Here is a 285,000-nt window from a genome sequence, read left to right on the forward strand (position 1 = left end):
CACATTTTACTCAATCTTTATTAAATCCCCTGTGTTAATCCTAGACAATGATATATCCTTCAATCTGTCACTAAATAAAAGCTATTTTTTTTATTTAAAAGCATCATAAAATTAAGAAACGTACATTAATATAATTATTGCAATTTTTTTAAGTTTAGAGCGTTTTCTTTGTCACATTTTACTCAAACTCTATTAAATCCCCTGTTTTAATCCTAGACAGTGATATATCCTTCAATCTGTCACTAAATAAAAGCTATTTTTTTATTTAAAAGCATCATAAAATTAAGAAACGTACATTAATATAATTATTGCAATTTTTTTAAGTTTAGAGCGTTTTCTTTGTCACATTTTACTCAAACTCTATTAAAACCCCTGGGATAATCCTAAACAAAGATACATGCATCAATATCTAGCTAAATAAAAGCAAAATGTTTTATTTAAAAGCATCATAAAATTTAGAAACATATATTAATATAATTCATTATTGCATTTTTAAAAAAAGTTTAGAGTGTTTTCTTTATTGTCAAATTTTACTCAAACTCTATTAAAGCCCCTGGGATAATCCTAAACACAGAAACATACATCAATATATTGCTATTTAAAAGCATTTTTTTCAAAAGCATTATAAAATAAAGAAACATGCATTAATATAATTCATTATTGCAATTTTTTTTTAGTTTAGAGTGTTTTCTTTACTCCAACATATACATGTGTACTGTATGTGGCTTTTAGTTTGGGTATGTCATTTGTGCAAGAAACAAAAATATTCACATTGAAGATACGCTCTTCCTAACATCGATTAATTCCAGAAATCTGGAGAAAATGAGAATTAAATGGCATATGTTGTATTTAAATAGAAGCATTTGTACTATACACGTCTGACTATGTTATATATCGATATTCAATAGTATTATTACTATGTATTCTACTTATATTTATTATAATATTTTGTAAATGTGTAACATTTACTTATATTTGTATGCTTAACTCGAGTCTCGTTGTTTTGCTTTCAGTCTAATGCATTTCATTCTTCCCTGTGGTCTCAGTCTCAGTCATATCTAAGGCTCATTTCCTCCAAACATGTTAGACATGGAGGAAGAATAGATGCGTGTGTGGTGCACCACTTAACAGCCAAGCAAAAAGTAACAAAGAAAGATTATGTACATTTGTTTTCATCGGTTCTTGTGACGTTATTTTTTGTGGTTTGTTAGGCGAAGCGCTGCTCTTTGTTTTGAAGGCCTCAGATTTGTATCATAGCAAAAACGAGTGTATTTTATGCTCATTGGCTTTTATAATAATACTGGAGATAGCAAATAGCAGTTTTGTATGACCTCTGAAAACTGTTTATATAAAGATATTGTGCGAATGTTTGTAGTTTACGTATAATAGAAATTCAAAGCAGCCACGCATGGACACAAAACAAACAAACCATGCAAACAAAGCCATGCAAAATCACTAGCGCCCTATTACTTTTGCCTCAAAACATGTTAAGAGTTCATTTATCAAAAGTAAAAACAGTCTAACATCCGAACCAACAGAAACGAGACTCATTATAATGGCGGCGACAGAAAAAACAACACGTGCTAGAGGAACATCGACGTCGAAAGTCGACGTTATTGCAGCGCAAAGTTAAAATGCAAGGTGAAATGCATTCGAACAGAAATGAAATGCTGAAGTACCTGAACGGGAGCTTTTTTCGCAGGACGACATTGAAGACTCCGGATGGGGTGTTACTGTACGACAACCAATAAATATTTTGTAAAAAAAAAAACAGCAGGGAGGAAGAAAGAAGGGGAGAGAGCCTTTCCACGTCGCTCGAAGACAAGGGGAAAAGCAGAAAGAGAGGTGTGCGAACGAATAGCCCGTCTCACACGAGCCCCTGCCAACGCTCAGCAGATTCAGCTTTGCCCTCCTTTTCGCCTGCCCACTTCAGCCATGCTGCCAAAACCAGCGAGAGAACGAAGGAGAGCGAGGTCACAACAGCACGAGAGAGCAAAAGAAAACAAAGCAGCGACTTTCGCAGCACTTTTCACTCTACATCTGATGCTGTTGTTGTTGTTGGTTAGCAGTCAGTGCTGCGTGTTTAATACCTCAATGGGAGTTGGCATGAAATGCTAAACACCGTCACCTGGCTCAGGCCTGAAGGCGGGGAGTGGAACTTGGTCAAAAACCAAGTGAAAAAATCTCAACGCATGCCTCAGGTTGTTCAAATGACAATATCAGGTAAATGTACTTACTCAGTCCAATCAGTCTGAAGATCTGACATATTCCCTGAGATTAAGAGTTAAGGCGCCCAAAAGAAGTCTTTTGTCAGCATTTGGCAACCATCCCAGGTACTACAAGCTTTCAATTCCTGTTTTACAGAAGTCATCGCAGCATCTATAGCTGTCTTGTCATTGCCTGCATTTTTAATACTTTGAAATTCCTCCAAATGAAATTCGTGGACATCAGCTTTTTTGCAGTGGGAATGTTCAAAGTGATTCAAAAGTTGCCAGCTTTCCAGCTGCAAACAAATCAAGCCTACTTTTGGGGAAAGAGTCCTCCATGCGGAGTTCCTGCTGGGTGAAGCGAGAGCACAGAGTGAGAAAGTTAAACCCGAGGACAAAGAGAGCAAGAGTGCGACTTGTCACAGCGACTTGCGGCGAAACTTTGTGGCAACGCTTCGCTATATCCTGCTCAGCTGCAGAAAATAAGCACGTCCCAGTCAGACCGCCAACAAAATAATCCAGTGTCACCCTGCCAAAAAGTGTGCCGCCCCTTTCCTGAGGGAGCAGAGATGGTGACAGAGAAAGAGTTGCAATCGTCGTCTTCTCCTTTCAGGCATTGTCATGGGCAGCACAGTGTGTGACGTCAGCGCCCCCTCTATCCTCCTTTTGTTATTTGTCCAGTTAGTACTATCCTCATGTCGCATTTTCTCCCACTTTTGCTCTCTCTCGAGTACAAGAATTTTCTATTTCTTGCCATCTAACTGGGAGAGAGAGAGAAAGAAAGAGAGAGCGACACGGATATAAATAAAGCACAAGAGCTCAAGTGAATAGAGACAGAAAAGCTGCCCTTACAAATCTCTCAGCCTGTCTTCCTGCCTTCCGACCCGAGCGCTTGTAAAACTTTCAGCTGTGGCGTCCGGGGCCGGCCTCCATTGGCAGAGGTTCAAGAAGAGCGCTGGCTGCGTCTAAAACTCCCGGAGGAAGAGCAGATCACACATAGAGAGCGAGAGGGAGAGAAAGGGGGTCGGCTGGTACCCATGAGGAGGCTGCCCGTGCGGCCAGTAGGTCAGGGTGAGGGGGGCAGGAGAGGTGGCTCATGTGCCAACGGCAGCTGCTCGGGGAGTTCAGACAGGGAGCATGAACTAGAGAAGAAAGAGGACGCTCTACATCCCAAAGCTGATGATTATGGTGATGCTCATTCTCACTTTCCTTCAGCTTATTCCCTGATTAATCAGGAGTTGCCACAGAGGAATGAACAGGCATATGCTTTACCTGCGGATGCGCTTCCAGATGCAACTCGTAACTCAGTGCTGAGAAACACCCGCACTCTCTTATTCTTGCACTACAGTCACTTTAGTTTATCCAGTTCACCTATACTGCATGTCTTTGGACTTGAAAGGAAACTGAAGCACCCGGAGGAAACCTACGTAGATATGGGGAGAACATGCAAACTCCACACAGAAAGACCTCATAGTCCAGCTGGGACTTGAACCAGCGACCTTCTTGCTTTGAGGCAATCATGCCAAACACTTAGCTAATGTGCCGCTCTGGTGATGCTCACTGTACCATTGTCTTTAAAATAAAGCTTTTGAGGCCACTCCTAAATAAAAAAGCTTTCGGTAGGAGTCCGCTAGGATGTAATAAAAACCACAACTCCCATGATTCCACATTTGCCATAGCATCATCAAAGTACAGCTTTGTTTGTTGTGAACACATGCCCTCATTCATTCATTTTCTTTTCGGCTTAGTCCCTTTATTAATCCAGGGTCGCCACAGCGGAATGAACCGCCAACTTATCGAGCACGTTTTACACAGTGGACGCCCTTCCAGCTGCAACCCATATCTGGGAAACCCACCCATACACACTCATTCACACACATAAACTGTGGCCAATTTAGCCTATCCAATTCACCTGTTCCGCATGTCTTTGGAGTGTGGGGGAAACCGGAGCACTGGGAGGAAACCAGAGCAGTGGGAGGAAACCCCAGTGAACGCAGGGAGAACATGCAAACTCCACACAGAAACGCCAACTGACCCAGCTGAGGCTTGAACCAGCGACCTTCTTGCTGTGAGGCGACAGCACTACCTACTGCGCCACTGTGTCGCCGCAAATAAATGCCCTCTTGCAGTAAAAAAATAATATTCTGTGCCTTTAATGCACAATGTTAAAAAAAAGTTTCGAGCTCTCACCTCCGCCCACACTCGTCAGTGCTGCCAAGCTGACCAGTCACAGGGCTTTCGCTACGTGTACGTGTTACATTTTTTTAGAGGTGCGCGTCAGCGACGGCCACGGCGAGGGGCTATGCGTCCATGCGTACGCGTAAGCGTGAACTTGACGCAGAAGTATAAATCAACCTTTAACGTATACCTTAATTCTGATTGGCTGATTCAACAGAGAATGTTAATCCAGGAACATGTCCTACTTGGTGAAACTAGGTTAGGGTACAACTCTCCTAGAGTCAAAATGTTGAGTTTTGACATTGTGCACTAAGACCCATTGAAAATGATGTAGCTAAGAACTATACACTTATTCTGGTGTAATAATCTAGGACGTTTGTTGGCGTACCAGCAAATTTAATAATGTTAAGTAGAACCTGAAAATAGTCCCCACCTAGGTAACTTCCAACGTGACTGGCACGTTGGTTATATTTATGGAAATTGGCAGATTTTCAGCTTAGCTTTGTAACATTATTGCACCTGCTTCAGCCATGCTATAGTAACAAAGATCCTTGATTATTATGCTAGAATGAGAGTATAGTTCCTAGCCATATTGCTCCTAGTACACTACAGAAATGACTACAGAAGAGTCATGCCTTATTCACACTAGCGACAACTTTGTAGCTGCCTGTCGCTCTGGGTGGCGACCTGTTGCATACGCAGGTCTGTGTAGGTATTTACAGCAAAAATACAGCCGGCCCCTGAGCGTTCACGTGAGCTCTATTGGTGCTTCTATTGGCTGTCGCTCAAGAAAGTTGCTATTCATTTGCATAAAGTTGAAGGATTCTCAACTTTGTCGCGTCGCATAGACGGAGGTCATCACGCCAGAAGTCGCTCAGTCTTTGTTGAAATAAATGGTCACTTGTGTTTGGACTGCGGGGGAAACCGGAGCACCCGGAGGAGACCCACGCCAACACAGGGAGAACATGCAAACTCCACACAAAAATGACAACTGATCAGGCGAGACTCGAACCAGAGACATTCTTGCTGTGAGGTGACAGTGCTAACCACTGAGCTACCGTGCCACCCTTAAACCAATGTTGACATTTTCATTATATTTATTTATTTTAGGGCTCCATTCTACTTTTAACAACACTGTGCTACCTGTGACCCCATTTGACAGTGCTCTAGATAGCAAATTAGCTTTGACAGAGCGATAGTCCTGACTTTTTCTGTGAGATCTTGCCAAATGGCCCCAACTGCCTTAATGACACATAATGGCTGAAGCTGAAGGACGAACGTAGGTGCGTTACTGGAGTGCTGGAGGGTCTAATCGTCTGCTCGGCGCCAGCAGCTGAAAAACTCTCCCACTGGAGCCATTACCCAGAGTCCCACAGCACTGATGTCATCCAGTGTAAGGAAACGCTGAAGTTCGGCTCACTTCCCCCATCTGTATGCGGTGACATTAGATCAGTTCAGCCAAAATTGAACATTTCCTCATTTACTCTCACTCAAGTGGTTCTAACACTCAGCTTTGAATGATGTTGGGGAAAAAAACAGCAATTGACATTCATAGTATAAAAATGCTATGGAAGTCAATCAGCTGTTTCAGTCCAAAGATGTAAAAAAAAAGTGCACGTGGCTGAATTTATTCAGTAAATGAGTTTCAATCATAGTTTATGCTATTTTTTTCTTATCGGATAAAGTTTATTCAACATGCACATACATTTTCAAAGTTTATGTGCATCTTGGCATTTCCATTAAGCAGTTTTTTCAGCATAGCCTCATTCTGAAAATGTTGCTCTATATATTTCTGGAGGTCGCGAATTATGTAGCCAGAAGTACGTATGGCTGCATTTAGTCTTTAAAACGAACGCTACGAGGAGGCCTTTTCGCACTTACCCGCTGAACGCTTACCACTGTGTGGATGGTTTTCCTGCTGTTACCAGTTTAGCCAGTGGCTCGCTGTGTACGTTGGCACACTTGAGACACAGAGAAGAGTTGACCGTGATGACGGGGTTCGAGTCCGGAAAAGAATGGTTGCAAAAAGCAGGGTAAACACAAAAAAAGCCAAAAAATAAAATAAACAAGTAAATAACAGGGCAAGAATGTGGTACAATCTGAAAACGTGGTAAAAATCAGCATGTTCTTTTTCTGGATTTCTTTTGAAAACACTATTGGTTGGGTTTAAGGAAGGAGAAGGGTCAGTCATTCAGGCGACAGCGGCTTTATTTAAGATTTTACTTTAGATATTTTGAGTATTTATGTGAGAAGAGCAGGCGCGAATGGCACTCAAGAGAGAAATTTGAGATCTGAAAAAGCGTACACATCAGCCTCCGGTGGATTTACATGAGAAAAGAAAACGCGAATACCACTCATAAGAGAAATTTGAGATCTCAAAAAGCGTACACAGCGGCCTCTGGTGGATTTATGTGAGAACAGCAGGCGTGAATGGCACTCATGAGAGAAATTTGAGATCTCCAAAAGTGTTCACAGGTGGTCTCTCGTCGATTTTGTGGGGGAAAAAAATGCAACAAATATACCTCCTGGAACGTATTTGGCATTCTCCAGAAATGTATATTGTGGTAGGTTTTCAGAATGAGCGTGGGTTGATTTTTATTTATTTATTTATTTTTATGTGATATTCTAAAATGTGCATAAAAATAGGTTAAAGGAAACATAACTAATAACTGTTTTTCCCTTTGTGTTGAACAGAAGAAAGAAACTTAAACATGTTTTTTTGGAACAAGTGATGGATAAGTAAATGATTTTTTGGGTGGGTATGCCTTCAATGCAAAATGAGCAAGCGCTTGGTTTTAACATTACCAATAGAGGCTTGTCACCGGCTTTGCAAGTGTATATAATTGGCCATGGGTCGTTACTTTCAGTGTAATCTTTGCACATTTTTCATTTACACCTTAAACTTACACCTTAGACTTTACACACCTGAAACTTGTCTATAGCACTTGTTCACTGCTGCTCTTATAGTTGTGTGAATTGCTTCCTTGGCCTCATTTGTAAGTCGCTTTGGATAAAAGCATCTGCTAAATGACTAAATGTAAATGTAAACTAGCTGAGTAAAGACTTAAAAAGAAGTTTCAGCTGAGATTCCTCTTGTTACATTGAAAGGATAGGTCCTAATATGACATTGTGAGTTGATTTTTACATTGTACACATTTGAATGTGTAAAAATCAATCTTGTTTGAACATTTTTAAAAGTTTAAAAGGTTTAAAAAGAAGCATTATGGGTTTTGTGAATTTACAGATTGATTTGTGCTGGCGGCTGTTACGTGGTTGCTAAAACAATCTGGGGGGGCTAGGATGGTATAAGACATACAGTAGGTCTCAAACTCGATTCCAGGAGGGCCGCAGCTCTGCACAGTTTTGCTCCAACCCTAATCAAACACAGCTGATCCAAATATTCAAGGTGTTCAAAACTACTAGAGACTATTAAGCAGGTGTGAGTTGGAGGTGGTTGAGGGTATTCTGCTGAAGAATTTGCCCTCTCCTGTGGTTTGTAATGTAATGGACAGCACAAATGTCTTGATACCTCAGGCTGTTGATGTTGCCATCCACTCTGCAGATCTCTTGCAAGCTCCCATACTGAATTTAGCTCCAAACCGTGATTTTTCTTTCACCAATCTTGACTGATTTCTGTGAAAATCTTGGGTCCATGCAGGTTCCAGTAGGTCTTCTGCAGTATTTGTGATGATTGGGAATGCAGTTCAACAGATTATTCATCTGAAAAATCCACCTTCTGACACTTTTCTAAATGATCAGCAAGAAGTCAAGATATTATTTGTTACAACTGAGATCGACGACAAGACTTTGTCTGGTAGTGTATGATATTCTTTCCTATAATATGTCTCCTTAAGTTTTTTGCTTTTTACATCGTTATCTGTAATTAAATGAAGTCTGATTGCTTGGAAATGTTTGAACACGCCTCTTTCCTGTCAGTAGTACACTCAGTTTTAAGTAGATCATGTTGCAGTGAAACACTTTAAACAGACTTCAGTTTAAGTCACTGTATGTAAATGTACTGACTGTGCATAATTCATCAGCATAATCATAGGATGTTGCCCCTGAATGAGGTCTAATATCCGTATTGACAGTCTTGCATTACAGATCGTGTTTCTATTTTTCTTTCGAGGCGATGTCAATGGTTCCTGAGGGCATTATCACATGAACTTTAAGAGTCGTTCTGGGTAATCAGTGCCTGACAGAACTGCACAAGTTTGAGTTAACTGTTCATTGAACAGCTGGTGACAATTTCACATAGTTATTACATAGCACAACAGGGACCAAGGAAAACCGTGTAGACAGAGCATAATAAAACATGTTAAAGGATTGTGTTTTAAGTTACATTACTCACAAGGATAAAGTAATGTTTCTGACCATGGAATTGTTAGGATAAATGCCTATTTTAGGTTAAGTCAAAAATTGTATTTTTGTAAAATTCCTATTATTATTATTATTATTAGTAGTAGTAGTAGTAGTAGTAGTAGTAGTAGTAGTAGTATTAGGGATGACCCGATCAGATTTTTTTGCCCTTGAGTCCGAGTCATTTGATTTTGAGAATCTACCAAAACCCGATCCGATACTTCTATAATACATATAAAAAAAAAAAGAATAGAGCGAAGAAGCAGATCCAGGATGTTCCTTATTTTTTATTCAATTCACCTTATTTTAACATTCAGCAACTCAGTTAACAAACAATCAAGTAATAAATAACATCAATTCTTCCCTTTTGGACTTTAGTGCAACAGTAAATGTAAAAAAAATCGAATATAAAAACAAATAGCACCTCAACTTAATACACCCAGCAGTCAATCCCAAGTTTATATATCTCAAAGTTTGCAATGTCAATGTTGTTGTCATCAACTTTATAATACCTCCAGACCACAGACATACTCGCGCTTTCCACTTCAAGCTGCATTCATGTTCTACTTTGCCGGCATTTAACCAATAGCATCTCTGCAACAAAGTGATGTCATGCTGCACGCGTTTGCTGTTTCTGTGTGAAGTCAAGAAAGAGGTCTAACTCTGTGCCACCGCATAACTAGATGTGATAAAAAATAATGAGTATATATATATATATATATATATATATATATATATATATATATATATATATATATATATTCAAGTCCTGATCGGGAGGTAACGTCCGATTCTGATTCAATGTGAACCCGATCATCTGATCTGAACATTCCTAATTATTATTATTATTATTAATTATTCCAAAGATTAATCTCTTTAATCAGTTACTATTAGAAGCATTATCATTGTTTTTTTTAGTTTCAGGGATTACTGTGATATTGCTCACATTTTCTGAAGAAATAGACTAAAACACATTAGCATGTTTTGTAATTGTAAAGGAAAACACTACTAACATTTTAACAATATTTTTGCTATAATTACAAAGCCTATTTGCATAAAAATAATTTTTTAAAACCTACACAATGGAAATTTGAATGCCTCAAACTGTTGAATGTGTTAACATGCTGTCACATGAGAATGTTGTTGGATCAGTTTTGTCTATAGGCATGTTGTAGCCAAGGTCAATATATTCATGAAGAAACATGATCTTAGATCAGCATTATGATGTGGTTTCAGTGGAGGGACTTTGGTAAGGCGCAGCAGAACATTGGGGGCATCTATAGGGAAGTGGTGTGTTTTTACATGTCACTTTAGATAAAAATCTCAACCAAATTCGTACTGATTCCAAGCAGCTGCATTTTAGTATGATAAATGTCAACCCAGGCTCATTCTGAAAATGTACCCAGATCTCCAATTTTTCTTGTGATTGCCATTCATGCCTGCTGTTCTCACGTAAATCCACCAGAGGCTGCTATCGACTGACTGAGCAATCGACTGACCCACCCTACTCCTTCCCTAAACCCAACCAATAGTGTTTTCAAAAGCACTGATTGACCTGCTGACCCACTTCCCTAAATCCAACTGACAGTGTTTTCTAAAGCAATCCAGAAAAAGAAAAGCCTTCGCCTGATTTTTCCACATTTTTAGATTTTACCACATTCTCACCCTGTTATTTACTTGTTTATTTTATTTTTTGGATTCTGTTTTTGTTTTACCTGCTTTTTGGAACCGTTCTTCCCTGGACTCTAACCCCGTCTTGCAGTCAACTCTGCTCCACGTCATGAGTCTGGCGGCGAGCCACTAGACCAGTGGTTCTCAAACTGGGGGTCGCGACCCGTGCGGGGGGTCGCAGAATAATTTCAAGGGGTCGTGAGAGTAATTTAAAAATTGCATAATTTTCAGTGATTATAATATATATTTTTCAGTTTTACAAGTGAAAGCTGATATTTACAGATTTTCTTAAAGAAATTACTGATTAGTATTTTTTTAAAAGTGAATGGAACATCATAACTGTGCAGCAAATAACTTGCTAGTTATCAATACAGCACGCATCTGGATGTGAAAACCGGTACTGCAGAGATGGATAAATTTATAATTCGCACATTTAAAAATGTTGAGGAAACTGGACAGTTTGCTTGAGTCAGCAGAACCATCTACTTTGACTAAGCATAAGAGCAAGACCCCATCACACCAAAATAGGAAACGTCAGAAATATTAGCATGAATTCATAAAGTATTTAGGACACATTCAGGCATTATGTATCTTTGCACTTGAAACGCAGCGCTAAGGAACAGTTTAAACTTGTCATGTCAACTTGCCGCAGTAAACAAAGCCTGCAACACTTGCTCCGCCTTCGCGCTCTTCTTATTGGCCCACTGCTTTAGAACTGAACACGAATAGATTGGTAAAAATCAGCTGTCAATCACTCAATGCCTTCTGCCTTCAGATGACAGAAGCGACAACCGCGAAAATGTAACGTGCTGAAGATGAGAGAATGAAAACAACACTGACAGATTTAGTTTTAGAATCCACCTAAAGCTACAAATTATGGCACATCTGATTACAGATCATGTGGTAAATGTTTATCCACTTTTCGAAGAGTGGATAAAAGACTTCCATTGGCTTCAAGTCCGCTATGATAATAACTAAAGCTCACTGTAAAGTCTGTGGGACGGAATTTTCAGGTAACTGTTTGCCACATCTACACATTCACACCTGTACACCATCGCAAAAGGGCTTGCACTGACTAAGATTAAACTAATTTTGCAGCTCATGAAAAGACTGGTATTGCTAATAAAATGACGTAGGCAAATAATAAGGTATGTGTCAAAAGCATCTGTGCAATATCAAGCAGTGCGTGTAGGGCTGGTGAGCGGTCAGTGTATCTTTTGGTCACTCAATTATGTTATAAAAATGTATTTTCTGTCGGCGCCAGTGGTGTAGTAGTTAGTGCATCGACACATGCACTCCGGTTCTCACAGCGACCCGAGTTTGATTCTGCCTCGCGGTCCTATGCCGATACTTCCCCTCTCTCTGTTCGCCATGCTTTCCTGTCAATACTCTTTACTGTCCTGTCTAATAAAGGTGAAAACCCTGAAAAATTATTAGGATTTTTTTGTGATAACGCGATTTCGTTGAGACATATTTTCCTCATGCATGTGTGTATATATATATATATTTGGCTTGTTAGTTTTGATTAGTGTTGATTTCAAACGCAATAAATTTGTTTATAAAACTTGTAGTAACGGTGCTCATAATTGGTGGGTGCGACTAAATTTTGTGCTACCAAGCAAAATTGTTAATTTCGAGCCCTGTAATGTATAGTAAATATAGTTAAAATATTGTGAACAGCTTAAAAGAAGTTATTTTTATTGTTTGGAAATGCTTTGGTAGTGGGGGGTCGCGGGTCACTGGCTTAAAAGTTTGAGAACCACTGCACTAGACAAACAGCGGGAAAGCTGTTGACACAGAGGTAAGCGGTCAGTTGGAAAGCGAGAAAAGAAACGGCATCATAGCCCCCCATAGCGTAAATTTTAAAGACGAAATGCAGCCATGCGTACTTCTGGCTACATAATTCGTGATCTCCAGAAATGTATATAGGGCTACATTTTCAGAATAAACCTGTGTTGTTAAATCCACATAATAAATGCAGCCCCATAGCAGCTCACTAGAGTATCTGAACAACTGTAACCACAGAGAACATCCTATTAACTGCAAAATAAACACCCTGTAATAGTAACACCCTGGTGTAAACGCACAATATTCTAGAAACTGTGTTGCAATGCATTCTAGTAACATCCTAGTAACCCTAAAACAAAGATTTGTACCATTTTTTTTTTTTGACTGAAAATGGAGAGCCAAGTACAGGGCAGTGGGCAGTTCATTATTTTGCAAACTATAGACAAAGTACACGGCGGGAGGAGGGTTAACCGATTAAAACAGTGAGAAACCTTGTGGATCTATACATTAAATGCAACTAGACTTCCAGACTTAAATGACGAATGATATTTTTTTCCTTTTGTGTAAAAATGTTTTCTTTTTTATTTGTTCTACAGACTTTCATTACATATTGTTGGATTTGTATTTATTCGCATGGGTTTTCTCCATGGTTTCCTCCGGGTGCTCCAGTTTCCCCCACAAGTCCAAAGACATGCGGTATTGGTGAATTGGGTAAGCTAAATTTGGCATATTGTATGTGTGTGAATGAGTGTGTATGGATGTTTCCCAGTGATGGGTTGCAGCTGGAAGGGCATCCGCTGTGTAAAACATATGCTGGATAGGTTGGCGGTTCATTCCGCTGTGGCCACCCCAGATTGATAAATGAACTAAGCTGAAAAGAAAATGTATGAATAATGATGATGACAGCTATAATAAAAAATTACTGACAGTATCGCTGACTAATAAAAGCGAGACTAGAATGTGATTGAGGGATGTATTTGGGTTAATATCCAATCAGAATTAATCTTGGTGTGTGATGCATGACACACACACACGCACACATTTGAAAAGTAACTAGTCCACAGATGTGGGATGCAATTACATCATCATCTTCCATGAGGAGTAAACCGTATGGGGAGAAAATAGCTGATAAAAACAACAAATCTAAAATGACATGAGCATGCCAGGAAATCATCCCAAAATTCACGCAAAGGTAAACTCAGATCTTTTTTATTTACCTGTGTGTGTGCTTTTGTTTAACTGAAATGATAAAGCCTCTCGCTGACCTTTAGAGTATGCATACAATATTTAAAAAGCCCCTATTATGCATTAAAAAGGTCACATTTTGGTTTTGGGGGTGTCCAACAACAGGCTGATATGCATGCAAGGTCAAACATACTTTCATTGTCTTATAATCTGCATTTATTTTTACCTAATTATCCCAGCGACTCCCATATGAATCGTTCAGAGATTCATTTGTTTCCAAACCCCTTCTTTGCAAGAGGCTAATGTGCGCTGATTGGACCAATGACAGTCTGTTGTTAATGGTCAACAGCGTTCAGCACAAGACAGAGCGAAATGCCCACCATGGCTTATCAACATTGTTGAAGTAGTCAGAGTGCAGAGCGAGTATGTGAGTATACCTTTCCCAGGAGTCTCCTGAATTTTAGACCCATTTCCCGTCACCCTCCCGTTTTGTTATTTCTCTTGGAAAACTCCCGTACCTATAATTCTGAGGTATTTTTTGCAAAAATAAACCTCAACCACTGACTCTTCACAGTTTCATCTTTGGATAGGAAAAATAATACTAATTTTCTCTCACACTTCCAATAATATCCAGCTGAGCACAGCGTATTCGCGACGTGATTCAACTGGGGTCTGCTACAGTGTTCTTATTCTTCTTTTTCTTGCTAATGTGTTTGTGGGCAGGGCCATATGTTTAAATTTTCCCGGGTTTTCGCGTGCAACAAATGGGTGGGGCTTACATTCCGTATTGACATCGCGCCGGCACGGCTAAAGACTCGTTATCAAGATGATTCATTTGAACCACTATGAGTCGACTCTTTTATAGAGGAATCAGTAGTTTTAAACACGCCACACTTTCAGATTTAAGCCATAGCTTTATATTTCACTTCACTTAGAGCTGTTACACACTACATGGAAGGTCATTTTCAAAAACCCGTAATAGGGGCTCTTTAATTAAATTACACTTAAAATACAAAAATCTCGAGTAGATTTAGTCGACTAAAATCTTATGAAATTTTGTCAACTAAAACTAGACTAAAACTAAATTGATTCAGAAGACTAAAGTATGACCAAAACTAAAATGGAATTTTAGTCAAAAGGCTAAGACTAAAACTAAATTAGCTGTCAAAATTAACACTGCTTTGGGCTGATTTCTGCTGTCTATTCTGATAAATCCCTTGCCCAAAGAGCACCGACACATTATTTAAGCTACCCCTGAGCACTTTTTGTTTGATTCTGGATTTTTATAGACAAAGTTGTTGCAACCACCTGGAGCATCTGCAGAGCAGCGCAATGGCAAACACTTTGTAACCTCGTAGGAACCCTGTAAAAGAGGGAGCAGGGTTTGCACAGCCAAGTAGCACTATAAAAACTAATTTCCTTCCTATACTATTGTTCTGACGGAGGCGAATGCATCATGGGAAAAGCCTTATAGTGTGAAAGGAGGCCAGCAGGACACTTTCATGTTCATCTGGCAGTGTATTCTTGACTTGCTGCGTTTGTTTTACAGTGGGACAGTATCCTGTTGCCTTTGTTTGGTTTGACACATGCGCACACACATCCCTCAGGAGCGAGTGCACTCCTCTGACCCACATCTCCACGGGTCGTCCTCATTGTTTGTTTGGTGAAGACAGGACAGTGAGTGTGTGCCGCTATAAACCCAGAATGAGCTCCTGTCCTTAAAAGACTTCTATTATGCTTCCTTGTTTAAAATATACGAAGGTCTCAAATGTCCCCAGAGTGTGTATAATAAAAGTCCCTTAAAATTAAAATACATTTTTAGATGTCAATATTAGTATGTTAGTCTTAAGGATTTCTGTAAGTTAGAGAGCTCCAAAACTGACCAAATTTGCGTTTAGAAGGTATAAACCTGATATAATCCCCAATCAAGTTTGGTTTTCGGCCCTTCATAAGAAAAGGTTTGGGCACCCCTGCTCTATAGTATCTGATAGGTCACGCCTCCTTCAAGATGCTTCTCATTTGGTGCGCTCTCACTGGCAGAGCTGTGATGAAAACAAAACACTATTGGCTATTTTTATAATGTTTGCTACTTTATCTCGAGGCTCCCCTTGTGGTTCATACACACAGTTGTCTGTTACCAACAAAGCAAATTGCACTGTTCTGCTCATTGCATTTCAATGTACAGTGCATCTGGAAAGTATTCATAGCGCTTTATTTTTCACATTTATTTCCTCAAAGTTCTACACACAATCCCCCATAATGACAATGTGAAAAAATATTTTTTTAATTGTTGCAAATTTATTAAAAATAAAAAAGCTGAAAAATCACATGCACAGAAGTATTCACAGCCTTTGTCGTGAAGTTCTAAATTGAGCTCAGGTACATTCTGTTTCCACTGATCATTCTTGTATCAGCAGCTTCATTGGAGTTCACCTGTGATAAATTCAGTTGATTGGACATGATTTGAAAAGGCATTCACCTGTCTATATAAGGTCCCAGGGTTGACAGTGCATGTCAAAGCACAAACCAAGTATGAAGACAAAGGAATTGTCTGTGGACCTCCGAGACCGGATTGTCCTGAGGCACAAAGCTGGGGAAGGTTACAGAAAAAGTTATGTTGCTTTAAAAGTTCAATTGAAGACAGTGGCCTCCATCATCTGTAAGTGGAAGATGTTTGGAACCACCAGGACTCTTAATAGAGCTGACCAGCCATCTAAGCTGAGTGATCGGTGGAGAAGGGCCTTAGTCAGGGAGGTGATCAATAACCCGATGGTCACTCTGTCTGAGCTCCAGTGTTCTTCTGTGGAAAGAGGAGAACCTTACAGAAGGACAACCATCTGTGCAGCAGTCCACCAATCAGGCCTGTATGGTAAAGTGGCCAGACCGAAGCCACTCCCCGACTGAAATGTGCCAAAAGGCATCTGAAGGACTCTCAGATCAAGAAACTAAGTTCTCTGGTCTGATGAGACTAAAATTGAACTCTTTGGAGTGAATGCCAGGCGTTACATTTGGAGAAAACCAGGCACTGCTAATCATCAGGCTAATACCATCCCTATAGTGAAGCATGGTGGTGGCAGCATCATGCTGTGGGGATGTTTTTCAGCAGCAGGAACTGGAAGACTAGTCAAGATAGAGGGAAAGAGGAATGCAGCAATGTACAGAGACATTCTGAATGAAAACCTGCTTCAGAGTGCTCTTGACCTCAGACTGGGGTGACGGTTCATCTTCCAGCAGGACAATTACCCAAAGCACACCGCCAAAATATCAATGGAGTGGCTTCACAACAACTCAGTGAATGTCCTTAAGTGGCCCAGCCAGAGCCCAGACCTAAATCCTATTGAACATCTCTGGAGAGATCTGAAAATGGCTGTAGACCGTCGCTTCCCATCCAACCTGATAGAGCTTGAGAGGTACTGCAAAGAGGAATGGCCAAAAATTCCAAAAGACAGGTGTGCCAAGCTTGTGGCATCATATTCAAAATACTTGAGACTGTAATTCCTGCCAAAGGTGCATCAACAAAGTATTAAGCAAAGGCTGTGAATACTGATGTACATGTGATTTTCAGATTTTTAATTTTTAATTACTGCAACAATTAAAAAACTCTTTTTTTTCACATTGTCATGAAATAAATGAATTTAATACATTTTGGAATAAGGCTGTAACATAAAAAATGTGGAAAAAGTGAAGTGCTTTGAATACTTTTCGGATGCACTGTATGCCCATGGTTCTGGTGGCAGGTGTGGGCTGTTTTATGTGTTGTACTGGCAACTCACCCAAAGTTGCCTGGGTGAATTTGACCTGGCAGTAGCAGAATCAATGTAGTTAAAAGCCATTGTGCCTTAATTATATGATATATTATATGTATATATGAAGAGTTCAGACGTAAAAACCTCTAAATGCCATCTGAAATGTTCTCCTAAAATTTGCATTTTTTTCAGCCTCCTTTGTTTATGTTCAGTTAGTTCACTTGAAAGTCAATGAAAGAACTTATTCGTCACCACAGAAGTAAAATTGTTGAGCCTACATATAGGAGTCTGAGAAAAATGATAATTTTAGAAGAAAATATCAAATGGCTTTAGAGGTTTTTTCATCTAAACTCTTCATATAAAGAAATACATAGAGCTGCTTTTAAGAAAACACTTGGGCAAATAAAAAAAAAAAACACTAACAAAAACATAATCAATTTGACAAGACATGCACGCAAATCCTCACAACATATGCAAATAGCACAGACGACACCAAGCTGAGAGGTGAGTTTTTGGTTGTGCGGTTTCTTGTTTGCATATTTATTGTTCTGAGAGTACACTGTAAAAAAATGCTGGGTTACACAATTCATTTATGTTGTCTCGACACAAATTAAGTTAACTTAATAGTTGTTACAAGTGGATTTAACGTAAAACAATTAAGTTGTCCCTCCAAAAAAATTTAAGAATTGTGTTGCTTCAACTCATTTTAAATAAGTAGTTTGAACAAGCAGAATTTGTTTTTTTTCTTGCTAACATGGTATTAAAAAATAGCAATTGTAAAATCTTTTGGATTAATAGGGCTAAAAATTTTCAAACAACAAGTTATCATACCAGCAGGGCTAATAAAAAAATCACTTCTCAGCTATCTGACACCACTGACTCCTAACAGGAAGCAGCCGGGTTCTTCACTCTTTTTTTGGTCCCCTTATACATTTGCATTGTAGTCTGCGCTATTTGCTGTGCATTTCTGCATTTGCATTGCGAGAATTTGTGTGTATGAGTGTGTGTGAATGAGAGCATGTATGGGTGTTTCTCAGTGCTGGGTTGCGGCTGGAAGGGCATCCACTGTATAAAGCCTATGCCAGAGTAATTGGCTGTTCATTACGCTTTCTAATTCGTGATTAAATTAGAGGGTATTGAGTGAGTGAGGATTTGTATGCATATTTTCTCTAAGTGAATATTAGCATGCACATGTGAAGATGTTTCTCAATTTGTTATTTTTTGTTTTTTTCTTAACTTGCATCACATCTGAGCTCTCTGGGTCACTGTATCATATAGCTCAGAGTTGTGTCCCAATTGATGCACTATACACTATGTGCTTATGCGCTCATGCATTTAAGAGTCTAGTACAGGTATCACAAAACTTGTTCATGTGGGTCTGGTGTCCTGCAGATTTTAACTCCAACCCTTATCAAACACACCTGAACAAGCTTATCAAGGTCTTACTAGGTATCCTTAAAACACCCAGGCAGGTGTGTTGAGGCAAGTTGGAGCTAAACCCTGCAGGGCACCGGACCTCCAGGAACGTGATTGGTGACCCCTGCACTAGTACATGAAATTTACAAAGGTATTTTGCCATTCACGACGCGGTGGCACAGTGGGTAGCGCTCTCACTTCACAGCAAGAAGGTCGCTGGTTCGAACCTCGGCTGGGTCAGTTGGCATTTCTGTGTGGAGTTTGCATGTTCTCCCTATGTCGTTGTGGGTTTTCTCCTGGTGCTCCGGTTTCCCCCACAAGTCCAAACACATGCGCTATAGGTGAATTGGGTAAGCTAAATTGTTCGTAGTGTATGTGTGTAAATGAGAATGTATGGGTGTTTCCCAGTACTGGGTTATAGCTGGAAGGGCATCCTCTGCGTAAAACATATGCTGGATGAGTTGGCGGTTCATTCCGCTGTGGAGACCCCGGATTAATAAAGGGACTAAGCCGAAAAGAAAATGAATGAATGATTGAATATTTTGCCATTCAACATTGTTGTTGCTATACTTTATAAGTGCATGATCCATCTATTTAAATAGCATGTTTTCCTTCCCTTTTCTTTCATGCATCCTGATATACAGTTTTCTGAGTGAACACATGAAACTCACACATAAGTATGCAGATGACATATTGCTTGTGAGTATTACTACAGTTTAGGTCAGAATTATTAGCCCCCCTTTGGAATTTTTTCTTCTTCTTCAAATATTTCTCAAATGATGTTTAACAGAGCAAGGAAATTTTCAGTGTGTCTGATAATATTTTTTGGAGAAAGTCTTATTTGTTTTATTTCGGCTAGAATAAAAGCAGTTTTACATTTAAAAGAAAAACAAATTTAAGGTCAATATTATTAGCCCCTTTAAGCAATTTTTTTTCCCGACTTTCCCAACCCTGTTCCTGGAGGCACACCAACAGTATATAATTTGGATGTCTGCCTTTTCTGACCCAATAACTTCAGGTTTTGGAGTCTCTTCTGATGTTATGATAAGTTGATTCAGGTGTGTTTGATTAGGGAGAGTTTGAAAATGTGTACTGTTGGTGTACCTTCAGGAACAGGGTTGGGAAACACTGGTCTACAGAACAAACCATCATTATACAATAACTTGCCTAATTACCCTAACCTGCCTAATTAACCTAATTAACCTAGTTAAGCCTTTAAATGTCACTTTAAGCTGTATAGAAGTGTCTTGAAGAATATCTAGTCAAATCTTATTTACTGTCATCATGGCAAAGAGAAAATAAATCAGTTATTAGAGATGATTTATTAAAACTATTATGATTAGAAATGTTCTCGCCGTTAAACAGAAACGGGAAAAATAAACAGGGGAGCTAATAATTCTGACTTCATCTGTATATACTACCATATGTGTGTGCACAGTATACTTCTCTGTATTGAATGTAGGCTATCAAATGCACACACTTAAATTTACATAAACACAGTTGGTTATATCACTGAACATTATCAGTTATTTTAGATATGTGCATTAAAATACAGTAACATAATATACAGTAGCTAAATCTGTCTTGTATCAAAAGAAAACAGATATTTTGATGGCATAATACAGGTAAAATCTAGAAGAGCATGTCTTCATACACTGCTTCTGATTTATTGGCTTTATGAAAAGCAGTGGGTGAATTTGTATTATTATAGTGGTTGTTGTCACACACTGGACACACGTCAGTGCAAAAGAGAATTTTGCATAATAGGACACATTTAATTCACACAAATGCAGCTGTGTTAATTTTGTGCTTCTGCTTAATCATATTTACACAATGATAAGAAGTCTATGTTACTTAAAATAATATATATATATATATATATATATATGTATATGTATATATATATATATATATATATATATATATATATATATATATATATATATATATATATATATGTATATGTATATATATATATGTATATGTATATGTATATATATATATATATATATATATATATATATATATATATATATATATATATATATATATATATATATATATATATATACTGTTTATTAACAATATGTTATACTTAAACAAGATGTTATATATAATATATACTTGCATACATATTTTACTATAAATCTTTGTTAGTCAGTCAGTAAATTTACTCTGAGAGGATAAAAAAGAGAGTTTCAGTGCTTCAGTTTGATTGGTCATAGACTGGTAATCTGGTGAATAAACTGCGCTGTCTCTTTAAGAGCTTGAACTCCACCTCAGAGACGTCATGTACTCTGAACAGAATGAAGGAAACAGCGCCATCTTTCCACTGGTTGAAACTTGCGTCCACATCTCAATATACTGAATAAATAAACGTTTAAACGAGATTTACTTTACAAAAATGGCAAATAACATTTAACTTAATTGAAACCACATTTTCAATAAACATAAACATTTATTTAAACATGTATATCTAATATAACGTAATTTAAACACATTTTGAAGTAATTATATTCAATTTAAATGGTATTTCCTTAAAAAATATACTATGGTAGTCTTGTTTTATATACAGTCCACTAATTTATTTAATGCATATATTTTTTAACTTTATGTCCAGAAAGGAATATATATTTATCTGAATAAATACAATTAATTAGAGCAGTTTTTTTATGTAATTAAATATTATACATATATGTGTAATTGTATATGTTTGCATATTAGACAGTTAAAATAAGTGTTATTTCGTGCTGAATCCAATTTTAGAGTATTTGAAATGAATTTACACTCCATGTCTGTGTACTTGCCTATAGGTGGTGCAATATGACAGTTATAACAATATCACATTACTCGATGGTAGATATTAACACAGCACTATGACATAAAGAGAATATAAAGCTATTATTTAGGTTTGTTAGCTTATATAGCGCTTTTTACAATGTAGATTGTGTCAAAGCAGCTTAACATAGAAGTTCGTTAAGTAAGTTCTAGTATTATTTCAATTACTTATAACAACATGACATTTTATAGCGCTAACCTAATAAAATGTATCCGGTGATTTTTGTTAGTTAATTTGAGAGTCTCTTACAAAAAAAGAGAATATATTGCATGTAAAAAAGGTGGTGGCGGAGTGGGTAGCGCTGTCACCTCACAGCAAGTAGCTTGCTGGTTCAAGCCTCAGCTGGGTAAGTTGGCATTTCAATGTGGAGTTTGTATGTTGTCCCCATGTTGGTGTGGGTTTCCTCCGGGTGCTCCGGTTTCCCCCACAGTCAAAGACATTCGCTAATGGTGAATTGGGTAAACTAAATTGGCCGTTGTGTATAGGTGTGTCCCAGTGTTGGGCATGCTGGAAGGGCATCCGTTGCATAAAACATATGCTTGATAAGTTGGCAGTTCATTCCACTGTGGCGACTTCTGAATAATAAAGGGACTAAGCCGAAAAGAAAATGAATGAATGCATGTAAAATAGGCAAATGCAATCCTGTGAAAAAAAAAACTACTAATTATTTACTATAGATAAATACTATATATATTATAGATATACTAAAGTGTTATATATGAAGCACATTGTGGTAAAGTGCATTATACTGTATTATTTACCCCTCTTTGGTATAATATACTCTTTACTATAATAGTTGAAGAAAACTTAGTACAGTATTGAGCTATTTGTTTATATTACTCTAGTTGTACTATTTTAGCACCTATAGTAAATAATAAAAACAATTGCAACCATATGTTCATTACATTCATTCATTTTCTTTTCAGCTTAGTCCCTTTATTAATCAGGGGTTTCCACAGTGGAATGAACCGCCAACTTATCCAGCATATGTTTTACGCAGCGTATGCCCTTCCAGCTGCAACCCAGTACCAGGAAACACCCATACACTCTCACATTCACACACATACACTACGGACAATTTCGCTTATTCAATTCACTTAAAGCGCATGGACTGTCAGGGAAACCAGAGCACCCGGCGGAAACCCACACGAACACGGGGAGAACATGCAAACTCCACACAGAAATGACCCAGCCGGGGCTCGAACCAGCGACCTTCTTGTGTTTGTGTTTTAAAAAGTAACTAAACATGTTGACATTTCAATTGAAGCACAGTACTTTTTATGTAACATTTTAAAAATATTAGTTTTGCGTTCATTTTATCCCATGATAAAATACATAAAAGCTTTTCTTTTTGACAAATGTAAGGTCCTTTTAAATCAAAAGTCAAATTTGAAATGCATTTTATGTACATTTAATGCTTTATCCCAATTTATTTACTTGGAAAAAAAGTAATCTGATTACAGAACTCATTGTTGACGCATTGCACAAATTTGACTAGATATACTGACCTGATTATGACATAACTTGTGTTACTTGTGCATGACCCCCAACACTGGATATACTCGCACTGTTGCATGAGCTTTCCGTCTTTTCTCAATGACTAATCAGTCATCAGCAGTCATGACCTGTTTTTGCTGCAGGCCAAGTAGAGCTAAACCAATAACGGAGGAAAGAAAGCTCTACACTTTACTCGGCGCTAAGCTCCACATCCTGCAGTTATTGGTTCAGCTCCAGGTGGCATTCACGACTCCCACTGAGACCTGAGCAAGTGCTGTCACAAGTTCACTATACAGTCTTCATCTCTATTGAGAGAACTTACTAATGTGATGCACTGTAAAAATAAGGGTGCACTGCAAAAAGCGATTACTTTAAAAAGTTTACTTTACTCAATTTGTTTTTCTGTTGTAACTTAGAAGTGTTCACTTAACTTAATTTTCATAATTATGCAAATAGCTCATTCATTCATTCATTTTCCTTCGGCTTAGTCCTTTATTTATCAGGGGTCACCACAGCGGAATGAACCGACAACTATTCCAGCATATGTTTTACACAGCGGATGCCCTTCCAGCCGCAACCCATTACTGGGAACCACCCATACACTCCCACTTTCACACACTATACACTGTAAACCCTAATAAGTTGAGACTACTCAAATGTTTTGAGGAAAGTGATTCCATCAGTTCGTTTAAATAATGGGAAATCGACAGCTCAATTAATTGAGTTGACCAAATGTGGTCTCTTCATTGAATGAACTTAAATGTTTAATTACAGATAACTTAAAATGGCTAATAGACTAAACTCCCAAATTTTTCAGCTTTTCTATTTTTTACTTACCCCCAGGGCCATTTATATCGAAGGTGATATTTAGCCACACCACGTAGGTACATCTAATTTTTACAAGGTGGGTCATAAACGTAAATGTGAGCCCAACGCTTGACCCCCAACCTGGAGGACCAGGACATACACTACGGACAATTTAGCTTAACCAATTCACCTATAGCGCATGTCTTTGTACTTGAGGGGGAAACTGGAGCACCCAGAGGAAACCCACACCAACACAGGGAGAACATGCAAACTTCACAAAGAAGTGCCAACTGGCGCAGCCGAGGCTCAAACCAGTGAGCTTCTTGCTCTGAGGCGACAGTGCTAACCACTGAGCCACCTTGACGCCCCTGTGTGTATATCAATTAAGAAACTTGTATATAAGCATTTAAATATCTACTTACTAATTTAACGTTTCTCTTTCGTCAGATGGGTTCAGGTAGTGCCTCTGTCCTTCTGGGTTTCAGCAATTCAGCATCACAAGCAAAATGACCACCTTGTGTCATATAACAACCAGTCAGCGCGGTTGTCAAGGCAGAATTTCAAGCACAAGCGATCATTTTAAACAGAGACATGGTGAATCATTTAAAGAAATTAAAATGTTAAGTTCAGAGAACTTAAAATATTAATTAAAAGTTTTTTGCTGCATATTGAGTAAGTTAAACACACCTGTTTAGGTTTTGATGCCAAAACTTGGTATTTTAAGTAATGTCAAGTTATATTCACTTAATACCTTTAATATGACAACAGCGGGGCTTACAGTGTATATGGCCAATTTAGTTTACCCAATTCATAGCCCACATAGTTCATTTACCTAATCATTTGAAGGCAATGGGTTTACTTACTTTTTCAGCTAATCACTTTTTACAGTGTTACATTCCAAACATCATGACAACATATATATTATATATTTGTATATATACATATATATGGAATAAAATTACTGTCATAAATATTTCGTGCGTAAATAAAATTCACGCATCTGTAATTATTAAAACGTAAAGGGAAACGAAGCGTACTCATAATTTTACGAGGGTACAATTCCAAAATCTGAGATTAGAACAGACACAGATCCGGCATTTTCTTTGTCTGTTTGTATATGACTGATAAATTTACGATGAGTGTACTTTACGACACGAAATACAATTTCACCGCATGTTATTTTGTGTTATTCTCTCTTTGAGAAATGTCCGTCATGAGCTGTAATAAAGGTGGAGACTTAATGAGGTCCATTTTCGCTGTGTTTCTTGGACATTTTACAGAATCAAAATTAAGAACAGGCAGAGGATAGTGAGCATAATGAAAGTTAACGTTACAGGCAGCGAGCGCAGAGTCTCTCAGTGAATGCCTTAACACTGTTTAACTATAAAAAAGGTGACTTAATCAACAGATGTCATTTTAAAGCCAAATCATCCATTGATCTATTATGTAATGAAAATATCAGCAAATAGGAAGTTAAATATTTGAGGGCTGTGTGCTTACCAGAGGTGTGTTACGTTAATCATTTTTTGAGCCACCGTTAAATGATTCACTGAGAAATTCTGCGCTCGCTGCCTGTAACGTTAACTTTCATTATGCTCACTATCCTCGACCCGTTCTTAATTTTGATTCTGTAAAATGTCCAAGAAACACAGCGAAAATGGACCTCATTAAGTCTCAACCTTTATTACAGCTCATGACGGACATTTCTCAAAGAGAGAATAACAATCTTATGGTGTGTGGGAGTTCGAGTGCCCAGCAAGTGCACTGTTGGGATCGATGGCTCTCGCTTGTTTATTATTATTTTGACAGTGAAGTGAGGCTGCCTAATTCGTACTTGTCATCAGGTCGTTGTGTCCATGGTGAAATTGTATTTCGTGTCGTAAAGTACACCCATCGTAAATTTATCAGTCATATACAAACAGACAAAGAAAATGCCGGATCTGTGTCTGTTCTAATCTCAGATTTTGGAATTGTACCCTCGTAAAATTACAAGTACGTTCCGTTTCCCTTTACGTTTTAATAATTACAGATGCGTGAATTTTCTTTACGCACAAAATATTTATGACAGTGATTTTATTCCATATATATATATATATATCTATATCTATATATATATATATATATATATATATATATATATATATATATATATATATATATATATATATATATATATATATATATATATCTATATATATATATATATATATATATATATATATATATATATATATACATATATACATACATATACATAAATATGTATATATGTATATTTATGTATATATGTATATTTATGTATGTATGTATAAATATACATATACTGTTCATTTTTTCCCCAATTTTTGTTTAGTGGTGAGAAGATTTTTCTAACACATTTCTAAAAATAATAGTTTTAATAACTCATTTCTAATAACTTATTTATTTTATCTTTGCCATGATGACAGTAAATAATATTTGACTAGATATTCAAGACACTTCTATACAGCTTAAAGTGACATTTAAAGACTTAACTAGGTTAATTAGGTTAACCAGGCAGGTTAGGGTAGTTGGGAAAGTTACTGTAAAACGATGGTTTGTTCTGTAGACTATAGAAAAAAATATATAGCTTAAAGGGGCTGATAATTTTGTCCTTAAAACGATTCATAAAAAAATTAAAACAAGACTTTCTCCAGAAGAAAAAATATTATCAGACATACTGTGAAAATTTCCTTTCTCTGTTAAACATCATTTGGGAAATATTTAAAAAGAAAATAAAATCCAAAGGGGGGCTAATAATTCTGACCAACTATATATATATATATATATATATATATATATATATATATATATATATATATATATATATATATATAATTTAAATTTTTTTATAAATAAAGGGAACACATGGAGTTTATAACTCATTTATAACATTTATAACTCAAGCTTTTTAAACAGTATGTATTAAAGTCTTATTTTTTAAGTTATGCTAATTTAAATGTGATGTTTTAAGTCCGTATAAGTGATACTGTATGTGTTGAAAAGACTTAAAGTTAATTTGATTCAACTTAAATATTTAAGGCAGCAACATTTTTTTACGCTGTGATAATACTGTGACGATGAATCATTCATGCTTTTTCAAGCTGTTTCACGTAGAATTTGAAGGAATGTAGTAAAGCGTTTGTGATGAACAGGTGTACAGTAGTGAAGCAACTGTAAATGTTTGTTGAACGTGTCAGTAGGGCGAGTGTTCAAAACGTGAGTCATTCACCTAAATTTAAACCTGACAGGTGAGTTGTAAATTCAGGTTTAAACCATTATTGTGGATCATGTGCAATTGTGAGAAATCCCCGTGTTTATTAGAGTGACATGAATTATTAATGAGATTACTGACATATTTAACATGTTTATCATGCATGGTGTTCAGCTGCAGGTCTACATCACTACATACTGATCTGGATGATTATGATTTCGGATGATTTTGATGGCCAGATGATAAAGAATAAAACTAAAAATAGGAGTTAAATTGCATGAAAAAAGTACCAAAAAATTAAATCAAACTAAAAAATATATTTTTAAATTTATTTTCTAGGCAGTTATAATTAATAATATAATAACACAGAGAATAAAATCTATACAATTATCAATAATTTCAATAAATTAGCTAATAAATTTAGTTTCCATCTACACTGAAAAAAATTATTCATAGATGATTCATTGGATTTACTCAATTTTTTACTTTAAGTGGTTGTAAACAATTTATTTGGGCTGAATTTAAACAAATTAAACAAATTAAGTTGAATATTGCTCAATTTAATTTGTTTAAATTCAACACAAATAAATTGTTTGCAACAGTTTTGCATGCAACACTTTTTTCAGTGTATGCAACATTTTTAGTAATTGCTGTCTTGTATGAATACAAAAATATCCCAGTGAATCACGTGAAAATAAGTATAGTTTAGTAATGTCTATTTACAAGTGACACTCCTGTATTAAATGATTCAGTAATTACTTGATTTGACTTTCATCAAAAAGAAATTATTAAAATAAAATGTTAAATAAACAGTATAGTCTCACTGTAATCAAATTATGAACATTAATCATGTGAAATAAAAGAAAATCAGAGTGCGTACGCATGCAAATGATACATTAAAATTAAATTTATTTAGCAATTGAGCGATTCCTATATCCCAATAAACCACACAGCACTGAAAAGCTTCTGTATTCAGCTTTATAATGGAAATGTTGTTTTGTTTTACTGGTTTTGTGCGACACTGTTAAATAATTTAGGACAAAACGTCAAGACAACAAATACTTATATGTTGCTTTAAACTTATTTTAAGTTATACATAGTTTTTTATCTGGTTCATTGATGTAAGTTGAGATGACAAAAAAAGTTCATTTGATTCAACTAAAAAATGTAAGGCAGCAAGAGTTAAAGACATTACAGTGAGGATTACAATTCACAATTTCTGTTTTTAAACATGTTGCTACACTCAGAATGTCTGTTAAAACCCAACACTTGGTTTGTGTTTGACCCAACTTTGTGTTTGACCCAACCTATAGGCCTAATTTAGGGTTTTCAGGGTATATGCAAATCCTAAAGATAATTTCGATACCTTTTTAAGACTTTTTAAAGACCTTCTCAAAATATTTTAAGACCTCGTCACCACTTTAACTTAATAACCTTGAACTTAATAAACAGTTGTAGTTAAATCAATGGAGCACAACCGTGCAGCAGAACTCAGATAAGCTCAGAGGAAACAAAGCTTGAAAGAATAAATTATGCGGTTGTTTTCAGCAACAGGCTTCTGACACTGTTTAAACTTGTCTTTCTCTAACCAGCAGTATGCAAACATTCTTATTTTGCCGTCTGTTTTGCTCTATGGTTTCACTACATGTGCAGAGCATCACATTACCTTCCAGTGTTTGTCGCAAATTACGTCCCATCACTCGGACGCAGGAGCTTGGCCGGACACGCCCTGGCCCAAACCAATCGCATGGATCGAGCACGCCGTTGTTAATATTAAGAGGAAAATAGATATATTTATGCTTTTTTTGGAGTTAGACACTTTGAACAAAATGTAAATTTAACGCAGTTAAGTCGGCGCTAGTGGTGTAGTGGTTAGTGCGTTGACACATGCACTCCGGTGTTCACGGCGACTCGAGTTCGAGTCCTGCCTCGCGGTCCTATGCCGATCCTTCCTCTCTCTCAGCTACCCATGCTTTCCTGTCAATACTCTCTACTGTCTTTTACAATAAAGGTGAAAACCCCTAAAAATAATTATATATATAAAAAAATACGCGATTTAAGACTTTTAAATAACTTTTAAGGGCCTTAATTTTCTCATAATTGATTTATCAACTTTTAATACCTTTTAAGACCCTGCGGACACCCTGGTTTTATATGGATTAATGTTAGGGCTGGGAGATTTGGCCTAAAATCAAAATCTCAATTAACAACAATTGTGAAAAATTCAACAATTGAACATGATGATTAATGAACAATTATTTTATTGATTTATTTAAAGTTTTTGCCCTTATAGTTCACTGACAGGTTTTGTAAAGTAAATATGCTCACATATTACAAGTGAGAGATTTTTGAATGAAGGGTGCATTATTTGATTTTATAATAATTGAAGGAAACACACACTATGTACTGTCTATGACTATTTATTGAACATCAACATTGAACAACTGAAATTAAAACACACATTGACTGAAAGCCAACAGTCACTTCTAATAAAATAATGTTAAAATAAATAACTTGCACTTTTGGAAACAAAATTAATTATTTTCAATGTTTTTTCATATTAAAAGTAGAAAATAAGCAGTATTTCTTCTAAATGTAGTGCAAAGTAAGGCTCAGGAATGGGTCCATCATCCTGCTTGATCAGAGATCAGACGTGGCTGCAAAGTAGACGCAAAAGAAAAAATCAGTAGCAGAACGGTGTCACATGACTCCACATGCTGTAAAGTAATTGAAAAAATTGTCCTGGAAAAATATGAATATGATCGATTATAGGTTCTGAATGTCGATTACTTTACAATTAATCGCCCAGCCCTAATCAATGTTCAATTTTCTTCATTGAAATCAAGTACTCACACTTTTGAGTTCGCATATGCTGAGCCATTGATTTACCCTCTTCTTTCTTGTATGTCCTGATATTGTGTTTATGTTTGAATTTTGATTGATTGATTTATTGTTAGATTTATTTATATATTAATTTTTGATAGTTTAGTAGTGGACAGCACTTTGGTCAATGCTCTGTTTTAAATGTCCTGTGTAAATGAATAAATGTAATGAAATTAAATGAACTAGCCAACACAAATCGATAAAGTTAACGTAATTTCTTTTCACAAATTTAAGTGGATTGAACATGAAACAATTAAGTTTTCTCCCCCAAAAAGATTAACAATTGTGTTGTTTCAGCTCATTTTAAACAAGCAGTTTGAACAAGTTGACGAATACCTTGCACTGTAAAAACTGCTGGGTTCCACACAATTCCTTCATGTTATCCCAACACAAATTGATTAAGTTAACTTAATAATTTTTTATCAATTTAAGTGGATTCAACATAAAACATTTAAGTTGTCCCAAAAAATGTATTCATTCATTCATTTTCTTTTCGGTTTAGTCCCTTTATTAATCCGCCACAGTGGAATAAACCGCCAACTTATCCAGCATATGTTTTACGCAGCAGATGCCCTTTCAGCTGCTACTCATCACTGGGAAACACCCGTACACTACGGACAATTTAGCTTACCCAATTCACCTATACCACATGTTTTTTGGACTTGTGGGGGAAACCGGAGCACCCGAAGGAAACCCACGCGAACACAGGGAACACAATAAAACTCCACACAGAAATGCCAGCTGACCCAGCCAAGGCTCGAACCAGCGAACTTCTTGCTGTGAGGTGATCGTGCTACCCACTGCGCCACTGTGCAGCCCCGTCCCAAAAAAGTGTTTATTTTAATATATTTAATTTAATAATTGTGTTTTTTCAGCAAATTTTAAATAGGTAGTTTGAACAAGCAACAATAGTAATTGTTTGAGTGTGTATTCTTCCATTATTAATGAGAAGCTGTGGTTAATGAGCAGATGATCTGTTAGCAGTGTCGGATCTGAACTGAACAGATGGCGGTGAGTGCAGGTCAAATCCGCTTAGCACTTTCTGCTGATGGAGGTTCATTGAGTAAAGCTGCACACTTTCACAACACCACCCGAGCGGCAACACCTTCACATTTACTGGATACAGCCTCAAGATACAGACATGTCCGCCGAAAAGGTGAGTTTGGCTTTATTAATTGATTCCACATCACTCGTTGTTATTTCTGACTAGCATACCCGTCGATCAAAACAATGATTAGCCTACTAAGACACTGGAGATTGTTTGGCGTATTAATTTAGGTTAGGGTTAGCTAAGCAAGAATAGATTTCAGTGAATCTATTTGACATTACTAATTAAGAAACACAATTACAGTCATTACACTGATTATACTCACAATACTGATGGATGATGTCATGTGTCCATTAGTGAGCTATGATGAGGTCATTTCTAGCTTTGCAGGAACATTCAGTGTATAATTGCTGAGATTGTAATACAGACACGTTGTAAAACAAACACTTCCAGCCATAAATATATCTTATTAATGTTACTTGTGATGATATTTAGCATAATTGTACATAATTGTGGTAGCTGGTGTGAAACAGCTAGTAAGAAATGTTAGCTATTGCAAATTCATATGCTGATATATGTATAATTATGGATATTTAATAACCGGTTTAAGCTGCAGTCATACTAGAGTTTGAGCTTGCGAAATTCTGTCGTACGGTGCTGCAAAAAGGGGTGGGATTAAATAAGATGATTAGACATTTAAAAAAGCGAGCGATTGGTCCATATTTACATTTCTGTCCAGAAAGCTCATGTTTTGATCTTCGATTGGTCTCAAACGGTCAAGTGATGCGATTTTGCAACGCAGTGAACTGCAAAACTTGTCACACGAACTTGCGTTTCCGGTCTGACGCATTCTCGTGTATATTAATTAGTCTCTGGGGAGAAAAGTCCAGTGTGACCGCAGCTTTAGTGCTTGAAAGGTAATTAGTCACACTTTACATCAACTTTTCATTATTAATTAATGTTAATGTATTTACTAATATGAACTAATAATGAACAATCCTTGTACAGCATTTATTAATCGTAGTTAAACATTTACTAATGTGTTATTAAAATGCTAATTCGTGCTTGTTCACATTAATTAATGCACCGTGAGGTAAATGAGCTATATCACACGAGTAGCAGTGCGATATGGCTGTATATCAGCACTGGTGGGAGGCGTGCGTTGGTGTCCCACCAGTGCTAATATACAGCCATATTGCACTGCTACTCGTGTTATATTGCGTTTATACAACAGTTCGACGGCACAACCGTGTAAATAAAAAAGAAAATCAAACATGAGAGTCTAAAAACCCTTTTGTGTTAGGAAATACTATCTTCCGTCATTCATTCACATCTGTAGCTGACGTCAGAGCAGCAGAAGCTGTTACTAATTCACCAACGTCACTTTAGAGCTAGTGTTTGAATGATTCTCTAGCATAATGTCTAAAGTGATGACAAAACAGGTGATTTTGCTGACGTTTTAAGATAAGGCTGAATGTAACATGAAATGCTATCAGTCTACAGAGATATCTATTTACAGTATTACAGTCTATTACAGTCTACAGTATTTCTCTGTTGCAATCGGGATATCACAATAATTAACCCCCGAAAAAAAGCAGTGCAATCACTATTAGATTTCTGTTTTGTTTGCGATAAAACGTAGACTAACCATATTCCACACACAACGATGTTCCTTACAGATTACCTTTTAACACCAATCTGAATAAACACTTACAGGTCGTAGACAAGCTATATATCTGTGTAATCTTTGTGTCTCACTCTTTCATTCCCGATCACAACAGAGACTTTCCTACCAAATGTTTCCAAAAAAAAATCTGTAAGTTTGCTTCGTCCACCTAATGTGCTTCAAACAGTGGGCAAGCTTAAGGTGCGAGTGTTGCTTAAGAGGGGAGGCATTTAGAGCAAGAAAAATATGAATTTGGATTTCATTTATGCATAACACAGTATTACAGTGTTATTTTAATGAATATCATGTTATCACAAATTGTTAAAAAGATGATCTTTTGTTGAATAAATGCTTTGAAATGGGGATATTTAAACATCAGTTGTGAGTGATGCTAACCCCTTCGCAACTCTCCACAAGAAAGAGCCTGAGAGACAGGCTGCAAATGTTATTTCCTCATCATCTTTGTGCATTGATGATGTTTCTATTCATAAAAGGTCAGTTTAGTTAGCGTTAACTTGCATGAATTTAATGTTTTAATATTTTAAATTGTCACGCTGTGATAAAATATTCATGACTTAAAACTTAAATGATTGTAAGGTTCTTTCATTGCAAACTTTCATGAGTATAATAATTGTGAAATTAACTTCAAGTTAAACACAATAATAGTATATTCTGACATAAGTTTTTAATAAGAGTTTAAACAATGACCATTTTTGCCAGTGAATTGAAGTTATGCGCCCTGTATGGTACATTATTATTATTTTTTTTGAATATTATATTTTTATTTTCTTATAACAACACAGAGCGATACAGAAAGCAACAGTGATTATAAAGACAAAACAGAAGCTACGGGAAAAAATAAAAAAATAAGACAGAAAAAAGATTTTAAAAGATTTTAAACCTTTATTACACCAGTTCCTCCAATATTATACATGGGTCAACAATGTTACACATTTATATCTAGGCCAGTGGGCGCAGGCAATATAGTGATCTTGCAGATGATAACAGGGTTATACCTTTAAACTGTTATCCACGGTACATTATTTTAATCGTGTACGGAACACGGTTAATACCCATCATCTTCCGTACACATGCGAAGGCAGTACTTTTCCGCTCTTTTCTCAAAAACTACTGGTCAAAATGACATCAATCAAAATTTAGATAGGTATTTACCTAGAGAATGATCACACAAACATGCTTATCTGGCTTTCAATGAGGGAGGAGTGGTCGGTTGAGTGCATGGGAGAGCGGAAAGTGTACGGATCACGGTTAGTCTACGTTAAACACATGCGGGCATTTCTTTGTTTCTGCCAACACAACACACATTCCTGATATGCGAGTCCCATCTCACACTCAATACACTACAATTATATGATATAAAAACAACACTACAACATAGAATATCACTTACCAGTTTAAAAATGATTTGATCAACTGTTGTTAGAAAGTACCCTGTTTTAATCCTCTTAGGGCTTATTATGCGGTCCTGTCGCCATTTTGTGGAGAGACAACATCAACTGTCTTTGGTCTGCTCAATGACAGGCTAATAGCCTCTCAGAAATTATAAATATTTAAAATAGACACTATCCTTATAAATAAACTGCAAAGTTACAATCTAAACAACTACATTCTCGACTAAAAAAGCCTCAAAAGTACATTATGTTGTCCAACAGCAGCAATATTTTCAAACTGTATAGTGTCCTCTGCTTGTTGTTGTATGTGGGCGGAGTAATACACAAAGGTGAAAGGTGAAGAGGCGGTACGAGGGCTATTACTGGCAGAATATCGCACGGCTATCAGCCAATCAGATTCAAGAACCAGACAGAACTGTTGTATAAACATGAACAAGCAATGAACAACTTTATTTCCATTAACTAACATTAACACAGATGAATAAATACTGTAATTAATGTATTGTTGGTTCTTGTTAATAAACACATTAACTAATACACCATTATCATAAAGTGTTACCATATAATTTTCAAAATTGTTGATTTTGGATATGTTAAGATGACCTACAAACACACACGGTTCATTGCGACGTGTTTTCCTCCACACCTCATGACAGGGATTGACTGAGGCGACGGTATTAATAGCCTTATTCTGGCTGCGTCTTAAGTGGATCACACATACTTACACACACTCACACACACACACACACGCACACACACACACACACACACACACACACACACACACTTGCAGGTTTGTTTTTCTATCTTAGTGGGGACATTACACAGACTTTCATAGTTGTTCTCTTAGGTTAAAGATACTGTCTATGGCCAAACACTCTCAGAAACAAGTGCTGATCATTAGATGTTAATAAATAGATGTTTTAGATGCATTTTTAATTAGTGATGGACAGAGAAATGTCAACTCTGGGTTGGGTGGGTTGTTTTTATATCTCACTATTGAAATGATGACAAATGAACATTCGCAGTCATAAATATACCATTAAAAGGTGTGTGGGTGATGTTAATTAACTAATATTTGTGAGAAACTGTCTTCAAAGAAAATAATGAAGCAACCTGAGGAAAACAGAACAGGTTGTGTAATGTGATTATGCAGCAGATGATTGATACTGGTTCAGTAGATCTAGGTTTGGAGGTTTCTTATGCTTCAAAAACAGATGATCAAATAATACATTTTATTGTTAACCCTTTACAATGCGTTTGCTAACATGAACAAACAATGAACAATACATTTATTACAGTATTTGATCATGTTAGTTAATGAAAATACAGTTGTTAGTTCACAGTGCATCAACTAATGATAACAATACTGTCAACCATTGAGAATCACACCTTAAAGCACTTGAACAGCAGGGGTAACCTATCCTCATTTTATAATTTACTTCTTGAGGGGTCAAAAGAAAATTTTCTATCTTACCTATCTGCATGGGAAAATGATCTTCAGGAAAATATTTCAAAGGAAGAATGGAAAGAATCATGTGTATTTGCCCAAACCCATAGTATCAACACTAGATGTAGACTACTGCAGTATGAATGGCTTTTTAGAACATACATTGCTCCAGTAAAGCTAAACAAATTCAATTCAATTAATCCTGATTGGTGTACAAAATACAGAGAAGAAAGAGGTACACTCTATCACTGTATGTGGAAATGTAAAGAGTTGCAGAAATTCTAGAAGGAGACTCTTTGTTTAATTTGTCAATTAACAGAGGAAAATGTTCCTCTCGACCCCAAACTGTGTTTATTTTGTACTGTATGTACCCAAGTACTCTGGTTGTGCATACAAAGAAGTGCAAACTAATAGATTTTAGTTTGCTGCAGGCCAAGCGCGTTATTGCATTAAAATGAAAAGAGACTCAAAGGCCCTTTTCTAATCAATGGATCAAGGAAATGTCCTGTAATCTTGCTCTAAAAATACTAACATACGGTGTCAAAGGGAAGTTGAAAGACTTTTATAGCATTTGGAAACCCTTTCAACACTTTTGCAACCAAGTGGACCTGACAGCAGAATAGAAATTAAATAAAACATCAAGGTTAAACAGTGAATTACTTTTGATATTTTTATTTTTATTTATTTATTGTTATTATTATTATTTTTATTTACTTATTTATTTATTTTTATTATTATTTTTAAGTTTTGTATGTTATCCTGGAGTTGTTTTGTCGTAATGTTATGTTCAGATGTTTAAATGTCTTGTTTTAATGTTGAGAAAAACCCAATAAAAATAAAATAAATAAAAAAAAACTAATGATAACAAGCATGAATTTGAATTTTATTTATGGATTTATAAATGTTGAACTGTAATTAGTAAATGCTGTTTAGGTATTGTTTATTATTAGCTCATGTTAGTAAATACATTACTTAATATATATGTTTATACTAGTCTATTTACATTATACACATTCTAATTTATCTATATTATATACATTCTTATATATATATTTTAAATTATTTTATTTAAATGCATTTATATATAGTAATAAAGATAAATAGGTTGGCACGGTGGCTTAGTGGTTAGCACTGTCGCCTCACAGCAAAAAGTTCACTGGTTCAAATCCTGGCATGTTTGCATGTTCTCCCCGTGTTGGCGTGGGTTTCCTCCGGGTGCTCCAGTTTCCCCCACATGCGCTATAGGTGAATCGAGTAAACTAAACTGGCCGCAGTGTATGAGTATTTGTGAATGTGAGGGTGTTTCCCAGTACTGGGTTGCAGCTGGAAGGGCATTCGCTATGTAAAACATATGCTGGATAAGTTGGCGGTTCATTCCGCTGTGGCGACCTCTGATGAATAAAGGAACTAAGCCGAAAGAAAATTAATAAAGATAAATAGATAAAAATTAAGATAATAGATGAAAAAAACGTTTAATATATTTATTCATTCATTCATTTTTCATTTGGCTTAGTCCCTGATTTATCAGGGGTCACCACAGCGGAATGAACCATTCTTTTTATACATAATTTCTAAATACATTCAAAATAAATACTGCATATATAGTATATTACATATTTGTTTTATTAATATTCTAACATAAAAATGATATTATCTATATTACACATACAGTTGAAGTCAGAATTATTAGCCCACCTGAATTATTAGGCCTCCTGTTTATTTTTTCCCCAATTTCTGTTTAACTAAGAGATTTTTTCAACACATTTCTAATCATTATAGTTTTAATAACTCATTTCTAATAACTGATTCATTTTAATCTTTGTCATGATGACAGTAAATATTATTTGACTAGATATTTTTCAAGACACTTCTATACAGCTTAAAGTGACATTTAAAGGATTAACTAGGTTAATTAGGTTAACTAGGCAGGTTAGGGTAATTAGGCAAGTTATTGTATAATGATGGTTTGTTCTGTAGACTATCGAAAAAATATATAGCTTATAGGGGCTAATAATTATGACCTTAAAATGGATTTTTAAAAATTTAAAACTGCTTTTATTCTAGCCGAAATAACAAATAACACTTTCTTCAGAAGAAAAAATATTATCAGACATACTGTGAAAATTTCCCTGCTCTGCTAAACCTCAATTGGGAAATATTTAAAAAAGGAAAAAAAAAAAAAATTCAAAGGGGGCGAATAATTCTGACTTCTGTACATACAGTACAGAACTCAGCATATATGAGTACACCTGATTTTGTAAATGAATATTTTTATTAATTACAGTCATTATAAAACTGGTTGATAATGTCACAAGTCTAGATTAGAGTGTTATGATGAGGTCATTTCTAGCTTTGCAGAAACATTCTGTGAATAGTTGCAGTGATTGTAATAAGACATGCTGTGAAACCCACCATGAATATCTTATTAATGCTACTTGTAAGGATATTTAACATATTTGTACATAAATGTGGTAGCTGGTGTGAAACAGCTAGTAAGAAATGTTAGCTATTGCTAACACTGTATTACATACAGTGCTCAGCATATATGAGTACATCACATTTTGAAAATGAATATTTATATCCATTTCTCAGTGAATATGAGTAATATATATTGGTGTATTCGAACAAAACAGATTTATTTAACAGATATGTTTATTAAAATAGTATTTTAGTCACAGAACATCTTTAGAAATGGAAAGATGATACAATTAAATTCATGCAAAATATTGCAAAAAAAAAAAAACAAAAAAAAACAAAACAAAATTGTAAATATTTTTTGTTTCTTTTTTATTTTTGCTATTTTAGAAAATTTTATTTAATATTTTTCCCTAACATATAAATTTGGACCGTTATTGTAAGTTATTTTGTTAGATAAGCTCCAGATTTGGCTTCAACACTGACTAAACTAATGTACAGGTATATGCACAAATATAATATTGTAAAGCTTCCTATAGAAAATATTCATTTAAATGAGAGATTTCCGGCAGGTGACTCAAATATGCCGAGCATAAACACTCTCTCATTCTCTCTCTCTTTATTTATATAATGTATTCGGATATTTACATTAATTATGTGTAGGCCTGTCACAGTAATCAATATATCAACTTATTGCACAACACATGGACATGACCTCAATCAGTGTCAGTGTGGTTAAAAAAACACTATAGTATAGTATGTTTTCATGTGGGTGTCTGACAACTGAAAATAGATCTGGTAGCAGATATCACAGCCTCTGTTACCTTTTTACTGCCCTTTTTTGTTAACATTTATGATTACTTATTTAGGATATGCGTTTTCATATTCTGATTCCAGCGCCTAATTATTAAATAGTTAAAATAACTATAATTAAATGCAATTTTCTTAAGAATAAAATATGATGTTCTTTGGAAGAGTGTACTTGCATTGTGATGATTTTATACAGGAATAAAAGAGACAAGTATAAGAAAATAAAAACAAGTAATAAAAATGATTAAAACATATATAAATGTGTTAAAACAGGTTATAAAAGAATGAAAAAGAAAAGAAAGACACAATAGTGGGATCTGTGGGACGTAGCACAGTGCTCATTCAGTAAAGGCACAGCTAAACAGATGTGTTTTCAGTCTTGATTTGAATGTGCCTAATGTTGGAGCACATCTGATCATTTCTGGAAGCTGATTCCAGCAGCAGGGGGCGCTGTTAGTAGCTAAAAGCTGATTCTCCCTGCTTTGACTGAAGTCTTGGAATTTCTAATTTAGTTGATCCTAAAGATCTGAGTGATCAATTAGGGTTGTATTTAATGAGCATATCTGTAATGTATTGAGGTCCTAGGCCATTTAGTGATTTATAGACCAGTAATAATACTTTAAAATCTATTCTGAATGTAACTGGGAGCCAGTGTAAAGACCTGAGGACAGGTGTGATGTGCTTGTATTTTCTGGTTCTGTTCAGAATCCTGGCAGCAGCATTCTGTATAACATCCTTTATATCATATACAGGGGCGGACTTAACCAATAAGCAAGGTAAGCAGCCGCTTAGGGCCCTGGGGAATTAGGGGGCCCCGACCAATGCCAAGAAGCCTATATTAATCACACAGCTCTGATAATTTTTAAATCTTATGCTGTAAAATTTGTCAATAACCATTAAAATTTTCACATTATTACAGATTTTCTAAACCGAGGCCCCCATGAAAAGTGAAACGTTCCTACCTTACTGCACATGCAAATATTAAAATCTAATCACACAAATCACAAGTATGGCTAATTAACTGTATATACTGGTACAACACTGGTACAACCCTTCCTACTCTCCAAGAACTGTACTTATCCAGAGCAAGCAGAAGGGCTGCCAAAATCACTCTGGACCCCTCACACCCAGCACACTGCCTCTTTGAACTTTTACCTTCTGGTCGACGCTACAGAGCACTGCGCACCAGAACAGCCCGACACAGAAACAGTTTCTTCCCTCAGGCAATCCATCTCATGAACACTTGATGATAGTAATTGTGGAACCAACATCACTACTTGCTATACACTTTTATACACATATACACTTATTTAACAACACACTTTACATGCCAATTTGCATATAACAGCTGCACATATAACGTTGTATATAGTAATAAACATGTACATACACTTGTCAATCTGTATATTTGCATTCACTACTTCTATTTTTAAAAAATATATATATTTATTATCTGTTTTTTGTCTTGTCTCTGTTATCCCGTTGCACTGTAGAAGCTCTTTCACGAAAACAAATTTCTCGTATGTGTGAACATACCTGGCAATAAAGCTCTTTCTGATTCTGATAGTTTGTGAATGTTTTGTGAATTTATTGTATTTAGTTTTACATTAAAAGGGTTAAATATATATATTTTAACATGCAGTTTATTTGCCAAATGAATAAATAAAAATAAAAATGTAGAAAGAAAACAAATATCTATAGCAAAGAGTGGTTTGAGTTTCAATGCTACGGCCCCAAACCTGGAACTGCTTAGAGCCTCCAAATCTCTAAGTCCGCCTCTGATCATTTAGATATGTTATGCATGTCTGAAACCAAAAATATGCATAATTATATCCTTTTGAATGGCCTAAATACACTGACAGTGATGTTCTTTTCTATTTATTGCTTTCCCTTTTATCCTCACTGGTGAGTTATCTAACTTTATAGCTCTGCTTATTTCTATCGTAGCTATCATAGTAACATGTATATTACAATAATGAGACTTTATGACCCCACACATCAGATTACAGCAGAAGCCCAAAAAGAAGAAACCCGAGTCGATTCCAGCAGAGACCAATGGAAGTGAAGCCAAACCCAAGAAGACGAAGATGAAGAAGAGCGGCGATCAGTCGACAGAGAGCAGTCCTGCCACTCAGAGTAATGCAGAGGTCATCTTATTATCTGTCTTATTAGAGCAGTGTTTACATGCTCACTCACACACTCTCAATGACCTGCAGATGGAGAGAAGACGAAGAAGAAGAAACTAGACAAGGACAAGGAATCAACGGAGAAGGAGAAGGAAACCAAGAAGAAAGCCAAAAGTGCCCCTAAGAAGAAGAGTAAGTGACTGACTGATATACACACATGAAAACAAACCCTCCTCACTGAAAAAGATGATTCATTGGGCTTACGTTTATAAGGTGTGATTGCAAACAATAGGCTGAATTTAAAGAGCCCCTTTTATGGGTTTTTAATAATGACCTTCCATGTAGTGTGAAACACAGCTCTAACCGTACATACACCGAAAGCGGCTAGAGCGTCAAAGTAGCCGGAAGTCATTCATTTTCAATAAGAGCCGGCGGCAAGGAGCAGCGTGGCGCGTCTCCACCGGTGTGGGCGTCGAGGAGAGTTGAAATCAAGTCAACTTTATGGTAATGAGCTATGACGTGGTTCGGCGGCAAACAATCAGAATGAAGAAGTCCACCGCTTGGGAAGAGTTCAGAGAACACAGACCTGTAAACTTTGGTTCCGACCACAGTTGTTCCCAAGGATTTGTGAAACACAGCTCTAACTGTACGTTCACACCATAGACTGTAAAATATATGGACGGAGCATCCGTGACGTCACCCATAGGTTTCTGAACACTGCAAAAGAAGCTACAAGTAGGCGCGGCCAACCGTCGCCATTTTGTTTCTGCGTCATCGCACCCACGGCGGGATACCAAACAGGGGCAAAGAGGCGGAGAGTGAGCGGAGCTACAGACACCTGCTGGCATTTTGCTTAGACCTGGCAGACAGACTTTACTTTGGGAGAAACGCTTGATAGTTTATTACCTGCGACTCGTTTGTGTTCTGACCACATGTGCTTGGCTATAAACTATATCAATAAGTGTTTAGACTTTCAAAAACACTGTAGTAACACACTGAGCCACTAAACATTGTTCTTATGATGTTTTTCTACAGGAGGAAAACGCAAATTACTTCCAAACACTTCAGATATAGTCTGTGTTAGTAAATGCAAGACTATTGATGAAATCCAGCATAACACGGTATGATAACGCTTCAGATGACTGATCTAGAGCCTACAGCTAATCAATCTGTCACATTCTGGAGTGCTTTACAGGTCTAAAGAAAAATATTAATGATAAATGATCTTAAATAAAACAAATACATTTATAGAGATGGTGTATAACTATATAACTTTACTCACATGGGAAACGAGGCCACATGAATGGTTTGTGAGCACAATTAAATGCACACAGCATCCCATATCATCTGATAATTGTAGGAAATAATCCCAAAAGGCAGCTGACTGTGTAAAGCCACATAAAACAGAACAAAAATACGATGAATATGCTGAGATCAGTGGCTAATCTGCTGGATTCAGCTGAGGTGAAGTGACGGCGACCAGCGAGACCTAGCTGTCACTCAAGTGGCCACGCCCTTAATTATGCAAACTTAATATAACCTAATATAAAGGAAATGGATGAGTTATAAAAAAATTCACCCCCCTCACAGTTGTCATGGAGGGTAATAATAGCTATATGAACCAAAATCGTTCTTTGTACCAGGCTGTAAACACCTTTTTGTCTGCTGTAAAGTTGGCCATTCTAACAGTGGGCTCAATTGCAATTTGCTCTATTATGGAGCCAGGACTAGCGGAATTTTGATGAATTGCAGTTTCAGTTACTTCCGTATTGGCTTCCCGAGGGAGAGCGGGAGGTTGCCGCTTGGTTCACACCGAAAGCAGCTAGAGCGTCAAAGTAGCCGGAAGTCATTCATTTTCAATAAGAGCCGGTGGCGAGGATCAGTGAGGAGCAGCGTGGTGCGTCTCCATGGGTGTGGGCGTCGAGGAGAGTTGAAATTAAGTCAACTTTATGGTGACACAGACCTGTAAACTTTAGTTCCGACCACAGTTGTTCCCAAGGATTTGATTATTGCGGTCGCCGGATTTTCAATTATTTACAATGTTTTCTCACAGGAACATGCATTAAATAAGTTACTGGTGAGTTACTGATCTGCATTAATGTTGTATTTATATATATATATAAATATATATATAATAAATAGAAACAGTACACACTTTTATTTTGTATGCGATTAATTGCGATTAGCTGTATTTAATATTTATTGCAGTTTAATTTTAAATGGATTACCATTTGAGTTATTTGATTACTTTGACTTAAAATAATTTTATTTCAGTCAGTTGCCAAGGCAATCCACTTGTTTAGCCGTGACGTATGAAATACTGCTTCCGGGTTCAAGCCGCTACTTATTTTAATTGAGAAAGTATTTGTTTTTGGACACTTTTTAGTCCTATCACACATTAAAGTGAATTGTATGTAAAATCATGGTGTACACAACAGTCTCTGGAATTGCTGCATCACAGACACCAGTATTTTAGCAATTAAAAAAAATGTATTCCTTTCTGGCCATTAGATATTAGGCATGGATATATATGTTGTGATCGTGATTTTCATAAGTATTGCATCGCTTTGGAAACGTTTATTATTACTATTTATTGAGTCTCCCCATAGTTTGGTAGAGCGATTGGACCCTGAAGCCTTCATGACGTCACACTTAACAAGCAGATATTTTACAGCAATATTCATTAAAATGACCTATTGAATTGTATTTTTTTCAGAGCAAAAAGAATAACCATCATACATTTTGACAATGACTTGATAAAGAAATCCACTAAAAATATTGTATAACAATATATTCAAAGTAAAGTAAATCAAAAGAATCGTTTGTTGACATTAAAAGTCTCTATTAATACAGGTTCTACAGATGACGATGATGATGATGAAGATGATGGAGAGACAACTCCTCAAAAGAAGACGAAGAAAAAGCCCACAAAAGAAAGCTCTGATGCTAAAGAAAAAGAGAAAGAAAAAGACAAGAAGTCCAAATCAAAAGGTGCGCTCAGTGCCCGCTTCAGTACATTTTTAACTAATAAATCTGGTCCCTGGTCTTAAAGGGACAGTTCACCCAAAAATCTAAATTTACTCACTATTTACTCAAGTGGTTCCATAACTTTATGATTTTTTTCTTCTGTTGAACACAAAAGAAGATATTTTAAAGAAAGCTGAAAGCCTGTAACCACTGATTTACATAGAAAAAAACAATTACCATGGATATCAATGGTTACAGGTTTCCAGCATTCTTCAAAATATCTTATTTTCTGTTTAACAGAAAACAGAAACTCACACAAGGAGACAGAAGGTTTGAAATAAGTAAAGGGTGAATAAACGATGACAGAATTTATATTTTTGGTTGAACACAAGGGCGTAGGTTTGCACTTGACATTGTTGGGGACGGGTGAAAATATATAATAATTATATATATATATATATATATATATATATATATATATGCTGCTATTAATTATTTAACTGCTATTAAAATATATTATTAATTAATCCTCTCTTCACATGATTTATTAAGTTAAATAAATAGTCAGACCTTTAGCCAAGGAGGGTTCGGGTGGTTTGAAAAACCTAAAGTTGGATTATTCATATTTTTTGTTTTTTTTATTATTTTGCAAATGCCCAAAAGTTGAATGTGCTGGCCAGTTTTTTTATTTGCCAATAGGCATCATCCGTTTTTTATTTAAAACAAGTTTTAACTGATTTCTAAAAAAATAAAAATGTTATGATAGATGAGAATAAATTTGTATTTTAAAAATGAGTATGTCTTCATATTTTTTATTCAAAATTTTCATTATTTATATAACTGTAATATAAAACTTACAGTTTAAATGCACATTTGTAAATAAACTAATTAAACTTTAACTTAAAATTGTATGCTAAGCAATTTGACAAAATGTTTGGAAATATTTTTTGGTACATCAAAAAGTGTGGTTGAGATAACCATCCGACAAGCTAATCCAGCAAAAAGTGGTTCTTAAAATGTCACTAAAATGCAATATTTATACCTCATAATTAAATAGAAAAATCGGGTGAATAACTGCAAACAAGGTTCAGTTTTTCAGAAAAAAATAAGCACCCTTTCAATAAGCTGGCTACAGGCCTGATAGTGTAATGTGAAACAAATGTTTATTAACTGATGAAGAGAGTTTAATAAAGACTTCCGTTTATTATAGCCATTATGCAAACGCAACATGTATCATATATCAGTATTGTGCCTATACACAAGCTTTATTTTTTCTGACAAACTGTTTCAACCGAAATTGCACATGCTACTCTGAGAGATTAGAGAACTGGCAGGGATCATATACTTTTACATTTAGCCGTTTATACTGTAGTTAGTTTTCAGGGCATTGTTATTCAGACTAAATCTGCCTGTATAACAACAGACTGCGTTAAAGCGGGGGGGAAAAACACGAGCATTACTGGCATTATCATGATGGACTCATTCAGTAGCGAACTTGCGTTTATGTTACTTAGACTTTTCGTTGAAAAAAACCTTATGTCCACTTTTTTTTGCTGTCGCCATCCTTGCTTGTGCGTCACCCAACACACCTTATTCCTGCACGGGAAAAAAAACAATCCACTGCATCTAAACGCAGCCACACCCCCTCACATGACAGCAGGGAAAGGCACAGCCAATCAAAATGTCCATATGTGTTTTGGGGCGGGAGGACTCGAGGAGAGAAAGTCATTTAACCCTTTCTGCGTGTCCAAGTTAACATTGACAGCTCAATTTTTTTAAGTGGATTAAATTTTTGGTGGGGACATTTCAGTGGTCGGTGGATATTGGTGGGGACGCATTCCCTCCGTGCACCCTAAATCTAGGCCCCTGGTTCAACAGTATTGACTCATCAAATTGATTTATTGTTTGTTTACTGTATGTAATCATGAAGATGCCAAAGAGGATGCAGACAGTAAAGGAAAATCTAAAACCAAGAAGAAGGAACCCGCCTCCATGTTTCAGATAAATGGAGAAAAACCTGAAACCAAGAGTAAAAAGAAAGGTAAAGTTTGAGAACGTTTTTCTATACATGTCTGTTTCGTGATTCAGAATAATATATGCATTTGATAATGTGGCTTGACACAGCGGCCAAATCTGAGAGTGAAGAAGAGAGCGAACCTGAAACCAAAACCAGCAAGACCAAGAAGAAGAGCAGCTCAAACACAGCCTCCATGTTCCAGACTGGAGGAGACAAAGACAAGGACAAAAAGACAAAAAAGACCAAAAGTAAGCCCTCGTTCTTTATTAACCTGTAATGGACTCTTTTCGTAACATAATGATAATATATCTAATGGTCACCAGAATCTTAAGTCCTTGAAAGTTTTTAATATTTAGATTTTTTTTAATGTACAGTTGAAGTCAGAATTATCAGCCCCCTTTTAATATTTCCAGAATTATGTGTAACAGAGCAAGGAAATTTTCACAGTATGTCTGATAATATTTTTTCTTCTGGAGAAAGTCTTATTTGTTTTATTTCGGCTTGAATGAAAGCAGTTCTTAATTTTTTAAAAGCCATTTTAAGGTCATAATTATTAGCCCCTTTAAGCTATATATTTTTTCGATAGTCTACAGAATAAACCATCATTATACAGTAACTTGCCTAATCACCCTAACCTGCCTAGTTAACCTAATTAACCTAGTTAAGCCTTTAAATGTCACTTTAAGCTGTATAGAAGTGTCTTGAAAAAAATCTAGTCAAATATTATTTACTGTCATCATGACAAAGATAAAATAAATCAGTTATTAGAAATGAGTTATTAAAACTATTATGTTTAGAAATGTGTAGAAAAAAATCTGCTCTTTGTTAATCAGAAATTGGGGAAAAAAATAAACAGCTAATAATTCTGACTTCAACTGTATGTACATTTATAAAGCCATACATTTCAATTATATCATCTATACATCAGATTACAAATAACTGATGTGAGGTGTTTGTGATGTGACACTAGAGTTTGAGCATGTGAAATTCTGTCATACAGTGTGGCAAAGGGGTGAGATTAAACGATGATTAGACATTAAAAATAAGCGAGCAGTGGATCCATATTTTAAATGTATGTACACTGAGGTCATGTTTTGATCTTCTATTGGTCTCATGTGGTCATTTGATGCGATTTCATAGGTCAGAGTTCACCAAGCTTGAGCTTCCCAACGCAGCGAACTGTGAAAGCTATAGCACGAGTAAACACCTTTATCATATTATTGTCTCATTCAGATTGAGGCAAATAATTTGATTACTGATGTCCATGTAAACGCAGTCACTGATGAATAATGGACAATTTATCAATATTTCAGAAACCGTATTTGAATATGACCAGTATTGAATTCAACAAATCTTATTACATTTTTTAAATGGTCAAAAGTTTGACATTTTGAATCCATGGCCAATTTTGAATGGTCAAAAAACGACTTTTTTAATGCAAAAATTTAGTGTAAGTGAAAACAAAGTGTAAGTCCAAAGTTAAGTGCAGAACTGTGACTTCAATACAGTCATGCTCAGTCAACAGCAGACACCATTTATTCATTCATTCATTTTCTTTTCGGCTTAGCCCCTTTGTTAATCAGGGGTTGCCACAGCAGAATGAACCGCCAACTTATCCAGCATATGTTTTACGCAGCGGATGCCCTTCCAGCTGCAACTCATCTCTGGAAAACATCCATACACACTCATTCACACTCTTACACTACAGACAATTTAGCCTACCCAATTCACCTGTACCGCATGTCTTTGGACTGTGTGGGAAACCGGGGCACCTGGAGGAAACCCACGCGAAGGCAGGGAGAACATGCAAACTCCACACAGAAACGCCAACTGACCCAGCTGAGGCTCGAACCAGCGACCTTCTTGCTGTGAGGTGATAGCACTACCTTCTGCGCCACCGCATCAACAGCAGACACCAACTGATTCAATTCATGGTCATACATCATCTACACTAGACTAAAGCCAAGCTCCATAAAATCTTTCCGTCTGTCTCACCAATGTGCGATACAGGCAAGACAGTAGAGGACACGGTTGCTCACGCATTCTGGCTCTGTCCCTAACTGAACAGATTCTGGACAAACATGACTAGTACTCCAAGGCTTATAGCAGACCTGTTCTACCAGATGCTGAACTTGCCATCTTTGGCTTCTCAAAAACACATCTTCTCTCCCTCAAACAATGCAAGAGTCTTTAATACAAGGCATGGTGGTGGCTAAAAGACTAGTGCTAAACAATTGGAAATCACCTTCACCCCCCTCATTCCAGAACTGGATTTCTGATATGATATCTGATATTCAGATGGAGCAGGGTGTCAGGGTTGTAAAAGGTAGTAAATGAAATTAAGGGCATTAAAAAGGATTAAAAAGTGATAAACGTCATCTGATGAGGTATTAAATATTTGAGCTTAATTTTTTTAGATACTGTGTTAAGTACAGGCCTTTATTCTCAAATTTGCATGGATTTATTTATGCGTTGAGAGTAGGACCTGAGCGATATCATGTGAGGTGGTGTTCGTTCGCACGCGTGCTGAAACAAACTGGGCTTGCTGCCAGCTATATAGGCGAGCTCACTTTCATTCATTAATTCAATTAAAACATGGGGAAATGCAAGTTTTCGGACCTCTGGCTGAAGGACTCAAGATTTAAAGACTGGCTTAGGCCTGTAGTTGGCAACAGCCGCGAGGCTTATTGCCACGTCTGCAACAAGACGAATAATATAACCTCGCTTGCATCACGCAGCGCCTGCAGTTAAACTCACAGCAGTTTATTATGACACTTTTATCGATCATTTTTTCCTGCAATTGACAGCAAGAACAAACATAGAAGCGTTGTCTGGTTGACAAGCAGCACCTAATTATGTTCAAAACCATTTAAAAAGCCAAATGGGATGAATTTATACCCCATTTCGAAAGTAAAAAATACTCTAAAAGGTAGTGCAGTGTGTGGGTGAGAGGGGGGCAGTGTTTCAATGTGATCCGGTTATGTTATGGTTCTGTGACTGCTGGTGTTGGTTGCTGTATGGTTAACAATTATGACAGTTAAAGTAGCTAGGATAATTTCAATTTAAATCAATTAAAATTAAATAAAATATTAATCTAATATTTTGGGCGGTTTTTTTGTGCGTTTGGGTGGGTTTTGGGCTGGAAAAGTCTGCTATATCTGGCAACACTGTTGACAAAACAACCGTACCGAACTGTTCTTAGAAGAGCGGCTATTGACATTGATGACATATATGACATTGATTAAAAACTATGGACAAAGCCCCATTGTGACGTCTTGATTAATCCCTCTGCTTTACTTATGTACAGTTAAGTCAGAATTATTAGCCCCCCTGTTTATTTTTCCCCAATTTCTGTTTAACACAGAGAAGATTTTTTCAATACATTTCTGAACATGATAGTTTTAATAACTCATTTCTAATAACTGATTTATTTTATCTTTGCCATGATGACAGTAAATAATATTTGACTAGATATTTTTCTAGACACTTCTATACAGCTTAAAGTGACATTTAAAGGCTTAACTAGGTTAATTGGGGTAACTAGGCAGGTTAGGGTAATTAGGCAATTTATTGTATGACGATGGTTTGTTCTGTAGACAATCGCTTAATATAGCTTAAAGGGGCTAATAATTTTGACCCTAAAATGGTTTTTAAAAAGTAAAAAACTGCTTTTCTCCAAGACTTTCTCCAGAAGAAAAAATATTATCAGACATACTGTGAAAATTTCCTTGCTCTGTAAAACATCATTTGGGAAATATTTCAAAAAGAAGAAAAAAATCAAAGGGGGGCTAATAATTCAGACTTCAACTGTATATGTTATTTGCAATATGTTAATCTATTTGGAAAGATATTTCATTTACGCCACAACAGTTGTGCAGGTATTAAAAATGTTTTGAAGGTATTAAAAAAAGTAGTAAAAGGTAATAAATTCAACTTAAGGCGTTCTTTATATACCCTGTGGAGAGGCTCAATTTTTTAAGGACTAGCTCCATAAGAACAATTTTGGCTACTTGGGGTCAATTTCTTGATTTTTTTTGACAAATCTAGATCTCGAGCAATCCAGTGACTCCTCTGAGCCTTAAGTTATATACCCTCTCTAGTTTTGATTGTATGTTTTCTGACTATGATGTGTGGGTTTTTTTTGTCTCTTTTTCTTTTTGTTTTCTTTTATATTGTCTTTTGTATGTCTAAAGTAAGAGCTGATGTTTCTTCTTGTTCTGTGTGTGTGTGTGTGTGTGTGTGTGTGTGTGTGTGTATGTATGTATATATATATATATATATATATATATATATATATATATATATATATATATATATATATATATAAACCTTAAAATAAAGTAATTTTTAAAAAGTTAAGTACAGTAAGGCGCTCCGCTACATATGCATATGCTTTTTATAAATTACAAAGGTGTTTGATTTAAAATGAATGGTCCTTGAAAGGTCTTGAATCTGCTGTTCATGAAAGCGTGGGAACCCTGCGTTATTCTGTACTGTGTAATATAAATTGAATACATATAAATAGTAATTTACATTTTTGGATCGCCTCCTCAGGTTCTGCGAAAGCAGAAGAGACTGAAGACTCTGATTCAGAAGTGACACAGAAAAAGAAAAAGGGCAAAGGGAAAAAAGGCAAAAAGGTGAATTCATCATGTTACCACAGTATGAAGAATGCAGCAGAAATTCATCATGATTTATACTAGTAAATGCAAAGTAAATCTATATCTTGGTGCTTAAGGTCAGTAATGTTGTTTTTCTTCTTATTCCTCTGAAGGAGGAGCGAGCACCTTCTCCAGTCATCGAGTTTGACAATCTGGAGGAGTTTGTGCTTCAACCTGCAGAACAAGGAGTCACCGTGAAGTGCAAAGTGACGCGTGACAAGAGAGGGATGGACAAAGGCCTTTACCCAACATACTACCTGCATCTGGACAACGAGAAGAAAGTACGACATCTTCTGTATTTATCCATGCACATTTTTCAGAAAAGTCATTTAGTCTGTATCAGTTTGATCAACAATACATTGAAATCAGTATAGAATTGTACAATTGTTCATTTTCTATTTTAAGATGTAGTGTGTTCCAGCAGTGTGACGTGATCTTTCAGAAATAGTTTTATTATGTTGATTTGCTCTAGACATATGATTATAACAAAAGCATCAGACTGTAGGAAGTGCTGTTTTACATAGTAATTTTTTGGTTTTGTATATATGTTAACATTAATATGTCTTTACTGAATATTTGGATTTACTGACCTTACTGGCCTCATGCTTTAGAACAGTAGTGTATAACTTTTACATTTGAGTTGTATGCACATTACTACAGAATGATTTAGAAGTGTTGCACTGAAAAGCAACAGTCAAGATTTCATCTTGCATTTTAATATTAGGATGATTTAGACATATTTTTGTGATAAAGAATAATTATTATATTTTATTACTTTACCTTTCCCAGAGATGGGTTGCAGCTGGAAGGGCATCCGCTGCGTAAAACATATGCTGGATAAGTTGGCGGTTCATTCTCCTATGGCGACCCCAGATTAATAAAGGGACTAAGCTGAAAATTTCACAGACCTTCTTGCTGAGGTGACAGTGCTAACCATCGAGTCACTGTGTCACCAAAATGGCCTCTAAAATTGTGCAAATTAAGTTCTTAGCAATGAATATTACTAAATTTAAAAATTAAAATTTTGTATATTTAAAAAAGGAAGTTTACTAAAATATTTATATCCATGGAATATGATCTGTACTTAATATTTTAAGGATTTTTAGCATTCATTCATTCATTTTCTTTTCGGGTTAGTCTCTTTATTAATCAGGGGTCGCCACAGTGGAATGAACCACCAACTTATCCAGCATTTTGTTTTATGCAGCAGATGCTCTTCCAGCCGCAACCCATCACTGGGAAACCCATACACACTTATTCACACACACATACACTACGGACAATTTAGCCTATCCAATTCACCTGTACTGCATGTCTTTGGACTGTGGGGGAAACCGGAGCACCCGGAGGAAACCCACACGAACGCAGGGAGAACATGCAAACTCCACACAGAAACGCCAACTGACCCAGCGGAGGCTCAAACCAGCGACCTTCTTGCTGTGAGGCGACAGCACTCCCTACTGCGCCACTGCATCGCCTGATTTTTGGCATAAAAAGTGTAATTGTGTTTGCCACCAATATTCATTCATTCATTCATTTTCTTTTCGGCTTAGTCTCTTTATTAATCTGGGGTCGCCACAGTGGAATGAACCACCAACTGATCCTGTTTGCCACTAATATACCCGTGCAACTTAAGTCTTTAAGTATAGTCATGCTCCAAAGTCACTTATCAATCCTGATCTGTTTAAACAACAATAGAACATTTGAAACTGACCGAATATGAGCTAACGTTTGGTTAAATTGTGCTTTGCAGTCTCAAATAAAGTTAAAACTAATGTAACCTGTTGTTCTGATGTCCATCCTACATCCAGGTGTTTCTGTTAGCGGGAAGGAAGAGGAAAAAAAGCACAACCTCAAACTACCTGATCTCCATCGACCCCACTGACCTTTCCAGAGGAGGAGAAAACTTTGTTGGGAAGCTCAGGTCAGTGAGTGCTGAACGTTACCATTAGCACAATGGGCTACAGCTAGAGCTTTTTTCAGCCAGCATATGTTTTACACAGCTGATACCCTTCCATCTGCAACCCAGTACTGAGAAACATCCATGCACACCCATTCACAAACATAAACTACGGACAATTTAGTTTATTTAATTCACCTATAGCGCATGTGTTTGGACTGTGGGGGAAACTGGAGCATCCAGAGAAAACCCACGCCAACACGGGGAGAACATGCAAACTCAGAAATGCCAACTGACCCAGCTGGGGCTTGAACCTGCGACCTTCTTGCTGTAAGGCTACAGTGCTAACCATTGAGCCTATTTAAACCTGCTCTTCGCTTGTTTATAGGTTTATTGCGCATCAATTCAATGATAGTTGCTCTTTTATTTCAGGTCAAATCTGATGGGAACAAAGTTCACTGTGTTTGATAATGCACTGCATCCGGACAGAGCTCTGCCTGACATGTCTAACGCACGGCAGGAACTGGCAGCCATCATCTACGTAAGACAATCATATCCACTAAAGCACTAGTGCATTACTCAGTGTGTGTGTTATGTCACAATATTCATTTCGTATTGTATTGTGGCTTTAGGAAACAAATGTTTTGGGCATGAAAGGGCCGAGGAGAATGATTATAGTTATACCTGGCATGAACAAAGATGGCGATCGAGTCCCCATACGACCACGTAGTGTAAGTAAAACACTCAAAAATATTCATTCATTCATTTTCTTTTCGGCTTAGTCCCTTTCACAAACAAACATTAAAAGAGATATTTAGATAATAAAGGACATTTATTTATAGAAATTTAATAATATATTTTATATAATATGTATACACGCACAAGGAATCTGCTTCCAAGGAAATCACAAATATTTGAGCCCATTAAATTTAATTTAATTTAATTTAATTTAATTTAATTTAATTTAATTTAATTTAATTTAATTTAATTTAATTTAATTTAATTTAATTTAATTTAATTTAATTTAATTTAATTTAATTTATTATTAATTATTAGTTCTTAATTGTTAATGATTTGTTTATTTTTTAATTTAATTTAATTTAATTTAATTTAATTTAATTTAATTTAATTTAATTTAATTTAATTTAATTTAATTTAATTTATTAATTATTAGTTCTTAATGATTAATGATTTGTTTATTTTTTAATTTAATTTAATTTAATTTAATTTAATTTATTATTAGTTCTTAATGATTAATGATTTGTTTATTTTTTAATTTAATTTAATTTAATTTAATTTAATTTAATTTAATTTAATTTAATTTAATTTAATTTAATTTAATTTAATTAATTTAATTAATTTAATTTTCTTATCTATTTAATTTAATTTAATGCTATTATTGATTATATATTTTACTATTTATTTTATTTTTTATTACTTTTTTATTTATGGGAATGTGTAAATATTTATTTATTCAGTTTTTATATTAATTTCAGTATTATGATGATGATGATGATGATGATTATTCTTCTTATAATTATTGAATAATATGCAAATAATTAGATAACCTATGTACAATACAGCTTGTAATGTAATATTTTCTGTTTTTTAGTGGATGTATTATGTGAGAGGCCTGCTGTCGCTTTATTAGTCAAACAAGGGATCCTAATTGGATTTTGATTGTAAGCCTTAAATAAAAGTCAAGTCATTTTTTTTATTTTATGTATTAGTTTTTCAGCTTCTACACTCTCAAAATCATTCTGGATAAATCCACAGATTTATTATTATTATTATTATTAATTAATTAATTAATTTATTTATTTATTTATTTATTTATTTATTTATTTATTTATGTATTTATTTATTTATTTATTTATTATTATTATTTTTATTCTGCAAAGCAATAGCAGAAAATGTGTGTTACTGTTTGTATTTTTTCCCTTCAGGAAAACGATGGCCTCCTCATGAGACATCAAAACAGAAACATGGAAAATCTGATAGAGCTGCGCAATAAGACGCCGGTGTGGAATGAAGAAACCGCTTCACATGTGCTGAACTTCAATGGCAGAGTCACACAGGCCTCCATCAAAAACTTCCAGATCGTCCATAACAAAGACCGTGAGTGACTCAACTCTGTCTCTGCAGAGCTCTTAATATTGCTCCAAAACATTTGCATTAGCTAACCTTGCTTTTTTGTGTGTTTGTTTGTTTCAGTAAATTTTTATCCCACTTTATTTGCTTTTCTCTTCATTTTGAATATTTCATATTTTATTTCAGTGATTTTTTTTTATCTCAGTTTCATTTTCCCCTTCATTTTGAGTACTTTAATACACCAGTTTAAACCTGTTTTTTGTCCAATATTGAATGTTTTTGTATTTTTTATTCCAGTTAATTTTTCCCTTTATTTTGAATATTTTTTAATACATCAGCTTAAACCTACTTTTTGTACAATATTTTATTCATTTTTTACAGTAATTATTTAATTCCAGTTTCAGTTTTTGTTTTATTTTTAAGAAATTTTAATTATTAATCATAAATTGTTTGTACAATATTTTTTTATTTCAGTAATTTTTTTTATTCACGTTAACATTTTTTCTCTTCATTTTTAGTATTTTTTAATGTCATCTTCAACCTACTTTTTGTGCAATATGTATTACATTTTTTTCAGTCTTTTTTTTATTCCAGTTAATTTTTTTCTTCATTTTCAATATTTTTTAATACGTAAACTTAAATCTATTTTTTGTGCAATATTTGTTTTATTTCAGTCATTTTTTTAATTCAAGCTTAATTTTTCCTTAATTCTGACTATTTTTAAAATACGTCAGCTTAAACCTATTTTTATGCTATATTTTTTTTTTTATTCCAGTTGTATTTTTTCCTTCATTTTTTTTTTTTTTTAATAAGTCAGCGTAAACCTATTTTTGTGCAACATTTATTTGATTTTATGAATGAATGAAAATGCACTTAAGTTTTAGTGGTAACACATAAATTGCAGTAATGTTCCATAAGCTACTGTAAGTTAGGTATAAAATACATCCAGGAGGTTATCACAGAATAAAGCCCAACAGGTTTATTAGCTGCCAAAACACAAAACGGAGCACTGTTGAATAAGACTGAAGGCCTTTATTCTGCAAAAACAACCACCTAGATCTACTTATCCTACTTATTACATGGCTACTTGCCACAAAACACAAAAATTAGACACAAAACATTGTTCTGCTCCATAGTTTATTAAATCTTTAATTAAACGCAAAGCTGACAGAAACGAAACAGCTGATGGAGTATACACTAACCTGCACATTATTCAGCCACAAGATGGTGCCAAACTGTTAAAAACTCAAAGCTAACAGAAACTATACGAGTTGAATGGACAATATACTAACCTCTGTATTATTTATTCACAAGCTGGCGCCAAACAGTCAAAAACCACGCCTTGACACACAAGCAGATATAAATGAATGTGAATGTAAATATAAGAATGGGAACATATTCACTGAAGGTCATTCATTTATTCATTTTCTTTTGGGCTTAGTCCCTTTATTAATCAGGGGTCGCCAAACTGAAATTAACCGCCAACTTATCCAGCATATGTTTTACGCAGCGGATGCCCTTCCAGCTGCAACCATCACTGGGAAACACCCATACATTCTCATTCACACACATACATGAACAATTTAGCTTACCCAATTCACCTGTACCGCATGTCTTTGACCTTGTGGGGGAAACCGGAGCACCCAGAGGAAACCCACACCAACATGGGGAGAACATGCAAACTCACACAGAAATGCCAGCTAACCCAGCCGAAGCTTGAACCAGTGACCTTCTTGCTGTGAGGCGAGAGCGCTACCCACTGCTCCACCGCGCTGCCCTTTAATTAAATAATTGTTTAATTATTTAAATAATTAAACAGTTCCCATATGAGTCTGTGTTACTTAGCGGTTGTTATCTCAGCATGACATACTTTGGAATGTTGCGACCGACCAATCAGAATCAAGTATTCCAGATAATGTTAGTCAATGTAAATAGAAATGAATAACCTGAACTAAGAAGAACAATATTTGTACATCATTAATTAATCATAGTTCAACATTCAATAATGTATTATTAAAATTCAAAGTTAACATTAGTTAATACATTGTGGGTTAACAAGAACCATCAATGACTGATGTTTCAGTAACCAGTGTTGACAAAGATAAATATATACAGCCATACGTGTATGGTTTGTGCATGTTAGTGAATAGATTAACTAACAATAACTAATGTAACCTAACTGTAAAGTAGATAAAGCATTATGCAGGGTCAGTGGGGTCCTAAAAATTCTTAAAAAGTGTCAAATTTAAAAATTGAAATTTTAGGCCTTAAAAAGTCTTAAATTCGCTGTTCTAGGTCTTAAATATTTTTGCACAGGTCTTGTTTTTCTTATGTCTATGTAACGCTACGCTCATTTAAATTCTTTTTTGTTGTTGTTGCTTGGTTTTCGTGGTGTTGTAGTTCTTTATTTCTTTAGTGCAAATGTAATTTTTGGTATTATAACTACAGATGACACCAACATGCAATAGCCAATCAGCTTTCTGCTATTGAACTCAGTGTGCGCGGCGAATGTGACATCATCGCTGTGTTCGTTGGTTCGCTGGGTGCGCGTGACATGATTTCGGCAGGCGGAGCTCATTTAATTTTTTGAGACTCGAGTGAACAGTTCGTGCGGCGCCACATTTGATTTGAGTGGAATATGAAACACTTTGAAGAGATTTTGTCTTAAACAAGTACGCCTGTACACACATCTTTATGGGTCCATCCATGCGTGATGATAGGGATAACTTGAAGGCCAATAATTATTGGCTAGAAATTGCAACAGCCGTGGGAAAGGAGGAAAGTTTTTGTAAAAGTATATACGTAGATTTACAATTTAGTATTTAAAACAATTTACAAGTTACAAACTAAAATGAAGGAGCAAATTATGTTTTTGATAACTGGAAAGGAATATATGAACCTATCAGTTTACAATATACTGATGCCATGTTTCTAGGCTTTATTGATGATAATGGTCTGGAATATTGGACCATTATTGCCTTTTTAGCTTATAAGTAGAGGACAGAAACTAGCCAGATAATAATGAGTGAATTGTTGAGTGGGCAAAATAAAAATAAAAAAACTTCAGTTTTAGTAAATGTACTTTTTTTTTGGCTTTTATTCTTGCTATAATAAAAAATATAATTGTAGAGCAACCCATGTTCTGTTGCCATTTAATATTTAACTTTAATAGGTAGAACTGTCCGAGATATGAACAAAAGCAAGTGATGCATCAAAGTTTGATTTAAAAAAATCCTGAATGGTTGTTAAAATCTTTAGAATCATTATAATAAATTATGAAAATTATAAAAAACAGTTAGTTTAAAAATCTTCAATGATATTAATCATATGACATAGTTCCAGAAACTTCTGTGTTTATCCGTCTGACTTTACAGTGGGTTTCTTTTGACCGCCCCATGTCATTTAAAAGAATATTTCAATAGCGAACGCGTCAAGTATTAAAGCCTCGTCCGTTTCGTGAGGTGCGCGATGCGGTGCCAGCATTAAGATGTTTGTTTGTTCATTTTTTCTGTAGTTCAGTGGTGCATCTAACCTGTCTTCAGTACTGTTCAATTAGAATACATTTATTTTACCACTAATTTTGTGATTTTGCATTTTCTCTTAATGTGTATGCGTGTTGATATTGTGATATAGGTCTTAAATTTAATACTTAATGGTCTTAAAAATTCTTAAATTTGACATTATGATATCTGCAGAAACCCTGATTATGTGACTCTTTTACTGTGTTTTTCAGAGGACTACATTGTGATGCAGTTTGGGAGAATTGCAGACGACGCCTTCACTCTGGACTACAGGTATCCTCTGTGTGCCGTACAAGCCTTCGCCATCGCTCTCTCCAGCTTCGACGGCAAAATCGCCTGCGAGTAAAAATCTAATGACGTCCCGCTGGCATCTTTTTTTTCACATGCAGTGAATGGGAGACATTCTCATTCAACATCAGCTCAATTGACGAAAAACAAAGCCTTGTGTGCATGATTTTACATGCCATAGAGAGATTTGATATCCTCTTATATGGGCTGAAATCAAAGGATGGATGTTCTGGAGAAAGGAAGTGCATTGAAGTGGTTGATTTGTGATGCAGATGACCCCTGGTGTTGAGGGGGTCATGTTAGATGAATTGCATGCTTGAAAAAGGAACTGTGTTTAATTGTTTTTTAGCATATACTTCTGGTCTGTTGAATGCTTGGTTCTAATTGGCTGATGAACATTCTAAAGTTAGCAGTCATTTTAAGATGAATGCACAGCTAAAGTAGTTCCGGCATGTTTTGAGGGCATTATGGTTCTATATCAGTACGCTGAATGATTTCAGCAACACAGGCTCATTCTGAAAACGTAGCCCTATATACATTTCTGGAGATCATGAATTATGTAGCCAGAGCTACGTATGGCTGCATTTCATCTTTAAAACGAACGCTACGGGGCGTTGTGAGGCCGTTCCTTTTCGCGCTAGCAGCTGACAGCTTACCTCAGTATGTATGGCTTTTCCACTGTTACCAGTTTGTCCAGTAGCTCACCATGTACATCAGAAGACTTGAGACACAGAGAGGAGTTGACCACGAGGACTGGGTTAGAGTGCGGCGAAGAACGGTTCCAGAAAGTGGGTAAGACAAAAACAGAAGCCAAAAAATAAAATAAACAAGTAAATAACAGGGTGAGAATGTGGTAAAATCTGCAAACGTGGTAAAAATCAGGCGAGGGCTCTTCTTTTTCTGGATTGTGGTTGGGTTTAGTGATGGGGGTGGGTGCGTCAGTCAATTACTCAGTCAGTCAGTCAGTCAGTTAGTCAGTCGACAGCGGCCTCTGGTGGATTTATGCAAGAGGAGCAGGCGCGAATGGCACTTGCAAGAGAAATTTGAGATCTCGAAAAGCGTACTCAGCGGCCTCTAGTGGATTCGCGAAGAACTGCAAAAAAACGTAGCTCCTGGGACAGATTTGGCACTCTTCAGAAATGTATATAGGGGTATGTTTTCAGAATGAGCCTAGGTTGGATTTCAGTTATGTACTATTTGACAAGAGAGCTAGTCATTTAAATTTGGTATTAATTAAGAATAAAAATGATTTTTAGTTAAAGGATCTTTATCTCTCTCTCTCTTTCTACACATATACAGTGCTCAGCATAAATAAGTACACCCTTCATGAGGGCTGTGCAATTAATTGAAACCGAATCGGAATTTGAAAGGTTGCGATTAGTTAATCGCAAGAGGCTGCGATATGAATAATATATGTATTATCTAATTTCCTACGCCCAGAGCAAATGCGTGACTGCTGGCTGTGTGTGACAGTCTTAATAGCTAATTGAAGACCATAGAATACACAAGACGTGTCACTCGAATAGTTTTAAATGGGGAAAAGTGTAAATGTCAATATGGCGAATGATGCCCAGCCTACTAGTGCAGGAACCCATCAGTGATCGCTACTGTTTTTGCAGATTTTCTGTGATTCGAACATTTAGAAATGAAATTAAAGAGACAATTGTTTATTTTTTTGGTGACTCCCAATATGACATTTATTCATAAACTTGGCATACAATTTTGAAGAATTTGATGTTTCCCCATTCAAACAGAATGCCTGAGCATACTGCCCGAGAGGCGTTTCAAAGATGGCCTCCGAGTGAAATGACTTGCCTTAAAGGGACTTTGGCACACTTTCGTTCTGCCCAATCAGAATTGCGCAACCGAACTAGGCCCACAATAAAAAAGAAAACAAACAGGAAAGTGATGGCAAGTGGGATTATGGCATCTGCTGCTTCCGAAGCATTAACAGATGAATTAATATCTAAGAAAAACAGCATTTGTAATATGGGAATATTTTGGTTTCAAAGTCACAGACACCGAACAGAAACAGGTCATTTTTAGGAGCTGTCGCTGAATTGTTGCCATGGCTTGCAGATTATTGACCTGAAGCTAGACTTCAAAATTAAATCGAAAATCAAATCGCAATATCTGTCAAAATGCAATTAGATATTTTCCCCAAAATGCACAACCCTACCCTTCACAGATCCTTCTGTGTTAAATTCATATTTTCTATGGGATGCTTTACAACACAGGTGTCAAAGCAAGTTCTTAGAGGGCCGCAGCTCTGCACAGTTTAGATCCAACCCTAATTAAACACACCTGCTCAAACTAATTGAGTCCTTCAGGCTTGTTTGAAACCTACAGGTAAGTGTGTTGAAGCAGGGCTGGAACTAAACCGTGCAGAGCTGTGGCCTTTCAGAAACTGGCTTTGACACCTGTGCTTTACAATAATATATTTGTGCATATGCATTAGATTAGTCAGTACCAAAGCCAAAAGTAAAGTTAATTTAACCCAATAACTTAAGATCAAAGTGCAAAATTAGTTACACAAATTAATATGTTGAGGAAAAATATTAAATAACATTTTAAGAAACATGTCAAATCAAGAGTAACAGAAAATATCAAATTTAATTGAAATTTTTTCATTCATTCATTTTCCTTTTGCTTAGTCCCTGATTTATCAGGGGTCGCCACAGTGGAATGAACCACCAACTATTCCAGCGTATGTTTTCACGCAGTGGATGCCCTTCCAGCTGCAACCCAGTTCTGGGAAACACCCATACACTTTCGCATTTACACACACACTCATACACTATGGCCAATTTAGTTTATTCAATTCACCTATAGCGCATGTGTTTGGACTGTGGGGGAAACTGGAGCACCCGGAGGAAACCCACGCAAACACGAGGAGAACATGCAAACTCCATACAGAACTGACCCAGGGACTCAAGCCAGCGACCTTCTTGCTGTGAGGTGACAGTGCTAACCACTGAGCCACCATGCCTCCCTTAATTAAAATGTTGTAGTTTGTAATTTGAATATAAATGTGTTATCTTTCTATTCCTAAAAACATTATCTGACCAAAACCTTATTTTAAAGAATATAACTGTTTAATAAAACTGTTTTGTTTAAATGCACATAACCGTATTGTCCATATTCACTAAGAAATTTATAAAAATATTCATTTTCAGAAGGAGGTGTATTCATTTATGCTGATTTACACTGGATTTAACTCCTGTAACAAAGATGTGTAGCTGGCAGTTTCAATGATTTGTGTATGTGTAAATGTGTAAAAATGAGAGAGCAAGTGAGGACGGGTGTTTGTGCAGGGGTGCCGAAAGCTTCAGATTAAAACAAGGTCCAGATTTATCAAAGCCGATAGCAAATTTGAGATTTGTGCACATGCGGTGTCATTGACTGATGCTTGGAGTATGTCAAACAGCTCAACCACTCATGCAGTTTCTTGCAAAAATGATCTGGAAAAGCAGAAATAATTCCATGATCTCCTGATGCAAATGTGAAAACCCAACATTTTGGTGTTTGTCTTGTTTTGCCTTTTACGTCTTCGTAGTTTATAATTAATTGTGAAAAAACGAGGTTACACTTTATTTTAAGTAACAATTCACACTATTAACTACTGGCTATAACCTGACTATTATTAAAATATGAACTGTTTATTAACACTTATAAAGCAGGAAATTTCTTAATCTCCTTTCATGCTTTTGAGTGTTTGGTAGCCTGAAGTAAATTCAAGTGGCCCTTATAGAAAAGACATAGTTTGCTATAGAAATAGATATAGAAATGCATACATTAACTAAAGAAAATTATATTATAATGGCATTCGTTATAGGCTACAGATATATTTTGAAAAATAACCTTGAATTATTTTATTTTTATTTATTTTATTTTATTTTATTTTATTTTATTTTATTTTATTTTATTTTATTTTATTTTATTTTATTTTATTTTATTTTATTTTATTTTATTTTATTTGTTCCTGAAAAAAAAACATGTGAAAACCTGGTTGTCACAGCCTGAGGTGCGTTTCCGAAAACCATCGTTAGCCAACTAAGGTTGCAAGTTCCGTCATTACAAACAGAGTTAGTTGATTTGATGTTTCCCAAATCCATTGTTCCAACGAACATTTGCAAACTGCATCGCAAACTTGTGCACTTGCAACTACACCTCTGGAGCTGTAGTTAGAAACATAGTTCCTGGCTGTGTTCTATTCTCAGTTATCCCCTCTAAGCTCTATTCGTTTAGAACATTCTAACATTTAAACTTGGAATTATTAAAGATAAAAAAGCATTAAAGTCATCACTCTTAGGTGTAATTTGCTTTCAAACTATTTTTACAGTTCAGTTTTAGCGACCTTCATGTTTACAGTTGCGCTCCATTCGCAGTGCACGTTAAAAGCATTGATGTCATTTTGAACACAGCCATGGCTCATGACGAAAGCTATAGGTGGGCCCACACGAAATCGACACGCGTAGAGTTTGCAGATTTTTAGCCCATCATTAATTCAGTTTTTTTACTTGAGTAAATGTGTGTAAATCTATATTTATTCAGTTTTTAAATTAATTACAGTAATATTATTGAATAATATGAAAACGTTTATCTGATCTATGTACAATGTAGTTTGTACCATAATATTTTCTGTCTTTTAGTAGAGATATTATATGAGAGAATTGCTTTGTTTACCAAATAAAGTGGATCTAATTGGATTTGCATTGTAAACATTAAATAAAAGTCAAAGATATAATTTTTTATTTCACTTATTTAAGGTTTTAGTTATGATACTACCAAAATAATTCAGCAGAAATCCGCAGATTTTTACCAAAATTCTCCACAGAAATAGCAGGTGACCAATTATTTAAGAGCAGAATTTACGTTATGTCTCCAAAGCTTGTGAAAAAACAAAAAACGTAGCATACGTTAATGCTTTTAATTTAGAGTAGGTTATTTATTAAATATCGTTGCTGTATATGACATGGGCCAGTTGGTTAGAATATCTCTGCAGTGGTTTGCATGTGTCTAATTGTAAAAGTAGACTTTTCAAAAAAAAAAAATAAATAAACAATATCCTACTTAATAATGATAATAATAAAGTAAATAAATAAATAATCGTCATCATTAATATTAATAATAAATATCAAATTTAATTTCTTAATAAAAAGCCTCATTATTTATTTTTTTATTTATATGATTTATATATGAGATTAGAATTTGTGTTAGCTTTTGTAAGTGATTTTATGTTCTTTAGAATAGAATATGTAATGTTCTCTGTAATATTTGTAAAGGAAACACAGGCCCTATACAGCAGTGTTTCCCAACCCTGTTCCTGGAGGCACACCAACAGTACATATTTTGGATGTCTCCCTTTTCTGACCCATTAACTTCAGGTGTTGGAGTCTCTTCTGATGTTATGATAAGTTGATTCAGGTGTGTTTGATTAGGGAGAGTTTGAAAATGTGTACTGTTGGTGTGCCTTCAGGAACAGGGTTGGGAAACACTGCTATACAGTATGTGCCATTTACATATATTTGAATTAATATGAAAAACGAGTGCATGTTTATATCAAAACTTGAACTAGATTCTTTTTAAATGTGTGTGCGTGTAAAACAATATAATTTGCACAAAGAAATGATGGGGTTCTTCTCTAAAGAAGTTGTTACCACCCTGTTTAGAGCATTATTATGGGTGTTTTACATTAACTAACATGGTGCAAACTAAGGATCTGCGACAGAGAAACTACGAGTTTTGGGAAACGCACGCCAGGTCAGGTTTTCCCCACTCACAGTCACCCCAATCACAGTCACCTAAATACTAATCAGCCCTGCACCTTCACGTTATCCTCATCATCACACCAACTCCATATAATCCCTCTCCATCCCTCACTCAGTCTCTGACCTCATCGCAAGTCAGAAGGACTACTCTCACAGTCAGTGAAACCTTGAGTGAATCAGATATACTTACCTGTCATTTTCCATGTGATCTCCAGTGTCTGCGTCTCTCTTCTTCCTAGTGTGATTCCCTCCTGGTCTCCTCTGATTGTTGTTTTGCTGGTTCCTCAACCTCCTCCAGTCCCCCTGCTTCATCTACTACTCATAACATCCTGCAATAGTCTTTTCCAGTTGATCTCATCCCTGTTCCGGTTTCATTATTTATAAACTGTCATTCATACTGACAGCTCTCGTTTGTCTCGTCTCGACTGTCTCGTCCCTCTGTGACTCTGGTAGGCCTACCTTTATTATTTGTATTCTTTTTATTTTTTATCAAAAAGACTTTTGACAGCACCAGTTGGCACAAACACATATTGATAGTGGCTTCTCAATACAATATAACATAATTAACAATTTTGTGAGAGAATGCAAAAGCCTTGCAATAGTCTACAGTATATTTTTCTTCCCAATACGATCGTCTGATGGTCAGGATTATTTATTTTTTGGTAGCTCGACTGAGCCCTGTAAAGTATGACCTTATTCTACATCCCTAATCCTACCCAATACTTAAACTCAACCACTACCATAATAACTACTAATAAGCAGCAAATTAATCGATTATTAAGCTAATATTCTGAGTTAGTAGTTTGTTAATAGCGTGAACTGTGCATTAAAATAAAGTGTGTCTGATAAAATTATTGTTGAAAACCCATAACTGTCTTAATGTGTGTAGATAAATGTAATTAGACTTATTTTTTGTATTTTCCTGTGTGCATGTAAATGTAGAAGAGAAACTGCAACACATTTAAATAAAATAAAAGTGTTTGTAAAAATGTTCCTCATGTAAGGGTGTCTTTCATAGAGACGCTTCACTCTTGAAAACAATTCAGGTCACTGCGGTTCATAAAATAAAATCATATTAAGCATGTACATTCCTGGGATTTTATGTTTGTAGTCAAAACTTCCGGTGGCTCTGACTTTCTTTCTAACATCAACAAGGAAAATTGTAAGCAAATAACTTTAGAAAGCCCATTTAGTCTTGGATGTTAATTTATTTTTTTATTTTTTAAATAATTATTTTTAGGGCTTTTCACCTTTATTATGATAGGACAGTAGAGATCTCAGACAGGAAAGCATTAGGAGAAGAGAGAGGGTAAGGATTGGCGAATGACCTCGAGCCGGGAATCGAACTCAGGTCGCCATGAGCCCGTTGGTGCTACAGTATATGTCAGTGCACAGTACCACTAGGCTATTGGCGCCAACTCGGATGTTAATTTCAATCTGTTTAATGTTTATTATTAAATGCCATGGAAATAAATCAGTTATTAGAAATGAGTTATTAAAACTATTATGTTTAGAAATGTGCTAAAAAAATCTTCTTCGTTAAACAGAAATTGGGGAAAAAAACAGGGCGGCTAATAATTCTGACTTCAACTGTATATTTCAGTATCATTTGTTAATGCTTCCAGATTTAAAAGGGCACCCCAACAATGACTAAAGCCACAAAAATTAGATCATTTAGGTCCATTAAATGGAGGGGGGGGGGGGGGGGGCGAAAATTCGGTACATCCTTAATATCAACACACTTTTAGATTCCCATTGTTGCACATTTCTGCTGTGTGATTGAATCTTAGATCAATAATGTACAGTAAAAAAGTCCAGCGCTTATCATTGTTGTTGACAAATTTGATAGTGATTCGATATAATATCGTTTACTGGCCCAGTGCTAAATTGAACGTTTATGTTTTTCAAATTGTATTATGGGATCTGGATCATTCGTCCAATAACTTTTGGTGTTGAAAAGTTTAAAAAAGTGACTTTTATTGACATTTTTAATAACTAATAGTGATATATTGTCTGTTTTGGCATTGTACAAAGACCTGGTAATAAACTAGCTATAAGTTTTTGTTATTTCACAGACTTAATGTTGGAACACAGGCTCATGAAGAACGGATCCAGAAAGCAGGTAAGACAAAAACAGAAGCCAAAAAATAAATTAAACAAGTAAATAACAGGGTGAGAATGTGGTAAAATCTGAAAATGTGGTAAAAATCAGGCGAGGGCTTTTCTTTTTCTGGATTGCTTTTGAAAACTGTCGGTTGAGTTTAGGGAAGTGAGTGGGCGGGTCAATCTGTGCTTTTGAAAACACTATTGGTTGGGTTTAGGAAAGAAGGAGGGGTGGGTGGGTCGATCGGTCAGTCAGTCAGTAGACAGCGGCCTCTGGTGGATTTACGCAAGAACAGCAGGCATGAAAGGCACTCGCAAGAGAAATTTGAGATCTCAAAAGGACTACACAACGGCCTCTGGTGGATTCACGAAAACAAAAACTGCAAAAAAATGTGACTCCTGGGACGGATTTGGCACTCTCCAGAAATGTATATAGGGGAACGTTTTCAGAATGAGCCTGATTTGAAACTCATTCATTCATCCATTTTCTTTTCGGCTTAGTCCCTTTATTAATCAGTGGTCGCCACAGCGGAATGAACCACCAAATTATCCAGCATATGTTTTGCGCAGCGGATGCCCGTCAAGCTGCAACCCAACACTGGAAAACACCCATACGCTCCCATTCACACACATACACTACGGGCAATTTAGCTTACCCAATTTACCTATTACGCATGTCTTTGGACTTGTGGGGGAAAGTGGAGCACCCAGAGGAAACCCACGCCAACACGGGGAGAACATGCAAACTACAAACAGAAATGCCAACTGACCCAGACAAGGGTCGAACCAACGACCTTCTTGCTGTGAGGCGATCGTGCTACTCACTACGCCACCATGACGCCTGGGTTGAAATTGTATATATATTTTATATATTTTTTTTTACTACCAAACTACTAAAATGTCAATAAAAGTTACTTTGTTGAACTGCAGAACTGAATTTTCGACATCAGACAAGTCAGCAGGACAGAGATTAAGGTCCCATAATGCAATTCATAGCCCTAAATAAACAGAAAAAGCATGTGAATCCCGAATACAGAACCTGTTAATTAACGGATATATTTTTTACAGTTTATTGTTGCTTTAGCTGTGAGTTTTACACTGGGAATCTCTTCAAACCTTCACCCTCAGGCCAGACCAGATGATCTGTCACAGCCTGCTGGGTTTGTTGTCCAAACTTGTAAGTCTTTGCAAAGTTTACCACATAGAGCTGCCTTGATAGCTTCAGCTGCCTCCTCATTTTGTCCCTGTTGTTCTTTTTTTGTAAGCTTTTGTAACTGTTCTTATAGCCAATCTTTAATCTGGCCAGTAGTCTCTGTTTCAGGTCTGACCTACAGACGGAGCTGCGCGCCTGATGTATGTTGAAGCTGCACACGAGTGTTAGAATCTCAGGCTTCCTTCCAGAAATGACATCATGAGTCTGACTGCTGCGCTCCCTTGAGACGGTGGTTGTGGTGAAGAGGTTTCGCTGTTCACACTCATCGCTCTGGAATGCAGAATGGATTCTATTAGAATGCCTGAATGATGAAGGTGATGATGATGATGGTGACCTTCTAAGGTTCTGAGAACCATGCTGCAAATATAATCACTCGCTTTCCAGATTGTTTTAAATGATGGTATAAGATATATACAGTACAGTTGAAGTCTGAATAACCAGCCCTCCTGAATTATTATATTTTTCCCTAATTTATGTTTAACTTTTCTGTTCGAGTTTCTAAATATAATACTTTTAATTACTCATTTCTAATAACTGATTTCTTTTGTCTTTGCCATAATGAAAGCACATAATATTTTACTAGACATTTTTTAAAGATACTAGTATTTAGCTTAAAGTGACATTTAAAGGCTTTGCTCGGTTAATTATTTTAACCAGGCAAGTCATTGGATAATGGTGGCTTGTTCTGTAACCATTTTAAAAATTCAAATAAAAAATAAATATAAATTCCTCAAGGGGACTTAAAATATTGACTATCTGTTCTGAAGAAATATGACTTTCCACAGAAGAAATACACTGTTAAACCCAAAAGGTTAAGGTAACTCAAACCATTTGAGGAAACTGATTGCAACAAACCATTTAAGTTCAAAAACTAATCCAAATGAGTACTGTGAACTTAATCCATTTGAATAAACAGAGCAATCTGAGCACAGTAAAACCCAATAAATGAAGAGAACTCAGCCCGAACGAGTACTGTAAAATCCAATAAGTTAAGGCAACTAAAACCGTTTGAGAAAACCGATTGCTACAAAACATTTGAGTTAAAAAACTATTCTATATGAGTACTGTGAACTTACTCCATTTAAGTTGAAGTAATGAGGTATTTAATTAACTCATCTTCAACACTGAGTTCAAAACTCTTTTCAAATGAGTAGAATTAACTTTCAGTACATTTTGAGTTAACTACACTCATTTCATTTGATAAAGTTGAGTGTTGGGTTTAACATTGTAGGAAATATTGTAAAAAATTGTCCTTGCTCTATTAAACATCACTTGGGAAATATATTATATATAATAGGGCAGCACGGTTAGCACTGTAACCTCACAGCATGAAGGTTGCTGGTTCGAGTGCCAACTGGGCCAGTTGGCATTTCTTTTCTTTTTTTTAATATTTATTTTTTAGGGGTTTTCACTTTTATTATGATCTAGGACCGTGGTGATTTCAGACAGGAAAGCATTGGGAGTAGAGAGAGGGGAAGGATTGGCAAAAGACCTCCAGCTGGGAATCAAACTCAGGTACTTCTGTGCTATATGTCGGCACACAGTACCAAAAGGCTACACTCCCAACACATGTGCTGTAGGTGAATTGGATGAACTAAATTGGCCGTAGTGTATGGGCGTTTCCCAGTACTGTGTTCCAGCTGGAAGGTCATCCGCTGTGTAAAACATATGCTGGAACAGTTGACGGTTCATTCCGGAGTGGCGACCCCTGATAAGTAAGGGACTAAGCCGAAGGGAAATGAATGAATTATATATAGTATTTCTCAAAGATGACCCATTTTGACATCCTTATCAGATTTAATTTACAAAAATTGGTTTATACATAAAATGCATGTTAGATGCAATTGAAGTGTTTACTTTATTCTGTCAAAAACTTGAAAAATTAACCCAACTTGGTTAAAAAGTGTGAAAAAATGTTCCACTGTCATTAAGCATAAAATAAAATTGGGTAAAAATGAAACAGCATACTTATTCTGACATGTGCTTGTTAAAATAAAACAATAAGGGAACATTTGCTGCGAAAAAACATATGCAATAATAATTGGTGATTCATTCCGCTGTGGTGACCTCTGAAATAGAGACTAAGCTGGAGAAAAAAATTAATGTATGAATAAACCTTATGACTGGCAAAACAAAGGTTTGAAGGATATCTTTTAACATAAGGAATTATTTACAATAATGTCTTATCATAGTCAGATTTGTTTTGCTTAGTAAAAAATAAACAGGACTAGATTATGAATGACAAAATAAAGCTGTATTAAACATTGTTTTGATGCTTGAAAATGTGTGTGCTCGTATATAAAGTTGGTCACAAATTAGTTCATTAAATAATATATAAACAATAATATTAGTAATCAGGGTGACATGGTGGCTCAGTGGTTAGCACTATCGCCTCGCAGCAAGAAGGTCATTGGTTCAAGCCCCAGCTGGATCAGTTGACGTTTCTGTGTGGAGCTTGCATGTTCTCCTTGCGTTGGCGTGGATTTTCTCGGGGTGTTTCAGTTTCCCCCACAGTCCAAACATATGTGCTCTAGGTGAATTGAATAAATTAAATTGGCCATAGTGTATGAGTGCGTGTGAGTCTGTATCCCTGTGGTGGGTTGCAGCTGGAAGGGATAAGTTGGCAGTTCATTCCACTGTGGTGACCCCGGATTAATAAAGGGACTAAGCTGAAAAGAAAATGAATGAATGAATGAAATTGGGCGTAGTGTATGTGTGTGAATGAGTGTGTATGGGTGTTTCCCAGTACTGGGTTGCAACTGGAAGGCATCTTCTGTGTAAAACATATACTGGATGAGTTGGCGGATCATTCCGCTGTGGCGACCGCAGATGAATAAAGGGACTAAGCTGAAGGAAAATGAATGAATGAATACTAGTAATATTCTAAAATAATATTTAATTGTAATAAAAACTCTTTGTGCAACTCTTTAAGTATTCGTCAAGCTTAATCTAGCAGTTACATAAAATAAATATTCAGTACCAGCATGTATTTTAAATACAGTAAACATACGGTTGTGATTTTTTTGTGATTTACTTTAGCACTAGGAGTCAGCATAATATATACAGAATCACAGATAGGCCTACTTCACTGAGGGAAATAACTACTGTACAATCCTGTAAATAAATGCTAAAGACACAAATTTAAAATGATAGAGAATCATTAACAATTATTAATTTAAAGTTATTTGAATCTATAGAAAGAATTGATTTAAAATGTTATTTTTTAAATTAAAATACGGCTGCACGGTGGCACAGTATAGCACAGTCGTCTAACAGCAAGAAGGTCGCTGGTTTGAGCCTCGGCTGGGTCAGTTGGCATTTCTGTGTGGAGTTTGCATGTTCTCCCCGTGTTCGTGTGAGTTTCCTGCGTGTGCTCTGGTTTCCCCAAGTCCAAAAAAAAAGTGATATAGGTGAATTGGGTAGGCTAAATTGGCTGTAGTGTATGTTTGTGAATTAATGTGTATGGATGTTTCCCAGTGATGGGTTGCAGCTGGAAGGGCATCCGCTTCGTAAAACATATGCTGGACAAGTTGCCGGTTCATTCCGCTGTGGGGCTAAAGGGACTAAGCCGAAGGAAAATGAATACTAGTAATCTCTAAAATAATTTTTTATTGTAATAAAGACACTTAAGCTACACTTTATCTAGTAGATGCATAAAATAAATATTCAGTACCAGCATGTATTTTAAATACAGTGAACATACAGTTGTGATTATTTGTGATTTACTTTAGCACTAGGAGTCAGCATAATATATACAAAACTACAGCTAGGCCTACTTTACTGAGGGAAATAACTACTGTACAATCATGTAAATAAATGCTAATGACACAAATTAAAAATGTTAAAGGATTATTAACAACTATTCATTGAAAGTTATTTGAATCTATAGAGAAAATTATTTAAAATGTTATTAAAATAGGGCAGCATGGTGGCACAGTGGGTAGCACAATCGCCTAACAGCAAGAAGGTCGCTGGTTCAAGCCCTGGCTGGGTCAGTTGGCATTTCTGTGTGGAGTTTGCATGTTCTCCCTGTGTTGGCGTGGGTTTCCTCCTAAAGTCCAAAGAAAACCCAATGTGATATGAATTGGGTAAGCTAAATTGTGCGTAGTGTATGTGTGTGAATAAGTGTGTATGGATGTTTCCCAGTGATGGGTTGCTGCTGAAAGGGCATCCGCTGGGTTAAACATACGCTGGATAAGTTGGCGGTTCATTCCGCTGTGGAATGGGACTAAGCCGAAAAGAAAATGAATAAATGTTATTAAAATAAAAACGTCATATTTATATAACTAAATATTAATTCCCCAATTTTTAACAGCTGTGATTTGTAGCTTTAAGTACAGTAGCTCAACCCCAGCGTCTTTTCTCCTCTGTGGTCCGTGGGCGTGGCTTATGGGAAGTCTCCTCCCCACGTCGTGTTGATTGACGCCCAGCAGTGGCCCCTCCTTAAACTTTTTTTTCCCTCCTTCGTTTTCCACTGAAGTGCGTGAATTTCATACCAAACCCATACTTCGCATTCCACCTTTACTGTCAAACCAGGAGAAATATTACAGAAAACAAAAGAGCACCGAGATAAATATAACTTTAGCGAAATAAACCTCGTCCTGCTCTATCGGTAGAGGTGTTTCCTAATAAAGGTGAGTTTTTAGATTCACTCGTTCCCTTTGTCTGATCGCGTTTTTCATGCCGAAGTTTTCGGATCTTTGTCATATTTTGCATTTTTCCTCGGAACTCCCTGCGTTGGGTGGGATGAGGGACAGAATTCCATGTGGATATGCTGTAATTGTGCGTGTGAGAGAGCCAGGGAGCCGATTTTAGCGTATTAGCTGGAAACTTTTACCTCTGAATTACACTTTTAAGTTAAAAAACATTAATCCAACTTACGCTTCCATTGTTGCGCGTTGAAGTTGGGTCGAAAAATGTCACGCTCGTTCGCACAGGCTCGTGTTTACTTTGCTAGCGGGATTTTCCAAACACTTGTGACTGAAAATAAGAAAAGAGTTTTTGTTGTTGCAGGGAAATTGTCAGAGAGAAACGGCAGAAGTCTTTGGAGAGATCGTTCACCCCCTTTTCGACGTTATCAGGTAAGTTTGATTACGTTTGTTTGACTTGACAGGCTTTGCTCGAGATTTAATATATACTGATTTCTGTGAGGTGATTGAATTAAGAGTAGATTAACGAATACATTAAACACGATGGTCTTTATTTAATAAACTCTTCTTTTCTGTTGTAACGTTACATGAAGTGTAAATAACACATGGACAAAAGTACTGTCTTGAATAACAAGAATATAAACAACGGCAAAACAATTATGAAACTCGTTAATGTGTTAACTGATTTATGTGTACACGTATTTGCCCTCAGACACGTCATATAACGTTACCGAATTAGGCTAAGCGAAAGCTAAATTGAATAACGTTCATTATTTTAAATGAGAGTTGTTGTTTTAATGACTGTAAACTTTTTATTTTAGGCTTCTATAATGCCTATTTTTATAGTATTAAAAACTATTTTCGTAGTTAAACGATCATTTTCCTCAGGTTAATCATTGCTGTCACACACTTCTTAATGGATAAACGAATTAATGTTCATATTTCGGAATGGTAATTGCTGTTTTATTGTCTACAAACTGTTGGTTATGCTATAATCATGCTCAATTTTTCAACTTTACATATTTTTTATACTTTACGTATATTTGCCGATAAAAAAACAACCAGTTCCCTCAGGTAAATCAGTGACGTTGAGTGATCTTCCCGCCCAAACTTCTACCTTTTCTCAGATATTTTTTAACTCTTCGTGCTTTTACTTAATTTGGATCCATTTTGTGACATTAATAATATTTAAACCAACAATAAAAGCAGTTTATTGTTTTGTATTAACTTGTTTTTCATAGTCTTCATAGTCAGTACAGCATTAAATAGTATTTCTGTAAAAAGTATATATATATTATATATATATATATGTATATGTAGAGTTCAGATGCAAATGCCGTCTGAAATTTTCTACGAAACTAAACATTTTTCTTGGCCTCCTTTGTTTATGTTGAGATATTTCACTTTAAAGACCAGGAAAATGACTTATTCTTTGGCATAAAAGTGATATTACTGAACATACACACAGGAGCCTGATAAAAATGCTCATTTTAGAGGAAATTTTCAGACAGCATTTAGAGGTTTTCGCATCTAAACTCTTCATATTTTTATGTATTTTTGTGTTTGTGTAGTGTGCAAGCAAAATTTTCAAATGAACAATGCTAGCAGGGTCTTTATATTTAAATGGATGTAATTTAATTAGTGTGACATATATGAAGCAAGAAATCATAGGGGGATTCATTTTCATTCTCAACAATAGGGTGTTTAATGAATTCTCATTATATGGATATAATTTCTATCTCATTGCTGAAATAATTAGCATTTTAGAAATGTCTGTCTCTGCAAGTAATTGAGACCAAAGTATTTTTGTTTCATAAATATGCAAATTTGTTTTTAGTTCACCCCATGGTTATGCAAGTGAGTTAAAACGATGCTTTACACATATTTATTGTTCCTCGGAGTTCCTATTAATGGACAGGTTTCGTTAAAGAGAAATGCTGCACTTCAGGTTGGTCTTAGTCAGTTCAGCCCAAACTGCCTCTTCAAGTTCTGCTGCTTGGTTTGGTTGTCTTATGTTTTAGCTCCTTTCAGAAAGGTTAGGCTTCTCAAAAAGAGGTTTATATAGGTCAAGATGTGTTTTGAAGTGATTGTTGTTCTGTGCATTTTTTTCTGTTTTGTATATTTTATCTCCCGAAAGATACTATATGCATGCCAGATGTTGTGGAGGGTCTTTGTTTAGTCAACTGTGGAAGCAACTAAATTGTGCTCCAATTTTGTTTACATTTTTTTTAATGGATTATTTGGACCCAGATCTAATTATTTTTTTTTTGCTTTACACTTTCAAAAAAATTGCTGGGCTGTATTAACCTAACGTTGGGTCAAACATGGACAAAACCATCCTTCGGTTAATTTCTTTCAATTGAATTGCAATTTATTTAAAAACTGTTTTAACTGATGTGTTTGTCCATGTTTGACCCAGTGTTGGGTTAATTGAGCGAAGCATTTTATTTTTTAGAGTGTACTGAGAGGTTTCCCCAAAAAGGTGACTTCCAACACAAAGATTTGTTTTCCCACATTAATCGTTGTTACAATTTCCCTAGCTTTTTAACTAACTCTGTTACCCGGACGTTTACCATACACTCTCATAAATTATGGATCGTTTGTAATCCAATGTTGGGTCAAATTTGGACCAACTCATCTTTGGTTAACTTTTTTAAATTTAATTTCAATAAATTTTTAAACTGATGTGTTTGCCCAGTTTTGACCCAATGTTGGGTTAATGCAGCGTGGCATTTCTAAGAGTGTACGTTTTAAATTTACTGAGATGTTTCCCCAAAAAGGTGACTTGCAACACATCAAAGATTTGTTTTTCCAAATTAATAGTGTTTAACTAGCTTTTTAACTAACTCTGTTACCGGGAAGTTTACCCTACACTCTAATAAATGCTGGGTTGTTTGTAATGCAACATTGGGTCAAGCATGGGCAAACCCATCTTTTGGTTTATTTTTTCAATTGAATGTCATTAAAAACTGTTTGTCCATGTTTGACCTAACATTGGGTTAAAACAACACGTCATTTCTTAGTGTACGCTTTAAATTTACAGAGATGTTTCTCCAATATCGGATCAGTCAAAAAGGTGACTTACAACACATCAAAAATTGGTTGTCCCACATTAATAGTTGTTAAAATTTCCCTAGCTTTTTAAAGAACTCTTTTACCGTAACATTTACCCTACACTCCAATAAATGCTGGGTTGTTTGTAATCTAACATAAGGTCTAATATGGGCAAACTCATATTTTGGTTAATTTCTTTCAATTGAATTTAAATTAATTTTTTTAACTGATGTAATTGTCCATATTTGACCCAAATTTGGGGTAATACAATGCATCATTTTTTGGAGTGTACTTTGTAAATTTACTTGAGATGGTTCCCCGATATCAGATAAATCTAAAAGGTGACTTACATCAAAGATTTGTTTTTTCAAATTAATAGTTGTTAAAATTTCTCTAGCTTTTTAAATAACTCTGTTCCCGGGAAGTTTACCCTACACTCTAATAAATGCTGGGTTGTCTGTAATCCAATGTTGCATGAAATATGGACAAACTCATATCTTGGTTTATTTCTTTCAATTGAATTTCAATACATTTTTAAACTGTGTTTGTTCATGTTTGACTCAATGTTGGGTTAATGCAATGTGGAATTTCTTAGAGTGTATGTTTTAAATTTACTGAGATGTTGCCCCAAAAGTGACTTTCCGCACATCAAAGATTTATTTTCCCACATTAATAGTTGTTAATTTCCCTAGATTTTTAACTAACTTTGTTAGCAGGATGTTTATTCTACACTCTAATAAATGCTGGGTTGTTTGTAATCCAACCTTAGGTCAAATATGGACAACCATCTTTTGGTTAATTTCTTTTAATTAAATTTCAATAAATGTTTTGAACAGATATGAACTTAAATGTACTGAGATGTTTCCCCAAAAATGTGACTTACAACATATCAAAGATTTGTTTTCCCACATTAATAGTTGTTAAAATATCCCTAACTTTTAAACGAACTCTGTTACCGGGAAGTTTGCCCTACACCCTAATAAATGCTGGATTTTTTTGTAATCCAACATTGGGTCAAATATGGAAAACCCATCTTTTGGTAATTTTTTTTTCAATTGAATTCCAATAAAAGAAAAATGTAACTGGTGTGTTTGACCCAATGTTGGCTGAATACAATGTGGCATTTCTTAGAGTACTTTTTAAATTTACAGAGATGTTGTCCCAATATCAGATCAATCAAAAAGGTGACTTACAACACATCAAAGATTTGTTTTCCCACATTAATAGTTGTTAAAATGTACCTAGCTTTTTAACTAACTCTGTTACCGGAAAGGTTACCCTATGTTCTAAGAAATGCTGGGTTGTTTGTTATCATACTTTGGGTCAAATATGGACAAATCAAATAATTGAGTTAAACAATGTAATTTACTTTTGTTTAGACAAAATTAACCCAATATTTCCATGTTTGACCCAACGTTGGCTTACAGCAGCCCAGCATATTTTAGAGTGTACTAGTTTAAGTAGTGATGTGCACTTTAGCCAACCTGTCTTGGTATTTGCCACTTAGGTGAGATGTGCACTTAACTGTAAGTCACTGCGGTACGGAAATAACTATAGCCAAATAAATCCCTGGGTAGATCCATAAACTCATACTCAAATATTAGTGTTAGTTCTTCCTAATGCAACCTTTAATGGCTAATGTTGATGCATACCAAAATTCTGCAGTATTATTTTACTCAATTCACACACACAAAAATAATAATTGAGCATTGATTAATTGCTTTGAGCGCCACACATTTGTGCATTGCATTTATAAGCAAGTGCACGTTTTGTTGGGTGAATTTAAACAGATGCCGCACGTTGCCTTTTATGGTTTCCGCCACGGGCCACATTTGTTGTTCAGCTGCAATTTAGCTCTTTGCCGTTCTTATTCCCCCCCCGACATCCCAAACCAACTCTGAACTCCCTCAACGAACGAGGACACATCATTGCACCGTCTGCATTTGCTCTCTCGCGCTAAATAGAGCTTTACTGTTTAATAAGCTAACAAATCAGTTTTAATGATTTGTTTGTTCTTGCACTGAGCTCTCAATCCAGTCCCGAAGATTGCAAGATTTCAAGCAAGTTCTCGATGCAGAGCGTGCCCTGCTGAAGAGACTGAGCGTGTGCGATTTGGAGTGGATTGTTTGTGCCATATGTGTTTATGTTGCTGGCCAGTTGACAGTTCCTTTAGCTGGTTTGTGTTAAGGGCCCAGCTGAGAGCGTAATGAGCCTCTTTTCCATTTGTGCAGACTGAAACGGCCTTTTAGCACCCGCCGCAGAAGTGGCTCTCCAAATGGTGACCACTTACCTGTCTGTCAACAGAGCTCTAAACAAATATCTAGCAGTGTGTGTTTTCAGGCATTTGAGAGAAAGAGAACATATCGCTTGATGCGTTTGGCCTCCTTGCCGGCCTGTGTTTGCAGAAGGAAGCGTTTTATACGCTCTTCAGTTCCCCAAAATTAAATTTTTCCCTTTCAAATTAAAGTCCTTTTTTCCACGTCGCGGTCGAAGGAGCCTGTGGCGAGACGCGAGCCAATGCACACACAATGTGTCGCTGTGCTTTATTAATTATGATGGAAAGGCGGCCTATGAAAGTGTGCCCTGAAAATGAATGCCCGCTCTCGGGACACTTGTTTACATACATTTCCTGCGCGAGGCATTGGCAGATAAGATTTTTTTGGCTTCTCCGTGGCCGTTTTTGACTGGAGGGAGGGGCGAGCTGTGGGCTAGAACAGTATAGTCTTTGTTTCTGTCTGTCTGAAGTTGCTAAACTTTCCAGTTGTTCTTGAAACCAACTGTTTGTGGCAGTGCAGCGGGGTTCACGCGGCAGTCAGCTCCGCTCCACGCACACATGCACCTGAGCTGCATCTAATCTAATCATCTGAATTGGAAAAAGGAAGCCGAGCTGATTGTTTTCGGCCTTCTTGTCTTGTGCTTGCTTTTATATGTCATTAATAGGGATCACATGAAAGGTGTTTCCAGAAACTGGAGTGTGATAATCATTACAGTGAGCATTTCTGTTGTGTTGTTATTAGTACATGCATGTTTTGACCTATTGCTCTAATTTGGGGTGTATGGAAAAAAAACCAAATAAGGAACATGTTACCACAGATTTAAGGCTCTCATGGCTTTACCAAAATCCCGGACGCTAGTCCTTGCTCCTTATAAAGCAAATTTCTGTTGAGCCCACTGTTAAAATGGCCTATTTTACAGCAGTAAAAAGGTATTTACAGCCTGGTAAAAAAACGATTGGTGCATATAGCTAATATTACCATTCATGATAACTGTGAGGGGGGTGAATGTTTTTATAACTCATCCGTTTCATTTATATTAGGTTATATTAAGTTTGCATAATTAAGAGTGTGGCCGCTTGAGTAACAGCTAGGTCTTGCTGGTCGTTGTAACTTCACCTCAGTTGATTCCAGCTGATTAGCTGCTGAACTTGGCATATACATCATATTTTTGTTTTGTTTTATGTGGCTTTACACAGTCAGTTGCCTTTTGGAATTATTTCTTACAATTATCAGATGATATGGCGTGCTGTGCAAACCATTCACGTAGCCTTCATTTCCCAGGTGAGTGAAATTATATACTCATATACCATATCTATAAATGTATTGTTTTATTTAAGATCATTTATATTTTTCTTAAGACCTGTAAAGCACTCCAGAATCTGACAGATTGATTAGCTGTAGGGTATAGAACAGTCATCTGAAGCGTTGTCATACAGTGATATGCCTTGGTTTTATCAATAGCCTTGCATTTACTAACACAGACTATATTTGGATGTAATTTGCGTTTTCCTCCTGTTTGGAACAGTATTTAGTGGCTCTGTATTACAACAGTGTTTTTAAATGTTTAAACACTTTATTGATATAGTGTACAACCAAGCACATTTGGTCAGAACACAAACAAATTGCAGGTAATGAAGTATTAAGCGTTTCTCCCAAAGGAAAGCCCATCTAAGCAAAATGATAGCTGGTGTCTGTATATCTGCTCACGATCCACCTCTTTGCCCTTCTTTTGGTATCCCCTGGTTGGTGCGATGACGCGCTAACAAAATGGCAACGGTTTGCCACGCCTACTGGTAGCTTCTTTTGGGTTCTTCAGATACCTATGGGTGACGTCACCGATACTATGTCCATATCGTTTACAGTCTATGGTTACAACCGGCTCAAAATTGTAACATTAAATAGACAATGCTGACCAGGTAAATTGAAAGAGTAATGATCTATAACAAAAGACAAAGTCAGTTTTAATGGAAGTCACTGTTGAAGAGTGTGGGCATAGTAGTAAACTAGGCTCAAAACAAAGTAAAACAATCAAAACGGCTGGCTCCTGCTAATCGAGCTCTCTCTCACATCAAATGTTGGACACTTTATAGGCAACTCTTTTGAGATGGACTCTTTAGGTGAGATGACCCACCCACAAATCAGGCTCTGCAAATCACAAGAAAGAATCAAAACAAACAGGTCCAATATAGGATCTTTAGGAACGGTTTAACAATAATGTAATGGTTTTAATACCTTGACTTCTCCAAACCATGGTAAACCTTGAACCCCCTTATCGTCGCATGCCTAGTTGAAGGTGGATTTAAAAAAAAAAACGTTGGTCAGTACATAAAAAGCAGCCTGGTCTCATGAGGAAATGTAGCTATATTACGTTTTGTCAGTTTAGTGGCTAATTTGTACGAATTCCAGTTCAGTCTTGAACCCTCATTGGGGATGAGCAAATCGTACTAAATTGTACAAATAAGATTGTACGAATTCATACAAATTAACAACTAAATCAAAAGGTTACGAGTTTTGGTGGGAGCTTTGAAAAAACATCATATAAGTGCCATAAATTGCAAGTACCACTGACTTTTCCTTGATAAAAATTGTAATTCAGTGTTTTAATATTATCAACCTAAACTATTAGAGTAACTAAAAAGAATGTAGATGTAACCAATAAGTCCAGCTATTTTTTTTTACATTTTTAGCTTTATAATTGTGCCATATCTTTTCTGTAGGGTTTCATTTTTTTTACTAATAAACCAAACCAAAAAGTAAGTCATTTTGTCATAATTTTCACTCAGAAATTGGCAATAGTTTTCTCAAATTATTGTATGTCTGTTCTTGTTAAAAAAACTACAAATGATCTTTGTTTTATTTACAACTCAAGAAAATAATTTCTTACAGTGTGCTCCAGAAATCAGATAACTAACGTCATTTGTATGAGCTTGAGCAGATTGTATCTGTCTTTGTTTTTGGCATAAAAGCATGACTCGGAGCCCTCTTTTTTTTTGGTCTTCCATCCCCAAGAGTCCTGTGAGCGTTTGTCTTCTTTGCATGTCTTTTCGGTTTTCATGGGGTTTGGCATAAGCCCCTCTGCCTCAGCCGCTAAATGACCAAGAGCACTCCTTCAGAAATTTTGCCTGACGATTTTCCACGGAAAGTGCTGAATCAGAGGTTCGAGCGAGTCCTCTGGCACGCGCACAGCTCTTTGTGTCAGTCTTTCCTCTGCTGACTGAATCAGAGTAAACCATATGGAGAGATCTGAGAGCAGACGGCCGTCCTGGAAAGTCATCCCGGTGGATAATGGCGAAAGTCAGGCATCGGGAGCTGTTAATATCCTGGAGAGTCACTGCTCAATATAAGCATCTAAATAGGAGAAATAAATAAATGATTGAAGAAGATACAGACTAGACACAAGTCGAAAGATCTGTCAAAAAACTATCGAATTGCGATTTTTGTTAAAAAAATATATATATATTTATTTATATATATATATATATTTATTTTTTGATTATTGCGATTTAGATTTGATTTGTGATTTGAATTTTGTAGAAAAGCTTTCGCTCAATCTGTATCGTTGCTACTTACTGCTAAAATGCAGTGAGTGTTGGTTAAAAAAGAAACTGAAAACATATGAACTTACTCCAACAATTATTGCAGTTTGTTTTTAAACACACTTTTTTTTTCTCTAGAGCAAACAATAAACAAAAATAAAATGACTTTACCTTTTTGTAAACAAGTTAAACTCAAATTTTGGAGATAGTGTAGCTTGCTATACAAAAAATAAATAAAAATACAGAACACTCAGCAAACTAACATGGCTGAAGCCACTTTGAATTTTGCTCTAGCTTGCTACTAGATTGAGTGTTTCAGTTGACTTTTTAGCAAGTCACTCCTCATATAGCCACCTGTGATGCTTTTTTTTAGGTGCTAGTTGAGTTTCCTTGTGCTGTGGCAACAATTCTAACAAATGACCTGTTTTTGTTTGGTGTCTGTGACTGAAAACAAAATATTCCCATATTAACGATGTCCTGTTTTATTTGATATTAATTAATCTATTAATGTTTCTCAAGCAACAAAAGCCATGAACCCACGCGTCCGTGCTTTCCTGTTTGTTTGTTTTTTATTGTAGGCTTTCCGTGTACTTTGGTTGCGCAATTCTGATTTGCCGGAACGAAAGTGTGCTCACTCAATTGGCTAGTAAGACTATTACACACAGATGAGAGTCACGCGTTTGCTCTGGGCGGGAGAAATTAAATGATACATATTTCATATCGAAGCCTCTTGCGATTTTTAACTAATCGCAACATTTCAAATTACGATTTTATTTCGATTAATCACACAGCCCTACTGTCGGCAGGCATGGGTCGGTATAAGATTTTGATGGCATGATAACCTTGGATAAAAAAATCACAGTATCACTGTATTGTGATTACTGCGCTAAAATCTGTTTTTAAATGTCTGGGCAAAAAATACAATTTTTTCTCCTTTGAAAACAATATAGTTAATTTTTAAAAAGATTTATGAGAGCCTGACGTGTTTACTGCTCCAAAATATATAATTCTAGTGAATCATTGACGTCTGCTGTCTTCATTAGTTTCAAAAACACAGATTTCTTTACGATTTAAAAACGGCCACTTTGGATATATTTTTTTCCTAAGAAAACAAAAAATGTAAATAGAAAATCTTACACGTACATTGAACGGTATTACAGAAAATGTTCGGCATCTTAAAATTTTGGCTTTTCCAAACCGTTGTAAACCTTGAAAACGGTTGTCGTCCCATGCCTAGCTGTCGGTACTATAACATAATTGTGTGAGATTTCTTGATGTAGGAAAGTTTGCTTCTAGGATTTTGTAAAGAAAAATATGTTTTATAGCACTTATTCCAAGCAGCGTATTTAGTCCTATTCTCTTAAACTAGATTAATTGCTTTTCAAATTGTTTGCTTTTATTTTGTATAAAATTGTCTTAACTTGAGTTACTAAACAGGAGAATTTATCTTCAGTTAAGAATTGTCTTAAAATGAGCCAAAGCATTTACACTTAAAACAATCTGACTTTCAGGGTTCCCACACTTCTTCAAAGGACTTTAATTTCAGACATATTAATTCAAGTACTTAAAAAAGAAACGTAGGTTCTCGAAAGTGCTTGAATTGAAAGTTTATGGTGTTTTCATAAACTAAACCAACAAACAGAAATGTTTAATTTAAAAATCTTAAATTTCAATTTGCACAGGAACTATGACAGCACACGTTTGTCAATTTTTCAGAGACATTACCAATATTGAATTCAACGAATTGTATTAATACTTTGAACATGACTGTTTGAACATGACTGTTTATCATTACTATATTTTAATGTAAATAATAAGTGTAAATGAAATGTTACGTAGAGTAAGGACTTTCATGGCTCTACTTATGCAGGGGTATAAAGTAGGGTTGGGCGATGTCGACCAATTTGGCATTGTATGATGTCTAATGTGAAACATGGTGATGGATGATGGCATGTTTTACCCATAACCAAATCATAAATATGATAAACAAATTAAAGATAAATTACACACAAATTACCACCTGTCCATCCCTTTTTCCACAGAACTCTAACATGAATAGGCAGAGTGATCTGTGTCGTTATAATGGCGTCGACAAACTTGGTTTGTTAAAAAGGTGCTCAATCGACAGAAACCAACCAACAGTATCTGAGGTTTTCGCTAAAAATACACAAGCGTGAAAGTGAAGAATTGAAGCAGTGTACTGACACTGTAACATGTTACCTGATAGATTTAAAAGACAGAAGAGTCACGTTTAACAACTATATTGAGACTAGATCCAGCGGTACATCCTTGATAAACTGTCCGATGTGCACTGCTCTCTGGGGTTTTGTGCTCAAAGCACCCGCTGACAGCTGAAGCTCAGACGCGCATGTGCACTGCAGTGCGTGACAGAGTTTGTGTGTACGTGGTGTGATGTGATTTTTTTTCGGTGGTGTAGTGTGGATGAATGGCTGTTCAGAAATGCTAGGTGAAACACCAGTGTGGATCGTTTTCGTTCTAAAATGCCATTTTAAAACTAAAACGTATTAGTGTAAACGGGGCCTAAGGGTGCTTTCACACCTAGACTTTTGTTTCAGAACCTGGCATGTTTCCCCAGTTAGGAACTTTGGAGCAGATTGATGATAGTGAGAAAGCGAAATTATCCGAGCCCGGCTATATCACAGTGTATTATAGACATGTAATGGGCAAATACAGCTATATGAAGAGAGAATTATGAGTAGGGCGCGATGTCATTCCTACCGGTAAATGTGCGTTTCATGTCAAATACGAAAGTGAAAGCATGCTAACTATTAATAAGAGCTGTTTATCTGTTAGGAAAATTGACCCAACAGCAGTATTGGTTTATCTGTTATTTCTCTCTATTCACCTTATTCTCCGCGTACAAGTGGGCGCAGCCATTTGAATCATTTTGGCTCGAGACTTCAGGTCTCATTCACTTCCATTCATTTTTAAACGTTAAAAACAGCTCGTTTTGCTGCTTGATGTTGCAAACTGATATTTTCTTATATTCTACTTTGTCTGTATTGTCATGCAAATACTTGTTTGTAGAGTAAGTAGTTTGACAGTTTTCTGCCGTTTATTATTCCTAGTCATTTCTCCCATAGACAGCTGAATCGGAAGTTCTAAAACAATCGCAAAAATGAGCGCACTTCCGCATTGAAGAATAAGGTCAATAATGTAAAGCCTATAATGCATAATACTAGCCAATGGCCGTTTAGAAACTTTGCTGTGTTAAGGCAAACCGCACCAAAAACAAAGTGCAACATTGTAACAATTTTTAACCCTGTTTCAGAACAAAATGGGTGTGAAAGCACCCTAAGTGTGTATTTTTCGCGAGCGGGTTGCTGCTGCGACGGGGGTGAGGCAGAGAATCGTAAAGCCGGCTCAGCATCGTGATGTCTATTGTCCATCGGCGATGAACGATGGCAGCATCTATCAATCAAACCCAAGTATAAAGTACAAAGGTGCTTGATTTAAAATGAATGGTGCTTTAAGAAGTCATTGAAAACCCTTGAATCTGCTGAAGAGTGGGATCTCTTGCTTAATATTGTTTTCTTAAAACAAGACCAATAAGATTTTTTTGGGCTAAAATTTAGATTGTAACGCCTGACTAGGCAGTCTTTTTAAGTGTCTTACTGTCTCAAATGCATCAAGCATTATTTCCACAAGATGTTTATTTCAGTCATTTTAGGGCTCTTCATTTAATAAAAGAAAAGTTTATATCGTAAATAAAATTGTAAAAAATGTATATCTAGTGCATCGAGCAGTTCTGCTTCTCTCTCTCTCTCTCTCTCTCTCTCTCTTTCTTTTTCTCTCTGCATCTCTCTCTCTCCCACAGACTCTTCAACAGCTCTGATTGTTTCCTGAGTGCCGAGCCAGAGAGGAAGTAAGAGGAAGTTATTGGAGGAGAAGGGTAGAATTTATTAGAGCTAAACACAGAGAAGGAATGAAAGAGAGGGGGTGAATGAATGCGAGAATGGTTGAAAGAAATAAAACACAAGATTTGGTGAGTTTAGTCTCTTAGAGAAACTAATAGTCTTGGAAGGGTATAACGCCGTCGTCTTGCTGCTGGTGCTCTGACTTTTACACACGCCTCACTTTGATAGCTTATATTATTTGCTGGAAGTCTGGAATCTGACAAGGGGTGACTTTTTACCCCAAAATAAAAATGACTTCATCATTTACTCTGCCTCATGTGTTGAAAAATCTGTGAGCTTATTTATTCTGTTGAACACAAAAGATGATGTTTTCACGAATGCACCCATCGACTTCCATAGTAAAATATAAAAACTGTAGTTCCCTTTCACACTAATAATGTTTACAGGAACATATTATTTAGGAATTAAGGATTATTTTTGTGCGGTTCTTTGTGCAACACTAAATAAATACTTTAAAACACTTTAATGGTGTCTGTAATTTGAAATGGAGTATGTTTGCGTCACCTATCTCCATATGGACAACTTTTCTCGCATGGACATTTTTCTCGTAGCTCTCGTAGTTGTATTTGTGCTGCAGAGCGCTCAGGTTTGAGTCTGTTGAAGCAGGCTTAAAGTTAGAAGCATTGTAAATTAAGATAAAACTACACGTGGTTGCGTTTTCTCTTATGTTTGCTTTTAAAAACATTATTTGTTGATTTTAGATAAGGGTTTAGCTCAGTGGTTCGCTAGCTGATCTGCTCTCTTGTTGACGTACAAGAATGAATTTAAATGAAACATACTAGGGTTGTCAACAGTATTGATATTTTAAATAGTGAAATTTAATGTCAAATTAATGTCAATTTCCTAATATTTGAGCAATGTTGAGCATGTTCTTAAACACCGCTGATTGGCCATGGTGTTCACGCGCACAACAGATATGACTGCGATTGGTTTTGAAGGTCATCTGACACTGGAGTGTTTAAACCTGTGTCAGTCAGTCGATGCAACAACGGATCGCTTCTAAATAGATCAGCTGATCGACGTGACATTGAAATGCTCCAGTGTTTGTGTATCTGTGTTTGCACTTGAAGAGTTGTAAACCGATGACCATTCATGGCCAATCTCACTCATTTCTGTTGAGCATGTCAACAGTGGCCAATCAGTCATGATTAAGAATGCGAAATAAAGTTAGTCAATACTTTTGACAACCCAAAAATGTACCTTAAGTAGCATATTTCAAATTATTCCAAATATAGACAGCGTCCTCTAGTTGATTTGTCATCTGAAATGTACAAAGCAATGTACCAGGAGCAATGTATTTGCATCTTTATGTAATGGCTTAAGGTCTTATTTAGGTGTTGCTCTGTGTCATTTTATGTATTCAGTTATTGAAATAACAGATTTTTTTAGTTTATAATAAGAAGCAAATAAGTAGTATTTGATGTATTATTTACATTTTATTTACATTGCGAGTTCATCCAGCCCAAACTGCTCACTTTATGGATCTTAATATATCCATGTACATTGGTTGATGTTAGTATGGATGCTGAAATACTGTTTGACTAGCCATCTTTTTTCATGTTTTTTTTCTGGATGTTTTCACATTGTACCAGTGGAGTTGTGATGGTATTTATTTATTTGATTTGTTTACGTTGTCAAAATGTCTAATTTGTTTTATACAGCATAGTAAACTTCATTTCAGAAGATGTACTGTTGGTTACATTTTTTTCTTTTAAATATTGCATTGCCTATCATATATCGCATTATTTAGCATGCTATAGCATTAATTAGCATGCTATCAGTGCACATTAGAGCTGCACGATTAATCGAAAAAAGATTGCGATCTCCATTCGACCCTCTAGACCAGGGGTGTCCAAACTTAGTCCTGGAGGGCTGGTGTCCTGCAGATTTTAGCTCCAACTTGCCTCAATACACCTGCAGGGATGTTTCTAGAAAGCCTAGTAGGAGCTTGATTTGCTGGCCCAGGTGTGTCTGATTGTGGTTGGAACTAAACTTTGCAGGACAGCGGCCCTCCAGGACCGAGTTTGGACACCCCTGCTCTAGACGATCAGTCCAGCATTTCTAGGATTCTGCCAATCTAATTTTTAAGTTCAGGAAGGAAGCAAAGGCGGCCGCACAAGATGTGCGTTATACACGCAGCTAAGCAAAGTGTACACCTCCAAATAGTGTTGAAAGAGTCACATACTGTATTTATAAAGTATTATTCACCCAAAATTGTCATTTCTGTCTTCATGTAGTGCTGTATTCGCGGCCGTGAAATCACGTGATTTGAGCTGACTATAAGCTGTTACCACAGAGAGGGCGGGCGTGCGACTGAAAATGAAGTCTACTTTAGTGAACAAAACATGAATAGGCTGTGAAAAACGGGTAATAAAGTTGTAAAATAACAATCAGTGATCATTTTGGAGCTGCGCGGGAAGTATGAACCGCACTTAGCAGTGAAAATGAAAACGAAAGCGTCCACATCATTTAAATAATTATATCGCATTTTAAAGTTATGATTGCTACAAGCATTTGATGTTTTTTCTTTCATAGCGAACACAAATTGTTGTGCATGAGAATAAATGTTTACTGGGTCAGTATAACTACTCTAGACTATATAATGTTGAATATAATGCAAGAGGGAATCTGATAATGACAAATGTCGGATTTTACCAGTAGAATAAAATGGTCTAATAATGTTGTCAATGACAGGTTGCAAGCATACAGTTAAAGTCAAAATTATTAGCCCCCCTTTGAATTTTCTTTTCTTTTAAATATTTCCTAAATGATGTTTAACAGAGCAAGGACATTCACAGTATGTCTGATAATATCTTTTCTTCTAGAGAAAGTCTTATTTGTTTTATTTCGGCTAGAATAAAAGCAGTTTTTAATTTTTTAAACCCCATTTTAATGACAATTTTTAGCCCCTTTAAGCAATTTTTTTTTATCTCGATCATCTACTGAACAAACCATCATTATACAACAACTTGCCTAATTACCCTAACCTGCCTAGTTAACCTAATTAACCTAGTTAAGCCTTTAAATGTCACTTTAAGCTGTATAGAAGTGTCTTAATTTACTGTCATCATGGCAAAGATAAAATAAATCATTTATTAGAAATAAGTTATTAAAACTATTATGTTTAGAAATGTATTGAAAAAAATCTCTCCATTAAACAGAAATTGGGGGAAAAAAATAAACGGGGGCTAATAATTCTGACTTCATCTGTATGTCTCAAACTAAATAATTCAACATCAGAATTATTAATAATTATATTCTGATGTCATCACTTTATTGTGCATTAATGACCAGGACTAATTTAATGTCTGTTTAAGTCCACCATTTAAAGTCTATTCAAAATTTAGCATTTTAACCAACAGTAGACCTACACATAATATTGTTGTTGTTTTACTATATGTTTGAGAAATAACAATAATAAAACCCCACTGATATTAACCTTAGTTTTACATCTATAGAATGTTGAGAAAAATCCTGATCTTTATTTTAAGCAAAAGCATTGCGATTCTCATAGCCAGATCGTGCAGCCCTAGTGCATATCACACATTTTTAATATCAGATTCAATTCAGTTCACCTTTATTTGTATAGCGCTTATACAATGTAGATTGTGTCAAAGCAGCTTCACATAAAAGGTCACAGTAAATTGGAACCGTGTAGTTCAGTTTGTACTGTTTAAGTTCAGTTCAGTTTAGCTCAGTTCAGTGTGGTCAGAGAGTCCTAGCTGGTATTTCTATTGCTTAAAATTATTCTCACATTATTAAGTCAAAGTAAAAATTCACAAAAACTGTTAGCTCTATGCACTTCTAGTCAATCTAGGTTGATTTTCTTAGGATGTTTGGCCAGCTGACCACCCGTAGGCTTTATGATGGCCAGTTTCTAGTGTGTGGCTTTTGGTCTGAAAGCCATAAATAGTGTGTAGACCATCAAAGCAGACAAGCTAAAAAAGTAGAGGAACAGAAGGAGACAGGTTTCTCCACGTTTTTCGCACTTGGGCCCTCACACAGCCGTATAGACATGTTCAGACTTGGACTGCCACGGCGATCATATGAACAGACAACCGAAGTGTGAAATACTTGAGCCAATCACATTCTCAGACTTTGATTAATCCACCTGTCAGATTTGCATATACAGCATGCTTTAAATCAAGCTGGGGGTTTCTCATTGAGGTAAAAGTGATGCTGGGAAGAAACGACTGAGTCACACTCTCTTTTTTTTAAATCTTTGTTTTTGTTTGATGAATCATACTAGTGAAGCGCAATCTAAAAACGAGTTTCCTCTACTGCAGGAAGTGGAAGAGTCTTGTAGTGCGAGTGATTTGTTTTTGGCTGTAGTTGGAAATCTGTGCCGGACAATGAGGAGCAGAGATGGAGACGCTCTCTAAACGTCTTTATCTGTAATCTGAACCCAACCAGCAGCTGCTGCTACACTTGTCCAGCCCTGTTGTTCTCTGGCTGCTGACTGTGTGTGTGTGTGTGTGTTCATGAAGGAGCTGAATACACTGAAGAGTCTTGCGTGAGTGAAGGGCGGTTGTGTTGTGGAGCTGCCCGGAGGGATTCGCTCCCCAGGGGCGTCTATTGCCAACAAGTGTTCCAGCTGCAGGAGTTTCCTAACAAATCTTACATTTGGAGTGGAGTTTGACTGAAGAAAACGTTTAGTTGAAAATGCTTTGTGCGTTATTTACAATAAGAAAAATAGAGAATGCTTGTATGGGTGACTCAGTGGTTAGCACTGTCGCCTCACAACAAGAAGGTCGCTGGTTCATGTCCCTGCTGTTCCATTTGGCATTTCTGTGTGGAGTTTGCATGTTCTCCTCGTGTTGGTGTGGGTTTGCTCCGGTTTCTCCCACAGTCCAAACACATGCGCTATAGGTGAATTGAATAAACTAAATTGGCCATAGTGTATATGTGTGTGTGAATGTGAATGAGTGTGTTTGGGTGTTTTCCAGTACTGGGTTGCGGCTGGAAGGGCATCCGCTGCATAAAACATATGCTGGAATAATTGGCGGTTCATTCTGCTGGGGGTCCTCTGAAATAGAGGCTAAGCTGAAGAAATGAATGGATGAGAATTCTTGGTCTTGTATGTAATTCGGTTATAAGACATTTTTTAGCTGCATGACTTTTCTAACAAAACATTTATAGCTGTGGATATGAGCGACCTTAATCGATAGTGGAAATTTTGGGTTTTAAGAAAAGGTTAAATGTAATAGAGCCCCGTTACATTATTCCTTCATCCACTAAAATGACAGGTGACAGTCAAATCAAGCAGATCTGTGCTGTCTGAAGAAAAGGTGGACACTCATCTTTCTGAAAATTAAAAAAAAAATAATTAAAAATTGATTGAATCTGAGTTCCATATAAAAATTAAATTGTTCATTTCTTTTATTTGTTTAACTACTACAATAATTTTTTTTATAGGATGCTTTTTGGTTTTGAGTATAAAGGATTTGTTTTATTTGCTGCTAAGCAGAAACCCCGGTAGTATAGCTCTATCACTGTTTAAAATAAAAGAAAAAAAAACAAGATCATACTTTTATGATGTTAGATTTATATATATAGATATTTATATATAGTTATCACGATTTTGGAAATTATTACGGCGCTATGCTCGTGAGATGCTCAAGACCTTTCTGAAGGTAATAATTTAATATTAATAATAATAATGTTGAACCACTGTGATGACAGACTTTAGCTGAGGGATTTTAGAATGAGCTAAAACAAAATTTCAGATGCTTCACAATGTGCTCAAAATCATGGGATGACCATTAATAGTGACGCCTCGCTCCCATTTTTATCATCACATGATCTGTTAAAACAAAATCACAACTTATTTTTGATACACATGCTCGAATTTCTTCAGTAAATGTGTTTCCATCATAGTTTATGCACATGATTTCTTATCAAATTAAAGGTTTATCATACTCTGTTGTGTGCATACATTTTTTTTATTTGCATTTTCAAAATTTGTGCACATCTTGGTGTCATTTGTATGCGATATTCCAAAATGTGCATAAAACTAGCTGGATTGAAACATTGCTATCGACGCATCCAACAGACAGCAAAACAAAAAAAAAGCTAGGTTTCGATCATTAGTTTGGCTCCCTGTTGAGCTCCCATTACCTTCCCCCGCATCCCTCCTTTTTCTCTCTGGCTGGGTGTTGTGAAGACCTCCCTCCTGGACAGGATCCTTCACTCGCTCGTTTCCCGCCAAAAAATGTCTGCCGGGATGAGTAACGCACAGATGGACTCCAGCGCTCGGTCTTTGCTCTGGAAAGTCCCTGTGCTGCATTGACGGTTAGTGGAGACCCTGAAGTGTAGCATGATGACTTATTGAGACTTTATAAAACAGGCATGAGCATGAGCGCAGGGTTTCCTCAACAGAATCGTGGATTATCAGATTGACTTCTCATAAATTGTTTTGGGATGAGGCAGGGAAATCCAGATTTGGGTTCAATCCCATGATAAATTCATGAACATCTCTTTGCTGGTTAATCTGAATCTTGAATTTTAGTATGAAGCATACAGGATCTTTTCTCAGAACTAGTAAATGTTTGCTCAGAAGTAAATGACTTGTGTGCTGCTATTTATATTGGTCTTGAGAGGAAAAAGGGCTGAAAATTAAAGCTAAATTAAAATGGCAAGGCTTAGATTTTTTTTTTTAACTCTTGTTTTTTCTTTGACCTTTATACTTGACCTTTTTATTTGTTTATTTACTTATGTTTAACAATTGAATGTTGTTGTATTATTATTATTATTATTATTATTATTATTATTATTATAAGATAAAATATTATCAGACATACTGTGAAAATTTCCTTGCTCTTAAACAATTTGGGAAATATTTTTTAAAAATTCAAAGCGCACTAATAATTCTGACTTCAACTGTATGTAAAGGTGAAATATTCATGAAGTGACTTTTTAAAGTTAATTTATTTTTTAACTCTTAGATGTGTAACAAAATAACAGTATATTATATCCAGCATTTTGTTTCCACCAATTAAACCTACCATAATCTTTTGTGAAATAGCTGCACTTCAACCTTCAAAATCTTTGATCCTAGTTGCAGTGAAAACTGCTACAACATGTGTCATTTAACAAGCTACATCATGAAGTTTAAGGTCTTTAGTTTCAGTTACTTAAAGGGTTAGTTCATCTGTCATAATCATCCTTGTTTTAAACCTTTGAGTTTTTTTCTTTCTTCAAAAATGAAGATATACTGAAGAGTGCTGGAAACCGGTTACCATTGACTTCAGTAGTATTTCCATATGGAAGTCAATAGTGTCACATTTTCATCTTTCTTCAAAATATCGTCTTTTACTCGCTTACTGAAGTACTGTGGGCCAAACTCACACACGTTTATTTATATGAGCAATTCCAGCGTTATGGATGTGACTTGCAGTTAAAAAAACTCAAAACAAATTCACAGAGAAAGTATATGTTAACATCATATTGAAACATTTGATTTATATTTTCCAGAACAACTGACCACAGAGTTAAGCAACCAGAACAATATTAATCTGTGAACATGTTTTGTACTTTAAATGAGGGAAATAAACATGCGTTATGGATGTGACCAAAAAAAATATGCAAGTTTGAGAATTTGAATTGCACAACCCAAAATAAAAAAACAGTGCTGAAGGATAAAATATGTCTCTCTATAGAACAAAAATAATTGATTTTTTTTATCTTATTTGACAATTTTGCATTTATGAAGAAAAAGTGTCATTATGTATGTGACGTCTCTCCGTTATGGATGTGACCGATGTGAAATTGCCACTTGTGTGACTTTGGTAAATCAAATATATTCGTCTGAAAACATTGACGAAGACATTTGTGAGTATTTCTAAAGTACTGTAAAATACAAGCCAACACAAAAAAACAGTTTTCATATTTTGGTGAAAATGTAATTGTTTTCATGGAAAGGTTGACATTTGCATGGAATTGCTCATATGCTTTAATTTATTTACATTTTAATGTTTATTTATTCATATTCAATACTATTATTAATATTATATATTTCTTTTTAATGTTATGTTTACATTAAAACGATCACTTAAAAGTCACTGAATATTGACTGCATTATCATTTTAATTTAAAAAATCATATTTAAAATATATATTTTTAAATTATTGGTTATGATTATTATTATTTCAGGATACAAGTATTGGTTGCAATTAGTATTTTAAAATAAACTTTATTTTAATTTATTCTTTATGAGCGAGGCATTGCATCAGTTTGTCTTGCAGCTGCTTTTTCCCCTCCTCTTTTTTTTTAGAAGTCTGTGCGAACTATCCCTTTAATCCCAGTGCAATCGCTCTTGTTTGTGACCACAGCGTCTGACTTTGAGTCATAAACAGACTTTTGAGAGCAAAAAAAAAGCCTCAATCGTTGCCCCTTTCCTGGAACGGCAGTATGACTAAAGTCTTTATGATTCTAGTAAGAATAATCTGGCACTTTCAATCCCCCCCAAACTCCTCCATGATCACATGTTTTGTAATTGATGTGAGATCATACTGTTGTTTTGTTTTTTTCTTCAAGTGTTTCCCTGGACGCTGCTGCTGGATCGGACTCAATACTTATATCTGACAACAATATGCACTGTGTTGTAGCTCTGCGAAACAGTGGGCAGGGAGGGCTTGTGTTCATTCAATGGGCGTCTCAATGAATGTGTTCGCTGCGTGGCTTTCACTGCATTATTTACATTCCTGGACCACATGGAAATTCTTCAGCATTATATACTGACTAAGAGCTCTGTTTGATTCGGGAGGGAGAGAGAGCGGAGGCGGGAAAGACTTGTGGAGGATTAAACATGAGTGCCATCTCATTCACAATGAATTCCTGACTGCTCTATTCACCATATGACAAATATCTCATATCACAATACAAGTCATCTCATATTAATATTCATGATATTTATCACTGTAAAAATGTCTGTTAATTAAATTTCCATATTTTGTGATTCACAGGTGCTTATTTATGATTGTGAATTGCATTATGGGATGTTGATCTCTGCTCTGTTTAGTTTTGATGTTGAAAATTAAACTCTGTAGTTTAATAAAGTCACTTTTATTGACATTTTAGTAGTTTTAAACAATATAATGTATAAGAAATAATATATATAGAAGTCTGAAAAATAACATGCATGTACTGGCGGTTTATTACAAGGTTTTTGTAGCGTATTATACAACACCAACCCAGACAATATAGTTTATATATTTAATATAATATATAATTTAAACTATTAAAAATGTTCATAAAAGTCACTTTTTCAAAACTTTTCAAGGTTGAAAGTTGTTGGAAGAAAGATCAAGATCCCATAATGCAATTCAAAAGCAGAAATAAACTGGAAAAAATAAAACCCAAATCACAAAATATGTAAAACTGCTCATTTATGGATATTTTTCACAGTGTAGTGTACAATATCTGTAAATTTAATCAGTTTATATATTGACCACAAGTTAAAGGACTAAATTTAGAAATATAAAATGAATATAAATGAAATATAAAACACTTGAAAAGAGAATAAATACAGGTCCAACGTAAAAAAAAACCCCAAAACATCACTATAACAGGGTGTCCGCGGGATCTTAAAGTATTAAAAGTTGATAAACCAATTATGAGAAAATTAAGGCCCTTAATAGGTATAAAAAGTTTTAATCGCGTTTTTACAAGGTCTTTAATTTTGTTCAAGCGTTGTCTAAAGTAGGGCTGCATGATACTAGAAAAATCTAACATTGCGATATGTTGTTATTCTGCGATATATATTGCGATATGAATACAAATGCAAAAATATTGTGATTTAATATCTCTATTTGGAAAGAATTTATAATGTTAGATCAACTGGAATGATCCTGCAGTGGGAGTGCATCTCCATCTATAACATTTTTGGGCTCCCCTACACTTTTTCATTGTTGTCTGTATTTGCAGCGCGTTCCTCTATTTGCATTTGTTGTATTTTCATGCATGTGTTTAATCGGAGATTGATGAATTAATGTTTACTATTTGCATCTCTATAAAATCTAATAAACAATCTATAAACTTTTTGGATTCCCTGACACATTTTCGTTGTGGTCTGCGCTATTTGCAGTGCATTTCTGTATTTGCATTTGTGTTGAGTATTTTCATGCATCACAATCTATAAATACGATCAAGAAAAAGACACAATTGAAATAAAGTGTTTAATCATTGTAATCAGTTTAATCATCCCGAGTCTAACAGTATTTAATTACAGTAACTGAATGATATAGATAAAAATAATTCAATAAAATTAATCGTATTTAAGGTCACAAATGGTACAATTTCTTATACCTGAATGCTTTTAAAATCAATCACAAAAACACACACAAAAGATAAATTATAATGCAAACTCTACATTACGTATCCTGCGACGTGACTATTGTGACTGATCACATTGCGATGTCAATGCTGAAACGATATATTGTGCAGCCCTAGTCCAAAGTGTCTGACTCCAAAAAGGCATAAATATATTAACAATTGTGTGCTCGATCCATGCAATTGGTTCGGGTCAGGGTGCGTCCGGCCAAGCTCCTTCATTCTGGTGATGCGGGAAGGTGATGTGACGCTCTGCACATGTAGCGAAACCATAGAGCAAAACAGACGACAAAATGGGAAATTGTAAGTTTGCATACTCCTGGTCGGAGAAAGACCAGTTTAAACAGTGTCAGAAGCCTGTCGCTAAAAACAACCGCATAATTTATTCTTTCAAGCTTTGTTTTTTCTGAGCTTATCTGAGTTCTGTTGCACGGTTGTGCTCCATTGATTTATTTAACAACAACTGTTTATTAAGTTAAAGGTTTGATATTACTGGTTAGAACTTGAAGTGGCGACGAGGCCTTAATATTCTGAGGAGGTCTTTAAAAGGTATTGAAATTACCTTTAGGATTCCTGCAAAAATCCTGTATAAATAAAATGTAGAATGTAAACGTTGTACTTTCAAGATCGCCACTTTTTTACGATGTAGTTATTTATGTTTATGGCTTGTAATATTGTGCTCATATAAATAATAAAGGTAGATCACCAGGAACAGGGTCGAGCACTCCTGGCCTAAAGGATGTGCATTAAATCCATTGAAACTCACAGGTAGTTCCAGTCAGTTTTGATCTCTGTTCAAAATAAAGGCTTACTCCTCCAATCATTACTAGTAACCATATTAATTTCAGTGAGTGACAGTTCCCAGAGTCATTTCTGTCTAGTGGATAATTAAGAAAAAGTATTACTGTAAATTATATATTTTGACATCCTGATTAAAAAAAAATTGAGCATAACATTGAAGCGAAAGACTTTTTATTTTAATATTTTGTTCGTATGATGTACAGTTGAAGTCAAAATTATTAGTCGTCCTGTAATTTTTCTTTTTTATTATTTTTATTTATTGATTTGAAAATTTTTTATTATTATTTTAATGTTTCCCAAATGATGTTTAACAGAGCAAGACATTTTTCACAGTATTTCCTATAATATTTTTTCTTCTGGATGGTCTTATTTGTTTTGTTTTTACATTTTTTAAATACATTTAAGATCAATACTATTAGCCTCCTTAAGCATAATTTTTTTTCGATTGTCTAAGAAAACAAACCATCATTATACAATGACTAATTGAATAGTTGACTATGAAATGTTGACTATCAATAGTTGACTATCAATGACTAATTGAACAATGAATAATCATTATACAAAGAGTTAATTACCCTAACTCGCCTAATTAACCTAGTTAAGCCTTTCAATGTTACTTTAAGCTGAATACTAGCATGTTGAAAAATATCCAGTAAAGTATTATGTGCTGTCATCATGGCAAAGATAAAAGAAATCCGTTATTAGAGATGAGTTATTAAAACTATTATGATTAGAAATATTGAATTCTTCTCTTTGTTAACTAAAATTGAGGAAAAAATATACAGGAGGGTTAATAATTCTGACTTCAGTTGTATCTCCTCATATTGCACAGCCCTTTTTTTATTGAACAATGTAGTTTTTGCGTTTGCATCGGCGGCGTCACAAAGAGCCGAATGGCCTTCAGCACTGGAGGATGAGTGTGTTGTTTTGCAACAGATGTTTTGCAGTTGTGTCCGTCTGACCTGATTCTTGTTCATTTGCTGTGGCTCTTTTTTTTTTTTTTTAAGAAATTGAAAGTTCATGTTTGCTGAGTTGTTTTAAGATGAAAGCATAAGATATAAGGAAAAAAGAGAACTCGCTGCCAGATGTTAGTTGCAATTAGTATTTAAATAAACATGTATTTTCTTTATTAGCAGCACATTGCATCTGATTGTTTTGTAAAATTCATAATTTCACCCTTTAATTTATTATACAGTGCTGCTGTGCTTACTGGACTCCAATAAGGGTGTTTTTTTTAACATGTTTAATGTACATTTTTTGTTCACTTTCTAAAGTACCATGGTGCAAACATGCATTTCATTATTTATTTATCTGCATATCATTTATTAAAATGTTAATAATTGTTGTTGTAGTAATATTATTATTTATTTTGCTGTTTTATTAACACTTAAAAATCATTCAACATTGATTGCATTATCTTTTTTTTTATTCATATTTGAATTGTATATTAAGTATGTATTTAATTTGTATTCATAAATTATTCCATTATTGTCTTAAATTAGTACTTGTTTTCCTGACATCTTTTTGTATTTTCATAATTATTAATTGTTACAGAATTATTTGCAATTAGTATTCAAAAATAACCCTTGTTTATTTGTTCTTCATTGGTAGTGCATTGCGTCAGTGTGTTTTGCAACAGATTTTCCCCTCTTTGGAGCACACTGTTTTGTAAAATTAAATGCAAAACTTTTCTCTCCTATTTACTATTCAGTACCACTGTGGGTACTGGGCTCCAGTAGGGTTGTTTTTAACTAATATAAATGCTTTATTTACAATTTTTTTTTTGTATAAATACCTTAATCTAAACACTCACACACATGTATTTAATTATCAAAATTTTAAAAATTAATACCTTAGTATTATTATTTAGTAGTTGTACTTTATTTTACCACTTTTGATGTTTTTAAATGATTAGTTATTTTTATTATTGCTAGTTTTTTTTAAATTGTATTTTGTTAATCAGTTTATTTCCATAAAAATCAAAGCAATCATGGTGCAGTAGGTGATTATCTTCAGAAAAATTTTTTGCTGTGCTGGCTGAAAGTTTCTTCTCATTCCAATAGTGGTGATTAAAGTAAATGATCTAAATGTGTTTGTGTATTTTGATATTCTGGGTAAGGCATAAAACTAAAAAATGTTCATCCAATTAAAATATGTCAGGCCGGCAATTTCCATAATTCTGATAAGTAGCACAAACTGTCTGTTAGCAAATGTAGATTTGTACATCTGCGCGTCTGTTCATGCAGATCCGCTGTTTGCTTGTGCACGAGAGAGTGACAGCAGTAAAAACAAATGCTGAATCAAAACTTTTTAAAATCCTGAATCAATATTGGAGTTAGTTTTGTATGCTGGATGACACTATGGTGGAAGTATTCATTTTAGACACGAAATGTTCTTATTTAAGAGTAGTTTAGTCACGCAAAGCTGATGTAGATTGTGTTGTTGTTATGAATGGGTTATATGCACAGAAGTTTTGTTCAGCCACTGAAATCTTCCACACTGTAAAAAGTATGACCTAGATCTAACTTATAAAAAGTGAGGCAAGTGGCTGCATCGGACGTTTTAGATTGATACAACTTCCAGCCTTTTTTAAGTATATTAAACACTAAAACATTGCTTAAAACAAATGCAACAAAATAAAGTTGAGCCAACATATATTTTTAAAATTACTCAAGTCAGATAAACTTACTTTTTTTGTTAAACCTAACTTATTTATACATTGCTATATGTTGCCTGTACTTATTTTAATTAAGTATTAAGAACTTTATTATCTAAATAAAATTAACCATGCATATGTCATTTAAAATTAATTCAATTGACTTCTGGCTGTAACCTCAGAAAATAAATCTTCATTTCTATATTCTAGGCACAATATACAGTGATTAAGTAAAAACAGATAAAAAGACTTTATACGGTTAATAACAATTAAATAAGAATGGGAAGATGGATTAAAGACCATAACATGTATTCAATGTCAACCAGTGTCCCTTTTAATAGTGACTACAAAACAGGCCATTAATGTGGCTGCACATACACAATACATAAATAAAAACATTAATAATGCCAGATCCTATTGAGAAATCATCTAAGACAACTCAGTAAGGAGATCTGTATACTTTGATGAGGATTTAGAATGCATAAGGTCCAGTCCCACAAAGAGTCTCTGATATATCTCAAATAATGTATGCAGTTTTGATGGAAGTCGAGGACATCGTTAAGTCCAAACTGGAGCCATCATGCACATGACAGGTTTGGTAAACCTCTGACAGTCCTATGATTATGCAAACTGTGTTGGGCTGATGGCAAATTTTTCCCGTGGGCAGCCGCATGCACCTCTGATTCCACACAACTCTATTGGTGGAGAGAAAAAAGAAACAGGAGTTCAGGTGGTTGATACTAAATAATATTAAATAGCTAAATACTAAATAGCAAATATCTTAGATAAACTACAAGTGAAGTTACAAAAGTGCAGTGAGAATGATACATGGATGAAACACCTTAGTTTATCAGTTAAAATTGCCCTTAGTTAAACTTCTGTATTAAAAAAAGGTTATATAGGTTATTGTGTACTTTCATTATTCCAGGTGTTTTTAAGAATCAAATTCTAAAGAAAACTGTGATTTTATTCAGTGTAACAGTGTATGGTATTTTGGTTGCCTGTCAATCAAGGAATTCTTTAAATTTAGGTATTACATTTTCAGTTTATTTTTGCAACTTATAAAGCATAAAAATGTGTATGTAACTTACATATTAAACAGTTTGAAAATGGCGAATATAAAATCTATGATTTAACTGTCATCTTCATTTTGCGCCAAACTGCATAAGTCATAATACAAAATTAAATGAATACATTGCCATTTTACATATTACATTAAGGTTTACAATACATTTTTGCTGAAGCTACATTTAATTTACTTTTTCTCCAAATTTACTGTTACTGGCAACTGACAGTTCAGTGAATCAGTGTTTTCAGTTAGCTTTAGTGAAAGACTGACAGATAATAAGAAACTGCATTAGGATATTTTTACTGTTTGTTCATTGCACACATACAAAAAAATCTTCAGATATCAAATGTAATTCTATGGAGCCCACTATTGTTTGCAATTTTACCCATGTTTTACTTACCTGCAAATAATTATAGCTGTAAATGTATTTAATGTTTTTCTTAACAAAATAAACTAAATCACTTTGGTATCTAAAGACCAAGAAAATGCATTTTAGAATGAGGTGCGTACATTTTAAATGGTTCTGTAAACATAAATGTTATTTAAGTTAAAAATAAATTATAAATCTGTAATTTATTCACTTTGCAGTATTAACAAAAAACTTATGGACTAAATCTTTAAAACACAAACCTTAAGTTACTTAATGTTACGCTAAACACAAACTACTGTTCCATACGTTTCTACATTTAATATGCATCCTTAATGTGCTGATAATTATTTAGGTGAGCTAGCCAGGTTAGCGCTAGCAAACTGCACCTACACCCCCCGACCGCCCACCAGAGACCTTGTTAATCCGTTCTGTAACGTTAGTTATACCTACTGAGTGTTTTAAAACTACTTTAACATTTTTTTCTCAGGACTATCACTTTTAATCGTTAGCATGAACTAGCGTTGGTTAGCGGTAGCCAACTTAGCTTTCCATGTGAGAGCAGTCTGTTACCTGACGTTACAGTACAATTTACAAGCTAAAACCTCACCTGCCTAGTGAAGTCGGCAGTTTAGCATTACTTTACAATTAAAATTCGGCTACATTTGCAACTTACCGTGTTAATCAGATCCGCTGCTGCGAGCAGTTAACATCGGCCCTTACAGTTGCTGCGTGTGTCTGCAAAGTGGCGGGCAGTGAAAATGGGGTCACGCAGAATTATTAAAATCACGTTTGATGAACAGACCTGCACACATCGACAGCTGCTCTAATAAATTGTCTGTGTAAACTCACTTTTATAACATTTATTCTACACAATAACCACATACAAAAATCTACTCAAATAAAATGCATTAGTTTTATTCAAAATATACTGTTATATAAAAACTGAGCTATTTTAAGTAAAGAAGAAGCAAATTGATATTTTTTGGTATAAAACAAATATAATTAACTAGATTGCAATTATTTAAAATATATAAAACCAACTTTGTGAGTGTAGCACTTTTTACAGTGCAGCGATAGATTGATGTGACCATTTTCAGTTTCATAAGAGACCTTTTGCAACATCAATAATGTAGATTTTTATTTAGTTTAACAACAAAACATCAGTAAATAGCGTTATTCCACCTAGCCTGCTTTACTGAGGTGAAGATGGTTTTATATTCACATTGGTTCAGTTTTGAACAAAGACAGCCTGTGACGCACTCCCTATATTGTTTACCGCTACTCTGAATATTCAGTCTGAAACCACATGTAAGTATGTCTTAGTAATAAGTGTAATTCCTGCACGCCGCCAGGCCAATCGCTAAGCATACAGTAGTTGCTTTAGGACAAAGCGCATGAGAGAGCGAGACCAGCGATCTTTGCATGCATGAAATATTGCACATTATGACGTTTTGCTTGCTACACAACTGAAAATGTGCCAGACATAATACTGTTTTTTGTTGGTAATTGTAGTATTATTAAGTACTATAAAGTTTTCTAAGTGGCGAATGACATGATCTAGTGCAGGGATGCCTTTTTTCTAGTGCAGGGTAAACGTTTTCTTATGAGAGGCCAAAAACAAAACTTGATTGAGGGGGTGGGCTAAAGGTAAATATACCAAACTATCACATTAAAGCTGCCATGTTCATTTCCTAATGTATTAATATTGAAAAATAAATGGAAAAAAATCCTTCAATCATATTAATAATTATGTTTTTTTTTACATTATATAATGAACTTCTTCAATAAATACATTACCAAACACATTTATAACACAAAAGTGTTCAATGCTAAATACACGAGTCAAGCTGAACCTGCCTGTGCCTTGATTTGCTTGTCGAAGTCTTGTGTATTGTCCTCTATTTTCGAGTGACAGTATTTACATTTTTAAAAATGTGATTCATACACAACATTTAATTAAAACATTTAATTTCAGTCAACTTTTTTTTTTTTAGCTCAACAATTAAACAAAAAGTTACTTTCAATTAGAGATGACAATCTCCATTGAAGGCATTCGCCACAACCTTCATTTCTAATTCTTCTCAGATGGGATGGCGGGCCAAATCAAAAGTTAACCTTTCGCGGGCCCAACTTTGAGCATCTCTGATCTAGTTGCTTGTCTACTGTCATCTCTAAGGTGCGCGTTCATGATTTTTGGAGGCGTGGCTTTGGACAGCAGGAGAGGGACTGTGTTTTCAAAGAAATGCTAACTGGTTAGCTTTGTGGCAGATCACCTACTGCACCTTTAATGCCAAGTCGAATCAACATTTACAGTTGAAGTCAGAATTATTAGCCCCTCTTTGCATTTTTCTTTTTTAAATATTTCCCAAATGATGATTAACAGAGCAAGGAAATTTTCACAGTATGTCTGATAATATTTTTTCTTCTTGAGAAAGTCGTAGTTTTATTTCGGTTAAAATAAAAGCCGTTATCATTTTTTTAAACACCATTTTAAGGTCAATATTATTAGCCCCTTTAGGCTATTATATTAATAGTCTACAGAACAAACCATCATTATACAATAACTTGCCTAATTACCCTAACCTGCCTAGTTAACCTAATTAACCTAGTTAAGCCTTTAAATGTCATGCTGTATAGCGCAATAATTCTTGAAAACCATTTTAAGGTCAATATTATTAGCTATATAATAATATAAGCAATATTTTTTCCCGATTGTAAACGGACAAACCATCATTATACAATCACTTGCCTAATTGCCCTAACCTGCCTAATTAATCTAGTTAAGTCTTTAAATGTCACTTTAATCTGAATACTGGTATCTTGAAAAATATCTAGTCAAATATTATTTACTGTCATCATGACAGAGATAAAATAAATCAGTTATTAGAGATGAGTTATTAAAACTATTATGATTAGAAATGTGGTGAGAAAATCTTCTCTGTGTTAAACAGAAATTAGGGGAAAAAATAAACAGGGGGGCTAATAATTCTGACTTCAACTGTATTTCTACAATACTCTTCACTATACAACCTTTAAAGCATCTTCACAAAAAATCCTGTTGCTAATAATATCTCAGTACCATTGTTTTGCTTGAGATACCTTGCAATATAGTGAATGTGTCATGATATGTAAATAAGTTACTAGTTTTATATATATTTTTTAATGCAGAAATTCCATATCCAGTCTACCATCAGCAGTACTTCCCTGCTCTTTCTTTAATCAGGACTGTTAAGAAGGCTGAGGTCCCTCTGAGTGTGCTGATGTTGCGTTTTGTCCAAAACAATCCCACTGTTTTTGAGTCTCCGAAGTGGATGTCTAAATTGGTCAGTCGCCCCCTCCCGCTTTGTCCCCCTCCACTGCAGCTCTCGGCCCGCCCCTCGCCCAGCGCTCAACTCTCCTTATTTGGGCAGAGTGTTTGAAGCGCAGGCTGGGGAAGAGGGTCGAGCGAGAGGGGCGAGAGTTGACACACAGAGAGAGAGAGAGAGAGAGAGAGAGAGAGAGAGAGAGAGAGAGAGAGACTCATGCCGCACTTCCTTAATAAGGACATGTCTGGAATTTAAGCCCAAGTATCCAATAGAAGGGCTTCTCTGCTCTCCATGCACACACTCGTCTATCACCCCCTGCCCTAGTACACAGACACACACATACACACAAACACATGCATAGAGACACACACATACAGACACATACAGTATACTGACACACACAGGCAGACGGACACACGCACAGGTTTACATGCAAATTCAGACACACAGTCACACACATACACGCACATACAGACAGACAAACAGACACACGTGCACACAGACACACGTACACGAATACAAACACAAATACGGACATACAGACACACACACACACACACACACACACACAAATAGACACACAGTTTCAAACAGACACACACACTTACAGACACATACATAGACACACACTCAGACAGACACGCTTGCAAATTCAGACACGCATCCAGACAGACAGACACACAAAGAAACATAGACACATGCACACACAGACAGACACGTATGCGAATACAAACACAGATACGGACATACAGACAGACGCACACAGACAACACACACGCATACAGACAGACTCAAACAGACACGCACACTTACAGACAAACAGAAAGACACGTACATAGACACACATGCAAATTCAAACATAGTCTCACACACACGCATACAGACATACGCACATGAATACACACAAAAGCACACACAGACAGAAGGACACATATGCAAACACAGATACGGACATACAGACAGACAGGCGCACACACACTGACAGACACACACATACAGACACATGCGCAGACAGACAAACACACGCATGCGAATTCAAAAATACACAGTCTCACACATACAGGCACACACACCAAGGTTAGACTAGTTTTTGATTTTTCTTTAGTTTTAGTCTTTGTTTTTTGTTTTAGTTTGAATTAGTTTTCAGAGGGAGATTTAATAGTTTTTATTAGTTTTTATATTTTGAAAATGTTTTAGTTTAGTTTTTATTAGTTTCTGTATTAGTTTATTTTTATTTTATTTATTTTTTTATGATATTCGTTAGGTACAGGATTCAAAATCGTCAGAGTAAATGTTGTATATTCAAAAGAAAATTTTTTTGAAACGTATATTTAGAGGACACATGAACACTATCATCTACCCATCCTCAAATTCAAACACAACAGCCCACAAGACAGCAGCCCTAAGTACAATATGTGAGCAAGGCTGCTTCTGAGGTTAAATACACAGTAGTGATGAAAGATCCAGTTCGCGGTAAAGATCTGAACTTTCATCACAGTCTTTCCAAGTTTGGACTCAACATATCAAAAATAAGTAGTCTGCTATCATAATTTCAGTCAGTTAAAACATCACCATGATCTGAAAACTTTCTTTAAGTTTTGCGACCCAACTGAAGCATCATTCACTTGTTTAAATTCCATTATGATTTTCTGTCATGAAATAAACGTGCATTTCGCCAGATCCTGGCCCTCGATCCAAGCCCTCGGTTTAGCCGCGCTGCAGTTCAAGTTTGCTTCAGTCACAGCAGGCTGTTGTGTACTGTTTGGGTTTGGTTCATCTCCTGAATCGCGCATGCGCAGTATTATCAATTCACCTCTTCATAAATCTGATCTTGGTGTACTGTTCTAATAACTAAATAACTTGGGGAAATTGGTTTATTTCGAGTCAGAGGAGAGTATCAGGCACATTAGAAGTTGTTTGTGGATAAGAGTGCTTACTGGAGACACTAATCATTTCAAATGATTCCGTTCGATTTGGTGAATTAAGCAGGTCGCACACCAGAAGAGCCGCTCAGCTCTGTGCATTTTGGAGTTCTAAACATAGGTTTCTATCAGGATACACACGCCGTCACTGCAAGTCGGCTGCAAGTCGGCTGCTGTCCGCAGCGCCCAGCCATGACTCAGAAGGACACTGTTCATATTTCTGCCATGCCACAGAGCGCCATCTGCAAATGTGCGCGTCTGGTGTGCGATACTTCCAACTGTCACTGCGCATCTGGTGTGTGACCTGCTTTAGTTCAACTGGTTCACTTGGAAGATCCAGTTAAAAAGAATGATTCGTTCGCGATCACTAATACAGAAATAAAACCCATTATTGGGCACAAATGCATTCAATAGTGTCTGCTCGGGTTGTATTTAATGCTGTCACCGTGCTGCTGTCATGTCCACTCAATGTTTTTTTTGCGAGAGCAACAGTGAGAATGGCTGGAGGAGAACCAGCTTGATCTGGCCAATGACATCACAGACTCTGAGGTGTTGTAGGGGTCAAACAGCTGGCAGCGCGAAGTCTTACAATAGGCTTATGTAATAAATACATTTACAAAGACGATAGCGAAGGTTTTTGCTATCATTTTTGTTAGTTTCGGTTAGTTTTGTATGTACACAATACAGTTTCAGTTAGTACAGACACACACACATGCAAATTCAAACGTATACAGACACATACTCGTATACGTATACTTATACACATACGTATACAGTCTCACATACACACATATATACAAACACACCGGTTTTTGCTGTAATTTTAGTTAGTTTCAGTTAGTTATATTCTTTTAAAAAGCATTGATTTTTGTTTTCATTTCAGTTAATGAAAATAATTTAATTTTAGTTTTAGTTTTTTCCGTTCGTTTGAATTATATTTTACTCAAAAACTGTTTAATAGAGTTTTAATAAAGGACTTTGACTTAAATAACCATTTATGGGAAGGTATTAGATATATATCGTATACCGTCATTCCTCCTAAAAATACCGAAATATATTTTTTTGCCCATATCGCCCAGCCCCAAGTCAGACTCACAGAAAGATGGACAAACTGTACAGAAACATGCACATAAAGACAGACAGACACACAGAAACATAGACGCACACACACACACACACGAACATATCTGAATACAAACACAGATGCGTACATGCATACAGACACACACACACACATACGTACAGACACACACATGCAAATTCAAACGTATACAGACAGTCTCACATACACACATACATAGACACACGCATACAGACAGTAAATTGAGAGTTGTTTCATAGAAAATGCAGAAATGTTTGTATTTGGTGACCATAAATCACTGCATGTTTATATTTATATGTGTGCATTCTGATATTTGATCGTTGTTGAGCAGCACATAAAGTTTGAATGTGCATGAATTCAGCTGCTGCTTGAGAGATAGATGCATTCTCTCCAGTGTTTTCAACTGAATTGTGCTTTACACTTACAGAAAATCATTTATGTTTATCACAGTGGGAAATCCAGACTTCTCTTACAGTGCTTCTGAACTGTGAAATTCTACATTCAAAAAATTGACTTCTAGTTGATCATTTGGAAAAGTGGCAGAAGGTGGATTTTTCTGATGAATCAACTGTTGAACTGCATCCTAATCATCACAAATACTGCAGAAAATCCTACTGGATCCCGCATGGACCCAAGATTCTCACAGTAATCAGTCAAGTTTTGTGAAGGAAAATCCTGGTTTAATATAGGGTGTGCGGGAGATCTGCAGAGTGGATGGCAACATCAACAGCGTGAGGTATGAAGACATTTGTGCTGCCCATTACATTACAAACCAGAGGAGAGGACAAATTCTTCAGCAGGATAGCGCTCATTCTCATACTTCAGCCTCCACATCAAAGTTCCTGAAAGCAAAGAAGGTCAAGGTGCTTCAGGATTGGCCAGCCCAGTCACCAGACATGAACATTATTGAGCATGTCTGGGGTAAGGTGGAGGAGGCATTGAAGATGAATCCAAAGAATCTTGATGAACTTTGGGAGTCCTGCAAGAACGCTTTCTTTGCCATTCCAGATGACTTTATTAATAAGTTGAGTCAGTGCAGAGATGTATGGATGCAGTCTCATGGGCTCATGGGAGTCATACACAATATTCATTCTGTTTCCACTGCAGCATGACTTTATATTCTATACTGGACATTATTTCTGTTAAATGACAAGACCTTTGTCCAAGTAAAGTCAGACCTTACTGTCCTAATTAAATCATTCAAAATCGAGGCATGATCACATTTTATTCTGGTAAAATAAACGTAATCTAGAGGCCTTTGCCTTTCATATAGGACACTTCTGATGCCAAATGATCAACTAGAAGTCAAGTTATTATTTGTTGTTCCTAAAACTTGGATAGGCGACAAGACTGTTGTCAGATAGTGTATAGTGTGTGTGACCAGTACAAGTCTGTAAAGTGTGTATGTGAGAAAAAGCAAAACCAAATTCCCCCAAATATTAGTTCTTCAGCAGGATGTCTCTATAACTAGTATGTAACAACATTCATTGACTGCAAGCATTATGACTGCACAGGAGGAACATTGTTGCTTGTTGTCTGAGAGGCGAATGCGATTTGGAAATTGCTAATTGTCCTCCCTGCAGCATTAGATTGCGCTGAGGTCTGAGGCCTGCAATGTCGAAAAGTAATTAGGCCACTCACATATTCCAACGCTCCGTTGTTTTGCTCATTCTGTGTCTTCAGGCTGCCAAGTCAAGCTTATTCTTTCACTGTGCGTGTAACCAGAGCGTTTGAATATCCCCAAAGGAAGGTCTCGATCGGAGTCGGTCGTATTTACCCAAGCTGCGTTTTTTTTTTTTGTCAGCATCAGCAGAAAGTGAAATAAAAGAATGAAATATGTGGGCACACGAGTGACTCCCGGGACCTGATCCTTATGAATAATACCATGCGAAAAAGAGGCAGCCTGAAAAACGCTTAAGATCCCTTAACCATGTTCAGACATTTAGACGGCCACATTGGACCGCACGCTCCCAACCACAAGCATTTTTGCAGCCTAGTCCTAATTATCTAATCCTTTTAAATGGGGCTTTATATAATGGCTAAAATTCATTTGTCATTTTGGGAGCTTTTGAGGAGAGGAAATGGCAATAAGAGGCACAGTTTCTGTCGTCTTCATTGGTTGAATTAAAAGCAAACTTTAGAGGTGCTAAAAGTTGTGGGTGCGCATGACAAAACGGAGCGGTTTTGAGAGGATTTTCCCTTCATAATTTACCATTTCGTTTCTTTTCTTTTCTATCTTTAGAACTCCGTAACACACAAACTTTACTCCTCCTTTGATATTATGTTGGTTAAATTAGGTTTTGTACTTACTGGTGGGAAACAGCATTGTCAGAATTGCGTTGTTGCAATTATTGATGTTAACAATTGTCATAATTGTGACCGTTAATTAATTCCCACCTCCTTGTGCAAAGAGGAGGTATGTAAACTAATCTGGTCAATAGATCATGATAGATTTAATAGATTTCTTTTTTAGTGAATACTTATTTTTATTATTGCAATTGTTGTTCAGTACAGGGAAAATGCAACATAGGATTATATTGTAAACACCCCCAAACACCCTCCTCCATCCAAAAGGTAGACTTGCTCTTTAATGACAGGAAAAAAAACATTGCAGTGAAAAAGAAACAGAAATGATAATAAACCGAATAATAAGTAGTAGTGTTGTCAAAAGTATCGAGTTCGGTACCAATCGGTACTGAAAATAAAACAAAAGCGCTAACATTTGAGCGCTGTTGAGCACGTTCTTAAACACCGCCCATTGGCTATTGGGTTCACATGCTCAACAGAAATGACTGTGATTGGCTGTGAAGGTCATCAGTTTACTATTCTTCACCGCTGTTCACCAAGTGCAAACACAGATATGCAGACGCTGAAGGGTTTCTGTCATCTTCGTTGGGTGAATTAAAGGCAAACTTTAATTGTGGGTGCACATGGCTAAATGGAGCAGTTTTGAAAGGATTTACTAAGCATAGTTTGCTTAAGCCATTTAGTCACTTTTTTTTTCCTTTAGACCTCCATAACACACAAACTTTACACCTCTGATATTATTATGTTGGTTAAATTTGGTTTTAATCTTACTACAATAGTTACTGGTTTGAAACAGCATCGTCAGAATTGTGTTGCTGCAATTATTGATGTTAACAACTGTCACAATTGTGACTGTTAACAAAATCCCACCTCCTTGTGCAAAGAGGAAATATGTAATATCTGGTCAATAGATCATGATTGATTTGATAGCTTTTCTATTCTTATTAACAATTATTGTTATTATTGCAATTTTTGTTTAGTACAGGAAAAATACTTATTATATTGTAAAGACCCCAAAACACCCACATCCACACAAATAGATAGACTTGCTCTTCAATGACAGAAAACAAAACATTGTGGTGAAAAAAAGAAATGATAATAAACTGAATAATAAGAAGTTGCGTTGTCGAAAGTATCGAGTACTAAATGTTAAAAACGCTAACATTTGAGCGCTGTTGAGCTCATTATAAAACATCGCTGATTGGCCAACAGAAATTACTGTGATTGGCTGTGAAGGTCATCAGTTCACCATTCTTCACCACTGTTCAAACACTGATATGGGGACATGAAGCATTTCAAAGCCACATAGATCTGTCATCAGTGGATCACTCATGCTCGTATAAGAAAGAAACTAAAGCTTTGACAGTATCAGAAGTTATAATTCCGGTCTTTACAGTTTTTGACTGGGCTCCATGTGTGCATGCTGTTGAAAGATGGAAATAATGTCAAGTAATAATGTCAAGTTTTTGTTTAAAAGTTGCATTTCTTGCCCAAAGCCAGCAACAACACTACAGTTATTACAAATAATAGTTATAAAACAGTCCCAATTGTGACTAGTGGAGTTATTACAATTTTTTGATCTGCATTGAAGTAGCTGATCAGTAGCCTTTTCTGCAGCAGCTCCTAAACTTTATTAGACATTTCCATTGTCTGTTTTTAGATCATATTTTACAATTAATTTCTTCTCTTTGGCCTTTGACACCTGTTGACATTTTGCATGTTTTATTTTATGTCTTTTATGGCCTGTTGAGTTTTAGGCTGCATCCAAAATCACATACTTCTGTACTATATAGTACGCTAAAAACAGTATGCGAGCTTAGAAGTATGTTCGAGTTCATAGAATTCGAAAAACAGTATGCGAGAAATACCACCACTTCCAGTACTACTTCCGACGAGATTGTGAAGTGTGCATCTAATGCTGCGCAATCCCATAATGCCCCACGAGAGAATTCATGTATGAGAGTGAAGAGACGCAACTTACACAGGAAGGTCACGTGATCATGACAAAATGGAGGATGTAATACGTCAGAGTTCCATTCATACTACTCACATTCACATCTTTTCTAATGGTCGAGTAGTAAATTCAAATGCAGTACCTACTGAGTAGTAGGTGATTTCGGATGCAGCCTTCGTCTTCTGTCCAGCACTTTGGGAGTTTAAAGTGCTTTATGTATAACATTTGATTGATTGGTTGAAGTATTGATCTCTTTGCCTCTGCTTCTGTCTTGCAGTACCTGTGTAGCGTGGGGGCTCGTGGCAGGGCCCGGTAGGAGCCGGCACCATTGCGTCCAACAAGTGGAGTGCCAACGGCAGCCCGGAGCAGGGGCTGGAGGATGGGGCCGATGAACTGGACAAGGCCATGGACGGAGACGCAGAGGGCGTGTGGAGCCCTGACATCGAGCAGAGCTTTCAGGAGGCACTGGCCATCTACCCACCCTGCGGTCGCCGCAAAATCATCCTGTCAGATGAGGGGAAGATGTACGGTAAGTGAGCTGAAGGGGAAGCTGTGATGCAGAGATGAGCACAAAATTCTCATCCACTTTTGATCAATTCATATCATTTCAATTCCTATAGTTAATAAATCACCTAGTTTCTAAAATATGCTGGTGAATTTTTATAAAATCTATAGTATGAGGCAATACTTTTTATGTTGATGATCTATATTTGATATGAGTGTCTGAAATAGGGCTGTGCGATATGATGATAAACAGTTGAAGTCAAAATTATTGACCTTCCTGTTTTTTTTTTTCCCAAATGATGTTTAACAGAGCAAGGAATTCTTAACAGTATTTCCTATAATATTTTTTCTTCTGGAGAAAGTCTTTGTTTATTTCAGCTAGAATAAAAGCAGTTTTTCAAACCATTGTAAGGTAAATACTATGAGCCCCCTTAGCCAATATTTATTAGCCAAAACACTGTTATACAATGATTTGCCTAGTTCATTAACCTAGTTAAGCCTTTAAATGTCACTTTAAGCTGAATACTAGTATCTTGGAAAAAAATATAGTCAAATATTATTTACTGTCATCATGGCAAAGACAAAAGAAACCAGTTGTTAGAAATGAGTGGGACAGAATCTGCGGACATTTATTGCTGTCTCTGCAGAGAATTTTGTAAAAAATCTGCATATTTATGCGGAATTAATTTGTGTGTATCATAAGTAAAAACTTAATTTATTAAATAAAAAAATAATAGCTTTTTAACTTTTATTTAATGTTTACAGTGCAAATCCAATTAGATCCACTTATTTGGTAAACAAAGCAGTGTAACATCTCTACTAAAAGACAGAAAATATTACTTTACAAACTATATTGTAAATAAATCAAATGAACACTTTCATATTAGTCATTAATATTACTGAAATTAATTTAATAACTGAATAAATATAAATTTACACACATTTACGCAAGTAAATAAATAGACTCAATGATGGGTTAAAAATCTGCGGATTCCTGCACGCGCAGAAACCGTGTGGGCCTAGAAATGAGTTATCAAAACTATTGAAAAAATCTTCTTTTAACAGAAATAGCTTTTTCGTAAACAGAAATTGGAGGAATAAATATACAGGGGGGGCTAATAATTCAGAACGGCTAATAATTCTGACTTCAACTGTAAATCATATGAACTAAAATAATAGTCTAGTTTTGCTATTGTTTATGTTGAGGTGTCACAAAATACATTGTTTAAAGTAGCACCTTTTCAGATTTTATGAGGGCATTTATTAAACATAATTACAGGGGTGCAGACAGAACATGACTAACAGAATCACAAGAAAGTTTTTATATTTTATTTTTATGTTTGACCTGTAATTTAGTTTTTAATATTAAAAACATGTATATATTAATATTTATTATCTTTCTACATACATAATAGTTATAAATAAAGTCGATCACATGCTGTATAAATGTTTTATTTGTCAGTATATACTTAAATTATATCTAAAAAAAAAAAAAAAAATATATATATATATATATATATATATATATATATATATATATATATATATATATATATATATATATATATATATATATATATATATATATATATATATATATATATATATATATATATAGTATTCAGCTTATAGTGACATTTAAAGGCTTAACTAGGTTAATTAGGTTAACTAGGCAGGTTAGGGCAATTAGGCAACGATGGTTTGTTCTGCAGACTATTGAAAACAAATTCGCTTAAAGGGGCTAATAATTTTGACCTTAAAATGGCTTTAAAATTTAAAAAACTGTATTTATTCTACCCAAAATAAATCAAATAAAACTTTCTCCAGAAGAAAAGCATGATCGAAAATACTGTGAAAAATTTTCCTGCTCTGTTAAACATAATTTGGAAAATATTTTAAAAAGGAAAGAAAAATCAAAGGGGCGGCGAATAATTATGACTTTAACCGTTTATAGACTGTTAATTGAATGAATTTACAGAAATGGTACTGTATTTTGATATATATTGGTGTCAGGATATGAGATGAGCTGTATCATAATATGAGATGTATTGTTTTGTAATAAAGACTTTAAAATGGCCTGTAAGAAACAGTTCACACATATTTCTTTTGACCAATACAGCACATGTGCTGCTGATACATTGGTTACTCAATGTTTATGGTATAGTGTTTTACAAGTCACAGATATGTTCTCAATCTGAAACCTTTCTTGTTTGCCCTTAGGGGTACATGAAGCACGTTCTGTATGTGAATGCCGTGAAATGAAGTGAACTAGGGCTACAAAAAGTGTACAAACCGCCCAAATTATTGCCTTTGAAATTTCTGCCATGCGAACAAAGCAGGTTTTGAAAATAACTTTAGCTTTTATTGGTCAAGCATTCACCCAAATGAGTGTTCAACTGCCTAGATTGTATCTCAGCAGTGATGGAGATGTTTTTGTATATTTGATGGTTGCAAGACGAGTGTTTCTGGATGGCCTGTGGGAGGGGTGGCTAAAAGAGGGATGGAAATTAGAGAAAAGATAAGAGAGCAGGAGCTAATGGGCCGTTGGAGTCGGGTTGTGATATTCAACACACTTTCATCTCCATGCACGATCCACGCACTCGAGGATCCCATTGCACATCATACCACCAGCTAAATCCATGCATGCGTGCACCATTACCACGGTTTCATAAAGCAGCGTGCACCATCTGCTCTCTTATGTAATCGTTTCTAAAGTCTAGCAGCCATTCACTAGCACCCATCAATGGCTTTGTACTGGGATGTAGGTGTTTGGTTTTGTTTGTTAAATGAAGGTTCTTGTTCAATAATACACCCACACACCTTACAAACACATACATGCGTGTCTTAGCCAGCAGTTGTGTTTTTTTCACAGTATATAAAACAGGCCTGTGCTTGTCCTAGAGTAGCGCTGTAGGTCTACAGGCCCGGCGAAAAGACAGGTTTCTCAAGAACATATTACTTCTCTGTCGCTGCTTGCTCGCTTCCCCCTCCTCTCATCTTTCTGTTTTTGCTCTTGAACTGGTTTTGTTTATCATCTTCAATCATTAGCGGCTCTTTTGTTTTTCTAGCCATGCTAAAGAGTTGTCGTTTATTTTCTGCCTCCCTCTCACCCAGTTAAAAAAGTGGCAAAACCAGCTCTGTTCGTCTTGCTCAATCAAGGTTTGTTCCACCGCAAAATCTCTCTCACCCTCCCTCCTTTATTTTCTTGTACTCCTCTCTCTCTTTTTTTGTTTTTGATCTAGTTCTTCCTCCTAAACAGGGTAGGTCTTCCCCTGAGGCAGAGTACTTTAATGACTCCAGGTGCAAAGTAGTATTTCCAGTGCTGAAGTGTTAAAGTCTCATTAGGCTGAACAACACCAGGAAAAGAATGCGTTCAAGTATGTGAATGCAAACGTTTCTAGCGGCAAAATCTTGATTGTTGTGTTACAGAATGCCTAATAAATCTGTGCAAGTGCATGATGCATTGCATTCCCATCAATGCAGGTGCAGATGCTGTTTGAATGTAGACGTTTTTCTTCGTTGCTGCATGGAGGGTGCCATAGTGACCAGCGCTTAGAACTTTCGGTTAGAATTGTCATCAGCCAGAACAGCATTTCTCAACTAGGTGTCAATACTGTTTTCAGTTGATTATGGAGTGTTTTTGTGATGCCAAAGTTTAATTTTGAAAGAAAGACGTGCATTAAAGCTGTTATACTTCTGTCAGATGCGGTTCAAGTTCGAGAGGCCTTGTACAGCTCCATCTTCTTTCCTTGTCTTTGGCTAGGCAGAGCCTCGGTTTTTAGCAATACAACATTTTGAATCTGGTAATCATTGAGCATTATTTCTTGCACATGACCACACAGAACAAAATTGTTGGCATCCAAAGACTTGTAGGCCTTTAACTTCTCTCTTGTATAATTACTTGGAGTTTCAATGAGATAGTTGTGTATTTGGGGCTGTATGCTTGGTCATTTCGTCTTATCCAATATCCATTGGGAGGGTGCTATCGCAAATGGACCTGTCAGATGAACAATGCTCACTTTAGCGTTAATTTTGCTGAATAACTGTGCTTATCACTGGGTGACAAGCTGTTATATTATGCTGAAAGAATTATGTAAAAAATATATATAATATGTAATCAATTTAACTTCTCTAATACAACAAGCTTCGTACTGCATCGGATGTTGTTCCCTTGCTGTAAATGCTAGCGCTTGCATTTTTTTTTTCTACAACCTCGATTCACGCTCATTCTGAATGTTTACAAACCGGTAATTCGCCTGTTTATACCAACAAAAAATACATTAAAATAAAGATACAAATTATACCAAATGAAATTCATTACAAAAAGAGCATTTTCCCAACTAACTTGGGCTAAATGAAGTGGTCAAATTGTTTCAATGTTTCTTGTTGCTATTTTGGGTTTTTCAACTAATGTTTTTTTTATTTCTTTTCTTTCAGTCTTATCAGGTAAAAATCCAAAGTAATTCAAAGTCTTGTAGCTATCAAATCATATTGACAAGAGCAGAAATGAACAGATTCAGACTGAACTATCAGAAAACGTGCAATAAGCTAACATAAAAGGCGCAAATTCTACACAGATTTGCAACCTTAGAAGGCTCCATAGACTATTATAATGAAATGGTTTATTGTTGCACACACGTGTGACCATTTAGTGACTTTTCCACATGCAACATTATGTATTGTAGACAGACCGTTAAAGACTTTACGACAGTTTACAAAGTACAGTGGCACCGCCAAAATTTTGGAACCACAGTATCACGATACTACCATAGTACAGGTAAATCGTGCGACCCTAACACACAATACCTCACTGCATTTTAAAGAGCAAACCATATTACTGGCATGAAACTTGCAGGTATGTAAGCCATGGGAATCGGGAACAGTTATGGTTCATTTAGTTAGATTGTATTGTGTGGTGTTTACCACGGTATGTGTTTTTCTGTCATTTTAAAATGTCAATTTATTTTCACTTTGTGCCACTCTATTAATCAATGTCTTAGTGGGGAAGTACAGTAGGCTGTGTGTGTGTGTGTGTCAAACATTTTGGTGAATTACATTTGTTTGCGTTGGTTATATATTTTATACCTTGCGGCAGTTTCCATCCCATTAGATCGTATTTGTTAAACAATCAGTCCAGGAGGTGGTGCTTATCAACAGTATTAATTCAAACACATTAAACGCAAGTAGATTAAAACTATCATTTCAAAGCTGTCCGAATGTGACTCTTTATACACATCAGATGCCGACTGGATGTTCGAAGCATCCTCTTTGCACATGCACGCAAAGCATAATAGGTAATTTTGCGATCTAAGAAAAAGGTCTATGATAACAAGAATATATGCTTTTCTTGTAATTGCTTTTGTTGTACAGTGGTCTCTCGCTATAATGCAGTTCACCTTTTGCGGCCTCGCTGTTTTGCTGATTTTTATTTTTTTTGTAATTTGACATGCCTTTTTTTCTACAGTGCATTGTGGTCTGCGTCCTGTTTGTCTGTAGATCATTGTCAATCAATTTTCTCTGTACCGTGTCTCCTGTTCAATACACAATGTGTTCAGCTTGCCAAATTTTCATACATTTTCGATCACCAACATTGTCTCTCTGAAGTGCTGTACTGTGTGTTTGCAAGTTTTCTCCTCTGACAATGTCGACGATAAGGTTCTGCACTGTCAAAGGCACCTGTGATAGCACTCTTAAGGTTTAAATTCTAGACATGCTAAAAAAAGGTAGAAGTTACGTGGATGTAGGACACCGTTACGGAATAAATTAATGAAGATCAAATGTTTTTTTCAATGTGGAGTTTGCATGTTCTCCCCGTATTCATGTGGGTTTCCTCCGGGTGCTCTGGTTTCCCCCACAGTCCAAAGACATGTGCTATAGGTGAATTAAATAAACCAAATTGGCCGTGTGTGTGTGTGTGTGTGTGTGTGTGTGTGTGTGTGTGTGTGTGTGAATGCAAGAGTTTATGGCTGTTTCCCAGTGTTGGGTACCTAAAAGGGCATCCGCTGTGTAAAACATGTGCTGAATAAGTTGGCGGTTCATTCCGCTGTGGCGACCCCTGATTAATAAAGGGACTAAGCCAAAATGAATGTATGAATGACGCATTACATTCACTCGTGTAGATTTCTACTCATTCTTATAAATATGTTTATCATAAAGTCAGTCCGACACAACCAACAAATCCACACTACCAACCAAAAAACCAAACAAATCTGGTTGTTTTCATATCTTTTGAGTTTAATATCTGTATGCGAGTTGTGTATTTGTGTAATGGCAGATGGACGCTCTGGTTTGGCTGCATTGGGAGGGTCCAGGTGTTTGGCGTGGGTCCCCCCCTCCTCCTCCTCAAACTGTCTGCTCTCCTTTCTTCTCCTCTGAGAAACAGACAAGACAAAACCCAAGTGCTGGTTTGAATTAGCAAGCCAAGCCTCGAGATACAAACCAGACTGGGAGAAAGCACGGCAAACTGACAGACAGCGTCCTGAACACAACCCAGTGTTGGTGAAGAAACTTCTGAGGTTCTTTTAGGATTGTGGTCAGCTTTTCCTTGGAGAATTCAACCTTAAAACATCTCTAATGATCATGTTGTTCATCTTTGCAGTGCGTTCCTCTAAAATGGTTATGTTTTAGTGCGATGCATTTCAAAGAGGCTAGATTAGATGATGTATACATCATGTCATATGCCTTCCTTACTGGTGATTTTCTCAGATCAGTTTTTATCAAAGTCAGCTTTGTCAAGTCAACCACATGTACAGGACATACAGAGAATTGAAATGGCGTTACTCTCAGACCCTAGGTGCATAACATATATAATATTAATTCAAAAAGTAGAATTTAAAAAAGAAATTACAATAAATACAATTACACATGAAATATAATCTAAAAATATAAGTAAAAAATAAATTTGTTAGCAACACTTTAGGGCACATGGCAAGGAGTGCAAACCAGAGTTGTGCAGATGCAAAACAGTAAAGTGCAAAAAATATAGTATAACACAAAAGAAAAATGTATAGTATAATGCAAAAATAGGAGATTTACCAATAATAGCATCTTATAGGAGATTCATTGACAGACACCAGTCTGGAAACACTGATCTGAACACAGTTTCCACCCTCCCGAGAGCTTCATGAGCTCAATTGTAGGTCTGCACAGTTAAAGGAAATTAATAGATTTTTCATGCGCATTTTGTCAGGAAAGCCAGTTCTGTAATCAGCTGTAAATTTTCAGCATGTGCTTTCAGATGGAGCAGTGTTTACTACACTGAGCTGAAGTTCACTCTGAAGCTACACAAAAAAATGGCAATTTAATGGGAGGGATTTTTAAATAAAACATAATCATTTCTGCTGTTTGTGTTCCTTCTCAGCGAACTACAGCTCTTTGTTGCTGCTACACCTGAAAGCATGTCAAAATTCAACATTTTATTATAGGTGTGTCCCAAATCACACACTTCTGCACTATTCTACGCCATTTTGTAGTATAAATAGTGTAAGTAGTGCGTTCACACTGAAAACCTAAAATAGTGCATTTCAGTTACCTGGATGATGCACTTACAACCCGTTTCCACTGACTGGTACAGTACGGTACAGTACAGTGCTTGCATTTCCACTACCTATTTGGTGGGCGTGGTGTACGACAGAAATTTTCAGTCGACGTCATTCTCACTCGAATAAATGTCTACAGTAAAGCTGTACAGGGCGTTCTCATGTCGTATGAGTAGCAGTTCTCACAAAACAGATGCTTTATACATATAAACACTGGTGTATAAATGTTTATTACTACAACTTTTCTATGAACATAATTTGATTATAACTGCTGATCAAAGACGAAATACTGTAACGTCTGCAATTATATAAAATAAATAAATAAATGCAACATATATGAACACAAACAGACCCTTACAGTCTCTGATATGTTGCCAATTACAGATAAACTACACACAACAGACATTTAGTCCTTATTTGGGTTCAAAATAACACACATCATATAGCCCAGTCAGTGCAAACCTCTCATCTGTGTCTGTAATCTTCACCAGAACATGTAAGCTCTGTTAGAGAGTAATTCTGTCATTCCACGTTCATAATAGTCCAAAAGGCGATGATGAACATGGCAGTTTGTTCATGATTCAGGTTGCTGAAACGATTTGCTTCTGTGTTTTGTTGGGCTTCTCCTTTGTTTTTTCGCACTTCACTTTCGCGTTTGTCCTTTTCTTTCCTGAAAGGATCAGATGTGGGAGACACTTCAATAATCACACACGTTATATCAAATATAGACGCGATCGCAAGCTCCCTGAAGAAACGTATCTCCCTGAGTCGCACTTATCGACAGCCTTAAATAACAACAGGACACGGCAGATTTTGTTCTTGACTTTGTGGCTGTTCATCAAGACAACGGCAGGGTTTGTTTAAGCTCGGGTCGACCATGGCTCGTTATTATATGCATATAGTATTACGATGTAATGTCTCGGCTGTGTATTTAAAACATGGCGGTTCCTTTGTTTTCATTCTGGCTAGCTCAACGAGCTTGTGACGCATCTCTGTAACCAATCTCACTCAAAAATAACTTTTGCCTCTTGTATAAACTACTTTAAAATTAGTTGAAACAACACAATTCTTAAGGTTTTTTTTGGTGGGGCGGGGCAACTTAATTGTTTTATGTTCAATCCGCATACATTTTTAAAAACCATTAAGTTAACTTAATCTATTTGTGTTGGGGCAACATGAAGGAACTGTGTGGAACTCGGCATATTTCACAGTGTGTGAGTGAAAGTGAGCATTTAGGAAGTTGCCTTAAGAAGGAGCAGAGCTGTTAACTGTAGACAACAAGGCTGTGTGCTAAATCTTGTAACCAAGCCACCGGAGACTCTTCTTTAGTCTTGTATTACATCACCCAGGCTTGATCCTCTGGCCAGTAAATCTAAACATATTTACTGACTCACTATGAAGTCAGAAGGACGCTCCACTGCGCTGTGATTATGCATGCCGGGCTGGCTGATAAGACAATACTAGAATATTGACATTGTTGATAGGACATTGTTGGCATTTTCTGAAAGCTTATGCATGATATCTGGTGTATATCTCTTTTTGTTGAGGGATTCCCTTGAAACTGTGTGGCCATTTGGTGGTGTCCTTGATTTTGTTTTATTGCGGTTGCTGTTTATGTCGTTTTTGCAGATGCAGTGGTTTATTTCATAAAGAGTTAAAGTCAAAATTATTAACTCTTCTGAGAAATTTAAATTGTTATAAAAATATTTATATAAATATATTAAAAATAATGCTTTTAATAATTAATTTCTAATAGCTATTTTTTTTTCTCTTTTTCTCTTTTGCAAGATACTAGTATTCAGCTTTAATGGCTTAACTGAGTTATGATAACTAGGCTAGTTAGGATAATTAGGCAAGTTAATGGATAACAGTTGTTTGTTTTTCATTAAAAATGTATACACTACCTGATAAAAGTCTTGACAACTAGTTGATCATTTGGAAAAGTGTCAGAAGGTCGATTTTTCTGATGAATCATCTGTTGAGCTGCATCCCAATCATCACAAATACTGCAGAAGACCTACTGGAACCCGCATGGACCCAAGATTCTCAAAGAAATCTGTCAAGTTGGGTGAAGAAAAAAAATCATGGTTTGGGGTTAACAACAGCCTGAGGCATCAAGACATTTGTGCTGCCATTACATTACAAACCACAGGAGAGAACAAATTCTTCAGCAGGATAGCGCTCCTTCTCATACTTCAGCCTCCACATCAAAGTTCCTGAACGCAAAGAAGGTCAAGGTGCTCCAGGATTGGCCAGCCCAGTCACCAGACATGAACAATATTGAGCATGTCTGAGGTAAGATGGAGGGGGCGCTGAAGATGAATCCAAAGAATCTTGATTAACTCTGGGAGTCCTGCAAGAACGCTTTCTTTGCCATTCCAGATGACTTTATTAATCAGTGATTTGAGTCATTGCAGAGATGTATGGATCCAGTCCTCCAAGCTCATGATGGAGTCAGACACAATATTCATTCTGTTTCCACTGCAGCATGACTTTATATTCTATACTGGACATTATTTCTGTTAAATGACAAGACTTTTGTCTAAGCAGAGTCAGACCTTACTGTACTAATTATAGAATTAAAAATCAATCATTTTAATAAAATAAGTTTAATCTAGAGGCCTTTGCCTTTCATATAAGCCACTTCTGATACCAAACGATAAACTAGAAGTCAAGTTATTATTTGTTGTTCCTAAAACTTGGATAGGTGACAAGACTTTTGTCAGGTAGTGTATTTTTCTAGGAGGCTAATGATATTATCCTTTAAATTGTTTAAAAAATTAAAAACTGCTTTTATTTTAGCCAAATGAAAGAAGTATTTTTCCTAGAAGAAAAAAATATTATAGGAAAAACTGTGAAAACTCCAATTAAACATCACTCAGGAAACATTGAAAAAGAGAATAAACAATCCACAGGAGGGCTCATAATTTTGCCTTCACCTGTTTATGAGTTGATTTGATGCTCATTTGACTGATTGAGCAATTAATTTCCACCAGCCTCAGATGTTGTGCCAATAACACGGAGTTCCACTAAGTGGATTTATTAATAAATCAAGTTGTAAACTAATCCCAGGATGTGGTTGACAGTCTTAGCTCTGGCCATCTCCAGGACTGCGCGTGTCAACCGCATGGAGAGTCTGCTCTTTCGTCTGACTGTAAACACCTTATCCATTTACATGCAGTCATCTGCCTAAAGTCTGCCACTGAAGAAGCCCACTCACGAGGAGGATGACATCAAGCCTCATAATACCACCGCTGACTTTAGGTCTCGGGAACGCCTAAACAGCCTGAGTGTAATATGAAGTGCAGAGCCGACACTGCTATTTTTTTCCCCTCACAAATATTGATGGGTGGAAATAAGTGAGTTGCTCTGAGACCACATTTAGGAGTTGTTATTCTTTGAATGAAAGTTCATTCCTCTAGCAGGAAATGCTTCCAGGAGTGTTAAATTGTATTTGAGACATTTATTTTCTGTAGCTTGTGTAACCAAATATATTGCAGATTTACATCAGTTGTGGGACATTAAGGCCCAATCCCTGTTACCCCTTAACCCTTCCCCTTACCCCTACCCCTCAATTTGCATGTTCACGTGAAGGGGTAGGGGTGTCCCAATTCTCTTTAGCTTGAAGACTTAGGGCTAAAGGGAGTGCTAGATAGCCCTTGAAACTGAGATTTTTTTTAGGACCAAACTCTAAACCAAGAGACCAAACTCACCGCTGTTTACTGAGTGAAACCACAGATACAGGGACACTTGAGTGTTTCAAAGTCAGGTAGATCAGCTGGTTTGTCTATAATGGCTCGTTTCCACTGACCGGTACGGTACGGTTTGGTTCGGTTTGGTACGGGTCACCTTTATCAGGCTTGCGTTTCCACTAACAAGGGTACCCTTTTGGTGGGCGTGGTGTATGACAGACAGTTTCAGTCGACGTCATTCTCACTCGAGGAAATGTCTACAATAAAGCTGTACGGGTCACTTACATATCATATGAAAAGCACCTCTCACAAAACAGATGCTTCATACACATAAATGCTTGTGTAGAAATGTTTATTAGTAATTTTTCAATGAACATGAGTTGATTATAACTGCAGATCAATGCGAAACAGCCTACTGTAACGTCTGTAATTATATTAAATAACTAAATAAATGAACATATATAGACGCATACAGCCCCTTACAGTCTCCGAAATGTTACCAACTACAGAAGAAATACACACAGCTGACATTTCATCCGTATTTAGGTTCAAAACAATACAAATTATAGCCTAGTCAGTGAAAACCTCTTATCTGTGTCTGTAATCTTCCGCAGCACACGTAGCCTCTGTTAGACAGTAATTCCGTCAATCTGAGTTCATAATAGTCCAAAATGTGAAGATAATAAGTTAGTTATACATGACATTTTGTTCATGTTTGCTGAAAAAATAATGTGCTCCTTTTTTCCGGCTTCTCCTTTGTTTCTTCACGCTTCACTCTCGCGTTTGTCAGTGTCTGACAGGATCGGGTTTTAAAAGCACATCAATAATCAAGCGCAGGTAATTATCATCAGCTCAAGAAGTTTGTTATTTCAGATATAATGTTAGAGACGCGCGCGAACGCTAGCAAGAAAGCGAAACGGCTCGCGCCTCAGACTGCCTCGTAAAAAACTACGGGGCACAGGGTAAATCTGCTCTTCTTCTTGGTTTTGTGGCTGTTTATCAAGACGACCACAAGGTTTGTTTGAGCCCAGGTCGACCATGGCTCGTTATTATATGTATAAATCATTCCGCTGTAATGTCTCGGCTCGTCGGCTGTGTATTTCAAACATGGCGGGTTTTTTGTTTTCATTCTGGCTTGTTGCGTAAGCGAATGACGTATCTCTGTAAACCAACAGCGTTCAGCTGCGCGTCTAGCTCCGCCTTTTGGTACCCTTTCTCGTCTTTGGTACCCTTTCGAAAGGGTGCCGAAAAAGTAGTACGGTACGGTTCGGTTCGGTACGCTTTTTGACAGTGGAAACGGCCACAAAAGCGTACCAAACCAAACCGAACCGTACCGTACCACTCAGTGGAAACGGGCCATAAGCTGAAATACGAGCGATCCGCTGATGAATCGCAGCTTGAAAACACCCCAGTGTCCCTGTATCTGTGGTTAAACTCCGTAAACAGCGGTGGGTTCGGTGAACTGATAATCTTCATGACCAATCACAGTCATTTCTGTTGAGCATGTGAACACAATAGCAGATCAGCTCAAATGTTCAGCTCAAACATCTCAAATGTTATCTGGAAATGGATGTTTTTAAAATGTCAGTATCGATTGGAATCGAATTCCAGTATCGTGCAACCTTAATCTGTACCAAATGTGATGGTGAAAATGGAAATTGAACTGATTTTAAACTATTTCTGATGCCACCAGGCCTTTCCTCATCTCCAGTTCTCAGCTTCTTGGCTTCGACTGGTTGATTTACGACCCATTTGAATGGCAGAAATGCCGCCTGGCTGGTTTCATAGTTGTTACAGCTTCAAGATATTTTCCACCTGTGAAATAAATTTCCACCTGTGCTTCAACAGGAACAGAGTCTTGCAAAAATCCCCTGTGCCCTGAGGATGAGTGCAAGTGTCATACACTTACCCGACCCACCTTTTTTTCTGCTCAACAACATGTTTTTCCTGTTCAAAACCCGAAGTATACTACATTTTGTACAAGTATAATTTTTTTAAAAATACTTAAGTATAGGCATGCAGTCATATTCATAAAGTATATTTGACTCCTATGCATGCACTGAATTATACTTGACGGATCCACAAGTTCAAATATACAAATATAATGTCATTATGGCTTTGGTTGAAGTTCAGTTTGAATGTGCTTTAACACGTGGCTATGCATTCTATTGAATTCAGAAAGAGAAAAGCCTGAAATATTTAGTATGCAGTTTTTTTTCATACATACCAATCTAAAAATTCATCACAATCAAAAACCTGTGGTAACACTTTATAATAACTACACACTATAAACCATTTATTAAGCATTAGCAAATAGTGAAATAATTATCTGTTAAGCATTAACTCTACATTAGTAAACATTAGTTAGCAGTTTATTACTGCAGCTACAAATACTGTGTTCTTGACTTACAGCCACATTTATAATGTGCTTAATGATTGTACTTTCATACTTTAAGTTTTGCATTATTAGCAAACCAGTTATTTAAGCATAGTTGTTTTTTTAGGATCATTCAGAATGAGTTAGTAAATGATTAATCAACTATTCAAATTAACATTCATAATTCTTATTATTCAGGCAAATATTAATAGTTAATTTATAAGTTAATGAATGCTTTATTAACTCAACTTTATGCAGTTTTGTGATCTAATCTAATGAATACTATTTATGCTTTATAAATGACAATTAAAGGCTCAGTTATATTCTAAACAGGAAAAAAAGAACATAAACGACATTATTCATTTCTATTCGTTTGAAGATACACAAATGAAACTGAAGCAAATAAAAAAATTATCTTTGTAATCTCATCTAAAATAAAATTACTGTGCAGTTTAAACATTGCATCCTATTATATTGCTACATTATTATATTGTTGTTGTTTTATCCAATTTGATGTTGTATTTTGACACTCCTGTTATTCAGCAATGTTTAAACTTTACAGTCATTTTATTTTTTAAATAAGATTGCAAAGGTTATTGTTCATTTAACACTAAGCCTTTAATTGTCATTTATAAGGGATTTATAAAGCATAAATAGTCTCACTTTAGATTAGGTCACAAAACTGCATGAAGTTGAGTTAATGAAGCATTTATTAACATACATAGTTACCATTAATATATGCCTGAATAATCAGATGTTTAAACGTTAATTTCAATAGTTCATTAATCATTTACTAACTCATTCTAATGAACCTCTAACTACTCTTAAATACAAATGGTTTGTAAATAATGCAATACTTCAGTTATTAATGAAAACTCAACCAGTCACAAAGTATGAAAGTACAATTATTAAGCACATTATAAATGTGGTTATAAGTCAATAGTACACCAATTGTAGCTGCAGTTATAAACTGCTTACTAACGTTTATTAATGTAGAGTTAATGCTTAACAAATAATGAATTCACTAGATGCTAATGCTTAATAAATGATTCATAATGTGTATGTAGGTATTATAAAGTGTTACCGTATATTAAGCTAATCAATTCAACTGGACTTATTATTTTTACAGATGGAACTGTTGACTGACTAGTAGTTTATTTATCACGTTGGAATAAAGAGTTGACTAAATTACAGGGAAAGTAATTTCTGTTGACATTGTGGATAGCCGTGGATAATTGTGGATAGCCATGCCTCTATTTTCAAATCTTTACTGACCCATCTATACTGAACACCAGCGTTTCCAAACTAAAACATTGTCTTGAGTTTTTAATTCACGCCAGCATCTTCAACCCGCAAAAATGGAGTAAAGCAAGTTTATTTAAATAGTACATTTCATACGCAATGCTAATTCAATAATTGCTAATAAGGTTGCTTTACATATAGAATAAAAGAAATATAATATGATAAATATAAGAAGAAATGAAAACAACTTCTGCAAGTGATTGCAAGTGATTTTCCTTCCAAATATGCATTGATCACCTCAATACACAATCTTTCTTAACCCTAGCATGGGGTTGGGGGTGTTTTCATCCACTCTGGGGGGATTTTGAGTCTTAATTTGGATGCAGCTTTCTCTGTTTCAGCAAATAGAATAATTTTTCGTAACAAATCTTGTGTGTGTGTGTGAGAATATCTTTGCACACTTGTGATGTGTTAGAGAAAATCTAAATAAGGCTCTCAGAACATAGTATTCATGCATGCACACTATAATCTGCTGTTTTACTCCATAGAACTCCATATAAAAGCCAGAAATCTTTTTGCACAGGCCTATCTAAAGAGTTAATGCTGTCAACTGCGGATTAACTGTAAAAATGACACATTTGACCTCTTCCTAACAGGGAAAACCACCAACAATGTGCATGATTATATGGTGTCAAGGCTTTGCAATCAAAAAATGTGATCATAATGGAAGTCAATGGGGCAGAAACAGCCATGAACATATCAAAAGTGTAGTCAACCTGAACAATCCACGAGGGTTAATCACGCTACTTCTGCAAACAATCAAAATTTTCCTTTTTCAAACATAAAAGTTCAAACATAAAAGAATAAAAAGGATTAAAAATAGATTTCAAGTGTGACTAAAATGCATTGGTGTAAATGGCAGCTAAGAGTAGAGTCTGGGAAGGAATCGGAGCTGGGAGGTCAGAATATGGGACACGGGGGGTGCGTGTTATTCTTCGCCTCCTGCAGGGACTGTTGATGGCAGGTGTGGGTGTCCGTTTGGTAGGATGGGATGATCTTCAGCTGCTGGTTGTTGGCAGAAACAGCAAAGCTCTTTGTTTCTCTGTCTCTGCCTCTCTTTTTCCGGCCGTTTCCGACTCTGTGAACGCGTGCTTCAGGCTGTTGCCCTCATCAAATCAAGTTGTGTGGGGCAGATGTCACAGGCGCAGAGGAATGTGAGGAATGCGGAGGCTGAGAGAGAGAGAGAGAGAGAGAGGGAGAGGGAGAGAGTGTGTGTGTGTCTGTCTGTGTATGTGAGACCGAGCGAGCGAGAGAGGGTGTGTCTGGTGAAGGGAGTGCAGACACAAAACTCAAATCAGTGCAGTGGTCTCTGCTGGGGAAACACTTTTATGCTACTATATATATATATATATATATATATATATATATATATATATATATATATATACTCCAATTAATGAATGGAAGTGCTGTTGACTTGACATTTTCACAGGATGTGATTTGCATATCCAAATATGCAAAGAAAACAAAACTAATTAGTTTACAAATGAAGTTATGTGTACTAAAATCAAATGACACAGGGAAAAAGTATTAAACACATGAAGATAGGAAGGTGTAGTTCGGCAATGAAAGCCCAAACAGCTGCTGATATCTCTGTCATTCTTCAGCAACCCTCTGCCCTTCCTCAGTGTAAATGAATATTAGCTGTTTCAGCCCAACCAGGGGCGGATTTAACAAATAAGGGAGGTAAGGGGCGCTTAGGGTGCCAGGAAATCTGAGGGACCCCAATAAATATCTAGAAGTATAAATTATACCTTTAAACTATATATAACATCTACCATATTTTGTATGGTGAGAGTTAAACAAATCCAATTTTAACGTAATTAAATATTATTTAATATACAATCAAATGTAATAATATTTAATAATGTAATGTTATCTTATAATAATAATAATAATACAAAATAAATATCCATCAGTCCAGCAGTCAAATATATAAAAGAAATATGTATTATTTTTATTTGTAAATTTCATTTTAAGAAAACTAATCATTTAAAATGTAGAGATTGCATTAAGATTAAATGTAAAAAAAAAGATTAAGCGATTAAAAAATAATAATAATAAATAAATAAATAAATAAAAAAGGCAATATAAATAAATATTAAATAAAAGTAGAAAGAGTACATTTCATGACTTGGGCCCTATGGCTGGAATTGCTCAGGGTCCCAAAATCACTAAATCCACCCCAAATCCAACACCTACATTAGCAGGAGGATGAAGATGAAACCAGGATGGACGTTTCAGCAAGACAATGGTCCAAAACACAGCCAAGGAAACTCTCAAATGCTTTCAGAGAAAGAGAATCAATCTGTAGAATGGCCTAGCCAATTACCTGAATCGAATCCAAGAGAGAATGCAAAATAAAACTCAGATTTGATAGGCAAGACCCACAGAACCATCAAGATTTTTACACTCTATTAAAGCCTGTGAAAGAAACCACACATTTTCCATATACATGTAAAGTATATAGATACTTCATCTCTTTTTAAATAATCTAAACAACCTTTAAACATGACATAAACTTTGAGCTAAAGGACAATATAAAATAATGTTTTAAGACAAACACGTTATTAATCACCTTTTAATGATGCTGTTAACTTTATTTGTGTCATTAAAGGTCTCATGCATTTCATATTTATTTAATATGTGCTTAGTGGTGCATTAAGTAATATGTTGTCAATCTTTAAATTCACTGCCAGTGCTTAATTTCCCTGATGATTGATTTTAGAGTTTTTAAATATGGTACGCTATGAGGCATATAATTTTTTTCACAATTTTTAAGGCCAATCTAATATATGAAGCTAGAAGCTTTACATCATTAATTTTCTGTTTGTGGTTTCAGTGTTTTGGAAGTATTGTTGACAGATGTGTGCTGCTCTTTTATTGCTTTTGTCGCCATCCTTTGGTCACTTTGAAACTTACAGAAAATGTCTTCTTTTCAGGTCGCAATGAGCTTATTGCCAGATATATTAAGCTGAGGACAGGCAAAACCCGCACAAGAAAACAGGTATTTCATGTTATGCACTTCATATAATATCAATTGCCTTACATTATAGTTTGCATAACAGTTTAAGGGATGCAATTAGTTGTTGGTGAATTTGTTTCTTTGAAGTGCCCCTATTGTGCTTTTTTGAATGTTTGTGAACGTATATGAGTCTGATTTATTCAGATTTACATGCACACTGCCAAAATATCTTATAGAAAATAGGTTTTGTCTTATTTCTAGTCCAAATATGTCACAATTCTTAAATGAAGAAGCAATTTCTAGACAAGTAAAAAAAATATTTATTTATTTATTTTTTAAACGATCAAAATAGTTTAAGGGGGGTTAAGTCAGGTAAGCAAACATTTTTAAGTATCTAGAAGTATAAATTATACCTTTAAACTATATATAACATATACCATATTTTGTATGTTGAGAGTTAAACAAATACAATTTTAACGTAATTAAATATTATGTAATATACAATCAAATATAATAATATTTAATAATGTAATGTTATCTTATAATAATAATAATACAAAATAAATATCCATCATGGAGCAGTCCAGCAGTCAAATATATAAAAGTAATATGTATTATTTTTCATTTGTAAATTCGTTTTTAGAAAACTAATCATTTAAAATGTAGAGATTGCATTAAGATAAAATGTAAAAAAAAAAAAAAAAGATTAAGCGATTTAAAAATAAATAAATAAATAAATTTTTTTAAAAAAGCTATAAATATTAAATAAAAGTAGAAAGGGTGCATTTCATGACTTGGGCCCTATGGCTGGAATTGCTCAGGGTCCCAAAATCACTAAATCCACCCCAAATCCAACATCTACATTAGCAGGAGGATGAAGATGAAACCAGGGTGGACATTTCAGCAAGACAATGTTCCAAAACACAGCCAAGGAGACTCTCAAATGCTTTCAGAGAAAGAGAATCAATCTGTAGAATGGCCTAGCTAATTACCTGAATCAAATCCAAGAGAGAATGCAAAATGAAACTCAGATTTGATAGACAAGACCCACAGACCCCAGAATTTGTTTCTTTGAAGTGCCCTTATTGTGCTTTTTTGAATATTGTTTGTAACGTATATGAGTCTGATTTATTCAGATTTACATGCACGCTGCCAAAAAATCTTATAGAAAATAGGTTTTGTCTTATTTCTTGTCCAAATATGTCACAATTCTTAAATGAAGAAGCAATTTCTAGACAAGTAAAAAAATTATAGGTTTTTTTCTTTTTCTTTAAACGAACAAAATAGTTTAAGGGGGGTTAAGTCACGTAAGCAAACATTTTTTGATTATTTGTTTACCTCACTGGCAGATTTTTTGGCTCTTTCTAAATGAAAACACACACTACCTGACAAAAGTCTTGTCGCCTGTCATTCATTCACAATTTCCTACAATAGTCCACTAATATAGTCTGTTTAAGTAAGTGAATAAAAATTAGTGAGTGGAAAAATTGGAGCACTGAGTGCACTAAAGGAATGTTGTTTTGTTTGCTGGTTAATAAATCCTGCATTACATAGACATCCAGACACATTAAATATTCAGCTTTTTGGCTTTAAGCTGTCTATTAGTAATAAAACTAAGTATTTCGATCTCTGTCATGTCTATAAATGTTATTTTATTTGCTTAATTTAAATGTTTAAATGTTAATTTAATTTATTTTAATTGCTTACAATTAAATAATAATTTATTTAGAAACTTCCACCAGCTAAATATATTCAGTATGCAAATTCTCAAATTGTATTATTAACTGTTGCTTGCTCATTATTGCTGTGGATTGTGGGAATTGATTGAGTGCACTACTTTTGTCATTTCTAGTCCAGATATCGAAATATTCTTAAATCAGGAACTATTTTTCTAAACAAATAAAAATCTTAAAACATATTTGTTTTCATAAAAAAAGTCTAATGTCGAGTTCAGACTGCATGATTTTGACTCGCCGACAGGTTTTTGAGAAATCGCTGACATGCCTTCAATCACAGGCAAATCGGTGCTCATTCATGCGAGTAACAATCACACAGTGTGAACTATCAAAGACGCAATCTGAGAGAATCGCCAATGAGTCGCTGACACCTGTCGGATGTTTGGCATGCTAAATATCTGGAGCTGTGGACGATTTAAAATCTTGCCGTGTGAAATGTGTTCCGATTGAAAATAACATTGCCGATTACAAACAGCCAATGAGAGATCAGCATTCACTAGTATGGGTATCTGCAGGCCAGCGGGATATTGGGGAAGAAGTTAAAAGGGCTTCTTTTCAGTCTTCGAACCCAAGAAATGAAGGAAAAATGAACGGAAATTTGGCAGGAGCACCTGTGTCTTTTTGATGTGTCTTCTGAGCAATACCACAACCGGGTCTAAAAAGAAAAAAGTTTGAGAGAAATTCCTAATTTCCTTCAAAAGCCAGGTGAGTAAAATAAGTACATTTTCCTCCTCACTAAAGGCTTCTTTCTCATAGTTAATATTAAAGTAGTTAATTACAAAAGATATACTATGTCACACTATGTTGTTCCATGACACCTCTTGCGTGTGTTTGGTTGTGAGATGTAATTTGTGGACCGAGACAACGTTGTTGGCGATTCTTCCTATTGTAAAGTCATGCAGTGTGTTAGGCTGTACTCACACTATGCTATCCGAACCATGCTCAGGCCCGTTTCCCGGATTGTTTGAGAAGTGTGAGTGCTCTGAATCGGGCTCAGGCACGGTTCAGTTGGTCGGCCCTGGCCCTGTTTTAAGAGGTGTGCCAGAGCGCGGTTCACTTGGGCTTTGGCGTGGTACGCTTGTAGTGTGTATGCAAAGCGCGCCAGAGCCCAAAACTGCAGACGAGACGTGACTTTTAAGGGACTGTTTCCATATGGATTTATTAATTATTCTTACTGTTCAATAAACGCAAACTGTCGCAGAGTATTAAAGACACAAACCCCTCACTGCACAACAGCTGCACCTTCAGCAAACCTAATTCCTGCAGCACGAGGACTTTATGATTGTTTATGACCGTCAAAAGTGGCTGATCTGTTCAGTGAAATATTTGACTGCGTGTCACTGCATCCCAAATGACTAAAACATCATAACTAAAGAAATCTTCACTGTGCTGAGTGAGAGCGCTTACTGAACAGTGCATCATCGATGACGTAGGCCCTTCATCAGGCCTGAATGTAATGTGAGTGCGGGCCGTCGGAGGAGACGGGAGGGGGGACAAGCGTGCTTCAGCCTGGTTCAAGGCAACTGCACAGAGTGTGAGTACGCCCTTAGAGTCCTCCTTGTTAGAGCAACCGACTCGCATACAAAGAAATGCTGGTTCGATCCCAGCTCAGTGTGGGCTGGGTGCAGTAGGACCGCTGGGTTACATACACATGGGGGCTCGTCCGGGATGTGAGTGAGGTTTAGAGGGGTGAGTGTACCAGAGGCCAGCTAGTGAAGTGCTATGCTGGTAAACAGTCCTCTGACTGCTAAAGGTGCTCTAGCAACAGACGCTAGAGGCCATGGTCTTTAGCCTCCTTATTAGAGCAACCGACTCCCATACAAAGAATCACTGGTTTAATCCCAGCTCAGTGCGGTTTTGGTGCCGTAGGACCGGTGGGTTACATCTGGAAGCTCATCTGGGATGGGTGTAAGGTTTATGGGTGAGTGTAACGAATGGCAGCTAGCGAAGTGCTAAACAAGGTGCTCTAGCAACAGACGCTAGAGGCCATGGTCTTTAGCCTCCTTGTTAGAGCAACCGACTCCCATACAAAGAATCACTGGTTCAATCCCAGCTCAGTGCGGTTTGGGTGCAGTAGGACCGATGGGTTACATCTGGAAGCTCATCTGGGATGGTGTAAGGTTTATGGGTGAGTGTAACGAATGCCAGCTAGCGAAGTGCTAAACAAGGTGCTCTAGCGACTGACTTTAAGAGGCCATGGTCTTTAGCCTCCTTGTTAGAGCAACCGACTCCTATGCAAAGAATTGCCGGTTCAATCCCAGCTCAGTGCAGTTTGGGTGCAGTAAGACCGGTGGGTTACACTTGGGGGCTCGTCTAGGATTGGAGTGAGGTTTAGAGGGTGAGTGTAACGGACGCCATCTAGCGAAGTGCAATGCAGGTAAACCTCACTAATCTGACCTCTAAAGGTGTTCTAGCGACAGACGCTAAAGGCTATGGTCTTTAGCCTTCTTGTTAGAGCAACCGTCTCCCATGCAAAGACTCACCGGTTCGATCCTAGCTCAGACCGGGTTGGGTGCAGAAGAACCGGTGGGTTACATGTGGGGGCTCGTCTGGGATAAGAGTGAGTTTTAGGGGGTGAGTGTAACTTGGGCCAACTTGTGAAGTGCCTCTGACCTCAAAAGGTGCTCTAGTAACAGATGCTATGGTCAGGCCATGGTCTTTAGCCTCCATGTTAGGGCCACCTACTCCCATGATTCCCAAAAAAATCGATGTTCAATCCCAGCTCAGACCGGATTGGGTGCAGAAGAACCGGTAGGTTACAAGTGCAAACACAGAATTCTACCCCAGATAGTTGTGCAGTGTGAAAACATCTGTGACACGACTACTTTAAAAATCCTGCAGTCTGAACTCAGCATAAGTGAGTTTTTCCTTCAAACACTGTCAGTGGGTTAAGTAAAATAATATTATTTTAGGTTTGACATAAGATTCTTTTGAAGGAAAAACTCACTTAGTTTTGATCTAAAATGTATGAAACTATATGTATTTTTGCTTGTCTTCTTGATTCATTTACTTTTTTAAAATCTCTGGACTAGAAACAAGACAAAAGCTCAAAGTTATGATTTCAGACACCACTACAAATGCCTGCTCCCTCAAATAGTTGATTATTTAATGGTATTGGGGTCACATTTTGGTTACAGAACAAATCTTTAAATGAATCAGATGAATAATTTCAGACTCCTTGAGGAATGAGGTGATTTTTATGTGTGTATTATTAGAAAATAAAAGCATTTTCTGGACATTGTATGCATTGCTATTGTAGGAGACCTCCAAAATAAAATGTTTAAATAGCACAATAGGGGCACTTTAAGTGTGTTGTGATGTGTGCGTGTGTGTTTTTGTTAAGCTGTCTCGACATTCTTCAGGTATCTAGTCACATACAGGTGTTAGCACGGAAGAAAGTCCGAGAGTATCAAGCAAGTATAAAGGTAGGAACGCAGCATCTTTCCTCTTTGGTTACAGCTTCTCTCTCTTTTTTCCTCCTCTTCCTCCTCCTCTTTCTTTTCCTCCTCTTTGGCTTTTCTGTTCTGCAGGTTTCTAGCCATTTGCAGGTTCTTGCCCGGAGAAAATCTCGCGAGATTCAGTCAAAGCTGAAGGTATGCGCTTTCCTGCGGGTGGGACGGGGCTTGACGGCATTTTGCCTATCCACAAACCAGTGAGAGATCACGATAAGTTCCAGTTATCTATTGGCTGAATCAAATTCTGATGAATGAGTGCTTGCTTTCGTAAACTAATGATGGAAAGGAAGCGTACAGTAGCGTAGTGCTTTGCGTTTGCGCTGCTGAATGTGATAGAGGCTGAAGGTGCATGATTGGCTGAGATCTTTGCCTGTTGGCTTTCCTGAGGCTCACTCGTTTCTTCAGCCTTCCTTTCTTTGCATCCAGACTCCACGTGTCTGTCCCCAATACTGCGTTTTTCTCTTGTACAGTCTGTCTGAGACACTGCTGGATGATACAGTGTACTGCATTAGAATCGGCAGTCGAATTATGTGTTGTTTTTATGCAGGCTGTGATGTAAAAATCAACCCGGTTCTTATTAATATACATTTTCTGACAAGTATATATTTTGGGCGGTTCAAAAAAATGTGAATGTGCTACTTATGAATTTTCTGTGCACAATTGATTTACGTATACAGGACTGCATAATATACTGGACATTATTTTAGATTATTTTCTTCTTTTAGACTTAGTTTTGATTGAGGTGGTAAAATTACATAAACAGATAATGCACAAAAATGTAGCATTTGCATTAATAGCATGCAGTTTAGGTGCATGTTAGATGGTAGATGTTTAGCGCCCCCTGCCATTGCCATATGAACTACAATACAGAAGTAGATTGTGTTCATTAATGCACGCATATTTATTAGCCATATAGGGAAATTAAGAGGTGACTTGAAAATTCTCAGTTTATCTGGATTAATGATTTACAAATATAATTAATTAATACTGTAAATGTACAAATAATTATATTTTTATTCTCTAAATTACTGATGACATTGCAAATTTGGTCATAAAAATAAAAGTTTTGTCATTAAAAGTAATTTTTTGAAAACAAAAACATTTTTAGATGACACATTACCAATGTTTTAGCTTCAGAAGAAATCAATGTCAAGCGTCATTAAACCAGATTTTCACAAGACATTTGTCTAATTGTTATTAGAGCATTGTAGAATAAAGCAAATATTAATAATTTACTCAAATACATATGTAAATTAAGTAAATTCAGAGAAGCTGAGTATATCACACGCACGCACGCACACACACACACACACACACACACACACACACACACACACACACATATATATATATATATATATATATATATATATATATATATATATATATATATATATATTAATGTATTTAGGGGAAAAAACTGTAATCATGGCAAAGATAAAATAAATCAGTTATTAAAAATTAGTTATTAAAACTATTATGTTTAGAAATGTGTTAATCTTCTTTCCGTTCTGACTTCAACTGTGGATGTATGTGTGTGTATATGCATATTAGGGCTGCGTCATATTGGAAAAATCTGACATTGCTATGTTTTATTTTGCTGCGAAATATATCACAATATGAATATATATTTCACCAGATGATTTGATTTGAGTAGCTTTATTTGTAAAGATTTCATTAATTGAGATTGACAGGGATGATCACTTCCTTTTCTATGCAGTGCATCTGCCTAAATTATAATCATCTACAAGCACAAATAAATAAACAAACAGTGCTTTATGGTTTTCTGGGGAGTCTACCAATATTCAAGTAAAGAAGTTGAACAATCAAATGTAAAATGACATGGTCATAATTTTTTGTTTTTAATAACATTTTTATTAAACAAAATATCTTTATTAATAATTGAATAATGTCTTTATTATTGTTTCAATCTTGGAGATGCATACATTGCGATATCGATACTCAATGTTTTCTTCAGCCCCTAATAAATAAATAAATAAATAAATAAATAAATATATATATATATATATATATATATATATATATATATATATATATATATATATATATATATATATATTTATATATTTATATATATTTATTTATTTATAATATAAATATTTATTTATTTATTTATTTATAATATAAATATTTATTTATTTATTTATAATATAAATATATATATATGTATTTTCTTTCTGGTCTGATATTAATGTACAGTATGTGGTGCATCTTTTTTGAGCAAAGTATTGAAATTTCTGCTTGCTAAGGCATATACTTTCTAAAACGTTTGAAACTATCTAGTAAGAATCGAAGTTAGCGTTTATCCCAAAAATTGCTGTCAGAGACAATAGTTTTAGCAAAATTGCTCTCAAAATATTGTACTAATGGTCTCTCTTTCTTTTGATTCAGGCCATGAACTTGGTAAGTGTGGATTTGAATTGTGCGAATTATTGTTGACTTTTTATTTTTGCTTGGCTTTGCTTGGCTGTCCTGTGCAGGTTCAGCTTACATCCAGCGCTGCCATTATGAAGTCCTGTTCTCTGGCCCTGCGGTCTGCATAGATTGCTCATAATTCTTGTGTCAATAATGTGCCTGGCCGTTTCGCTTTCTGCAGTTTCCATGTCCGTCCGTCTGCTTTGTGATGTACCGCAGAGATCGTACAGGCTTTTGTAAATTCAAGAAACTTAATTGTGATCCGCCACTTATTGTGGTGGTGCTTCCGAGTGGGCCGCGAGTCTTTTTATTATCCACTTTGATTTATTGTGATGCAAAGTGACGTGCTACACGCTCAGCCTCTGGAGAACTGGAATTTTAAGCTGGGCGGATAGTTCAGTTCTGCTTTCCTTTGTGGGCACATGTTTTTCATGGGGCATAATTTAATATCCTTAAACCAGGATGTGTTTTGGTGAATGACTGCATAGTGCGCTTAAAGAGAAAGCTGGAATGGACTTCAAAAGCATTTGGCTTTATTTTATATACTCTGAACCAGTATGTTGATGTTAATGTTGCCCATTAATAGATATCTGTCTTTATTTTGGCTTTTTCCTCTACTCATTGTAATTCAAAACCTTAGACCCTTCTTAAAAATTACTTTGAGATGCTTAGAGACAAACTGTTTGCTCAGTATTCAGCAACCGCCTAGCAACAACCTAGCAATGCCTTAGCAACCACTCAGAACACCCTAGCAACCACCTTGCAACACCTTAAAAATTACCTACAATACCATAGCAACTGCCCAGCAACAACTTAGCAACCACCTAGCAACCACTCAGAACACCCTAGCAACCACCTAGCAACACCTTAAAAATGACCTACAATACCATAGCAACTGCCTAGCAACAACTTAATATAGATACTTCATATAATCTGCTTCAGTTATTTACACTTTAAAACGACTTCAAACTTTTAGACTCGGCTTTTCAAGCCACCATAAAGTTTGTCCTCAAACTTTAATATCTAGTTGTAATTCAAAACCTTAGACCCTTCTTAAAAATGACTTTGAGATGCTCAGAGACAAACTGTTTGCTCAGTATTCAGCAACCGCCTAGCAACAACCTAGCAATGCCTTAGCAACCACTCAGAACACCCTAGCAACCACCTTGCAACACCTTAAAAATTACCTACAATACCATAGCAACTGCCTAGCAACAACTTAGCAACCACCTAGCAACCACTCAGAACACCCTACCAACACCTTAGCAACCACCTAGCAACACCTTAGCAAGCACTCAGAACAACCTAGCAACCGCCTACCAAGAAACATGCCAATCTATACTAGAAACATGCTAACATAAATGTACTTATCTATGCCGACTGTTTCAAACTTCATATAATCTGCTTCAGTTATTTACACTTTAAAACGACTTCAAACTTTTAGACTCGGCTTTTCAAGCCACCATAAAGTTTGTCCTTAAACTTTATTATCTAGTTTTAATTCAAAACCTTTGACCCTTCTTAAAAATTACTTTGAGGTGCTTAGAGACAAACTGTTTGCTCCGTATTCAGCTGAAATAACCGAAATAACAACATGGATTTTGTTTTTACTTTATAGTGTTTACAAGGCAGCATTGAATTAATGTATTCTCAGAGATTTTGCATGGCGTTTGTTTTAAACCACTAAACTTTTTTTTTTAATTCAACCTAAGTTAGTTTCAGTCTTGGGTATGGACTGTGGTTTAACATTTTATTTTTATAGACTTGCTTGGTGTCAAGTTCGATATTTATTTTAAAGTTCTCTCATTGGCTGTCATTTATTCGAACATGCAGCAGCATTTTTTTAATTTAAATAACAGCAAATATACAATTTAAACATGACATCTAAATAAAACAAATGTAACTAATAACATAAACTATCAATTACATAATCAAAATAAATAAGACAACTTCAACATAGAAACCTTTACAGTGACACTATAACTAGATGATTTAAGCTAACCAATTGACAGCAAGTTTACTATTCAATTAACTTCTGCTCCATTGCAACTTTAATTGTATCTTGACATGTCTTGCTATTAATTTACTGAAGCGAGTCTATATAAATGAAAATCTATAATAGAAACCTTTTAAACAAGGTTTAGAGTTATTCAATCTACATTTATGAATATGAAATTTACCAAATAAAATCAAAAGATTCATTATAAATTCCACTCATAAATTGCTTGAGTCAAAATAAAATATAGCGTCTTTGGGGGTCAAATTACACCTAAAACATGATAAATTTTTTTTTGGACATACGAAGATAAGTATTCCCAAAACTTCTTTGAATGTTGACGTTTATAAAAAGATAATCCAGAGACTGAATGAACAGAATGAGCAATTTCCAGCAGTCTGCATAAATTCTGATAATGTATAATTGCTAACATAAATGTTGTCAAGTATTTTTAAATGTAGTTCCCTGTTTATTAAAAAAAAAAATTCCTCTGGGCTTTAAGGCTCTGTTTAAAAAAAAGATAATAATAATCTAATAACTTTTTGTTTGTACATGTTTTTTTACTACAAAAGTCTACCCTATATAAGTATAGTACAGGATCAGTTCTACGACTACTATACGAGGACATATGACTTCTCATTAGCATTAGTAAACGCGAGGGAATGGCTTTTGTTACAGAGTTATATTCTTTAAATTTCATGCAGCAGCATTCTCAAATGTAACCAACAGCCATGACATCATCATGTTATTTGCATACTGACTTGTGATTGGTCTTTTTCCTGATACCTTTCTCCATACTAGTGTTGTCACGATACTGGAATTCGATACCAGTCGATACTGAAATTTGAAAAATGTCAACAGAAATGCCTGTGATTGACCGTGAAGTTCATCAGCTCATTGTTTTTTACTAAGTGTAACCACAGATCCAGGTACACTGGAGCATTTCAAAGATCTGTCGATTTATCAGCGTATCGCTCCTATGTCAGCTCATAAACAGACCAGCTGATCTTCACTGCTCTAAAGCCCTCCAGTGTCATTGTGTCTGTTGTTACTCTCAGTAAACAGCGGTGAGTTTGGTGAACTGATGACCTTCACGGCCAATCACAATAATTTCTGTTGAGCTCGTGAACACAATAGCAAAATCAGCGCTTTTAAGAACGTGCTCAAATGATAGCGGGAAATGAATGTTTTAAAAATTTCAGTACCGATCGGTATCTAATTTAGTATCGTGACAACATTATACTGTACGTTTTCATCCATTTTACCATCTAAAATCAGCCTTTTATTATATACAGTTAAGATTAAAGTTAAATAAAAGTAACTTATATCAGAATTTGCCCATTTTAAAGCCTAAAAATTGGCAAATTCTGTTGAATTAAATTTTTTTATTTACCTTTGAACAAAAAGTGCCAGTGATATTACTGCAGAGATGGCCTTGTTGGCACCTGGTGTGTGTTTTTTTGTTAATCCAATTAAAAGCAGACAATTCTGAAAGCAGGTTTAATTTTTTTCTTGAGCTCACCCATTTCTTGATGTGTCTAATAAGTAGTGCTCTTGTAATTTAAATGCTTATTTGCTCAAATGTGTTTGAACTGTCACAAAACACCACCTACGTTTTGGCTACTGACCTAATTCTTAAGGGATGTGTTGTTTATGTGCTTTAGGGAAATTGCAATCTGTTATTTAAATGTAAAAGAAATGTAAAAACAAAAACAACACAATGTTCTGAAAATAGATTGTAATGCAAAACCCTCAACTATTGGCGTAGTGTTGCATCTTATCATCAGGAATGAAAACTACTCTCCACGTCTCCAGTCATGTTCATGTGTAAATTGTGTGTTTATTTTAAAATATTAGATTAAAATATTAGAAAAATGCTCAAATATGCACTTACACATAGACTCCATGTCAAAGAAATCAGTAATGTGATTAACAGTGTACAAAAGAGACTGATTAAATAATACATTATTATACAAATGACCCTCTTATAAGATGTTCAAAGGGCCATGAAACCCCTCTGTCTCAGCAGGGTGTTTTCACAGCTCTAGTTTGGAAAAAGTCAGGAAAGTGGGTGTGTCTAGCTCTGTCTAGGTGGGAGTGTCGGAAGAGGGAATGAGTGAAGGTTTTGCATAAAAATGTGAAATTCCGTTTGGGCACGCGCTGATTTTCACAGAGACTAAACAAACACAGACGCAGGGGAGAAAGACAGTGACTGTGTTCACATGGACATCAACAATGGACTTACTTGCCAAATTATTATTTTGTTGACTTTAACTGCACTTTCACTTTCACTCAAAAACATTTCCTGCATGCCCCCCTATGACAAAGGAGATATTGAATGCAAGGAACTGCTGGAAGAGTGTAGTTTTAATAGAATGTTTGATACCGCACAGCGTATGGAAGACAAAAAAGCCTCTGCATTTCTCGGTAACTTAGATGCACTCGGTAGATAACGTAGCGTCAGAAAGCTGTGTGTTTATAGACTATCCTGTCACAAAATGCAGCGAAAATTCTACACGACGGTAATAGTTTGATTGCGGTGTTTACATGTTTGCACTCAGAGAGCAGCATTTACAGCAGATCCTTCAGCCCATCATATTGTAGTGATATTAACGTACTGGAAACTTGGTAACTTAATAATTTTGACTAAGATATGTCTTAAACTGAAAGAGTACTGCTGACGATACAAACTAACTTTGCTATCTGAATAAACAAACAGAGACCACCGATCACACACACTTACCAAATCTGTAGAGACAGGACAATCAACACCAACTGAAACTGCGTCTTTATTAAAAAGGAGATAAGCGGCAAATCAGGAGTTCACCATTTGCAGATGCGAAAAGCTCTCGGGTAAAAAATGTTCCTCACAAACGTATTTCTGTCATTTCTGTAATGCACACGTGAGTCTAGCTGCGCTCTCATAGCGGCGAAATAAAAAAGAAATCTTCGTTGCAGCACATTTATAAACACAACACTGACGACCCATGTCTCTGACCAATTCCTGTTCTTCCACGTGTTTTAATTACGGTTGGCAACACAACGTGATGTTTCTCTGCCCTCTGAACACTGTACAGGTAAAAATAGTCTTCGCAGCTATATCATGCATATTAATGAAGTTGCACCTTAAACACAATAGAGCGCGCTGATTGGTTTGAACCAAGTCTTTCTCATGAACTAATGCTGCACACTCAGAGACGTCACGATGTACTCGCAGGTACAGACATCCAGTCTCCACGCTGGAATACACGCAAGTATCTAATCGCCGTGACGCAGCTTCAAAAATTTGTTTCAAACCAGAAGAACGAATTTGCTCAAAGTAATGCAAAAACAACCAATTTTCACCTTCTTGTGAACTATACGTGTCCTATTAGTGTTTTTAGCAGTGTAGGACACATAGATGACTGTAACATCTCAAAATGTGTTTTAATGTTTCGTGACCTTTTAAACACAGTTTTGGCTACAGTGTAAGAATATAGCCAACCTCTAATGTCAAAAAATTAATCCGTTCTGTTTTTTTTTTTCTTGTTGTTTTTTATAATCACACTTCTATTGAGATTCTCCTGTAACGTCATTAGAGGGGGAAAGCCCCGCCCATTAGTGACGAGCGCTCCCTCATTAGCATAGACAGCCCTGAGTGAGAAGCAGCAGACAAGCGTTTCTAGCTCCGCCCTCTTCTGGAAAAAAAAATCATCACATTTCGCTTTGAAATTTATAACCAAAGTGGCACGTTTTGCATCCAGCCCTAAATATGGCAAATACAAAGACTTAAAAAAATTAATGCAGTAATTTATTCAAAATTTAAATTAATTTTGAGCTAAAACATCACATATACACTAGGGCAGTGTTTCTCAACCCTGTTCCTGAAGGCACACCAACAGTACACATTTTCAACCTCTCCCTAATCAAACACACCTGAATCAACTTATCATAACATCAGAAGAGACTCCAACACCTGAAGTTAATGGGTCAGAAAAGGGAGACATCCAAAATATATACTGTTGGTGTGCCTCCAGGAACAGGGTTGAAAAACACTGCACTAGGGGACATCAGAGACTGGTTTAACATCTTAAAAGCAGGCTTAATAGGTGTCAGGACATCTCTCTCTCTCTCTCTCTCTCTCTCTCTCTCTCTCTCTCTCTCTCTCTCTCTCACTCTTACTCTTTTATCTACTTGTAAACTGTAATAAAATATCTTAATGCTTGGTAGGAACACCGTGCTCATGTGAATTAAGGGTGTGTGGTAATATTGAAAAAATAAGTGATTAATATTTAGCTGAGTGTGCTTTTGTGGTGCTCTTTTATCTACTTCGGCTAGAATAAAAGCCATTTTATTTTTTTTTAACCATTTTAAGGTCAATATTATTAGCCATATAATAATATGAGCAATATTTTTTCCCGATTGTCAACAGAACAACCCATCATTATACAATGACTTACCTAATTGCCCTAACCTGCCTAATCAATCCAGTTAAGTCTGATGAAATAAATCCGTTATTAGAAATGAGTTATTAAAACTATTATGTTTAGAAATGTGTTTAAAAAATTCTGCTCTCTGTTAAACCGAAATTGGGGAAAAATATACAGAGGGCTAATAATTCAGGATGGCTAATAATTCTGACTTCAAGTGTACATATTAAATCTAGCATATCCTTAATCTGAAGCCTAAAACATCATCTTAACTGAAACACTTTTCTTCTGCTGTCTTGCAAACGCTGGAAATGAAGATCATTCGGTTCTCTAGATTCCCTGTTACTTTTCCTTCTTCTGATGCTTTATCTTGCTTTGTCGTAAATCAGCAGGCTGCTTTGCTTTAACTACAATTAACAACATGCTTTAGTTTGTCTGTATTTTCGGCTGGATTATTGTGCTCACCTTTTTCTCCATCTCCTCAGGATCAAGCGTCTAAAGACAAGGCTCTCCAGAACATGGCGGCTCTTTCCTCCGCCCAGATTGTGTCTCCGAGTCTCATCAAGACCTCCCTTCCGCCTCTTCCACAGTCCCCTTACCCTCCAGCCGCACGGGTACAATTCATTATATACTGTAAACGTTTACTGAAATAACTGATTGGCTAAATAACATGGTATTTGCAAGGCAGCATTGAAGTGACATATTCTTCAAAGAGTTTGCATGGGGTTTGTTCTTACCCTCCAGACATTTATTATTCTTCCTAAATAGCTTATAATGATTTCATTTCAATATACAGTGCCGAGCATATATAAGTACACCTCTCACAAATCTCTTTTAAATTCATATGTTAAATAGGAAGCTTTACAATAGTATATTTGTGCATATACATCAGATTAGTCAGTACTGAAGCCAAATCTGGAGCTTATCTAACGAAATGACTTGCGATAAAGATCCAAAAACTAAGACAGCCTAATTGATCTGTTAAAAATCAAAAGAAACAAAAAAAAATTGAAATATTTTGTAATTTGTCATTTTTTTTTGCAATATTTAGCTTGAATTTTATTATCTTTTAATTGCTAAATTAATTAATTTTTAATTGCTAAATATGTTTAGTGACTAGAATATTATTTTAATAAATATATCTGTTTAATAAATCAGTTTTGTTTAAATGCACCAAAATATATTACCCATATTCACTGAGAATAACAATATTCATTTTCAAAATGGGGTGTACTCAATTATACTAAGCACTGTATATGCATGATTCACTCATCTACAAAATCATCCCAGTCTATCTAAATTAATACATTTCTAAGTAGAGCTATTTAAAGGGCACCTATGATGCAAAATCCACTTTTGGAAGCTATTTGGACAGAACTGTGCGTAGGTGAAGTGCCATACTGGAGTGATATAAACACAACAAGTGTCTTTTTTAATTTCCTGATGTTAAAATAGGGTCCAAATCCCAAAGTGATTTTGAACCCCACTGCTATGTGACGTAAAGGTGTTTTTCCCCACCCACCTAAGTGAATGACAGGCGCGTTTTAACATCATCTTCATAGAAAAGGCTGATTAATACTTCTGCATCAAGCTCACTTGTATGGTCCGCTGCAGCCTTCATGCAGTCACATAGCCCTCGGAGTCTGATGGAGTAAGTGTTTACAAGTGTCAAGTCCCGTAAAGGAGCTCAAGATGGAAGATTTTGTTTTGTGTTTACCTTATGATTAAAGTTGCTGCACGTCTGCCGCTTCTCGCCTCTGAATTTGCAAGTTTTAGCTACTTGTACATTAAGGTAGCATTCAGAAAAAACAAACACTTGCGAAGAAACTCGATACAGAGGAACATAACCTACTGCCAGCTAGCGTTTCTGAAGTGTTATTGTGGAGCAACACGAACAGCACACAGAAGATAAAAATGCATAGCTACGCACAAGGCAGGCACCATGGCCCATTCACTAGATGCAGAAGTATAAGTCAGCCTTAACAGACACGTATAAACATGAAATCAGACACGTATAAACATGTTCACAATACAGGATTTGCAAAGAAACTGGGATTAAAAGATCTGTTCCAACTCTCTGTGATCAGCTGCACCTCAAGAATGAGTTTTACAAGTTTAAAACATTAATAAAACAGTGCATGATCGTAATAAAGACAGTAAATGCGTGTGTACTGAAAACTTTATAACAGCATTTGTGTGTGGCTCATCATTTTAGAAAGGCTTGAATAAACTCCACCACAAATAAAATAAATAATCTTACTTGGTATTTTTGAGTAATAAACTGGATCTTTCTGTTGCTGTCACTGACTGCTGTTTATCTGACATAACACAGGACAAACACACTAGGACTGCACAAGATATCGTTTCAGCATCGATATCGCAATTTGATCATTCGCAATAGTCACATGGCGAGGATGTGAAATATTGAGTCTGGATTATGATTATATAATAATAAAATAATTTAAATGTTTTTAAGGCCTGTGACTATATAATAGGGTTTTAGTGACTATGTAGGGTTTTAAAAGCTTTAAGGCCTAAGAAATTGTACTTTTTGTAAAATGTTTATAAAATAAAGACTACGCAGTGTTATTTTCCATTTGATTATTCAACTACTGTATACCTAAATACAGGTCAACTTCTCGGAAAGCAATCTAACACTGTTTATTTAATTTGTCTTTATCTTTATTGTACTTATCTATGCCAGTAGATTTGTTTCTTATATTTTATGCATATGTGCTCCCCTATAGAATCATCCCAATCAATCTAAAATGATGAATTCTTTCCAAATAGTTATTCCCTCTAGTTAAATTTTATTTTATTATTATTTAAATTTTGTTATCGCAATAGATATCGCAGAATAAAAAATATTGCAATGTTAGATTTTTCCAATATCGTGCAGCCCTAACAGACACTCACGTGGGAACAGTGGGCGGGGAAAACCAGCTTATTTAAATTTAAAGACAGCTGTCCTCAGATCCCAAAATAGGTATATTCTGCATTGTATATTAAATAATCTGATGGGTATTTTGAGCTGAAACTTGACAGACACATTCTGGAGACACAAAAGTCTTTTCTTTCGTCTTGTAAAATGGGTGAAATAGGAGCCTTTTAAGTCATCTGGTGACATTTGTATTCATATTGCAGAAAAAAAAAATCATATTGCAATGTCAGATATTTTCCAGTCCTACATTAAAGCCCCGATTTACTTAAATTATAAAGCAAACTGATTGTTTTGTGTTTTTTTTTTTTTTTCTCCCCCAGTTCTGGCCGACCCCCATCCCAGGTCAACCTGGACCCTCTCAGGAGTGAGTAACTCATGCATCTACACGTCATGTTTCTATGTGTGTTTCAATATCTGACACATTTAATGGATCATGTTTTTATGCATCAGGCTGGTTCTTAAGCACAACCCAGGAAGAAGTCCTGGGCTTGGCCGCACCAGCTACGCGTAAGTTCCCTCCGCAGAGCTTGAAATGATATTCAGCTAGCATTAGCATTGAGCTGGGATGGGAATCAGTTTTCCAGTTACATTTACTAGTTATGTTAGCAGTAATATAAGAAGTCAATTGACCGATGTAAACTAATGACTAGGGCCAGACAGAATCGGCGAACATTTTCTGCTATTTCTGCGCAGAATATTGGTAAAAATCTGTGGATTTATGCGGAATGATTTTGGGAGTATCGTAAGTAAAAACTTAATATATGAAATAAAAAAAATAATACCTTTTTAACTTTTATTTAATATTTACAATGCAAATCTAATTAGATCCACTTTAATTGGTAAACAAAGCAAGTCTCTCATATAATATCTCTATTAAAAGACAGAAAATATTACTGTACAAACTATATTGTAAATAAATCATATGAATATTTTCATATTTTCAATCAATAATTAATTAATTCATTTTATTTTTGGCTTAGTCCCTTTATTAATCCGGCGTCGCCACAGCGGAATGAACCGCCAACTTATCCAGCACATGTTCTACACAGCGGATGCCCTTCGAGCTGCAACCCATCTCTAGGAAACATCCATACACACTCATTCACACTCATACACTACGGACAATTTAGCCTACCCAATTCACCTGTACCACATGTCTCTGGACTGTGGGGGAAACCGGGGCACCCGGAGGAAACCCACACAAACGCAGGGAGAACAAAGTCCACACAGAAACGCCAACTGTCCCAGCCGAGGCTCAAACCAGTAACCTTCTTGTTGTGAGGCGACAGCACTACCTACTGCGCCACCACGTCACCATTAATCAACAATATTACTGAAATTGATTTAAAAACTGAAAGAATATAAATGTACACACATTTACACAAGTAAATAAACAGAAATAATGATGGAAATCTAAAAATCTGCGGAATTCTGCGCGCGCACATTCCATGTGGGCCTTCAAATGACTTCTAAAAATGAGGCATAGTTCTGTAATAATATGGAATTGTTTGAAATTGATATAAAATTAGCATAATCAGTTCATTATTTTTCGCATAATTTAGATTTTTGTCATTAATAATGAAATAATATTAACAATAGTAATTACATTATGCTTTATTTTTTTACATATATATTATATATATTAATAACTAAGTATTGAATTTTTTCCATATATGATGTCACACTGAATGAACACGTTACTTCACCCATGTTTTTGACATTTTATTTTCTCAAAAGGTATTTGAAACATTAAAGCAGACGCTTTGATTGCATTTAGTATTCTCTATTTGGATATAAAAGCACACTTAGTGAATAAATTACTTAGCAAACACACACATTTAAATATGTTTATGTTTAAAATTAATTGAAATTACTGAAAACTAGTTTGGATAGCTACTAGGGTTGGGTCGATAGACGACATCCATGGCCGATGACCAATAAACATCTCGATGCTGAGCCGGCATTGCAATCCTCCGCCCTGCACCTGTCACAGCAGCAACCCGCTCATGAAAAATACACACTTAGGCCCTGTTTACACTGATACGTCTTAGTTTTAAAATGGCATTTTAGAACGAAAACGATCCACGTCCACACTGGTGTTTCATCTAGCATTTCTGAACAGCCATCTATCCACACTATACTGCTGAAAACGGACATCACGTGACCGCACACACACAGACACACACTCTAGCATATGTGCACGTCTGAGCTCCTGGGAATCAGCGGGTGCTTTAAGCACAAACCCCATAGAGCAGTGCACGTTGGACTGTTCATCAAGGATGTACTGCTGGATGGCGTCTCACTATAGTTGTTAAACGTGATATTTTATTCATCTTGTCTCTATGTAACGACTCTTCGGTCTTTTGAATCTATCAGTTAACGTGGTACCGCATCAGTACACTGCTTCAATCTTTTGCTTTCACGCTTGTACTTAGTCATTTTAGTGAAAACCTCAGATACAGATACTGATGGTTGGTTCCTGTTGGTTGTGCACGTTTTTTACCAACTAAGTTTGTCGACGCCATTATAACGACACAGATCACTCTGCCTATTCATGCCAAGAGTCCTGCGGAAAAAGTGATTGACAGGTGGTAACTTGTGTGTAACTTCTCTTTATTCATTTATGATTTGGTTATGAGTAAAACAAACACCATGCGGGTCAGGTGGTTGAAACGGTAGGCTACAAATATTCAATTTGTTATGAATTAATTAATTCTTCATAAATAATTAATTTGCTGCCACCTATGATGACGATGCCATCGTCACTTGCGATGTTTCACATTAGACATCGTACAATGCCAAATTGGTCGACATCGCTTAACCCTAGTAGCTACATTATTCATTTGAAAATAATTGTCTCATAACTTTTTGGTGAATTAGTCCACATTGAACACTTTGCAAAGTGTACAATTAATTCACTTCATTACCACAAACTTCCTTTATCTGTAAAAGTCATGCAACTGAATCGAAACCTAAACATAATTTGCATTGAATTTTGCACTAATATACATTGTTGTATGCTGTTTAATCAATTTCAGTGTCCAACTTTATTTGTTGGCTCCATATTAAATGGCATCATGGGCTCTGTGGTCTAGAGACCGGTGTCTTAAATGTGCGTTATCAGACACGAGCTCATACACATGGCTTCTGTCATTCGGCACTTTCACTCTGAAGTAGGTGAACTTACGCTTAGCTGATACGGCCGAAAACAAACTGTTGTGGAGGAAGTGAAGTGTCAAAGTGTGAAATACACCACCTTTAAACCAAAGCAGGACATTAGAGAAGGGTTTCCACATTCAGGGAGAATATCAGGGAATCTGTGTGTTATGAGTCTGGACAGTTAAATTAATGATCTTGTCTTTATATCAAAATCCCCAGATAGTGTGATTAGTCAGATGATTGGTCTTTATTTTAACTACAGTATGACGTTTTTTTCCACACAGGCCTTGATTTTAAGCTATAAAAAGCAGATTTTTGTCATGACATGGGCCTTGTTTTAGCTATAAAGACCAGTTTTTTTTCATTACATAAGCCTTGATCTGAAGCTACTAAGACCAGTTTTTTTTTGTAACACAAGTCTTGATTTTAGCTATAAAGACCAGCTTTTTTCCATTATATAAGCCTCGATTTTAAGCTGTAAAGACCTTTTTTTTGTTGTATCACAAGTCCTGATTTTAGCTATAAAAACAGCTTTTTGTCATGACATAAGCCTTGATTTTAAGCTGTAAAGACAAGTTTTTTTTGTTGTTTTTTTTGTAACACAAGTCCTGATTTTAGCTATAAAGACCAGCTTTTTTCCATTATATAAGCCTTAATTTTAAGCTGTAAAGACTTTTTTTGTTGTAACACAAGTCCTGATTTTAGCTATAAAGACCAGCTTTTTGTCGTGACATAAGCCTTATTTTAGCTATAAAGACCAGCTTTTTTCCATTATATAAGCCTTGATCTTAAGCTACTAAGACCAGTTTTTTTTTGTAACACAAGTCCTGATTTTAGCTATAAAGATAAACTTTTTGTAGTTACACAAGTCCTGATCTTAGCAATAAAAACCAACTTTTTGTCATGACATGAGCCTTATTTTAGCTATAAAGACCAGCTTTTTTCATCACATAAGCCTTGATCTTAAGCTACTAAGACCAGGTTTTTTTTTGTCAAAACACAAGTTTTGATTTTAGCTATGAAGGCCAGCTTTTTGTCGTGACATAAGCCTTATTTTAGCTATAAAGACCAGCTTTTTTCCATTATAAAAGTCTTGATCTTAAGCTACTAAGACCATTTTTTTTGTAACACAAGTCCTGATTTTAGCTATAAACACCAACTTTTTGTCATGACATGAGCCTTATTTCAGCTTTAAAGACTAGCTTTTTTCATCACATAAGCCTTTATCTTAAGCTATTAAGACCAGTTTTTTTTTGTCAAAACACAAATTTTGATTTTAGCTATGAAGGCCAGCTTTTTGTCGTGACATAAGCCTTATTTTAGCTATAAAGACCAGCTTTTTTCCATTATATAAGCCTTGATTTTAAGCTGTAAAGACTTTTTTTGTTGTAGTAACACAAGTCCTGATTTTAGCTATAAAGACCAGCTTTTTTTCATCACATAAGCCTTGATCTTAAGCTACTAAGACCAGTTTTTTTTTGTAACACAAGTCCTGATTTTAGCTATAAAGACCAGCTTTTTGTAGTTACACAAGTCCTGATCTAAGCAATAAAAACCAACTTTTTGTCATGAGCCTTATTTTAGCTTTAAAGACTAGCTTTTTTCATCACATAAGCCTTTATCTTAAGCTATTAAGACCATTTTTTTTGTCAAAACACAAGTTTTGATTTTAGCTATGAAGGCCAGCTTTTTGTCGTGACATAAGCCTTATTTTAGCTATAAAGACCAGCTTTTTTCCATCATATAAGCCTTGATTTTAAGCTGTAAAGACCTTTTTTTTTGTTGTAACACAAGTCCTGATTTTAGCTATAAAACCAGCTTTTTGTCATGACATAAGCCTTGATTTTAAGCTGTAAAGACAAGTTTTTTTTTGTTTTTTTTTGTAACACAAGTCCTGATTTTAGCTTAAAAAAACAGCTTTTTGTCATGCCATAAGCCTTGATTTTAAGCTATAAATATCAGTTTTTTTTGTAACACAAGACCTGATTTTAGCTCTAAAATCCAGCTTTTTCTGTCGTAACATGAGCTTTATTTTAGCTATAAAGACCAGCTTTTTCCATTAATAAGACTTGATTTTAGGCTATAAAGACCAGTTTCTTTGTTGTAACAAAAGTCCTGATTTTAACTATAGACACCAGCTTTTTGTTGTGACATGAGCTTTATTTTAGCAGTAAAGACCAGCTTTGTTGTTCCACATAAACCTCCACATAAACCTTTTTTTGGCGATAAATACCAGCTTTTGATTTTAGCTATAAAGTCTATTTCATGGCTGTTTGCTAAACTCATATAGATATACTGATTTAAATGTATATTGCTAAATATCTGTAAAAATGTATAAAAATACAGATTTCTATCTAATAATATTTGATTTCTTCAGTTTCATAGTAGATTTTTGAAAGTCGTAGCAATTATTACAGTCAATTTTCATGTTTAAGAAGAAATTCTGCACTAGATTACAAACCAAGTGGTGTCTGATTTGTGAGTGAATCATTCAGTTATTTTTGATTCAGAATTGTCCACAAATTAATCAACCTTTTCATTTGAATGTAAATGATCTGAACAGTCCTGATCTAGAAGTAGTAAGTGGTGATAAATGAGGGATCCCTGACAGCAGAATGTTTCACTCCAGTAAATAATCAGCCAAATAAGCTGCATTGATTCTAACAAATCCTGAACACTTTTCAGCATCAAGCCATTTGTAAATCCCTACCCGAGCCTGTCAGGACAAGTTCAGTCCACAATATCAGGTAAGCACACCACTGCTTCAGTTCTGTGTTTGTGTATGTGTTTATCCTTTTTTGTGTTTTTTGTTTGATTGTGTGTGTGCATTTTTGTGTGTATGTCTGCGTGTGTGTTTGTCTGTGTGTGCGTGCATGCGTGTGTGGTTTTGCATGTTTATTTGTTTGCTATTGTGTGTTTGTTTGTGCATGTGTGTTTGTGTGTTTGTGTTTGTCTGTGTGTGTGTGTATGTGGGTGCATGCTTGTTGTTGTGCGCGCATGTTTGTTTGTGTGTTTTGTTTGTTTGTTTGTTTGTGTGTGTGCAAATGTTTAATTGTGTGTGTGCATTTTTGTGTGATTTGCGTGTGTTTGTCTGTGTGTGCGCGTGAATGCGTGTGTGTTTTTGCATGTTTATTTGTTTGCATTTGTGTGTTTGTTTGTGCATGTTTGTTTGTCTCTGTGTGTTTGTGTTTGTCTGTGTGTGTGTATGTGGGTGCACGCTTGTTTTTGTGCACGTGTGTTTGTTTGTTTAATTGTGTGTGTATGTGTGTGTCTGTTTGTGTGAATGTTTGTTTGCTTGTGTGTCTGTTTGTCATTTTGTTGTGTGTGTGTGTGTGCGTGCGTGTTTGCATTTGCATATGTATGTCTGTTTGTGTGATCTCTGTCTGCATGTGGGTGTTTGTCTGTGTGTGTGTGTGTGTGTGTGTGTGTTTTGCAAGATTGTTTGCATTTGTATGTTTGTGTGTGTGTGCATGTTTGTTTGCGTGTGCATGTTTTTGTGCAGGTATGTATGCGTGTTTTGTCTGTGTGTTTGTCTGTGTGTGTGTGTGCATACGTGCGTGTGTGTGTTTTTGTTTGTGTGTGTGTCTGTCTGTGTGCATGTTTTCGTGTCAGTTAGTGTGTTTAACTGCGTGTGCATGTGTACGTGTGTGTTTGTTTGTGTATGTTTGTGTGTCTCTGTGTGTGTGTGTGTGTGTGTGTGTATGAGCGTGAGATTGTGACTGGCGCCCTCTTGTGTGTGTATTCAGCATATGAGTCTCTGGCTCCGCCTCCTCCGCCGGTGGCCACAGCAGTGCCCGTGTGGCAGGACCGCACCATCGCCTCCTCCAAGCTGCGTCTGCTGGAGTATTCAGCCTTCATGGAGCTGCCGCAGGACCAGGAATCTGTGAGTCGAAAAGAGCGACTGATGAAAATGTGTTTATGCTAGATCAGCAGTGTCCAAACTATATCAGACCTGCTTCAGAAGAGGAAAAAGTCAAAAATGCAGGAACAGGACTGGAGTCTGGACACTTCTGTACTAGAAAATGCTTCTAATTTCCACTAATTTAATTGAATATTTTTTTTTTATTTAATTTTTTATTTATTTATTTTTTTTTTATAATTATTTTTTAGGGTTTTTCACCTTTAATTTAGATAGGAAAGTGGACATTACAGAAAGGAAATTATTATGAGCAGAGAGAGGGGATGGGTCGGCAAAGGACCTCGAGCCGGGAATCGAACTCAGGTCACCGTGAGCACCACGGTGCTACATGTCGGTGCACTCAACCACCAGGCCATTTGCGCCGACTTTTTTATTTAATTTTAATTGTATTTCTATTTTATTAAAATGCATTTAACTATTTTAATTAAATTAAATACATTTTTTATTTTAATTTATTGAGTTTTTATAGTTTTCATTTTTTACCTACATAATGAGCATCAGAGTAATGAATTTATTTACAGTTAATTGAATAAATTCATAATATTTTGGTTTGCTTTCATGTCATAAGATATTGTTAATTATTTGCATAATTTAATTACATTTATTAATCAAGCTTTGATTGGAATGGAATTTTTAAATATGTTTTTATATTTAATTTATTAGGATTAAAATAAGTAAATCTCATTATTATTATTCAGCTATTAAAAAAATTACCCAGTCCGAATACTAAAATGTGAAGGCAAATAATTTTCAGTATGTGTAATGCCACAATGCTGAAATGGTCCTTTAAAAAATTGAGTATGTATAGATTTATTATTATTATTATTATTATTATTGTTGATTAATATTTTATTTAACATTCTTGGTTAAAAATTCTAGATATTGCATTAGGATATTGACTTATGTAATGTAATATTTTATAGATATAATTTTTTCGAAGGCGTTCCACCATGTCCCTCATGGCATTTTGTGGAGGGTGCTCTGGGAGTATGGGGTCAGAGCATTGGCGGCAATAAGTCAGACTTGTTTCCAGTGCATGTTGGACTCCAGCAGAGCTGCCCTCCATTTCAAAGCGCAGCCTTGGGCTGGAGGGGGTCCGGTTCGGGAACCACAGGATCTCATCTCTTATTCACAGACGATGTTGTTCTGATGGCTTCATCAAACATGGACCGAGTGTGAGGCGGCTAGAATGGGAATCAGCACCTCCAAGTGCGAGGCCATGGTGGTCCACCGGAAAAAGGTGGTTTGCCATCTCCAGGTTGGAGGAAAGGGCTTACCCCAGATGGAGGAGTTCCAGTATCTTGGGCTTTTGTTCACGAGTGAGGGAAGGATGAAGCATGAGATTGACAGGCGCATTGGTGCAGCATTAATATGGTGGATGTACCGTTTTGTTGTGGTAAAGAAAGAGCTGAGCCGAAAGGCAAAACTTTCGATTTACCGGTCAATCTTCAATCCTACTCTCACCTTTGGTCATGAGCTTTGAGACATGACCGAAAGGACAAGATCTTGGATACAAGCGGCCGAAATGAGTTTCCTTCGCAGAGTGGCAGGGCGCACCCTTATAGATAGGGTGAGAAGCTCTGTTAACCAGGAGGAGCTCAGAGTAGAGCTGCTGCTCCTCCACATCGAGAGAAGTCAGCTGAGGTGGCTCCGGCATCTGTTTCAGATGCCTCCTGGACACCTACCTAAGGAGGTGTTCCAGGCATGTCCCACCAGGAGGAGGCCTCGGTGAAGACCCAGGACACGCTAGAGGGACTATGTCTCTCGGCTGGCCTCGGAATGCCTCGAGATCCCCCTGAAAGAGCTGGACAAAGTGTCTGGTGAGAGGGAAGTCAGTGGTTCTCACCTAAAACTGCTGCCCCCACGACACGACCCCAGAAAAGCGGACGAAAATGAGATTATTTTGTTAATTATTGGAAGACTTTTATCAACATTCTAGTTTATTTCATTTTATATTTCTCACTAATCATCACATCATTAGTACTAAAGACTGACTACGTTGTATCTGTACTTCAGAAACTATCAATAACAACAACAAACCTTGAGTTGTGTACAGAAATGGCTCTTAAATGACACAAGCTCTTCTGACAGTATATTTCCCATTTGTTTTTACAGTACAGCAAGCACCTGTTTGTCCACATTGGTCAGACGAACCCATCGTACAGTGACCCTCTGCTGGAGGCCGTGGACATTCGGCAGATCTACGACAAGTTCCCTGAGAAGAAAGGAGGACTGAAGGAGCTTTACGAGAAGGGCCCGCAAAACGCCTTCTTCCTCGTCAAATTCTGGGTGTGTGCTTTCATATCAGCTACATATGGGGCTCGACAAGTCATTCGATTTAAACTGATGTGGCTTATTGTGTATGTTGCATAGTGCAATCAGTAATTATATCATGTAAATATATTAGATTATTATACTATATTATTATTATATTATAATTATATGATATTATATGATATGATACGATATTATATTATATTATAATTGTTAGATTGTATTATATTATATTATATTATATTATAATTATATGATATTATAATTATATGATATGATATTATATTATAATTGTTGTATTATATTATATTATATTATATTATATTATATTATATTATATTATATTATATTATATTATATTATATTATATTATAATATATATATTATAATTGTTATATTATATTATATTATATTATATGATATTATAATTTTATGATATGATATTATATTATAATTGTTGTATTATATTATGTTATATTATATTATATTATATTATATTATATTATATTATATTATATTATATTATATTATATTATATTATATTATAATATATTATATTATAATTGTTATATTATATTATATTATATTATATTATATTATATGATATTATAATTATATGATATTATATTATAATTGTTATATTATATTATATTATAATTATTATATTATATTATAATATATTATACTATAATTGTTATATTATATTATATTATATTATATGATATTATAATTATATGATATTATATTATAATTGTTATATTATATTATATTATATTATATTATATTATATTATATTATATTATATTATATTATATTATATTATATTATATTATATTATATTATAATTGTTGTATTATATTATATTATATGATATTATAATTATATGATATGATATTATATTGTAATTGTTATATTATATTATATTATAATTATTATATTATATTATAATATATTATATTATAATTGTTATATTATATTATATTAAAATTGTTATATTGTATTATATTATATTATATTATTTTATATTATATTATATTATAATACAGTCTATTGTATTATATTATACAATGCTAACTCTCTTCATCTTTCTGTCAGGCGGATCTGAATAACAGCAGTGTTCAGGACGGACCAGGCTCTTTCTATGGCGTCAGCAGTCAATACAGCAGCTCCGAGAACATGACCATCACGGTCTCCACCAAAGTCTGCTCCTTCGGCAAACAGGTGGTGGAGAAAGTGGAGGTGAGGCTCACATTTAATTGTTCTCCATGGACCCTTTTCACATTTCCGGGTTTTACAGTAGCGGAAGTCGTCAAAGTTGGTAAACTTAGAGCGCACATGGGAAAGTACAACAACAAAGAATTTTTTTATTATCCCATTTGCTGAAATTATATAAGAAAAACACGATGGTGTTAAGACTTTCCGTGAAAGGAAAAAATAGTGTGAGACTGATAACGGCAGCCAGAAGAGAGAACAACCTCAAATTTACTGTCCTGTTCCCATATGCACTCCATTAGAAATGCCTCACATAAGCAGGAATTTGTTTTCGTTACCTAATGCAATAATGACATAATACATACATAAATGCATATAAATGTACATACATTTTAAAAAATCTAAATATTAAACATTTTAAGGATTTAAGATGTTGATGATCATTAAAGACGTCATAACAGTCTTGTGAAAAGGGTCCATCATTGCTGCACAACACTAGGAATAAATGCGGTGTTCAGTATCGCGATAACGATATTTCTTGTAATATAACCCTACATAAATGCTACTTTTATTATGTTACTTTTATTTTGAATCATTTATTTATTTAATGTTCTTAAACTAAACTAATTTTAACTGTGTTATTCAGGATCTTGGAAACTGTATATCCACTAGGGCTGCACAATACCAGGAAAATATGCTGCAATATTGTTGAGTATCGCGATAAGGATATTTCTTGATACAACATTTCCCTAGAAAAATGCTATTTTTATTAGCTATGTTTTTAAATTGATTATTTATGTAATGATATTATAACAACCTGTTAGTATATAGATCTAATTAGTTCTAATTCAGACTAAAAATCTGTGTTATTCAGGATTATGAACTCTATATATCAACTAAGGCTGCACAATACTCTAAATATATGCGATGTTAAGTAATGCGATAACAGTATTTTTTATGATATGACTTTTCCCCCCAAAAATTCTATTTTTATTAGCTGTATTTTAAAATTATTTATTTCAAGATATTAAAATAAAGAGGTAAAAGATATTTTAGATCTAATTCAATGTAATTCATGCAAAAAAAATGTTATTCAGGATAATAAACTATATATCCACTAGGGCTGCACGATACTTGGAAAATGTTCAATATTGTTCTTGAGTATTGCGATATCGATATTTCATGCTTTACAACATTTTCCTAGATACATGTTATGTTTATTAGCTGTGTTTTTAAATCATTTATTTCTGTAATGATTAGTGCTGGGCAAAGAGCATCACCTTCAAAATAAATGTTAATGACATAATATATCTGTGATACAAACACATACATGAAAACAAAACTTTTTCATCGCAGATATTTACATTTTTATAGAATTTGTATCATACAGATGTATATTTTAATATATAAATTAGCTTTTTATTAAATATATGTACGCATGTGTGTATTTATATACAAAATAAATACACACAACACAAAATAATAAAAATAACCTACTTTATTATTTTGGATGCGATTAATAGTGATTAATCTTTGCCCAGCATTAGTAATAATACTAAAATAAAAAGGTATAGTATATTTTTAGATCTAATTAATTCTAATTCAGACTAACATTTAGTCTTTAAAACACCATGAGTGGTTGGCGCCAGTGGTGTAGTGGTTAGTGCATCGACACCACTACACCGGCGACACTGAGTTGGATTCCGCTTCGCGGTCCTATGGCGATCCTTCCCCTTTCTCTGCTCCCCATGCTTTCCTGTCAATTCTCTTTACTGTCCTATCGAATAAAGGTAAAAAACCCCTAAAAAATAAGGTCACACTTTACAATAAGGTTCATTAGTTAATGTTAATTAATGCATTTACTAACATGAACAAATAATGAACAATACACTTACTACAGTATTTGTTCATGTTAGTTAATGAAAATACAGTTGTTCATTGTTAGTTCATGTTAACTCACGGTGCATTAATGTTAACAAGCATGGACTTGGATGCTAATAATGCATTAGTAAGCGTTCAATTATGATTGATAAATGCTGGACAGTGTTCTTCATGATTAGATCATGTTGGTAAATGCATTAACTAATAAACCTTATTATAAAGTGTTACCAAAAATAATTATAAAAAAAAAAAACACTGAGTAAGTGGAAAAACGTCAGCAGATATTCAGATTCTGATTGGCTGTTGTCAGTTTCCTCTCTCATGGTGGGGATAAAGATAGTCTGGCCCCATCTGATTGGTCACATTTAGATAAACAACCAATGCGTCAGACAAATGTAATTTATCACATCTGCGTGCATCTACTTTTATCGCGATAACGATAATAATTTTGTGTTCCATTGTGCAGCCCTAGCGTCCATTTAGAAACGCATCTGACATTGTTTTCTGCACTTCCAGACGGAGTACGCTCATGTTGATGGAGGAAAGTGTTTGTATCGCATCCATCGCTCTCCCATGTGCGAATACATGATCAACTTCATCCACAAGCTCAAGCACCTGCCGGAGAAATACATGATGAACAGCGTATTAGAAAACTTCACCATCTTACAGGTCTGATGTCCACCGATATTTCAGTCCATTTACACTCATTTATAGCTGCGTAAAATGAGTTTTTGTAGTTTATATGGTAGTAATCGTGGAATAAAATGATAAATGTTTGATTTAATAATAGACATTATTTCACCTAAAAGAAATTCGTTCGGCGCCGCGTCTGAGTCCACTAGATCTTTTCAGAGTTGCACCCAGCTCTGAGTTCATCAACTCCTTCAGAAACTATGCCTGGATGATGGAGGCTTTCAGCTGTGCTTCAGACTGAGCCAAGCCCAGTTTGATGAGCTGTTGTCCGGTGTTGACAGGAGGATTTCCCCTTGGGACACCAACAACAGGCACTACATCATAATAATGCTCTATGAGAGCAAGCTCCTGATTCGTTAACGCGGCGCGAATGTGTGCTGAAGTTCAGATTTTCCAACAGGCTCAACTCACACCACTTTATTTGTGCGAATCGCACTGCAGGATGTCTATTTGTGTCTTTGCATTGACTTAACATGTAAATCACACACGCTCGACAGTTCATCTGCATCTGGTTTGGAAGCAACATAAGACAACAGTAAGCTTATAACTCCAGGGTCACATTTATCATCTTTTACATAATGGAAAATGCAAAATGCTGGGTTCCACACAACCGATTTGTGTTGGGACAACATGAAGGAACTTATTCATTTTTGCAAATTTAAGTGGATTGAACTTGCATTACATTTGTGTTGTTTTAGCTCATAACAAATAGCTAGCGTCATTTTATGAGTTTGTATGATGGCTGTAATGGATATGACATATTTCTGTATGTTTAAACAATAAAAAGAGTCATATTTGTCCCTCTCTTCAGGTGGTGACCAACAGGGAAACCCAGGAGACTCTACTGTGTATAGCGTTTGTATTTGAAGTGTCGACGAGTGAACACGGGGCACAATACCACGTCTATAGGCTCATCAAGGACTAGCAGCGCATCGGTCAACAGACTGCTGATGCTTTGCACAGACACTCCAGCACACGCTTGGAGGAAAACGCCAAATTGTCCAAACATCGGAGGAAAATGCCAAAATGTTACAAGAAATACCAAATGTTCTGATCCTGGTGCCGAATTTGAGTCTTTGAGGACGTTAAAAGATATAGTATTACTTTGTTTAAAAAGAAAAGAACGTTTTTTTTTTTCTGTATTTGTTTTTAAATGCCTTCATTACAGAATGGGTCATGTTGGTTTTGTTGCATATACAGAAGCGGTAGATGTTTTTAAGCTTTGTTGTGTCTCTACAGAGGGAATGTGAAGGTGTTGATGGAAGAGAACGTCATGAAAAAGACAATGTGTGCTGTTTATATGCAGCGCTCACAGCATTTTACAGTTATATAATGGTGAATCTCAGAAAAATCTCATTTTATCCTGAAATTAAAAGAAAATGATACATTTATTTTATTGATTGATGTTAAACGCCAGGGAGTTGTTATCAGAGGTGTAGCGGACATTTTAAAAGTAGGGGGGATGGCTGTATGAGATCATACGTTCATATAATTATTAATCACCTGTTTCTAAATGGTCTGTCTCTAAAAGTGAGGGGGATGTATCTCCCCGTCCCCCATGGTTGCTACACCCCTGGTTGTTATTTTGATTTTAAAACTGATGTAAAACTAAATATAAAAAATGAATTTTTTATTAAAGTTTGTAAAAGGGAATGCTAACATGATGCATTTTTTACAGTAATATGACATTAAAAGCTATTTAATAAGTCTGACAGGAAAAAGACAATGTGTGCTGTTTATATGCAGTGCTCACAGCATTTTACAGTTATAGAAGTGGGTGAATCTCTGGAAAATCTAACTTTTCTCTAAAATTTAAAGAAAATTATACTGTATGCTCATTTTACATAAAGAAATTAAAAGCTGTTTATTAAGTCTGTTCTAGATTTATTTTAATGATTCATGTTAAACACCAGACAGTTATTATTTTGACTTTAAAACTGATGTAAAGCCAAATATTAAATGCATTTTTAAAATTAAAATTGGTAAACAATAAAATAAAATAAAAGGCAATGCTAACATGATGCATTATTTACAGTAATAAGAAATTAAGAATAAAATGCTTATTAGTCATCAATATAGTTAGAAAAATCAATAATTAGAGTTCAGTATTAAGAATCAAGTAATAAGAAATGAAAAGCTATTTAAGTCTGTTCTACATTAATTTTAATGCATAATGTTGAACACCAGACAGTTGTTATTTTGACTTTAAAATTGATGTAAAATCTAATAAAAAATGCTTTTTATAATTAAATTTTGTAAATATTAATAATAATCAAATAAAGGGCAATGCTAACATAATGCATTTTTACAGTAATAAGAATTGAGAAGAAAATGCAGTAACTTTACACACTGAATCATCTGTTAAGCATTCGCAAATAGTGAATTTATTTTTTAAACATTAGCTTTACATTAACAGATGTTAGTAAGCAGTTTATAACTGCAGATACAAATGCTTATAAGCACATCTATAATGTGCTTAATGATTGTACTTTCAAGCTTTGTTACTGATTAATTTTTCATGACTAAATTATGATTTATGTATTTATCATTTGTATTTAGGATTTCTTATATCATTCAGAATGAGTTAGTAATGATTAATAAACTATTCAAATCAACATTTATATCTTATTATTCAAGCATATAGTAATAGTTCATTTGTATGCTAATAAACGCTTTATTAACTCAACTTCATGCAATTTTGTGATCTTAAAGTGAGACTTTATGGTTTTATAAATCTCTAATAATGACAATTAAAGGCTCGGTATCAAATGAACAATAATCTTTACAATATTATCTTAAAAAATGACTAAAGTTTAAACATTGCTGAATAAGAGGAGTGTCAAAATACAACATAAAATTAGGTAAAACAACAATATAATAATTTAACAATATATTATGATGCAACATTTCAGTGTTATTTAGCGATGTTTGGACTGCACAGTCATTTTATTTAAATTAAGATTGCAAAGATTTATTTTTCATTTGCTACAGTTTCATTAGTGTATCTTCAAATGACTAGAAATTAATAAAGTCATTTATTTTCTTTTTTCCTGTTTAGAATATAACTGAGCCTTTAATTGTCATTTATAAGGGATTTATAATACAGAAGTAGTCCTCACTTAAGGTCACAAAACTGGATGAAGTTGAGTTAATAAAGCATTTATTAACATACAAATCAACTATTAATATATGCTCGAATAAAAAGATATATAAATGTTAATTTGAATAGTTTATTAAGCATTTACTTGCGCATTCTGAACGATCCAAAACAACAGCAACTTCTCTCAAATAACTGGTTCGTAAATAATGCAATACTTATTTGGTAATAAAAAAAATAATAATTATCACAGTATGAAAGTTCAACCATTAAGCACATTATGTGTGTGTTTATAAGTCAAGAATAGAGCATTTGTCTCTGCAGTTATAAACTGCTTACGTCTGTTAATGTAGAGTTAATTCTTAACAGATAATGAATTCACTATTGACTAATGCTTAATAAATGATTCATAGTGTGTAGTTATTAAAGTGTTCCCGCTATCTGCATTTATTTTAAGGCATAATGTTAAACGCCAACCAGTTGTTGTTTTGATTTTAAAAGTGATGTAAAACCAAATATAAAATGCATTTCTTTTATTAAAATTGGCCAAAAATACAATTAAAGGCAATGCTAACATGATGTATTTTTTACAATAATAAGAATTGAGAAGACGATGCTTATTAGTCATTAATATAATTAGAAAAATCAGCAATTTAAAAATGTATTTTCTTTATGCAGCATTTACAAACGAAGAATAAATGAAGGCTCTTTTAAGCCTGTTTTACATTCAATTTTAATGAGCGACGTTGACTACCAATAAGACAAATTATACTCTCGTTTTTAAAAGGTGATGATATACAAATCAAAATAGTAATTTTTTTTAAAATAAGAATTTTACATCTTTTTACAGTAATAAGTGGCAAGAAAATAATTAATATAATACAATTATTATGTTAAAAGAGAGATTTTCTTTATGCAGTTTCTTCTTAATACATTTTTATTTGCAGAAAGAAGTCTTATAAAAATATATTTTCTTTTAATTTTGGGGTGAAGTGCATCATCAACAGATATTTGTGAGATTCATCTGGTGTGTAAATGAGGACCAGGCTGGCCAGCGGAGGGTTTAGGTTTATATTATTAAAGGACAGACCTACTGAAAAACACTGCAGTTACATTTAAGACTTATTCTTGCTTTTATTAACCCGACAAACACAAGGTTTCAGTTTTGCAGATGTTGCTAATGTTCCTGCCTTTCAAACAACCGACAAAGGCGTCAGAAACTGTTCAGCAGGTACTAAAGGACTTTGAGCTTTGACCCAAATGTGAGTGCCTTTCTTCACAAAACTATTGATACTCTGAAGTGCCTTTCGACTACCTCTCGGCGTAAAATAGTAGGAATAGATAGAGCGAACAATTCTTCATGCTACAACATGACAAAACTCTGCTGTTCATCCAAGCTTTTGAACTGAGGAAAGGTCAGATTCATGCTTGATTGTTAGTCTGTCAGGCTGAATGAAATACGCATGCATGTTGCCCATTGAGATTTCTTACAACATTTAATCCTGGAACGATACCTCAGTAGAGCTTTGTCTTTTTAATTGCATTACTGTCATACTCTCTGGTGCTTTAAATGTTTGCATTTCCATATTATTTGTTTAATTCTTCACTTTCACAAGCACTCTTATTACAAATCAGATCCTTCAGGCTTTTCTTTGTAGTGTTCCTAGTGTAAAAGGGAAAAAAAATCAGTGTTTGTCAGCACAACTTGTATGATTCCTGTGGGTTTGGTTTGTGCATCTTCAATTTTTAATAACATGAATGCACCAGATGTTTGACTTTACATGCTTTTTATTAGATTTTTTACAGAATTATGCCATATTAACAGTGCTGACACTGCTACTACTGAGAAAAAACATTTATTTTCCTCTATTAAGGGCTCAAAAAAATGAATTCTTCATGAAATTCGACGTTTCAGCCCTTCCTTAATGAAGCCACGTAGCATTTTTTGTCCCTTTAAACATGTAAAACAATCCAGCCTGAATGGAAAGTGCTCTTGGGATGGTTTTTAGATAGCATTTTTTATGTCTGGATCAGTTTTTGAAGGTACTGCTAATTTTTGGGTACATCCTAAAATGTATATTGGTACAGCCTTAATGTTTGAACTTCACCGACGACAGTTTCCTCAATTGTATTTAGTTTTTTCTTACAGGCTTTTATTTTGTTTCCTTTTTTTATAATTATTGTTATTATAAATATTAATTTTATGTTTGCTCTTTGACTTTCAACTGATGTTGTATGCATATGTTGAAAATTAAGTGTGTGTGTGTTGTTTTTTTTATGCCATAATCGAAGTGGTGTTGGCAAAAGGCTTCCTGCTGTTTTTAACAGTTCATCGTGGCCTTGGTTACCTGTTGTGCATTGCAGTTATGTATCGAATATCTTCAATGTTAGGGGTTTGTACAATATATTCAAAAACAATGTATAGCAATACCAATAAAATGGCATGGGTCTCCTTGGACCGTATTTCTTAAAACACACTTACAACTTTAACGTTTTTATTCTGCTTTTTAAAGCTGCGGTCACACTGGACTTTTCTCCCCTAGACTTCCATTCAAACACCCGTGAATGCTTCAGACCGGAAACGCAAGATTGTGCTACAAGTTTTGCCGTTCGTTGCAGAGCAAAGTTCAACCTTGGTGAACTCTGACCTGCAAAATCGCTTCATGTGACTATGTGAGACCAATCGAAGATTAAAACATGACCTCTCTGGACAGAAATGTAAATATGGACCAATCGCTTGCTTTTTTAAATGTCTAATCATCTGATTTAATCCCACTCCTTTTCGTTGCGCTGTACGACAGAATTTCGCAAGCTCAAACTTTAGTGTGACCGCAGCTTTACTCTTAAGGAAAGTAAGATGATCTAATAATTCAACACTTCTGAGTCAATTATTCTGCTTAGACTATAGTTTCCACACCTAAAGCCACTGTTGAGATGTTGTATTTCAGACTTTTGTCTTTTGTGTGTGGGACTAGTTTCTTACACATCTCATCCAAAGCCTTCTGTTGTGTTTTGATGGGATTTCTGAATATGTTGTACCTGTGAAATAACTGAAATAATTTAGTATAGGGATATGGAGATGTATTGCACTCAAAACCTGCCGGAACTACTTTAGTGGTGCATTTACTCTAAAATAACTGCATGCTTTAGTATTTTCATCAGATTTAAGAGGCTTGCAGGATAAGAACCTTCAGCTATATGGCACCAATTTAATACACACTTACCGGCACTTTAATAGGTACACCTTACTAGTACCGGGTTGGACCCCCTTTTTCTTTCGGAACTGCCTTAATCCTTCGTGGCATAGATTCAACAAGGTACTGCAAATATTACTCTGAGATTTTGGTCCATATTGACATGATAGCAGTTGCTGCAGATTTGTCGGCTGCACATCCATGATGCCAATCTTCCGTTCCACCACATCCCAAAGGTGCTCTATTATACTCTATTATTCTGCTGCTGTAGCCCATCCGCCTCAAGGTTGGACGTGTTGTGTGTTCAGAGATGCTCTTCTGCAGACCTCGGTTGTAACGAGTGGTTATTTGAGTTACTGTTGCCTTTCTATCAGCTAGAACCAGTCTGGCCATTCTCCTCTGATCTTTGGCATCAACAAGGCCCACAGAACTGCCGCTCACTAGATATTTTCTCTTTTTCACACCGTTCTCTGTGAACCCTAGAGACGGTTGTGTGTGAAAATCCCATTAGATCAGCAGTTTCTGAAATACTCAGAGCAGCCCGTCTGGCACCAAAAACCATGCAACGTTCAAAGTCACTTAAATCACCTTTCCTCCCCATTCTGATGCTCGGTTTGAGCTGCAGCCGGATGTCTTGACCATGTCTACATGCCTAAAGGCATTGAGTTGCTGCCATGTGATTGGTTGATTAGAAATTTGCGTTAACGAGCTGTTGGACAGGTGTACCTAATAAAGTGGCCGGTGAGTAGATTAAAACTGTTTGCCATGCAATTTGATTTATTTACAGCTATTTTACTCACTTTTAGCTATTTAGCTATGTATTCATTCCAATTATTTGTTTATGTCTATTCAACACAAAATCCAAGTCCTCCAAAGACAATTTATATAAAATAAATATGATTATATTATTATTTATATTATATCATCATATTTTATATTTATATCTCATCTTATCGCCATTATTCACCACTGCCTGCGATTGGTCCATCCTATTATACGCTGAGAAAAATAAAGGGAAACATCCAACTAATTATTTGTCAGCTAGTTCATTGAAATCAGACAGCAACTGGGTGGCTAAAATATCCCTACCTGACAATAATAAAGACTTATATTTTCTAAGAAACTCTTATGGATGCCAACTGCTGTAAAATGTGCTAGCTAGCTAGTGTTTTTCAACCATTGATAAACTTTCGGTGAAAGCTTAATGTAATTTTTTTAATTTCATAAGGTTTCTTTTACAGCATAAATGTTGTAATGTGATTAAAATACATTCAATTAAATAGACTTAAGCATTTATTTAGTTGCTCAAGCATAAAACGAGATGAAAGACTGACTGTGTAACTGCTAGCACAGTCAGGATCAGCAGGCTAGCGCAGAAACTCCATTGAAAATAATGGGGTAAAATAAACTATTGTTTTAAAGACATAGCGGGGGGAAATGGAATTTATACAGTGCTTCTTGTCTGATCTGAGACCCACCCCTGCTAAAAAATCCAGCTTAAACCAGCCTAGGCTGGTTGGCTGGTTTTAGCTGGTTGACCAGCCTGGTTGTAGAGGGGTTTTGGCCATTTCCAGGCTGATTTCCAGCCATTTCTAGCCTGGTCTTAGCTGGTCAGGCTGGAAAATGAACAGCTAAAACCAGCCTGGTTTAAGCTGGACATAGCTGGTTTTGGTTGGACTCCCAGCCTGGCTAGGCTGGTCAAGCTGGGTTTAGCTGGTCATTTTCCAGCATGACCAGCTAAGACCAGGCTGGAAATGGCCAAAACCCCTTTAAAACCAGGCTGGTCGACCAGCTAAAACCAGCTAACCAGCCTTGGCTGGTTTAAGCTGTTTTTTTCAGTAGGGACTTCACATCGTATATCAATCAGGCAGTGAAGATCACTCAGACCTTAAATGTGGCATTTTTAAAATGGAAAGACAGTTCACCGGAAGTGCTGAGGCTGGCTGGCTGAAAATTTAAAGTCTGTGTGGATATAGTCCATTAGAGGAGGAATAAGTAAGAAACCACAGGTCTATATAGAGAACATTTTATTTATGTCATTCTATACAGAACTGTGTGAGAAACTCGTTTTCCCAGCATTCCAATCAACGTGGCTCTCAATAACGGCGTCGTTACGTCATAACGTCAGCGCCAGGCGCACTCACGTTACATTTTCATCAAATCAGCGGCTAAATGAAGTTAAACTAAAGTTGTTTTAACGTTATATTGCAAAATGGAGGTTGCGTTTACGCGCTATACAAACTCAAGTGTCAGTAACAAGGAGAAAGACGATTTATTTGGTGCTGCTCACCTCTTGTAAAATGAACACGCTTGATCATATTACAAATTAAAAGTTTACAGTTAGCTGAAATGACTTTTTAGCGTCGACATCCGATGAGGAAGTAACTATAGCGGTCTGGCCATTGATGACTAGAAAAACCGATGGACAGGATATGAGACACACCGAACTCAGGAAAGATTGTTCATAACAGCGATTATTACTCATTTGCACCAACTGAGAGAAATATTAATTCATCTAAAGGTAAGCTTTTAATTCTATTTAAACTTATTTGTATAGCGCTTTTCACAATAATTAATGTTCTAATGCAGCTTTACATGAAGTGCAGTGTTAAAGGTGAAGGTGTTGTCTATAATGTGGACACAATATACACAGTTACTGAGGTAAAGTTGATTTTATATGCGCACATTCATTCATTCATTCATTCATTCATTTACAACTTGTGACATGCTTTCTATATTGTTTACCAATAGTGCTTTGAATATTAAGTCTGACATCACATGTATTATGACTTCAAAATAACATTAGCATTATTTAATTGACTGTGAACAATGTCATTGGCTGCTAATTTGCAAAGAGTAAATTTCTGAAATTATATTATTAAGGAGAATGTACTAATGTCTGCATATGAAACCAACATGCCGTAATTGCATAGTTAACCTGGAGTCAAACAATATTACTGATATCTATGTTTAATACATTGTCAGGTAAGTGGATTTTTATTTACCACAACCTATAAAATCATCACTAACAGCAATTAAAAGATCTTGCAAGTCTTAAGGAGCAGATGAGACGTGCTTTAATGTTTTGACCTTCATCTGAAGGTGTGTTTTAAGTGTATATATTGCATCATATGTCACTTTTTAGCACTAGTCACTTTAAATAAGGTAAATAATCCGCCAAGCTAACTTGATGATCAAAATGTTTAATGAAAAAATATATGCTGAAGGTTATTTCTGCAAATATTGATTCCTTTACCATCTAAAATTTAAATATTGGTATTGTGGTCTTCTTTTATGCAAATAAGTAAATATATTATTATGTATGTTTCATATTTAAATGAATATTTTGTCATTTATTCTTCATTAATTTTCTTTTCGGCTTAGTCCCTTTGTTAATCTGGGGTCGCCACAGCAGAATGAACCACCAATTTATCCTGCATATGTTTTACGCAGCAGATACTCTTCCAGCAACCCATCACTCATTCACACACATACAATACGGCCAATTAAGCTTGCCCTATTCACCTATAGCACATGTCTTTGGACTGTGGGGGAAACCCACGCAAACACAGGGAGAACATGTAAACTCCACACAGAAATGCCAACTGACCCAGCCCAGACTCAAACCAGCGACCTTCTTGTTGTGAGGCGATCGTGCTACCCACTGCACCACCGTGACGCCCATATTTTGTAATATATATTATTATATGTTTATATATGTATATAAGGTTAAGAAATTAATAAGTGCTGGAATAATAATCATATCATGATAATACTACTTATATATTTTGCAATAGTCTCTGCTTTTTTATGTTTAAGCATTTGTTTATTTTTATTATTATTAGTGATATATATATATATATATATATATATATATATATATATATATATATATATATATATATATATATATATATATATATATATATATATATATATACATACATACATACATACATACATACATACATACAGTTCTCAGCATGTATAAGTACACCCCTCACAAATCTTTCTTTTAAATTCATATTTTTAATAAAAACCTATGCAAAATTATATCTGTACATATACATTAGATTAGTCAGTACTGAAGCCAAATCTGGAGCGTATCTAACAAAATAACTTATGATAACGGTCCAAAAACTAGTACAGCCAAATTTATATGTTATAGAAAAATATTAAATAAAACATTTAAAAAGAGAAAAAAATCAAGAGGTAAAAAATTTGAAAAATTTTGTTAATTTTTTTTAGGTTGTAATTTTTTTTTTGCAATATTTTTCTCGAATTGAATTGTATTATCTTTCAATTTCTAATTATGTTTGGTGACAAAAAATTTATTTTAATAAATATATCTGTTAAATAAATCTGTTTTGTTTAAATGCACCAAAATATATTACCCATATTAACTGAAATGGATAAAAATATAAATTTTCAAAATGGGGTGTTCTCAATTATGCTGAGCACATGTATACATACACAGTGAAATGTTATCAGTACTGCACATAATAAAGCAAAAATGATCACTGAAATGCTTAAATAAATATTGGGTAATTTAAAATGTTCGAGTGTTTAACTCTTAATACTTTTCCACAGCTCTATGTTTGTGTTGAGTTTTTTTCAATCGTCTCTGCTTTTATTTAATTTTTAAGTATTTATTTTTTTTATTATAACTAGTTATTCAGCACGGACATTTTAAAAGAATGAAATTCGGAACCATTTCATAAAATAATGCACCTAATTATTTTAATTTTTTTGAGTTTTATATTTATTTAATTTTTAGATATTCTTGTTTCATTTTAATTATAAGTGCTTATTTCAAGTAACGAAAATGGTTTGTGATCTAAACAGAGTTAAAATCCAATGCCATGTCAGAAAGCACAAATACAATACATGCTGTTTCAAAAGAATATGACCAGGAACAGACAGAATCTGCTGACATTTTTTGCTATTTTTGCGCAGAATAAAAAAAAAAATCTGTAGATTTATGCGGAATAATTTTGGGAGTATCATAACTAAATACTTAATATATAAAATAAAAAAAATTCCTTTTTAAAACTTTTATTCAATGTTTACAATGCAAATCCAATTAGATGCACTTTTTTGGTAAACGAAGTATTTGGTAAACGAGTATATTATATAATATTTCTACTAAAAGACAGAAAATACTACATTACAAACTATATTGTAAATCAATCATATGAGCATTATAAAAACTGAATAAATATAAATTTACACAAGTAAATAAATAGACTCAACGATGAGCTAAAAATCTGCAGAATTCTACACGCGCAGATTCCACGGAGGCCTAAATATGACCAGTAAACAAGTAAGTGCCATAGTAGTTTTTGTTTAGTGACTGTTTCCTGGTATCAGTGGTCAGTCTGAGTGTCTGGTCTCGTGTTATCTAACAGCAGGAGTGAGTCCGTGAACAGAGATCCTCCTGGCGCCGCTCAGTGCTCATGTTGAGCAGCTGTGTCTGTGTTTACTGTCCCAAGATGATCATAACGCTGCAGCATATGTTGTTGCTTACTGCTGTAAAATGAATACACACTGATTTCCTGTCATCGCAACACTTGTACTTATTAAGGGTCAGGTTAGGAAGTATGTCAGACTGCTGGGAGTTTATGTTGGAAGGAACTTTGGGGATTTGCAAGGATCTGGTACCATAAAAATATCACGTACATTGTTTTCAGTAGTGTATGATGTGATTGTATATCACAGTGTGCTATACAAGTACATTATCTTCACTTAGATTTCAAAAATAATTAAATAATAATGCCTGCATTTTTACTTTTTACAGTATCAGTTTTCTATGTAATATATCAAATATTATACATTAATAAAATATAATGGGTGAGATATAAAATAGATGCATTTAAAAAAAATATTCTAAAATAATAATTTTTTATAAATAATAATAAAATACTAAATAAAAATATTTTGTAAAATGTAGAGATTAAAATGTTTTATATACAGCATTTTTTTTTTACTGGATTTATTAGCTGTGTGTTTATTAAAATCAATATTAATTTTAGTTTTTCCATAAAGGTCTGAATTTTTATTTTTCTTCAAAATTTCAGATAAAACTTTTGTCAGATTTTTTATTTTTTTCCCAGAAAACCGCAATACAGCAAATATTTTAATTTGATATTATTGAATAAGTGTTGTTCACAAACATATTGTTCCTTTTTTTACATTTTGAAGTTAAGACTTTGCGATTACAGTATGTTGTCTTAATTAATATAAAACAACAAATATGATAAAAAAAAGCAATAAATAACATTTAAATTTTAAATTGGGAGGAAAATAGTATAAATAATACAATAAAACATCATTCATAAAAAAAATATATATAATAAAGTAATAATACTTGCCTTTTTTTTAATAATTTTTTTCAGTAATTAATTTATATAATATATCAAACATTATACGTTAATACAGTATTATGGATGAGATATAAAAGAGAGACATTTTAAAATTATATTCTAAAATAATAATTGATTATAAATAATAATATATTAAATTAAAGTATTTTTGTAATTTTTGTAAAATGTAGAGATTAAAATGTTTTATATACAGCTATTAAAATGTTACTGGATTTATTAGTTGTGCGTTTATTAAAATCAATGTTAATTTTAGTTTTTCCATAAAGGTCTGAATTTTTATATTTTTCTTCAAAATTTCAGATAAAATTATTGTCAGTTTTTTTTTTTTCCAGAAAACCGCAATACAGCAAATATTTTAATTTGATATTATTGTGGTGGGTTATTCAGGATGTGGTGGGTTTCTTAGGTTATTAAAGGTGTTTTCTGTCACTACTTGTTTAGCCTGCATTAATGTATTCAGTGTAAGTTCAGATAAAAAAATCGGCATCTCAACACCCATGCAACATAAATTATAAATAATGGTGATTTGCACGTTTATTAATCCTTCGAATCACTGCATTCAAATCTGTGAAAAACGCAATAATCAAGAAAGAGATTCAGTCTTTAGTCTTTTGAGTTGGTTATGAGGTTACAAACAGTCAAATTCGACAGCAATACTGGGATAACTGTTTATAGTTTAGATAAAACCACTGATGTTTACGGTGAAGATTAAAATCACGGTCATATGCATTTAGCTTGACATTCAAAAATGAAAGATGTAGGCAGCGATTATATTATTTAACAGGTCACAACAACCAGGCATCAAAAATACACCACTGAATAATTCTTCAAGGATAATACATCTAGCAATGAAGCATGAAGTTTTATGAGTGAATAACAGAATAATTTAATGAAAATGACACTAAAAATAAATATGGGTTGTACAAATTAAAAGATTTCTACATTTCAGCAACAGTAGTAAAAGGGAATTTTTCACAGTACTTAATATTTTCTCTTTTTTTCAGCTGATTATTTCTTTATTTTATTTTTAATTTAATTACAGGTTCTCAGTTCTGTTTGTTAAAACAAAAGTGTCTTGCAGTACCATTTTTGCAATAAATGGAAAACTAATTTCATTTGTCTCCTCCCTGAAAAATGATCCGATCTGTGATTAAAAAAACCATAATGTGATCTGAACTGTGAGATTTGTGATCCATTGTTACACCACTAATTGTGATTATTCATTCATTCATTCATTCATTTTCTTTTCGGCTTTGTCCCTTTATTAAGGGGTCGCTACAGCAGAATGAACCGCCAACTTATCCAGCACGTTTTATGCAGCGGATGCCCTTCCAGCTGCAACCCATCACTGGGAAACATCCATACACACTCATTTACACACAAACACTATAGATAATTTAGCATACCTAATTCACCTGAACCGCTTGTCTTTGGACTTTGGAAACCAGAGCACCAGGGGAAACCCACGCAAACACGGGGAGAACATGCAAACTCCACACAGAAACGCCAACTGACCCAGCTGAGAATCGAACTAGCGACCTTTTGCTGTGAAGCAGACGTGCTACCCACTGCGCCACCGTGCATCCCTAGTTGTTATTAAATAAGGGTTATTCCCAATTATTCTCTATATTAAATGTAAATAAAAGAACTGTATTTTGAAAGTTATTTTCTTTTCTATTATGTTGTCTTAAAATGAATATTAAAATGTATAAAAACAACAGTTACTCAAAAATTGCTATATCTAACATTTCACATGTATATTGAGTACACTGTCATCATTACAATAGTAAGCAGACCTTTGACTCTTGGGATTGAGGTGGAGCCATTAAATAATAATATCCAGCAGTCCTTCATTATTCCTGCTAGATTTTAAATCACAAAACCTTATGATTAATGAGAGAGGGATATCAGATCAATGTTTCTCTGTACAGTTGAAGTCAGAATTATTAGCCCCCCATTTGATTTTTTTTCCTTTTTAAAATATTTCTCAAATGATGTTTAACAGATTCAGGAAATTTTAGTCAAAATTATTAGCCCCTTTAAGATATATATTTTTTCGATAGTCTCCAGAACAAACCATCCTGCCTAGTTACACTAATTAACCTAGTTAAGCCTTTAAATGTCACTTTAAGCTGTATAGAAGTGTCTTGAAAAATATCTAGTCAAATATTATTTACTGTCATCATGACAAAGATAAAATAAATCAGTTATTAGAAATGAGTTATTAAAACTATTATGTTTAGAAATGTGTTTAGAAATGTGTTGAGAAAATCTTCTCTTCGTTAAACAGAAATTGGGGAAAAAAATAAACAGGATGGCTGATAATTCAGACTTCAACTGTATCTAGCTTCTGTCTGTGTATTTTTTCCTCTATGCCAAATGTATAAAACTTGAGCTGCTTGTTCGTGTACTTTTTCTCTTTAGATCAGTAAATCAGGGTTTTCTCTGCAGTGTTTAGTGTAAACAGTTGCAGGCGTACAGAAGCGCTTATTCTCAGAAATCCACAACTCGATATAATCTAGTTTGGCTAGTGTGCTGATTCCTGATATTTCTTCTTTCAGATTGGCCCAAAATACTCATCGCCATGACAACCTCAGAGCCAATCAAATTTCGAGTCTTGTCTCTCAACTGCTGGTGAGTTTGCTTTTCACTTGCTATAATATATTCTGTCTTTTTAATATATATTTTTAATTGCTTGATAACAAACATCACACAACTGACTTTTGCTCATTTTTGTATTGTAGTTAAAATTATATTAGATTTTTAAAAATGTGTTTACACTACCTGACAAAAATATTGTCATTATTCCCGGTGGTAAGAGCAACAAATAATAACTTGACTTCTAGTTGATCAATTGGAAAAAATGGTAGAAGTTGGATTTTTAAGATGAATCATCTGTTGAACTGCATCTCAAGCATCACAAATACTGCAGAAGACCTACTGGAACCCGCATGGACCCAAGATTCTCATAGAAATCAGTCAAGTTTGGTGAAGGAAGAATCATGGTTTGGGGTTATAGTCAGGATAGGGGTGTGCGAGAGATCTGCAGAGTGGATGGCAACATCAACAGCCTGAGGCATCAAGACATTTGTGCTGCCCATTACATTACAAACCACAGGAGAGGGCAAATTCTTCAGCAGGATAGCGCTCCTTCTCATGCTTCAGCCTCCACATCAAAGTTCCTGAAAGCAAAGAAGATCAAGGTTCTGCAGGATTGGCCATGCAGCCAGTCACCAGAGATGAACATTATTGCGCATGTCTGGGGTAAGATGAAGAAGGAGGCATTGAAGATGAACTCAAAAAATCTTTATTAAGTCAAGTTATTATTTGTAGTTCCTAAACCTAGCATAGGCGACAAGACTTTTGTCAGGTAGTGTATATTTAATATGCATTGCTGCTGTGTTTAATTTTTAATGATTTAGATTTAATTCTTTAGACTTTTTCATTGTAAATATTTAAAAAGTAACAAAAATATGAAACTGAAAATTGTTTATGAACATATTTACTGCAAATTTGCTTGATTGAGTTATTTAATATGCACTGAAAAAAATATCCATTTGATTTAGTAAAAAAAAAAGGGAAGTGATTGCAAACTTTTTTATATGGGCTGAATATAAACAAACTAACTTAAGTTAAACATTACTAAAACTAACTTGTTTGTTTAAATTCAGCCCATATAAATATGTTTGTATCTACTTGCCTTAAAAAAGAAGACTAAATCCAATGAATGTTTTTTTTCAGTGTGCATATGCATTTTGTAAAATCTTTTCTCTCTCATTTTATAATGAATGTGCATGCATTACATTCATATGGATTTTTCTACAATGCAAAGGAAAAAGGATTGCATAAATGAATGTATTTTGTTGGGATTGTTTTAGGGGGGTCCGATTCCTCAGTAAGAAATGCCAGGAGAGGTTTGTTCTGATCGGAGAGCTGCTGAATCAGGAAGAGCTGGATGTAGCGTTACTACAGGAGGTGAAAACTTTTACATGCATAAAATATGAGACTCTTGATATGTTTTTTTGGGGTCACAGATATTACACACATTGATATGAGCCACATCTCCTGCAGTTTATTCAACATTTACAGTTTAAACAGTAAAGTATTCCAACTAAGTATTTAAATACAGTTTATATTGTTTTATTTAGGAGTTTAGATATTTTTATTACCTCAGCTTATCTTATTTAGTTTTTTATTTGATGCTACATTTTTAATTTGAAGTGTGTTTTTTTAATGAATGAAATGTATTATTTTATACTTTATTTACTGGTTTAATCTTAATAAACAAGTCCTTATTTTTATTGTGAATAAGGGTCTACTCACACTAGGCACAGTTATCTTGAACCATTCTCAGGCACGATTGTCCCCCCTCCCTTCTCCCCCAACGGCCTGCACTTACACTGCATTTTTTGCCTTCCGAGCCGGAGCACACTTATGTCATCAATGATTTATTAGGAGGTTTGCTGAAGGTGCAGCTGACGTGCAGTGATGGATTTGTAACTTTGATAAACTATGGCAGTTTGCGTTCATTGAACAGTAAGAATGATTAATTAAATCTATATAAAACAGTCCCTTAAAAGTGATGTTGTCAGTGCCAGTGGAAACTTTCCCACACTTTCCTGTCAATTCTCACTACTGTCCTGTTAAATAAAGGTGAAAACCCTTAAAAATAATTATAAAAAAAGTGATGTCTTCAGTTTTGTGCTGTCACGCTTTGCACTAACACTACAAGCGTACCACGGCAAAGCCCAATCGAACTTTCCTTTCCTTTTAACTTTCCTAAATTGTACTTTCCTTCAACCTGCAGTCACTACTTTTTTTTTCTTGTCTACATTTGACGTTGTTGGTGGATCAAAATAACATTGTCTTATACGCTGGCTAGACATTGAATTTTGGTCACCTGACATAACCTAAATCTAACCTAATATTAACCTCTTATGACGTTGTGTGCTGCTGGGCAATAACTAAATGCACTACAGAATGTTACGTTCACACACATCCACAAATTACATGTAAATGCATCAGCTTTTTACAGTGTAATACTCACTTCTCACTACTCTTGAGTACTTTTGAAAGGGCTACTTTTTACTCTTACTTCGAGTAATATTTACAACAGACATTTTTACATTACTTGCACTATGTTTTTAGACAAGTAATGGTACTTTTACTTAAGTATTATTTTTCAGTACTCTTTCCACCACTGCTGGGCACGGTTCAGATAGCCTAGTGTCAGTACACCCAAAACAAGCATGTATGCGATTTTAAAAGTGATATTTTAACAAGTTTAAACAAAAAGTATCCAAACTAAATGTAGAAATACAGTGTATATTTGTTGTATTTTAAATTTCAGATTTTAGTACATCAGCTTAATCTATTTTAGGTGTTTGTTTGTTTTTGCTGTATAGTACTGTAAAATTCTATGTTATTTTCACAGGTTTGGTGTGAGAAAGACTTCTTGTATTTAAAGAAGAAGCTCAGCAGTGTATATCCACATTCTCATTATTTTAAAAGGCAAGTCAAGATCTTTATATGCACTGAGTGTTTACTAGCAATTCTGTGTTCCTGGATTTTTCTTTGATTGAGAATTTAGTTACAAATGCTTTACTTTTAACAAAACATCTTATCTTCAGTGGATTTTTTGGGAGCGGACTGGCTGTGTTTTCCAAACATCAAATCCATGATGCCTTTCTCTACAGATACTCATTAAATGGATATCCGTACATGGTGAGTTTGACTATAAGCATATGTTAATTACATACTCACACTCTGCTTTTAAATAATATATATATATATATATATACATACATACATACATACATACATACATACATACATACATACATACATACATACATACATACTTACTTACTTACTTACTTACCTACTTACCTACTTACCTACTTACCTACTTACTTACTTACTCACTTACATACATACATACATACATAGATACAGTAGAAGTCAGAATTGTTCGCCCTCCTGTTTATTTTATTTCTGTTTAATGGAAAAAAGGATTTTCTTCAACACATTTCTAAACATAATAGTTTTAATAACTCATTTCTAATAACTGATTTATTTTATCTTTGCCATGATGACAGTAAATAATGTTTTACTGGATATATTTCAGGACACTGGCATTCAGCTTAAAGTGATATTTAACGGCTTAAATGTTCCTTTGGTTCCTTAGGGTAATTAGGCAAGTCATTGAATAACAGTGAGTACGTTTACATGGACACTAATAATCCAATTTTAATACGATTAATGCCGAGTTCTGACTCCATGATTTTCAAAGTTGTTGTGTCACAGATGTTTTCAAACTACATGACTTTAGAATAGGAAGAATCGCCGACAACTTTGTCCATACTACGTCTCACAACCAAAAACACGTACAGTAGTATATCTTTTGTTAATAACTACGCAATGAGAAAGAAGCTTTTAATGGGGTAGAAAATGTACATGTTTGCTCAACTGGGTTTGAAGAGAATTAGCAGTTCCTCCTCAACTTTTTTCTATTTTGACCTGGTTGTGATATTTCTCAGATGACACATCAAACAGACATGGCTGCTCCTGCCAAATTTACGCTAGTTTTTCCTTCATTTCTTGGGTCCAAATAAGCTGAAAATGAGCGCTTTTAACTTCTCCCCCAACCTCCCGATGGCCTGAAGGTACCCATACTAGTGGATGCTGCTCTCTCATTGGCTGTAGGCGATCGCTGATGTAATTTTCAGTCAAAACTCATTTCATACGGCATGATTTTGAATCGCTGACAGCTCCAGATATTTAGCATGCCAAATATTTCACGGGCATTGGCGACTCATCTGCGATTCTCTCAGATCACGTCTTTAAAAATTCACACTTTGTGATTGTTAGTCATGTGAATGAGCACCGATTTGCCTGTGATTTCAGGCATTTGTCTGCAATTTCTCAAAACCTGTCAGCGAGTCAAAATCAGGGAGACTGAACTTGGCATTAGACAATACTCTGATTAAGAGTCTACCATGATCAGATGTGCTCCAACATTAGGCACATTCAAATCAAGACTGAAAACACATCTGTTTAGCTGTGCCTTTACTGAATGAGCACTGTGCTACGTCCCACAGATTGCACTCTTATGTCTTTCTTTTATTTTTCATTCTTTTATAACCTGTTTTAACTTTTTAATCATTTTTATTATTTGTTTTTTATTTTCTTATACTTTTTTAATTCTGTTTATGTAAAGCACTTTGAATTGCCACTGTGTATGAAATGTGCTATATAAATAAGCTTGCCTTGCCATGTAAACAGTGATTTTTGATCAATTTAATCTGATTAAGGTCATAACTGAACTAAACAGAAATCAGATTAAGACATGTGGAGTATGCCGATTTTAGTGGCATAATTAAAGTGCAGTACAGACATGTAAACACAGCAGTCAAACTATTACTGTTGTGTAGGATTTTTGCCGCATTTTGCGACAGGATAATCTATGCTCACACGGCTGTTTGACACTATTCTCTGCATCTACCGAGTCAGTGAAGCACCACAGACACACTCATCACAAAATGCGGAGGTTTTTTCCATATGGCGTGCGTTATCAAACTCCATTAAAACTCCACTCTTCTAGCAGTACATACTCCTATCCAATATCTCATTTGTCATAGGGGACATGCATGAAATGTCCCAGAATGAAAGTGAAAGTACCAAACTGCAGTTGAAGTCGACAAATTAAAACTGAAACACTCGAAATTACATGAAACTCCATAGGAAATGTGGATAGCGCGGGGATGCAATAACCGAATTATGTGTTATAACATGTAAGACAGGATCATGAAAGGCACATTCAATGGCAACTCATGGAAACACCTTAATCATAGTGTTGTCTTATTCAGATTAAGGCAAATCATTTGATTACTGATGTCCATGTAAACATAGCCACTGCTTTGTTCTGTAGACAATCGAAAAAATATGTTGCCCTTATTGACCTTAAAATAAGTTAAAACTAATTGAAACCACTTTAATTCTTGCTGAAATAAAACAAATAAGACTTTCTCCAGAAGTAAAAATATTATAGGATATACTGTGAAAATGTCCTTCCTCTGTTAAACATAATTTGGGAAATATTTTAAAAAGAAAACAAAATTTCTAGGAATTATGTCCACATAATGGCCCTCATGTCCACATAAATAACACAGTTTTTTATGTGTGGTTTATTTATAAACTAATTTCGAGAGGATCACGTGCTCATGATCAACACGGCTGGCTCCTCATTAGCTCCGTAGTCTGACCCATTAGATGATTACAGAAGCATTATAAATAACCAGAGTTTTTCACTCCAGTTATCTTCGTCTTGAAGCTTCCCCCTCCTTCCACCCCTACTTCCTCCCCCTTTTTTCCGATAGGGCGACACGGTGGCCCAGTGGCTAGCACTGTTGCCTCACAGCAAGAACACTGCTGGTCCAACCTCCTATCGGGCTGGTTGGTGTTTCTGTGCGGAGTTTACATGTTCTCCCCGTGTTCGCGTGGGTTTCCCCCGGGTCCCGCGGTTTCCTCCTACCGTCCAAAAACATATACCATAGCAATAAATTAAATCAAATTATCACCGAAAACAACCCTAGTTTACACTTCTCACATGGCGACAAGCAGGGGAGTTCTCGAGACCTACCTGAGCTCGAACTCCGCTCTCACCCTTCTAACGGGAGGGAGCCCCGGGCTCGAGGATATTACGAGCTCAGGGCTCTCTCCCGGGACAGCATGCCAAATACGCTTTATTGATTATCAGTTAAGTGTGAACTCTTGAAATGAATATTGTGCTGTCATAAAAAAACCTTTATGGTCTTTAAACAGTATTTCATTGTGCAGATTCACTAACAGTCACCTGTAAAGAGTATATCTGTTACACACGTGTTGTAAATCAGCTTGTGTGTGTGTGTGTGTGTGTGTGAGTGTGTGAGAGAGAGACATTTATGTGGCTTGAGTTTCCTCTTTCACTGTCAGATCTGATAGGTTGATCTGATAGCTTGTTAATGATCTGTTTTTATATCAGGCTCAGCATGGCGACTGGTTTGGTGGTAAAGCTGTGGGGAAGCTCCTGCTGAACATCAGTGGGCTGAAGGTTCATGTCTTTGTCACTCATGTAAGTTACTTCGATTTCGAAAGAGTCTTTATTTTAGTTTTCATTTTCAATTTAATTTTATGATTTGTGTGTTTGTGTTTTTTTATTTGCTTTTATTTTCTTTTTATTTAGATTTCAATTTTTAAAAAAATTGAAAGCAAATCCTAAAATTTATTCAGATTTTAGTCATTTTAGCGCTTCAGCTTATTTTATTTCTGTTAATTGTCAGTGCTACACTTATTTTATCTTTTTGAATGAATGAATTTACATATTTTATATTTTTTCTGGGTTTTTTTTCAATTAAAATGTATAATTTCTTGTTGATTAATACAAACAACAATTTATTTGATTTAAAGCGAGATGTCCCATTTTGGTGTAAACAATTAGGTTTGCATATTTTATTATTTTTTACATATTTAGGTTTTAAATTAGGTTGAAATATTTTTCTATATGTATATTTGGAAAACATATTAAAGGAATGTTTCAAATAACTTTTGTGAAGATAAAATGTAAAAATATAGATGAAAAACAGGCAACACGGTGGCGCAGTGGGTAGCACAATCGCCCCACAGCAAGAAGGTCCCTGGTTCAAGCCTCGGCTGGGTCAGTTGCCGTTTCTGTGTGGAGTTTGCATGTTCTCCCCGTGCAGGCATGGGTTTCCTCCGGGTGCTCCGGTTTCCCCCACAAGTCCAAAGACATGCGCTTTAGGTGAATTGGGAATGCTAAAATTGACTATAGTGTGTGTGTGTGAGTGAGTGTGTATGAATGTTTCCCAGTGATGGGTTGCAGCTGAAAGGGTAAAAGCTGCGTAAAACATATGCTGGATAAGTTGGCGGTTCGTTTCGCTGTGGCGACCACAGATTAATAAAGGGACTAAGCTGAAAAAAAATGAATGAATGAATGAATGGATTAAAAATATCATTCAGCGTAACAGATTTATGTCAAAAACACATTCACTAAAACGTCACGTATTGAAATACATAAAATAATGAGCATTAAAACATTTTTGTTTATTTCAAATGATTAAACGCTTCTTGCTGACAAATATATATATATAAGCTAGGGGTTTGAACAATAGTGGTAAAGTATAAAAATTAAAAATGACATTTAATGTGTATTTTACGGCCAACATGCGAACCTTAATAGAGTCTTTTAATATGTCATTTGTGACTGACGAGATATTTTACTACAGAAACTATTGTTGCACTGAATGACATTTTAGTTGGTGGCTTCTGGAAAAAAAAAAGTTTTTTTCTTCTTTCGGCAGCTGCATGCAGAATATTGCAGAGAGAAAGATTCGTATCTCCCGCACAGAGTGGTTCAAGCCTGGGAGCTGCAACAGTTTATAAGGTGCTAAAAGTCCCTCAATTTTGTTTATTTTTTGTATCCATCACTGCAAGTTTATTTTTAAGATTAATATTTACATTGACAAGCTTTTCTTTTACAGCCTAACAGATCCACGTTGAAATCATATTATAATAATAATTATAATAATAATAATTCAGGGGCGTCACAGTGGCACAGTGAGTAGCACAATCATCTCACAGCAAGTTCACTGGTTCGAGCCTCGGCTGGGACAGTTGGCATTTCTGAATGAAGTTTGCTTGTTCTCCCCGTGTTGGCGTGGGTTTCCTCCGGGTGCTCCGGTTTCCCCCACAATTCCAAAGATGTGGTATTGGTAAATTTAGCTAAATTGTTCGTAGTGTATGTGTGTAAATGAGTGTGTATGGATGTTTCCCAGTGTTGGGTTGCAGCTGGAAGGGCATCCGCTGCGTAAAACAAATGCTGGATAAGTTGGTGGTTCATTCCGCTGTGGTGACCCCAGATTAATAAAGGGACTAAGCCAAAAAGAAAATGAATGAATGAAAAAAAATACATTGTATTTATGATGCGCTTTCATTAAACTCTAAAAGTGCTACAAATAAAATTTGTGAAAGAAAAAAAAAAGTTTTTAGCAGATTTTAGCACCCTTTGCTGAATCCGCACTAAGTAAATTTTGACAAATGGTGTTGATATTTCAAAGCATCAAAACAAACACATTCATAATACAGCAAGGCCACACCCCTTTTTGATACCACTGCTAATATTTAAAGACATGCCCCTACTGCTAATAGGCTGCAAGTGTATTTTGGGACTTAGGGGCCGAACACAGCTTTCTGTTCTTAGAGTTTCTTGTTTATAAGAAAAAAAGAAGTGTGCTGCGCTTTCTATGTTGCTAGGCAACCATTGAATCAGCAATGTATTATGCTTGAGCGCTGCTGTTGATATTATTTGTGTCTCATTTCAGAGGCTGCATCCTCCGAAGGATGCAGACTTCAAAGGTGAGTCCTTCGAAGTCCACACAGGCTGAACCGAGTGTTTTGAAATGAGACGATCTAGCCTACAGAGGGCAGATCTAGTCACCATGCAACCGTAACAGTTGCTGTTAATAAGCGCTGATAAAGTTTGTTATGACTTTTTTTAAAAGTGATTTTAAAACTTATTTTAAGCAATCTGAAGGCAATGCAGGTTTACAGAAGGGGGAAATATATTTCCTTCGATTCATACATCTACACATAAAAATGTAAGCTGTCTGTAAAATCACTCTTCAGCAAGACATGTCATACTCCTGTTTTTTTTTAACATGTGTTTACATATCCATGTAAAATAAACCGAATTCATTTAATCCGGAGTTTACTTTTAAAAACGTCCTGCCGTTGTCAGCGCGAAATGAATCTTGGGACGTTCGAGGGTGCGAAGGGTCCTACGGTTGTGTCCTTCATTACCTGGGAAACAAAGGACAGATTTTGAGGCTGCATTCAAAGCAGCCTTCGAATTTTCACATCGCGATGATGCAGCGTACTTCAAATGCAGCCTCTGAAATGAGACACAGCTATTGTTACAATTGTAATATTAGCAGAAACTGCAAAGCATTAAAAAATAAACTGATAGAGAGCACTTGCTCTGTTCTTGATAGAGAGTGAGAGGTATACCATCTCACGAGAAAGAGAAACGAAGGTCTGTTTGGATCCATGAGACTCTCAAAAAGAAGTCGTACAGCTCCAGACAACCCAAAACAGTGACCACTAGTCTCTCTTCCATCTTTAAAAGTCTCTGTAGTCATCTTGACAACATAAACACTGCTGCACCTCAGTGGAAACCCCGCCTCTGCTTTCATTTAATTGGACAATAAAAAAAGAAGCGGCTGACGTAACGTGCTTTTTCCGCTCAGAGCTGACTTTTTTTTTTTTTCAACTGCAGGTACACAGCGCACAACAGCAAAAAATGCGAGGCGCAGCAGGCGGTTAAAACGAGACACGCATAAGGGCTCATTCACACCGAATGCGTCTTTGCTTTTAAAAGCACTTGACACGGCGCTCAAGAATATGTTTTACGAAAGTGTGAGGCCCACTTGATGCAATATTATGAACACGATGTAATAACGACAGTAATGGACCCATTAGGAATAGGAAAACAATATGTTATGAGAAGCACTTCAAGATACAGTTGAAGTCAGAATTATTAGGCCCCGTTTATTTTTCCCCCAATTTCTGTTTAACAGAGAAAAGATTTCTTCAACACATTTCAAAACATGATAGTTTTAATAACTCATTTCTAATAACTGATTTATTTTATCTTTGCCATGATGACAGTAAATAATATTTGACTAGATATTTTTCAAGACACTTCTATACAGCTTACAGTGACATTTAAAGGCTTAATTAGGTTAATTAGGTTAACTAGGCAGGTTAGGGTAATTAGGCTAATTAGTGTATAATGATGGTTTGTTCTGTAGACTGTCGAAAAAAAAATAGCTTAAAGGGGCTAATAATTTTGACCTTAAAATGTTTCATAAAAAATATAAAACTGCTTTTATTCTAGCTGAAAGACTTTCTCCAGAAGAAAAAATATTATCAGACATACTGTGAAAATTTCCTTGCTCTGTTAAACATCATTTAGAAAATATTTAAAAAATAGAAAAACAATTGCAAAGGGGGGCGAATAATTCTGACTTCAACTGCATATCACACAACTCAGGATATCTGGACAAAGCCAAAGAGCATAGAATCACTAAGAGGCGTCACTGTCGCTGTCAGGTCTAAAAGCAGTGGACCAATCAGAAGAATTTGGAGGCGGGGTAACTGTTCTACGATGACATGACATCTGTTTTGTTTACAGTTATATCATGACGGAGGAGGCGCTCATTGTAGCTTTGTCAAAGAGCTTAGAATGACCAAGATAGAACGTTCCATTGCAACAGCAGTAGAAATAGCTGAATCAGAACCAGAAAGAGCTTCATTGACAAGTTTGTTTACACACGTGGGGAATTTGTCTTGGTGGCAGAAGCTTACAGTGCAGAAAGTGCAGACATAGTGTTGCTAGAAATATAATTAATGTAATCAATAAAGGATAATGTACATCCAACTGGCTGTCACCGCAGAATAAAGCCAGACAGTATTATCAGCAGCTGTTGTAATGTATAAAACTGAAATATAAATGGACAAAAAAAACAGCTGGATGTACATTATCCTGCTTATTAAACAGCTTCTTGCCACAAAACTAAACAATTAATAAACATTGATCTGAGATGTTTACTAGTTCACTAGCTCTTTAATTAAAAAATTATAACAATTACTATAAAAAAATGATTCAATTATATAAATATTAAATCATATATAAAACTAATAAATAAATATCTTAACAAACAGCTGGCTACATTATTATTTAGGCGCAAGAAGGCACCAAAGAGTAAAGGATTAAAATATTCACTAACAAGATGATTTGTAGTACCCAGAGGAGTCTGTTCTCATGAAATAACATGCCTTTGAATGTTGATTCCAATCAGAATCAAGTATTTTGGAGAGCCGTGTAATAAAATAAATAGATAGAACATCGTAGAACAGTTGCCCCGCCTCCAAATTCTTCTGATTGGTCCACTGCTTTTAGACCTGACAGTGACAGCTGCTCTGCACGTGAAAGTTGAAGACCTTTCGACTTGACCCAGCGTCTAAAAGAAACAGATGCTCACGTGCGCAACACTTCAAAAGACGCAAGCATATCATTCAAACATGTCCATCCAGCAAATGTTTACATTGGAAAACAAAAGAAAAGTGCCAATATGGAGAGGAAAATGTATTCTGTGTGAACAGCCCCTAAGCAGCATGCTGAACTCCTGTGGCCATTAGTAAACCATTCAAAAAAGGGGCCTCTCAACACAAAACGCACGTTCGGTCCTATCGCCGCCTCAGTTCGCCATTGCGGTCAAAAGCTAGCTTTGAAATGATGTTCAGTTTTTCTTTAATGCTTCATCTGAATTTTTTTTTCTTAAGGCATACTAGCGCTGGAGCAGACGTGGTGATTCTGGGTGGAGATCTGAACATGCATCCGGATGATCTGGGCACCAGACTGCTGAGAAACTACACTGGACTGCAGGACAGCTTCACCGAGGCCGCTGCATTTGATGTGAATAACCTGAAGTCATGTAATGTGGGAAATTTTCCAATGTTTACATTATTATTTATGAAGTCATCTGCCTGTTATTAATACCAGGGGTGTGAAGGAGGACTCACTCATATATCTGAAAACCCGTTCACACACGCGGATGGACTCGCTCCATTTGGTGGAGGGATCCGAATCGACTATATCATGTTTAAGGTAAAGTTTCAGATTAGCTGGCAAGCATGTAGTGTCTGTCTGTCTGTCTGTCTGTCTGTCTGACTAAACGAAACATCAAGCTTTTAAAGCACCTTTAGACATCTGTTCAGGCTTTTCTGAAGCCAATATAATTTTTTTTTCTCTGGTAAGGTTTTCAGCTGATTTTCATCTGTAAGTTCCACATGAGCACATTTAAATAATTTTCTCTATATTTTTTATTACCTTTGTTTCATATTTTCTGTCTATTTGTTTAATTCCTAAGGTTTTCATCTGCAAATACCACATTTGTACATTTAAATAGTTTTCTCTATATTTTTCATATTTATTGTCTGTTGTTTAATCACCATTGTTTCATCTTTATTGTCTTTGTTTTATTCTTAAGGTTTTCAGCTCATTTTTATCTGTAAACGCCACATTTGCACATTCACATTCTTTTCTCTTTTTATTGCCATTTTTTCATATTAGTTGTCTATTTGTTTTTGTTTTTTTCAAGGTTTTTAGCTGTAAATACCACATTTGCACATTAAAATTGTTTTCTTTATATTTTTATTACCTTTTTAATCATTTATTGTCTATTTGTTATCACCATTTTTTACATTTAATGTCTTTGTTATTTTTTAAGGTTTTCAGCTGATTTTCATCCGCAAATTCCACATATACACATTCATTTTTTTCTTTTTCTTTTTTTATCACTATTTCAACCTTTTTTCATATCTATTGTCACTATTTTTTCCATAGTAGTTGTCTATTTGTTTTATTTGTAAGGTTTTTAGCTGGAAATACCACATTTACACATTTTATATATATATATATATATATATATATATATATATATATATATATATATATATATATATATATATATATATATATATATATATATATATATATATATATATATATATTGTTTATTTGTTTTATCAGGAAGGTTTTCGGTTGGATTTATCTGTAAATACCACATTAGCACTTTTAAATTATTTTCTCTATTTTTATAATCATTTCTTTTTTTCATATTTCTTTTCACTTTTTTCATTTTTGTTGTCTATTTGTTTTATTTGTAAGGTTTTCAGCTGCAAACATTTGTGAATTTAAATAATTTTCTCTATATTTTTCTCACTTTTTAAAAATAATTTATTGTCTATATTTTATCATAATTTTTGTTTCATATTTATTGTCTATTTGTTATATTAGTGAGGTTTTCATCTGTAAATTTCACATTTTTATTTTTTATCACCATTTGTTCATATTTATTGTCTTTATTGTTCTTTATATTTGTTGTCAATTTGTTGTATTTGTAAGGTTTTCAGATGCCACATTTGTGTGTTCATTTGTGTATTTATCACCTTTTTGGATCATTTATTGTCTATTTCAATCATCATTTTTCAGATTTTTTTGTATTTTTTTTAAAGGTTTTCAGCTGATTTTCATCTGGAAATACCACATTCGCACATTCAAATTATTTTCTCTATTTTAATCACCATTTTTTTCATATTTATTGTCTTTTTGTTTTATTATATCTATTTGTTTTATTACACGGCTCTCCAAAATACTTGATTCTGATTGGAATCAACATTCAAAGGCATGTTATTTCATGAGAACAGACTCCTCTGGGTACTACAAATCATCTTGTTAGTGAATATTTTAATCCTTTACTCTTTGGTGCCTTCTTGCGCCTAAATAATAATGTAGCCAGCTGTTTGTTAAGATATTTATTTATTAGTTTTATATATGATTTAATATTTATATAATTGAATCATTTTTTTAAAGTAATTGTTATAATTTTTTAATTAAAGAGCTAGTGAACTAGTAAACATCTCAGATCAATGTTTATTAATTGTTTAGTTTTGTGGCAAGAAGCTGTTTAATAAGCAGGATAATGTACATCCAGCTGTTTTTTTTTGTCCATTTTTTTTTTCAGTTTTATACAATACAACAGCTGCTGATAATACTGTCTGGCTTTATTCTGTGGTGACATTATCCTTTATTGATTACATTAATTATATTTCTACCAACACTATGTCTGCACTTTCTGCACTGTAAGCTTCTGCCACCAAGGCAAATTCGCCACGTGTGTAAACAAACTTGTCAATGAAGCTCTTTCTGGTTCTGATTCAGCTATTTCTACAATAGGACTTGCTCATCCTCCTACTTCTTCTCTGGTTTAGTGAGTTGAACAAACCTCAAGCCAAAGTATTAGCCTTTGGCATATTCTCATCTTGCAGACATGATTAAAGCCTCAGAGAACTTCCAGAACTTGGGAAAATCTGGTTCTCTAATTATAGCTTTCTTTTGTGCACATCAATGCTAACAGTGTTGTTTGTGTGAACAGGGATCAGGGGAAGTGGATGTGAGCTGCGAGTCTTTGTCCACTACTAAGGGTCCTGTTCCCGGACAGCCGTTTCCGTACTCTGACCACGAGGCTCTCACTGCCCAGTTCCTGTTTACACCAACTAAAAAGGGCAATAAATGCGCGGAGAACAAATCTGGCTGCATTTCAGGTAATTCAGTTAAATAGTTTCAGTTTTGAGGTCTTGGGTCAAAAACATCTTGCCTGTAAGCTAAATAATTATTAAAGTTTGGATGTTTTTAGCATGTGCAAGATGCATTAGAGGAACACTACAAACATTTCATTTACATTTCATGCACTCTTATATTGCTCCAAACCTGTTTGTTGTTGTTATTATTATTATTATTATTATTATTATTATTATTATTATTATTATTATTATTATTATTATTATTATTATTATTATTAATAATAATAATAATAATAATATTGTTATATGATATATGATTATTATTACTTGTTCCGTTTGGCCTATTTATTTTATATATATATATATATATATATAATTTTTATTTATTTTTTTATTTTTATATATAATGTTTTATTTATATAATATTTTATATAATAAATGACAGCTTCTAAAATTGTCTGAGACACATCCCCTTTTTGCCCAGTAGGCCTACCTTGTGTTTTATTTGCTAATTTAAGCTATTTGTAAAAAGATAAATAAAATGTATAAAACTATACATTATTTATATTACTTCCTACTACATATATGTCTGAAAAGCTTTTTATATTAATGGACAATGCACTGATATTGATGTTTCATAATGTTTTACTCTACATTATATGAATCTACTAAGCTTAGTTTACAATGTTTACATTGCTCTACTTGCATTAAATCTAAATCCCAAATATCAGAAATGACAACAGATCATTAAGATTTAATTATTGCCAGCTTTAATGTTATTGATTAATGCACTTACTTAACAGATTTCATTCATTTTCCTCTGCTTTTTCCCTGGTTTATCACAGTGGAATGAACCGCCACTTACTTGACAGATTTATGTATTTTAGGGGGTTTGTGTATGTGTTTTATGTTTGGTAAAATAATTTGTAATTGCATCCTTAGTGATTTTCAACTAAATACACTTGTCCTTGTCCCAGTAGGTGGATTTAGAGGATTTTGCAAAAAGCATCTGAAATCTTCAGATATATATATGAAAGGTTCAGATAATAATAATAGGAACTCTAATGGAAGCAATAGGTGCTAACTGAAATAGGCCAAACTGAACAGGTAATAATAATAATTTATATATATATATATATATATATATATATATATATATATAATATTATTATTACCTGTTCAGTGACCCCACAATGACCCCAACACATAAATTTGGTAACAGTGCCACCTAGTGGTCACGAGTTATAAACCGTTCATTAACTATCAATAATGATTTATAAATTTGCTAATAACTTTAGTCTGCATATGTTTATTGTCATAAAAAATGATCTCAACTAATTCCTTGGATCATGCCGAGAACATTGATACCAAATATGCCATATTTGGCTAAACTTCCTGTCCGCCATATTGATTTTGTTTAAAAAGACTTTTGCAAACTCCTGCTTGACTGTATATGAATTATCATCAAATTTAACTCAGATCATCGTCAGACCATGATGACTAAGTGTTGTGAAATTCATGTCAATAGGCAAAGCAGTTTTTGTTTACAGCATCGACAAATGTGCTGGTATAATGTCAAACTGCATCTGAGGCTGTTTTATGTATAATATGTACAATAAAACTTAATTTATATGAAATATTTTAACACCTTATAAATGTCTGGTAACACTTTAGTTTAGGCCACAAATCATGGTATTAATTAACACTACTAGCTTTATAAACTACTAGTTAACTGTGTATAAATGGTTATTACAGGTTTAGGTATTGGGTAGGATTAGGGATGTAAAATAAGATCATACTTTATTACTACTAATGAACAGTTAAAGGTGCAGTATGAAAGTTTGACACCCAGTGGTTCAACTAGGTATTGCACCCCTGGTTCAGAACACACGCAAGCGCAGGTTGCCAGATTGATGACATCAACAGGAGCAAGCCTGACTAAAGGCTGATTTAAGGCTGATTTAAACCATTTTCTAAATAAAAGCAACGGCACACGATAGAAGGATTATAATCCATATTAAAAACTTTTTGTCCTAACCAACACCTGAAATGTATATTTTAGAAACGGCTTCTATGTCTTGCTGTTGAACAATATGATAAACTGACAATGATCACCTCAGGTACACCTCATGTACTTTGTTAAGTGTTAAATGATAATAATGTGAGTTTGAATGCCATTTTACATGACATTTATTGCCATACTACTGAAAGCAGCAGCAGATCTTGAAAATAAAATAAACTTCAAAACTGTGAAATAATGCAAACCAACATATATCAGTGATTCAGCATCTACATTTAATATTGTTAAAGAGGTTTAATATGAATTAGTTAGATTATAAACCTTACCATTTCGCTGAAGTGCAGTGAGTGCACTATTCTGTGCTTCTGAATGGCTGTATTTACATTTCTGTTATGTTTCGTCTGGTGCAAACAGCCAAATTTCTTGTCACTGCGTATCTCCTCACGTAGCGTGTTGTTAGGACACGGGGCTACAATGTAACCTGCTCACCTAATGTTTACATTCATAATATTTATATTATTTGCTAATTAATATCCTCATGTAGAACTCTGAATCTGTGTCTCATTTTGGAGTCTGCTACTGTCCACTGGAGGTCACATTTCGTTTGCGAACGCATGCTTTCAGAGCCTTTCTGAATAAATGAATGAATGAATGAATGAAATACGCTGTTTTCCACCAAGGCAACCTGGGGTGCTTAAATATAATTGGCTAAACTGGCATTGGGTGGGCTAAAGGACCAAAATAGAGACAGCGTTCCGGCACGTAACTCACATTTTCAAAACAGAATATCTGTCTTTAGCATTGTTTTTCAGATAAACAACATTGTTCCCTTAGCATGTTTCTTTAATATCAACAAACATATTATGGTATTTTTATGCTTTAGAAGAGTCAGAAACTCTACTATACAGCACCTTTAATATCATAATAATAAGCAGTAGTTAATAGCATGAATTATGGCCTAAAGCAATTGTTATCAATTGTCTTTACAGTCACTTTTAATCTAACTCTAAGTTTTAAATGTACTTTTTTCTACAGCCACATGCTCTATATTGAAAGTCTTTAAGTCTTTATGTAAAGCACTTTGAATTGCCACTGTGAATGAAATGTGCTATATAAATAAACTTGCCTTGCCTTTGAATAGTTTATATGTGCTTTTATTTTCTATTTTGTAACTTCAATATTTATCCATATTTAGATTCTTATTGTTATTATTATTATTTTTGTTGTTGTTGTTATTATTTTAAGGTCACAAGTGGTTGTGTGAGCATTTCACTGCATATTATACTGTTTGAATTTCATTTGATTTGAATTGGTTTATTCCTCAGATGATCTTCCTGAGCTGGTCAACACGGTGAATGAAGCTCGCACTGAAGTAAAGGTAGGTCTGCACTGCTCTGAGGGCATGCGCTACACTGCGGCTCGAACAGGAATCATGGGTCTCGTCCTGTTAATACTGGAGCTGGTCATCGCTGCTGTCCCGTTGTTTGCTCTGGGAGCCGAACAGCCCTTTCCCAAGGCCACCTTCTACCTGCTGGGGGCGCTGTGCTTTGCCATCCTGCTCTCCACACTGATGCTGTACATCTTCTACAGTATGGAGGTGAAGGCGCTGCAAGGCACTGAGGACCAGATGAGACTAGCCGTTAGTAGCCTTCAGGAAGAGCTTAAGGAGTACCCCAAGGTTCTGTCCTTGGACCATCTACGTAATCCACACGATTGCAAGAATTTGGCTCATTCGTAGCTTTTTATCAATGGAATCAGACTTTATAACTACTAATAAGCAGTTAATATCTTAATAGGCAGGTAATAAGCCAGTAGTTAAGTAGCTTTCAGGAGCCAGTTTGAGTACCCCAAGGTTCTGTCCTCCGACCATCTGCTGAAATCCACCGGGAGTGCAAGAATTTGGCTCACTTGTAGCTTTTTAGCAATGGAAAACTACTTTATAACTACTAATGAACACTTTGTATCTTATTAATAGGCAGGTAATAAGCCAGTTGTTAAGTAGCCCTCAGGAACAGTTAAGGGGTCCCCCAAGGTTCTGTCCTCGGACCATCTGCGAAATCCAATCGAGTGCAAGATTTTGGCTCATCTGTAGCTCTTTAGCAATAAAGTCATACTTTATAACCAGTAACGAACAGTTTATATCTTAATAATAGGCAGGTAATAAGCCAGTAGTTAAGTACCCTTCAGGGACAGCTTAAGGAGTCCCCCAAGGTTCTGTACTCAGACCATCTGCAAGGATTTGGCTCATTAGTAGCTTTATAGCAATGGAATAATGCTTTATAACCAGTAATGATCAAGTAATATACAGTAAATAACCGGTAATAAGCCAGTAGTTATGTAGCTTTCAGGAACAGCTTAAGGAGTCCCCCAAGGTTTTGTCCTCTGAATAACTGTTCAGTCCACAATCCACAAGGTTCAGTCCTCGGACCAATCCACTCGAGTGCAAGAATTTGGCTCATTTGTAGATTTTTAGCAATAAACACATACTTTATAACTAGTAATGAACAGTTCATATCTTAATAATAGGCAGGTAATAAGTAGACTTTCAAAACAGTTTAAGGAGTCCACTCAATGGCAAGAATTTGGCGCATTGGTATCATGTTATTAGCTACTGGCTTATTATCTGCCTATTAAAAAGTTATTAACTGTTCATTAGTAGTCATAACTTTTAATTATTAGGAGCTTACGATTAGTACAAAAAATATTTTATATATATATATATATATATATATATATATATATATATATATATATATATATATATATATATATATATATATATATATAGTACCTAATGTATTAATTGATTTAGTACTTTGTTGTTAAAACAAGAATAATAATGATTATTTATGTAATTTTATAATTGGTTATCTAACCAAAATATTATAAACTTCAATCATTAATTTATTTCCCTCTATAATATTAACCTCTGAAATCATATTTTATACATCTATGAAGCTAGTTTAGATTTAGATATGAATAAAAAAGGTATAAGATGAATAAAAAAAAGGTTTGTAAGGCTAATAACAAATAAAAACAATGTAATTTTAATTTAATTTGTTAGGGTTTTCTTTTTTTTTATAATAACAATTGGTCAAAAACAGCTGTTTTCAACAGGATTCATTGTTTGATTAAAAATCAGGACTTTCAGCTCAATATTAGATTTATAACACTTCTGAAATCAAATAACATTTTATAATACATTTTGAAGAAATTCAGTTTACAGAATTTAAAAAAAAGATATTTTCCTTAAATGCATAAGTTAATTGAAGATTTAGAAAAATGAGCATTTTCAAGTGGCCTCTAAATTTTCGCCTAGATGTGTATATAAACATTCATTCATGCATATATACATGTATATAGAGCTGCGCATCGATGGATTTGCTCTTCAGTGTTTGGACTCTCAGTAGTGATTGTTAAACCACACTGAACTGAGCTAAACTGAACTGAACTCAAACACTGGAAACTGAACTACACTGTTTAGTTCACTATAATCTTCTATGTGAAGCTGCTTTGACACAATCTACATTGTAAAAGTGAATTGAATTGAGTTGATGAATGGACCACAATCCCTTGATAAGAATATTAAATTATGTTTTAAAACCTTTGCTAATGTAGTCCTGCTGAGCGGGTGTTTCTGTCCATGTGTGAAATATTTACAATCATCAACATGTAAAGATTGTGTGCTTTTATTTGAAACTGGATGCTACAGTTGAGTTTATCTTCTTGGGATACCAGAATGTCTGTATTTTACCATTTGTTTTAATTTGGGAACGTCAAGTGAAGTATAAAAACACAATGTACTGTAAGTCGTGCTGTCATAACATTTGTGTATCTGTAAAGTTTACTTGTGTTTAACCAGTCAACAACCTCATTTATCCATAGCAGTTTTATTACACAACTGGATCTTTTATAAAAGAATAAACAAAGCACATCCATTTTCATCTCGCTGGTTCTGTTTTATTGATGTAAGTGCAGTGTACTTGCTGTGTACTTGCCACAAGAGGGCAGTGTTGGTTAGCAATATCTGACAATCTCTGGAAATTTTAAAATGCTTGTTATTATTTCCTAAATGCACTTTTAGATGGGTCAGTGCAGAACCTTCCATTTCACAAAAGGTTTATTATAGTGGAAAAGCTTTCTTTAGATATTTTAACACTGTTTAATCAATGAATGGTTCTTTGAAGAACTGTTCACTAAAATGGTTCACTAAAACATTTGAATCTTCATTTATAGAGAGTATAGAGTACACTAATGTTAAATGGATAGATCACCCATTCAATTAACTCCCCATGATGTGCTTTCAAACATTTATGACATACTGTAGGTCTCAAACTCAATTCATGGAGGGCTGCAGCTCTGCACAGTTTTGCTCCAACCCTAATCAAAAGAGTCTTAAATACATTGATTAGTTGCATCAGTTGCTTGGGGTTGGAGCAAAACTGCAGAACTGCGGCCCTCCAGGAATTGAGTTTGACACCCATGCTTTATGACTTAAAGATGTTTTGAAGAAAGCTGAAAAAATGTAACCACTGACTTCCATAGCAGGGGAAAAAATGAAGAGTTCAGATGCAAAAACCTCAAGTGCATCCTAAATTTTACTCTAAAATGAGCATTTTTATCAGCCTCCAGTATTTTTGTTATTTAATTTTAAAGGCAATGCAAGGAACCAATTTTTGCATTAAAAGTGGATTAACTGAACAAACACACAGGAACTTGTGATAAATGCTCGTTTTAGAAGAACATTTCAGATGGCATTTAAAGGTTTTTGCATCTGAACTCTTCAAATATTATGGAAGTCAATGGCTACAGATTTCTTTAAAATATCTTCAGTTGTGTTCAACAGAAGAAAGAAACATGTTTAGGACAAACAAAGGGTGAGTAAATTCATTCATTCATTTTCTTTTCGGCTTAGTTCCTTTATTAATCAGGGGTTGCCACAGCAGAATGAACCTCCAACTTATCCAGCACATGTTTTACGCAGCGGATGCCCTTCCAGCCGCAAGGGTGAGTAAAGGTTTATTTTCTTGGGGGGTGAACTATCCCCTTAAATGCATTTATTAGATATTGAGACATATATTTCTCTGTTTGAAAAACGAATTTGCAGTCATAGTTTCACATCAGTGAAGAAGCTACAACAGAAATACGATTGTGTTTAACTGTAAAAAGCCATTAGTTATGCTCAAATTATTTTTGCTCCTTGTTTAAACTTCTTTTTTTTATGAGCTGAAACGGCACAATTCTACTCAAGTTTTTTGGGAGAACTTGGTTGCTTTGTTTAATCTACTTAAATTTCTAAAAAAAACAATTAAGTTAATTTGTTTTGGGACAAAATAAAGGAACTGCGTGCCAGCATTTTTTCACAGTGTACTTGAGTAAAGCTAGTAAACCCATTGACTTTAAAGCAACAAGTTCAATTTATTAAAAAAAGTGAGTAAACATGATAGTGCTTGGAACTATTGAGTTGACTTATTTTTATAATTAAGAATATAGTTAATTTTCTTAATGGTTTACTCCCTTTTTTAAAGTAAAGTCAATTATTCATTCATTCACTTTCCTTTGGCTTAGTCCCTGATTTATCAGGTGTCGCCACAGTAGAATGAACCACCTGTAAAGTCATTTAATCTCTTAAAAAGCAATGGGTTTACTCACTTTTTGAAAGTAAAGTCAATTATTCATTCATTCACTTTCCTTTGGCTTAGTCTCTGATTTATCAGGTGTCGCCACAGTGGAATAAACCACCTGTAAAGTAATTGAATTACTTAAACTGAGTAAACCCATTGCATTTGAAGTAAAGTCAATTAATCACTTAAAAAGCAATAGGTTTACTCACTTTTTTAAAAGTAAAGTCAATTATTCATTCATTCACTTTGCTTTATGAGTTCCTGATTTAGGGGTCACCACAGCGAAAATGAACCACCTGTGAAGTCAATTAATTGCTTTAAAAAGTGAGTAAACCCATTGCTTTTGAAGTTAAGTCAACTATTCATTCATTCATTCATTCACTTTCCTTTGGCTTTGTCTCTAATTTATCAGGGGTTGCCACCATGGAATGAACCACCTGTAAAGTCATTGAATCACTTCAAATGCAATGGTTTTACTTTTTTTTTTTTTTGGTAAAGTCAATTATTCATTCATTCACTTTCCTTTATGAGTCCCTGATTTATCAGGGGTCACCACAGTGAAAATGAACCACCTGTGAAGTCAATTAATTGCTTTAAAAAGTGAGTAAACCCATTACATTTGAAGTAAAGTCAATTAATCGTTTAAAAAGCAATGGGTTTACTCACTTTTTTAAAAGTAAAGTCAATTATTCATTCATTCACTTTCCTTTATTAGTCCCTGATTTATCAGGGGTCGCCACAGCGAAAATGAACTGCCTGCATGTGAAACCAATTAATTGCTTTAAAAAGTGAGTAAAACCATTGCTTTTGAAGTTAAGTCAACTATTCATTCATTGATTCATTCATTCACTTTCCTTTGGCATAATCTCTAATTTATCAGGTGTCGCCACTGTGGAATGAATCACCTGTAAAGTCATTTAATTGCTTCAAAAGCAATAGGTTTACTCAATTTTTAAAAGTAAAGTCAATTATTCATTCATTCACTTTTTCTTTGGCTTAGTCTTTGATTTATGAGGGGTTGCCACAGTGGAATGAACCACATGTAAAGTCATTTAATTGCTTTAAAAGCAATGGGTTTACTCACATTTTAAGTAAAGTCAATTAATCGCTTAAAAAGCAGCGGATTTACTCACTTTTTTAAAACTAAAGTCAATTATTTATTCATTCACTTTTTCTTTTGGCTTTGTCTGATTTATCAGGGGTTGCCACCGCGGAATGAACCACCTGTAGAGTTATTGAATCACTTTAAATGCAATGGGTTTACTTTTTTAAAAAAAAAGTAAATTATTCATTCATTCACTTTCCTTTATTAGTCCCTGATTTATCAGGGGTCACCACAGCGAAAATTAACCACCTGTGAAGTCAATTAATTGCTTTAAAAGTAAGTAAACCCATTGCTTTTGAAGTTAAGTCAACTATTCATTCATTCATTCACTTTCCTTTGGCCTAGTCTCTGATTTATCAGGTGTCGCCACAGTGGAATGAACCACCTGTAAAGTCATTTAATGGCTTTAAATCAATGGGTTTACTCACTTTTTGAAAGTAAAGTTAATTATTCATTCATTCACTTTCCTTTGGCTTAGTCTTTGATTTATGAGGGGTCGCCACAGTGCAATGAACCGCCCTTAAAGTCATTCAATCACTTTAAAAGCAATAGTTTCACTTTTTTTAAGTAATTGTGCACGCAACTTAATAATTGCAGGAAAATTACGCTTTGTGTGCGTTTTTAATGCTTATTTATGCACTTAAGAAGCAACGAAAGTGACTCTCCTTCTGTTTGTTCTCAGAGAACGGGACAAACCCCAGAACCTTCCCATTGACTTTCTCACTGCACTCGCTGGCGTGTTGTAACATTAGCAATGACACACATGTGAAGCCAGACCTGCCCATACAGAGCTCTATCAAGGGTGTGTCTGGCCCTGCTGTCTGCACATGTGCTGTTAGTAATGCCGTCTGCAGCTCTGACATCTGATGAGTCTTCTTCTTACTCATGGAGATTCTCAGCACTTCAGCTCATGGCCTCGGGAATGCACATAATCACTGCTTTCTTCATATTGGTAAACAGTGTCTCTGATAAATAGAGTCAAAAGTACATGTTTTGTTGTCTGGAAAGTGCTAGAACACTGTCTTGATGCTCAAGACGCATCATTTGTTGAGATGTAATCCTCTCTAGATGGCCTTTATCTGAAAGGGCAGGTCACTAAACTTTCCTACCGCAACTGGATTGACAACTGGCTCCTCAGTAAATCACTTAAAGGAGAAAAGCTTTGATGCAAAGAGAAGTCACTAATAGAGAGAAAGTGGTGAAAGTATGGGTGTGTGTTTGTGTGTGTGTGTGTGGGCTTGTTTTTATATCCCAATGGGGACTGGTGTCACCAAAATTGAGGTCACCATGGGTAGACATGCTTATACATTGCATCCGGAAAGTCTTCATAGCGCTTCACTTTTTCCACATTTGTTTATGTTACAGCCTTATTCTAAAATGGATTAAATTCATGTATTTCCCTAAACATTCTACACACAATCCCCCATAATGACAATGTGAAAAAAGAGCTTTTGAAATTTTATTAAATTTATTAAAAATAAAAAAAACCCTGAAAAATCCAACACATTCTCACGGCAATTCGCAACTTTTTGATTTAGTGGCTAATTTGTATGAATTTGTACGATCTAATTCGTACAGTTTAGTACAATTTGCTCATCCCCCAATGACGGTTGGGTTTAGGGGTGGGGTTAGGTGCCACGCCTCCTTTTTAAAATTGTACAATTTTGTACGAATGAACTCGACTGTATTAGCCACTAAACTGACAAAATGTAAAATACTTACGTTTCCTCGTGAGATCAGGCTGATCACATGTACAGAAGTATTCACAGCCTTTGCCGTGAAGCTCTAAATTGAGCTCAGGTATATTCTGTTTCCACTGATCATTCTTGAGATGTTCCAGCAGCTTCATTGGGAGTTCACCTGTGATAAATTCAGTTGATTGGACATGTCTGTATAAGGTCCCAGGGTTGACAGTGCATGTCAAAGCACAAACCAAGCATGAAGACAAAGGAATTGTTTGTAGACCTCCGAGACATGATTCTCTCAAGGCACAAGGCTGGGGAAGGTTACAGAAAGTTCCATTGAATACAGTGGCCTCCATCATCCGTACGTGGAAGATGCTTGGAACCACCAGGACTCTTCTTAGAGCTTACACCAAAAACAGCATTAACATTATAGTAGACACTGTAAAAAGCCCATTCTCAGCCACTAGACATTACTGACAGGGTATTCGGGTGTCATCGAGTGTCAGAATGTTGTGGGACTGCTGTACAGGAATTATTATTAGGCATTATAGATAGCAAAATTTAGCGGTTTTTATTTTAGTGATGTTTTTTTTTTAAGCCTGACAGTAAAACATGAACACGGCTATAAATATATATTAAACCATGTGCTTGTTTGTTGCAAAAATTCTTAATGACAAAAATACACTCCTTACTCCTTACTTCCAGGTGCAGCGATCCTGCCGTTGTGGTTGGTGTGAGCTGGGAAATTTTCTTACGCCTTGGTTTTGAGTGTGGTCCTGAAAAATCTTCGTTCGAAGGGGTATCTACCCCTTGCCCTTAGCCCTTTAAGCTAAAGAGAATCAGGACACCCCTACCCCTCTATGGGAACGCGCAAAAAGAGGGGTAAGGGGTAGAATTGGGGTTGGGCCTAAGTGTTTATTTTATATTATTAAGTACTTTATTCATGTTTTTAAAAGCTGAAAACATATGTCCCCACCAATGTCAAGAGCTAATCTACACCCTTGTTAAAATGTATAGTAGTTGTTTTAATTTTGTTATAATAAATAATACAATCAACATTTTTTATTTCTATACATTCTCAAATCAAATACATGTTAAAAAAACCCATCTGATTCCAGTTTACCATACTGTACAAAGAAAATCAGCCTTATGCTTTTAATTAATTAAATGTAGTTAATTCAGTGACCTTTTAGTAATCTCAGTTTACATTAATTTAAACTGACTAAACTATTAAGCTAAACTTTTCTAAACCTAATTAACGTTTTAAAATAAGTTAAATTAACTTAAAAAACAGTTGTTGACATGACTTTTTCTCGTGTTGTTTTCTCCTTGATATCTTTATCTTATTATTTCGTCATTTACTCTCTAAAATCGACAAAAGGCAAAAGGCTTTTCGACAAAAGGCATATTAAAGCTGCTGCTTTGTGAATAAGAACACCTCCTTGTCCTGCCCAGCAACGCCTTTTCTCGTATTGAACAGAAAACAGGCACTTGTAAGCTTGCCCCTTATTAAAAGTGACACTTTGTTCCATCATTAATGATGTTCGGGTGTTCTCGGGAGCGGGACAGGTGTTGAATGGGTTTCGCTCACTCGTCATATGGGCGTGTGTGAGGGCTGGACCAGGTGGGTCTCTCCGTGAGTCAAACAACCGATCAAACACACACACACAGCAGCCACACCGAGAAGCAGCAACAGATACCTGGAGCTTTACTAATCGGACCTCGCCTGTCTCTGGAGCGGAGACTAACGACAAAATGATGCCCGAACCTTTAAAATCAGCACTGTCTCTGGCGAATGTGGAGGAGACGTCCCTGGCGGTCCCGTCTGACCGCGAGCAGAGATCCGCACAGCAGCGGGTACTGGAGCAGGTGCACACCATCAAGAAGAGCAAGTCCAAATACAGCAGCAAGAGCAAGAGTGTGTCCACACTCGCCACCTCGCCCACTAGTGAGTGCACTTCTGCACCACATCGCACACCAGACGCTTCTTATCCGGGATTTAGTCGAGTTTTTCTTTTACTGGATTACCAAATCTTTATTTTTTTTAAATATTTAATGTCCACATAGAAAAATTGCTAGTGTAAATAGGCATACTAGTGTGTTTTTGAACTATACTATAGTAAAGTGTATTATAAAATTTACAACTCGTTTTTTAGCCTATTAACTATATAGAAGCTGATAGTAAATGTAGTAAATTGTAGCCTATTCGTTATGTTTTTTACTGCTACGTTACACTTTTATTTATTGTATAATATATCCTACAGTAGTGTCGAAAACTGCACTATTGGTTAATTTATTTGTATTAAGCTTATTCTGTCTATGATCTTATTTATTTTGATTGTAAACACAGCAGTAAGAGTGTGTCCGCACTCGCTTCCTTGCCCACTAGTAAGTGCACGCTTGTTATTTGTTATATATTTAGTGGAGTTTTTCTTTTACGGGATTAGCAAAATGTTCCTTTTGGATATATTATGACCACATGGAAAAGTGTTACAATAATGCTACTGTGTTTTTGAACCATACAGAAAAGTGTATTATAGTATTTACCACAGTTTGTTAATAAATGCTATAGTATACTAATAGTGAGCTGATAAACAAATAAATGTAGTAGGCCTAATCTTTAGGCTTTTCTTTTTTACTTCTACCTTACACTGTTATGTACTGTATAATACATCCTACAGTAGTTTTAGAAAAGTAAAAATTGGATAATTTGGATAATTTTGATGATTGGATCATTATTTTCATTAAGCCTATTCCATCTATTTGAGTTATTTTAATTCTATATACTGCAGTAAGAGTGTGTCCGCACTTGCCTTTTCGCCCACTACTGAGTGAACACTTGTTATACAGAATTTAGTCAAGCTTTCTTTTACGGGATTAGCAAAATGTTCATTTTGGATATTTTATGTCCACATGGAAACAATGGGTAATGCTTAATTTTGACAGTCCATTTGAGTATTAGTGGACTGTCTGCTTAATATCGGCTGATACTGCTCCTTCAACAGGCATTTAACTGACTATATCTAAACTTTGCAAATACATGTCAACTTACACTAACCCTAACCCCAACCTAACAGTCTACATGTAATCTAATGAGAATTAGTCGGCATGTAGATGCAACGTAACTTAAATTCAACAAACGGACCATCAAAATAAAGTGACCCAAAAATGTAACAGCAAATACTACAGTGTTTTTGAACCATCTATAGTAAAGTGTATTATATTGAAAACATTTGGTTAATGAATGCTATTAGTGAGCTGATAAACTAATCAATGTAGTAGGCCTTATCTTTAGGTTTTTCATTTTTGCTACTATGTTACACTGTTATGTATTGTATAATATATACTACAGTAGTTGTAGAAAACTTCACTATTGGGTAATTTATTTTCATGAAGCCTATTCTGTCTATCTCAGTTATTTTAATAATAAATACTGCAGTAAGAGTGTGCTATACAGGATTTAGCCGAGTTTTCTTTTACAGGATTAGCAAAATGTTCATTTTGGATATTTTATGTCCACATGGAAACAATGGGTAATGCTTTATTTTGATGGTCCATTTGCTGTCTGCTTAATATCTGCTGATACTGCTGCTTCAACAGGCATTTAGCTGATTATAAGTAACTTTGCAAGTACATGTCAACTTACACCAACTCTAACCCCAACCTAAAAGTCTACTTATAATCTAATGATAATTAGTTGGCATGTAGATGCAATGTAACTTAAATTCAACAAACAGACCATCAAAATAAAGTGACCCAAAATGTTACAGTAATACTACTGTGTTTTTGAACCATCTATAGTAAGTGTTTATATTATATTATATTATATTATATTATATTATATTATATTATATTATATATATTTATAAAACTTAATGAATGCGATAGTATACTATTAGTCAGCTGATAAACTAACAAATGCTGTTGTAGGCCTATTATTTAGGTTTTTTATTATGTTACACTGTTATTTATTGTATAATACGGGGGTCGGGAGGGAACGTTTTTTCAGCAAAGAGCCATTTCTGATTTTTTTTTGGCAAATGCATTTTTTAAAGAGCCATCGGGAATATATAAGCATCACATGACAAGCAAGTCCATGTATTAAGAAAGGATAATTTATAGCTTTTTTTTTTCTTTTCGCCATTAACACTCATTAATGTTGTTTGAATTTATGTGCGCAAGGTTACTATAGAAATGTAAGTTGCATACTCTTTATTGGTGTCTGATTCAAGTTAATTCACATGCTCATTAGTTGAAATGTCCTTTTATTCTTATCCATTTTGCTGTAAAAATATACAATAAAAAGGTCATTTTAATTGTATTTTCAGTAGGAAACTGATTTTTAGTAACAGTTTTAATTGAAGAGAGACAGCTGGAGAGCCACATATTTTTGGTCAAAGAGCCACATGTGGCTCCCGAGCCATAGGTTCCCTACTCCTGGTATAATATATGCTACAGAAAATTTCACTGTTGGTTAATTTATTTTTATGAAGCCTATTTCGTCTATACGGTCTCATTTATTTTGATTTTAAACACAGCAGTAAGAGTGTGTTCGCACACGCTTCCTCGCCCACTACAGAGTGAACACTTGTTATACAGGATTTAGTCGAGTTTTTCTTTTACAGGATTAGCAAAATGTTCATTGTGGATATTTTATGACACATGGAAAAGTGTTACAGTAATACCATTGTGTTTTTAAACCATGCTATAGTAAAGTGTATAGTATTTACAACACTTTGTTAATGAATGCTATAGTATGAGCTTCTAAACTAATAAATGTAGTAGGCCTAATCTTTCTACACTGTTGTGTATTGTATAATATATCCTACAGTAGGATCCTACCATCCAAAAATATTAATATTTTTCCCCTATGAACGACTTGCCATGATGCTACCCACATGCAAAAATATAGTAAATTATAGTAAATACTATGAACCATGCAATAGTAAAAGTACTTTAATCAGTATTTAGTCAGTTTTGTTAGTTCTAGTAATACAACAACTATATATTAACCAGTCATAATAAGTATGTTGTTCGATTTGTACATAAATATAGGCTGTTATGCTGAATGATGACAGAATATTAGTTCCCCCACGTTTGGACATTTTATTTTTTAAACATTATTTTAACCATTAAAGTAGACACTTGCATTATTTATGCTTGTATAGAATCGCTTTTATAAATGTAATTCGGTATAGACACCAAAATGGGATGTTTAGTCTTTGATATACAGTTGAAGTCAGAATTATTAGCCCCCCTGTTTGTTTTTTTCCCCAATTTCTCTTTAACGGAGATAAATAACTCATCTCTAATAACTGATTTATTTGATCTTTGTCATGATGACAGTAAATAATATTTGACTAGATATTTTTCAAGACACTTCTATACAGCTTAAAGTGACATTTAAAGGCTTAACTAGGTATTAGGTTAACTAGGCAGGTTAGAGTAATTAGGCAAGTTATTGTATATTATATATAGCTTAAAGGGGCTAATAATATTGACCTTAAAATGTTTTTAAAAAATTAAAAACTGCTTTTATTCTAGCCGAAATAAAACAAATAAGACTTTCTCCAGAAGAAAAAATATTATCAGATATACTGTGAAAATTTCCTTGCTCTGTAAAACATCATTTGGGAAATATTTAAAAATGAAAAAGAAATGCAAAGGCGGGCTAATAATTCTGACCTCAACTGTATGTATAATTTATAGTGGAAAAAAGAAACGCATGACTTTCTACAACTGAAAATTGGATGTTATTGACTTATAATAAAAAAATAAACATAAACACAGGCTAGTTTAGCAACCTAGAAATGCTTTATACATTAAAATCTGTGAATTGTTTTGTAATAAATAATAATAGTAGTATTGGCTCATTTACTTCATCACATACTTCATCACTACAGGTTTTAAATTTGCATTGGTGTCTGTGAAAGCTGCTTTGTAATCATTTCTTATCTACAATATTTGCTTATTTTCTATACTGTAATACCCTAGTTACAAGTTCATCATAGGCATATTATAGTTTAGATTTGACAGCTTTTTAACTTGTATTTGTATCTGTGAATGTTGTTTTTGTAATAATATCTTAATTGCAATATATGCAAATTTACTACTGTAATACCTTAGTTACAAGTTCATCATAGGCACATTATAGTTGAAGGTTTTAAATTTGACAGGCTTAACATTTGTATTTGTATCTGTGAACGTTGTTTTTGTAAGAATATCTTAACTTAGCTTAGCATAAGTTCATCATAGGTACATTATAGTTATGAGTTTAAAACTGTACAGATTTTTTATTTGTATCTGTGAATGTTGTATTTGTATTAATATCCTAACTGCATTATTTACTATACTGTAATATCTCTGTTTATCATAGGTGCGTCCTAGTTTTCGGTTTTCAGTTTGTCTTTTAATACAGCAAATGTTTAAAGTGACCCTGAAAGCACATTGTATTTTAGACAAGCTTTGCAGAACTGCTCTAAAAACATGTTCTTCATCTGCAGGTCCAGAAGGGGACAGTGTGTTTTATGACTTCAAGTTTTCTCCTGGCACGTCTCTCAGCGGACCCTCATTCAACAGAGGAGGAAACATGACAAATGGGGTAAACCAAATGTTGATTCATTGGTTCTGTGTGTATTTGCATTCATATTTCATTAGCCCTGTGTTTTTACACTGTATAAAAGGCTGGGTTCCACACAATTCCTTCATGTTGTCCCAACACAAATCAATTAAGTTAACTTTGTTTTAAGAAATTTAAGTGGATTGAACATAAAACAATTAAGTTGTCCCCTCAAAAACTGAAGAATGGGTTTGTTTCAGCACCTTTTAAATATGTAGTTTGAACAAGCAGCAAAAAATCTTTTTCTTTTTTGTGTACTTTCCCACAGTTGGGGTGGTTAAAACAGATTTTTGTTCATTCACAAGGCTGTACATTTCATTTGAGACGCCTATTCAAAACATCACAATAGAAACCTGTGAAATGTCAAACCGCCTTTGTAACCATGGTTATGCACATATACAAATATACAGTGAATCCGGAAAGTGTTCATAGCACTTCACTTTTTCCACATTTGTTTGTTACAGTCTTATTCCAAAATGGATTAAATTCATGTCAACATTCTACACACAATCCCCCATAATGACAATGTGAAAAAAAGAGTTTTTGAAATTGTTGCAAATTCTCATGTACAGAAGTATTCACAGCCTTTGCCATCAACCATCTGTGCAGCAATCCACCAATCAGGCCTGTATGGTAGAGTGGCCAGACCGAAGCCACTCCCTGCCTGAAATTTGCCAAAAGGCATCTGAAGGACTCTCAGACCATAAGAAACTAAATTCTTGGGTCTGATGAGACTAAAATTGAACTCTTTGGAGTGAACGCCAGGCGTTACGGTTGGAGAAAACCAGGCACTGCTTATCACCATGCTAATACCATCCCTACCATGAAGCATGGTGGTGGCAGCATCATGCTGTGGGGATGTTTTTCAGCAGCAGGAACTGGAAGACTAGTCAGGATAGAGGGAAAGAGGAATGCAGCAATGTACAGAGACATCCTGAATGAAAACCTGCTTCAGAGTGCTCTTGACCTCAGACTGGGGCGACGGTTCATCTACCAGCAGGACAATGACCCAAAGCACACTGCCAAAATATCAATGGAGTGGCTTCACAACAACTCTATAAATGTCCTTGAGTGGCCCAACCAGAGCCCAGACCTAAATCCTATTAAACATCTCTGGAGAGATCTGAAAATGGCTGTACACCGTCGTTTCCCATCCAACCTGATAGAGCTTGAGAGGTACTGCAAAGAGGAATAGGCAAAAATTCCCAAAGACAGGTGTGCCAAGCTCGTGGCATCATATTCAAAATACTTGAGACTGTAATTCCTGCCAAAGGTGCATCAACAAAGTATTGAGCAAAGGCTGTGAATACTGATGTACATGTGATTTTTCAGATTTTTATTTCTCATAAATCTTTTTTCACATTGTCATTATGGGGGATTGTGTGTAGAATTTTGAGGAAATAAATGAATTTAATCCATTTTGGAATAAGGCTGTATCATAAACAAATGTGGAAAAAGTGAAGTGCTATGAATACTTTCCAGATGCACTGTATATATATATATTTTTTCAATATTCTCAATGCTCTTATAAAAACAACAATACGCTGTAATTTGATGGTCCCACTCAATTTGTTCATGTTGTCCAAACACAAATCTATAAAGTTGTCTTGTTTTTACAAATTTAAGTGGACTGAACATAAAACAATTAAGTTGTCCTCCAAAAATCTCAAGAATCGTGTTGTATCAGCTCATTTTATATAAGTAGCTTAAACAAGTAGCAAAAAAATTGTTTGCAGTTTGTTCAAACTACTTATTTAAATTAAGCTGAATCGATTCTTGATGTTTTTAGAGGCACAACTTAATTGTTTAATGTTCAGTCCACTTACATTTGTAAAAACAAGTGAACCTAATTGCACTGTAAAAAGTGATTAGTTACTTAAAGCGAGTAAACAAATGACCTTAAAAGCAACAAGTTGACTTCACAAAGATAATGTAAGTAAACCCATTGTACCTTGGAACTGTTAAGTAAACTTCATTTTTATAATTATGCAAATTGAATTAGTTGGATTTTTTTAAAGTCAACTAATCCCTTTTTACAACGTCAGACTATTTTAGTACACCTGTTTTCAAATAATTACTGTACTTATTACAATATTACATTAAGTTCATAAAATCTACAATTATAGCCTGTATTTAATTTAGAAGACACGCTGGAGTCTGGAAAAGCACATTTATTTTACTGTATGTCATTTTGCTAGATACAGAAAAGCTGGAAAAAAGCAAATATAATAAAGTCTATTGGAAAAAACTGATTTAGTTTGCTTTTATTTTAAGAAGTGAGTTCAATTTGCATAATTATAAAAATGAAGTCAACTTACCAGTTCCAGGTTAAGCTGTGGTCACACTGGGCTTTTCCTCCCATAGACTTCCATTCATACGCACGCGAATGCGTCTGACCGGAAACGTAGGGTCATGCATTAAGTTTCGCAGTTCGCTGCGGTGCAAAGTTCAAGCTTGGTGAACTCTGACCTGCGAAATCGCATCACTTGACTGCGTGAGACCAATCGAGGATCAAAACATGACCTCTCTGAACAGAAATTTAAAACATGAAGCAATCGCTCGCTTTTTTTAATGTCTAATCATCTTGTTTAATCCCGCCCCTTTTCGCAGCGCCGCACGACAGAATTTCGCACACACAAACTCTGGTGTGACCGCAGCTTTACAATGGGTTTACTGACATTATTTTAGCAAAGTCAACTTGTTGTTTTAAGGTTATTGGTTTACTCCAAGTAACCAATCACTTTTTTACAGTGTGTGTGGAACACAAGGGTGGAGAAACTATTCATCAGTGTAGGAGCATATCTGTTTAGCCTCATAACACTATAGCTGAATACTATTATACTTGCATTAAAGAACCCTGACTATCCTAATTTAACAGGACGAGTGCTTTTATTTAGCCTTTTTCCATTGTTATTTACCAAGTAAATGTGATGTTTTACTTTTCCACAGTTGCCCACAGAACAATTTTTGTTCATTTACATTTCATTTGAGACACCTGTTACTTTTCAAAGGGGATGTACTCATTTTAACTCATTTTAACTCAATATTTTAATTCATTCTGTCTAATGTTAGTTATCCGTGCTGTTTTCCTACTGGAATTTTCATTCCAAAATGGCCACCGCATGACACTAGCGGCATCTAGTGGCTGTTTCCCAAATAGCAACAGAGTGTCGCCTCTTAGTGATTCTATGCCCTTTGGTTCCACTCAATTTGTTCATGTTGTCCAATCACAAATAGGTTAAGTTAACTTGTTTTTACAAATTTAACAGGACGAGTGCTTTTATTTAGCCTTTTTCCATTGTTATTTACCAAGTAAATGTGATGTTTTACTTTTCCACAATTGCCCACAGAACAATTTTTGTTCATTCACATTTCATTTGAGACACCTGTTCAAGACAACAATAGAAAGCAATGAAATGTCATACCGCCTTTGTAACCATGGTTATGCATATATATATATATATATTATTATCAATGCTATTCTAATAAAAACAACAAAACCCTGTAAAAATGTAGAGCTCCACCAAAGAGCTTAGAATCACCAAGAGGCGACACATAACGTTCCATTGCAACAGCAGCGCCCAGCGGTTCTGCCATTCTGGAGTGAAAACGATCGGCCGTTTACTGGATCTTATTGATGGCAAGCAGCTGCTTTGTTTTTTATTTATTCATTTAAAAAGTGCATCAAAGCTGAAATACAACCTGAAAGACGACGATACAACACTTACACTCATAGACAGGTGATTATCAGCACTTTTAATAGTTTATTTTACAGACTTAATGTTTAATATATTAACCATACTGTCACTTTTAGGTGAAAGGACTTTAATTTAATAGTTTACGCACTGGAATAATACATATTAATACTGACATGTTCAATTAAATTAACATGACTTTCAAAATGGGATGTTGATAACAGATTAACAGCACTTTTTGTTGGAGTATTATATGATAATAGTACATAGTATTTTTTTTCAGTGTTGTCTGTTAAAAAGACTAATAAAGTTTTTATTTAAACAGCTACTTTCTCCAAAATTATTTATTTATTTATTTTTATATATATTTATTCATGATTTTTAATGCTGTAATTAAAATCATGGAGGCCATACAAACTACCAGATAGTGTAGTTTGTTGTGTATACTCGTTTTTTACTTCACCCTAATTTGAGTAAAACAAAACAAAGTAATGAAGTTATTTTGTTAATCTTACTTTTATGTGATATGTGAAACAGATATTTTAGATGTCCGATGTATTAAACTTGGTCTTGTCAACATTTTGGAAATTGTCCATTTTCATTTGGGATATTGTTTTAAAATGTATTAAAATGTTACTTTTCAAAGTGGATGTACTCATTTTAACTCATATTTAACTCAATATTTTAATTCATTCTGTCTAATGTTAGTTATCCGTGCTGTTTTCCTACTGGAATTTTCATTCCAAATGGCCACCGCATGACACTAGCGGCATCTAGTGGCTGTTTCACAAATAGCAACAGAGTGTCGCCTCTTAGTGATTCTATGCCCTTTGGTTCCACTCAATTTATCCATGTTGTCTAATCACAAATAGGTTAAGTTAACTTGTTTTTACAAATTTAAATGGATTGAACATAAAACAATTAAGTCATCCCTCCAAACCCCTCAAGAATCGTGTTATTTCGGCTAAATTTATACAAGTAGTTTGAACAAGCAGAAAAAAAAAATAATGTTTGCTGTTTGTTCAAACTACTTATTTAAAATGAGCGAAAACAACACAATTCTTGATTTTTTGTAGGCACAACTTAATAGTTTTATGTTCAGTCCACTTGAATGTGTAAAAACTAATAAGTTAGCTTAATTGTGTGAAACCCAACATTTTTACAACGTAATTCACAAGGGTTGAAAGACAATCCATCAGTGTAGGATGTCATTGTTAGCATATCTGTTTAACCTAATAACACATTCACTGAACACTTTACTATTATACTTGCATTAAAAAAAAACCCTGCCTATCCTAATTTAACAAGTAGGGTGCTTTTTGTTTAGCCTTTTATATTTTTATTTAACTAGTAAAACTGTACAAGACTTAATGAAAGCAGTCTTCTCCTTGACTTTTCGTGACTCACCGTGGTGTTGTATTACCAAGCGACCTGCTTTCTGGGTTTTCTGCCAGAGCTTCTTTACATTTGGGTGTATCCACAGGAATCCTAATACAGTCTGTGTTTTAAATGCCTTGTTTGGCTTCAGTCGAGTGTGTAATCTACCTGCATTATGTCACCTATTTTTTAAGTAGTGCATAAAACAGTTTTGACATCCTGCGATGGATCTAAAACTGCTCTGCGTTTTGAATAATGGACCGACATTCTGGTTTACAAATAAATCAGGTTTTTTTTTTTTTTTTTATCATTTGCACACTGTTGCTTCATAGATCTACAGTGCTTTGGTTGTGTTTTAATCCATGGACGAGCCCATATAGGCGTTCTTTTGGCCAACAGTCTTGTTCAGACAAAACTGTGGCATGGAATAAATTAAAATGTTGGTTTTGGTGCTGTTTTCAGGTAGTAATTATAAGATTAGGAGTGAAAAAAGCTTGTAAGCAGGATCTTGATACCACTAGAGTACTATAATAGTGAGTTAGTAATTATGTTTGCCTCAAATACAAAAAAAAAACCTGTTGTATTAATGCATTATGGTATTACTTTTACAAGAATTGGGTTCTACTTTATATTAGATGTCCTTAAATACTATGTACTTGCATCAAAAACTAAATACAATGTACTTACTGTGTTCATAATGTCTTGCAGAACGCTTGAGGTGGGATATGGGTGGGGTTAGGGACAGGTTTTGATGGTATGCATAGGTTTAAGGGTGGGTTAAGGTGTAAGGATGTCAACAGTGTATTTACAGGTATTTCAATCATAAGTACGAAGTAAAACATGTATTATACACAAGTATATTATAATAAATGATTAATTTCAGTGTAAGCGCATATTAGTTAAGGCCACCTATTAGAAAGTGGGACCAAGGATTGACTTTAAAATGTGAAGAAGAATTTTAAGCTTGCGCAGTCTGATAGTGTTTGCTATAATTTCATTAAAATCTCAATTATTATTATTTCTTTATCCATTGTCATTTGTTTTTAGTTGAATCCAATGAACTTTTCTAGTCATCTCAATTTACATCAATCATACTGACTAAAATATTAAGCTAAACTTTGTTTAACTATAAACAAATTTAGCTGAAACCGGATTACCTTGTTAAAATAAGTTTAAGTAACAAAAAACATTTGTTGACATGACTTTTTTACATGTAGTTTTTTTGTTTTACAGTGTATATTTTTTAGCATTCATTTTGTTGTAAATTTAATATTTTACACAATTTAAGAAATGCTGGGTTATTCAAAGGTTATTTTAAAATTGGGTAAAATATGGGCTAACCCAAACATTGGGTTAAATTTGGTCCTATTCATTTAATTAAAAACATTAACCCAGCAGTTGGTGCATTTTTAACATTTTTTTTTTTGCGCTGTTTTTTGTTTTTTAAATCTTTTAGCATCTATATTTTGCATTATTTTCTGCATTTCATTTTTAAAATATCAATTATGATTTCACCTTGAGAACTTGCATGAAGATCTGTCTTTGAAATGTGTAGTTACACACACTCCTAAACGTGCGCAATCTGACAGCACTAGTTCAAACTAATTTTGCACTAGTTCAATTCATCATTTAAAAGCATTTGCTGTTTACTTATTTGCAAGGATGTTTTCATTGTTTGTTGGTTTATTATTGCTGGTTGGTTAATTTACCTTTTTTTTAAAAAAAAAAAAAAAAAAAAACAATAATCATGTTTAAACACGACTCTGTAAAAAAATCAGCCTTTCACATTTTCATTTTTTGCACTTTTTTTTCCTTTGAATTTTATGGCATTTAATGTTTTTCATTCATTATTTTCTGCATTTTATTTTTAAATATCAATAATTTCACCTTCACAACTTGCATAAAGATCAGTCTTTGAAATGTGTGCACCCTTTTTTTTTGTAAAGATTTATTTAAATTAAGGCCTTTTTGCCTTTTATTAGATAGGACAGTATTGAGACAAGAAGCGAAGTTGGAGGGAGGGAGGGAGGGAGGGAGGGAGGGAGGAAGGGAGAGAGAGAGAGAGAGAGAGAGAGAGAGAGAGAGAGAGAGAGAGAGAGAGAGAGAGAGAGAGAGAGAGAGAGAGAGAGAGAGAGAGAGAGAGAGAGAGAGAGAGAGAGAGAGAGAGAGAGAGATACATACTGTATGTCAAAGCACTAACCACTAATCTATTGCGCCGACATTAGCTTACACTCTTAAACATCCACAATGTGATTGCACTTGTTAAAATGCACAATTTAACATATAAATGTAAATAGAGTTTGCCATTTACTTCTTTGCATGAATTCTGTCATTGTTTGTTGGTTTATTATTGTATTATTTACTTTTTTACAGTAATCATGTTTAAACATGACACTGTAAAAAATCTGCCTTTCTTTTACATCTGGAAATTTTTGCACCCTTTTTTCCTTTTAATTTCTCAGCATTTCATTTTTAGCATTCAAGATTTTCTACATTCTGCATAATATTTTCTGCTCCTTGACAACCTGCACGATTATTTACTTTTCTAAACAATAATCATCTGTTTAAACATGACACTGTTAAAAAAATCAGCCTTTCTTTTACATTTTCATTTTTTGCATCCTTTTTCATTTTAATTTCTTAGCATATTTTTTCCTTTATTATTCTCAGAATTTAATTTTAAAATACCAATTGTGATTTAACCTTGCATGAGATTTGTCTTTAAAATGTGTTACACACTCTTAAACATGCACAATCTCACAGCACTAGTTAAAATGCACAATTTAGCATTTTAAATGTGAATAGCATTTGCCGTTTACTTACTTTGCATTAATTCTTTCATTGTTTTTAATGCATTAGTTACATTTCTGAGTGCATTATTTACATTTTTTTAAACAATTCATCTTAACCATAATAAACCATTTTAACATGACATCTCTTTGACAATCTGAGTGAATGCCTAACTAATCGTTTGTATCTCCAGGCCATGCAAAGACAAAACATCTTGCGCAAGTCCACCAACTCCCGCAGCTCCAGTGGACAGCAAGTAAACAGCAGCTCCGGCAGACTCGATCGCTCCATCTACGGCTTTCCGGGCTCTGTCTCCACCCAGCAGAGGACCAGTAACCAGCTTTACAACAAATCCACCCGCAGCGCTCCAGACCTGGGCTTTCAACCCACCACCAACGGCATGAGCAACATGGGTCATCGCAGCCAAACCAGCCGGCAGACCTTACAGAGGGTGGAGAAAGGCAGTCAGATGCCCTCTTCCAGTTACAGTAACGGCACCACTCTTGTCCGAATGTCAAACAGCAATCAGGTTAACACTGTCCAGACCGTCAGCAGGCGCCCGTCCTCCCTGCAGTCCAATGGAGAGTCCAGAATGTCTATGATCAGATCTGGACAGGCCAAAGATTTTTCTGAGTGAGTCGTTTCTGCATCGCTGGTTCAGGTCCCGGCTGGGCCACTTGGCATTTCTGTGTGGAGTTTGCATGTTCTTTCCATGTTGATGTGGGTTTCCTTCGGGTGCTACACATGCGCTATAGGCCCCCCAAAATTAAGGTTGTTCATTCATTCATTCATTCATCATTATACAGTAAACATTCACCATCTTCTCATCACTGACACCGCTAAACGGTCTCTGGGTCATTGTGTGTGATGATTTTGGACATCTTCTTGGACACTTTTAATGCTTCCAAACAGTTTTTGGAGTCTTGAGATAGTTCATTATGATGTGGTTTACCTTCTATGTGCGTTTTGATTGGACATGAATCACAGGGCTGATTTTTCTAATCCCGATAGACAAATAAAGTAGTGACTGCAGGTTGAAGTAGTGGAGTAAAAGTACCGATACAGCACTAAAATTGTTCTCAAGTGAGAGTAAAAGTACACATCTTTAAAACTACTAAGTTAATTACAATTCCTGAGAAAAACTGCTCAATTACAGTAATTAGTTACTTTACACTACTGCTTATTACAGAGTTACTTGCCACAAAACAAGTAGTGGTTGTGATGTGCTGAATGGATTAACATTCCCTCGTGTGTCTGCAGGATGACCCCAGAGAAACTGATGTCTGATATGACCATGCGGGAGGCTGTTGATTATCTGTCCATTACAGATGAGAACTTTCAGCTGTGTGGAGCGGCTTACATCCAGCACAGTACATTCACTGATGACAAGGCCAAGCAGGAGGTCTGGACACTTACAACTGCATCAATACACCACATCTATTAGACAATTATATATGTTTATACACACAAACAAACTTTTCATTGAACATGAACTATATACTATATATCTGAAGGTTAACCATGTTTATAGATGGTATTTATTTATAATATAGTATATATTATATATATATATATATATATATATATATATATATATATATATATATATATATATATATATATATATTTTTTTTTTTTTATATATATATATATATTTATTTATTTATTTATTTATATATATATATATATATATATATATATATATATATATATATTTATTTATAATAACTTTAACTGTTAAAAGATATTAGTTAAAAGTTAAAGTTATTTGTAATTACACTCGCCTTCCACTTTATTAGGTACACTTGTTCAACTGCTTGTTAACGCAAATTTCTAATCAGCAAATCACATGGCAGCAACTCAATGCATTTAGGTATGTAGACATGGTCAAGACGATCTGCTGCAGTTCAAATCAGAATGGGGAAGAAAGGTGATTTAAGTGACTTTGAACGTGGCATGGTTGTTGGTGCCAGATGGGCTGGGCTGAGTATTTCAGAAACTGCTGAAATATTGGACTACTGGACTACTGGAATATTCATGCTCAACCATCTCTAGGGGTTTACAGAGAATGGTCAGAGAAGAGAAAATATCCAGTGAGGGGCAGTTCTGTGGGCACAAATGCCTTGTTGACGCCAGAGGAAAATGGCCAGACTGGTTCCAGCTGATAGAAAGGTAACTCAAATAACCACTCGTTACAACCGAGGTCTGCAGAAGAGCATCTCTGAACACACAACACGTCCAACCTTGAGGTGGATGGGCTACAGCAGCAGAAGACCACACCGGGTGCCACTCCTGTCAGCTAAGAACAGGAAACTGAGGCTACAATTCACACAGGCTCACCAAAATTTGACAACAGAAGATTGTAAAAACGCTGCCTGGTCTGATGAGTCTCGATTTCTGCTGCAACATTCGGATGGTAGGGTCAGAATTTGGCATCAACAACATGGAAGCATGAATCCATCCTGCTTTGTATCAACGATTCAGGCTGGTGGTGGTGGTGGAATGGTGTTGAGGATATTTTCTTGGCACACTTTAGGCCCATTAGTACCAACTTAGCATCGTGTCAACACCACAGCCTACCTGAGTATTGTTGCTGACCAGGTCCATTCCTTTATGACCACAGTGTGCCCATCTTCTGATGGCTACTTCCAGCAGGATAACGCACCATGTCATGAGCCATGAATCATCTCAGACTGGTTTCTTGAACATGACAATGAGTTCACTGTACTCAAACGGCCTCCACAGTCACCAGAGCTCAATCCAATAGAGCACCTTTGGGATGTGGTGGAACAGGAGATTCATGGATCTGCAGCCGACAAATCTGCAGCAACTGTGTGATGCTCCCATGTCAATATGGAGCAAAATCTCTGAGGAATATTTCCAGTACCTTGTTGAATTTATGCCACAAAGGATTAAGGCAGTTCTGAAAGCAAATGCGTTCCAACCCGGTACCAGTAAGGTGTACCTAATAAAGTGGCCGTTATGATAATTAGTAACCTTTTGAATTTGATTGTAATGCAGTAATGTGCAACAACAACTATTGTGAAAAGTGCAATACAAGTAAACTTGAGTTGAATTGAATTTATTCTATTGACCTTATTATTTACAGAAGAGCAGGCGCTGCCATGGGGCAAAGTCTAGAAAGGATACAGCTACAGATACTAATATCAATATAGCATCATTTGCAGCAATAATTCATATTTTTACATTACTGTGAGGATTGCTATAGGTGTAGGCATTAATAAAATACAAGTTAATGAGTAATTCATTAAATAATATGAATAATCCCCTGTATACTGTACACCCTGACTATTTTTACTTTACTGTGATAGTTTGGGGTAGGGGTAGACTTTAATAAAATACAATTTAATAGGTGGGCAACGCAGTGGCGCAGTAGGTAGTGCTGTCACCTCACAGCAAGAAGCTCACTGGTTCGAGCCTCGGCTGGGTCAGTTGGTGTTTCTGTGTGGAGTTTGCATGTTCTCCCTGCGTTTGCGTGGGTTTCCTCCGGGTGCTCCGGTTTCCCCCCACAGTCCAAAGACATGCAGTACAGGTGAATTGGGTAGGCGAATGAGTATGAATGTGTGCGAATGAGTGTGTATGGGTTTCCCAGTGATGGGTTGTGGCTGGAAGGGCATCCGCTGCGTGAAACATATGCTGGATAAGTTGGCGGTTCATTCCACTGTGGCGACCCTAGATTAATAAAGGGACTAAGCCGAAAACGAATGAATGAATGAACTTAATAGGTAATTTATTAAATAATATGAATAATACTCTATAATTACTATTTTTACTGTGATGGTTGGGTTTAGGTTTGGGGTACCGGTAGGTGTTAATAAATTACAATTTAATGGGTCATTTAATTAATAATATTATAAAATAATATTAATCGTTCTAGTTGACTTCCGGTCGAAGCTAGTCAATCAATCATTAGTCAATTAATGATTTTATTTCAGTTAGTTACTAAGGTATTCCAGCTTCAATGAGCAGAAAAGTTTAGCAGCAGCTTTATTTGAAGCTTCAGTCTAGTAAACGCTAGTGTGTTGTGATCTGATGTTTTCTGGTTTGTCCTGTGTTTCAGGTTTTCACTCTGAAAGGTCTCAAACCGCTAACTGACCTGCTGGGCAGCTCCAGTCCTCAGGTTCAGGAGACGGTGGCTGCGGCGCTGCGTAATGCCGTCTTCAAAAACCTGCCCAACAAACAGGAGGTGCAGCGAAATGGAGGAATCAACAGGCTGCACAACTGCTGGGCGACGCTAACACTGAGACACAGAAACACCTGACAGGTGGAGACCGGCTCTGTTTACACACACACACACACACACATTCATACATGTGTACTTACACACACAGATAAGAGGACGTGTCAACAAGGACACTCAGATCATGAGGCTGGACCGTAGAATAGAATTTTTTAAAAATAAATTATTAGTGATGTCAAAAAATTATCGCGATTAATCGCATCCAAAATAAAAGTTTGTTTTGACATAATATATGTATGTGTATGTATATACACGGTTGAAGTCAGAATTATTAGCCCCCCTGTTTAATTTTTCCCCCAATTTCTGTTTGACGGAGAAGATTTCTTCTACACATTTCTAAACATAATAGTTTTAATAACTCATTTCTAATAACTGATTTATTTTATCTTTGCCATGATGACAGTAAATAATATTTGACTAGATATTCTTCAAGACACTTCTATACAGCTTAAAGTGACATTTAAAGGCTTCACTAGGTTAATTAGGTAAACTAGGCAGGTTAGGTTAATTAGGCAAGTTATTGTATAACGATGGTTTGTTCTGTAGACTATTGAAAAAATATATTGCTTATAGGGGCTAATAATTATGACCTTAAAATGGATTTAAAAAATAAAAAACTGCTTTTATTCTGGCCGAAATAAAACAAATAAGACTTTCTCCAGAAGAAAAAATATTATCAGACATACTGTGAAAATTTCCTTGTTCTGTTAAACATCACTTGGGAAATATTTAAAAAAGAAAAAAAAAAATCAAAGGGGGGCTATTAGTTCTGACTTCAACTGTATATACACGCATGCATGTGTGTTTTTATATATATAAAAGTAAATATACACAATCCACACACACTGTTTTTTATATTATTTTGTTTGAATTCTGTTGTTTTTTAAATATTGTTTTGTTTGCATTCTGTTGATTTTCTTTATATATTATTTTGTTTGCATTATGTTGTTTTTATAAAGTTTTGCTTGCATTCTTTTTTTTATATTGTTTTGTTTTGTGCTCTGTTCAATTGTTTTATATCGTTTTGTTTGCATTCTGTTTTTTTTATTATTTTGTTTGCATTTTGTTGTTTTTATATAGTTTTGTTTGCATTGTGTTTCATTTTTTATTTTTCATTGTTTTGTTTGCATTGTGTTAAATAGTTTTATATTGTTTTGTTTGCATACTGTTTTTTTCTATATAGTTTTTGTTTGCATACTGTTTTTTTATATTGCTTTGTTTGCATACAGTTTATTTTTTATAATTTTTTTTGTTTGCATTGTGTTAAATTGTTTTATATTGGTTTGTTTGCATTCTGATAAATTGTTTTATATTGGTTTGTTTGCATTGTTTATTTTATATTGTTTTGTTTGCATTGTTTTATATTGGTTTGTTTGCATTGTTTAATTATTTTATATTGTTTTGTTTGCATTGTTTTATATTGGTTTGTTTGGATTTGGTTGAATTATTTTATATTGTTTTGTTTGCACTCTGTTCAATGTTCTTATGTTGTTTTATTTGCACTCTGTTGTTTTTTTTTTATATCTAGATTTGTTTCCATTTCTTTTGTTTTTTATATTAATTTGTTTGCATTGTTGTTTCTCAATAATGCTTTGTTTGCGCTCTGTTGAATTGTTTTATATAGGTTTGTTTTTGTGTGCACTCTTGAATCCTAATGCATAATGTTTGTTGTGTGTTTTAGGTCTCCTGTGGAACCTTTCATCTGAAGATAGTCTGAAGCCAGATCTGCTCCGTACGGCTCTGCCTGCTCTCACAGAAAAAGTCATAGAGCCGTTTTCAGCCAATACAGACGACAACGCCAACATAAGCCTGGCACCAGAGGTTTTCTACAATGCCACGGCTTGCCTACGGTAACATTAACATCACTCACACACACATTGGCTCTGTTTTGACTGCTGTAAACAAGGCAAACGTCACCAGCAGCTCTTATAATAGCGGCATTGTTGCAGAATCAAATGCTCAGGTTATATTTTCACCAGTAAAGCTGTTCAAATATTTTATCTGGGTTTTGTATTGACGTTGGCGCTCCTACAGACCACCTAGAGCTCAGTGGAAACAAAACTGTAAATCACTTGCTGGATTTGGCCAGATCTGAAACTGATTGCCTGGCTTTATGTAACGTTTGGTGTTTTCTTTTGTCTGTTCGCCATGTTCAAGCTTTAAACACCTTTGAGGGCGATGTTTGCCAGATTGCTGATGTTATGAGAGCATGAAGCGACAAGCAAAGCCGCTGATTTAGTGTACTGGTCAATTTAAGGTTTTATTTGCTTAAATTATATCTTATATTAGAAGGAAGGAAGGAAAACATCCAAAATATATATTTAAATTATTATTTTTTTAATTCTATGATTTTTTTATTTCATGTTTTGCGGCTTTATATGTGCATTTTAAATATATATTTTTGAAAGGATGTGTTATTCTCAGTTTCAGCTTCTCTTATGAACTTAAGATTTATTCTTTATTATAATACAAATGTGTTTATTCATATATAACCAATTTTTATATGACATATTAATGCTAACAATGTAATTTTTATGATCATTGGCAGCGTTGTTCTGATTTATAGAGTAATCAAATAAAGCCAAAGTTATCGTTATGAAAAATAGCAAATATATAAAATCTTAAATTAAAACTAAACGTATAACCAAAACCTGAAATGATATCAGAACAGGGAAAAAAACACTTTACCAAGTAAACTTGAGATTTATATTCATTATATTTATATGAGCAATATCACACGAGTAGCAGTATGATATGGCTGTATATTAGCACTGGAGGGAGGCATGCCCACTCTTTTGCAATCGGGAGATCACAATAATTAACCCAAAATAGCCAAAGCAAAGCAAACACTAGCAGATTACTATGGTATAAATACAGCACTACAAAATACAAAAGAGAAAGATCGACTTAGAGTGTCACTTACTTGTTTTATAATGATTTGATCAGCTGTGGTTTGAAATTAACGCCAAGTTTTTCTCCTCTAAGGGCTTATTATGCAGTCTCTGTCGCCATCTTGTGGTGGAACATTAATCACCTTTGCTCTGCTCAATATGACAGGCTGATAGATGCCAACATGCTGTCTCTTCAGAATTATAATTATATAAAATAAGCTCTATACTTATAAACAAACTACACAGTTGCAATCTAAACAACTACTTTCTCGACTGAAAAAGACTCAAAAGTACATTATGTTGTACAATAGCAGCAATATTTGTGAAACTGTAGTGAGTTTATCTGCTGTCAATCTATGTGGGCGGAGTAATACACAAGGGTGGAAAGGCTGTACGAGTGCTGTTATTACAGGAATATTGCACAGCTATCAGCCAATCAGATTCAAGAACCAGACAGAAGGGTTGCATAAACTTATATTATATTATATTTTATTAAGTTATATTATATTATTATTGATTATATTATATTATATTTTATATTATATTCTTTTATATCATTATATTGTATTGTATTATATTATATTATATTGTATTATTATATTTTGTTTTATATTATTATTATATTGTTTTATTTTATTATATTATATTATGTTATATTATATTAGTAGTTTGCACATTCAAATAATTTTGTGATTTTAAGCATGGTGATATTTATTGGTAATATATTTCTTGTGATGTCTTGCTTTAATTTTATTTAAAGTTTTCTTCTTGACTTTTTATTGTGATTTAATTAGAAACCTAAATATTCAACCTTTTCTCTGTTAATGTTTGGTGTTCGATGACCTTCGGACTGTCAAAACAAAAACAGACTGTGATTGGTCACTTCACATGTCAATCACAGGTCTGTGTGCAAGTGGGTAGTTCTTGAGCAGTAAGGAGCAAATTTACATACAGTAAATTTGCACTGCATGACAAAATGGGACATTTGAAAGTGTAAAACAATTATTATATAGGTGCAGGTCACAGAGGGAAAGGGGGTTTTAAGCATTTTGATGCTTAACCCTTTTCCTATAATACTTTAGTAAAATACTAACTAATACTAGAATAATTTGCATAGAATTTAACGAAGTTATTTGATATAAATGTCACTTTTAACTGTATAGAAGTGTTTTGAAAAATATCTGTGTGTGTGTGTATATATATATATATATATATATATATATATATATATATATATATATACACACACACAGATATTTTTTAAGACACTTCTATACAGCTTAAAGTGACATTTAAAGGCTTAACTAGGTTAATTAGGTTAACTAGGCAGGTTAGGGTAATCAGGAAACTTATTGTAAAATGATGGATTGTTCTGTAGACTAAAAAATAAAGCTTAAAGAGGCTAATAATTTTGACATTAAAATGGTTTTAGAAATTAAAAAATGCTTTTATCCTAGCCGAAATAAAGCAAATTAGACTTTCTCCAGAAAAAAAAAATATTATCAGACATACTGTGAAAATTTCCTTTCTCTGTTAAACATCATTTAGGAAATATTGGGAAAAGTAAAAAAATTCAAAGAGGGCCTAATAAATCTGTTGTGACTTCAACTATATATATATATATATATATATATATATATATATATATATATATATATATATATATATATATATATATATATATATATATATATATATATATATTATAAAGCAAATATAAAAATATATATATACTGAACTACAGAATTACTTTAATGTAACTTTAACCAAGGCTCGGTTTATCAAATTGATGTACTTTTTAATCTATTTCTGTCATCAGATTGTTTGTGTCTTTTGTGATTTCTGGAGTAAAGTCAAACATCAAAAAATGCATCTGTTTCTCCTGTTTGTCGACAGCAACCTGAGTGCATCCAAACTGGCAAACCGACAATCAATGCGCAACTGCAAAGGCCTGATCGACTCGCTCATGCGCTACACGGAGAACTGCATCACTGCAGGAACACCTGATAACCAGGTAAACACTTGCGCATTTATACAGTTCAAGACAAAATGATTACAACTCCTGACCTTTTCAAATAGTAAGGGATGTATCAAACCTGATTGAGTTTCTTTCTTCTGTTGAACAAAAAGAAGATGGTTTGAAAAATGTTGTAAACCTGTAACCATTGACTTTCACAGTATCTGTTTTTCCTACTATGGAAGTTAATGGGTACCGGTTTTCTTCAAAATATCTTCTTTAGTGTTCAGCACAAGAAAGTTACTCAAACACTTGAGAGGGGTAAACAGTGAGTACATTTAGATTTTTGGGTGAACTGTCCCTTTAAGGAACTGACCTTAAAGTGTGTGATTCTTGCATCAGTATGTTTTTTCTCTGTAACTGTGCAGTTTTAAGATGGCATGGATGTCAAGTCTGGGTGGAGAATGCTGGTGTGGCATTGATTTAATAAGTGTGTTTTGTTTTTTTGATGATGAAGTTATTATGCAGTGGTGCCGTAACGTTGAAACTCCCTGAAGGAGAGCGTGTATGAACACAAGGCGTTTTCTCCTGCAGCCAAACTCTATTGTTGTGGCAGGAGAAACAGTGCATTACTCACTCTTAATTGAGGAGCAGATTTAATCAAGACTTCGCCAGCATGTTTCAACATCTATTTTCTGTCTCTGAGGATTTATAAATACTTACTGCGTGTCATTTTTGCCGAACACACACGGTCACGGTCACTTCACAATGTTTTCAGCTCAAATCCGGCTGTGTTTAAAACATCAGGGGCCTCATGAATCAACGCTGAGTACGCACAAAAACTTTGCGTACGCCAGATTTCCCGCTCACGTTTGGATTTACTAATGATGAAACTAATGGCTCGTTTCCACTGACTGGTACAGTTCGGTTTGGTACGGGTCACCTTTATCAGGCTTGCGTTTCCACTAACAAGGGTACCCTTTTGGTGGCTGTGGTGTATGACAGAAAGTTTCAGTCGACGTCATTCTCGCTCGAGGAAATGTCTACAATAAAGCTGTACAGGTCACTTACATATCATATGAAAAGCACTTCTCACAACACAGATGCTTTACACACATAAATACTTCTGTATAAATGTTAATTACTAACTTTTCAATGAACATGAGTTGATTATAACTGCAGATCAATGACAGTGCGAAACAGCCTACTGTAACGTCTGTAATTATATTAAATAACTTAATAAGTGAACATATATAAACACATACAGCCCCTTACAGTCTCCGATATGTTATCAACTACAGAAGAACACACACAACAGACATTTCGTCCGTATTTAGGTTCAAAACAACACAAAATATAGCCTACAGTCAGTGTAAACCTCTCATCTGTGTCTGTAATGTTCAGCAGCACATGTAGCCTCTGTTAGAGAGTAATTCCGTCATTCCCAGTTAATATTAGTCCAAAATTTGAAGATAATAAGTTAGTTATACATGGCATTTTGTTCATGTTTGCTGAAAAGTAATGTGCTCCTTTATTCCGGCTTCTCCTTTGTTTTTTCCGCGCTTCACTCTCGCGTTTGTCAGTGTCTGACAGGATCGGGTTTCAAAAGCACGTCAATAATCAAGTGAAGGTTATTATCATCAGCTCAAGAAGTTTGTTATTTCAGATATAATGTTAGACACACGGCGAGCGCAAGGAAGAAAGCGAAACCGCTCGCGCCTCAGACTGGCTTGTAAAAAAACTACGGAGCACAGGGTAAATCTGCTCTACTCCATGGCTTTGTGGCTGTTAATCAAGACGACGACAAGGTTTGTTTGAGCCCAGATCGACCATGGCTCGTTATTATATGTATTTATAATTCCGCTATAATCTCTCGCTGTGTATTTCAAACATGGCGGGTTTTTTGTTTTCATTCTGACTTGTTGCATAAGCGAATGACGTATCTCTGTAAACCAATAGCGTTCAGCTGCGCGTGTGGCTCCGCCTTGTGGTAACCTTTCTCGTGTTTGGTACCCTTTCGAAAGGGTGCCGAAAAAGTGGTACGGTACGGTTCGGTTTGGTACGCTTTTTGACAGTGGAAACAGCCATAAAAGCGTACCGTACCGTACCGTACCGTACCGTACCACTCAGTGGAAACGGGCCATAACGTGAGAATATGCGTTGGTACACGCCATGTTTGTTTTATTTCCATTGGTGACTCCTAGAGACAATTATGTTATTTGCACACTACAAAGCATCTTTGAGCCGTGCAATGGCAGCTGTATATAAGGTTTCCGTACCATGCAGTTGACCACCCAAACATTACAGCGCAATTTGCTGCGATCGCCTCTTTTCCCAATGTAATCGGAGCGATTGACTGCACGCACATTGCTATAAAGGCGCCATCTGAAGACGAATTTGGATGAATCAGAAACATTTCCATTCAATAAATGTGTAAATAATATGTGATGCTCAAATGTGCTTAACAAATATTGTAGCAAGGTGGCCTTTGTCAAGCCATGATTAATTCATCCTCACAAACAGCATGGTTGGGATGAGGCTCCAAGGTGGCAGGGTGCACGATGGGTGGCTTCTTGCTGAGTGAAGTATTTAAAGATCTTATTCCAGCTAAGTTTTTTTTTATTATTTTATTTTATTGAGCGTAATTATTTAACTGCCTATCGGGAGACTGTGATTATCCATTAAAGATGTGGCTGTTAACCCCCCTCAACGACCCACAAACTGACTAAGAGCGCAGATACAATGATGCCCACTGTCGCACTCGGTCAGTTGGAGAGTGGGCGATTGGGCAGCTGAAATACTGGTGGCGCTGCCTTGATAAGAGCGGAGGGGTGCTGCTATAACACCCTAACAAAGTGTTCCTCTAATACATCTGTGTCTCCAACAGACACGGATACTACTCCAGACAGTAAAGTGTCGCCCACAATTGAGGCAACTCTCTCCTCTCTCCTGTTAGTTCAGCATCCCCTGTTTCCCCGCCTGTTCGGTCCACACTTTGACAGTGCGCCGCTGTTCTCCTCTTAACCTGCACCTTTACGTCGGACTATTTCTTTTTTAATTTGTTGACAGAGCGATGTTTAGACCCCACTGCGTTAATCGCATCAGCTAAACTCTCCCTCTAGCTCTATATATTTTTTCTTTTGTTATTAATTCCGGAGGACAAACTTGCAAATAACATCGTTTTCTCTGGTCTACCTCCGATTGGAGCACCTCCAATTCACATTCTGTGAAGTTTCTCTTCTTGCTTGCTTGCTTTTGTCATTGCTTTTTCATTTGGTTTTGCCAAAGTGGAGTCATTATTACCATTTTACGGGGGAGGAGGCAGGGAGGGGTTTTGTGCTCGTGCAGTTTCACGTTAATTCGGATGTACAAAGAGAATATGCGTGTAATTCCGCGTACGCAGTGTTTCATACATCTGAATTTTTTACTGCATCCGCACATTTACAACTTTGTCCATACGCATTGTTTTAGTATTAAATAAACACAATTCTGTGTACATGAGGCCCCTGCAGTGTGCTTTCGTGTAGTCGACAGCTAGGATTTCGATTTTTGGTCAACATCTAAATGAGTCATATGGTAGTCTCAGGTGTCTTTACAATATGTGTGTGAACAATATTTGAGCTCAAAATACCTCATGGATGGGCGACATGGTGGCTCAGTAGTTAGCACTGTCGCCTCACAGCAAGAAGATCGCTGGTTCAAGTCCCGGCTGGGTCAGTTGGCATTTCTGTGTGGAGTTTGCATGTTCTCCCCATGTTGGCGTGAGTTTCCACCAGGTGCTCCAGTTTCCTTCACAGTCCAAAGACTGTTATTATTTTATGAATTGAATAGACTAAATTTTATGAATTGAATAGACTAAGTACTAAATTGGCCAAAGTGTATGTGTGTGTGTGTGAGAGAATGAGTGTGTATGGGTGTTTCCCAGTACTGGGTTGCAGCATATATATATATGACATGACCCTCATATTGTGTATTTGATCTGCACCCAGTCATTGGAGAACTGCGTTTGCATTTTGCACAACCTGACGTACCAGCTGGAGACTGAGATGCCGTCCCTCTTCAACAAAATAAACGCTCTGGCCAGTCAGTCTCGCAAACTCTCCAGTTCCTCTGAAGCCGGTCCCATTGGCTGCTTCAGCTCAAAGAGCCAGAAACTCGAGCAGAAGGTTTGGGACTTTATATTCATTTGTACAAGGATTTTATTTTTGTGTATATTTAAATAGGAATGGTTTTATTTCTTTTTATTTATTTTATATTATTTAATTTGATTTTTTTTTTGTATTATTTTTCTTTGATATTTGTATGATTTAAAATTTTCAGTATTTATTTATTTTAGATTTATTTTATTTTATTTTTGTATTTTAATTTAGTATTATTGTTAGTTTTAATTTAATTAAATTTATTTTTTTTTGTTTTGTTTTATTTAAGTTTTTGTTTTATTTTTATTTTAGTATTATTTTTATTTGCTTTAGTTCATTTTATTTTTTATTTTATTTCATTTTATTTCAATTAATTTCATTTTATATTATTATTTTTTGTATTATTGTATTTTAATTTATTTTATTAAATTTCGTTTTTAATTTTAAGTCATTTTAGTATTATTTTTATTTTATTTGAGTGCAGTGTTGTTTTATTTTAATTTAGTATTATTTTATTTCAGTGTTATTGTTATTGTTATTTAATTTTTAATTTTTTAATTTAATGACATTGTATTTTTATTTTAGTTTATTTTATTTTATTTTAGTACTCAATTGGTTGGCGACATGTAAGATAAAATATTAGTTTTATTTGCTTTTATTTTATTTTATTTTATTTTATTTTATTCAAAGGTTAACCACAAAGAAGATTTTAGATATTGTGTTTCATCGCATTGCCAAATTGTGACCATTAAGATCATTGTCCATGACTTGCATGTAAATATACCTTGCCACATGAAAGAAAAGCATGAGAGAGTTGCAGAAAGCATTGCATCACTATGGATAGTTTTTTATGAAGCGCTGTCCTTCATGTGTATGTATCTTTTGTGTTTCAGAGCGTTTTTGACTATCCTGTGATGGAGGATAACAACCCTAAAGGTGCGGGCTGGCTCTTCCACTCTAAAGCGCTGCAGTTTTACCTCAGTCTGCTGAGCTCCAGTGAACGGGACGCCACACTGGAGGCCTGTTGTGGAGCCCTGCAGAACCTCACAGCCAATGACGGCATGGTAAGACTGAGTCACTCTGATTTCATTCATTCATCGTTCCTTCGGCTTAGTTCTTGATTTATCAGAGGTCGCCACATTGGAGTGAACCGCCAACTACTCAGGCATGTGTTTTAAGCAGCAGATGCCCTTTCAGTCACAGCCAAGTACTGGGAAATACATTACAATACAATAGAGTACTATACAATATTTATTTATAAAGCACATTTAAAAACAACCAAAGTGCTGTACATTGGAGTACTAAAGGCAGAGAAGAAAGCAGAATATAAACATTTAACAAATTAAAGCAATTAAACAGTGATCAAGGAGTATTAAAAGTGAGGGACAGTAGGTCTTTAAAGTGGACTTAAACACAGAAATGGAGGGGAAAGTCTAATGTGCATTGGTAGAATGTCCCAGAGTTTAGAACCAGCAACAGCAAACGCTCGATCACCTCCTTTATTAAGGCGTGTTCTAGGCACAGTGAGTGAATTGAGATCATAAGATCTCAATGAACGAGAGGGGGTATATGGACAGAGAAAATCAGTAAGGTACTGAGAAGCAAGATTATTGATGGCTTTGTAAACAAATTATACAATTTTAAAATCGATTCTGTATTTATTGGGTAACCAGTGAAGTGCAGCAAAAATAGGAGCTACCGACTCATACTTGCAGGTGTCAGAAAGTACTCTAGCAGCTGCATTTTGTACCAGCTGCAGACGAGAGAGAGAAGACTGAGAAATACCATAATAGAGGGAGTTACAATAACCCAGACATGTTGTTATGAAGGCATGAATCACTGTTTGAAAATTCTCTGGGATAAAGATGGCTTGACTTTAGACAGTTGTCTGAGGTGGTAAAAGCAGGATTTTACAACAGTACTGATCTGTTTCAAGTTTTCATCAAACATAACACACAGATTTCTTGCACACTGGGTAATATGTGGGGCCAAAGATCCCACATTGACATTTAACAGATTTTCTTTATGCCCAAATATAATTACTTCAGTTTTATTTTCATTTAAATAAAAAAATGCATGAAAGCCAAAGTTTAGCTTTTAGATTATTTATTATTATTCATTATCTTTTCTTTTTTTTTTGCAAGATCATTGGCTGGACTTTCTTTTAAATTTAATTTTGTATTTGGAATGTTAATTAATTTGTATATTTTTTTAAGTATGCACCTCTTCATAAGTTCATTTATTCATTTATTTTTCTATGCATCTGTCCATGGGTAATGTAATCTGTCCAAGATAATGTAATATTTTATAATATTTTTATTTACTTTAGTTTCTGGTATTATATTATATTATATTATATTATTATATTATATTATATTATATTATATTATATTATATTATATTATATTATATTATATTATATTATATTATATTATATTATATTATATTATTATATTTATATTATTTATATTATATTATATTATATTATATTTATTATATTATATTATATTATATTATATTATATTATATTATATTATTATATTTATATTATTTATATTATATTATATTATATTTATTATATTATATTATATTATATTATATTATATTATATTATATTATATTATATTATATTATATAATATTATATTAATTATATTATATTATATTATATTATATTATATTATATTATATTATATTATATTAATTATATTATATTATATTATATTATATTATATTTTATTATATATATTAATTATATTACATATTATATTACATTATATTATATTTATTATATTATATTAATTATATTATATTATATTAATTATAATATATTATATTATATTATATTATATTATATTATATTATATTATATTATATTATATTATATTATATTATATTATATTATATTATATTATATTATATTATATTGTATTATATTATTGGGCATCATGGTGGGGCAGTGGGTAGCACGATCACCTCACAGCAAGAAGTTCACTGGTTCGAGTCCCAGCTGAGTCAGTTGGCATTTCTGTGTGAAGTTTGTATGTTCTTCCCGTGTTGGCGTGGGTTTCCTCCGGGTGCTCCATAGACTTGCGCTATAGGGAAATTGAATAAGCTAAATTGCCCGCATTGTATAAGTAAATAGATGTTTCCCAGTGTTGGGTTGCAGCTGGAAGGGCATATGTAAATATGTATAAAACATATGCTGGATAAGTTGGCGGTTCATTCCGCTGTGGCGACCCCTGATGAATAAAGGGACTAAGCCGAAAAGAAAATGATTATATTATATTATATTATATTATATTATATTATATTATATTATATTATATTATATTATATTATATTATATTATATTATATTATATTATATTAAGATTTTTAAAGCTATCTTATATATATATATATATATATATATATATATATATATATATATATATATATATATATATATATATATATATATATATATATATATATATATATATATATATATACTGTTTAGTGTAATGGTTTATGTAGTAATCTAAATTTTAATGACATTTTACTTTTTAAGCATGCACCTGTTTATGATTTCAACATATGTTGGATTTTCGGTATTTCACATCCTCAACAATACGCACAGTGCTGTTATATATGGCATTGCACAGCATAAATGCATTTTCAAGTACAATGTCATATAATTGAGTGTGCCTCATGTCTTTTAGGTATCGAATGTTTTGAGTCAGACAATCGTTCAGAAGCTCAACGGCATGAAGTTCATCAGTCCTCTACTACAGTCGGCCAATCCAGCTCTACAGAACAGCGCAGTGGCTCTGCTGGGGAATCTGTCCAAATCCTCAAAAACAAACAACGTGATGGGTAAGCAGACAAGTGTGTTCATGACTCCCGCATAAGCCACTCTACACTGGGCTCTTATTGTTTGAAGAGTTGCATCATGTTCTGCGTCACTGCTGGATTAATGCTGCTCCCTGTGTGTTTATGCTTATTAGAGTAACAATTACTGCCTTTGTTGTTACATAATATCTTCAATTGCTGTTTGGCTTTTGTGGATCTAAAAAACAACACGTTAAATAAAGGTTTCATTTAGATTCTTGTGGTGGAATGGCCAATTAAATGAATACTTGTGGCCATATTTTCCCAGCTGATGGATTAAATCAAGCAAAGGAAACATTTTCTGTGTGAGATGTTTTCTAAAATATGCAAATGAGGCAGAAAAAAATATAGTAGGCAGGTTCGAAAATATTTTTTTTTGCATGTCAGACTCAAATATGTTTACTGAAGGGTTCTGGGAATCTTTTTTTACGACTTTATAATTCAGAAAATACTGATAGAAGCCAGGAAAAAAATTCAAGGTTTGGTTGGGACTTGTGGAGCTGCACATGGATGGATTTGGGCTGCATTTACACTGCAGATCTTTATGGTCAATTCCGATTTTGTGACTGTGTCTGATTTTTTTTTGACGACCTGCCTACATCTTTTAAAAGTGACTCATATCCGATCACCTGCATTTACACAGCACACGGCAAAGGCGCAATGACCAGAAAAAAAAGAGCGGGCGCTGACTAACAACATAATTAAAGAGTGCCCTTTTCTCTATTCCTGTATATGAAATCTGGGTAAAGTCTATATCGGATATGCGGCCGACTGGAAGTGCGATATGCACATTAATATAGCAGCATTTTTTTATGACACTGTATAACAATAATTAATATTTTTACAGTACTGTGACGAATGGGTTTAGGGTTGGTTTAGTAGCCATTAAAAAGTGCAATTTATTGTGTAATTTAATAGATAACATAAATAATACTCGGCACAATTACTGTTTTTCCGTTATTGTGATGGTTGGGTTTAGGGCTGGGGTGGGGGTAGACGTTAATAAAATACAATAAAATAGAAAATTTAATAAATAATAATTCTCGTTAACTTCCGGCCGCAAACGTATCCGATCTAGCAACAACCATGCAATCTGTTCGCAGCTTTGACAAGCTGATTTACTATAGTTTATGACAGAAAGGTTCTCATTTGTCCATCTTCTTTTGATATCTAGGCTTTTTTAAACCAGTAGTCATCATAATGTCATGTCCATGGCGTGGTTTATGCATGTGATGTATGCGCTAGTTTTATATTAGTTTATATTGGTTACGTGGTGGACATTGCGCTCTCTCGCTCTCGTCAACATGCTTAAATACCTGTGCTTTATGACAATATTAAAAGCAAATATATGATATTTAAGGTTTGCGACTCTGCTGAGGTCTGTTCTGAAAAGAAAGTGTCAGACTTGACGTCATTCGCTATGGTTTTTAATGATGCGTGACTCGCATTGACAGGTGAAAATCCGATCTATATGCTTACACTGCAGACACGAGGGCATAGATCTGATTCATATCGAATACATTTCCACAAAGCCTATGAACAAGGCCTGAATCTGATTTGAATAAATCGGATTCCATGTGATTTGTTCCTGCTTCCACGTACATGGGCCATATCCGATCTGTGCCACAGAAAAAAATCTGAATTGACTCACCTGAACAGTGCAGTGTAAATGCGGCCATGCTCTTCAGTGTTTGGACTTTCAGCAGTGAAAATTAAACCACACTGAACTGAACTTAAACTCTGAAAACTTGACACAATCTACATTGTAAAAGCGTTAGAGAAATAAACATAAATTGAATTGAACTATAGAATCAGGAAAATTATGTATTTTCAGTCACATGGTTCTGGTGACGCGCAAAATTCAGATGGAGGGCAGGAAGTAAAAAGCTGAATGGGAGACATAGAGGAAAGTCTGTAGTTTTGCCATTTAGACCATATTTCAAAGGAGATATCAATAGAAAAAACCACATATGTTGGGCATGAGCCTTATCATGAAGAGGCTATGTATAAGCTATTACGCTACTTGAAAAAATACTGCAGTAAATACTATAGTTTTTTAAGCATAATGTTTTTACTATAGTTTTTCCCCAATGCGGATATCTACCAGACATCACGAAATAACAGATGAAAGCATACAAAAGCGTGGACGCGTAGTCTACATTATTATTTATTTATTCTTGTAAGGGGGAAAAAGTGCTCCACAATAATAACCGTCTAGTTGTGTCGCAACAGATGCATTTCTTTTTTTGTTCTGTCAATGAACTTAACCTTCAACAAACATTCGCCGCTGCTGTGCATCTCGATGTTCACGTTACAGCTGTTTATTCTGCTAAAACCCCAGTGAATACGTGGATTATTGCAAAACAAGATGGAGATTTCATTGCAGCGATTACATGGCAGCGTCGGTTTATATTCTCCTGGATTCTGTATAAGCGTGGTGGTGTTTGTATCTGATTTTCATATAACATAATAACATATTTATACACAGCTAGGCCTGTTTATAATCTTTATTGGTGCTGTCAAATGAATTATCATGTTCAAAAAAGTTTGTACACGTGGATGTATTGAAAAAAAAGTTTATTACAAGCCGCCTTTTTGCGTTTTTCAGACAGTTTTTCGAACTTTCCTCCCTTTATGAGCAAAATCTTTTGGAAGTCTATAAAAGCTGTTCGGCATTTCTTATTTTGGCCAATTTAAACAATTATAAACAACATAAAACAGAACCATTTTGATGTTCTGGTAGCGATTCCTTTGTAAAACCACTTCCTGCCCTCCATCTGAATTCCACGCGTCATCAATGTGAAAACAACCTATATTAGGTGGTGCTTTGAACAAATGTAGAACAACTTCAAAATAATTTCACTTTAAACATATATTGCACATTGTTACTTTTGACCCAGTCTGATCAGACAACAGTGACACATTTGCTAGATTTACTGGCTTAATCTTGTTTATTTTAAATATATCTGACTATGACTTTGCTAATGTTAACTGCAAACATATTTTGTCCTTTATTTTTTGCAAAATAATATTAAACAGCATTTTCATTTTAAGTTTCAGCTCCATCAAATGTTTCAAACACAACCCAACAATGCAAAATGTTACAATTTTTGAATATTTGTTGATATTATGGGCATCATGCATTCATTTTGGTTGTAAATGAAAGGTTTGTCTATTAGCAGTGGGACATAAATGTCGTCCCCACAGGAACTCCTGTCATTTAAACCTGATTTAATCTGAAAAACTCTGAAAATTGCAAACTTAAGGATGTGTTATTGCACTAAAAGACCTGTAGATTGATCATGATAGTGTGATGCATGAAAAGAGAAACACAACTTGTAATAAGGAAAAAAGAACCGCTACAGTAATTTACTCTCGGCACTTAAAAACTGAAATTCTGAGCTAACCGCAGGACACGATCCCGAAATCAGCTGATATTTGGCAGCTCCATCAAGGGTTGCATGCTGAATGTGCTGTTATAGCCTGGAAAGCAAATGTTGTCAGGACTTAGAGTTAATCGCTTTGTTACTTTTGTCCCACATTACTTGCTCTCCCCTATGATCAGGACTTGACATTAACTGTTTTGATCACCAGCCACTGTGGCTAGTAGTTTTCCAACATTACTAGCCACTCGCCATTTTCACTTGCCACAATTTAATTGTTGGGAAAATATATTTTATGCACATAAACATGACTTTGACATGCTAAAATGACTTGATTTAGATTTTGAGTTATCTCCACATGCCGCCTGTATGAGCTTGCTCAATCATAAGCAAATGGGTCAGGGTTTTATAGTACAATTATTTTATTTCACATCAATTTCAGAGCTCAAAATGAAGGATTTTATACATGTCAAAACAAGCAAAATAAAGCTGTATACTATACTTTTTATTTAACTGAACATATGCACCGTAATCTGTCCTGGCTAAAGGTCCCAGATCACCCGTTAACTACACATAAATGGGCTGTTAATCTCCCGTTAAAGCAATGTTATTGTAAAAAATGATGATAATTATACCAGAATTGTCATTCTTGAGTGAACTAACCCTTTAACTGAATCAATTCAATCACAAGTAGGACTTTGTGATTGACTGTTTGGTAAAACTTTATTTTGATGGTCCCTATTGCACATTTTGTTGAGTGAAATGAGTACTTGAGTGCCAATTACAGTACTTTTCATTTGAATATTAGTAGACTGTCTTCTTAATATCGGCTAAAGTGATACCGACTGTTCTTGTGATTTAGGTTGTTGTGTGTCTGACTGTACTGTATGTTGTGTGTTTGGCTGTTTTGCTCCATGAAGCACGTCAGTCTCTGCCACAGCTGGTGGGTTTCCTGAACTCAGGTCTCTCCAAGAGCGAATCTTCTCCTGAATACGACAGTGCGATGGCCACCGCTCTGCACAGCGCAAACACCCTGATGAAGGCGGATCCAGATATCGGCAAGAGTCTGCTAAACAACGGCCTGATCAACAACCTCAATAACACGAGTCTCAATCTGTGAGTGCACCGCTGACTGACCTAAGATTATCTGCATTAAGGAAGTGAATGAATGGTTATATTTATTTATGTATGTATGTATGTGTATGTATATGTATATGTATGTATGTGTGTGTGTGTATATATATATATATATATATATATATATATATATATATATATATATATATATATATATATATATATATATATATATATATATATATATATATATATATATATATATATATATGTTGTTGTTAATATTATTGTTATTATTTATTATTTTTTTATTAGTTAACATTTTTTTAATTTTTTTATTTTTTAAACAGAAAGGAATGAGAACATTTTTTTCATCATATAACACCGACTAATACTGTCTGACACTCAGTGTAGCAATGGTTCATCTAATAATTCATTTTTTCTTGATGTCAACATGAAGTTCTTAATAATGCTTAATTATTTGATGTATTTTAAAAAATCAGAGGTCAAAGATTTTTGTTTAATTTATTTAACATAAATATAACTGGTATGCTAAATGACAGTGGAGATATTTTCACCCATATTTTTACTTATTTGAAAAATGTCTAAAATGTTTATGTATACATTAATGTATTTAGATTAGTTGAACCTCTTTGCAATTAATATGCTTAATTTTTCTTTTATTTACAGTGGTCGGTATGAGTTTTCCTCCCTTACAAATCTCTCATTTAGCTTTACAATGTTATATGTGCATATAGATTAGTCAGTACTGATGCCAAATCTGCAGCTAGTCTAACAAAATAACTTGCGATAACGGTCCAAATATAGTACACCCAAATTTAGATGTTAGAGAAAAATATTAAATACAGAATGAAAAAATTCACAAGAAACAAAAAAAAATTATGTAATTTGTTTACATTTTCGTATTTTTTTCCCTAATATTTCTCATGATTTTGAATGTATTATCTTTCTAATTTTAAAGATGTTCTCGGACTGAAATATTATTTTAATATCTTTTTAATGAATCTGTTTTGTTCAAATGCACCAAAGAATATGACCTATATTCACTGAGAAATGGATACAAATATTTATGTTGAGCACTGTATATATGCTGTACATTTAATTTAATCTGGACACCAAAACAAATATGGCATAATTAATGTCTATATTTTATGTGTTATCTGTTCTGTTGTTAATCTATTTCATTACCATAGTATTATTCAATTTGCTTCATATATTGTAATTTTGGGTGGCTAAGTGGTTAGCACTCTCACCTCACAGCAAGAAGGTCGCTGGTTCGAGTCCTAGCTGAGCCAGTTGGCGTTTCTGTGTGGAGTTTGCATGTTCTCCCCATGTTGGCGTGGGTTTCCTCCGGGTACTCCGGTTTCTCCCACAGTCCAAAAACATGCGCTAAAGGTGAATTGGGTAAACAGAAATTCGCCATAGTGTATGAGTGTGTGTAAATGTGAGAGTGTATGGGTGTTTCCCAGTACTGGGTTGCAGCTGGAAGGTCAACCGCTGCGTTAAACACATGCCGGAATAGTTCATTCCACTGTGGTGACCACTGATAAATAAGGGACTAAGCTGAAAGAAAAATGAATGAATGAATAATGTTATTCAATCGTATATATATGTATTGTATTTTGAAATGTTTGTCATTTATTCATCAGGGGTCTTCCGAAGTCCAGCAAGGCGTCAGCATTTCTTCTTCACAGTCTGTGGTCGGATAAGAATATCCAAAGTTTTCTTAAAAAGGTAAAAGTGCAAACGTAAGGCCTGATGTTCATCTTAACACACATACAGATATTTTCACCACTTGCTTGCGCCATAGAACCTAGGACTCGTTCTGCTACATTAAAATAAAATGTGTGGAAACAATTTTCACTTGAAAATCAAGAGTTAATTTAACAGATGATTAAGAAGAAGCAGCCACACCTTCAGCTAAACATACAATTCTGAAGCAGAAAAAGTGAAAGCATTTACTTGTATATACAACTTCCTGAATTAGATATTGATTCTTCAGATCACGGTTAAGCTTATCCAGCCATTAAATCACCAGAACAGATGTTGTTGTTTATTTTTAAAGAATTGTGACGGATGAAAACAGATGTGTATATTTAGTTCAGCTCGTGTAAAGAAGTCTGAATGAAGTGAATGTAAATACAGGAGCGCGTGGAGTCAGATGTGTGTTTCCTCAGGCGGTTAGGGATGTGTGTGTGTAGTTCAGTGTCTGTCAGGCGGTTGAAGGATTAGTGTTTGGGTGTGGTTGGAGAACATGGAGACATGAGGTGTGTGAGAAAGCTGAAGGGTGAAAGCGGCCACACCTCAGCACAGCAGCCATGCAGGCTTTGTGTGTGTGTGTGTCTGTGTCTCAAGATGACCTGAAGAATCTGAACTCACTGGTTTCATGATTCTCAGATAATGTTGAGCTAGTGCTGAAATCGGCACACACTTGCTCTTTTTGGGGACTTTCATAGATGTAATGGTTAATACTGTACACACTGTATATTCTGACCCCATACCCCTAAATTTGACCTCTTTTTGCATTTTCATAATACTTCATTCTGTATGATTTATAAGCATGTTTACTGTGACACAAGTCCCCATGAGTATGTGTGCATTCAGGTTTAAGATCATTTGGAAAGAATGAAAACTTTACTTATGAAAAATAATAAACAATGTTTTATTGTGCATTAAAGAGTTCATTTACAAACCTGACCAATATGAGCAAAGTGCAGCCATATGATTAAATAGAGCAGACTAGAGCCATCTGACCAATCAGAGAAAGATGATTTCTCTATGCCCAATTACAATCATCTGACCAATCAGTTCAGAGTTGAGACATCTGATCAACAATCAAAACAGAATAGAGTCATCTGACCAATCATAGCATGGTAGATCCATTTGATCAATCAATGCAATGCAGAGCCATCTGATCAATCAAAACAGAATAGGGTCATCTGACCAATCAGATTAGACAATAGCATTATTACCAGTTAGGGCCATCTGACCAGTCAAAACAAAGCAGAGCCATCCGATCAATCAGATCAGAGTAGATTAATATGACCAATTACAGCAGAGTCATCTGACCAATCATAGCATGGTAGTTCTATCCGACCAATTAGTTCAGAGTAGATCAATATGACCAATTAGAGCAGAGTCCTCAGACCAATCATAGCATGGTAGATCCATCTGGTCAGTCAGATCAGAGTCGAGCCATCTGACAAATCAAAACAAAGTTGAGCCATCTGACCAATCAAAACAGGATAGGGTCATCTTACCAATCAGATTAGATAATAGCACTATTACCAGTTAAGGCCATCTGACCAATCAGATCAGAGTTGAGACATCTGACCAATCAAAACAGAATAGGGGCGTCTGACCAATCAGATTAGACTAGCACTATTACCAGTTAAGGCCATCTGACCAATCAAAGCAGAGTAGAGCCATCTGATCAATCAAATCATAGTAGATCAATATGTCCAATTAGAGCAGAGTCATCTGACCAATCATAGCACGGTAGATCCATCTGACCAATCAGATTAGATAATAGCACAATTACCAGTTAGGCCCTTTTGACCATTCAGATCAGAGTTGAGCCATCTGACCAATCAAATCATAGTAGATCAATATGTCCAATTAGAGCAGAGTCATCTGACCAATCATAGCACGGTAGATCCATCTGACCAATCAGATTAGATAATAGCACAATTACTAGTTAGGCCCTTTTGACCATTCAGATCAGAGTTGAGCCATCTGACCAATCAAAGTAGAATAGGGTCATCTGATTAATCAGATTACACAGTAGCACTATTACCAGTTAGGCCCAGCTGACCAATCATAGCACGGTAGATCCATCTGACCAATCAGATCAGAGTTGAGTCATCTGACGAGTCAAAACAGAATAGGGTCATCTGACCAGTCAGATTAAACAATAGTACTATTACTACTTAGGGCCATCTGACCAATCAGATCAGAGTTGAGCCATCTTACCAATCAAAACTGGATAGGGTCATCTGACCAATCAGATTAGACCGTAGCATTGTTATCATTAAGGGTCATCTGACCAATCAAAACAGGATAGGGTGATTTGACCAATCAGATTAGATAATAGCACTATTACCAGTTAAGGCCATCTGACCAATCAGATCAGAGTTGAGACATCTGACCAATCAAAACAGAATAGGGGCGTCTGACCAATCAGATTAGACTAGCACTATTACCAGTTAAGGCCATCTGACCAATCAAAGCAGAGTAGAGCCATCTGATCAATCAAATCATAGTAGATCAATATGTCCAATTAGAGCAGAGTCATCTGACCAATCATAGCACGGTAGATCCATCTGACCAATCAGATTAGATAATAGCACAATTACCAGTTAGGCCCTTTTGACCATTCAGATCAGAGTTGAGCCATCTGACCAATCAAATCATAGTAGATCAATATGTCCAATTAGAGCAGAGTCATCTGACCAATCATAGCACGGTAGATCCATCTGACCAATCAGATTAGATAATAGCACAATTACCAGTTAGGCCCTTTTGACCATTCAGATCAGAGTTGAGCCATCTGACCAATCAAAGTAGAATAGGGTCATCTGATTAATCAGATTACACAGTAGCACTATTACCAGTTAGGCCCAGCTGACCAATCATAGCACGGTAGATCCATCTGACCAATCAGATCAGAGTTGAGTCATCTGACGAGTCAAAACCGAATAGGGTCATCTGACCAGTCAGATTAAACAATAGTACTATTACTACTTAGGGCCATCTGACCAATCAGATCAGAGTTGAGCCATCTTACCAATCAAAACTGGATAGGGTCATCTGACCAATCAGATTAGACCGTAGCATTGTTATCATTAAGGGTCATCTGACCAATCAAAACAGGATAGGGTGATTTGACCAATCAGATTAGATAATAGCACTATTACCAGTTAGGGCCATCTGACTAATCAGAGTTGAGACATCTGACCAATCAAAACAGAGTCGAGCCATTTGACCAAGCAAAACAGAATAGGGTCATCTGATCAATCAGATTAGACAATAGCACTATTACCGGTTTAGGCCATCTGACCAATCATAGCACGGTAAATCCATCTGACCAATCAGATCAGAGTAGATTAATATGACCAATTACAGCAGAGTCATCTGACCAATCATAGCACGGTAAATCCATCTGACCAATCATAGCACGGTAAATCCATCTGACCAATCAGATCAGAGTCGAGCCATATGGCAAATCAAAACAGAATAGCGTCATCTGTCCAATCAGAGCAGAGTATAGCTCTATGACCAATTAGAGCTATCAAACAATCAAATAAAAGTAGTCATCAGACCAATTGAAGCAGAGTAGGGCAGTATGACCAATTAGAGCAGAGCCATCTGAGTAATCATAACATTGGAGATTCATCTGACCTATCAGATCAGAGTAGACCCATCTGACCAATCAGATTAGAGTATGGTAATATGACCAATTACAGAAAAGTATAGGTAATGGGCCAATAAAAGTAGAGCCATCTGACCAGTCAGAGCAAAGTGGAGCCATATGACTAAATAGAGCAGAGTAGATCCATCTGAACAATCAGAACTTAGTAGGGCAATATGACCAATTAGAGCAGAGCCATCTGAACAATCAGAAAAGAGCCAATGCATCACTGAATGTTATGAGAAACTTATTATTATTATTATTATAATTTTTTATAACATAAATTACTGTAGGATATCACAAAAATATTAGGAACCTTTAAAATGGCACTACTGGTGTTCAGTAACGCTAAATGGCATCTAACATGGTTTATTTGTTTGTTTTGCAGCAAGGCATGAATAAGAAGTCCTTTGTGAATGACGTGACGTCGGCAGCTTTCAAATCTTTTCAGGTTATTGACTGAGAGGCACTTTAAAAATGCATTTAAATTGCATTGCTTAATAATTCTGGTTGAGTATTGCAGAAGAAATGGTAAGAATGAGGTTTTTATTTCTTTCGGGGCAGTAGATGCTTTATGTTGAGAAACACAAACACCGCATACATTAGTTTCTGTTTCTCAAGAATGTATGTTCATTTAGTTAAAAGAATAATAGATATGGAATTGTGTGTGTTTATTATGTTCTGAAAGGATTTAGGATCATTTTAAAAATGATTTGTACGAGTGTTACTGGATGTTTGTGCAAGATTAAAATGTTATATATTATGTTTTATATAGCAAGTAATATGTTATCTGACCATATAAATATGATATCACATGCAGGATCTCTCAGTCAGTCAGTGAGTAATTAATTCTAAGAAGTTTCCTTGGCTCATTGACATCTGTACAACTTTACAAACATTGTGGTTGTTGCATTAAGGGTGTGTATCAATTTGTCATGTTTCATTACACAGTAACAAGCAAAGTTTCAATAAAGGTTTCAACAGCGGTAATTTGTGTCACACTTTACTATGAGCTGCACAACTTTTCAAAATCACATCATTATTATCATGCAAACAAGAGATAAACAAAGTCATTATTCAGCTAAATTAATCATAAATCTTTACTCTGGAAATGTTTTTATGCATTAGCTTTACTTTAATTACATGTATGTACTTTCATGCTGAAAAAAAATCCATTAATTAGCAGTTTTCTGTGTTTTGTGATTCAAGTTTTGCCATTTATTTATGCTTTTCAATTGCATAATGGGACCTTGATCTTTTTTCCAACAAATTTGAAGCTTGAAAAGTTTGAAAAAGTGACTTTTAGGAATATTTTTAAAGAGCCCATATTATACATGAAATAGGGTCATATTTAGGTTGTAAGGGTCTCCAACAACAGTCTAATATGCATGCAAGGTCAAAAAACACTTTGATGGTCTTATAATCTGCATTTATTTTTACCTAATTATCCCAGTGACTCCCATATGAATCGTTCAGCGATTCATTTGTTCCCAAACCCCTCCTCAGCGCGAAGCTAATCTGCGCTGATTGGACCGATGACAGCCTGCTGTGATTGGTCGACACGGACAAGGCTTCAGCGTGAGACAGAGTGAAATGCCCAGCTGCTAATCTACAATATAAAAGTAGTCACAGTGCACACACGCTTCATAGTGGATTTTGGCTGCCAGTGGGTGAATGTAAACAGACGATGGACTAGAAAATACTGATGACTAACTATTTTATTGAGCAAAAAGTCCAAGAACTGGCGAGGAGATCTAGGCTGTCTCAGTCTTCTTGCTCTTTTCACACACACACACACACACACACACACACGCACACACACACACACACACACACACACACACACACACACACACACACACACAGGGCCTGCGCGTCCATAGAGGAGCGGCTGAATAGAGAGGGCGCGGCACTCAGTTATATCCGCGAATACCCGTGCGTTACACACACGAGGAGACACAGACACACACACAGGGCCGGCGCGTCCATAGAGGAGCGGCTGAATTGAGAGGGCGCGGCGCGGCACTCAGTTATATCCGCGAATACCCGTGCGTTACACACACGAGGAGACACAGACACACACACACACAGACACATTACTCCTACCCGAGGACACGACACACACGCCTAGAGCGCTAGTTCAGCTTGCTGGGTGCAATTTAGACACCTCACCTCGAACCTGAGCTGAACTATTTTGAAACTTGACCGTTGCATGCGTGTAAACAGCTGACGATCCGTAATCAAAGCGGCACGCGTCACGTTTTCAACGTGGCTTTACACGCAATATGAGAATATAAAGAGTTAACCTGATACAGTACACGCAGTTACAAGTAACAAAACACAACTAAATACAGAATTTGCAAGCTAGAGTAAACGAGGCAACAATTTTAATCGCACGTACTTACACTGGTGAAATGGGGGAAGAAACTGATCCATGATGCACTGATCCATGTTCTGACAGTCTTTGATCCTTCCTTTAACAAACTGATGAAGTCTTCTTTGAAAGCATGTAGTTTTCAGAAGCACTCAGAACTGCTCAAGGCTGGGCTATATTGCTGATGTTTCATCTTTGATTAGACTGTCCATAATATCCATCTGCACAGCGTGACTTCATTCGACCGGTGTCTGTCTGTGTGTGTGTGTGTGTGTGTGTGTGTGTGTGTGTGAGACTTTTTTTTCTGTTAGTGGGTGGGGCCGCAGGTTTCAAATCTCCCGGGTTTGCGCGCCCAACTACTTGTTTCGTAGCTGCGTCATCACGAAACACCTAATGACTCGTTATCAAGACGACTCGTTTGAAGCACTATGAGTCGACTCTTTTATAGATGAATCAATAGTTTTAAACACTGTACACTTACAGATTTAAGCCTTAGCTGGATATTTCTTTGCATGTATGGTGTATAGACCGTCATATTGGGGTGATATAAGCACACCCAGTGCTTTTTTTTCAATTTAACAACATGAAAAACGGTGGACCAATTGGAGCGGTTTTCAAACCGACCGCAACTTTACGCAGGAGTGTGATCCCCCGCCCACCAATATTGATTGACAGGCGCGTCATCATATCCTCAGTTTGTTGATTCACGTCCGCCATTTTCAGCGTGAGTTGAAGCGATATCATTAAAGGAACACGCTAGCTCTATTTTTAGATGCAAGGCTCATTGGGCTCAACACAAGATCAATATTCTCCACATTATCGCTCTAATCGGAATTATTGGTTGTATCTTTAGGTAGGTTTGCAAACATGTGTACTTCTCATTGAGTCTACCTTATACTTCAGCCGTTTGCATTTCTTGCGATCCCAGAAGCTCCCTGTGATCTTAACTAGCATGCGTTTTAGAATTCTAAACATAGGTTTCTATCAAGGTACACTCAAGTCGACGGCTGGGCGCCGCGGACCGCTGCAGAAACCTATATTTAGAATTCAAAAATGCGTGGCGCGACGATTCGGGACACGTCATGTATCTGCGGCGCTACAGAGCGTGTCTGGTGTGCCGTGTCGCGGCTTCGAGCGGCGCATCCGGTGCCTCAGTCAAAGTTAATTCAGTGTGCGTGGTTATTAGTTTCTGTGTACAAGCTCGGAACTATAAACTAGCACACAGTTGGCTGTAAAACTGTACAAAGACACAAATGATTTTGTACTCTCTGCTTGGTCTGTGTCTGAGTCGTACATGTACGATCTTCTCTCTCCTCCGTCTGCCTGTCAGACTGTTGCAAACGCAGAGCGGGTGAGCTCATGGCCCCGCCCCCTTGTTACGTTGGCAGGAAGCTGAAACTAATTTACATGTGAAGCAACACACCCATAAATCAGCGAACTGTGGACACGCCCCCAACATGACACTTTTTAACACATTATAATAAAAAAATCTGAATTGTGTTTTAAACTGAACCTAAACTGGTACACTTAGAAGAACCATAATATTAATATTACATCATAAAAAAGAGGTAAACTATGTTCCCTTTAAGGCAACACATTTCACTCGACAGCCATCTTTGAAATTCCTCTTGGGCAGGATGCTCGGGCATTCTGTCTGAAAGAGGAAACATCAAATTCTCCAAAACTGTTAACCAAGCTTACGATTACATTACATATTTGGAATCACCAATAAAACTAAGCAACAAACGTCTTATAAGTTTAGTTTCTAAATGTTCAAATCAAACGCGCCTGGTCAGTATCTGGATGGGAGACCATATGGGAAAGCTAGGTTGCTGCCACAAGTAGTGTTAGTGAGGCCAGCAGGGGGCGCCCAACCTGCGTTCTGTGTGGGTCCTGATGTCCCAGTATAGTGAAGGGGACTCTGTACTGCTCAGTGAGCGCCGTCTTTTGGATGAGATGTTAAACCAAGGTCCTGACTCTCTGTGGTCGTTAAAAATCCCAGGATGTCCTTCGAAAAAGAGTAGGGGTTTAACCCCGGCATTCTGGTCAAACTTGCTCACTGACCTCTGTCCATCATGGCCTCCTAACCCTCCCCATTTTATAATTGGCTTCATAGCTCCGTCTCCTCTCCACCAATCAGCTGGTGTGCGGTCTGGCTCAAAATGGCTGCCGTCGCGTCATCCAGGTGGATGCTACACACTGGTGGTGGATGAGGAGATTCCCCCCTATGTGTAAAGCGCTTTGAGTGCCCAGAAAAGCAATTTTGGACATTCCAAAATACCGGTAAATTCTGAGATCATTAACCAGAAATGACCTCTAAATGGCTGCGCTTGCATTTGTAAACATAGAAGGGGTCGGGCTTTTGTTAATGGTTGATGGTACACAGTGCTCACAGTTGTAAATTGCGAGGTACCGGACCAGATCGGGGTTACGGATCTGGTATGTTACTCGTGGATGTAGAGGTCTTGCGTTGGATAGCCGCGGGGCGTCATGGACGAAAGTGAAGAGAGGGGTGTCGCGGACAAAAGTAAAGAGGGTTGGGGAGTTGTGGAAGAAAGTGTAGGTGAACAGAGGATAGGGGAGGAGGGCGGTTGAGCAGGGAGATTGGAAAAAGGAGGTTTTTGAATGATATCAAATGATTATTATGATTATTTGAAAATGAGATCAGATTTCAGAAGTGCCGGTTCCGGCTCAAATTAAGCCCTGATGGTACATAATATTGTGTGTGTGCTGGTGCTCACTGAAGCACTCCTTCACGTGCACACGTGTCAAGCAACTGAAGCAATGCTTGAAGGTAAACAAACAGCAGTTTATCGAACAAGCATTTTATCAATATTTTTTTACACTGTTGGCATTAAGAAGGAACATAGAAACGTTATCTGACTAACATCTAGCAGTTAAATGTGTCTGGAAAAATATTCTCAGGCTTTTATTTTCATAAACAGTGCAGATGTGAATGCGTCTGACTGTTCTGATTGGCTGGAGTAGACGTCTTACATCAGCGCATTCTAAGCTTGAGCACGCTCTTTCTGGCAATTTTCCATCTGCGTTCACACAGAGCAGCATTCAGGCAAATTACAGGTAATGTTACAACTTCTCTTTCTGGAAAATAGCCAGAACGAATTTACTGGTATTTTCAAAAAGGGCCTGTTCACACATGATAAACGGTCTTTTGTCAGAGCAGAGCATTTCTTATAATGCCAATGCCAATAAAACTGTCAATAAAAGTGATTTTAGAGTAACATTTTCAACATCAAAAGTCGACACAGCAGAGATCAACGTCCCATAATGCAATTCACAAACAGAAAACACTCATCACAAATTACAAAAACTGTTAGTTAACAGATATTTCTGCAGTGTATTATGGTTTATTAAATCAACAAAAAATACAATACAATCATGGCACTTTGCATTTAATGACATGCACATAATTAAAATCAAAAGGAGTCATAATGTTCATCAAATAATCATAATAATATCACAAATACAGTCTTATTAGTCACTTAAAGCTTCAACGATTCATCATTCTTTTCAGGTGGCTCATTATTCTTGAGCTCTCAGATAAAGACTAAATAGAGTAATTTGGTATAATAAATATAAAGAAAAATGCATATGCAAAAATGTCAGGTGTTCCTGGTGGGTCAGTGAGGCTGCTTTACTTCCTCAGTCCTCGTTTACTTCTAGATCCTTTGGTACTATAAGGAAAAAAAAAACATCAATATGTTATTAAAAAGACATTTTATGTGTCAGTTCACAATAAATGTATTTTTCTTGTTATTTTTTTATTATTAAAAAGTTTATTAATATACAGTGCTGCAGCATAGAGTAAACCTGTTAGGAAAAGGGAATATATTTTTTATTATTTTTGTCTCTTTTTCTTTTCAATAAACAACTGTACTCGTATTGTGTAAGGTGTTACAGTTGAAGAATTATTAGCCCCCCTGAATTATTAGTCCCCCTGTTTATTTTTTTCTTCAATTTCTGCTTTTCTAAACACATTTCTAAACATAATAGTTTTAATAATTCATTTCTAATAACTGATTTATTTTCTCTTTGCCATGATGACAGTAAATAATATTTGACTAGATATTTTTCAAGATATCTTCTATACAGCTTAAAGTGACATTTAAAGGAGTAACTAGGTTAATTAGGTTAACTAGGCAGGTTAGGATAATGAGGCAAGTTATTGAATAATGCTGGTTTGTTCTGTAGACTATAAAAAAAAGTAATATTGACCTTAAAACTGCTTTTATTCTAGCTGAAATAAAACAAATAAGACTTTCTCCAGAAAACAGATGTTTACTAAAATAATATTTTAGCCACCAAACATATTTAGAAACCGAAAGATAATACAATTAAATTCAAGCAAAATATTGCCAAAAAAATTACAACCTACAAAATTTCAACTAAATTTTTTCCATTTTTTTTTTTTGCTTCTCTTAATTTTTCCTCTTTTAAAATTTGTATTTAATATTTTTCTATAACATAAATTTGGGTGTCCTCGTTATCGTAAATTATTTTGTTAGATAACTCCAGATTTGGCTTCAGTGCTGACTAATCTAATGTATATCCACAAATATAATATAGTATGGCTTCCTATTAAAAATATGAATTTAAAAGACAGATTTGTGAGGGGTTTACTTATATATGCTGGGAACTGTATCATTATATTATAAGCAATGTAAATAAATATCTGGAAATGAAAAGTTTTCCATATCTTGTGATTAATTTTTTAATTTTTTCCAGATTTAGTTCTGCTTTTAAATTTCATTATGGGATCTTGATCTTCCTTACAACAACTTTTAACCTTGAAAAGTTAAAAAAAAGTGACTTTTATTAAAGATATATGTATATATGAAGTTTTTTTTCCCTCTCCGCTGTCGCTGTCGCCACTGGCTTGCATGGTTCAGGATCTATAGAGCTGCGCATCGTTGGATTTGCTCTTCAATATTTGGACTCTCAGTAGTGATTATTAACCACACTGAACTGAGCTAAACTGAACTGAACTTAAACACTACAAACTGAACTACACTGTTCCTATTTACTATGACCTTTTATGTGAAGCTGCTTTGACACAATCTACATTGTATAAGCGCTATACAAATAAAGGTGAATTGAATTGAATTGAATTGAATTGAATTGAAATATATTCTGGGTTGGTGTTGTATATTACGCTATAAAAGCCTTGTTATAAACCACCAGTACATTTCCGGTTATTTTACAGACTTATTTCTCTATACAATATTTCTAATGCGTTATATTATTTCAAACTACTAAAATGTCAATAAAAGTCACTTTGTTAAACTGTACAGTTGAATTTTTAACATCAAACGTCAACACAGCAGAGATCAACATCCCATAATGCAAATAATGCAATTCACAACCGTAAATAAACAGAAAACACTCATCACAATATATGGAAACTTAATTAACAGTGTTAATTACAGTGTGGCTTATTTCGCATGCACCGTGCGTTCTCTTAGCTCATCGGTCAAAAAATAAACGTAAAAATTCTTCAGATGCTTTAACTTTAAGTCTTTTAGATCCACGTGTATCCTCTGTTTTTAAGAATGTACCCTGACCTAAACTTTACACCAGTAAAGTAGCTGTTGTTTCTTTATTTACCGGCGTTAGGATTAGTCTTATCTTGCAGCAGGTGTGTTTTTAGCAGTAGCGAGTGAAGCTGAACCAAATCTCCTATTCTTTTAGCGCTTAGAGCAGGATTTCCCAGGAGCCCCGTGTCTGTCTGACTCTCGAAACTTCCCCTGAAACAGCTGCCGGATTCTCCTGTTGATCCCTGTGTGCCCTTCTTATGGCAAGCCATTTCATATTTCATCTACATGGACATTCATTCATTCATTCATTCATTCATTCATTCATTTTACTTCAGCTTAGCCCCTTTATTCATCAGGGGTCGCCACAGCGCAATGAACCACCAACTTATCCAGCATATGTTTTACACAGTGTATGCACTAACAGCTGCAACCCTGTATTGGGAAACATTCATAAACACTCATTCACACACATACACTACAGCCAATTTAGTTCATTCAATTCACTTATAGCGCATGTGTTTGGACTGTGGGGGAAACCGGAGCACCCGGAGGAAACCCAAGGGTAGAACATGCAAACTCAGCCGGGACTTGAACCAGCGACCTTCTTACTGTGAGGCGACAGTGCTGACCATTGAGCCACTGTGTTGACCTTACAGCTAGGTGCTCATTTATTAACCACTGGTCTTTTTTGTAATAAAACTAATTAAAGTTTTAGCTGTTCCTATGATATGAATAGTCTAAATATTTATAATTAAATTATTGGTGGGGACATTTCAATAGTTGGTGGATATTGGTGGAAATTCTGATTTCACCTGGACTTTAAAGGTCCCGTGAAGTGCTTTGAAATGTGTATGTTTTAATCCGATGTTTGACGTAATCTCAACTGAAACATGAAGAGAGGGCGGGACATAGAACAGCCAATAGCCTTTTGTTTTATCACAGCTCTCCCAGTGAGAGTGGTTGAGCTCAAGTGCATCAAATGAAAAGCAAATGAGAAGAAGGGGGGCGGGGCATGTCACTAGAGAGCAGTAGAGAGCATCTGATTGGTCAGAAGATTTGATGAGAAAAGTTGACGTGAATAAAACCCTTGATCTGTTTAGGCGGATGCGACAAACTACAAGGTTTACATGTTTACATCAGTTTTATATGTCCTGATTTTGAATTTTGTCACTATTTTGGTGTTAACTAGCTTATAGATATCCTAAAACCTATCAATACTGATACTAATATCCAAAAAAAGTTATTTTAATTTCATGAGATCTTTAAATGTTTCATTGGCTTGCCATACCCATCGTCATGCCAGTTCACAAAATAATAGCTCTGAATACAGATTCCCTCAGGAAAAAAAGGCAAATCATCTTGGAACAGACGTTACAGTATCATTAGCAGAGATGTAAACCTAGAAATCCCTTTGTTCTACACCTCGTCTTCCCACAGAGGAGAATACATTTAGTTTTAGCTCTGGCCAGAATATTAGCCAGAACATTTGGGCAAGTCGGTGCAAATTCACCATGAGTCATGCATCTGGAGCATGAGTTTCACCAAAGGCTTTTGTTAAATCCGCCGAATGACGGGGCGTTCAGTGGGTTTGGAGCAGTTGGGTAAAGTTATGGTGATTGTTGTCTATAATTAAACTACCTGACTGACTTCCACATGGCTTAGTGCAGAGCAGCTGTGGCCTTACGAAACACTGATATTTAGCACCAAAATAGTGTGATACTGTACAGGGTGGGCCATTTATATGGATACACCTTAATAAAATGGGAATGGCTGCTGATATTGACGTCCTGTATGTGGCACATCAGTATATGTAATGGGGCTTGTAAATAACTCATGAAAGAATAAAGTTAAAATGTTAAAATCAAGCACACTATTGTTTTCTCTTGAGAAATTCCCAATAACTTTATTAAGGTGTATCCATATAAATGGCCCACCCTATATATATATATATATATATATATATATATATATATATATATATATATATATATATATATATATATATATATATATATATATATATATATATATATAAAAGCTTTATTACACTGTAAAAGAAAAAAATATGTGCATACAATCCATTGGTGCATGCTGACAGATTATATATTTTACTTTACTTTATTTTACTTTATTTACTTTACTTTATTTTTTTTATAATTATTTTTTAGGGGATTTCACCTTTATTTTGACAGGACAGTTGAGAGAATTGACAGGAAAGTGTGGGGATCAGAGAGAGGGGAAGGATCGGCATAGGACCTCAAGGCGAGAATCGAACCTGGGTCGCCACAATCACCAGAGTGCATGTGTCGGTGAATACAAATTATAAAGACAAAATTTGGAAATTTGTATTCTTTTTCATATATTTCCCAGTGCTGTGAAGTTCACAGCATTTCCTATTAGGCCTATATTTCAGTAACAATATATTTACAGTAACAATATATACTCCAATATATTTCAGTAACACTTTAAAATAATGGTCCACTAGTTAATGACAGGAACAAACAATTTTTAATACATTTGTTACATTATTTATTCATCTTTGTTTAAAGGGCACCTAGGTTAGCTCTTATTTCAGATTTAATATAAGTGTTTTGCGTCTCCAGAATGTGTCTGAAAAGTTTCAGCTCAAAACACCCATCAGATTTTTCATTTTTCACCTTTTGCAAGATTTTATTTTATACATTTTTTCACTAGGGGACTGTTTTGTCGTACTGCGCCTTTAAGGCTAGTTCTACCCGCCCACCGTTTCTACGTGCCTATCTGCGTGCCTTAATCTCCTCCCTCGGCAGCGTCAGACAACAGACAGACTTAAAGGAAGCAGATCTCATGTAGCGTTTGGGAGAAATACTACAGTAAGAACTTTACCAATGAGTATTTGTTGTGCAGTTGCATCATGCGCGCACACACACACACACACACACACACGCACAGACAGACAGACAGACAGACAGACAGACAGACAGACAGAGCGCCCATTAAGCTTTGCACTCATTTTGCACGCATATGTGACAGGATACAGGTTAATGTCCACTGCTGTATGGATACCTGTTATGTTAATGTACAAAATAAACCTGATTTAACGTCCACAAACTGCGATTGAAGCGTCTTCCTTTATAATTGTTCTGACACGCGGCTGTGCTGAAGAAGTAAAGCTGAAGTAAATCGCTGTAATTCATTACACACATGCGCTGTTTTAAAACATGTTAAATTTGTAACTTGGTAACTTGTTAAACTAAGTTAATCATGTTCTAACTTAATTTTATTGTTATGCAAGCTGTTTTAAGTCAGTTTAACATATAATATTCAATGTTAAGTTCAATGGACTCTCAAAGTTAGTTTGATTCAGCTTAATTTTACCGCAAGCAGTATTTGTTTCACAGTGTCATCATTGCAGAGACTAAATACATTTAAAAGAAAGTTTAAAATGTGTTAAATATTTTTTTTCTTGGGAAATATTTGAAAAATAATTAAATTTTTACAGGACTGCTCCTAATTTTGTCTTCAGCTGTATATTTTATATAAATATAAACTAAATACAAAAACACCAGGGTATTACCATACTGACACTGATCCAAATCATGTTTTTATTATTATTTTTATTCATCGCATGCACAAAATCCTTTAACTGTCTGTTTTTGCACTTCCATTCGTACGCTCTTGAATTCACAATCCAGTCAAAGGTCATCCACAACAAAGCAGCCACTGTTATTTCGCACTGAAAGCTCTGGAAACATGATGCTATGCTTGATTAGCCTAGCGGGATTAAACGTCTTAGCTGGGTCTTTATCTGAAGGCTCAGAGGTCAGTGTGTTATTTCAGGACTCGTGCTCATCACTGTTCATCCCAGCTCAAGTTAACATGTTTACTGTTCAGAGTGTGCTTGACATTTGGAATTTAACAAGAGCTAAACAGGTTTTGGTCTGCGCTCACAGTTGAAGCTGCACCAAATACTACTCTGAATTCAGATTCTGCATTGATTTTACACGTGGCACAAATTCTTTCTATTAAACAAACAACCTTGGCATTACTAGCAAATGTGAGTTACTATTTGAGCTTTAAGTTGTTAAAGTATTGCAATGACTTTATGTTAAATATATTAGTCCAAATGTAGACTGCAGTTTAAAAGTCTAGGGTCAGTAAAATTACAGTAAAATATAATCAATTTTAATAAGAAATTAATTCTGTTATTTAGCAAAGATGCATTAATTTATCAAAAGTGACAGTAAAGACACACAAATATTATAAAGTATTTATATATATATATATATATATATATATATATATATATATATATATATATATATATATATATATTTAAAAGAAATGCTGTTATTTGTAATTAATAAAACCATTATTTTACTGGATTGAATCATAATTTAGGAAAGTTTTGAACAAAAATGCACATGGTTAAGATACAATTATCCAAATGCATCGTCTAAAAGTGCATGGGTCAGAGTTGAAAGTAAAGACATGTCAATAAAGATTTATTCATTCATTTTCTTTTCAGCTTAGTCCCTTTATTAGACAGTGATTTTTATTTACAGTGGTTGCCAAAGCGGTTGCCAAAACTTATCCAGCATATGTTTTACGCAGCAGATGCCCTTCCAGCTACAACCCATCACTGGGACAACATTCATATATTCTCAGAAATAAAGGTACGCGAGCTGTCATTGGGGTGGTACCTTTTTAAAAGGTACACATTTGTACTCAAAGGGTCCATATTCGTACCTCAAAAGTATATATTAGTACCTAAACATTTTAAGAGGAACACTTTTGTACTTTTTAAGTACTAATATGTACCCTTGAGGTATTAATATGGACCTTTTAGCTACAAATTTGTTTCAGTGACAGCTTGCATACCTTTATTTCTAAAAGTGTACACTCATTCACACACATACACTACGGACAATTTAGCTTACCCAATTCACCTATAGCGCATGTGTTTGGAGTTGTGGGGGAAACCGGAGCACCCGGAGAAAACCCACGCCAACACAGGGAGAACATGCAAACTACCCACTGCACGCCGCCCCCCCTAATGATTTATATGAAAAATAAATATATTGTTTTTATTTATTTTGATGTTTCACATTTTGTTAAAAGAAAAATGAAGTTAAATTTTATTACAATTTTCAACATTGATAATAACAAATCATCCTTGATAATAAATAAGTTATTTCTGAAGGATCATGTGACACTGAAGAATATAGGTAATGATGCTGAAAATGTTTCTTTGCATAACAAGAATAAATTATATTATATTATATTATATTATATTATATTATATTATATTATTTTATATTATATTATATTATATTATATTATATTATATTATATTATATTATATTATATTATATTATACTATATTATATTAAATTAAATTAAATTAAATTAAATTATATTATATTATATTATATTATATTATATTATATTATATTATATTATATTAAATTAAATTAAATTAAATTAAATTAAATTAAATTAAATTAAATTATATTATATTGAATTATATTATATTATATTATATTATATTATATTATATTATATTATATTATATTATATTATATTAAATTAAATTAAATTAAATTATATTATATTGAATTATATTATATTATATTATATTGAATTATATTATATTATATTATATTATATTATATTATATTATATTATATTATATTATATTATATTATATTATATTATATTATATTATACTTAATATTTGATCAAACAAATGCATTGCTACTAAACAGATAGACCCTTTTTAAATGTTTATCAATTTATTATTATTATTATTATTATTATTATTATTATTATTATTATTATTATTATTATTATTATTATTATTATTATTATTATAATTGTTATTATTGTTATTATTATTATTATTATCATTATTATTATTTACCATAATAACAACAAAACCACCACCACTACTACTACTACTACTACTACTACTACTAATTATTATTATTATTATAATTAATAATAATTTGTAATAATAATAATACCATTGTTATATGTTTAATATTTATTCTAATATGTATTATTTTTTATTAGGTTAATGTACTTTTCACATAAATTACAAAGAAATTATAATGGATATTCAGTAATATGTGCCAAAATGAACAGATCATGTAAACAACCTCCCCCCAAAATAATGATGAAAATGTTTGCCACTTTCTTTGATGATAACGCCTCATGATTTTGTTTTATGTTAATGCATCATGATTTGACACCAGCTTACTTCTTCTGATGGTCGCTGACTCGATTCCTCAGGACGGTGATCTACAAGACACAAAACCGCACCAATGAATCAGTGTGTGTGAATCACTGCTGTATCACTCTGTTTCCTTCTCATGTCAATCAGACTGTGTGTGTGTCTGTCTCTCTCTATATCTGTGTGTGTGTGTCTGTGTGTACGTGTGTGTGCGCGCATGGGAACTGGCCTGCGTGATTGTTCTGCCAGCTCTGATCTGGGTGTGTCTGCATGTGTGTGTAATTGATAGTTGTTTGACATCTCATAAAAGTTCTCTCCTTGTGTTGTGTCTCTGTACTGCACCGTCCTGTTCTGCTGAGGCCATTAATCTGCATGTTATGGATTTGGAAAGCTCACCTCGTATTTCTGGCTCATGTATTTGTATTGCATCTCAAACTTCTCGGCCTCCAGCTGCCGCATCTTCTTCCAGAGCTCATTCGCCGTTTCTCTGTATTAAAGGGACAGTTCACACAAAAAATGAAAATCTACTTCGCTATTTACTCACCTTCAAGTAGTTATGAACTACACTCAAACAACTATATGATTTGCTGCTTGTTCAAACTACTTACAGTAGAAGTCAGAATTATTAGCCCCCCTTTGAATTTTTTCTTCTTCTTTAAATATTTCCCCAATGATGTTTAACAGAGAAAGGAAATGTTCACAGTATGTCTGATAATATTTTTTCTTTTGGAGAAAGTCTCATTTGTTTTATTTCGGCTAGAATAAAAGCAGTTTTTAATTTTTTAAAAGCCATTTTAAGGTCAATATTATTAGCCCCTTTAAGCTATATATTTTTTCGATAGTCTACAGAACAAACCATCGTTATACAATAACTTGCCTAATTACCCTAACCTGCCTAGTTCACCTAATTAGCCTAGTTAAGCCTTTAAATGTCACTTTAAGCTGTATAGAAGTGTCTTGAAAAATATCTAGTCAAATATTATTTACTGTCATCATGGCAAAGATAAAATAAATCAGTTATTAGTGATGAGTTATTAAAACTATTGTTTAGAAATGGGTTGAGAAAATCTCTGTTAAACAGAAATTGGGGAAAAATAAACAGGGGGGCTAATAATTCTGACTTCAACTGTATTTAAAATAAGCTGAAACAACACAATTGTTGAAATTAATTTGGGACAACTTAATTGGTTTTTGTTCAGGCCACTTAAATTTGTTAAGTTAACTTATTTGAACATTGGAACCCTGCATGTTTTACATTGTACACGATACTGGAAAAATATGTGATATTGTTGATGGGTATTTTAATAACGATATGTCTTGCGATATAACATTTCCCTAGAAAAATGCTAATTTTATTAGCAAAGTTTTTAAATAATTTATTTATGTAGTGATGTTAAGTCAAACTGGTAAAATATGTTTTTAGATCTAATTACTTCAAATTCAGTCAAAAAAACTGTGTCAAGGTGCAAACATTTAGCGCTAAACATTTAGGTGCAAATACTATAGCGCATGGCACAAAAGCATTAAGAGCATGTCTGAATCCACTTTTGCTATTGGATGGAAAAATACGCTCTGCACTGGCGCATGGTCTAACAGGGTTGTGCTTATTCTTGTAATGGGTTATGGGTGTGTTTTGAGCATAACGTGCATTAAACCAATCAGAGTTTCATCTTTCACCTTTAAGAGTCAGTTTTATCGTCATGCCATGGCGCATTTGCTATTTACATGGTGTACTTTGTCAGAGTAAAAACTGAAGCGTCACTAGCAAGAAAACAGTTAAACAGACCCTCTGCAGCATGTAGATAAAGAACGAGCCTCCTCCGATCGGCCCTACTTTCTCTTTACATTTAATCTTTGCTCCTTTACTTTCGTGGAGGAAGGAAACGGTGGAAACTCACTCCGCAGAATCTATTAGCCAGCATATTTAATTTCATTTAAGCTCAAAGATTTGTTTCAAAACTATTTATAAATTCAGTTCTAATTTCCAGCAAAGGAATAAATGAGCAATAATTATGAAGTGAGGTCAAAAAACTGAGTTATATCCAAACACACGTCCTATTCTTATGCTTCATTTGGTGATTAATACATCTCCGAAACCTGACAGATGGACAAATCTAAACTTGTTTTAATTAAAGCAAATATAAATATGCATATAATAAATAATACTGCTTATAATGATAACATTATACTTATGCAGATTGTCATGAATAAACTGCAAAAAGCCTCCCGAGATGAAGAATGCGTAAAGGTAGCGGTTTTTATATTTATGTAGAAAATAATAATTTTTGTAACATTTTAATCCTTTAATTGTTTTATATGTAAAGATATTTGTGTATTGCTGTTCATCCTGTGTGTATTAAGCAATGTGTAAGCATTTGGACCTGCATAGGCGCATAACTAACGTGCTCTGCACTGGACTTTAGACTAGCTTTTAGTTGGTCAATGGTGAGTCTATTTCAGTTCCTCAAAATAGCAACGCGCCAACAATGCGCCTTAACACACCTCCTTAATAAACCGGCACACCAATGAGTCCACAAAGTGGTGCAAATGGATTTGCTATTTAAACAACGTGGTGCAAAACATGAAAATTACTGTTGCGCTGGTCTGAAAATAGCAACAAATCATGTCAACAAATCATGTCTTGCGCCTTATTGCGCCATGTGTTTGATTTTTCTAAGTGAAAACCATCATTTTGTATAATTTTAAAAGCCTTTTTGGCCATTAAAGATATAAAAAAATAAAAATATATATGTTTCTTACTTCAAATTTAAATAAGCAACCAATGCATGAAATAATTGTAATTTGTCACACTTGTCTGTGATACGTATATCGCGATAATAATAATTTTATGATATATTGTGCACCCCTATTATAAACTCTCATGAGTTTCTTTTTTTTTTGTTGAACACTAAAGAAGATATTTTAAAGAATGCTGAAAACCTGTAACCATTGACTTCCATAGTAGGAAAAAGTATGGAAGTCAGTGGTTACAGGATTTCATTCATTCATTTTCATTCTGGCTTAGTCCCTTTATTAATCAGGGGTTGCCACAGCAGAATGAACCACCAATTTATCCAGCACATGTTTTACGCAGAAGATGCCCTTCCAGCTGCAACCCAATGCTAGGAAACTCTTGCACGCACTCACTACCAATTTAGCTTATTCAATTCACCTATAGTGCACGTCTTTGGACTGTGGGGAAAACCGGAGGAAACCCACGCCAACACTGGGAGAACATGCAAACTCCATACAGAAGTGCCAACTGACCCAGCTGGGATTCGAACCAGCCACCTTCTTGCTATGAGGCGATTGTGCTACCCACTGTGCCACCTTCTTGCTATGAGGCGATTGTGCTACCCACTGCGCCACTGTGCTGCCCTTGTTACAGGTTTTCAGTATTCCTCAAAATATCTTCTCTTGTGTTAAACAGAAGAAATCAATTCAGACATGTTTTGTACAAGTGAAAAGGACATTAAATGATGACATTTAATGTAAACTATGCCTTTAAAAACACGATTAACCAGTCTGTGAGTGTGAGGCAACAGCAACGTTCAAGCTATGTTTCAGGTGTGTTTTGATAACTTATTCACCTCAGCTTGTCCGCGCCGATGTTCTCGATGTTCAACTCCTTGCGGCGTTCGCTCAGGATTGTTTTCTTCTTCTCTCGCTCAGTTTGCTTCTTGGGCCCGCCCCTTTTTTCTGTCTGTCAATCAAAAGCAAAACAATAAACAAAAAGTGAGCTCTGCTGGTGACATTTTGACCTCTGACCTTTGAGCTGTTTTACCCTCTGCATGTATCCGGTGTACTGGAAGCTTGTGAGAACCTTTTTCTTCTTTGCATCATCGTCCGCCTTCCTCTTGGCCTCCTCTTCCTCTTTTCGAGCCTTTTCCTCCTAAAAAAATGGAAATAATAAAGAAAACAATGTTAACTACCAATGAGCGATGCATTTTACAACCAGGAAGGAAAGCATGATTATAAATATACATACTATATATTATACATGATTATATATATATATATATAGTTCAGATGCAAAAACCTCTAAATGCCGTCTGAAATTTTCTTCTGAAATGAGCATTTTTATTAGGCACCTGTGGGTAGGTTCAGTAATTTCACTTTTACAGTAAAGGATAAGTTTTATTCCTGGTCTTTACAGTAAAATAACTCAACATAAACAAAGGAGGCTGAGAAAAATGTTCATTTCGATACAAATTTCAGACGGCACTTAGAGGTTTTTGCATCTGAACTCTTCATATATATATGCAGTTGAAGTCAGAATTATTAGCCCCCCTATTTATTTTTCCCCCAATTTCTGTTTAACGGAGAGAAGATTTTTTTTCAACACATTTCTAAACATAATAGTTTTAATAACTCATTACTAATAACTGATTTATTTTATCTTTGTCATGATGACAGTAAATAATATTTGACTAGATATTTTTCAAGACACTTCTATACAGCTTAAAGTGACATTTAAATGCTTAACTAGGTTAATTAGGTTAACTAGGCAGGTTAGGGTAATTAGGCAAGTTATTGTATAATGATGGTTTGTTCTGTAGACTATCAAAAAAATATATAGCTTAATGGGGCTAATAATATTGACCTTAAAATAGCTTTTAAAAAAATTAAAACTGCTTTTATTCTAGCCGAAATAAAACAAATAAGACTTTCTCCAGAAGAAAAAATATTATCAGGCATTTACTGTAAGAATTTCCTTGTTCTGTCAAACATCACTTGGGAAATATTTAAAGAAGAGAAAAAATTCCTCTATAAGCTTTATAATATTATATTTGAGTATATACATTAGATTAGTCAGTACTGAAGCCAAATCTGGAGCTTATCTAACAAAATAACTTACCATAACGGCCCAAAATTAGTATATAAACAAAATACAAAATAAAACAATACAAAATATTGAATACAAATTTTTTAAAAAAGAGGAAAAATCAAGAGAAGCAAAACAATTTAGTTGAAATTTTGTATATTGTAATTTTATTTTACATTTTTTGCTATATTTTACTTAAATTTTAATGTATTATCTTTCAATTTCTATATATATTTAGTGACTAAAATATTATTTTAATAAATATATCTGTTTATAAATCTGTTTTGTTTAAATGCACAAAAACACATTGCCTATATTCACTGAGAAATGTATAAAATAATAATTTTCAAAATGAAGTGTACTCAATTATGTAAATATGAGTTTAGATGCAAAAACCTCTAAATGCCGTCTGAATGAGCATTTTTATTTTATGTGTATGTTCAATAATATCACTTTTATGGCAAGGAATAAGAGAAAAAAAAAAAAAATATATATATATATATATATATATATAGCATTATATAATTAGATTAATCTTTGCCCTTACTTTGGCACATTGAAATTAATTACACAGGTTAATCACTAGAAGTACTGTATTTCTCCTTGGTTTGTATTTTGTAATGTATTTCTCATGAATGACTTACAGCCAGTTTGTTCTGCCGCTCTCTGTCTCTCTCTGTGCGGATGCGCTGTTGTTCTGCTCGCTCTGACCTGCGGTTTTCCTGATCAACACAACAGACAAAAGATGCAGGACATCATAAGAGCATTATCAGATACAGCACGAGTCAAATATTTACTCATACTCAGTTTGATGCTTTTATCAAAACCCACATGAACAAATTCTGTAATAATTTATAGTCAATAATAGTGTTTTGAAGCAAACTCTAGTGTATACTAGACTGTATATTTTAGTACACTCAAAAAAAACTTTTGCTGCTAGTTCAAACTACTTACAGGTATTTATTAAAACTAGTAAACTACTTATACTAAATGAGCTGAACCAACACAATTATTAAGCTTTTTGGATACAACTTAATTGTTTAATGTTCATTTCAGCTATAGTTTCAGCACCATTACTCTTCATTGTCACGTGATCCTTCAGCAATCATTATAATATATATATATATATATATATATATATATATATATATATATATATATATATATATATAGTCCTGATGTTTACCAACAAATCTGGCCATCTAGAATGTTTATCTGCACAACAAGAGGCATTTCAACAAGAAATCATTCAGTTTACTTATTATAAATTTAGGTGAGACACTGCAGACAAAAACTTGATTTTTGGCATTTCTCAAAGTGTTTGCTCTTATTGAATACACTTTAAAGTGTTTCTTTTGTCGCATTTTATACATTTTTGTTTCATGTTTAAACGTTTAGATTTTAAATAAAAATACATTCACTCTGAATTGAACATTGTTGAGCTTAAAAGTGGAAAGACTGAAAGAGTGTTTTTTTTCTTGTTACACATATTCCGAAATCTACATTTATATATGTAAATGTATACAACAGTTCTGTCTGGTTCTCGAGTCTGATGGGCTGATTGCTGTGCTAGTGTCAGCAGATGAATAAACTCACTAATTTGACAAATATTGCAGCTGTTGGACAACATAACATACTTTTGGGGCTTTTTTTAGGTGAGAATGTAGTTGTCATAGTAATAAGGTACGGGGAAGGATCCAAAGATGCAAGTAAAAAGTTTATTTGACACAGTCAAAATAATCAGACAGGACAGGGAAAAATGAGTGAGAGAACGAGGGGTAAGGGTGGTAGCAACCGGGAGACAGACAGACGAAATCAGGTCCAGCAGACACTCCTCACAGTCCTGAGCACAGACAGACATACATGAGCAAACACAACGAACTGACAAGGAAACATAGAACTGTTGCCCAGATATAGACACACTAATGAACCTCAGCTGTCGAGCTAATCAAAACAGCTGAGTACCGGCATGACACGTGACCATAACAAATACACGTGGACAACCAAAACAAAACAAACCCACGTGACAAAACAGACACTCCGGAAAGCGCACAAACCTGCAACCGTGACAGTAGTTGTTTAGATTGCAAATACGCAGTTTATTTATAAGGACAGTGCCTATTTTAAATAATTCATTTCATTTCGGAGATTCAGCGCATCGGTGGCCATTAGCCTGTCATACTGAGCAGAGCAAAGACGGTTGACGTTCCACCACAAGATGGCGACAGGACCGCATTATAAAAAGTCCTTAACTTAAACTTCAAACCACAGCTGATCAAATCATTATAAAACAGGCAAGTTACATTCTAAGTCGATCTCTCTCTTTTGTATGGTGTAGTGCTGTAATTATTTCATAGTAATCTGGTAATATTTGCTTTGCTTTGGCTTTTTGGGGTTAAATTATTGTGACCACCAAGACAGCTTTTTTTTTCACCTTGCGGTTCAGGGCTTCCATAGGTTTTAGGCACCTGAACATTGTGAAAAAAAACAGCCATTAACTTCCATGGTATTTTTATGTTCCTATATGGAAGTTTACCGGTTTCCAACATTCTTCAAAATATCTTTTTGTGTGTGTGTTTAACATAATAAAGAAATTCAAACAGATTTGCAGCCTCTTGAGGGTGAATAAATAACGTGTAAGTTTTCATTTTTTTTGGTGAACAATTCCTATAATGTAATTCTTCTATATGATGTGTGTAAGTCTGAGACTGCATGTCCAAATCTGCAGCCAGATACTATTGAAGTGTGTGTGTGTGTTTGTGTGTGAGTCTCACGATGCGCTGTGTGAGGTTGATCAGCTCCTCTTCCTCTTTCTTCCTCTTCTCGAAATGAGCCTCAATGAGAGTCTGCAGCTCCGTCAGGTCTTTCTCCATACGTTTGCGGTGAATATCCTGAGGACACGCTTTTATGAGTAATTAAGTAATGCTGGTAATGTGCAGCACTGTAAAAAAACAACTCACAGCACATGTTTTATGGCGGTGCAGGCCATATAACATGGATAGTTTAGTAACTGGAGGTGCGGAGTGATTTATGGCCATGACAGTAAATGTATGCTAGTATTGCGAAAGCGTTTGCAGCTTATGGTTGATAACAAGGAGGAAATATGCAAAGCAAAACAGCAGTAGAAAGTAAATTACAAAGTAAATAAAGTGGAAGTGAATGAATAAATATGATACATACAATTATATTAAATTATGCTTCATTTATATTCTTTAAATAACATACAAATAATGTAATAATGCACAAATTGACGTCTTTCTATAAGTTTATTTAATTTAATGTATATACACGTTCCATTTTTTAATACAGCCTATTAACAGATGCACATTGTATAACCATTACATTTTCTTTGATTCCAACCACATTCCATTAACAGTTGCATGCTATAAATATATCGTGGTTAATTAATTAAATGATTTTAATGCACATCTTATAAAAATCTATATTTTCTTTAAGTCCAACCCATAAACGGGTGCATGCTTTAATATATATAAATTAAAATTAAATAACATTTTAATTCAATTACATAATACTTAATCATTTATAAATTAAAGACTTTTCTTTGAGACCAACCCATAAACATAATTAATTTTATTTTTTAATTTAATTTAATTTAATTTAATTTTATAATTTAATTTTATAATTTAATTTTATAATTTAATTTAATTTATTTTATAATTTAATTTAATTTATAATTTAATTTAATTAATTTTATTTTACCTTATAGTTTATTTTAATTTAATTTAATTTAGGTCACTGGTTTGAGCCTCGGCTGAGTCAGTTGGCGTTTCTGTGTGGAGTTTGCATGTTCTCCCCGTGTTAGTATATTTATTCTATTTTTGTTTTATTTACATTTTTTTATTTATTTTATTTTATTTAATTTTATTTTATTTTATTTTATTTTATTTTACTTTATTTATTCTATTTTTTATTTACATTTTATTATTTATTTTATTTTATTTTATTTTATTTTATTTCATTTCATTATTTCATTTCATTTCATTTCATTTCATTTTATTTTATTTTATTTTACTTTATTCTATTTTTTTATTTACATTTTTTATTTATTTTATTAAATTTTTTTTATTTATTCTATTTATCATTATTTTTTTTTATTTAATTTAATTTACATTTTTTTATTTAATTTAGTTTTAATTTAGTGGTTTATTGAATGAATGAATGAATGAATGAATGAATGAATGAATGAATGAATGAATAAATGAATGAATGAACAAATATAAAGCGATGCAATATACTCACATCAAAATCAACTTTCTCTCCATCAGGAATTTTGGGAGGCACGTGTGGTGGCAAAAAGGTTCTTATAATCAACAACAAAGCATTAGTTCTTGATTCATTGTAATGGTGTATGTGGATTTGTTATTTGATATTTATAAATTTCACTCACTTATGCTTTGGTTTTGTTTCTTCTGTCAGTCCATTTGGCGTCAGGGGAAAAAAAAATACAACATTTCACAATCACTCAAACACAATCAGATGTCAGGTGTCGCTGTTTCCTTAAATGGGGTCAAAGGTCATTACTGTTTAACCAGTTTTTATCAATGGGTCTGATAGAGATCATGTCTACCTTCCTCTCCTGGTTCTTCCACAGCATCTGAATCACAAAACAACAAAGATGTTGCAAATGAAGAAAGAAAGACTCGTCTGCTATCAGAAACAACAATCTCAACTTAAAGGTATTTAATCTTTGCTTCAAGAAAATCCGGGTTTTGTTCAGGTTAACAAGGTGTTTGATGAATGTTGTCCATTAGTTAGACAGTAGTTTGACTTCATCCCTAATGTGTCTCGTCTGGTTTAATGATTGATAATTATTGGGTGTTGTTTGTTATAGTATTCTTCTGTTTTTCTTTTGTGGACTGGGTGTTTGTTTCCCAGCGGCTTCTACAAGCCCTTTTTTTAACAGCAGGATTTACAGAAAACAAATCATGATTGTTTTAAAGTCTGTCTTCTGAATCATCAGACATGATTTGTGAACATTGCAAAGAATTATTCACTCTATAATTACAGCACTCATACTGAGAACAATTTACTTTGAAGGATTTCAAACTTAGTGAAATCATTAAAATAATTAAAGAAGTCTGAATTTAGCTTATTAAAGGGCACCTATGGTAAAAAATCTACTTTTCAAGCTGTTTGGACAGCCATATGTGCATGTATGGTGTATAGACTGTCATATTGGGGTGATAAAAGCACACCCAGTCCTTTTTTTTTTCAATTTAACAACATAAAAAACGGTGGACCAATTGGAGCGGTTTTCAAACCGACCGCTACCTGACGTAGGAGAGCGGTCCCCCCGCCCACCAATATTGATTGACAGGCGCGTCATCATATCCTCAGTTTGTTGATTCACGTCCGCCATTTTCAGCGTGAGTCGAAGCGATATCACTAAAGGAACACACTAGCTCTATTTTTAGATGCAAGGGCTCATTGGGCTCAACACAAGATCAATATTCTCCACATTATCGCTCTAATCGGAATTATTGGTTGTATCTTTAGGTAGGTTTGCAAACATGTGTACTTCTCATTGAGTCTACCTTTTACTTCAGTCGTTTGCATTTCTCGCGATCCCAGAAGCTCCCTGTGATCTTAACTAGCATGCGTTTTAGTATTCTAAACATCGGTTTCTATCAGGGTACACTCAAGTCGACGGCTGGGCGCCACGGACCGCTGCAGAAACCTATGTTTAGAATTCAAAAATGCGATGCGCGACGATTCGGGACACTTCATGTATTTGCCACAGAGAGTGTCTGGTGTGCCGTGTCGCGTCTTCGAGGGGCACATCCGGTGCCTCAGTCAAAGTTAATTCAGTGTGCGTGGTTATTAGTCTCGGTGTACAAGCTCGGAACTATAAACTAGCACACAGTTGGCTGTAAAACTGTACAAAGACACAAATGATTTTGTACTCTCTGCTTGGTCTGTGTCCGAGTCATACATGTACGACTGAATGCTGATCATCTCACTCCAGCTTTTTCTCTGTCTGCCTGTCAGACTCTGTTGCAAACGCAGAGCGGGTGAGCTCATGGCCCCGCCCCCTTGTTACGTTGGCGGGAAGCCGAAACTAATTTACATGTGAAGCAACACACCCATAAATCAGCGAACTGTGGACACGCCCCCAACATGACACTTTTTAACACATTATAATAAAAAAATCTGAATTGTGTTTTGAACTGAACCTAAACTGGCACACTCAGAAGAACCATAATATTAATATTAAATCATAAAAAAGAGGTAAACTATGTGCCCTTTAATGAACTTAAAGAGGAAAGATTGAAAGAGTATTCGCTTTGTAAAGCATATTCATGAAATCTACTTCAATAAATATTTTCATTAGATAACTTATAAACAGTATAGGTAAGGTGAGAGTATAAGTAACTCATCCATCCATTCATTCATTTTCTTTTCGGCTTAGTCCTTTTATTAATATAGGGTCGCCACAGCGGAATGAACCGCCAACTTATCCAGCATATGTTTTACGCAGCGGATGCCCTTCCAGCTGCAACCCATCACTGGGAAACATCCATACACACTCATTCACACATCATGTATACTACGGACAATTTATCCTACCCAATTCGCATATAGCTCATGTCCTTGGACCTGTGGGGGAAACCGGAGCATCCGGAGGAAACCCACGCCAACACGCAATGCAAACTCCACACAGAAATGCCAACTGACCCAGCCGGGGCTCGAACCAGCGACCTTTATGCTGTAAGAAGTGCTAACCACTTAGCCACCGAGCCACCCTAAATATATGTTTATAATCTACTATGTGAGGAAAATATATTTTATTTTATTGAACTTCGCAATGGCGCAGCAGCTGTCCTGCGTTCGCGTGGGTTTCCTCTAAGTGCTCCGGTTTCCCCCACAGTCCAAAGACATGCGGTACAGGTGAATTAGGTAGGCTAATTGTCCGTAGTGTATGAGTGTGAGTGAGTGTGTGTGGATGTTTCCCAGAGATGGGTTAAGGCTGGAAGGGCATCCGCTGCAGAAAACATATGCTGGATAAGTTGGTGGTTCATTCCGCTGTGGCAACCCCGAATTAATAAAGGGACTAAGCCGAAAAGAAAACCAACGAATAAATGAATGAACTTCATAATGTCATGATTAATTGAATTCATTAATCAATTTTGGTTGCTATTTTGGAAATGTTTTAATTGTTTATGGATGATTAATATTTGATATTGTAAAAAAAGCTGTTTGTTTTTATTTTGGGACAGACACAAACTTCACAATATCATTATTCTGCACTCATAATGGCATATGTGATTGATTATTAGCATAGCTTTAGCAATAGCATTAGCACAATAGCAGCGGCTCTACCTTCTTCCTCCTCCTCCTCCTCCTCCCGAAGCTCATCTGATGAAGCATAAGCAGAAGCATAAGAAGAAACTGCACACACACACACACAGACACACACTCATGCAAACACGCACACATTTTCATGCACCTGTAAACATACCAAATACACTTTAAAATGTTGCTGTTGTTTTTTATTTTAATAATTTTTACTTTATTAATTAGTTTACTTAGGCACTTTATGAATTAGCTTCTACAGATTTGACTTATTCTAACAGGCACAGGATGTCAACATGACATCAGATTGACGTTGTACCCCAATGTCGTGAAGATGTTGGATTTTGTTTGGATATGAAAATCGGGTTGACGTCAGAACCCAATGTCAGGCTGACGTCATTGTCCAACGTCCAACCTAAAATCAACCAAATATCAACGTCTAATGATTTTACAGCTTGACATTGTGTGGACGTTACTAATATGATGTCTATCAGACGTTGGATTTTGGTTGCCATACCTGATGAATAAATGTCAGTATTTGACGTCAATATGACGTTGGTTTAAGATGTTGGCTCGATGTTGGATTTTGGTCACCTGATGTCACAACCTAAATCTAACCTAAAATTAACACCTTGTGACTTATGCCTGCTGGGAAACTACATATTTGTAAAGGCTGTTTTCTCACAATATTTTTTTTTCTCCTGCACTTTTAAAACCTTCTCCTGTTTTATTCATCTATATTGTGAAAGTTTTTACATTTTCATACATAACTTGCCTGATTATGTGCAACATTTTATTCTATAAAAATTGTGAATATTTTTTTTATGACTGTCTTGCAGTATTATCAAAATTATAGAGTGAGAAATTATATAAACAAATCTATAAACCTGTAGTTTACACTTTTTAAGCTGAATACTATATCTTGAAAAATTAAATATTACGAACTGGGGTGGCACGGTGGCTCAGTGGTTAGCACTTTCGCCTCACAGCAAGAAGGTCATTGGTTCGAGTCCCGACTGGGTCAGTTGGCTTTTCTGTGTGGAGTTTGTATGTTCTCCCTGTGTTGGCGTGGGTTTCCTCCGGGTGCTCCGGTTTCCCCCACAGTCCAAACACATGCGCTATAGGTGAATTGAATAAACTATATTGGCCGTAATGTATGTGTGTGGATGAGTGTGTATGGATGTTTCCCAGTACAGGTTTGCAGCTGGAAGGGAATCCGCTGTGTAAAACATATGCTGGATAAGGTGGCGGTTCATTCCGCTGTGGGAATCCCTGATTAATAAGTGAAGTTTATTTATAAACAAATTTCGAGAGGATCACGTGCTTAAGATTGTTCACAGCTGTTCCAACTTTAGCTCATATATATATAAATATATATATATATATATATATATATATATATATATATATATATATATATATATATATATATATATATATATATATATATATATATATATATATATATAACCAGACTTTTCTCATCTCAATATCTTCGTCTTGAAGAAACCCCCCTCCCCCCCCACCCAACCCTACTTTCCCTTCTTTCAAACGGGTGACACGGATGCCAGTGATTAGGGCTATTGCCTCACAGCAGGAATGCCCCAGGTTTAATTCCTTTCCAAACCCAGTGACATTTCTGTGCAGAGTTTTGCTCGTTCTCCTCGTGCTCGCGTGGCTTTTCCCCGGGTCCTCCGGTTTCCTCCCACAGTTCAAAAACAAGCACCCTTAACAATTAATACAAAATATTTTAGCCAAGCTCCGAGTACACCTTCTCAGCATCCATATCTGACACTTAGCTACCAAGCGGCAACCTCCCGCTCTCTCTCGGGAAGCCAATACGGAAGTAACTGAAACTGCAATTCATCAAAATTCCGCTAGTCCTGGCTCCATAATAGAGCAAGTTGCAATTGAGCCCACTGTTAGAATGGCCAATTTTACAACAGAAAAAAAGGTGTTTACAGCCTGGTACAAAGAACGATTTTGGGTCATATAGCTATTATTACCCTTCATGACAACTGTGAGGGGGGTGAATTTTTTTATAACTCCTCCATTTCCTTTATATTAGGTTATATTAAGTTTGCATAATTAAGGGCGTGGCCACTTGAGTGACAGCTAGGTCTCGCTGGTCGCAGTCACTTCACCTCAGCTGAATCCGGCACATTAGCCACTGATCTCGGCATATTCATCGTATTTTTGTTCTGATTATGTGGCTTTACACAGTCAGCTGCCTTTTGGACTTATTTCTTACAATTATCAGATGATATGGGATGCTGTGTGCACTTAATTGTGCTCACAAACCATTCACGTGGCCTCGTTTCCCATGTGAGTAAAGTTATATACTTGTATATGATCTCTATAAATGTATTTGTTTTATTTAAGATCATTTATCATTAATATTTTTCTTTAGACCCATAAAGCACTCCAGAATGTGCCAGATTGATTAGCTGTAGGCTCTAGAACAGTCATCTGAAGCGTTGTCATAGTGTTATGCTGGATTTCATCAATATTCTTGCATTTACTAACACAGACTATATTTGAAGTGTTTGGAAGTAATTCGCGTTTTCCTCCTGTAGAAAAACGTCATAAGAACAATGTTTAGTGGCTCACTGTATTACTACAGTGTTTTGAAAAGTCTAAACACTTTATTGATATAGTGTACAGCCAAGCACATGTGGTCAGAACACAAACGAGTCGCAGTTAATAAAGTATTAAGCGTTTCTCACAAAGTAAAGTCTGTCTGCTAGGTCTAAGCAAAGTGCCAGCAGGCGTCTGTAGCTCCGCCCACTCTCCGCCTCTTTGCCCTTATTTGGTATTCCGCCGTGGGTGCGATGACGCGCGAACAAAATGGCGACGGTTGGCCGCGCCTACTAGTAGCTTCTTTTGCAGTGTTCAGAAACCTATGGGTGACGTCACGGATGCTCCGTCCATATATTTTACAGTCTATGTTAGCTACACTAAGCAGGAGGGGGAGTCGTCGAGATCTACCTGAGCTCAAACTCCCCTCTCGCCCTGCAACGGGAGGGAGCCCAAGGCTCGAAGATCTTATAAGCTCAGGGCTCTCTCCCGGGACAGCACACCGTACAAGCTTTATTATCAATCATCAGCTAAGTGTGAACTCTTGAAAGGGACTAAGCGGAAGGAAAATGAATGAGTGAATGAATGAAACAAGAAAAACTATCATGTGTTGAAAAATCTTCTCCCTGATCAACATTACTTGGGAAATACTTTAATTTCACAGAAGGGCTAATACCTTTAGCTTCAGCTGTACGTTTTAGAAAGAAATTGTTTGATACAATTGTGATGTGTTTGCAATTATTCGTCCTCAATGTCAGTTTATTATTAATATTTCAGCCAAAAGATTAACATGAAGAAATCGCTGCTTTCTGTTCTCACTTTTACCAATCGTGCCGATAGCAGTGGAGTTTCTGCATATCAATCAACTGGCAAAGAATAGTGATAATTATTGGTTCATTTGTTTTACTGTATTAACCTGCGGTGTCTTGCCTTAAATGCACATTAAGCGGCTTTAGGAGGATTAGATTCAGGAATGATGTCACTCAAATATATTACATAATGCATTTGGGAAAAAGTGATACTCCACCCGCAGATTAGTCCAACACACACACACACACACACACACACACACACACACACACACACACACACACACACACATACATTTGATCTGTTTTTTTTAATATGATATTATATGAGTAATTATTGCATTTTTTTATGTCAGAAAGGAGGAATACATGGGTTGGAAACCAGTATAACTAGTATTAGAACAAGTGATATACAGCAGTGGTTCTCAAACTGTGGTACTTGTACCACTAGTGGTACGCAAGCTTCCTTCTAGTGGTACGTGGAGGAATTGCTGAATAATTAAAGTAAAATAAAAATGAACACACTTTTAACCCTTAGACACATACACTGAAAAAAATTATTCAAAGATGATTCCTTGGATTTACTCAATTTTTTATGTTAAGTGGTTGTAAACAATTTATTTGGGCTGAATTTAAACAAACAAATTAAGTTGAACATTATTAAATTTAATTTGCTTGTTTAAATTCAACACAAATAAATTGTTTGCAACAGTTCTGCATGCAAGACTTTTTTCAGTGTACAATCACACCGATGTGATCAGTAAATTCATTTTAACAGGCTAAACCTTTTATTTTCAATTTTCTAATGTTTGTTATGTATTCTATCATTTAAAGCGAATCTACTTCCCGTATTTGTGATGGTTGCTGAGGGCGTATCACGTATTTTTATATCCCAATGTTGACAGGTATGGTTTAATGACTTGCTTTTCTGACACACGAAGCCTACTCTAATGCGCAGTAAGCAGATCTAATTTAAATATGTAAATCCAAATCATATATTTAAAATACAAGTTAATGTTAGTGTTTTTTTTTTTTTTTTTTTTTTTTTTTTTTTTAATATTTCCCAAATGATGTTTAACAGAGCAAGGAAATTTTCACAGTATGTCTGATAATATTTTTCTTCTGGAGAAAGTCTTATTTGTTTTGTTTCGGCTAGAATAAAAGCAGTTTTTAATTTTTTAAACACCATTTTAAGGTCAAAATTATTAGCCCCTTTAAGCTATATTTCTTTTTCGATAGTCTACAGAACAAACCATCGTTATACAATAACTTGCCTAATTACCCTAACCTGCCTAGTTAACCTAATTAGCCTAGTTAAGCCTTTAAATGTCACTTTAAGCTGTATAGAAGTGTCTTGAAAAATATCTAGTCAAATATTATTTACTGTCATCATGGCAAAGATCAAATAAATCAGTTATTAGAGATGAGTTATTAAAACTATCATGTTTACAAATGTGTTGAAGAAATCTTCAGGGAGCTAATAATTTAGGTGAGCTAATAATTCTGACTTCAACTGTACATGTGACATCTATTTCAAAATTTATCAAAAAGAGTTTATATATGAATATGATGACATACGGTACAGTCTATATTTATGAGGTCCACAGAACATTTCCAGGTTTTGATGAATAGGCTACTATATGTTAATACTTTACATTTAAGTACAGCAGTTTTCTTTTCACTTAAGAACAGTGCCGTTTTTAATGAACTGTTAGAAGTTCATTTTAATTCAAACATTTTTTTTTGCCTGTGTGCACAGTACACTCTCAGAAATAAAGGTACAGGAGCTGTCACTGGGGCAGTACCTTTTCAAAAGGTACATATTTGTACCTAAAAAGTCCTTAGTGGTACCTCAAAGGTACATATCAATACCCAAATGCACCTAAAATGTACCTTTGAGGTACCAATATGGACTCTTCAGGTACAAATATGTACCTTTTGAAAAGGTACTGCCCCAGTGACAGCTCCTGTACCTTTATTTCTGAGAGTGTACAGTGTTAATGTTTAAACTATTTATAATGTTTTAAGTGGCTGACAATAATAAATATTCATAATAATAGGAGTTAATTTGCCTAGTTTTTGAACTGTTCAGAGCTTTAGCTGCTTAATTACGCCTGCTACGCTACTGTCTTTCAATAATGGTCATTCTGGTGGTACTTAGAGAGACAATTTTTTCTGAGGTGGTACTTGGTGAAAAAGTTTGAGAACCACTGATATACAGTATTTGTGAATGATAAACTTGTATGTACACAGAATAAATATATTCATTTATTAATTTTCCTTTGGCTTAATCCCTTTATTCATCAGGGGTCGCCACAGCGGAATGAACGGCCAACTTATCCAGCATATGTTTTACACAGCGGATGCCCTTCCAGCTGCAACCCAGTACCAGTCTGTTTTTAGTAGCATAAACCCCAAATCCTGCAGCACGAAGGGACAGGTTGTACTGAAAATCAGTGTTTTGTTGACGTCAGCCTCGTTCTCTGTAGTGACTAACATTTAACTCGGGTATCAGAGTCAAAGCTCAGGAATCAAACCGAATCCACAGAGAGGAAACCTGACTCCCGATTGAGCCGCCAGGAGAAGGAAAGACTGAGATGGGCTTTGTGCTGTGAACAAACGCTCTTCTCAACAGAGAAAACACAGAGAGCTTTCTTACTCACGGTCACTGGAATGCCTGAACTCAAACTACCCTGAGAACACTTTAAAGGGACCTATAATTTAAAATCACTTGTATAAGAGGTTTAAACACAGTTATGTGGCAACAATGTGTGAATATAACCAGCTTCTAATGATAAAAATGAATTAATTGTAGGTGTCATAAGAGGGGGGAAGCTCCGCCCACTAGTGACCATCTCTCCCTCATTAGCATAAACAGCCCTGAGTGAGAAGCAGCCGTCCGCCATTAGAGATTTAACATCATATCTGCTGAAGATAATGTCAGCGACTAAGAGGCATTGTAAATGTGGAGTTTTAGATGAAGCATAAATGAGCTTCTAAGACACTTCCCAGGTAGCAAATAATTATGACCCAGATTTGGCATAAAACTGGCACAGCAGGCATTCATCCGGCACACTGGCATATAGCATGCGGGCCAAACACGGCCCAGTTTTGGCAGAGGTAGCACAGTCTTTAAGGCGGCAGACAAGATTACTGATTACTGCCATACTGTATGTCAAATTTGGCCCAGATGTTAAAAACTGACATGTGGGCCAGATAAGTTTGGCCTATCTTGACCCACATTTAAATACATTTTAATTATTTATGATAAATGATAAATAAATTCTACGTCTATAGCGCACCTAAACTGCAATGCTTCATGGGTTTATCAGTTTCATTGCAGTTGTGACACACCAACATATCCAACACAATCTCACGGCAATTCGTAACTTTTTTTTTAGTGGCTAATTCGTACGATCTAATTCATATAATTTAGTACCATTTGCTCATCCTCCAATGACGGTTGGGTTTAGGGGCGGGGTTAGGTGCCACGCCTCCTTTTTAAAATCGTACCATTTCGAATTCGTTCGAATTAGCCACTAAACTGTCAAAACGTAAAATACTTACGTTTTCTCGTGAGATCAGGCTGACATATCTGACCCAGTTCAGGCCCAGTATTGATTTATAAACTTGGCTGAGACTTGGCCCAGATATGGTCCATGTTTGGCCCTTGTCTGGAACCCAGACTAGATCCAGTCATGTATCGTAATTCAATGCGGGATCTGGGACCAGCAAAAGCTGATTTTGTGGGCCAGAGAAATTTTGCTATTGACATTTTTAGTTTTTCACAGATAACGTTAGTCCTGTTTTTAACAACCGTGGCTTAATGGAAATAAGTGCCATGACAAAATAAATTTGTGATATTAGTTATTACACTACTGTACACGGTAAAATTAAAATTCTTGCTGCCTTAATTTTTTTAGTTGAAGCAAATTAACTTTTCTAGTCATCTCAACTTCAATCAAACTGACTAACAATATTAAGTTAAACTTTGTACAGCTTAAAAATGAGTTGAAACCTGTATAACTTATTAAAATAACTTTTTAAATAACTTTACATTTTGGTTGTCTTGACTTTTTGTTATTACATTTTTTACAGTGTATTCGGTTTTTAAAATGCCTTCTCTTCATTATACAGCACTGAGGAAATATTTGAAAAAAATACGGAAAAGCTAATAATTTAAACTTCAAATGGTTCATTTGCAAGCAGAAGACGATTTTTGTTAACGATTTTTGTAAATTACACTGTATTTAACTGCACTGAAAACAATTATTCAAAGATGATTCCTTGGATTTACTAGATTTTTTTACGTTAAATGGTTGCAAACAATTTATTTGGGCTGAATTTAAACAAACAAATTAAGTTGAACATTGCTCAATTTAATTTGTTTGTTTAAATTCAACTTAAATTAATTGTTTGCAACAGTTTTGCATACAACACTTTTTTCAGTGAATATGAACTGTATATTACTGTGAGACAGCTCTGCAGTTTGTTACTGTATTTTAAGGTTGCATTGTGACAATTACTGCATGCTTTAGAGTAAATATTTCATAAAATGTTGTAAATACATATACAGCAAGAGAATCAGTGTTGTAAATGTAAATACCATATTTTTAACAGTGTGTCATTTGTGCCTCTAAGTAATGGACTCTTTAAATAACATTGTCCACCTGTAGGTTCATGCAAGAACGTAGTTAGGAATATTAAGTTTTCAATGAAACCACCACAACGCATTCATGAAGTTGATAACACACATACACACGTGTGCACACTAAAACTGCAGATTAGTCATATCTGTGTGGAGAAGTGGTGTAAAAACATACATCTGTACTGTAAAAAATCAACGGTTGCCTTCAATTTTTAAGTTAAATCAAATTAACCTTATGAATCAATTTGATTTAAGCTGACTTAAAATGTGTAGTTTAAAACTCAAGTCAGAAACATGATTAACTTAGTTTAATAATTTATAATTAACCTAAAAACCTATGGTGTCATGACATGTTGATCGTATCATGTTTTTTCAGACATTTTTAAAGAATATACTTGAATAAATCACAATAATTACATAAATCAGAAGTGTACAATAGAAACATTCAGAGGTATGTAGTTATTAAAGATTATGATATTCAAAATATAAATCAAAATGGAAAAAAAGTGTGAAAATCTATTTCTGCCACAGAAGAAAAAAGTGTTATAAAATTATAATTATGACAAAAAGTCTAAATTTTAAGTTGAATCAAATTAACCTTATGAGTCAATTTAATTTAAGCTGACTTAAAATGCGTAGCTAAATGTGTTTTTACAGTGCATATAGAAAGAAGATACTTTAATTAATCACCATAAATACATAAAACGCAATTATACTATAAAACATTCAGAGGTAATTATTAAAGATTATGATATTGAAAATATTAATTATTTTTTCTGACAAAAAAAAAGTGTCATAAAATTATAATTATGACAGAGCGCCCAAATTTTAAGTTGAATCAAATTAACCTTATAAGTCGATTTAATTTAAGCTGACTTTAAATATGTAGCTTAACATGCTTAACTTAAGTTTAAGTTTAATTATGAGGGCAGAGAAAGCTTAACATGCTGCAATTTAAGAAAACATATGCAATTACAAAAAACACCAGCAAGGGGTTTCAAGGGGACCCAACAACATGACGGATACCGTTGAAGTTGTAGGCGAACTTTGAAAGGTGAGTTGTTTTTTTGTTGGTTTTTTTACCCGATACCTGTATTTATTAGCCTAAAGAATGTTTTAGGGTCTCTTTAAAACATTTCTTTTGTGTTGTGTTATTAATGTTTGTGTTGTGTGTGTGAAGTGTGTTTTAATAATGTTTGTATTGTGACCAATTGCTGCTCGTTTTTTCAGTTGTTTGTGTTGTGAAAATTGGCAACACGTGTGCTGTCAAATTGATGAAGATCGTGGTGTTTTTTGTAATTGCATGTGCTTTCTTAAATTTCACCGCGTTAAGCTCTCTCGTCCACCGTACATATTGGTCATTTAATGTTTTTACAGTGCATACAATAAGAATATACTTGAATAAATCCCAATAATTACATAAATCAGAAGTATTTAGTTACGTTTTCAACTATTATAATTGTATAAAATTCAGTGTTAAAAAATTGTAAAGATTATTATATTGAAAATATTAATGAAAGTGAAAAAAGGTGTGGAAATCCATTACTGCCACAGAAGAAAAAATTGAGTCATAAAGTAATTATGAAAAAAAAAGTCCAAAGTATGACATATGGGTCAAAATATCCTTTAAAAGTCTAAATTATAACAAAATGGCCTTTTATGACTGTTAATGTCAGTAATGATATTTAATCTCATAAATTGATTTGGACTTTTATGTCAGTAATTATTTACCAAAGCCTGATTTATTTTTCTGGTGACGGAAATGGGATTCTAAAATGTGAAATTAAGTTTGTTCATGTCATAATTATAATTTTTTAATAGCAGAATTATTATTTACTTTAGCAAACAAAACTGTGTTATACTTTTCACTTATTTTTAATGTAAAAACAAAATTAATAAATGTAACAAATGTAACTTTTTATGTCATAATTATGACTTTCATGTCAGAATTCAATATGTTAGGTTGCTTTATAACATTTTTGATGAACATTATTAAAATAGAAATATTGCTTATTTAATCATCACTTAATAAACAACCTATTTTCACTTATTTTTTCACTTTCTTTTAATTTCATTTTAATTCAGTTCAATTTATTGTCTATCCCACAGGGGTTAGACCAGGGGCGTTGCTAGACATAAAGCTCTACTGGGGCACGTACCCAACCCCCTCCACCCCGTATTTATATATATATATATAAATACACTATTATTCACTATTATTTTGAAGAATAATTGTATAATAATAAGAAAACTTTTATGTATATTATATTTATTATAAATAAAATTATTCTTATTATTATACAATTATTCTTCAAAATAATCTTAATTGTAACTGGAAAACAATGTTAAGACAACTGGAGTGATGCTAAGATCATTTAAGAAATTACTTTTGCATAAATATTAATTTAATTTGAATGAAAGTCTATAGACAATTCTCTATAGACAAAAAAAGATGTGTTATAGAATTAACTGTTGTAGACTTGACACATGGCAGATAATTAGGTTTGTTAAGTCTTACCTCCTGACTCCTCATACCTCCTTTTTGCTTCATACAAATAAATCTATCAGGAGGCATGCTTAGTAAGATCACCGTCATATTGTTTAAACTTTGGTTTTGTCCACTTGCAAGACAAAAAAGGCTGTTACGCTGGTTTTACAACGCATGAGCGGCGCGTAACAAGCAGCCTGCTTTTTTGGCGCGCATGTTAACTACCGGGACTCGCAGAAGAAGAGCAGCGCGCGCGTGCGAGAGGCGCGCGTGTTCTCTGCGCACACGCGGAGATGCTTCAGTCTGCTTTTTGATTACATTGCTTTCACCAGCGTTGGTTCGGTTGCACATAGAGAATAACGTCTTTATTTCGGAATTGCCACTCTTAATAAATACACTTGCGTATGAAGTAAATCATATCTCAATGCATTTACTGGGGCACTGGAGATTTTCACTGGGGCACGTGCCCCAGTGAATTCGGTCTAGCGACGCCCCTGGGTTAGACAATTGTCTTTAGACATAGGCTCTCACACACACAACAACAACAACAACATAAACACACTCACACAAATATTTTTATAAATCCTATTTAAAAACCAATGACAGTGGAAATAAATGTCTTTTTTTGCTAAAGGGACCAGACGGAAGTAACTTAAGTGAGGTTTATTTATAAACTAATTTCGAGAGGATCACGTGCTTATGATTTATCACAGCCGGTCTCGTATTCAGCTAATCAGTATCATCCAATCATATGAGCCATAAGCAACTATAAATAACCACAGTCTTCAGTCCACTGTATCTTCGTTTGGAAGAAACCCTCCTTCCTCCCCATTTTCCTCCTTCACTATAGATCGGGCGGCACGGAGGCCCAGTGGTTAACACTGTTAGCCCCACAACAAGAACACTGCCAGCCCTGGTCCTGCCAGGTCGGTCAGTGTTTCTGTGAGGAGTTCGTATATTCTCTCTGTGTCATCATGCATAACAATCAAGCATTTGTCTAGCCCCCTTTCTTCCTCACGTGTTCCCTTAGCAGACGGGGAGTTCTGAGATCCACCGAGCTCAGGCTCCCCTCTCGCTCTGCAAACGGGAGGAAGCCCCGGGCTCGAGGATCCCTTGAGCTCGGGGCTCTCTCCCGGGACAGCATGCCAAACAAGCTTTTGATGAATCATCAGCTAAGTGTGAACTCTTGAAAGGAATCATGTAAAGCAGAGGTGTCCGGACACTGTCCTGGAGGACTGGTGTCCTGCAGAGTTTAGTTCCAACTTCTTCAACATGACTGCCTGGAAGTTTCTAGTATACCTAGCTTGATTAGCTGGTTCAGGTGTCTACTTGGGGTTGGAACTAAACCCTAACTAACTTTGCAGGACACCGGCCACCCAGGACTGAGTTTGGATGCCACTGAGGTAAAGGATGGGAAGAGTCTTGCACAATAGTGGAGGTTCTTTATTTTTGTCGCTGCTATAAATAAATTAGTGAGAGGTGTTTGTCTCTCACCAATTATTTTACTCTCTACGTTTCCTAACCTTAAAAGTTTATTTTTTCTTTTAACACAGAGGGAGTTAAACCAGGCTACAATGTTAAAAATAAGGACAGATTCAATAAGTGATTGGTTTATTTTTTAGTAAGTGTACAACTTATTTTTCTCTTCTAGTTTTAATGTTATAATTGTAACTAATGTCATAATTATGACTTTTATGTAGAATTCAGTATGCTTTGTCAACAATGTTTTTGATGTACATTATCTAAATAATAATATTACTTATACATTTTCATTTCAACACTATATTTTGAATATTTTGGGTATTTTATTTGCACTTTTAAAATTATATGATCAATTTGTCCTGACAGCGTATGTTTTTAGGCCGTTTTAACTTATTAAACTAAGTTAATCATGTTCTAACTTAATTATATGAGTTATGCAAGCTGTTTTAAGTCAGTTTAACATAATATAAGTTCAATGGACTCAAATTGTTAATTTGATTCAGTTTAAAAATTCAAGGAAATCAGGATGATTTTTTTTACAGTGTGAGATTAACACTGGCTCTATAGAGAGTATTAATCGTTTTAGACCTGACTGTAATAAATCCATGCAGATTTATTATTAACAGAAGATAAAAACTCACCCTCTTGCTTTCTGATTGAAAAAACAAAACAAAAAAGGAGGATTATTTAAATAAATGCATGATTGACCAAGCTCCAGATAAACTTGCATGCATTCATTCTTATGAAAATCCTCTTTAATGACTTACTCATGCTCAACGCCCTCTGACATGTTGAGATGAAGACCTGTTTCATACATACAGCAGATTACAGAGGAATCGGTCAGCTTTTACAGTCAACACCGTTTGAAAACACATCATGCTTGTGCTGGAGACGTGCAGATGATGGTCTTACCTGGTTTTAGCTCAGTCAGATGATGTTATTTTCCACTGTGTTGCTGAAGGCTGTTTGATGTTGAAGCTGAAACCCACTGATATATAAGTTATCTGAAGATCACATGACACTGTATGTGGTGTTTTATGGGCTGAACACACACACACATGCACACGTGAACACATACATGAACAATAGTCGAACACATTCTCTGTAGTTGTGCATTGTGTTTATTAATAGATCGGCTGACAACTGTGTGTGTGTGTGTGTGTGTGTGTGCTTCTATGATGATTTCAGAGCTTGTTTTGGACTGATGAATACAGTTGAAGACAAAATTATTATTAAATAATAATAATAATAAATAATAATAATAATATTTAAGAATTTAAAATCCTGTAAAATTTCAATTCTCTCTCTCTCTCTCTCTCTCTCTCTCTCTCTCTCTCTCTCTCTCTCTCTCTCTCTCTCTCTCTCTCTCTCTCTCTCTCTCTCTCTCTCTCTCTCTCTCTCTCTCTCTCTCTCTCTCTCTCTCTCTCTCTCTATATATATATATATATATATATATATATATATATATATATATATATATATATATATATATATATATATATATATATATATAAAAATAATTTTTATATTTATAAATTAAATATTTACTTGTGTATATGTATATATTTACTTGTGTTTTATTTTATTAAATTAATTTTATTACATTTATTAAATCTATTTATTGACTTATTTATATTTATTTATTCATACTTTATTTATTTATTGTAATTTAATGTAATGTAATTTATTTGATTATTTAATTTAATTTAATTATTTAATTCATTTCTTTTACTTATTAATTTTTAATTATGTTCATTTGTTATGTAATTTTTTTGTCTTAAGTCATTTTGTGTTAAAAAAGAAAAAGAAAAAAACTAAACAAAAATACCCTTTCTTTCAGGAATATTAGTAGAATGTTCATTTCAAGTTCACTGAAAAACAAACAAATAAACCACATAAACTTAAAACATTTGAATGTGTTTTGGGACATACCATTCATTCATTTTTCCTTTGGCTTAGTCACTTTATTCATTAGGGGTCGCCACAGCGTAATGAACCGCCAACTATTCCAGCATATTTTGAAATCCATACACACTCATCCACTACGGCCAATTTAGTTTATTCAATTAACCTATAGCGCATGCTATAGCACCCGAAGGAAACCCACGCCAACATGGGGAGAACATTCAAACTCTACACAGAAATGCCAACTGACCCAGCCGGGACTCAAACCAGCAACCTTCTTGCTGTGAGGCGACAGTGCTATCCATTGAGACACCGTGTTACCCTTGGAATATACAGTACCAATAGAAGGCAGATTACTGGTAGTGACCAATACAGCTCACAAAGCTAAATAATTTTGATTATAATCATTAAAACCAGTACAAAACCATTAGAAAGTCTATGATGGCTTTTATTGTTTTTTTTTCTTCTGTAGAGTAGACTTTAAAAAGATAGTTCACCCAAATAATAAAATATTCAGTCATTATTTACTCATCCTCCACTTGTTTCAAACCTTTTTGGGTTCCTTTCTTCAATTCAATTCAATTCAATTCACCTTTATTTGTGTAGCGCTTATACAATGTAGATTGTGTCAAAGCAGCTTCACATAAAAGGTCATGGTAAATAGGAACAGTGTAGTTCAGTTTTTAGTGTTTAAGTTCAGTTCAGTTTAGCTCAGTTCAGTGTGGTTTAATAATCACTACTGAGAGTCCAAATATTGAAGAGCAAATCCAACGATGCGCAGCTCTATAGATCCTGAACCATGCAAGCCAGTGGCGACAGCCCCCCTGTTGAAGAATGTTGGGGTAAAAGCATCTATTGCGTTTCATAGTATTTTTTGTTCCTACTATGGATGTCAGTCATACCTGCCAACATTCGGATCATAAAATCCGGGAGAGTGGGCGCAGCCATTTGAATCATTTTGGCTCGAAACTTCCAGTCTCATTCACTTCCATTCATTTTTAAACGTTAAAAACAGCTCGTTTTGCTGCTTGGTGTTGCAAACTGATCTTTTCTTATTATATTATTCCACTTTGTCTGTATTGTCATGCAAACACTTGTTTGTGGAGTAAGTAGTTTGACCGTTTTCTGCCGTTTATTATTCCTAGTCATTTCTCCCATAGGCAGCTGAATCAGAAGTTCTAAAACAATCGCAAAAACGCGCGCACTTCCGCATTGTAGAATAAGGTCAATACGCAAAACGAAGCGCGGTTTTGAAGGTGCGCGCGAAGTGAAGAGCGGGGGTGAAGGTGCGCGTGAACTGGGGAGCAGGTATGAAGATGGTTGCGCGGTGGGTTTGGTGCGCATGGAATTCCGGGAGTTTTCCGGGAGACAGAACAATACGGGAGGTGGGCGGGAGATGAATCTGAAATACGGGAGACTCCCGAGAAATAATGGTTGGCAGGTATGATGTCAATAGATAGTTTTCAGTTTTATTTGTGTGTGATCATCATCATCAACAACAACAACAAAGAAATTCATGAATGTTTATAGTCACATAAATGGGAGGAAATTGTGGGGACACTATCTCTTTAAATATAATTATAATGTTCCTGAAAGCATTAATATGAGCATAGGTGTAATGTTTTATAAATGTTACAACTTGTAGTTGTTTGCAAAATAATGAAATGGAATGTTCCCTTTATGTCAGATGTCAGGGAATGTTCTGGCAAGGTTTTCTTAAAGTTTTGTGTAAACATTCTTTCAGTAACAGAACGTTCATAATACATGGTTTTTAATAAGGTTCTCAAAATAATATTTAATCATTGTTCATGGAATTGTTTCCTGAAACAATTTAGTAGCACATCCAACTAATGTTTAAAATTCAACTCATTTCAGAATGAGGGTGGCACGGTGGCTCAGTGGTTAGCACTATCGCCTCACAGCAAGAAGGTCACTAGTTCAAGAATCACGGCTGGGTCAGTTGGCATTACTGTGTGGAGTTTGCATGTTCTCCCCGTGTCGGCGTGGGTTTCCTCCGGGTGCTTCAGGTTTCCCCACAGTCCAAACACATATAGGTGAATTGGATGAAATAAATTGGCAGTAGTGTATGAGAGTGTGTGTGAATGAGTGTGTCTGGGTGTTTCCATACTCAGTTGTGGCTGGAAGGGCATCCGCTGTGTAAAACATATGCTGGAACTGTTGGTGGTCCATTCCACTGTGTCGACCCTTGATAAATAAGGGACTAAGTCGAAGGAAAATGAATGAATGAATGTTTCAGAATGCTCAGAAAACATTCAAAACTAACATTTTCACAATGTTTGCAAATATTTTAATGAAATGTTTTTGTCACATTGCATAAAAAAAGGTATAAAGCATTTAACTTTGAACATTCAGTGAATATCCAGAAATTTTAATAACTGAATAAGAATAAGCAAATAACTGTAATAGTTTTCTCAAAATTATTATAATTTTTTAATCATTGTTCATATGTCGTTTTTTCAAAGACAAGCACATTGTATTGTGTTTTAATATGTTCCTTATTGCAATGTAAAGTTCCTAAAACATTCAAAAGTAAAACTTTCATAATTATATGTAAAAAATAAATAAATAATTGGTAACACTTTATTTTGATGGTCCATTTGAGTATTAGTGGACTGTCTGGTTAATATCTGCTGATATTGCTGCTAAACAGATTTAACTGATTATAAGTAAGTTTGCAAGTAGATGTTAACTTACACTAACCCTAACCCCAACCCATAACAGTCTACTAATAATCTAATGAGAATTCGTTGGCATGTAGATGCAATGTAACAACTTCAACAAATGGACCATCAACCAAAAATTCTGGAATAGAAGAGAAAATTTTGGCCAGCGGAGAAATTAAAATGGTCGTACCCAACTGAGTCTGGTTTCTCTCAAGGTTTTTTTTCTTCACTTCCGCCTTTAGTGAAGTTTTTTTTCCCTCTCCGCTGTCGCCACTGGCTTGCATGGTTCGGGATCTGTAGAGCTGCGCATCGTTGGATTTGCTCTTCAGTGTTTGGACTCTCAGTAGTGATTATTAAACCACACTGAACTGAGCTAAACTGAACTGAACTTAAACACTACAAACTGAACTACACTGTTCCTATTTACTGTGACCTTTTATGTGAAGCTGCTTTGACACAATCTACATTGTATAAGCGCTACACAAATAAAGGTGAATTGAATTGAATTGAAGAATGTTATCTGACCTTTATACAATAAAACACATATTACCATTTTACTCAAACTTCAACCTAAGGAAATCCTGTGAAACTGAACATTTTAAAATGGTCCATTAATATTTTGCATAGCTGCATATCAGAATCAGAATCAGTTTTATTGCCAAGTGTGCTTCACACACACAAGGAATTTGTTTTGGCTACAGAAGCTTCCAGTGTACATAAAGTGACAAGTGACAACACAAAATAAATCTGAAAAAATAAAAGATAAACATTAAACAGATGTGGTTAGTCAAGAAACCTGGATGTTGAGTTGTATGTACAGATTGTTATAAATATACAGGTTATAAGGTGCTGTGTACATGTGCGAATGTAGAAGGTATTGCATTGAATATTGATATAAGGTGCTGTGTACAAGTGCGTATGAGAAGTATTGCACATATTTATTGCACAGTAGGGGAATATTTAACTGTTCATAAGGTAGACAGCCTGAGGAAAGAAACTTTTCCTGTGTCTGGCTGTTTTTGTGCTTGGTGCTCTGAAGCGCCGACCAGACGGTAACAGTTCAAACAGGTAGTGTGCTGGGTGTGAGGGGTCCAGAGTGATTTTGCGAGCCCTTTTACTCACTCTGGAAGAGTACAGTTCTTGAAGTGTAGCAAGGGTTGTGCCAGTGATTCGTTCAGCAGTCCGGACTATTCGCTGTAGTCTACGGAGGTCGGTTTTGGCAGCTGAGCTGAACCAGACGGTGATTGAAGTGCAGAGGATGGATTGGACGACAGCTGAGTAGAACTGTACTAGCAGCCCC

At 35.2% G+C, this 285,000-nt stretch overlaps 5 protein-coding genes and 1 long non-coding RNA gene across 12 annotated transcripts; 4 read left to right on the forward strand and 2 right to left on the reverse strand.

Annotated features, from left to right (window-relative positions):
- The first annotated feature begins 2,544 nt into the window (after nucleotides 1-2,544).
- On the forward strand, nucleotides 2,545-58,238 carry LOC130231266 (tubby-related protein 1-like). Its single transcript, XM_056460755.1, has 15 exons — nucleotides 2,545-2,580; nucleotides 3,071-3,395; nucleotides 4,476-4,527; nucleotides 40,612-40,745; nucleotides 40,826-40,927; nucleotides 43,598-43,726; nucleotides 45,633-45,743; nucleotides 45,827-45,967; nucleotides 50,274-50,359; nucleotides 50,494-50,661; nucleotides 52,192-52,304; nucleotides 52,713-52,821; nucleotides 52,913-53,011; nucleotides 54,227-54,398; nucleotides 58,105-58,238. The coding sequence occupies exons 1-15, from the start codon at nucleotides 2,545-2,547 to the stop codon at nucleotides 58,236-58,238; spliced, it is 1,911 nt and encodes a 636-aa protein (XP_056316730.1).
- Nucleotides 58,239-71,745: 13,507 nt separating this feature from the next.
- Nucleotides 71,746-164,598, forward strand: tead3b (TEA domain family member 3 b). 7 transcript variants are annotated; one of them, XM_056460587.1, is made up of 15 exons: nucleotides 71,746-71,901; nucleotides 72,281-72,348; nucleotides 110,813-111,064; nucleotides 128,891-128,955; nucleotides 134,012-134,074; nucleotides 136,517-136,528; nucleotides 143,431-143,559; nucleotides 146,207-146,250; nucleotides 146,337-146,393; nucleotides 151,731-151,792; nucleotides 152,792-152,928; nucleotides 155,080-155,253; nucleotides 156,334-156,477; nucleotides 158,848-159,000; nucleotides 159,836-164,598. In XM_056460587.1, the coding sequence occupies exons 3-15, from the start codon at nucleotides 110,941-110,943 to the stop codon at nucleotides 159,947-159,949; spliced, it is 1,278 nt and encodes a 425-aa protein (XP_056316562.1). In that variant the 5' UTR covers nucleotides 71,746-71,901; nucleotides 72,281-72,348; nucleotides 110,813-110,940; the 3' UTR covers nucleotides 159,950-164,598. The 7 variants fall into 7 exon arrangements, with proteins under 7 accessions (XP_056316562.1, XP_056316563.1, XP_056316566.1 ...); XM_056460588.1 differs by lacking the exon at nucleotides 134,012-134,074 and adding an exon at nucleotides 134,180-134,242; XM_056460591.1 differs by lacking the exon at nucleotides 146,337-146,393.
- A 2,862-nt stretch (nucleotides 164,599-167,460) lies between these two features.
- On the forward strand, nucleotides 167,461-193,614 carry smpd2b (sphingomyelin phosphodiesterase 2b). The gene is made up of 11 exons (XM_056460594.1): nucleotides 167,461-167,836; nucleotides 174,260-174,332; nucleotides 175,577-175,673; nucleotides 177,133-177,209; nucleotides 177,329-177,422; nucleotides 180,721-180,810; nucleotides 182,057-182,139; nucleotides 186,099-186,231; nucleotides 186,319-186,423; nucleotides 188,753-188,921; nucleotides 192,246-193,614. Exons 2-11 carry the CDS (start codon nucleotides 174,283-174,285, stop codon nucleotides 192,656-192,658), a joined length of 1,311 nt encoding a protein of 436 aa, XP_056316569.1. The 5' UTR covers nucleotides 167,461-167,836; nucleotides 174,260-174,282; the 3' UTR covers nucleotides 192,659-193,614.
- Nucleotides 193,615-200,872: 7,258 nt separating this feature from the next.
- On the forward strand, nucleotides 200,873-241,815 carry pkp1b (plakophilin 1b). The gene is given in 14 exon segments (XM_056460595.1): nucleotides 200,873-201,282; nucleotides 205,838-205,935; nucleotides 214,009-214,448; nucleotides 215,076-215,217; nucleotides 217,897-218,041; nucleotides 218,044-218,100; nucleotides 219,758-219,926; nucleotides 222,864-222,981; nucleotides 226,914-227,090; nucleotides 227,957-228,127; nucleotides 230,766-230,919; nucleotides 235,238-235,433; nucleotides 237,065-237,149; nucleotides 241,214-241,815. Coding segments are annotated over 14 exon segments (2,220 nt in total). The 5' UTR covers nucleotides 200,873-201,089; the 3' UTR covers nucleotides 241,289-241,815.
- Nucleotides 241,816-246,547: 4,732 nt separating this feature from the next.
- On the reverse strand, nucleotides 246,548-277,674 carry tnnt2b (troponin T type 2b (cardiac)). Its single transcript, XM_056460756.1, has 13 exons — nucleotides 277,660-277,674; nucleotides 273,051-273,207; nucleotides 267,135-267,230; nucleotides 264,382-264,408; nucleotides 264,202-264,223; nucleotides 264,054-264,114; nucleotides 262,568-262,684; nucleotides 260,438-260,515; nucleotides 258,753-258,860; nucleotides 258,559-258,671; nucleotides 255,365-255,455; nucleotides 254,996-255,036; nucleotides 246,548-246,894 (listed from the first exon to the last, which is right to left on the reverse strand). Exons 1-13 carry the CDS (start codon nucleotides 277,672-277,674, stop codon nucleotides 246,855-246,857), a joined length of 966 nt encoding a protein of 321 aa, XP_056316731.1. The 3' UTR covers nucleotides 246,548-246,854.
- A 2,077-nt stretch (nucleotides 277,675-279,751) lies between these two features.
- On the reverse strand, nucleotides 279,752-280,206 carry LOC130230264 (uncharacterized). The gene is made up of 3 exons (XR_008837937.1): nucleotides 280,024-280,206; nucleotides 279,879-279,915; nucleotides 279,752-279,763 (listed from the first exon to the last, which is right to left on the reverse strand). It is a non-coding gene; the product is annotated as an uncharacterized LOC130230264 (long non-coding RNA).
- Nucleotides 280,207-285,000: the final 4,794 nt, after the last annotated feature.

Source organism: Danio aesculapii, chromosome 6 (genome assembly GCF_903798145.1).
Source record: "Danio aesculapii chromosome 6, fDanAes4.1, whole genome shotgun sequence".
NCBI lineage: Eukaryota > Metazoa > Chordata > Actinopteri > Cypriniformes > Danionidae > Danio > Danio aesculapii.

Coding starts and splice junctions, on each gene's coding strand:
- LOC130231266 (XM_056460755.1), top strand. CDS start 2,545: ATGCGGAGTTCCTGCTGGGTGAAGCGAGAGCACAGA. Junction 4,528..40,611: donor CTATGCGTCCATGCGTACGC/GTAAGCGTGAAC, acceptor CCCACACATCAG/ATTACAGCAGAAGCCCAAAA. Junction 52,305..52,712: donor AACTTTGTTGGGAAGCTCAG/GTCAGTGAGTGC, acceptor CTTTTATTTCAG/GTCAAATCTGATGGGAACAA.
- tnnt2b (XM_056460756.1), bottom strand. Junction 267,231..273,050: donor GCGGCTCAATCGGGAGTCAG/GTTTCCTCTCTG, acceptor TGTTTGCATGAG/TGTGTGTCTGTGTGTGTGTG. Junction 258,861..260,437: donor AGCGGCAGAACAAACTGGCT/GTAAGTCATTCA, acceptor CCATTTTTTTAG/GAGGAAAAGGCTCGAAAAGA.
- smpd2b (XM_056460594.1), top strand. CDS start 174,283: ATGACAACCTCAGAGCCAATCAAATTTCGAGTCTTGTCTCTCAACTGC. Junction 186,232..186,318: donor CCGAGGCCGCTGCATTTGAT/GTGAATAACCTG, acceptor TATTAATACCAG/GGGTGTGAAGGAGGACTCAC. Junction 188,922..192,245: donor CAAATCTGGCTGCATTTCAG/GTAATTCAGTTA, acceptor TTTATTCCTCAG/ATGATCTTCCTGAGCTGGTC.
- tead3b (XM_056460587.1), top strand. CDS start 110,941: ATGGACGGAGACGCAGAGGGCGTGTGGAGCCCTGACATCGAGCAGAGC. Junction 128,956..134,011: donor AAACCCGCACAAGAAAACAG/GTATTTCATGTT, acceptor GACATTCTTCAG/GTATCTAGTCACATACAGGT. Junction 143,560..146,206: donor CTTACCCTCCAGCCGCACGG/GTACAATTCATT, acceptor TTTCTCCCCCAG/TTCTGGCCGACCCCCATCCC.